The 216,980-nt window shown below is 42.0% G+C and overlaps 12 protein-coding genes and 1 pseudogene across 22 annotated transcripts; 6 read left to right on the top strand and 7 right to left on the bottom strand.

The window, feature by feature from the left end:
- Nucleotides 1–1,338: 1,338 nt before the first annotated feature.
- hhatla (hedgehog acyltransferase like, a) lies at nucleotides 1,339–10,082 on the bottom strand. Of its 3 annotated transcripts, none has more exons than XM_042107836.1 (12): nucleotides 10,059–10,082; nucleotides 6,785–6,897; nucleotides 5,653–5,720; nucleotides 5,401–5,514; nucleotides 4,253–4,447; nucleotides 3,850–4,059; nucleotides 3,304–3,475; nucleotides 3,036–3,180; nucleotides 2,900–2,935; nucleotides 2,463–2,664; nucleotides 2,190–2,331; nucleotides 1,339–1,862 (listed from the first exon to the last, which is right to left on the bottom strand). In XM_042107836.1, the coding sequence occupies exons 2-12, from the start codon at nucleotides 6,888–6,890 to the stop codon at nucleotides 1,735–1,737; spliced, it is 1,518 nt and encodes a 505-aa protein (XP_041963770.1). In that variant the 5' UTR covers nucleotides 6,891–6,897; nucleotides 10,059–10,082; the 3' UTR covers nucleotides 1,339–1,734. The 3 variants fall into 3 exon arrangements, with proteins under 3 accessions (XP_041963770.1, XP_041963761.1, XP_041963778.1); XM_042107827.1 differs by lacking the exon at nucleotides 10,059–10,082 and adding an exon at nucleotides 8,271–8,434 and having other exon boundaries at nucleotides 6,785–6,922; XM_042107844.1 differs by lacking the exon at nucleotides 10,059–10,082 and adding an exon at nucleotides 8,271–8,399.
- Nucleotides 10,083–14,679: 4,597 nt separating this feature from the next.
- Nucleotides 14,680–33,112, top strand: ctdsplb (CTD (carboxy-terminal domain, RNA polymerase II, polypeptide A) small phosphatase-like b). 3 transcript variants are annotated; one of them, XM_042108625.1, is made up of 8 exons: nucleotides 14,694–15,468; nucleotides 24,135–24,292; nucleotides 24,740–24,772; nucleotides 25,924–26,025; nucleotides 27,982–28,038; nucleotides 28,841–28,933; nucleotides 29,981–30,166; nucleotides 30,396–33,112. In XM_042108625.1, exons 1-8 carry the CDS (start codon nucleotides 15,393–15,395, stop codon nucleotides 30,519–30,521), a joined length of 831 nt encoding a protein of 276 aa, XP_041964559.1. In that variant the 5' UTR covers nucleotides 14,694–15,392; the 3' UTR covers nucleotides 30,522–33,112. The 3 variants fall into 3 exon arrangements, with proteins under 3 accessions (XP_041964561.1, XP_041964559.1, XP_041964560.1); XM_042108626.1 differs by lacking the exon at nucleotides 24,740–24,772; XM_042108627.1 differs by lacking the exons at nucleotides 27,982–28,038; nucleotides 28,841–28,933; nucleotides 29,981–30,166; nucleotides 30,396–33,112 and adding an exon at nucleotides 26,133–26,663 and having other exon boundaries at nucleotides 14,680–15,468.
- Nucleotides 33,113–36,063: 2,951 nt separating this feature from the next.
- On the bottom strand, nucleotides 36,064–48,270 carry plcd1b (phospholipase C, delta 1b). Of its 2 annotated transcripts, none has more exons than XM_042108622.1 (15): nucleotides 48,033–48,270; nucleotides 45,798–45,959; nucleotides 42,201–42,429; nucleotides 41,691–41,820; nucleotides 41,327–41,555; nucleotides 40,999–41,200; nucleotides 40,487–40,631; nucleotides 39,719–39,871; nucleotides 38,591–38,734; nucleotides 38,342–38,501; nucleotides 37,961–38,077; nucleotides 37,174–37,352; nucleotides 36,922–37,054; nucleotides 36,678–36,827; nucleotides 36,064–36,444 (listed from the first exon to the last, which is right to left on the bottom strand). In XM_042108622.1, exons 1-15 carry the CDS (start codon nucleotides 48,061–48,063, stop codon nucleotides 36,350–36,352), a joined length of 2,259 nt encoding a protein of 752 aa, XP_041964556.1. In that variant the 5' UTR covers nucleotides 48,064–48,270; the 3' UTR covers nucleotides 36,064–36,349. The 2 variants fall into 2 exon arrangements, with proteins under 2 accessions (XP_041964556.1, XP_041964555.1); XM_042108621.1 differs by lacking the exon at nucleotides 48,033–48,270 and adding an exon at nucleotides 46,854–47,019.
- A 6,626-nt stretch (nucleotides 48,271–54,896) lies between these two features.
- On the top strand, nucleotides 54,897–71,911 carry oxsr1a (oxidative stress responsive kinase 1a). The gene is made up of 18 exons (XM_042108624.1): nucleotides 54,897–55,326; nucleotides 56,457–56,569; nucleotides 58,086–58,194; nucleotides 59,386–59,527; nucleotides 60,578–60,633; nucleotides 60,984–61,093; nucleotides 63,459–63,560; nucleotides 63,985–64,118; nucleotides 65,183–65,231; nucleotides 66,420–66,485; nucleotides 66,591–66,713; nucleotides 68,067–68,102; nucleotides 68,205–68,318; nucleotides 68,477–68,547; nucleotides 69,303–69,355; nucleotides 69,467–69,535; nucleotides 69,653–69,717; nucleotides 69,850–71,911. Exons 1-18 carry the CDS (start codon nucleotides 55,257–55,259, stop codon nucleotides 69,922–69,924), a joined length of 1,557 nt encoding a protein of 518 aa, XP_041964558.1. The 5' UTR covers nucleotides 54,897–55,256; the 3' UTR covers nucleotides 69,925–71,911.
- A 712-nt stretch (nucleotides 71,912–72,623) lies between these two features.
- slc22a13a (solute carrier family 22 member 13a) lies at nucleotides 72,624–78,833 on the top strand. The gene is made up of 10 exons (XM_042108623.1): nucleotides 72,624–74,328; nucleotides 74,629–74,732; nucleotides 75,200–75,354; nucleotides 75,755–75,923; nucleotides 76,018–76,138; nucleotides 76,489–76,583; nucleotides 76,820–77,034; nucleotides 77,400–77,508; nucleotides 77,671–77,877; nucleotides 78,610–78,833. The coding sequence occupies exons 1-10, from the start codon at nucleotides 73,954–73,956 to the stop codon at nucleotides 78,686–78,688; spliced, it is 1,629 nt and encodes a 542-aa protein (XP_041964557.1). The 5' UTR covers nucleotides 72,624–73,953; the 3' UTR covers nucleotides 78,689–78,833.
- An 8,364-nt stretch (nucleotides 78,834–87,197) lies between these two features.
- Nucleotides 87,198–102,618, bottom strand: xirp1 (xin actin binding repeat containing 1). Of its 2 annotated transcripts, XM_042108618.1 has the most exons (8): nucleotides 102,490–102,618; nucleotides 101,421–101,569; nucleotides 101,276–101,330; nucleotides 100,747–101,109; nucleotides 100,287–100,380; nucleotides 95,541–95,707; nucleotides 95,195–95,251; nucleotides 87,198–94,573 (listed from the first exon to the last, which is right to left on the bottom strand). In XM_042108618.1, exons 2-8 carry the CDS (start codon nucleotides 101,540–101,542, stop codon nucleotides 87,497–87,499), a joined length of 7,935 nt encoding a protein of 2,644 aa, XP_041964552.1. In that variant the 5' UTR covers nucleotides 101,543–101,569; nucleotides 102,490–102,618; the 3' UTR covers nucleotides 87,198–87,496. The 2 variants fall into 2 exon arrangements, with proteins under 2 accessions (XP_041964552.1, XP_041964553.1); XM_042108619.1 differs by lacking the exons at nucleotides 100,287–100,380; nucleotides 100,747–101,109; nucleotides 101,276–101,330; nucleotides 101,421–101,569; nucleotides 102,490–102,618 and adding an exon at nucleotides 98,276–98,495.
- A 3,110-nt stretch (nucleotides 102,619–105,728) lies between these two features.
- Nucleotides 105,729–105,843, bottom strand: LOC121684331 (annotated as a pseudogene).
- A 5,447-nt stretch (nucleotides 105,844–111,290) lies between these two features.
- LOC121720969 (cysteine/serine-rich nuclear protein 1-like) lies at nucleotides 111,291–118,123 on the top strand. The gene is made up of 5 exons (XM_042107519.1): nucleotides 111,291–111,482; nucleotides 114,240–114,445; nucleotides 115,131–115,393; nucleotides 115,686–115,997; nucleotides 116,206–118,123. The coding sequence occupies exons 2-5, from the start codon at nucleotides 114,259–114,261 to the stop codon at nucleotides 117,103–117,105; spliced, it is 1,662 nt and encodes a 553-aa protein (XP_041963453.1). The 5' UTR covers nucleotides 111,291–111,482; nucleotides 114,240–114,258; the 3' UTR covers nucleotides 117,106–118,123.
- Nucleotides 118,124–118,771: 648 nt separating this feature from the next.
- Nucleotides 118,772–125,586, top strand: gorasp1a (golgi reassembly stacking protein 1a). The gene is made up of 9 exons (XM_042089732.1): nucleotides 118,772–118,936; nucleotides 119,534–119,614; nucleotides 120,067–120,270; nucleotides 120,380–120,466; nucleotides 120,898–121,028; nucleotides 121,667–121,796; nucleotides 122,028–122,133; nucleotides 122,325–122,468; nucleotides 123,623–125,586. The coding sequence occupies exons 1-9, from the start codon at nucleotides 118,874–118,876 to the stop codon at nucleotides 124,174–124,176; spliced, it is 1,500 nt and encodes a 499-aa protein (XP_041945666.1). The 5' UTR covers nucleotides 118,772–118,873; the 3' UTR covers nucleotides 124,177–125,586.
- Nucleotides 125,587–125,800: 214 nt separating this feature from the next.
- si:dkey-24c2.9 (uncharacterized protein LOC100007510 homolog) lies at nucleotides 125,801–130,401 on the top strand. Its single transcript, XM_042089760.1, has 5 exons — nucleotides 125,801–126,065; nucleotides 126,974–127,032; nucleotides 128,518–128,595; nucleotides 128,831–128,964; nucleotides 129,467–130,401. The coding sequence occupies exons 1-5, from the start codon at nucleotides 126,018–126,020 to the stop codon at nucleotides 129,643–129,645; spliced, it is 498 nt and encodes a 165-aa protein (XP_041945694.1). The 5' UTR covers nucleotides 125,801–126,017; the 3' UTR covers nucleotides 129,646–130,401.
- A 1,999-nt stretch (nucleotides 130,402–132,400) lies between these two features.
- On the bottom strand, nucleotides 132,401–156,618 carry tgfbr1a (transforming growth factor, beta receptor 1 a). The gene is made up of 9 exons (XM_042089747.1): nucleotides 156,432–156,618; nucleotides 148,253–148,507; nucleotides 146,414–146,650; nucleotides 145,792–146,022; nucleotides 145,321–145,488; nucleotides 144,586–144,742; nucleotides 140,989–141,113; nucleotides 139,964–140,094; nucleotides 132,401–137,155 (listed from the first exon to the last, which is right to left on the bottom strand). The coding sequence occupies exons 1-9, from the start codon at nucleotides 156,499–156,501 to the stop codon at nucleotides 137,030–137,032; spliced, it is 1,500 nt and encodes a 499-aa protein (XP_041945681.1). The 5' UTR covers nucleotides 156,502–156,618; the 3' UTR covers nucleotides 132,401–137,029.
- A 5,182-nt stretch (nucleotides 156,619–161,800) lies between these two features.
- On the bottom strand, nucleotides 161,801–190,759 carry col15a1b (collagen, type XV, alpha 1b). Of its 5 annotated transcripts, none has more exons than XM_042108578.1 (43): nucleotides 190,321–190,759; nucleotides 187,357–187,904; nucleotides 185,392–185,466; nucleotides 185,041–185,142; nucleotides 183,976–184,093; nucleotides 183,700–183,737; nucleotides 183,347–183,541; nucleotides 183,222–183,248; nucleotides 182,939–183,001; nucleotides 182,657–182,752; nucleotides 179,844–179,906; nucleotides 179,349–179,480; nucleotides 178,784–178,930; nucleotides 178,146–178,199; nucleotides 177,857–177,892; nucleotides 176,214–176,342; nucleotides 176,060–176,119; nucleotides 175,812–175,847; nucleotides 175,634–175,675; nucleotides 175,134–175,196; nucleotides 174,938–174,973; nucleotides 174,508–174,591; nucleotides 174,290–174,355; nucleotides 173,811–173,846; nucleotides 173,192–173,254; nucleotides 172,939–173,028; nucleotides 172,790–172,825; nucleotides 172,522–172,575; nucleotides 172,368–172,433; nucleotides 172,211–172,270; nucleotides 172,059–172,100; nucleotides 171,264–171,291; nucleotides 171,076–171,141; nucleotides 170,749–170,774; nucleotides 170,536–170,634; nucleotides 170,262–170,406; nucleotides 170,075–170,139; nucleotides 169,837–169,965; nucleotides 166,577–166,678; nucleotides 164,826–164,888; nucleotides 164,231–164,428; nucleotides 163,872–163,987; nucleotides 161,801–163,221 (listed from the first exon to the last, which is right to left on the bottom strand). In XM_042108578.1, exons 1-43 carry the CDS (start codon nucleotides 190,586–190,588, stop codon nucleotides 163,005–163,007), a joined length of 4,179 nt encoding a protein of 1,392 aa, XP_041964512.1. In that variant the 5' UTR covers nucleotides 190,589–190,759; the 3' UTR covers nucleotides 161,801–163,004. The 5 variants fall into 5 exon arrangements, with proteins under 5 accessions (XP_041964512.1, XP_041964513.1, XP_041964514.1 ...); XM_042108579.1 differs by having other exon boundaries at nucleotides 171,091–171,141; XM_042108580.1 differs by lacking the exon at nucleotides 172,059–172,100.
- A 3,612-nt stretch (nucleotides 190,760–194,371) lies between these two features.
- Nucleotides 194,372–213,442, bottom strand: LOC121707480. Its single transcript, XM_042090131.1, has 5 exons — nucleotides 213,247–213,442; nucleotides 211,596–211,816; nucleotides 201,448–201,642; nucleotides 201,297–201,361; nucleotides 194,372–195,303 (listed from the first exon to the last, which is right to left on the bottom strand). The coding sequence occupies exons 1-5, from the start codon at nucleotides 213,440–213,442 to the stop codon at nucleotides 194,376–194,378; spliced, it is 1,605 nt and encodes a 534-aa protein (XP_041946065.1). The 3' UTR covers nucleotides 194,372–194,375.
- Between the last annotated feature and the right edge of the window lie 3,538 nt (nucleotides 213,443–216,980).

The following is a 216,980-nucleotide window of genomic DNA, read 5'->3' as shown; positions in this document are numbered from 1 at the left end:
AGGAAATGGGTCTTGTGTCAGTCTTACATCTCTGAGTCATATATACGCTCCTGAGATTCATTAGATAAAGAACACATTAAGAGACGTGTAGTGGAAATGGTTTGAATGTCTTCTGTCATCAAGACAACTGGGCCCCCCTTGTGGTCTCAGCTGGAAGGTATTTTGAAATGTGCCATGTTGTGTATGATGACTTAAAGTATTTGTAGATGAAGGCATATACCCAGTCTTTGGCATTGTAATTCAATATGCAAAATGAAAAAATAAAATGAATATCAGTTATATGACTCAAGGAAATCTAGAACTGTATATCATTAAATAGCCCTACAATGACAGCAACCTGCACCCTCAGAGAATCTGACAGCCAGAGTCAGTGTGTGGGTCAGAGAGTGTTTTAATCTCTGCCACTGAGCTGATACCGGCCAAGTCTCGAGGTTAGCAGGCTGAGTGGCTGACCCATATCACCAGAATTTCCCCCCACAGGGCCCACTCTAATGAGGGCCTCTTAGCCCACGCTTCTTCACCACGCAGAGCACTGGAGCCTGCCTGAGTGATGTCAAATGTCAGAGTTAATCTACCCGCACAGGGGGGAAATGATGGTGGGTTAAAAGCAAGTGTGTGTGTGTGTGTGACAGTATGACTTGGGATATGAGCACACTGCCTTTTTAGCGACACGCCAGGACATTCCCCTCACACTGTGTCACAAGTTAAAACTGTGGGTCTGACTTGTGCGGAAAAGATTACTGGTATTGCTGATAAACTGGATTTATAAGGTAGTTGTGATATGATTATTAACTTTTGTTATATCATTAACATACAATCAACAAATGAACCAACTTTCATTTAATTCAGTTTAAAATAGTATTGGTATTATCTTTGTGTGCTGATCACCTGTCATGGGTATCCATGTTGAATAGCAGTGTGACTTCCATACCTATAAGCAGCTGAGCAAAGGGGGGCTTAAGTTGGATATCATCCCATTCTTGTGCTTTACAGATATTCCCAGCAGATTAGCTGCTCTCTCCCCTGCTGTTGGGTACAGGAACTCTATCATATTAATAGATACAGACATTCAGGTATGGCAAGGGAGGTGACTGGATCCACTATATGGCAGCTGGAGAGCAACTGTCCAGCTGCCATTTTACCCTTTGTCTGATCATTTTAATAAATAAAATTTTAATGCCATTTGAGAAATCCATCAATCGTCAATCTTGCCTTAGGTATTGAAGCAAACATAAACACATGCAATTTACACAGTTTACGCTTGCTACAGTATTGTGGAGTCATGTGCTTTTAAATTAGCATGCTTAAAACTAAAAACCAACACACACAGCCATACAATTGTATATATTATAATTTTAATATATTATACAATATATTATTATAACTTATCTGCATAAAATATTTGGCAAGGCTTTCATATTAATGTTAAAAGTATGTGTGTGTGTATGTGTGTGTGTGTAGGCATTTGGATGTGTACATGTTGTGCTTGTGTGATCATGTTTCAGTCCAAGGAGAGGTGATGTTTATCTACAGCAAGTGCACTTGAGGGCTATTCACAGTTCAACATGATGCGACACCTTCTTTCACACAAACAGCAACAGATTTGTGCAGCACGGTGGTGGCTTGGGCGATGGAGCGGCTCGGTCTTGGTATGTAGGCTCACACAGACAGAAGAGAGCGAGATACGTGAGGCGCAGCTCAAACTGGCCTCGACTGGTCAGTCCACTGTCTTTTTTACTCAATCTTGGGTTTCTCGACAGCCTCTTGCTCCTCCTGCAGGGCCTGCTGCCTCTCTCGCTCCTTCACCAGCTGTACACCACAGTAGGTCACAAACAGCACGGCCAGAGTGGACAGTGGAAAGCCTGCAGTGGGAACAAAGAGCATGACTGTACTCTCACCACAATCCCTGCACTCTCAAATGTCCGGATGGATGTCCCGCTGGCTATGCTAAGAGCTTTTCATTTCTGTCTCACTCTCCCTTTGTGTTCTCTTCCTCCCCTTCCTCCCACTTCTTTCACATCATTTGAGTATCTTATTTCCATGATTATGTTAACCTGTTTATATTTCTGTGCATGCTTTTGTTGCAAAGATACATTTAAATAAGCCTACTGGTCCATATAGTAGAAGAGGAAAAGTGTACATGGTTTTCTAATTCACATTCATTCACCAAACTCCAAACTCTTTGTTACCTTTCACAACCAGTCGCTTAGCAACAAGCTTGGCGAAGTCCAGGCTGTTCAGGGCAAGGATGTTGTAAAGGATGATTTGCCAGAAGTTCAGTGCGTTGAATACACTCCTGATTCTGCGTGACATGGCTTCAGACAAAAGCCCCTGTGGAAACATTGAAGAGATGATGATATTTACAACCACAACATTATAGCTTTTATCTCCTCTCGCAGAAGCAGATAACTATTTCCACATGTGTTCATTAAAAAGGATCTGTGCTTTCTCAATGTTTTTACCTCAATTGTTGAGAAAGGTGGCAGTGAGCAGAGTTTAGCAACCCACAACTCGAAGTTCAGACCGAAGCAGTTGAAAAAGGACCAGATGTACACAAGCTCACAAGGACCCAGCCACAAAGTTGTGACGATGAATGTGCAAATGGTAGCAACAAGCTCCCTGAAAATCCCATCGTGGTCTTTCCCAATGTAGTCATACACATATCTGTTCAGGGTGTTTAGAGAGAAAGGATCCAATCAGACTCAGCAAACAGCACTCTTCTGTTTTTGGAAATTCACCTCTTTGGATGACACATTTACCTTACCTTAATTGACAATATTATTTTACCAGTGTTCCATTTATCAGTGGCTGCCCAACTAGTACCAAAGTAATGGAAAACTTGCATACTGTATTCTAGACAGAGGTGTTAATGATGTATATGATGTTTCCCAATACTCACTTGCAAAGCCAGTCGTTGATTCCCCTGTCAAAATGCCTAATACGGAAAGACAGGAAAAACATTTTTATCACACGTTTACTCTGCTTTATTTCATGTATGTGGCATACCTAGTGTCCACACAAACAAAGATACTTACGTTTCAGCAAAAACATAGAGCATAGTAATACATTTAGGTGGCTGAGGTGGGTCGAGATGGTCCAGTCTAGCCACAGTGTTGATAACACCAAACATGACGGCTGCTTTCACCCAGTCGTACACCAGGTTGGAGTAAGCCAAACCAGCTGGTAAGGAAAAGATTGGCAAAACAGAGAGACTGCATTACATATACTATCTGTGATCATTCCTTACAAAACACACAGACATCTGATATTGGTGGGTTAGGAATGTGTATGGTGTGCACAAACCAAGAGAACAGTCGGAGAGCTGTTTCACCAGTTTCATGTCCGCCGGGATTGTCAAAATGTAGAGGAAATGGAAGAAGACGTCCACCATCAGAATAGCACCCAGGTGAACAAGAGCTTTAATGGTGATGTCCCACATCTCTCTGTCCTTGCGAGTTAGGTTGGGGTTGTTGGCCTGTGTATGTTTAACAGCACAACCATGTCAACACTACACTTAGTACTTTCGTAATATCACAAATGAAATACAGCCTTCAAGTACACTCTTTCCAATATCTTCTGAATACAATGAGCTCCACCTAGTTTGTAATACTCATGGGCATTTTTATGGGTAACGTATTTAATAGGTTGTGAGTATGCATGCCTAATTTTAGAAACTATATTATTCCATACAAATGCATTCCTCTAGAACTAAAATGTACCTTGAGATGCTGAAACAGACAGACCAACTTTTGAATATAATAGTGGAGGGTGAATTATATATGACTGATCTTAACTGATGTTGACATAAGTCTAAAGGAGCTTGAGAGTGAGCGGTGAAATATTCATTACCTGAAAACGGAATTGATCAAATGTCATTACAGGTCCAAAGTAGAAGAAAGGGAGGTAGAAGTTGTACTTGAGTAGTTCTACGAAGGTGTAGTTGCCATCCTTCTTCTCACAGTTCTCCAGTGCAAAACTCATACAACGCATGATGGAGAACCCACAGCCCCCATAGAAGAGAATGTCCTGCAGCTCAAAGGATCCGGTCACAAAGCCAGCCTGTGAGAGTAGAGTAGTACATGGACACAAAACAAAATATATCCTCATGAACTTCAGAAAAAAAAGAACATGGACAGAGTCTCCTCATTAGCAAAGAAAGATCACATTGAATGTGATCAAAGTGAGAACCTATGTGTGTCATTATGGGTAAAAGGTAGGGGTATGACTCTACAATCTCTCAACAGACACCTACCTGCCAGGACCCGTAGGGCTCCATCTTGATAGTGGCTAGACTGCAGAGACCTGCCACAAAGCAGATCCACTTCCTCTTCACAAGGGCCACGGAGTAGAGCATGATGCAGTGGGCCAGGATGAGTGTGATGAAGGACCAGCCCATGCTGATCAGGATGGCAAAGAGGCCGTACACCATGTACATCATACCCCTGTCCTATGGGTAACACCAGATATGTTACCACTGCTCTCAACTCAAGCACTGTTCATTCAAGAAAAGCTCTATACTTCTCGAGGAGACTGTGTGCATTCTGGAGACTCCAGATTATTCAAAAAGCGTATTTTTTAATCAACTAGGATCCTATTTGATACACTTGTTAGAAGTGGCCCAATGAAATTCTGGTCATTATTATCATGTTAACATGCAGTATTTAATTGTCACAAACTAATAGTGGTTACAGAAGGTCTAATGAATTAACACCACAGATGAAATTAAATCAGAACTGCAAATGTGGAAATGCACAATAAATAAATGAATCATAAAAATAAGATGAATATGCGTTGACATAACTTTCTAACAAATAACTACATTTCTGTTACCTGGCCTGGCTTAAAACCAATCTTCAGTGAATGCAGGAAACAGAGCAAAAATGTACATGTTATAAACATTACTGATATTCAGTTGATGATAACAAATACTATAATAAATTTTGTGGTGCTGATCTATGCTAGTCATGAATAGCCTACTGATCCCAATCAAAAGAGCTATCCATGACTTTAATCCCATGAGCTATCCATGATTTTAATCCCATGTCATGTTTTACTAATTCCTCTAGAAGTCTGCATAGTGTTTGTAGTAAAAAAAACAAACAAATTACTGTGTTTAAAGACAGTCTGTCTTGGCTCTATAAATGTGAAATAAACCCAGTGGTTCAGAGCAAGCCATAAACAAGCCCAGCCCATCCACACTGTGCTGCAGGGGCATGGAGGGAAGGGATGTCATTTCATTGGTTGTTGAGTTCAAACATCCACAACCTTTCATAAAACCAAAAATGAATAGTGAACTGCATCTTTAACCAGTTAAAAACCCGAAATCATCTACAGTCACACATCACTGCTATCAGTAACCCATGCTGATGCACATGAACAAAGATGTTTAGTCACACCCACCTTAGGGGAGATCATGGAGCAAATCTTGGCAAAGATCACATGACCAGAAAGGGCGAAGAGGATGTGATTGCGGAATGTTGTGAACCACATCACCCATTCAAAATCAGCCACATCCTTGAAAACAACAAAGTACAATAAGGCTATCATGAATCCAACACCCTAAATAAATAACACCAGAATATGTGTGACAATAACTGTTCTGAAATGCGTTGCTGCTTCCACAGTGATACACCTGTTTCAGGTTTTGATTACCATTTTCCTGCCAAAATAACTCCATCCTGGCTTCACACTGCTTTTAAACACCTTTCTGCCCACATTCTCTGCAAGTAAAGAAAGATATATGTTGTGTTTCAGTTGTAATAGTCAGACTTACGCTACAATCGGTGGAAACTCTACTGAGCTGATGCTAGCATTGCATAATTGCATAACCGACATTTCACCAGGCAATGCTGTCTGTTCATTCCACCATAATCCCCAAACCATAATCTATTTTTGGATTATACCATTGTTTGGTCTTTTGCAATGAAAAAAAAAGTGTTACATAATCAGTAACAATGGGATTCACGGACCACAGCAGGTCCAGACACCAACTGCACCTTCCCCATGATGTGATACAGCTAACTGCTCGCCAGTAGACCTATCTCTGTGGCAGCTCTTGATTGAATTAATAATCACCTGGGGATATTAGATTGGGAGGGTCAGGTCAGGGACAGACTGTGGAGCTTGATTAGATGTGACGTGAGCTGTGAGCGCAGAGGGGCATATCAGTGTAGACATTTAGAGGAGGGGAGACCAATGTTGTACTACTGACTGAGTCAGAATGAAGCCAATCATTAGTATTAACATATGTAATTCAGTTCACAGCCACAACAGATACTGACTTCAGATGTGACATTGGGAGGGGGGGTCCTCCAATGACAGTTCCTACATGAAGTACTTCTGTTCACTTCATCTCTGCAGTGTTGACTCAGACATGATCTTAGAAGTGTAATATAATATTATATTTGTGAGCATCTATCAAAATAAAGCTTGACATATTTCCCCCTCAGAATAACTTTTGCAGGTAAAATTACAATCATTAGTGAACTAGAGTTTTTCCTCCAGAACAAATAGGACAGCATTAATTACATTCTTCACTGAGCAGATAAGATTACTGCACCCCTAATAGAGTGGCAAATTTAGTGCATCCAGAGGGACTGTTTCCATGGATGTCTTACTTTGGTGATTCTCTTACAGAGATAAATGTATGACTCTCATATCTTTATATCTCTTTATGCAATGCATGCTGCATCTGAATCTACAAATAAAGCCTTTTTCTGATGATTTTGCCACATTTTCCACAATTTCAAAAGTAAGTTTAAAACCTTACAACAGAGCTACTCACCATCAGAGGCCTCTATGATCCAGCTGGCTGCCCAGGTCAGGGCCAGGCCCAGCACGGCCGCATAGCAGTACAGCTCATACTTCGGGAGAGCAGACTTGATCCCCATGGTCAGACTTTTAGAACCAAACACACAGGACTCTAGTTTTACAACACAGGCGACAAATCAGTAGCTGTTGTGTAACACATCCAATGCTAAACTATTAAGAGAGGCAGCAAGTTTCATTGATTGTTTTGTAGCCTATCAAACAACACATTCCATTCAGTTGGTGGAGATGAAGGGATGGCAACGAGTAAAACATGATAAATGAAATCTGCTTAGGAGAATTGGATTCACATTTTCACATAAAAACTGAAATATGGTCCAAATTACATCACATCACAATATACTAAAGCCTGTCTCATAGCCTATGTCTCTTCTGTAAACCAATTACTGTCTACACAGCACTATATTTCTTGTCCTGTCTATGCACCTGTCTATACTTTGTATATCAAATTGCACTTTTCTGCTTTTTTGCACTTCTGGTTAGACGCAAACTGCATTTCTTTGTCTTTGTACTTGTATTCTGCACAATGACAATGAAGTTGAATCTAATATAATCTAGACTTTCACTAACCTCGCAATGAATGAGCACAGTGACTTGATAGGCAGAAACAGGCAAGACATATCTCATTAAACCCCCATTAACAACACATTGCTTTGAATAGCCTTCTGGGAGAGCCCAGCAATATGATTTTCAAGTGATTTTTGGTCTGCATGGAAATCTAGAAATGTCCATTCATCTTGCCAGAACAGCAAAGCAGAAGTAGCTTACAATGAAATACATGACGAGGAAGGAAAAATATCACTAAGCCTGCAACTGTCAATTGAGCAAGTTCTGTAAATGGGTTTTTTAGTGCCTGTTTATCTAGACTGGCATTTGACTGGTAATCCTCTGAAGATAGGGGGCCCGAGGAAAGTCAGTTACTTAAATGGGAGTGCCTCCTTTCACAGCTCCTCCGAAACAGCACCGTCAGCTGTGCGATACTGCCTCTTCCTATTTTAGTATGAGCAGTTGCTCCGCCACGGTACGGCAGCTGCAGCGCTATGTGATCTCGAGACGCATCAGGGAATAGTTTAAAGTAGCCCTATACAAATTAGCGCAATCTAAAAACAAAGTAGCCTAACGAAAAAAAAAAAATAGGATAATATTATAAAATGAAAAGTAAATCTCCATGAACGCATGCATAACATAATTAGCTGGTTAATGCGCTTATGTCGAGAGGCTACAATTATTCAACTGTGTTGAAATGAGATCACAACAACTGAATTACTAATATGTAATTTTCTTATATCGCCAAATATGTGCGTCGAGAAAGTGCATAGGCTACCAATAACTGTGATGTAAATGATGCTGCAGTGCACTAAACGCCCACACACTCGGAGCTGCTGGGAAAATGTTTAATCGCAGGCTAAAGTGTTTAAATGGTGCACTTGTTAAATACTGACCTTCCGTCCGCTTCTCACTGGCAGTCAGACACCTGGAGATCTGATATTGACCTCCCCAAATAATTAAAAAGAAAAGAAAAGGGGGTTTAATATGGGCTTTCCCTAATACATCCGTCCAGTTTTTACAGTGCCGATGGTGCACTCGGTAGAAGCCAGCAGCGGCCAGTGAGGATGTTGCGAACTCTGCAGGAGGGGTGGGGGGACCGAGATATATATATATTTTACACCGGCACCGCAGAGGGGTGGCTCCATGTCTGTCTGTCAAACATACGCAGGCAGGCATGGCGGTAACTGCACAATGCATAGCCTAGTATAAAACGTCAAATAGCCTTCTACTTTGTTCAATTCTCCTTCTTGTAAAAAAAAATCACTACAACCAAGGCAAAAGAATCCATACTAAAATTGCATTAGTAAGCAGCCTTAAATGTGTCAGCGAGTTTGTATCAGAAAGAATTGTGTTTACATCGAGATAAGAGCCATCAAGCACATGGGCACATCAGACTGACTGGTTAAAGCACAGTGGAGAGTAGCGACCCCCTCGCTCACAATCAGAATCAGAATCAGCTTTATTGGCCAGGTTTCAATTCAAAGCACTTCAAGGAATTTGACTCCGGTTAATCGCTCTCAAAGTACAACCACTCAATACACTTAACATATAAAAATAAAGAATAAAAAACATACAAGAATACAAAGCAGAACAGAATGGAATGAAGAGCAGTAGAATATGTAGCCTACAGTATTTGCAATAAATAGAACATTATAGGTGGGATAAGGCAGTGGGTCCGTGTAACGCTTTGCAGTGCTATGTTTTATTTGCAGAATTCACATGAAAAAATATATAAATAGGCTTAAAAATCCGTTATCCATTCTTTAGGACGGCACAGTAAATGGGTTATTGTTGCTTATTTTGATTTTCAATTGAGCACAGTTACGGTTTTCTGTTCAGAAGTTAAACATTGAAATGATGCGTCAATTTTCTAATTTTCCTTTTTTGCGCTTGTGGTTGGACTGAACCACGAGCACCGGGGGAGAACACCATCTAGCATGGGCCAGGCTATGGTGGAAGAGAGCACCGCCTGAAGTTGTTTGTGATTTTAACTCATTACTTTAGAGATTAATAACTAACACTTTTTGGGAGAAGGCACGTTAAACATAACTTTCAGCCTATGTTGAACATATCTACAGTAGGCTATATTTGAATACCATGGCCATGCCATAGCAAATAATTCCCCAAAGCAGAATGCTTTGCCATCGACATCAATCTTGGCTATACCGGGCTAGCTTCTATACAGGCTACCCCAAGCACTGTTTGACATGGCATTTTTGCTTATTTAACGCTTTAAGCATTTTTGCTTATTTAACGCAGTGTTATCTGGTATGATAGCTAGCTACTACTAGTCATTACTGACTTTTTGTAACGTTACTTTTTCTGCTGGATCGGATGTTTTACATTACATCTTTTTTACGAACAAATTTTAGCTAACATTCAAGTTTGTCTATCGAAACATTGCTGCAGTCACAAGCCAGAAAGCTCATACAATCGTGTGTGTCTGAATGAGCAGTTTCTATTGCTTTAGTAACATTAGCATAACTGTTAGCTAGCTAGCTTCTAACTAATAATAAAAAAGTTTTGATAACCGTTATTTTGGTAGCCATTATGTAAGTAATAGTTTAACATCAATTTCTAATTTCACAAGGACAGCAATAGACCTTACTATCTGATGTATCAAAGTTTTAACTTGTAATATTGCTGCAGATATAAAAGTTACAGTTAACGGTTACACTTACCTTGCTTTTTCCGTTGGTCTAAGAATGTCATCAGAACGTAACATAGCTGTACATATCCAAACATTCCACTCACGAGGCTTGAGAGTGCAAGATTCAAACTCTTCTCTCTGATATGGAGAAATGGGCTGTTTGTTTGTTGTGAAATAGGCTAATTCACCGTGATCACTGGCAGTAATGCACTGTTGTGGGTTGAATAAATTAACTGGATGAATGAGTGAAAGGTAGTCGTGTAGCCTACAGTACATCTGTGTACAGAATGTGAGTTTGTCACAGAGTAGGCTAACAGGTCCTCCTTTTACATCGATCTGGGGTAAAGCTTTTACTTCCCATAACTTCTAGACCAGGGGTTCCCAAACTTTTCCACGACAAGACCCACTAGGTTCTGGCCAAAGACCCCCTTGATGTGTTATTAAACCCATCGACAATACTACGGCAAATGTAAAAATACATTAAGCTAATCCTAATAATTATTTTAGCCACAAGCACTTCGCGATGGAGCATACAGTGTGTAAAAATTGTCATGGGAAATATAATGTTCAGATATGCCTCACATTATTATAATGGCATTGTATAACAACCCTCATAGTAATAGGTATATTTTACATTTTTCAAATGTATTTATTTTTTTCTTTTATTTTTCCTTCCAACTTGCTGAGGCCCCCCTGGCATCCCCTCGCGGCCCCCACTTTGAAAACCACTGTTCTAGACCATGGATGCAGATATGCTTGCATGATATGTGGCTCATGACAGCAGCTAGAGCTCAGTGGAATAACCTAGCCAATTTCAGGAGACACATGCAAGGCAGGTAGGCATACTAGCAAATCCATAGGCCTAACCTAGAGCGATCAGTGCATTTAATGAAAAATAAAACGTTGTAGCCTATACGACCTTCCCAAAATAAGTTTTTTTTTTTCCTGTAATTATTTTGATGTGACCTGGTTTGTTTCTTTGTATTTCCAGTTTTTTGTTGGTTTGTTTTGTGTGTGTGCATAAAAGGGATATTTGCATGTCTCAAGATCACAAATAAGCCACATTGGACAAAGCGCAGATATAAAGTTAGAAATGTGAGGCTTAGGAGAGTAAGCATCAGTTGCAATGCTGTGTTTGGTTCCTTTAGGAACCTTAATTGAGATGGGTTCTTTGAGGAACCTGTTTTCAGTTAATGGGATTTGCTATGGTTCTTGCAGGCACCTTTAGGAGACAATATGGCCTACTGTTGAAAGGGAGGGTAGGAATAGTGCAATTTAAGAATACACTGAGATTTAAGATTTAATTTTTTAAATAAGATTTAAACATAAATGGTATGGGTGAAAGACAGTTTAACGGCCATAGCCTTATCAATAGCCTATACCTCCAAATGTAGGCTATTGTTAATTATTTTGAAGATTATTATGCATATATAACATTATTTGCCATCTGACATCCTGCAGATGTGCATGGGAAGTGGTGCAATGGGCACTTGTACATCTCTCACTGTGCATGAAAATAACGAAATAATAATTAAAGGCATAATAAATATAAAAAGTGAAAAATAGTTTTACTACTATTATACTACTACTATAGTTATATGAATATTCTTCCCATCATTTAAAGCCAGTCTGATAGCTACAGGAGAGCAGTCTAATGCTCTGAAAAGAGTGTCCAGGGTGATGTATATACCTGCAGTTTGTATCTGCATCGGTGGGTGTAGCCTTGAGTGTCCATGGAGGTTAGTTCTGTGCCAATGATACTCTCTGTTTAAATGGTCCTCTGGAGGATCTTCAGCAGCAGCCGCAGCAGTAACAACAATAGCAACAACAAAAGCCACACATTGCATTTATGTAACACATACCAGCTTGAGGTGGAGAGAATACATGAGGGCCTACTACACTGGGGGATGATTAGGGGGCCGACTGAATGAGCCAGGTTGGGAATTTAGCAATGGCATTTTTTGTACCACAATGAGTCAGGACATTGATTTAATGTCTCAAGATCCCTTCTCTCTTGACTACTACTTCACCAGAGATAGGCTATGTCTGATGAAGAGGCTCTCCACAAGTCCTCTGAAAACCTGGAGAAGAGACTGAAGGCTCATACTCACATTTTATCTACAGCCACGGTTGTCAAACTGGGGTACGCGTACCCCCAGGGGTACGTGGACTGATTTCAGGGGGTACGCGAAAAAAGATCTAAGTCATATGCCTTTTTAAATGTTTTCTCTATCCCACGTTGGTAACTTAACTTCCGCATTTGCACTGCGCATTAAAAACGTATTTTCTCCGCATTAACAAAATATTCGAGAGTGGAGACAGAGAGGGTAAAACAGCATTTCTCAAACTGTGGGTCGCGGAGACATGCCAGGTGGGGCGTGAACTGACGTGACAAGTTTTTTTTTTTTTTTTTTTTATCTGTAGCCTAGGCCCAGGTAGCACCCGATGCCATGGGCGGATTATGAACTTTCGGGCCCCTGGGCCCAGATGTATTAAGGGCCCCCCACTAATTGTCGTATATGTGGGAGGGGGGGTTTGGGGGTCCTCCCCCAGAAATTTTTTAATTTGTTTGATGTGATTTCCTGTATTCTGGTGCATTTTGGGGATGGCCAATACTAAATTCAATCAGATTCATAGCCTACATCCTGATTTGTTGATATTGAGGCAATGATTCCATGCAAAGGCTTGGGCTTCAGGGCCCCCTGACCTCTTGGGCCCCTGGGCCTGGGCCCGGTAGGCCCGTGCAGTAATCCATCCCTGCCCGATGCGCAATGGACGCACTGTGTTATTCATAGGGAAGCGCTCGTGTCAAGGCAGCTTAGTTAGTCCGACCTGAATGAGATTTTGAACGAGGTTGTGAGAGTGGAGATGGGAGCTGACCAAAAGGCTGTAGCCTATGTTTCACAGCGAGGCAAGGTGGCTTTCCCGAGGTAAAGTGCTGTCGCGTGTTTGAGCTCCGAGTTGCCTCTTCTTAGAGGAAGAGTGCATGTTTGAATCTGCAAGCACGTTCACTAATGAACATTTCTTCACGAAGCTGGCCTATCTTAGCGATATATTTGGAAAGCTCAGTGAGTTAAATCTCCAGTTACAAGGCAAAGACAAGCACCTAGCAGATAAGATCACTGCATTCAACAAGACGATTGTGTGTGAGATTAGGTGCCGATCTATTTAAAATCATTATATTCAGCACATTTGTAGGCCTATCATATGTTGACTATTGATGAGATTTGTATCATATGTTTATGATCCTATTCACTATTCTCGACAAAATTGATAAAAAATAAATATTAATAAAACAATTAAAAAAAAACTTGTTAACAATTGGTGGTGTTGGGGGTACTCCGGAAGATCATAACGTCTCAGGGGGTACATGCCTGTTAAAAGTTGATCTACAGCTATGGACCACTGCACATTTTTCTGATGTCATCCTACGGTTGCTGTGACATTCAAATGAGTTGACGGTCATATTCAAAATTTAAAGACTAGGCCTACTGCAAATGTGAATGGCCGTCAACTCAGCAGATGACATCAGAAAAATGTGCACTGGTCTCTTAATCTTTCCAGAGCTGTATCTCTATCTATTTCATTTCATCTATTTCAGGGTCAGCTCTAGGCAGGGGCCAGGGTGAGCTAAGCACCCAAGAAGTCAAGAATTGTTTGGGTGGTCAGCCCATAGACAGATTTTTCAGTTGGGCATCTGCACAACTACGATAGAAAGTGTGCAGCCTCAAACTCAGTTTGGATGTAGAGGAGTTGGCGTTGAGTATAATGGTAGCAGGTTCATAGCTGTGCAGTAGACCTATGTTAGGTAAAGCCTCCTCCTGATGCTGGTACTGTCGGTACGGTAAAGAACTAAAACAATTGGTATAGAGCCATTTGATTTTGAAATTTACCACCCCATCACATACCACCCATAGCCTATTATATTTCAGTGGGGGGGAAAAAAACAACAACAAAAAAACAATTATGTCTGACATGTGCAAATATAATTTTTGGAGGGTGATCATGTCTTTAATGTTGTGGATAAATTGAAAAGAAGTTTACCAATGATGGACATTTAAAAAAAAATATATAGTGGAAATATATAGTGGCCAAAATGAAATATAACAACAGTATCCAAGGAAAACGGGATGATAGAATACTGTGGATGACAATATATCGGCCTAGACGAGGTTGTGAGGTTGTGTGTCTTTTGTCATGGGGCCTACCTGTTCCCGTAGGTAGCCTAAACAACATGTACCACCGTAAATACACACCAGAGGGCGCTAGTGTCTGACACTACACTGGGTTCTGACTACAGCAATGCCCAGGCGCTTTTGACCCTTTTATGATTCAAGAAAAAAAAATGGCCTATGTTCTTTCTCTTTTTGTTTTTGGCATCTGTTATTGAGATGCCTATTATGTAGGACCACAACACCAACACGCCTAACATATTGTTTTATTTAATATTTTATAATGCATTACAATGACGTGACAATGTGTCGTTTGTTCATTTTATTTTTCTACCTTTCATTACGATAAGTGTAATGTAATACGTGTAATTGCACTGGCCAAGGTACAAAGACTGCGAATTGGTAGCCTAGAGCACACACACATTGTTTTTGTGTTTAATAAGAGGGGAGGGGGTTCCTAGAAACCGCCTCCTTCTCCAGCTCAGCTCAGTGCTTCAAATCTGTCTCGCGAATACCAAACACTTAACGTGAAAGCCTCCATGTTGGACCGGGAGCACAGATTAAAATCCTGCATTGAAAGAAGTCTTTAATGAAGCTGGATAACGTTACCCTTCATGCTAAATGTCAGATATTGCTCGACCGTAAACAAGGCTTCCTAAACGGACATTTTCATTATTATCATAGTCTTGTAGCTAGCCAATAGATCGCTAGCTTGGTAGATAGATCGCTGTGGCAAACGTTTACAGTTTACACAGATTAGCAAGATAGCTAGCGAATGTTAAACATTGGATACTTGGGGGCCTGTTTTGTGCCAGAATAATTTTGGCTTGACTTTGGCGTGTTTTAGATTTTGTTTATATATTTAGCGGTATGCGTTTAGTCCCATTTTCACTGCGTACTGACGGATTAAAAACGAACACAACACCGCCGTTGCAGTGGTGTTTCGTGAACTAACGTTAGCTAGTACTACATAGGAAAGCTAACATTAATAGCCAGCTAACACTGCGAGTGTTAGCCACTGATAGCTGTGTGGCTAGCTAGCTGGCTAGCTGCCATTAACATCCACTACTATCGTTAGCTAGAGGACCACAGCTACTCAAACCAGTTTATTTCTGCGGGACTTGCAAGTCATCTCGCCAACAGCTGATACTGAAAAGAAAAAGAAAACCACTAAGGATTGAACTGTTGTTTCCATGGACAACACGTCCATAATTACGCAGGTTACCAACCCAAAGGAGGAGGAGATATTATCGTCAACTCAAGAAAAGGGTAAGAAAGTAGTGATAACGTTTTGGCTTCTAACGTTGTTTTTCTTATTCTATGTGTACTGCTATCATCACATGGATAGTTTCACACGGACTCATGTTGGTGCGGGAGATAAACGAATGTTTTCCATAACAGTCAAACTGTCGTGTGATAGACAACGTTTATTGGCGTACACGTCAAGACTAAACGCTGTATAAAACTTATGAAAAATGTAGATAGCTTGACGGCTAACGTTAACATGTTTGTTCCCGTTACTGGCGGGACTTCTATCTATCAAATGCTGCTTACTGCCTGTCTAAAATTTCGGTCGTCGCAAGTTTGTAACAGTAGCTCATTACGTCCGTGTCGACTTTTAGGTTACGATGGCCACATTGTATTTGACGATGAAATGTCCACAGAATGACACAATTGTTGTCACCTAATTCCCATTCACATTACGCAGAGTGACACAGCAGCTGCTTAGATGCTGGCATTCGAGTGCAGCTCAACTCTTTTTACAGCTCTAGAAATAGGCCGGGTGGACATCATAAACAATGTGGGCAAATAATACCTTTAAAATAAAAATTCTGATCGTGGAGTTATTGGCAAACCACACGTCCACAAAGCTATCAAGGAGTAAAACATGCTTTGTGTGCGAACTTAATCTGATAGATTTGATTATTATGATGGGCTCATGGGTGACATTCGCAAAGTGAGGCCACATCATAAAAGCAACTAGCGTCATTTAATTTGAATGCATAACGTTACTTAGGGGTGGAAGCTTATCTAGTTAGCCGTCAATTTTTAATTTGTAAACTCAAACAACATAGATACAGATTAGATTAGACTTTAGCCAAATTTGTGCTTGAAGTGTGTATACTTTCAGCAAGGAGTTGAACATGATCAACTTGTTAATGAATTACAGCCATTTTTGGACATGGTCACCCCCATCTTTGAGGCTGCAAAGTAATTGAACAACTGACTGACAAGCAATTTAATTGCCAATGTTGGCCTGTTTGCACTCATGACAAACATGAGGTCAAACATGAGGTCATAATTGGGCTGAAAACAAAACAAACATCAGACAGATAGCAGGAATGTAAGGAGAGGCCAAATCAGCAAAAGAAGGAAGAAATGCATTGGTGAGCTCAGCCAAACAAGAAGGCCTGGAAGACCACTGAAGATGACTAAGGCCCCGTCCACACGGAGACGCTTTTTGGGTTAAACGCACCGGTTTTGCTACATCTTGGCCGATCGTCCAAACGAATCCTGTAAACGCACTGCACGAAACCGCACTTTTTTTAAAAACCAGGTCCCAGGGTGGAAAAATCTGAAACCGTAGCCCTTGTGAGTTCGTTTGGACGGCGAAACCGCATAGGCTACTTGCGTATTGATGATGTCATCGCCACACCTCAGCTGCCCTGGACTTGACACTTATAGTATTTCCTAACAATACTAGTTTTCATACATGACATTACCTACGATTACACTCAGTAGGATAATTATCACAACTGGTGCTGTGCAGCGCCAGTAGCTTATGACTTGGTGGACTGAACAGTGTTTTCCCCGGTGTTTTTTTTATGCATTCTAGCTACTGTCAGTGACGAGAGAGAACTAGTCAGAAGTTATTAGGGAAGTGCGGTGTAAGTTTAAATTCATTTGTGCGTAGTGCCGGTGTCATTCATTTATTTTGCATGTCTTACAACATAAATAAATGCATTCATAGTGTAGTGAAGTCAGATATGAGCATACAAAGACGCTTAGAACTCATGTTAAGCCTATGGTAGATGCGCACTAAAAGGGAATGCGCGATTTGATGCTGGCAAAAGTATCGACTGTTACTAACGAAGGTATAGCAATATTATTATAATGTGGTGACGGAATAGTCTAGGACTTGGGTAGGCCTAGCGTTTAGTAGCCTATATAGCCAAAACTAATGTGAATCGCGGACTATCCTACAACCAAAGAAAGTAAAGGAGATTATTTGTACCTGCGTTAGCCAAATCAAGGACGGGACTGCACCCTTCACAAACTGTAAAAATGAAGTTTATTAGTTTTACAGTTGACTACAGTTGACAGTTCACTATCAGTCCACACAAACAATTCTGGTGTCCTTGCACTAGTCATTTATGTCGTAGCCTACTCCGTCTGTTTGTATAGCCTACAGCACGCAAGCTTTATAAATTTCTGTAACAAACAGTGCCACCTATAGGCCTCATATATGAAGTAACGTGTTGAGATGGATCCGTTTGGACACAAATATTCTTGATACGGTTCCAGGGAAGATGGAGGAAAAAAAGATCGGTTTGGTACGTGTGGACTAGGCCTAAGGTGGATGTTTGCCAGAATTCTCTCCTTGAAGGAAAAAAAAAAAGAAAAGAAAAAACATTCATGAACATCTATACAAGTCAAGGACACTCTTGAGGAAGTAGACATATCATTATCAAAGTCCACAAGGAAAAGATGCCTGTATGAATATAAATAAATTGCGTTTACAACAGGGCACAAACTACCAGTAGTTTTACTCAAGGCTGCCAGATTAGACTTAAGTAGAAAACAGGATTCTTTGGGCAGATGAAACCAAGATTTAACCTAAAGATCTCAGAATTGTGGGCCCTTGATATTGTAATTACGGTAATACTTTCAAAATTCCTGATCTTGGAAGCCATGTTTGGCCATTTATGTCTTAGAAAGTAGTGGCCCTAGCCTGACCAGACTTTGTAGGATGAAGGACAGATGTTCTCAGTATGACTTGACCACTAAAAGGTTTGGTCTGATGATGAATACTTAATAATACTTCAAAACAATGTCCAAACATGGCTTCCCAGAGATAGTGTGCTTGTCAGGCTGTAAAACTGAAATGATGCCAAATGCTGAAATATGTAGAGAAAGGATTTGAACAGAAATATTGTTATAGGCCTTGGTTTTTGAGACCGATTGATGTGGATGAAGGTGATGTTATGGCATTGCCACGTATGGCTGCCAATGGAGCAGTCACTGGTGTTTTGTGTTGAGTGACTGCTAATAGAAGTAGACGGATTGATTCTATTGTGTACTTACTTACTGCTGAGATTCAGCTAAATGCTGCAAAACTGGGACTGTGCTTCATATTAGTGTAAAATGATGATATTAATAATAGCCTAAACATACTGCAAAAGTAACCCAAGAATTTCTTGGGGCATGGAAATTGAATAAGCTATTCAATGACCTAGGCAGTCCCCAATTGAGCGTGCTTGTCACCCACTGAAGACAAATAAAGGCTGAAAGACCCACAGATAAGTAGCAACTGGAGGAGGCTGCAGTCTGATGTCTATGGGCTCCATACTTAAGGCAGTTATTGACTGCACATGATTTTAATACAAGTATTAAATCTAATCATAATAATCATAGTTAGGTATGTTTGTTCAATTACTTTTGAGCCTTGATCTACTGTATGGCGGTAATTCCTAGATGGTTAATGCAGTTTATTTGTTCAGCACCTTGAATTGAAGTTGAGTCTATACATTTCTGGCACATATTGATGCGTCCTCTTGGATTCATTGTGATGGTGTACAGAGGCAAAATGTAAAAAAAATCTGTCACTGTCCAAATGCTTACTTGACTGAATATTTGAGTTTAAATTAAGGATATTCCAAAAAAAAAAACCACCACTCTTGGGTAAATTTTCTGTTCCTTGTTCTTGTCAGAATATGCCAGCGTGTCATGTCTACTTAGTTACCATTTCCCCCTTCTGTCAGTTCTGCCCACAAGCGGAAATGACCGCACATAGGCTAGATCCTGCACTATTGGCCAGCAATGGTGGGAATGTTGCCTCTGGTAAGGATGTCCGCCTCAGTGTTGAACACATGACGGACAGCTTCCAGGCCCTAACCTCTGCTCCTCTGCCTTTGTGTGTGGATGTGTGTGTGTGTGCACACGCATGTGCTTTCCTCTAGCTGCAGATGCTCATTTGATTGATTGCGGAAAGATCAGTCTGCCTGATCAGCAGCTCTCTGACCAGTCCAGCCTGGCCCTGACTCTCTGACTGTGCCGTTGTGAGAGCAGCTTTCAGCCATTTGGCTCCAGTACAGCAGCCCTGCCTGCGCCAGGCCAGTCTGTTATCAGTTAGTGCTACTGCCCCTGACCTTAAGTGGTTTATGTGCTCCAGAGAATCGGATACAAGCCAGCCAATCCAATGAAGTGAATTAGCCTTCATTAGGCAGTGGTGTTTGACAGGATTGAGCACAGTTTATGATGTGATTTACCCCACATGGATTGGATCAACTTTACATTGTATCTGCTGTTTTGAAACTGTTAACAGTGTAGGGCTGGGGGGTGCACTGATTATGGAGGTATTTTCTGTTGACTTTCATCCGATGTCAAGAATGAGTCTTGAACTATTAGCTGTCAAATAAGATCATCAAACTGTTCATAGTTCAAATCTTTCATCTGTCAAAAGCTTTCATATAAAACGTTCTCTCATGTGAATGTAGACCCAAAGCAGAATGGTTAAATTGAATGGTAAGACTCCTTGTTTACCTGCCCCTGTACCTTGCTACTGCGTTGCAGTTTTGACCTGTACAAGGCTATGTGCAAATATGACTATTTGCACATGTTTACACTCGGCCCGTTAGCACAGCTAAGAACCTTCCTGTTGATTTGGCAAGCTTTGACCCTGAGTCCTTTGGGTTTCCCCATCTGGACAGCCAGATAAAGCATAGGGCAGCAAGGGCAAACGGATTTGTTTATTTTTTACAACACAGGCCTCAGTGCTTGCTTCACTGGATTTCTCATGTTTTACATGACGTAGGCTCATGTTGATGATGTTGATGTACATGAAGGGTTTTTCTTTTTCCCCCATAGAAGCGCAGAGTAGAAAAGCAGCAATGCACTTTCTCTGTCTTGCCTACACTCACATACACCGCTGGCATATGCCTGCCCTGTACAACTTCTATTCTGCACCCCGTGCCGTGTGTGTGTGTGTGTGTGTGTGTGTGTGTTTGTCTCTGATGGAGGATGAATCACTCTAGTACTTGTCCTCCCTCAGGGCTGCTGCAGACATGACCATTAAAACAGGGACAGTGTGTCATCATGGAGATCCTCTCTCCGATACTGTGGACTGACTCCTGGGACGGCAGGAGGGCAGGTTGCCCCTTTTCAGATCGGTGCCATGGTTGACCCAGGGAGGTCAGAGCGATAGAAGTGTGATGATGCACGACTATTCCTGTCAGCCTCCCTTTATGTTCCTGTTTATTCATCAGCTTAAATTCTCCTTCATTTGACTGATTACAATCCTCAGAAAACAAATGTGACTATATTGTCAATTTGACATGACACTGCCATGGGTCACAGGGTTAAAAGAAATTAATAGATACAGTATTTCCTGGCAATTTTGTCATGCTTCAGTCATCTGCTGTGTACTTAGCTTAGCATGTGAGTCAGATTTAGTCTCACTACCTGCTCCGTAGATGCATAGTGCTTGTACCGGCTGTACCCTGTCACTTACAGACACTCAGTCCGTGGCCTTAAGGCATCAGTTACTATCTTTCTCTCTCATAGCAGCAGTCCTGCAGTGTTAGCAGCAACTGTAGACAGCTGGGCTTGTGGGCCTGCTTCTGGTGGATTTGAGGCATAGTTGGTTGGCTGGTGGCTGTGGCTATTAAAAGCTGCCTCATTCTGGGAGGATGGAGGGTAACCTGTTGGGTGCCCGGGAGCATGAGGTCATGGTTAGTCTGAATGGGCTCCTCTTACAGGCTCACTTACCCAGCCAAAAATGACTCAAACCTGTTGTTGTATGGCATGGCAAGAGACCCACCCGTCATCGCACTCCAAGGTTGTGCCGTGACTAGTTTGTGTTTGCCCTGTGATGAGGTGCAGGACATGGCATCTCTGTGGGTATACAGAGCCATTAATGAGCTTCCAAAGCAAGACGACAGATAGCACTCTCTGAGTGTGTTGCTTTTTTGCTCAACAACCCCCTTGTTATAAGATGTGTGATAAAGTATGTTGGTTTGTTTTAAGAGCCAACACCCCACCCACCAGTCTGGCCTAGGGTTTCTGGCTGGCAGAAGTGGTGCTGAAGAGGTTTAGAGGCTGAAAAAGCACACATCCCCCAAATTAGACAGCCCATGCTGGATTTGGTGCAGTGTAGAAAATAAAAATAAAGTACTCCAAAGCTCTCTTTCTTTTTTTATAGCCAAAACCTCTAAAACTGGGGCATTATTGCTGTAATGGCACACTTGTGCCGTTTGACCTACGTGTCGGCACCTCTAGATTGGTCCTGGCGTATCTTTGGCCACCCATTTTTAAGTGTGAGTGCACCTGTCTCTTGTCATTATGCTGCCTCACAGGTATGCCAGCTGTGCCTCTTGCCTGCTTTAAGCTGAGAAGAGCTGTGATTGATCCCTTTTCTTGTTTGAGGACATCCAGTGCTGCCTTTGCAGAGGAGAGCCAGGGAATCCTTCCAACTGTTTTGAATTAACACAATGCCCCTGAGGAAATATAGGCCTATGCTTAAACCAGACTAAACCATGACCGGTATTCTCTGACACAAACACTACAGGTTACATTGCACTGTAATTGTGAGGTGCATTGCTATTTCAGGAGGGGCTCCTATGGCAAATATTTTATTTCTTGATTTTCATGAGGAAATTGTTGAATGGGTGTTGACAGTGTTATATACCTCCTTAGCAAGCTCAGGGTCTAATCTAAACCAAACTGGGCCCCAGTGGTGAGAAACAACCTGCACTGCACATAGACTTCTGTTCTCAGTAGCAGGCCAGCGAGGCTCGCATCTAACGTCTCTTTCGCTTGAAAGATGTAAGGGTCAAGTGGCATGGGGAAAATGTGTTCAGTTGGCACGAAGGAATGGTGAATGTTTGCATTCCACATCAGAGCCCTGGTCTGTTGGCTGGTAAGGCCTGGAACTAACTGACAATTGTACTGGCATTTGAAAATCCAGTAAAGTTTTCATCAGCCATTAAACCGTAGGGCTGGATACCCGCTGCAACTCTGACAGTTCCCCATCTCCTTGGAATTCCTGCATCACATTAGGATTAAAAGCCGCCTGAGAGTTCTTGTAGGCTCATCTTACTGAGATGGTAGAGGAGATGGGGGGGGGGAGGGGGGGGAGGGGGGGGTACAGACCTGATAAGGAGAAGAGAGAAACCACAATAGAAAAGTAATGGAGAGAGGGGAAATGGAGGGAGGGTGGAAAATAACACTCATCCAGAATGAAAGGGGAGAGAGGGAGGGACAAACCCGAAAGGAGTCTTGGAGACAGCTGTGCTCTCCCACTGCTGCAGTTCTGATGGTATCTGATTGCCGTCTCCTCTGATCAATGTCTCCAACTTCTGCCCCAGCAAGAATTGCAATCGTCCCTTTGGATTACATAAACCCTCATCCCCACCGACATGCTCATCTCGGCAGCAGGGCTTTCAGGAAGCAGGGCATTCATCAGAGCGGGTTGATGATCACTCACACAACTGACATATTACTCTCTCCCTGTCTGCTTTTTAATTTGTCCACTCCACAGAATGGGTTATATTTATTTAGTAGTCACTTCACAGAGACTAATGAAAATGGTTTATATGGGAAAGTACCTTCTTTAATTATGTTTGGTCTGTGAAGCCTTATTGACTGTTTTTCAGCAGAAAAAAAACCGTAGCATGCTTTAACTTGTGCCGCAGTGCCTGCTTTCCCCATAGGAACATTCATGTGGTGGTGTTTTGACAGGAGGCACGTCTCTGTTTCCCTGTGTGTGTGTGTGTGTGTGTGTGTGAGTTTAATTGGGGTATGTGCATGTGGTCTTTGGTTTTGGCTCTGTGTGTATGTGTGTGTTTATACGCGACAATTGGGGAGAGCCTCTGCCTCGTCTGGAGGGGGCGGGAGAGGAATGCCACCCTCTCATAGGCCATAGTGTTGCCTAGCGCCTCCCTTGTTCCCCTCCTCCCCTTTCTCCTCCTACCCTGTCACTCCGTGCGTGCCACCATGCTCACCCAGACGCCACGCAAAGGGAAAGAGGGAGAATATTAGCAGGGGCTTAAAATGGAGGTGTGGATGGCAGCCAATGGCTGAAGGGGAGAGGGATTGGGCAGCCTTAATGGGGATTGCGTTGGGAAAGGGGGGTGGGAGATTTTATTTCTTTCTCTCTACATCTCCCACTCTTGTTATTTTCTAATTTAAATCCACCCCCCCCCCCCACCCCCACCCCCCCACTGCTGACACCAGTGGCAGAATTTAGTTCTCTGTGCTGACCTGGAATGAGAGAGGTATTTGTGTGTGAGAGGGAGGGATCGAGGGTGACTGCCAAAATCATGTCCTGCTAGTACCACAGTATTGTTTTCTTTATGTGAGCCATTCAGTCATAGGATTGTGTTTTCAGAGCCAGTGGGTTTATTGTTAACAAACATCAGCTTTAAGGCAGTGCAGGGGCAAACATTTGTGGCTCTTGCCACTGCCATACTCTGAAATCTTTTACCACATCTAGAATGAACACTACACTCTGCTTCCGTCCATATTGTACACGTGACCTCGAGAATTAGAATTAGAATTGTCATCCCACCGACAAGCTCCTAGCATACTGCTGGGATCCCAGGAACGTTCTGATGTGGTTTGAAGTGTTTTTCATGTTTTTGTTTTCCAACCTAAATCTGTCTCTTTTTTTTCCCCTTCTTTTTTCCGCTCTTCCTCTCCCTTCTCTCCTCCCACAGTCTCGCTGTCCAACAGCAGCTTAAAGAAACAGAGGAGCCGGAGCATCTTCAGCTCGCTCTTCTGCTGCTTCAGGAGCTACAATGTGGAACCGCCGGCCACCAACAACAACACCAGCGCCCTGCCTCCCCCTGTGGAGGAGAACGGAGCTCCACCCAAGGTAAGCAGATCAGGACCCCACACACGCGCACACACACAGAACACACACACACTTACGCACACACACAAAACAAACACACGCATACATGCACGTACACAAACACACATGCACGTACACGCACACACTGGCCTGCTGTGCCATTCGTGACCTTGAGCTCCAGCAGGTTGGATTGTGAGTGATCCCTGTGAAGTTCCTGTTTGGAAATGATACTACACAACTCTCTCCAGAACACTTTGCTGCAATTGTATCTCTCTAGTGTTGTAGATGGTCCTACTGTATGTTCTCTTTCTGTGTTGCCTCACTCAATGTACTTCTCATCCTCTCTCTCTCTCTCTCTCTCTCTCTCTCTCTCTTTTTCTCTCTCTGTCTCTCTCTCTCTTCCTGTTTGTCTCTATCCCTGTGTGTCCTCCTTCTCATCCAAATGTCCTCATGTGGCCTGTGCCCCAGTGTGCCCAGGTTGAGGTCATCTCTATCCCTAGTGTATGTATTGCCTATTTTTCTTGTCTTTTTCTGCATGTTGTGTGTCTGTATGCCTGCATGCACACAAGAAGCTTCCTACAGCTATTTAGCTTTGCTATTGTATTATGTTTACCTTTTTAAAATTACTAAATTGGATTGTGGGAAACGTACTTTTCCTCATTTTAACCTGGCTCCTCTCCGGTTATATTTAGCTTTACGGTCATGAGAGCTCTTGCATAACTGTAGTGAAAAGTGTGTTTGCATTACACACCCTGAAGAGGATGGCATTTAAGGAATACTGTATCTGTATCCATTACACATTTTTTGGACTGAATACCACGACCCCACTGCCAGATTGGTCTGAGGCATTTGCCAAGGTAACATGAGCCCGATGAAACTAGAAGATTGCGATCCATCCAGCTGCAGTCACTCTCCCTCTTCCTACTCTATACTGAGAGCCTGGAGCCTGAACGGTCACTTCTCATAATGTCCCCCACAGGGCAGGGCCTGTTCTCTAGGACTCATGAGCCCTTTGAACTTATAAAAAGGAAAGTGGATGGGAGAGATCTTAGCCATGATCAGCATTCTCAAGTGTGCCAAGTACTCATTCAAGGGTAAAGGCTGTAGGGGAGAGGTTGAAAACATGACTACATGTCTAGTGTGGTGAGAACTAACAACTTGAACTAACTTGTTAGACTGGTTAGACTTCCTGTTTACTACCTTTTAAATCAACCTCTCCATAGAGCTGAGCCCCAATGATCCACTTAGCCAAAGGGATTTAAGTGTTAGCCATTAACTGTAGAAGCCACTGAATGAATCTAACAAGGAAGCCAATGAAGTGTGCTGCCTACACGCTGCTCTCTCAGGACACATCTACGGCTCCAGAGGCAGGAGAGGGCTGGACAGCAGTGGATAGGGCACAGTTTGGATGGCAGAATAAGCTTATTGATTGATTGATTTGTTCAGAGTATTCTTTAACATGTTAGTGCTGCTTTAACAAAAGCTTTTCTGCTGACTTCATCTTAACCACTCATCAGAATCTCGCTCTGCTCTCCGTTATCATCTTCCCGCTTACATTTATATGACCTCTTGTTCTCTTTTTCTCTCTCTCTCTCTCTCTCTCTCTCTCTCTCTCTCTCTCTCTCTCTCTCTCTCTTATTCTCCCTCTCAAGCCCCCAGCGAAATACCTCCTCCCTGAGGTTAACATAAACGATTACGACAAGAAGTGTGTCGTGATCGACCTGGACGAGACCCTGGTGCACAGCTCGTTTAAGGTAACCGCTTGCTATATGTCACACACACATACTGCCCATCAGACAGACGTCAGAGTACACCCCATAATAACCCCCCCTCCTGCCTCTGAATGGCCTGCCACGCGCAGGCCTCTCGCTGCTGCTGCTGCTGCAGCAGCGGTGGATGTGGTGGTTCACGGATGACCCATTTCCATCAGATTCTACTGCTCAGTGTGCGTGGCCCCATCCAGGATGACTGGGCAGTCAGGACACATCTACCACTCCAGAGGCAGGAGAGGGCTGGACAGCAATGGATAGGGCACAGTTTGGGTGGCTCAACTTACTTGTCCTTTGTGAGGGAGCGAGAGGGAGTGGGAGAGAGAGAGAGGGTGGGAAATAAACGTTTTTTTCTGAAAGACCAAGTAACAGCTGACTGCAGTTGCTTCTCAGTTGCAGATTAAAACCTGCCTGAATGGGTCATAATCCTTCTTACCCATTTCAAGAGCAATCAGAGGATAGAGGGCAGTGGACAGGCATCCACTCAGTTGAACTGTTTATAACCGTATACTAGCTGTGTAGCTGTATAGCTGTGACATTTGAAGGAACAAATTTGAGCACAAGCATGAAAGTTGTTTTAAAATCTGGTGACTGTAAAAGGTTTAAGCCTGCTGTCTTTATATGATGAATAATAAATAATAATAATAATAAAGCTTTATTTGTATAGCACCTTTCATACACAGAATGCAGCTCAAAGTGCTTTACATTTGAAGCATGTAACACAATAATAGTCAGTCAGTCATTATCAATCACTTTTCTTTGCTGTTTATGTTATACTCAGCAACATATCAAAAATATAGAAAATGACGTCATAAGACTGGCAGCCTTAACCCTCTTACCCCCCACAAGCACGCCATATGGCAACTGTGGCAAGGAAAAACTCCCATATTCCAGGAAGAAACCTTGAGCAGAACCTGACTTAATAGGGGGAGCCCATCTGCTTCTGGCTGGCTGCGCCCTCCAATAGTAGCAGATGTAGAATAATCTGAAAATGTAGTCTACAGGATAAGATGAGTTAACTAAAAGCTTTCCTGTACAGGTATGTTTTCAGATCTTTTTTAAAAATATTTACTGAACTCGCCTGCTTGATGTACAGAGGCAGGGTGTTCCATAGTTTGGGGGCATAATAGATAAACGCAGCTTCTCCACTTTGTTTGTGGAGCACTTTGGGTACGATTAAAAGATTAGAATTGGATGATCTAAGTTTCCTTTGTGGTTGATAAGATATTAAAAGCTCAGAGATATATGAAGGTGCTATGCCATTCAGAGCTTTGTAAGTAATTAACATAACCTTAAAATCAATTCTATAGGAAATAGGGAGCCAGTGCAGTTCAGCCAACACAGGGGTGATGTGTTCTCTCTTCTTAGTCTTAGTTAAAAGTCTAGCCGCAGAGTTCTGTATGAGTGCCAATTTCTTTAGATGTTTTTTGGGAAGACCAGTGAAAAGTGCATTGCAGTAGTCTAACCTGCTAGTGATAAAGGCGTGAATTAGTTTTTCTGCATCTTGTTGAGTTAAAAAGGGCCGCACTTTGGCAATGTTTCTCAAGTGGAAATAGGCTGTCTGAGTAACTTTACTGATATGGGGCTTAAAACTTAACTCTGCATCTAAGATGACACCGAGGCTTGTTACTATGAAGGGTAAGGATGCCTCCTGCTGTCAGTTTGTTGTATTGCAGCAGGAGGTGCACTGTGAAATAAAAGTAACTTGTGAAGAGCTCTTCAAAAACAAGTGCCTCTGATGGCCTCCTCTCTCGTCCCTCTGACTTTAATTCATGAGCACTGCCAGCTGTGGAGCCAGTTTATTTTGGCAAGACATACTGCTCATTTTAGGGTCTTGTGTAGATTCTGTGTTGCTGAGAGTGAGCTCTTCTGATCTCATTCAAGATGTGATAAGCGTGCCAGTGACATCTGCCTGAGCTCCCCTCTGCTCTTGTCTTGCAGCCCATCAGCAATGCTGATTTCATCGTTCCAGTGGAGATTGACGGCACAGTTCACCAGGTAATGTGGAGCAGGAGGAGGGTGCTGTGTGTTTGTGTTTTCCCAGTTGTGAGTGAGAGCCCTGCAGATTCGTCCAGCTGCTGGTCCGAAGCCACCACAGGCGATGGCTGCCTGCTGCGTCTGTCACTGATCTCCCTCAGCCCATGTCCAGAAATGTGCAGCGACAGTGGCTACTCGGGCCATGACCCTGTTCAAGTAATCCAGGATAGGCTGTGCATACCCTGGGTGGCCTATTCCTGATTACTTGCACTGGGTGTTGGCTTCTGTTCTTCATGGGAACATGCGGACAAGCCATTTAGGACTGATTGAATCGACTGATTTCAATCACAGACAAATATGATGTGTCTAAGGGTTGTCGAGGATTTGTTTGAGGGATTCAGGATATGTGGTATTTGAGGCTCAGTATCATGGTTATACATTAAGACATTATGCACTAATGTACTAATATGCTTAGGTGATCGAATAATGTTATATTCAAAAGTGTTAATTTTTTTTTTTTTTTTAGCAGCATAGATTGATGTTTGACATTGTTTGTTTCTCTCAACAGTATAGATACAGTACATCACAGTAATAAAATGATTGTGTGGAACTGATAACTTGTTAAAAACTGTTCTCTGGATTTCTATAGAAACTACACAAATGTATTTACTTTGCTAATAATTCTTTGAATCTCCTGGGATTTCCTTCATTACTTTAATTTCTTTCATTCATAAGAGTCTTAACATGGTCCTGAAAAGTCTTCAGTTTACCCCCCCCACCCCCACCCCGTCTGGATTACTGATGTGTTGTTTTTGCGCTCCAGGTGTATGTGTTGAAGCGGCCTCACGTAGATGAGTTCCTGCAGAAGATGGGGGAGCTGTTTGAGTGTGTGCTCTTCACAGCCAGCCTAGCCAAGGTTTGGCCACCACACCCCACATGCCACCGCACCACACTAAAACCCTGTATGACTGGAAGCAAGGGAAGTTTAAACGTCACCGTGAAATGAACCAAAGGAAAAGGGAAATCTGCACACGTTGGATTTGTTCCCCCCTCATTTATTAATTTATTTATTTTTTCCATTTAGAGTATATCAAAGGTATAGGACGACAGAAAAGAGTAATAGTGCAACGCTGCTAACTGCTTAATTTAATAATAAACGTACATTTCGGATGGACTAATGTCAGTTTAGAATGTGGCGTGCCTCATTAAGTCAGCAATGTTGTGCTATTTTGTCTCTCTTTTAACATCACCAGAAGCAAAAACATTTCTGTGTGCCCTACGCGGGTGTCTCAGCCAGTAGCACAGCTCATGCCTGTTTGAGCTCTAGCAGCTGGGTGGCATGGCAGGGTCTCTGTCGGAGTATGTGCTTGCTAGCCTAATCTCTCCTTCTCTCTTTCTCTGCGTGCCAGTGGTTTTAGTTGGCATGGGTAAGTGTTTCCATGTGAAGGGTGACACACTCCAAGTCAGTGTGCCAGGTGCTTTAGTAGTGTAGCCAACCTCAGAGCTCTAGTTAAATGGCAGTGGTAGTTGCTATAGTCGTGTGGTCATATAGTCATGCAGTTTTAGTGTTGGTGTTGAGATTTATTTATTTATTTTTAGTCACCACCACATAAAAGGCAGAGTAATCATGTCATTGAGTCCTCTGCACATCTTGTCCTGTTTTTAGTCCGGTGTAGTGGTTTGTGTTTAGGAGTAGATTTGAGTCTTCTGTAGAGTTGTCTTTCGTAGCAGCAAGGACTGGTTCTCACTCACTTGTTTTACGGGAGATACTCATTTTGCTTTGTAGTACAATTGTGAGTGCAATATCTGTGAAGTGTGAACCATCAGGACCCCTTTTTGGCACAACCTCTTTGTTGAGTCAGCCCAGTGTCTTGATGGAGGTGTTGTTTTGCAGAAGATCTTAGTCTTCCAGACCTGAGAACTGAGTTTGACCTTTGCCCTCTTACCTCTGTCCCGTCTACAGTACGCAGACCCCGTTGCAGACCTACTGGACCAGTGGGGTGTGTTCACGGCACGGCTTTTCCGGGAATCTTGTGTATTCCACCGGGGCAACTATGTCAAAGACCTCAGCCGCCTGGGCAGAGAGCTCAGAAATGTCATCATTGTGGATAACTCGCCAGCATCTTACATTTTCCATCCTGAAAATGCTGTAAGTTCCCATAGCCTTTGGCAGACGGGTTGATAGGATTGTATGAAATTATGGATGATATTATTATCATTGTATGAAATTACACTGAATATTATTATTATTATTATTATTATTATTATTATTATTGTATAAAATTACACTACATGGTGTCATTCACATGCAGGTGGAGACGAGTCCTAATGAGCCTAATGTTTTGATATTTTGATTTCACTTTATTTTTTATTGGCAGGTGCCGGTGCAGTCGTGGTTTGATGACATGTCGGACACAGAGCTGCTGGACCTGCTGCCTTTCTTTGAGGGACTCAGTAAGGAGGAGGACGTGTACGGAGTGCTGGAGAACTGGAGGGGCAGGTAGCCGCTGTGCCGCAATAGGCCCCTTCCCAGCTGTGGCCGCCGTAGAGACCCCCCATGGCCCGGGCCAGAGGGCCTCCTGCTGAACAGCACTGCAGCCACCGCCGTGAGTGTGTGTGTGTGTGTGTATGAGTGCGCGACCCCCAATCCCTCTTCCAGATGGACACGGTTCACTGGGGCCCTCATGGCAGTGCTATATCTGCAGTAACACCTTTCTGCAGCTCTTGTTTTGAAAACTGGGCAACACATAAATCGACACAACCGACTTGTTTTTTTTTTTATATGATAAAACAAGAGATGAGATTTTCTTGTTTTCTCAAGTGCTTATTAATAACCAAAAATCAACAAAGAAACACACAAAAAAATACAACAACAACCTAATTCTTCTCTGGGAAAAGAGGAAGTCCTAAGTCTGACCTGGTCCTTGTATTGTTGCTATGCAGTCTCCAGTGATTTTCAAAGGACTGTGGGGCATCATTTCTTTTCTTATCAAAAGCAAGTGCCTTTTTTGAATGTTATTTTTACAGTAGTAAAAAAAATACATTTTTGTACATGCCATATTTACAGAGAACTCTAATCTTTTAAAGGAAATGATCTGCTTTAAAATGGACATGGGTCAGGATATTTGTATTCACGAAACACTGTTCTTAAAGCCCAAGAGTTTTACGTGTAAAACCATGGAAAGCAAGCTGTATGTTCACCATCGTATCCTAGGTTTCTCTTTTGTTTGCTCTAGCTTGTGCCATTTATATAGAGGTGATTATATTTGCTGTTGATTATATGTAGGATTTTGTCTGTTTTTACTAGTCCTTAACAATTGCGAGGAATTAATTTGCATTTGTGATGTTTTACATGTTTTTATTGTGGCTGTTGAAGACATCTTTTAAAAGGGAAAACGGCCAATTTGAACTGGCGAGGCCAAATGTGAGAAGCGCAGTGCCAATGGCTGGTAATCCAGTTGATGCTTTTCTCAGGCAAACATCTCCACATCAACAAAGGCTGAGTTTTGGACTATCTGTAGGTCATTGGACAGCTTTAATTGGCGTTCAGAGGCCAAGTTTCCGGTTTCCAGTTTCATAATTAAGATCTCATGTTGTGTATATTTTTGTAGAATTGGATTTAATTTTATTTTTTATTTATTTATTTTTTTTGCATTTTGGGGATTTGATTTAAAAGCCTTTTGGAATAAATGGCTTGGGCACCTACTTGCGTTTCTGATTTACAGGTACACCATTTAAAGCACCATTGTAGAGTTTGAACACTAAGAACACTAAGGTGACTTATCACAACTGAGTGCACTACTAATGTGTCCCTTTCATTTACTTTAGCTTTTTCAAAGCAATCTCTCTGAGCCTACAGTATAATGAGCCACTCTGATTGGATTTTATTTTCCCTGATTTTAATCCCAACTGTGTGTCTGTCCCCAGCCCAGTGCTGCTATTGTACAGTACCCTACACGCGCCTCTCTGGGGGACAAGACAGTATAGCGCTAGCCCCCTCATACGGTCCTGTTCACCAGCATCAGTCCAGACCACAGGGGCCCTCCAGCTCCATGGCGGACGATGAAACCTGGGTCAGCCGGGAAGGACATGCTGACTGGACTGCAGCCAAGGGTCTGGCTGAGTGCAGTTCAGCAGCCGCCCTGCAGCCCTACGTGGTCTGGCCTGATTGCTGGGCAGGCCGTGCCCCACCACAGTGCCTGAGAGGAGCAGGGGGTTGTGTGCTGGCTCTGCTGGAAATCACACGCAGCGAGTTCTCTCTGTCGCTCGCACTCTCCATCATTCTATCTCCCTCCCTCCGTCCCTCCCTCCGTCCCTCCCTCAGTCTGACTTTGTCACGCCCCCTGGTTCTCTCTTGCTCTCGTTCTCATGCCGTCTCCTGGGTTTCCCACGTTGCTGCTGGCTGTGTTGGTGTATTTGTTTCATTCGCTCTACCTCCTCTTTTTTTATCTGTTCTGACATGCACGAGAGGAAAGCTTCCCACTGTTCTGCTAAATTGAGATGTTGCATACCCAATCCTTTCCTGCTGCTGCTGCTGCCTCTCTTTCTCCTTTGGTCCATCCTTCCTTCCTGTGGGCAGGAGCCTGTCGTAGAGTCTGTCCCGCAGGCAGCCAGTATGACTATGACCCCAGTCACCCTGGCGCCTCTCATTGTGGATCTTTTCCACCGGATTATTGCAAGCACTTTGTTTAGTACCTTTAGTTTCTTGTCACTTATTTATTTTGTTTGGAAGTTCAGCTGTTCTTCTCATGCAGCTTTTTCTCTCCACGCAGGGACTTTTAAGACACAGTATTTATGAACTGTTTCCTCAAAATGGTATTTTTTTGTTTCTTTTTTTTTTTTTTTTTTTTTTAAAAAGCTTTGTTTATGTACTTAAGGTGTTTTCACATGCATTCTGAGTATTACTTTCATGGCATGTGTCTGGAGCAGAGTCAACAGAGCGAACTTGGAAATGTTGTTTGTGACTTTGGGGGGGGTGGGGGGAGGTTCTGTGCTGTGTTTGCAGTATGTTTTTATGGTGAAATGATTCATGGTTTATGGCAAAGATTTCTTCCAAACTATGACCTGTTATATTAAAGCACCTTTTTATGACAAACTTTTAATATAATTTGTCATTAATTATCTCAGTCTCATTCTGTCTTAATAAAATGAACATTAAGGGTATATTTGTATGCTTGTACATCACATGTAGTGGACACAGAAATGCAACAGGCCCATATTGTTAGTATTTAATACTCAGAATAATGGCTATGATGAGAGCTCCATGCATTGTCTATGTATATGAGAAGTTTGTTATGAACTTAGTGACTGAAAAAGATTTTGCAGGATCGGAGGCCTCCTTGTTACATTGCCAAATCTTTTTCAACAACAATCTGAATCTTCTGCTGTAATTCCTTCATATTTCTGAATATTACCAATTAAGATTCATATCAACCATAGTTCAACCAAAAACATTTTCAGCTTTTACTACATAAACTGGGTCATTGCAACTGGACAGCTTCTGTAAGACTAATTACCTTCAACGTGGGTTTTGATCACTTGAATGTTGCCAGTTTTTGACTGGTTCGACCGAGAAGGTTTGACCTGGCATTGTAGTTATGGCAGCCTCTTGACACAAGGGGGTGCAATTGCAAACCGCAGTAGGTAAATTAAATAAAATTGCCATTTGTTACAAGTGATTCTCAAACATTTACTCTGTGCCTAAATCCAGTTTCTCAATGGACTATGCACTTATCAATAACACTTAAGTCTTAAATCACTAAAACCAGTGCAATGCAAAGGATTACCTGTTATGACACTGTTTACTAAGGTACAGCAAAAGGACAAAAAGTAACAACAATTGACAACAAAACTGAGAGCAATTCTGTTGTTACATTTACTGAGATGAGGGCATACAAATAAATATACACTGCTACATTACTGAACATAACTTATTTGATACTGAGACAGATTGTGAGGTGGACAAGATAAGTGGTAATTTAAGGACTATTTAAGAGGTGGTTCAGTAATATTTATCTTAACCATCACCAGTAATGGTTATCTTAAGTGTGAGCAACATGTACTCCAGATTGTTTTACAACAGCTCGTTCTACTCCTGGGGCCTGTACTACGAAGCGGGGTTTCTGGCTTATCTGGGTAACTTCGAGAGTAACTTGATCACGTGGCGTAACTTCCCGATTAACCCCTACTACGAAAGGTGGATAGGTTTTAACCGAGGTATGCTGCCATGGCAATTTACGCTGCATCTCAAACCTGCTCCGACCAGGTTATGTTCTTGGTTAACCCGAGGTTTCCGTTAACCACACCCTTTATAAGTACCACCCCTCCACTAACAATTTCTCCCGAGACATGTCGGCGTACCTGGATGATCCGTATACGACATTGGAGCGCAAATCGTGAGGGACTCTTCGCAGGGCGAGGGGTTTTAGAGACCGCCAGAAAATATATATAGGCCTAGCCTACCCGGACGATATTCTCTATGAAGATGTCAGCCGAGGGAATTCGTTATCTTTGTCAGATGATCTAGGAAGACGTCTCATAGCAATGCCCGTACGTGGACATTCATGTATTCAATCGGTGATGCAAGAATACTGTATGTCCTAAAATAAATCGGACATAGGCCTAGCCTACAGTATGCTGAACATCTGAGCAAGAATAGCCTAAAATAAATCGGACATAGCCCACAGTAGGCCTAATAAATACAAATCACCATTTTAACAAACTTGTTGAATTGAATGTCATATACTGTACCCTGCACAAAGGCTACACATTTCCACAGCACCAGAATCCGACCGAATGTCTCCCTCAACCCCCTCCATAATCGGACTTCCACTATTATTTGCGATGGCCAACTCCTCTGCTACTGTAAAACACTCTGGTGCCTTTCCTCCTACAGTAGTGTTCGAAGACACCTGTTTCTTGTTAGCTGTAAAACAGAGGCCAAGTGAAGGCTATAAGCTAGGCCTACATGTTTTCATAATTAAGAAATATTAATGCAAGCTATAACTATATAAACCTACTATTCTGAATAATATTTTTGTGTTTCATTTTCACCTGCTGCCATATGCGTTTGGCAATGGTGTTGCATCTGAAATGTTCACAGGATTAGGCATACACTAAATCAGTCAATGGGGGCTACTTAAACATTCAATTATCCTTATTAGGCTACTGTAATCTATATGCCCACTTCTGAATTGGGTTGCATCTGTAGGCCTTTCTATGAACTCAAATTAGGCTATTTAATTATTTCAACTCATTTCAGACATTCCGTAAGATACTAATTCTCCGTAACACATATTTGAAGAACATGTGGGAATAAAACTTTACTTTTAGGCATTTAGGCTACCCGATCTGCAATACGTTGCCAACAGCCTTGCTTTGCTCACTGCCGACGTATTTGATTTTTGTCGTAGAGTGGGTTTTAATTCCTCATAACTTAAGTCATAATAATTGTGCATTCCTCATCCGTAAAATAAGGTGATCGCGTCATCATTGAAAGTGGTGACTTGCGCTGCAACCCGCCCCTTTTATGTGAACGCGCACAGGTTAACCCCGGCTCAACAAATCAACTTCATAATCAGCGTCGTAGTACCGATTAACACCACTTAAGATAACCAGGTTTTGTCAACCCTGGTTTAACAAAGTAACCCTGGGTTACATCTGGGTAGGTTAAGCTCCCTTCGTAGTACAGGCCCCTGCTCTTCTCATTGTTTACCAGTAGGAGTGGCATGATCTGCCTCATTTGTTATAATGCAAATAATTGCAAATTGAACTGAACATTGCATTTAAATCACAGGTTTGTCAGGAAGAAGTCCACTTAATTGCATTACATTTACTATATCTCTGTACACACAGTGACAAAATTATTACTACTGAATATTTTATTTGATCTTATTTTATTATTCTTTAGCTAATGCACTATGTACAGCACTTTGGTCAGTGTGAGCTGTGGTTAAATGTGCTCTAAAAATAAACTTTACTTACTTACTATATGATGTCAATTAAAAGTAGAAATACTGCTGAAATTTTCCTATGTACATATCATAAAACATTGTAGGATATAATTAAATTAAAATGGTCAAAAAGTCAAATATGACTTGTAGGTTTATGTGCTGTTATTCATTGTTGAATCAAATTCACTTCATGTCAGTGCAATATCTGTGTGCCCTTTTCAAATGAATTGTTGAGCGATATTTGATGAAATCACAATAGGGTCACAATAAGTGAGGAAGAACTCTAGGCATATTACAAGCTTCAAAAAGAGTGCAAAAGGTCTTTGTTGATTTAGGGATTTTCTCTGTGAAAAGTTTTTTTTGATCTGAAGCTATGGTGATTACTGTGGTTCATCCATGATCATGATATGAACAAAGAGACTAGCTGAAGGTAGAAGATCCCCATTTTTGTTGAGTAAAGGCACATGATGATATCCTGAAAATAGAACAAAATGTCATGACTCACAGAGTACTATTTCATGTCACACAGCCTCTTCTCTAAAGATCATGGTCTACTGACATCTGTGCTTTTGAAAATGAAGCTGAAACGGGTGAACAGAGATTCGGCTAAAATGAAGGAGGCTCTGTGGGCCCTCAGGCTGACCTTCCCACAGGAGAAGCACCACGACTGATGGGTATTAAACTGGACAGGCTAGATGAGAGACTTACCACACTGTATGCTGGTAAAGGGTAGAGTGTATTGTCCAACAAACTCATTGCCTGATGTGGAATCGTAATCTTCAACTACAAAGCGCACCAGCGCCAGTTCTGGCACGTAAACATCAAACTGGAAGTTGGCGTTCCACATCGGATTGAATCCTAAACTCAAAAAGGCACACAATGACAGGTCCGTTTGTGTAGCACAATAGACACACACACACATGATTAAGTCCCAAGGTTTCTGATTTTGTACCATTGTTATCAATGTGTTCTGTTTTTTTCTGAGCCACGTCACAGTTCACGCCGTAGATCTCGACCCTCACCAGTGGATCCACAATGGACGATTTCTTTTGATTCACTTTGGGGAGTTGCTGGGCTGAGATCACCTGGTGACAAACACACATCCATTCAGGATCAAAAACGTGCTAAATAATGCTGGCCAGAGATGCATTCACAGCCATTTGGGGGTTGCGGGGAATGAAAGATGAAAGCACTGGACCCTGACCATCATATGAAATCTCTTGTGTTGACGCCACTCGCCCTGTGTGAGAGTGACAGGGTTAAACTCAGAAGCCCTGTCCCTGAGGTATGCTGGCTTCAGGATGTAGCCACTCAGGCCATTGGGAAGGAATCGACCCTGGTTCACGTCCATCTCTCCACATGGAGTCTGGAAGTTCAGGGCAACTGGACAGAGCAAATGGGACAGGGATGTAGAGTTGGGTATACTGGATATACATACAACTACAGATATATATGAAGAGTTTGGTTCCAAAACGCCATAAATCCATTTTTAAAATCATTAATAAGTCATGTTATTTAATTGTATTTCAGGTAATATCAATCAAATTGCAATCAATCAATTGTTTTGATTGGGTAAGGATAAATTACATAATAATACACAATTACATTTCCACTGAAATTACTTGAAAAACAAGATTACAATTTATTAATTATTTCAATCAATCAATTATTTATGAAAAATCATTAAAATGAAGGATATAGCGTTTCGGAACCAAACTCTTCATATGGACAGAGACATTATGAGCATCATCAACGTTTAAAAAATAGTCTTTTCATCTTAGAAAACATTACTGAATCTCTGACCACATGGGAAAACATTACTGTGTATCTCCTACAGCCTCTCAAGTTAAACAGTGACTGCACTGTCACTTTGCCAGACTAAAGCACATTTTGAATTTGCTCCAAATCAGAGCGAGTGTGAAGATTTCACAGGGAGACGTGCCCTCAAGGTGTAAACTGGGCAGCCTCCTACATGTGCCCAAGTTCAGTACCTATCTGACAGCCACTGTTCCAAAGTGGGACAGGATTGTAGTTGGAGGAATCTGTCCGCATGCCTGCTGGATAGATCCGGCTGAGTTTGTCAATATTGTGGTGAATGTACTGATTTGCTGCAAAAGAAAAACATTGCTTACATTTCACCTCTGTACTCGCCCCTTCCTTATCTTTGTCTGTAATAATAATTCTATGCAGTTATCTCAGTGCCCTGAAATGATTACGGTAGAAGTCCTACAATGACAAATCGACATCCTGGGTGAAGTTGTTACAATACACTGAAAGAAATCCCATATCTAGTTGTTTTAATGGGAAACATTTTATGGGAATCCATTTTAAAACCCAGTTTAGAAGACTTGCTGTTTACACCAGTTTGCTACCTGTCTCCTCTGCCAGCTTGTCTGCTTTTCCCTCCTTAAAAGAAGACATCTCATAGAAGCCCAGGTTTTTTTGGGCATCCTCAAAGCCATGGAAATGCACACTTTTGCAGTAGATGACTATATCTGAGAGTTCCTTAGCCAGTTTCAACTTCTTGCTCTTCTGCAAGCCCACACAAGATATGAATTAGTCACCAACAGACAACCACTTCATTACAGTAACAAAGAATCCACCTGAGCTCTGTTGCGTACTTTAGGTTTTTTATCTTCTTCCTCATCGTCCCCAGATTCTTCCTCCTCAGAGACAACGTCCTTCGTGCTGCTGGCCTCTGTGCTGAAGCAGTCCTCGAGTTTGTTCAGTCGCTTTCCTTTGATCACAAATCGTCTTTTCAGCTCCTAATCAACACCAAGACACAAACTCACTTGAGTCAGCGTACACAACGTACACTGGAATCACCCGCACATCATGAGCATGCATTCTTTCTGCAAAAGTGGTCTGCAACAGTAGAAATAAAACAATTCAAATCAATTCATGGTACTTGTTACCTCAAATGATCTTCCTTTAAAAAAATAAGAAAAGAAAAATGCCTATTGTTAGTTGTGGCTTCACAAAACAGAGACACGCCTCATCCGTGAGGACTGGAGAAAAACAAATGTTATGCAAGATGTCATTTCAAATTCCTCTGATGCAAAAACAGTGGTCATAGTGATTATGGGTGTTTTTTTCAATTCAGCACCACCAGAAATGGCTCACCATCTGAATGTGAGCAGTATTTAAAGCATTCTGCCACATGCAATGGTGTCATATCCACTAAGTATTCATGGGGTTCTTTACTCTAAAGGGCATCGGTTTACATACAGTGTAGCTTATATGAACTGAATCTTTGGGAGCCATAAATAATGTAATACATAAGTAGGGGAAAGCCAGATGCAGACTTCAGAACGAGCCAATAGTCACCAGCTGTTTGGATTCCAGACACTCCGCGATGAAAACAGACTCTTGTCCAGAATAGATGAACAAAACATATCCACCCAACCAACCCTTTACAGCTCAAAACAATATCAGATAATACACACATACAATTGGCCACAGCACTAAAAACCTTAATACTCTAAAGGGATTAATATTAGTTTTGAACAATGCTGAAAATCTTTATGCCACTGCCTCTAAACAGCATTCCTTGACAGGATAACATTTGAAATTATACTGCCATACGGCCCAGATCCGATTCCAGAGCACGCTGTTGCGAGTCCATGTTGCTTTGGCGTCTGTTAACGCTCACCTTTATCTTTAAAATACAAGTCTCACATCAACCATGCAGTATATTTTTCATGATTCCTGGTCTTCAACATGCATGACTAAGCAGAACACATGCTCACCTCTGGAGAAGGGAAGTTCATGGGCATCTGGTCCTCAAGGGGCTTTGTTACCAGGGCACTGCCCAGGATGGAGATCATGTGCTGGGCCATGAGCTTCTGCTGCTCCACACTGCAGTGGTTCTCCAAAGAAAGGATCACTGGGTAGTCTGATGTCTAACAGGAAGTGAAAGGACTTTGAACCCAAAACACTCATATCCATACAGTTAAATTACGAGATTTTATCACATCTAGACTTTAACTGCACTTCAGCAGCTACAATGCACAATATAAAAAACTGTTAATATATAACAGGTTGCCCAGTTGTTCCTATAAAAGTATTGGTTACACTTTACTTCACAGTATCGATATAACAGTGACATGACACTGTCATGAATGTATCATAAACAAGTCATAAACGTTTATGACATAACGCTTCTGTTATTAAGTGACATTCGGTTTTTGTCATAACAAGTTAGGTTTAGGATTAGGGTTAGGGTTAGGATTAGATGTTAGGATTAGGGTTAGGATTAGGGTTAGGGTTCATGTGTCATGACATTGTCATATGTTCATGACAGTGTCATGCCATTCTTACGTCAATACTGTCAAGTAAAGTGTTACCAAACTATTTTAAAATATGAGCCCTGGTCTATTATTTAAGTAAAAAGCAGTTACTAGCAGGAAATTACTGTGAAACAGGCAAAAACAGTTAAGGATTGTGTGACTATTACCAGTCAATTAAACAATCCCTTAGTGAAATACCATGGCCACTTGCCATCACTTGTGTTGTACCTTAAAGGCATACTCCTTGATAGCCTTGATGGCATCTTTAAAGAGGATCTTGGACGTGAGGGTGTAACCATGGTAAATGACCGGCTGACCATCTGACCCATCCCAACAGTCCAGCTCCACACAGCGGCAGCTCTTCAGAAGAGCCCTGAGAGAATTAATTCATTCCAAATGAATACACAGAGCCTATGCTACTGCACAGGATTCCTAGTGTGAATCATAAACAAAGGAGAGCCCTGGGAGGTGCTTTCTATGTTATAACTGCCAACCACCAATAGTAACAGATTTTTCTTCAGGGAGTCAACTTTGTCCATAACTTTTGATGTGGCAGTAGCCTTTCATACTAATGAAATTAGCTAAACCCAGACAGGCCTACTTTATTAAACATTTGAGGACTGACTGAGGTCTGTGGATCACACAAGTGGCATTATGTCTTCAATCATCCGATCAAGTACTTTCCATTCCTTTTAACAGTGAGTGCTAAGCATGTTAGCTAAGCATGCTAGCCAGTTTACCGTATATATGCCTCTGTGCTGCTGGGTCCCTTCAGCTGGTCCTCCATCAGATATGTGTTGTGGGAAGAAGAGATGAAGTAATGGTTGAGGGGCTGGGTCATGTCCTGGTACACACCCTTGTGAGAAGGATTGAGAATCAAACCCTCTGGTTGGTGGAAGTACAACAGGAACCCGTCCTTGCTCATCACCTTCTTCTCTTTCGCTGCAGACAGAAAGGAATTGGGATTTTGTTTTGAAGTTGTGACTGAGCTTGAATTGGCTTGAACAGCAATTCTAAACAGTCAGCAATGCTAACAGTGCTAATATCTACCAAAGACCTGGCACCTACCAGAGCTGTCCAGCTCGTACTTGTCGATGAGGTTGAGTGCATGGTTCAGATCCACAGCCTCTCTCTGCTCCTTGTTCAGGAAGTACAGTAGATCCTCGGCGCTCATCATACCCCCAGTCTTGGCGTATTCCCCATAGATGACATCAATCTCCTCACGATGGGTGAGAATTTCATAGAAGTGTTCTATTTCCTTGCCCTCCAAAAATCCACATTTGGACGCGTCACATTTCTGAGGGAGTGAGAACGTTTTAGACATTGTGTTATGTAAATCTAACACTCTGACGTTACCTGTCAGAATATGATATAATGACTAAATTTGAGTGATGTTAAGTGATTGTTTTCACTGTAACCTTTATAGTATCACCTCAAACAGTTCCTTTGCATAGTTATCATCCACCTCAATGTTGATATGACGCAGGAAGCTCTTGAGTTCTTTCAGACACATTTTGTTGTTGTTGTCCTTATCAGCTTTGCGCATGCAATTGAAGATCCAGCTTAAAAGTTGGTATAAGGCTTTCAAATTGATACACGAGTAGCTATAATAGAGGGCCCTTCACACCAACAAATAATGGAGTTCATTGTTAACATTATGCCTGAAACTGAACAGCACTCTCTGTTTTGGGACATTTTTGAAAGACAGTAATGACATATATTTGAAGGATAATGGTTTTCTGTGCATTCTGTGCATCTTTATGATACTTTGTTTGTTTAGGATTCTATAATGCATTTCATGGCTATTTTTTGCCTGTTTATTTATCATGCTCCTACATCATTAACAGTCATGAAGATTTTTTTTGTTTTGTTTTTTAAACAAACTAAATCTACTACCGTTAAGGCCCAAGCTCTGATAATCTGTAATTAGCCAAAAGGATACTGCTCAGTCTTCTCTTGGCGGGTGAGTTTGCCAAGGTTGGACATGAGCTTCTCCAGCCCAGTAACCCACTGCTTTGCCTCCTCTTCAGAGCTGGCGATCAGGTCCAGGTTTTTCCGGCGGCTCTTGAACAAGATGGAAAAGGCTCGAGCTTCCACATGGCCGTCTGTGTGCTTCTGCAACCCCTCCGTTTGCCTGCCCGACCTCACTGCAGCGATGTCGTCCACGCAGACTACCAAAGGAAATTCTAGAATGAGTGTTTTGGTTTGCACTGATGGATTCCTTATGATGATCTGTTACTGTACAATGTGATTGCACTGTAATATTGTGTCCATCGTGCATAGTTTTGTGTCTAGTGCCAGTCTGATGCCTTGTCTAATGACGCCTATACCAAATGCATTGTCAAAGAGAAGCACAAAACACATTGTAGTGACTCAACAGTTTATGGTTGTCTATCAATATTAATCACCCCAGATTTTCCATTGCTGCTATATAGTGTCTGGATGAGCAAGGCACAGTGCTCTTATTACTTTATACATTATCCATCACAATATGACTCACTGCCCTGTTTGCGATATAACAGCAATAAAAAATCACCATAGGAACTATCTGTAATTGATCACATCACCCCCAGTTTACAACTTCACTGTGTGAGTGACCGAAAAAGAACCACAGCAAAATATGAAAAAGAGTAGACTGAAACACAACTGGTAGCTCTGTATCTTTTCTGGAAGCTTGATGAACATCAGTACAAGTGACAAGTAAGGCACTGATAAACTAATAATACAGACGCAACAAAAACTACATCCAACCCAACTCTCTTAAATAACCTCTAGACCACAAATGAAACATCAATTGGGAACTGTAATGTTTCAGGCTGGTTTGACCTTCGCTGACTACTAGGGTTGGGCACCGAAACACGGTTCTAATATGGCACCGGTGCCAACGCAAACGGTAGTAACTGCATCGAATAACAACGTGGATTTCGGTGCCTCATTTCGGTGCTTAAATAGCGTTTTTTTAATTATTTATTTATTTTTATACGAGGCATCACTGCATGTCATGCGCCATCTCTAACCTCTTGCTCTGATAGCAACACATCCAGATACAGTTAGCTGTGATAATATATGATAAACATATGATAAACACTGGATGTATAAACCAGAGGGGTGCACCACATAGGCGAGTGGACAGTGTTTGACAGCCTGCGTGAGCCCAAAGTAGCTTACTTTAAAGCGATATCGCGAGCTCCTGTCAAAATCTAGCAGTGGGCCTAACTACCAGTGTTGGGCAAGTTACTTCAAAATCGTAATGTATTATGCATTACTTATTACGGTACTTATTACTTTCACCAAAATATCTAGAAATATGGATTTGCCATTCTAAATGCAGTTTATTACGCTCAATGCAGCTCATTGCTCTTCCAATGGATGGAGATGTGGTATAGCATAATGACTGAGCTAGGCTTAAGTCTAACAACAGTAGAATGCAATAGGCGCAGTGCTCATGATGTAATACAAGGAACAATCATAGTCATAGTAATATTGTTAAAAACTGACAAAAGGTCAAAGTCTGGTAAATTGTGATATACATACTGTAACTTTAAGGCCTAGGTCTGCTCATTAAAATCAATAGAGAGCCTACTATATTGTAAATCAAAGCTTAATAAAGACATGTCAAGATGGTGGCATTTCGGTGCCCTAAGTGAGTGGCTTTGAGAGAGTGACATTTAAATGATAACTCAAACACCTAAAGTAAAATAAAAAGCCTATTATTTACAGACCATTAGTGTGTGTTTTTAAACATTAATTTCTGAAGAAATCCTGTTTTCTTATAAATGGTGCACTGTCACTTTAAGAGCATTGATCTTTACGTTCTCATAATGCCCTTTTGCCAGCTCTTGTTTACAAGCCTTGTTTGTTGAGTTACATTGATAGCACAATATTAACAATAATATGCACAATGTTAAGTTGTTTTAAGCAGCCTTCATTGCTTTGGAAAGTATGCAATGATGTTGCTTCACATTTCGTTTTGCAAATAAAAGTGAATTATGAGCCTGGTAGCCTATCCACCTTGGATTTTTTTTTTGTCGACTCGGCATATCATGTGCTTCATGTAAATGCTTGGAAAACGAATTATTGAAGACCCACCAATTCCATTGTATTAGTACTACGTTGTGATTGAGAGAACCCAAAAAGTATCAAACTTGCATGTACCACGGTGTTAGTGCATTCTGACATTGTAAACGTTATTGATGAAGAATGAAACGCAGTTTGCAGTAAAGCTTTTCATTGGTTACATTTGGGTGCCCCCTCTGTCCTTTGGTGCCCTACGCAAAGTGCGTGATGCGCGTGGGAGAGCGGTGGCACTGCCAGGCTACACGAGCTTTTTCTGCATTTATATCCCTTTATTCTCTTTAATTCAAGTTCACAGCTCAAAGCTGACATGCACTAGAAGAGCATATTTGTGTTTTATCAAGAATCAAAAAGATTAGCGTGGCACCACTTTAGATGTTTCATTAAATGACTTGTGCTATTTCGCGAGGCATAGTGAGATCTTTCGGTTTCGCACACAAATGCACTATTATGTTCTTCATATCCTTGTCTCTGACAAGCTAAAAATAATGAGCGTAGGCTTATGTCCATCCCGCAAATAGAGTCCGAATAGAGTTTTTCCGCTGGCAAAAACATAAATATGTAGGTTACATACCTGATGTCACTGAGCTGTCAAAAAGGCTATGAAACCATCTCCGTAAGTTATCGCTAATTAAACTCAGCTGACTGGTGTTAGCGCATAGCCATAGTTGCTGTTAAAATGCCTACTAGGCTAGCGCTGGGAATCTAAACACTTCAACACCGACATGTAGCCTAACATGTTCAAAACTACTGCGTGTTATGGGTTAAGACATGAAATTTCTTGAAGCATTTGGGAACACACTGAATTAACTGGAAAGTAGAGTCCCAGTTAGATTAGCTTGCTCGCAAATGCCGTTGTCCATGACCTGGCAGTTTTATGGCAAACCGCCTATACTGGGTAAACTTGAAAGCAGAGCTTACCATTGTGTGTGCATGCATGGCAAGCTGTTTTAACATTTAAATGTATTATTCGTAGGAGCAATGAGATATTGATAGTAAATTGAATACAACAGTTTAATTTCATGTTTTATCAAATTTGTCTTATCAATAAAAAAAAAGCAATTCATGTTTTAGACCATTTTAATTTAAAACATTTTTAAAACAAAGTACCGGTTCAGGCACCGTTTTGGCACCGGCACCGTTTTAAAAGTATCGATTTAGCACCGGTATCGGATAAAACCCAAACGATACCCAACCCTACTGACTACTCTCAGACCTGATTTGCTCTGTTTCAACTGATTGTGAACGCTAACAGCGTGCGAACCCTTCATCCAGTGGGAAATACTGGGGACTTTCAAATATTTGATCTTGAACTTGTCTTTGTATTTCTTTGCATTTCTCACAGGCTATGCTGGCTGCTGTCCTCAGCCAATTGTGTTAAAACGCACAATACACAATATTCAAGTCAGATACACAGGTCAGAAGTCAGATACACATGAGGGTTGAAGGCTGAAGCAGCACTCACAGGTTGGATTGGAGGACCTTATAGTCTTGTGTGACTCATACCACAAAGTCTTACAGTCCTCCCTCAGCTTGTAGAAGCGTGTTCTCTTCCAGTTGCTGGATCGGACCTTCAGAAGGTCTCCGCCACCCAGCAGAAACTGAAGATCTGGATCGCCATCGAGACCTTATGCAACACACAGGAAGAGAGGAAGAGAGAGATGTTTTACTGAAACTGTTTGCCAGAAGTTAGTCAATATTTGATTGTCACATATCCTTTAGGCAAACTGACTTTAGATCCATTTGTATTCCACACAAAGAGAAGACTTTTCCTCATTCTTTAAGTGAACTGAAAATTATTCAGATTCTATGACACTGATTCTGAAACCTTTCACCACAGCAGTATTTGTTAGAATGCAAGAATGCGACTTAAGGGTATTTTTGCAAGCACAAACAAGTTGTTGACAGTTCCGTGTCTCAAGGCACAGATAAAGAAGGATAGAGCTAGAACATCGATGAGACCATTCACACTGCAGTTGTTAAGTTACAATCTAAGCTACAATCTTCCCTTTCAAGAATATTTTTTTAATGGGATAATAACTGATGATTCTTAAAAACACATTAGATGAATGAACAAATGGATTTTCACATGGAGTCCCAACAATTATACTAAATTGTCCTAATGTGGGACACCTAGGCTCCAGTGGGTGTTGCTCTTCTCCAACCTTATGAATGTCAGTGAAACTATGGGAAAGCCGGTTACACTTTACTTGAAGGTATCTACATAACAGTGGCATGACACTGTCATGTGTCATAACATAAACAAGTCATAAACGTTTATGACATTACACTTTTGTCATTAAGAGTCTTCGGGTTTTGTCATGACAAGTTAGGTGTAGGGTTCATTTGTTCATGAGTGTCATGTACTCTTATGTAGATATCTTAAGTTAAATGTTACCGGAAAGCCAAAGCAGGGTCCTGTGATCAAAATTGGATGTGCCTAATGTGTTATCCTCACAAGCCCATAAAAAGCAAAAAATGTCCCAGGGCAACCCACACACAATTCATTAAAGCCTCTTACCCAGGAGTTCAACGTTGACGTGGGCCACTTTCTTGTTTTCTTTATAATGAATTAACTCCTCAGATTTTGTCCTTCGAGGTTGTCGCTGTATACACTGCATGGTGACACTTCTCTAAATTGCATTGAAGATATCAAATAAGCTAACCTCACTCTATTCTACTTTCAGTGAAAAGTGAAGCTCCGGGAATATTTGGTCCATGGGGCGTGTACTACTATTCAAAGTACACTCCTCTAAACGCCACATTGTAATCGCTCCTGAGGACAACACCGAAAAAAGAACTGTAGTAGCCTAAGCTATGCCTACAGATTTGATCAGGGTTTGATGCGTTGTGCATTGGCAAAAGCCAAATAGCCTACCGTGGTGGAATGGACCATAATACAAATCTGATACCTGCCTATGAGAATTTCTGTTAATTTTATAAGACGTGGGTCTGACATCAGTCTTGGGTAAGGGTGGGACGCCATCTAGTGGTAGCTTATAAGATTAACCTTACCCAATCTGTTGCTGGGTCATGTTTAACAGAACTAAAGTTACAGTTCAGTCAGTGACTTGTTGAAAGTCAGGCCTACCTTAATATGAGCTCTGTGTGACCTGATTTCCAAGCCAACACAGTCTGCATTAGACCAAATTTGTATAATTCTACAACATTTAACATTATTTTGGTTAAAAAGCTAGCCCATTCGCCTATAGCTGGCTCGCGCAAATAAAATATTTTAGCAACCACCATTAGCCAGCACACAAAAATGTCACATATGAGGAAGGCACTATGAATGGAACATGTCACATATGAGGAAGGCACTATGAATGGAACAATAGTGATTAGGCTATACCTGCCCCACCTTTCTGCACAATTATATATGATATAGGCAATTAGTATCCTATATCAATGTCACCATGTCCACATGCATTTATGATTCTGTATTAATCAAAGCTGTCTTCATTATCAGTAGTTTACGTTAATGTCATATCTCCCTGACCGGAAAGAAATGAAAAGGAAGCACTGTGCATTTTTGAAATATGCCACCTGATTAGAAAATAGGCTTACAGCGTTTTACAACAAAAAAGTGTGTAAGCTAGCCTATAGGCTATATGATAGCGTCCAGAATGAAAATGAATACCTATTTTTTTGGAGCAGGTGAACGTTTTCAGTGGAATTACCAACACAATCTATGACTTACCTTGTTTATTGGCAATGCCATTCGATTCCATTCTTTTCGATTTGTTTGTGGGTGTGTTTTTTATCTGGATGTTAAGGTGTCTCGGGAAATGGGAGAGTATTTTGTTTATCCACCATATCCGCGCAATAAATCGACTATTAGACTAATAACTGGTGCGTCCTCATAGACCTGAATCCCAGAGTGAACTGAACACATTTCGTACTTCAGTTTTCCAAGTGCCACTCCTAGCCTACACCGGTCTAACAAGCTCACTGGCAGTGTGTGTTGTAAACACCTCACTATTCTAAAACTGACGAAGTGGAAAAAAATAGCCTGAGTCACGACCTAACGCAGATTTAAAATAAATCAGAATATTTTCCATTAGGCCTAGACATATTCTGCTTTGCTTTTAAGTAGTGAATTAATAAAATAAGAATACACTGTCAATAAATAAATAAAAAATACAGTCTTTTCCACTCTAGCTAAAAGCACTGACCTTCAACCAAGAGTTGGCATCCCAGACTAACATTTTATTAGCCTAGGCTATATTTTAGCAAGGTACCTAGGCCTAAGTGGGTCAAAAACATTAAAATATCTTGAAAAATTCCAAGCAATTTTCTGATTTTCAATTTTCAATCAGTATCTCAAAATATTAGAATAAGATCATGTTATGCAGAAATGTGTTTCCTGAGCCTTTCCTGGCGAGAGTCAGGTTACCTTTCCTGAGCCTGATTCAGTAAACAGAACAACATTGGTGGGGAAACTGACTTAGATACCTACCCTCCACAGGGTAGCCTAAGCCACAGAAGGTCATTTCTGAAAGGGGACGGTGCTCACAGAGTTCTGTATCAAAGCATATTCATAGAAAACTGACTGGAAGGGGAAAGTGTGGTAGGAGTATACTCTTTTAATACCGTGAGGGAAATTTGGTCTCTGCATTTAACCTGTGAATTAGTGAATATACAGAGCACACAGCACACAATGAGCACACAGTGAGGTGAAGCACACACTGCTTCACCTGAGCTGCCTGCTTGCACAGGGAGCAGTGAGGTGCCTTGGTGGTTAGGTGCCTTGCTCAAGTAAAGGGCACTTCAGCCGTGGATGTGGGGGCAAAGCAGTGCTCAACCACTTCCCCCGCCCACATTTTTCCTGGTTGGGGATTGAACCTAACCTGACTCCGCCAGATAGATGCTTCACATTTGCTCTGCATGTGGAAAACTGAAGCTTGCGAGATCAGGATCACACAGTCTCACAAGGATTGAACCCGCAACCCTTCGGTTTCAAGCCTGAAGCCGTGGCTGCCCTACAAAAGGTATGCAAGCAAGAATGGTCAAGAATGGTCAATTCAAGAACTTGAGGGAACTTCACAAGGAGTGGACTGAGGCTGGAGTCTGCATCAAGAACCACCATGCAAGTGACACATTCAAGCCACTCTTGAATACCTGGACTAAGGAGAGACAGAACTGGACCGTTGTCCAAACTCCTTTTTTCACATAAAATCAAATTTTGCATTTCATTTGGATATCAGGGTCAAATCAAGGTCCCTAGAATCTAAAGGAAGAGTGGAGAGGCACAAAATCCAAGTTGCTTGAAGTCCAGTTTGATGTTTCCACAGTCAGTGATGATTTGGGGTGTCATGTCATCTGCTGGTATTGGTCCTGTATTTTATTAAGTCCATCAATGCAGCCGATCAATGAGATTTTAGAGCACTTCATGCTTCCATCTGCTGACAAGCTTGGAGATGCCGATTTCCTTTTCCAGGACTCGGCACCTGCCTACAGTGCCAAAACTGCTAGTAACTGTTTTACTTAGCATGGTATTACTGTGCTTGATTGACCAGACAATTCGTCTGACCTGAACTCCATAGAGAATCTGACCTGAACTCCATAGAGAATCTTTTACATATAACTACATATCAATCTGTGAAAGATTCACTTTTTGGAGTAAATTATGGGGGAAAATTAATGTTTCCAGGATATTCTAATTTTTGAGACCCACCTGTAGCACCTTCAACGAGTGAGGTAAAAATGCTTTGTTAGGTGTCTTAGGCAATGGGGCGATCTGTTACTGTCTGGTGATCTGTGGTTTATCATCACTATGTGGCATAGGAATGAGTTAGCCCATCCTACACCATGTTATTCATTGCTCAACATGGAATAATACTTGGAAGGTTTAGTTATATGGAAAGTGCAAAGACATAACATATTCCACTTTTGATATGCAGGTCTAACTGGTCAAACAATCACATGGAAAAGCTGATCCATGCTTGATACTCAGCAGTCCCATTCATGACCGGCTTACTCCCCAAGCAGAGTCAGCATTGGGCTAGGTGCATTTTCACACTGGCCTTGCCTTGAGCTGTCACAGGAAGAGGCATAGTCCCCAAATATTTCTCTCTGTTGGGGATCATACAGGGAAGGCATGGATTGTGTATGACTTTAAAATATTCAATACGGAATTAAGAAAAAGGCAAAATGATATCTATTATTAAAATATATATTAAAACATTATTTTTTTATTCATTGAGTTTTATTCGTGGTAAGTGTCACATATAAAAACCGTTTAACTGTAGGCCCTTTCACACTGGCAAAATCGCCGCGATTTTATGTACCAGAATCGCGGAACGACGGTCCCTTTCACATAGACCGAGGCGGAACGGCGGGACAAAGTGTCTCGCCAAATTTACTAAGCCCCCTAGACATTTTGCAGAGTTTTTTCGTTCCGCCACCAGTGTGAATGGGTCAAGGCGGAAAGGGGAATCTGGGCGGCCATTTCAATGCTGTCCAGCCCACCACAGGAGATTGCAAATAAATCTAACTGATCAAAAGCAGCAATCGCAGAGACAGCACATTATGTCAATCTATAAATTCACAAAGTCTTCAGTCATTCAATGCCTAGAGTTGACTAGCTTGGCATGCAATCAGTTGCCATAATAGGCTATCTTAAAATCCAGCTATAAAACAAAGCATGAACTCATGAGCATATGTCTGCCCTATATGTATATCCTCTGATTGTAATGCTTATCTAGGCTATATTTGTAACATTTATTTTGTATTTGGCCTGTTATAAAATCATGTAGACTTATTGAACAATTGAAACACATTAGGAACCGCAAAATTGGAGACATGCATAAAGACATTGCTGCAAATTTAAAACCGGATTAGCCTACCCTGGAATGGCTAACTGTGCAGGGGAATGCTTTATACCTTTATGTTCTGTAAGGTCTGCTGTTTATTCTGATGGTTTGTCATGTGTTGAGGGAAAGTTCACAAAGTATTCCACCAAGATGAATGGGGAGACGGGCGCAAAAAAATATGATTAAACCCATACAGAAAAATAATATATTCACATATATGAACATATTCCAGTATAAGCACATCTATGTTAAATAAATATATTTACATCTATGTGAAATACATATATTTCCATGTATGTATCAATATATTTCAAAATATAAGTAAATATTCAATATTGGCCACTTTCTTATATTTTATGCATATAATTAAATATATTTAAATATATGGCAGTAAGAAGCATGATCACATGACCCTTGATGAAGATTCTGATCACATGATCTATATATTTCAGACATATATTTCTCTAATATAGTTCATATTCTACTATGGTTTGATATTTTCCACATTGATCATTAAATATTTCACTATTGTGTTTACTTAAAATGAACCATAGTATCAGTATAAAGAGGAAGAAACACACAACACTTCTGTTATCTTTTATTCTATTTTATTGAAAATCTTTGTTTTTGTTATGGAACCTCAGTTCTGTCACTTTGGCATTTATTGCCTGGCTTAGCAATCTGGAGTGAGTGTCTGGCCTGGGAACTGCTTCAGGGTGGCCTCTGAATAAGACAGAACATATACAAATAGAACATGCAAAATATTAGTGACACAAATACAGATGCTAAAGTGCAGAAACACTGTTGTGTTATCACGATAATTGGAGATAAATACAAAGTGAGTTGGAGAGAATTCGAAAGACATACAAATAAAATAAACTCACCAATTATCGTCTTAGTCCTCTCAGGGTCCAGGCATTGCCTCTAAGTGCCTCCTAAAAAATAGCACAATCAATTAGGACCTCAAATAGTTACAGTTTACTAACACAGAAAAGATCTATGATGGTGAGGCGAAAATGGGAAGCAGTCCACACAGACAGCCTAACACTTTTAAATGAGACAACACAACTAATATATATTATATACACAGAAGAGAGAAGCACACAGATACACACTGAAAGGAAAAGTTAGTTTCATCCTCAATTTTTTACTAAACTTGTACAACCAAGAAGCTGCTATTTCATTAAAGTTAAACATGTACATTTTAATGTAAAAGTTCACATCTGTATGAAAACACTCTACAAACCGTGTTGAATAAAAGCCTTCAGACTCACAATCTCCTCTTGGAGAGCCATTATCGCCACCTCTTCTGTAGGTGGTTGTCAGTTCTTGGTTATCTCCCACAGCTCACACTCATAGAGAGCTCTACCAGCCTTCTCTGAAACCTGCAAGTGAACAGAATATACAGCATGAATGAAAGTGGCGTTGGTAAAGGGTATACTCGCGTAATATGTAATGTCCTGGGATATTCCCACTCATGAAGTGTCTCCCATCCGAGACTGCTATCTGAGACTGTAGGGAAGCTGTACCAACCATCATAGAAAGATATGGTTGGAAAGGTATATTTTCAGTTCACTTTGTGTCCCCAGTAGCTTGAAGCTAATTCCTTGTCATTCAAAAGATCAAAACTACTCAAACAAATGTATAAATTCTCAGAAACAAAAGGTTATGTTCTGCATTCGAAAATAGACCTTTAACAAAAAAGTTATATTCATAAGTAAACATTAATTTTTGATTACCTTTGGTCTATGTGATGATGAAACATCAACATTTGTCAGTGAAGCATACTATGGGTTGGGCTTGGGTCGTCTTGGTCTCTCAGGTCTTCTGGTCCATCCTCTGGTGTCCTTGATGTAGCTTTCGAGTGTTGCCTCTCTAAAATGTAAAAAAAAAGGGGTGTCAGTGCTCAAATGCACTACATGACCATACATGGTCCTTTTCAATACAATTCAACTTTTACATTTCCATAATTTAGCATGGGTGTGAATGGTTTTGCAAGAATGTCAGTGCACAAAGTATGGCAAAGTAGTTTGATAGTGCACAAAAACAAAACACATTACTTGCAATACCATTTCCATGAAATTAAGCACAGTACTTGTCTTCAATTTCTACACGTCCACTCTAATACTCTCCAGCACATAACGTTACCACATTACATCCTATCTAAAAAAAAAAGAAGCTAATGTTAGCTCTAAGTGTTGTCCATGATGCTCAGTAGCCTAGCTTGGAACTTGGAAGTGGACAAATGAAACATTTCACATAATTACTCATTCGCAGTCCACATACCTAAACGCTAATGCTCAGTATCACCATGATGGACTGTAAATGCCCCTACAAAGTGTTAGCATATTGCCCAATAAACTCTACTTCTTCATAATTTAGTATAAGCATTTATTGCGCCATTGTAACATTCACTTATGAAAAGCCCTATAGTTTATGTCCCTGGGGCTAAAGTCTATTTGTAATGCCATAATTGCAAAATTACAAGTACACTAAGTAAACTGCAGCTTTCTTACTCAGTCTCAATTCATACGTACAGTCTGGCTTCTACACAGTCTTACACTCAGATGAGGCGTCTGGCCCTTTAAAATAAGACATTAAATCTGTAAAGAAAGAATGTGATAAAACCAGAAATGGCAAGGGACTGACTGGCAGAGCTTGGTAGAGAAGACATGTTACCTCATGCAGTGCATGGCAAAGACTACAAAGACATCTCTCTTTTTATTTTTCTGCCATTTATTTTCATACAGGCCTAGTATAGTAGTCTTTATGTTAATTGTTGCTGAAACACTGCAATTTCCCCTTAGAGATTAATTATCCTTTCCTCTTCCTGTTTGTTTTAGCAGGTAAAGTACTTTAATATTTTTTCTGTTGAGCATGAGAAAAGGATTTTGGTAATTTAAGGTCAGGCATGCTTTTTAAGTATTTGTCCATTTTTTTTCAATGCCTTTAGGTTACACACCACAACCTGTTAAGAAAGATGGGTGTGCACATTGGTTTGATGTAGCACAGCTTCGGCCGTTTAGGCCGTAAATGAATACTTCACACGCACATACTGGTAGCACTAGCATACAACCGCCATGCATACATACTTGCAAGTGTGTGTGTGTGTGTGTGTGTGCAAGCCTATGTGTGTGCATAAGTATGTATGTATGTATGTGTGCACAAGCAGACATAGGCAGTATTTCAATTATATGTATTTAAAATACATATTTATTTCCTTTAGTAAGTATGTAGGCTATGCACACACACACACACACACATGGTTGTATGCAAGTGCTACCAGTATATGTGAAGTAATCATTTACGGCCTAAACGGCCCCATAGCTTGTCAGCTTGCAGTTCGCTATCTACAGGCACACAGACAAGGCTGTCATCGCTATGATAATCTGATGCGATGGGAGGCCGTTGCATTAAATACTCTAATAACACAGTGCGCATGTCTTATTATTTTTATTATTTTATTATTATTATTATTATTATTATTATTATTATTAGTAGTAGTAGTAGTAGTAGTAGTAGTATTTTGTGTGTAGCCTGCTGTTCGTTTGGACATTATTATTCGCCATTTTCATTGAGGCTTATTATTTTCTTTATTATACTTTACTGACGATTCAAGAGAAACATTATACTAATATTACACGAAACATAAAACAAAAATGTATTCATTCCAAATAAATGAATACGACAGCCCCGTTTGTATTTATAAGAACATAATTTTGCCACATTTCGCCTCATTCAAGATGGCGCTAAGAAAGGCCTTCATGTTTTAAATGCGGCCTTCAAGTGCTATCGGAAATATCGTAATTACGAATTCAGAGCGAGTTTTTGTTAATGATACTCGCGTTAGTTGGGGACTCACGGTACACTAAAGTCGGAAGAACGACTTCTAAACTAGGACATTCGACCTTTCAATGAGCACATGACGGTAGCAACAGCGCTGATGGTGGCAGAGTTTGGGTTGACAGGGGGCCATGGAATACTGTAACGATAGCTAAGCTCAAGTACTACCATTGCAGAAATAGTCGTTTTTTGTAAGGAAACTGTTGTTGTCCAACAGATTACTTACATTTAACACAGCAAGTGAAAACCTGCCGTTGTCTGCAGTCATGTCGGAGGACCCGAGCCCCCAAAGTTGGTCTATCGACAGGGATGATTATGTGCTTAATGAGGTTATCGGTAGGTATGACAGGTTTACGTTAACGTTAGAGCAGCAACGTTAGCTTAGCCCCTATGTTCGTCAGATAGCGAGGTGATGGTGATTTTGATCATTTAATGATAATAGCTTTCTAATTTGCGGAACGAGAATGGACACTATGCCATGTATTTTACATTTGCCCGAATAAATACTTGGTGCCATGGAATCCAGTTTGCTTGTTAGCAAAATTAGCGCTAGCTTACTAACTGTTCGGAGGAGACAGCAGCCGGGTAATTTAGCAATGAAAGTTCAGTAGCCAGCTATCAGGAGCTAACCTTTGGATTGAGCTTTCGCTAACGTTAGCTAGCTACCGTACTCCTCTTTTGAGTATATTATTATTTTTAATACATGCGTGTGATGTTCCTGGCTCTGCTTTTTCGCAACAAATGTGATCACTCAACAGCTACTCAGGAGTAACTTTAGCAGATAGCCTAGCTGATGGTGGAAAACGTTGGTCATGATAACGTAATATCTTTACTAGCTAGCGAAGTAACGTTATAGTTCAGAAAGCTAAAAGTACCGGGCTTGCTAGACGGCTAGCCAGCCAAAATTCCATAACGTTAGCTTGTTAGCTTGAGTATGTTAAGTCTGTGGGCACCGACTTCAAACAGAGACCCAATTCATTGTTCAATGTTGCTGTAGGTGTTTTGAACTTGACGAGTTAACCCTGATGTTATAATATGTCGATAGTTCCAAATCAGTTTAAGATCGTTTCTGTTTTACCTATGGCTAGCAAGCTAATGAGGTCCTGCATGTTTGGATGGAAGGAAGGATGGGCACTGTCAGTGGCTATTAAGGTTAATATAAGTGCAATGCGCAGTTATTATTCCATAGTCATATTATTGTATGTACATTATGAAAGCAAATCAAAGGAAAATGAGAATTCTATATGATTGTAAGCTCGTAACGTAGAACTAGTTCCATAACGTTGAAGACAAATATATTTATACATTCAGACGTATCCATCCATCCAACTGTTGGTATTCTAAACTTTGCTCTCGTCATCATTTATACGTTCACAGTTATGATGACGAGATGGTTCAGACATGTGACATGGTGTGTGTTGGTGTGCATCCAAGATGATTTAATCATCTGTCTGCACTTAATGCAGGGAGTGGAGCCACGGCTGTGGTCCAGGCAGCATACTGTACGCCACGGAAGGAGAAGGTGGCGATCAAACGCATTAACCTGGAAAAATGCCAGACCAGCATGGACGAGCTCTTGGTAACTTTACAGTCATCCTTTCATCAGTTACATTTTTTAGCATTATAATACATTGATGACTCTGTACTAGTTCACAAAGCACCCTACATGTCACATCTAAAATTATTGTCTAATAATGTATGGGGCCGCCGTGGCCTACTGGTTAGTTAGGGTTGCTCACTGTGCAGGGATTAGTGTGTGCTTCACCTCACTGTGTGTTCACTGTGTGCTGAGTGTGTTTCACTAATTCACAGATTGGGATAAATGCAGAGACCCAATTTCCCTCACGGGATCAAAAGAGTATATAAACTTATACGTGGTTTTATACAGGAAAGCTTAGTTGAATCACTGGATGGTGCCATTTTGGTTATGTAAGAGAATCACGGGAATGGCTCTGGCTTGTCACCTCAATGAGAGCTCTTTTTGCCAAATGATGGTGTAACTTTGTTCACTTCCCAGTCATTAGTCGGCCTGTCTCTGCCTGGCCAGTGTCACTTTGTGAACTACCCGTGAGTGGGAGAAGAATGCAATAACTCAAACATATTTTAGTTTTTGTAGAATAGTTACAGCTCCATTTTGTGTTTTTCTGAACAACACATTTTGTTTACTGCTATTAAGCAAACTTACTTTTAAATGTAGCCTACATAAAGTGTGTCTGTCTGATGTTTGCAGCCTTAACTAAACTGCAGTTTTTGCTGTTTTAGGCAAAGCATTTAAAGTATTCCCTCATGCTAACAGCGTGCAATAGGACCAGTGTAGAACTCTTTGGATAAACTGAGCTGCCACAGACTGATTTAGTGGAATTTAGTGCTGTGTTAAGTATAACAAATTCACCTGTCTTACTCACAAGCGGTCTTATGGTTGAGCAGGGAAAGACCTGAGGTGCTTTCAAATTCGGCAAACAGTGGCAAACGTTCATGGCGAACATGTTTTCTCTGTGCAGTTAAATTTGAACGATTTGCTGTAACATTCCATTGTAACGGTAACACTTCATTCAGCTCCACTGTATTTTTGCGGAGAACTACCTCGTCAGACTGTTTGCGAGTGTTCGCAAACGTTGAACGTTCGCGAAAAACTCAAGGCAAACAGAAACCTTGAATAGTTGAACGCACCTCTGGATTCTGGTGTGTAGGTTATCGTGTAGGGAGTCGGCTCATGGGAGTCTTTTCAAGTGGTTTCCAGGCCTTAGCAGAGTGAAGGTCTTGGAGTGTGAGATGTGCAGTAGCTTAAAGGATATAAAGCTAAGTTATAAACACAAAGAAATTTGAGTGTAATAAGAAAGCAGCTTTACATGAAAAGCCATGATCTTATTCACACATAATCAACAATTATGATGGCTAGATAGATAGATAGATAGATAGATACTTATGTACTACTTGAGTGCATTTGTCCTCTTTTCCCCCTGTAATACAAAAGCACCAGATCAGTCACCTCTGGGATATCCCTAACCTTAATGAAGTTAATAACGGTAGTTTGTCTGTTTCTGTCAAGTGTCTGTGTTTAAAGCCTGTTTCCTTCCCATCTCTGTCATCTGCAGAAGGAGATCCAGGCTATGAGCCAGTGCCACCACCCCAACATCGTGTCCTACTACACTTCCTTTGTGGTGAGGGATGAGCTGTGGCTGGTGATGAAGCTGCTCAGTGGGGGTAAGGGGCTGCCTCGTCCTCTCCTCATTTCAGACTGGTTGAAGGGAGCACTTCTGCGTGGAAGATACTAGTAGCAACACTGCAGTTTTCAGTGTGCTCCTCATTTCTAAGTTTGAGACTCTGGAGGTGGAATTTTCTGCAAGGAGAAAAAAAAATGCCTCTCGACTATGAATCAGTGAAGGTTTCTCTCGAGCCTCAGGAACACAGCAGACACTTATTTCTCTGTGGTAGCATCGGTAGCAGTCTATCTGTGGGATCAGCGTGCTGTTAACTGTTAACATTTATAACTAATATTGTTCACAAAGTTCTGAGTGGCTGGGTGTTCATTGTTGTCCTACGGATAGCGCTTTAATCTCTTGATCTGAGCTTTGATCACATGATGTCATTTTATGTAAAAAAGATCAGACCTGACCAGTTTTCATTTCAATTTATGAGAAAAAAAGATAATGAGGCATTAGCTGGTGTTCTGTCCATGTCTTTGGGGGTGGGGGGGGGCAGATTCCTATGGATTTCTCAGTCAATTCCATGCTGGCTCTTTGCCTGGAATTCAGCTTTTGTCAGCACCACAAGTAGCTTTTCCCTCCAGCTCTGACCTGTCTTGCCGTTTTCTTCATCTGATCTAACTGCATTGGCATTTGTGGATGGATTGAAATGACCGCTGTCTGCTTGCTTGTATTTGTGAATATCAGTGATTTGCACTGCCACGGTCACATACATTTCATTGAGGCTCTCAATGAGAGGTCAATGAGGGGTAATCCTTTTAGGCAGTCAAGTTTGTAGTTCCTCACAGAATGGGTCATGTACGTCTCTTTTACAGCCACTGTGTTCCTGAATGTCCGGCTGTTTATAGTAACTTATCCCCCTCATCAGGAGTTGGTCTGTCCTCTTTAACACTTATTTAATTGGGGCATCTTGCTACCTGTGAAGCGATCTCTACGTACATTCTTGCTACCTATTGATCTCAAGTCATGTTTAGTGTCACAATACCAAAAATATGACGCTTCATTATACAATACCTACCTTAAATATCTCGATACTCGATACTGAAACGATACCATGGCAAAATCCTAAATTATTTGGAAATGAAAGGACGCAGACCTCCTCCAAGTGTACTTGGCCTGTAAACCTGATTTACATGTACATAATTTTACATTTAGATCTGCTGCTCACACTCTTGTTCATCTCCCACAGGCTCCGTTCTGGACTTCATCAAGTACATCATATCACGGGGGGAGCACAGGTCGGGCGTGATGGACGAGCCCAGCATCGCCACCATCCTCAAAGAGGTCCTGGAGGGACTGGACTATCTGCACCGGAACGGGCAGATTCACAGGTACGGCACGTCTGGACCAAATGCATCATGCCACTTGGTTTGTGTTATCTACAGGAATACAATACAAACAGGCAGTAAACAAGATTGCTCACACCCATGAGAAAAGCTTTTGCATAATGTGAGCTCATTGGTGGATGGACAAGATTGCTCACACCCATGGGTGGACATATAATTAGTTACACGGTAATATAATTTGTAGTGTAGGCTGTTGATAAATAACTTGTGAAAGGTGTACACTGAAATCAGTACCTTTTGTGTTTATTTCTGATATGGTGTTTCCAAGTATATCTAGCACTGATGTCCTGGCATGTATTCCTTCTGCCTGTGCACTTGAGTGATATCAATAATCAGCCGATTTACTGCCTTACATGAGTTGTGATAATTAATATTGATCAGCTGGTTTAGTGAATAGTTGGAACCTGTGCTAGGTATGTTCCACCTCCACCACCTGTGAATGAGTAAAGCTAAAACAGAGGAGGTTCATGATTTTGAAACCTAATTTAATATACTCTAATATATTAATATACAATGTTTTTATTCATTCAGATTTGTCGGCATGGTTTATGACACCTTTTCTATTTATTTTTGTTATGGTTTTGTGGGTTTTTACAGTGTTGGATTATAATTATGAACTTTTTTCTTAAAGATATTGCAAGCCATACTATTATAAAACCAATTTTTTAAATGACAACTATGTTGAGAGTTTAAAAATCATCTCAATAGCTAAATAATTTAATAGAATTGTATTATGCAACTCAACATACCACATTGTGAAATCTTTACAGGCACAGTAATTTAGATACACAGAATGTCTGTAGATGCTGCATATTTGATATGTTGTTGTTGTATATGGTAAAGCCAGCAACTACCCATTCCCATAACTCCCAAGGGGTTTGCATTATTATTGAGGTATTGTGTGAAATAATCCTATTTCATTGTGTTTTAATATGTCTGAGAGGCCAATAATTGTTTGCTTGGAGAACTTATCTGATGTGTGTGTGGGCCATCGATGACGATGTTTCTGATTTATTTAATGTTGTTTTTCTGCAGGGATGTGAAAGCTGGAAATATCCTTCTTGGGGAAGATGGGTCAGTGCAAATTGCAGGTCCGTAATCCTGGGTTACTGTCTGTCGTGAATGTGAGCATTGCTAATTTAAAGCAATTAAAAGGGCTCATCTTGAATATTACTGTCTGGGGGCTGATAATTCTTTACAATTTTATTTAAAGTAAGAATATAAAAAAATGGCTTTGAGTCCACAAGTGAGCAGTGATGTTGGATGCTAGGTTGCCACGGCAGCCTGTTCCGTTGTTGTACATCATGCGTTTTCTGCTTGTTGCCTTAGTGTAGTGCATTGCATTTCTGTTCTTCACAACTCTATTGGTAGTCTTGCTGTTTTTGACAAACCTATTGGTAGCCTTCTTGTCTGTTTATCCTCTTCATTTTCCTGTTGGCAGACTTTGGAGTGAGTGCCTTTCTAGCAACGGGTGGTGACATGACTCGGAACAAAGTACGGAAGACGTTTGTCGGAACCCCGTGCTGGATGGCGCCTGAGGTGATGGAGCAGGTGAGTTCCTCTTGAGGCACGCTCAATTGGCCAAATAGTGATACAGTCTGAAGTCACATAAAGCCAAATTTTGAAAACACAATTAAATTATAGTTTAGAGATAACAGTTTATAAAAGTATAGTTAATCGTTTTGATTTCAGTAAAAGTAAAGCAAGTCATTGTGCCCAATGCCCATGTTTTCCGCCCGTAAGGAAGACCGTGTGAGACTCCAGGGCCTCCTCCGCAGTGGTTCCTTTGATCTGTTCCACAAAGGGCGTGCAATTAGAAAGCAGCCATCTTCTCTCAAGAGTGTCTGCAGTCTAAGTATGCTCTTAGCCATGCTTTTACAGCTCTATGTACAGCATTCACATCAGACACCGCCAGGCCCTTTTACACAGTGGCCTTTTCTTCTGCCTGTTGCTTGTGTCTGACCACTCTGAGGTCGTTTGACTATTAAAAAAATAGTGGCTTTAAAAATGCATGGCTTTATGGATGAACTGTAACACAGTAAAATTAATACAGGAGGATGATGATGATGATAATTATAATAATAATAATAATAAGCTTTATTTGTATAGCACCTTTCGTACACAGACTGCAGCTCAAAGTGCTTTACATGTCCAGTTTACAGTTTGTACCACTTCACAAGTTCAGGTGTGACTTCTTGAGTACATCTCTGATAGAGTAGATAGGCTGTGAGATGTTACAGGCAGGTCCGCATAGTTTGACTGTTTGCAGATTTAGGGCATTTCTCGTAGGCAGAAAAAAGCTGTTGCACTCAAAGGGCCAATCCCAAAGTCCAGACTCACAGACTTTGCTGCGTGTTCTTGCGAAATCCGTAAGGGCTTAGGGCTGTCCCAGTGTCACATTTCAAAGGGCGTGAGGGTTTGAGTACACACTTATCGAGCCCTTTCCGTGGCTGCATCGGTGCAGACTTCACCAAAGGGAATTACCCAAAGTTCAAAGGGTTGTGACGCTTACCGCGGAGATAATAGGGAAATCTGGAGATTGCAAAGGTAAACAACAGCATGACACACGTGCATGGTGCAAGTGGCAGCAAGTCTTTGTTATTAAACGTGGTCAAGTTACATGTGATCTCGTGAAGTGCTGTCCCAATCCCGTATACTGTCTGAGCCCATGTGGCCTCACTCACTTAGCACCTGAGATCAATTAAGTCTATGAGTCTTGAGCCCTGTGAGCCATGGCCGTCCATGGCTGCCCCTTGCTTTGGCCGTGATGCCCCTTTGAAAATTGGAGGTTCACAGTCCACTGTGGCCTTGGTGCCCCCCTGTGCCCCTTTAGATGTTGTGCTTTGTGTCCGACTAATAGCGATTTTAATTTGTAGCCTATGGCCCGTCAAAAATAGTCTTAGCATTAACAGCACAAATTAATTTAGTCTTTGATGCGGTGGAGATCCGACCGCATACTACTACCATTTCAATCTGCCATGACATCTTCGCAGAACAGTATGATGCTGCTATTTAGTCCTATAGGGCAGATAGTAAAAGTTTGTCCAAATTCACCCATTCTTCTCTTTTGAACTACTCGCGAAGTAGCCTACTCATCACACAGACATCACGCACATCACATCACATAAAATAGCTTTTTCTCAACTTGTATACGATGTTAGCCGCTAGTTGTTGTGGTAAACGGCTTGCGAGAAAAGTTGAATTTAATCATATTATTCTACATACAGTTCTGTGCCCATGTCCCCACCTATTCATCTCGGTGGAATACTTCACAAACTCCTCACTCAACACATGACAGACCATATATCAGAATAAACAACAGACCTTACCGAACACAAAGGTGCAGAGCATTCCCCTGTACAATTCCAGAGTAATCCAGTTTTGAATTTGCAGCAAATTTCTACATGCTTGTCTCCAGTTTTGGGCTTTAAGTTTCACAATGTGTTTAAATTGTTCAATAAATGATTTCATAACAGGCCAAATAGAAAACAAATCTGTAAATATGATGATGATTTACAGTCTCTATGTATTATGCCATGTTTCATGCTTTTGCAATGTTTCATACAGTGATGCAGATCTACTGCTGTGAATAGGCTAAATACAACTCTGATCATTTGTATGTAGCCTAGTTTATAGTTAACTTTGGCCTTGGTGCCCTGACATGTGGCCTTTGTGCCCCTCGCCAGATATACCCAACCGAAGGCCAAGTGACCTTGCCCCTAAAATTATAAAATTCCTGGCCTGCTGGTATTGATATCTGATCAAAAACCAGTCTGTGTTCTACTGGATGATCTCCTTTTGCCTCTAGTTCTTGATGCAAATCAAGTATGGACACAAATGCAATCAACTTCAATGAATTAAAAAATGTGATTGGCTATCCTAGTAAAGTGATATGGCATTTGCTCCTTGTGAATAGGTGAGGGGATATGACTTCAAGGCTGACATCTGGAGCTTTGGAATCACGGCTATCGAGCTAGCGACCGGAGCGGCACCATATCATAAGTACCCTCCTATGAAGGTGAGTGGACTGACCCTTTCGCTTTGCACACGTCGTATACACAACCTACTGTCAGGTGGATGAGTCTTACTGGTAGTTTACACCATGATTGTATTGGAAGTGTATTTGTCACCTGTCTGATATTATACTATTGTTAGCAGTAGAATTCCATTAAAATCAATGTATCAATTTACACCAGCAGCACTTTGCATGTGCATTGCGGCCATTAAAAGTAGAGGAAAGCGTTTTTTTACACTTCACTTTTATTTTTAGAGCATATGTGAAACGTGCTCATACTAAGACATGGATAAACACACTGTTGCATCACGTTATAGATGGAGGCAGTCAGTGTAAATTGATGAATTGCTTATGTGTTGGTTGCGGTGTAAGTTAGCAGTAAAGCTGCAGTAATGACCAGGCCTCCTCTCAATGTGTCTTTGGCCAGGTGCTCATGCTTACGCTCCAGAACGACCCGCCGTGCTTGGAGACGGGCGTCACGGACAAGGAGATAGTGAAGAAGTACGGCAAGTCCTTCCGCAAGATGATCTCGCTGTGCCTACAGAAGGATCCAGAGAAAAGGTGACCGCCAGGGCTGACGCCACAAGATCTGAAAAGGCTTGGATATTAACCATGAAAACAGCACTACTGATCAGCTAGATCAGTGGTCCCCAAACTACGGCCCGCCACCTCATTTTGGGTGGCCCCCCAAAACATGTCCGTAGTATAGCATCTGGCCCGCACGGGAGTGCGACATCGTCAAACTATAACCTCCGCAATTTCCCCCATTCATTCTCTATGGCGAGTCTTAACAGTACACATGTAATACTCTTTTTGTCCACTGGTGGTTGTTTTGGCGCTGTTTCGCGTTTGCCATCAAAAACGGAATGAAATGTAGTCCTACCTGCAAACAATATAAGAGGCCTATGCTGACTGCATCAGTGCTCAAAGTATTCTAAAAGTTTATCAATGAATTGTTAATAACTAACTAACTTATATTCAAGTCATATTTCTGGGACTTTCTGGGATTTTTATTTGTTCAAATGTTCACACAATGTTCACAAGTTCAGGTGAGTGAAAGTTAGAATGGTGGTCATTTCAGACCACTTCAGCAGAGTTCACACATTTTTAATGAAATATACTTTTGGGAATGCAAAAGTCTTTTTATTAGTATTATTTAATTTGAGTTACATTTTACACTGATATGGCATGATGGCAATATAAACACAGCTAACAATGGTATTAAATTGCAATAGCCTATAGATTAAATGTAATGGAATATTCAACTAAGGTAGACTGCTGTTGTTCACAGCACTAAGCTATTTATGGTTACTGATATACTCCGAGTCTCTGGCCCTCTCTTACAGCCAGGCATATTAAGCTGGCCCTCGGAAGAAAAAGTTTGGGGACCACTGAGCTAGATCTTTTCCAGCCCTCTGAACCCCTCAGCATCATAATACGGTTAACCTGTGTTGATGTGTAACAACTTTTGGTGGTTAGACAGTCGTATACATGCCTCTGTCCAGTCAGATGTGTTTTGACCCCAACACTGGTTAGACATGTATATACATACTTCTGTCTAGCCGGTGGATTTCACATGCCACAGTGTCCTGCCCTTATCCTTTGACTTTGGCTGTTCCCCTCAGGCCAACTGCTGCTGAGCTCTTGAAGCACAAATTCTTCACAAAAGCAAAGGTGAGTGTCTGCTCCATCAGGTGCTGAATATATGTCAAGTCAGGTTTATTTATAAAGCACTTAAAAAACACCAGTTGACCAAAGTGCTATACAATAGAAAAGTTCAGAAACCTGATAGACAGGTAGGTAATGATCAGGCATCAAACAATAACAGAGTTGTTTGTACAAATAACTGTCAGACACACTAGAGTAGGGGTAGCAGTAAAACAACATAAATGAAAGCAGTAAGTCATGTAATATAATAAAAAAAGTAATTCATATTAAAATAAACAATAAAATAAGCACTTATACTGAGTTAAAAGGAAGGAGCCAGTCTTGTATGCAGTGGCAGCTCATTCCAAAGTTTAGGGCCAATTACTGCAAACCCCCGATCTCCGCTGTAACCTTGACGGTGTCTGTAACTCTGGTCTGTAACCTTGACGGTGTCTGTAACTCTGGTCTGTAACCTTGACGGTGGGACTACCAGTCGGCATTGGTCTGCAGACCTAGGTGCCCTTGATGGAGCATGTGGTGTTAAAAGATCTGATAAATAAAAAGATGCAAGCCCATTTAAAGATTTAAAGACAAATAAAATAATTTTAAAATTTATTCTAAAACGAACAGGTAGCCTGTGAACAGCGGCAAGCACGTCACGAGGTGGGCAGCTGCATACAGATGCACACAGACTTTGTGAGTGTGTGTTTGTGTATGTATGCTTGCATGTGTGAAAGAGGGAGAAATGAAACATAGATTTCTTATGTAGACTCAGAAGCCTGGACTTCTTGCTTTTACCCACATACACCCTCTCCGTGACCAAAACTGTGGTCCTCCGCATCCCCAGGGTAACTGAAAACATGGAAGTCTTTTGTACCCTGACAATGTAATGATAACACTCAGCCTGGAGGATTAGTTACACTGTAATGTTTCTCCTTCTATGAGGATGTCTTTTGTTTTTCTCACACATACATACGCACACACACACACACCACTGATGCAGAACGACATGCTGGCTGCCACCAGAGCCTGAGCTCTTGTTGGTGTAGTAACTGTGTGTGTGTGTGTAGTACGCTGCGTAGCCTCCCCACTCAGTCCTGTAGAGGGTGGTGTTTATTGTGGTTGAGTCTTGAAATTGCATATTTGGATTAAGTATAGGTACTCTTTGGGGAGACAAAAAAAACAAAAAACGTTTATAATTGTGTTTTTCCCCAGAATCATGAATATTTACAAGAGAAGCTTCTACAGCGGGCTCCAACAATAGCAGACAGATCCAAGAAGGTGAGAACAGAGTGTTAATGATGTAGGTTATTTATCATTCCAGATCCAGACAAGCAAAAGTGACTAAAGCGGTGTGTGTGGTGCGTATTTGTGTGCGTGCGTTAGGTGCGGAGAGTTCCGGGCTCCAGCGGCAGGCTCCATAAGACTGAAGATGGGGAGTGGGAGTGGAGTGACGATGAGCTGGATATGGAGAGTGAAGAGGGCAAGGCGGCCTTTGCTGCTCTGCGGGTAAGAACACTGCACAACACCAACTCATACACACACAGATAGATCAGTAATGGGTAATATGCACACTCATATACAAACACACACACAGATAGATCAATAATGGGTTATATGCACACTCATACACACACACACACACACAGATAGATCAGTAATGGGTAATATGCACACTCATACACACACACACACACACACACAGATAGATCAGTAATGGGTAATATGCACACTCATACACACACACACAGATAGATCAATAATGGGTAATATGCACACTCATACACACACACACACACAGATAGATCAATAATGGGTAATATGCACATTCATACACACACAAACACACACACACAGACAGACATATCAGTAATGGGTAATATGCACATTCATACACACACACACACACACACACACACACACAGACATATCAATAATGGGTAATATGCACACTTATACGCATACACATAGACATATCAATAATGGGTAATCTAAATGTAATCTGTAAATATAATGTTGAATTTTTCCAATGTTAGAATTTCTCATAGTATAGCGTGCAGTAACGAAGATGCTTGTCTACCAGCGTTTCTCATAGTGGCCTCATTTAGACGCCTTTTAGCTGAGGAGAACATAACTGAGCCGGCAGCTGCAGCAGCAGGTGAACAGTGTGTGGAGACAGGGCAGGGCCAGAGATGCACAAATTCATTCTGTTACATAGAACAGAACGTGGCACGCCCCATTTTAAGGCCATGAGGGATTTTATTCATGATAAAAGTATACTTTTACTTTTGAGAAACTGAAAAGAGTAGGGTTGGGCACCGAAACATGGTTCTAATATCGCACCGGTGCCGACGCAAACGATAGTAACTGCATCGAATAACAATGTGGATTTCGGTGCCTCATTTCGGTGCTTAAATTGCGTTATTTTTTTATATTAAAAAGTTCTATGCAGTTCTATGGCCAGCGGTTTTAACATACCTTATGGCAAACCGCCTACACTTGGTAAACTTGAAAGCAGAGCTTACCATTGTGTGTGCATCCATGGCAAGCTGTTTTAACATTTAAATGTATAATGCATAGGGGCAATGATATATTGGTAGTAAATTGAATATAACAGTTCAATTGCATGTTCAAATTTGTCTTATCAATAAAAAAAAATGCAATTCATGCTTTAGACCATTTTAATTTAAAAACAAAGTACCGGTTCAGGCACCGTTTCGGCACCGGCACCGTAATCACGGTATCGATTTAGGTATCGGATAAAACCCAAACGATACCCAACCCTAGAAAAGAGTCCTAGGGGGTATAATAAACTGCTGGAGTCTTGAATTTAACAGGGGTGTTGGTTTCTGTATTTTCCAGTCACCCAGAGTGAAGGAAGACCCTCCGAGCACAGAGGTAGGCCATCCACGACTATACATGTCCAGCATTCACATGGATTTGGGTGATGATATGAAAACACCCTAAAAAGGATTGAAACAAGTTCTTCCTGTGTTCTAGATCTTCACTGGGGATCCGGCTGCCCTGCTCCAGTCCGGTGGCTCTGCACAGGCCGACGTGCCCCAGAGCCAGCCAGCGGGAGAGCCCCCTATCGCCACAATAACAGCCCTACAGGTCAGCCCACTGACACAACCCCACTCCCACCCCAAAAAAAAAAAAAAAACACGTATCACAACCAATCAGACAGATATGAGTTCTGTTTCATTAACGTTGTTTCTCTCTCTCTCTCTCTCTCTCTCTCTTTTTCTGGTGTGTGTGTGTGTGTTGTGAAGCCCCAGGCCCCAGGTGCAGCCGCTGGTCCTGATGCTGTGCAGCAGCCCATTAGTCTGGTGCTGAGGTTGAGGTAGGTCACCTCACCGTTAGGGTAAACCGCTTTTACTATTAACTACGGTGTGAAACGTCACGGTTAACAAATCGTGAAGGCATAAAACATACATCTGGTACCATAGACAGATTAGCGCAATTCACACAGAACCAAAAACCACACGCACACAGAAGCGCAGCTGTCATACCAAAAACAGCGATACATGGCTGCTAGTTTAAGTGATGCTGAGGCTGCCCAGCAACAAAAATAGGCCAATGTTAAGTTGATTTGCTCACTTGCATCTGTGAAGATTGGTGGTGGTTAGTGAGGTCCCCTTTTCCATGTGAAGCGCTTTGAGTGTTGAGAAAAGTGCTATATAAATGTAACTTGTTGTTGTATAGCTAACCTACCTAGGCTATGAGATTTAGTTAATTTAGGTCTAATGTTGGGTTGAATGACAATTTCAGAAATAGGCTACGCAACCTACTGGCAAAGTTTTACATCTGGAGTTACTTGCTAACTATCTCGCTAGCTCACGTCATGTCATTTGAGTAGTGGTCACCAAAGGTGGTTTGACCAAAAGGGAAATGCCGATATAGTTTACAAAGCAGAGTGATTTATTTTATTATTACTATGCAGTGTCTTACTGTGAAAAAACATCAATAAATAGCCTTTAAAGATCAAAACAGACACATCTTGTAAAGATATCAGACAAATCTTGTTTTTATTGTTCAATACAGTAAAGTTTGATATAAAAGTTATAGTGGGTTCATAATGACTCCTCTAACCCACAGAAATCTGAATAAGGAGCTCAATGACATCCGCTTTGAATACATGCCAGGAAGAGGTATGAGGAGACACTTTTCCCCCCTACACACATTTGTAGATGGTACAGATTGTGGTGAGCGTTTACACTGTGTTAGCAAATCTTCAGCTTGAGCCCCATGTTCCCTCTCAGACACAGCAGATGGGGTTTCTCAGGAGCTGGTCACTGCTGGCCTGGTGGATGGCAAAGATTTGGTCATAGGTGAGCTTCAGCATAACTCTGCCACATTATTTGTGTTGAGTATCACATTTCCACTCACTGTTATGGTTTGACATTATTTTTACTTTCACTGAAAATGACTTGCTCACTTCTTTGCAGTTGCTGCAAATTTACAGAAGATTGTTGATGACCCTCAAAACAATAAAAATATCACTTTCAAGCTGGTAGGTCATGCTTTTTGGTTGGTAATGATTGGACGTTTTATATATAATGCAATAACTTGTGTAAATTATGTAAATCCTCCTACTGGGTAAACAACTACACGTTTGGTGTTGTCACTTTCTCTTTCTTCAAAGGCGTCTGGCGTTGAAGGCTCTGAATATCCAGATGACGTGAAACTCATGGGATTTGCCCAGCTGAGTATTAGTTAAGAATAACCACACTGGCAGCCTGGCCACACAGAGCTGCACAGGGGTGCATAGTATTTTACATACATTGGCCTAAAGAGAACCACTACTGCCAAAGAGGAGAAAGTGACCCGTCAGCACATAGGATTCAGAGCCCCTGTCAAGCTTGAGGACTGCAGTGGAGTGCAGAACTTCATAGGAAGTGCACTTGAATTGTTTACAGTGTTGGTGTATATGCAGAAGGGTGTGACTGTCCATTCACTCCACAATTCGATATGTTCTGTTTCCAGTTTTTTTCTTGTTTTCAAAAAAAGGAAGAAAAAAAAAGCTGAAGAGTGGCACATGCACACAAACAAAAAAACACTTGCACAATCTCAAAACCTATTCCCTGTAATGTTTCATGTTAAAGAATGCCTTATTTTAAACAGTACTACTGATTCAGATGTCAGGGCGTTTGTTGTCATGTAGAGTGGTGTGTGTGTAGTTTCATTCATTGATGTTAGTGGTGAATTGTTTGCAAATGGCTCTCCTTGTCCCTTGTCGCCTTCATCCTCACGTGAGCAGAGAGAGGACACCTGTGGTGAGTCCTTTTGGGAGAAGTGTGGTGATAATCTTATACTGTGAGCACTTTGACACATTCATTTGCAACACACCTTGAAGAAGGTTTTTTTTTTCTTATTAATATTCATTGATGTCATCACTTGTAGAGCCCAGTGTACAGAACCCCTTCTCGTCTACATGCTCACATATAGACACACACACATACTCACATCACACGCATACTCACATGCAATACACTATTATTATTTTTTTTTCTAGGTTTGACAATATGGGCATGTTCCAATAGCAGACCAATTGCATGAATGGCTATGATAACGGATTTAGGGGATTAATAGATGTTGACTCGCACCTCTTGGCAGCACACTCACAGAAATCCAGGAAGCCCTCATTACAGTGATGAGCAGGTGATTATACTGTACAAATACGGGAAATTTAGTGCAATTATTCAAATTATTGTAACTGCATCTACATTTCAGACCCTAAGTGTTGGGTTTTTAAATATTTAACTTGACATTTTATCTCTTATAACTCCAAGATTTGAAAAACTAATTTTAGTTATGTTGACATGGATTTTTTTCTGCTAAATCTGAACTTGATGGCAGCTCACCTGACCTGTTCTCCCTGAGCATCCAGTTGTAGCTGGTCTTTGGTCAGTCTTTTCTTTTGCCTGTGAGATGTTGCCTCTCAAGCACTGGGCCACATGCAACAAGAGCCTATCACTGATAAGAGGAGATGCACAGGGCTGTTTCCTGAACGTGTTGTGTTGCCTCCATGGTGATCTGTAAACAAGGTTTTAAGAAGGATAACCATTCTATGATGTCCATTGGACCTCAATGGTTTGGAAATAGGCAACCCAATTTGTAGATGTTGTGTGTGTGTGTGTTTGAAGAGGAAGTTAGCATTGTAAGGAACATCTGTCAGGGACATTTTGCGGTCCCCCCCCCCCCCCCCCCCCCAACCCCCCATCAACTCTTGTGCTGACTCTTCAACCCAGGCTAGGGCCTTTGTGATTGCTTCCCATAGTCTCTTGATCTGACAGTGTTATGTTCATGTCTGTGTTGGTGTTTGTGCTACTTGCATAACATTCACAAGATGGGCCAGAGCGGTCACTAGTCAATTGACCAGCGCTGAACTTGTGGCAGTACACTCCAAGTTAATGCTGAAGTCCACTTGAACTCCAGTGCTACCTTGTGTATATCAGGCCATTTTAAAATGGTTTTAAGTTGAAACATGTAGTTACTGAAGCAAGACACACTGTCACACTCATTTGTGGGTTTTGTCTGTGAAAATGACTCTTGGAATTATTGAAATAAATATATAGTAGACAACATTAGCCTATGAATGTGGCAAGGAGCTGCTGAGTACTTGATTGATAACTATGCTAGTATGTAAATAATGACATTTGGTGTTGATTTTGTTTTGTGTTTTTATATATAAATATTCAAATGTATTGAGTGTTTCACAGTTGGCCTTTGTTTTCAGTAGCAATGGGTGTGAATGGAAAAAAGAAAGTGTCATGTTTTTTTTTTTTTTGCTTGTCCTTTTGGGTTTAATACAGTACATAATCCGGGTCCACAACTATGTATTTTACATCTAGAAAAAGAAAAGATTGATTGAGGAAGGCCAAGACCTTATTTTTTTCTTGTAGCACCATGAATTTAAATGACCAGTTGTAGTTGGAATTAGCTTTTTGCGCCTTAGCACTTGTAGAGAGGATCTAATTAATGCCACCTTATAATTTAGTTTAGATTTGGTAAAAACAGTCCCCAAGAAAGAGTGAATTGCAAACTTGTTATCCAAATGGTGACCTGACTATTTTTTTTGTTGGGAGCATCACAAATATTGGTCTTGTTTAAGTGTAGGAGACCTATTCCTAGTTTTTTGAGAAATTGCCATCATTTTTATAGGAAAATACTTGTTGAAATTGTATTGCCAAATCAAGTTAGTTTCCACTATATATCACACAAACTGTATTCCCCCCCCACATTATTCCATTTGTATGTCCAGTGACCACAAGTAATGATAGAAGATGTGTATGTTCAGAACATGCACCTCAAAAACACCTTCCATAACTACCGGTATGTGTTAAAATATTCCTCAGCACTAGTCCAGGAAGTGTCTAGCTATGATAAGTGATGGTGCTGTCCTTGAGCCGTGACGACGTCTTGGTCTTTCCATTATGATGGGAAGCACAGTCGGCTTGGCAAACGGCTTGGAGTTATGTGTTTGACTTTCAGGGAGTGACGACACCGTTATGTCAGATCAAATTTGATCCAGGGAACACCATGATGGTCAAGTTTATAAAGTTAGTGCGCCGGCCCTAAAGATTCATGGGTGTTTCACCAATGTCCGTGAGTAGTAAAAGCATATGTTAAGGGGGTGTAGTAGTTATTTTGTTTCCATTTGTCCTAGCTGGGTAATGGAGGCCAAATTGAAAAGGGTTACATGGAGGCAGCAAGCCTAACTTGCATTCTCCCAGAATGACAAAGTGAGCTATTTCAGAATTCTTAGCCATGTAAAGAATGATTTACCCGGTGTAAAAATGATCACTCTTTGTGTTCTGGACCAACTGGACTCTTGGTTGTTCTTCAGAGCTGTCGACAAAAAGTCAAATTGTCTAAACCCAAATGTGTCGAGGACAATGGTAAAACACTGTAATATGCATTTTGTTTCACTTAAATTTGTGGTCCTCCTTTTGGTTGGTGGTTTTTAATGCATGTTCATTTAATTATTTTTAATAATATTCAATAAAGAATGAACTTTCAAAGTTGTTCACCCTTTGTTTGCTTGGAGCTACCAGGGATATCTGTTCTTAATTTAGATCAGGTATTGGATTACCTGGCAGACTCTTAACACAAGAATATCTTGTGATCTTTTTGGCATTTTATATAATGTTGTGTGAAAGCAGTGTTTTTCCAACCTTTCCAACCCATCAGATCTGAGGGTAGATGTTAGACAAGGTCAGGAAACAGATCATGACGCAGGTCATTTGTCCCTTGCTGTGTATATTGCACTTTATGATGACTATAAAGGGTTCTGAATCATGCGGATATGCACCAGCTTGTGATAAAAATGCATCTAAAACAAAAGGGCTCTGTGTTCTATTTCCAGGGAACTGACCCTGTTCTCTATTACCTTAAATGTTTGGGTGACATAAATATGTAATTTGTAGTCTAGTATATAATGCCATTGTCATGTCAATTAACTCAACAAGTCTTTCCAGACATGAGTCCTTGGTTGCCAATTTTGTTACCTTGTTCTTGGTCTCATGGCCTATCTTCAGTTTTGTATGCCTATTTGTTAGCAACTGCCATGCGCAGCAAGTGGTGTGTAGATTGTCAAGGAATCTGACAGGGGCATAGAGTCCAAACCCTGCCATCATGCTGAGTCACAAGTAATTGTCAAGTTAACCATTAATTCACACTGTTTAAAGTGTTTCACTGACAAAGCCTCTTGTGTGATTTTTGTGGTGGAGTCAGTGCTTGCATCATCATGGCAGACTTTGGGGAGATTCTCGAGGCTATTGGAGACTTCGGTCTTTTTCAAAAACTCATCCTGTTTGGCCTCTGCTTCCCAAACACCCTGCTTCCATTCCACCTCACCAGTCTGATATTTAATCAAGGCAATGAGGGACAGCGCTGTAACACTGACTGGATTTTAACAGTGGGCCCTGACTTGACTCTGGAGGAGCAGCTGAATCTGACCGTACCCAGGCAGCAGGATGGGTCATTCAGCACCTGTCACATGTTCACCCCTGTGGACTGGGACCTTTCGGCCATTAGAGAGAATGGCCTTAATGAGACCACCACCTGCATCAATGGTTATGTGCATGACCTCTCTGTCTACAAGTCCACGATAGTCTCTGATGTAAGTGCCTGGTTATAGATGTACTTAATATATTCAGTTCTTATCTCTGGACAGCTCTAGAAATATCTTTGAAATTAAACTTTCTGATACAATGAGACGTCTGCATTTGCTGTATTGCACCTTCTACTTTTCTATTTGAGATATTTACTATTTGGTAGAATTATCAGTATGCCCATAGATGGATGCATGCATACAGTATATATAAATAAATATATATATACACAATATATGGATCATATCAGTATATTTACTTAGGCATTTCAAAAGGTTAATGATTTTAATAACTGTTTTATTTCACAGTTTGATCTAGTCTGTGATAAGGCAAATTTAGTTGGCCTAGCACAGACAGTGTTCATGGCTGGTATTCTGGTTGGGTCACTCTTGTTTGGACCCTTCGCTGAATCGTGAGTGCCAAGTAACTATTGTAATTCCATAGGGCAACAACTACAGTATGCACTAACTATAGACTAAAGAACATAACAGATTAATGAAATGTGTCCTTTGTAAAGCTTGATATTGAGGTGGCAATGAGAAATGTCATTTCCTGGCAATATGTTAAAGAATTTAAGAAACGCTGTGATATAATCTCTTGTATTTAGAAGAAGTGTCGTGGCACACTCAGAACTTCAATATCCAGTTATTTATAATAATAATAATAATAATCTCTTGTATTATCGTCATAGACAAAAGAACATAACAGACTAATGAAATATGTCCTCTGTAAAGATTGGTATTGAGGTGGCAATGAGAAACTTATTTTTTTTTGCAACATGTTTAAGAAGTTAAGAAGAAACGCTGTGATATCATCTCTTGTAAGTGTAGTGATGAGTCCTCTCTCTCCCAGGCTAATTTAAGCTCCTATCTATTTCAGAATTGGACGACAGCGGGCCACACAGGTACCCGTCGTTATCATGGCCATTTTCACTCTTGTGACCGGCTTCTCACCCAATCTCTATTTTTACATGGTATCTCAGTTCATAGTAGGAGTTTCCTATGGAGGATTCCGTGTTAACTGCATTGTCCTAGGTAAATATCACATGGGAAGTCAACCAAAAGCCGTGCTTAGCTTGCACAACACAGATGCTGAGGTGATAGTGTAAGACTGAGCCCAATGATGTAACAGGAATTGTTGCCTTGACAGGATAGTTATGTAAATCAGTTATACATCAACATCATCTCACATGGTGTACTATGTCCTGCTGAGGTCAATTGTAAATATAAACAAATATCTTATGTCATTCCGTTTACTGTATATAAGAGGATTTTTCTTATTGCACAATCAAACTTGGATTCATTGGTGATGCATATTTAAACTTGGCAACTGGTCATTGAAAATTCTTAGATATTGTCAAACAATTACCCTGATCGTGAAACTGTCCACTGAAGGACTGTAATACTGATAAAACCATTTGTCATTACTTCACAGCGACTGAATGGATTGGAAAGAACAAGCGTGCCTATGCCTCTTGTTTGACACAAATACTGGCTGGTGTTGGCCAGTGCATTCAAGCTGGTATAGTGTATTTCAATCGGGACTGGAGAATTGCCCAGTTTATCATGGGATCACCTATTGTATTGGTGGCTGTTTATATCTGGTAGATGTGCATGTATACTGTCCTTTCTCACACATCTCACATTAATTTTATGACGATGCCTTCTCTAAACAGACACTATCCATTATTTTGACAGGTTCATCCCTGAATCGGCCAGGTGGTTGTTGGATCGGGGGAAAACTGAGCAAGCCAGACAGTTAGTTCTAAAGGCAGCCGCAATCAACAAACGCACAATACCTGACAGACTGTTAGAGAAGGTACCACGGAAATCCAATCTTAATATTATCTAAATAATGCTTTAAATTCATGTAGCTACAGGTACATCCAGCCACAGCTTCAATAATCGCTGGCCAAACACTAGATAATGTATTTTCCTCCCAATCTTCATTTTCTGTCTTAAATTGTGCATGTATTTCATTGTTATGCAGTATCCATTTTGTTTGTATGTATTGTAGCGTTATTACAGAAATTGAAAACCTATGGACAGTTACATAAGCATTAACATCATTTCTGTCTTTTGGACTGTACTAACGCTCACAGACTTACTGTAAACCCAGATGTCATCTGAGCACCATAATGTGACCAAAGGTCTGTTTTTCTGCTGTAGCTCAAAGAGGGGAAGGCAGTGGAGAGAGGTGGCATCAGAGCACTCTTGGCCTCCTCAGTCCTGAAGAAGTACTTCTTTAGTATTTTGGTTGGATGGTAAGTGGCTTCTCCAGTCAAAGGATGTCATGTAACAGCATGTCATGAGCATAGGTGAAAACAATTATCATTAACATTAATGTTTTTTTTTTTTTTTTTAAGAAAATTGCATTTTGCATTTGGTAACATTTTCCATAAAGTGGTTATGCTTATGACCCAAGCTATGCAAGGGACTTACTTTACGTAATGCTGTTTGACTATTCATGTTTATTTTCAAACGCTCTTTCCAACCACAGGTGTGCACTGAACCTGGCATACTACTGCCTGTCACTGAACGTTGGGAAATATGGCCTGAACATATTTCTCACTCAGTTCGTATTTGGGATAACAGAGGTGCCCGCTCACATCATCTGCATTTGGTTGCTGGAGGCGGTGGGGAGGAAGGCCTCCCTCATAGCCACCCTGCTGGTGGGAGGCTTCATCTGTCTGCTCACACTCATTGTTCCACAAGGTAGGGTTCTATAATCAAGTAGTCAAGGTAGGGTTCTATAGTCAAGGTAGGGCTCTATGCTGAGAGGGTTTGCCAGATCCAGGACATTAGGGTTAATGACACCTTTCCATTAAAAGACTCATATTTGTAATATTTGTGTACATTTTGTGAAAATTCTTCTAATCTAGTTAAGGGTCTCTTATTTGGAACTCTTGTTTGTCCTCATATTTCTACTATGAATGTATTACTATTTTGCAAGAAACTGCTTAGGCTATAACTTTGCTAGTTGTGCCACCATACACCAATGGTGACACCTTGGTCTGGCCAGCTTGTGACAGTCTCATGGTTGGATTATTTGTGCTGATGTTTTCATGGCTTCTTTTCAGATGAGGCTATTGCTGTTACTGCCCTTGCTACAGTTGGGAGATTTCTCATGAATGGGGCTGGGACTGTGTGCAATATTTATGTCCAGGAGCTTTTCCCCACCTCTATCAGGTATGCCATAACCTCCGCTGTTTCAACTGAGTCTCTGGAAGTACAAGTTTATATCAGTATTATTCTGATTCACATTTTGGGGTGCAATTCATCTTTGTTCTTGTTCAACAACTCCTTTAGTCTCATTAATAATTTCAAAGGTCCTGTTCTTCTCATTCTCAGACAAACTGCCACAGGCTTGGGTGCCACGGCCACGCGGGTGGTGGGAATGCTGGCTCCTGTGGTGAACCTGCTGGCGATCTACCACTGGACCATCCCCACACTGGTGTTCAGCAGCTTTGCTCTAGCCGGAGGGGCCCTGGGCTTCCTGCTGCCAGAGACGAGACGCATTGAACTGCCCGACTCCACCGAAGAGGCCGAGGGGAAGAGGTGAGCAGGGCAGGGAGGTGGAGAGAGAGAGAGGTGGAGAGAGAGAGGTAGAGAGAGAGAGGTGGAGAGAGAGAGATGGAGAGAGAGGGGTGGAAAGTGAGAGGTAGAGAGAGAGGGGTGGAAAGAGAGAGGGGTGGAAAGAGAGAGGTAGAGAGAGAGGTGGAGAGAGAGAGGTGGAGAGAGAGAGGTAGAGAGAAAGAGGTAGAGAGAGAGAGGTGGAGAGAGAGAGAGGGGTGGAAAGAGAGAGGTAGAGAGAGAGAGGTGGAGAGAGAGAGAGAGAGAGAGAGAGGGGTGGAAAGAGAGAGGTAGAGAGAGAGAGGTGGAGAGAGAGAGAGAGAGAGAGAGAGGGGTGGAAAGAGAGAGGTAGAGAGAGAGAGGTGGAGAGAGAGGTGGAGAGAGAGAGAGAGAGGGGTGGAAAGGGATGAAGGGGACAGAGAGGGACAGGGGTGAGATGAGGGCATGAGAGGGGGTATGGTGGAGTAGATAGGGGCATGAATGATTATGTAGATGGGCTAGATTGGGCAGATGCCCTACCTCCGTAGCTTGGTAGAGCTCACGCTTTTGAAATTGACAAGTTTCTAAATATATCTCAAAACATTCTCTGTTTTGATCTCTGTGTGTATGTATGCACGTGGTGTTTGGCTTGCTGCTACAGTTTAATTGATGTTGGCATGTTTTGCACGATCCCTTAACTAGAGTGAAATTACTGTACTTCTGTGTTTGTGTTTTCAGGAACATGAAGGTTATGAAGACGATAGAAGCTCCGAACATGGTGGATGGTTCCCAAAACTGCATAGCCACAAAACTTTAATTCTTGATTTTGCCTTTGCCTTTGTAAAAACTCCCTAGTCTCTGAATTTAATTGATTTACTGAACTTCATGTGTGCAATGGTGCATTTAAACTGTTCATATTACATTTGACATTATTTTGTTTACATTAAAGCAACATCAAAGAACTTTTCCTCTGTCGCACACACTATTTGTTTATCCAGCAGCGGCTTTGGAAATAACAATGTCCACAGACAAGGTAGAATATGTTGCACGATTTTATGAAAGTACGATGTATTGCGACATCAGATGCAAGTCAAATTTGTAGTTTCTTATGTCTTATTCCATCGAACTACAGATGCGCTACCCGATCTGGCAAACTTACATAGTGCGGTTATAGCCGATAGAGGGCCGCGAAGCGAATGCAGAAGTGCCGTTCACCCTGTTATGAGTTGATGAACCACTGAAACGATTTTGGAAACATTATTTTAAGGTACAAAAAACTCTTTGGTGTTGCTTTAACTACACCTGTATTATCAAAGGAAGGTGTTTTTATCATAAGGTGCCAAGTTTCTTGTGTTGTCATTGTCAAAAGAAATGTATTAGTTAAAGGAACCGTATGTAAGAAATGTATTTCAATTAATCATAAAATGGCCCTGATATGTCACTAGACATTAAGAAATCATGTTCATTTCAAATACTAATATCACTGACAACAGTAGTCTGTCCAAAATATTGTCATTTAAAAAGTGAAGTTGCAGCCCTCAACTGATGTTGATGTTGTGTTTTGTCATGTCATGTTTTGGCCTGACGCACCACCCTCCACCTATCTAGTAATCACAAAGTCAGTAGTGTTTCGCCATCCGGGTTGGCAACCTCGAGTCAGCGGGGAGGGGGAAGGGATACACCGCTCTACAGTAATTTGAAACTGATTGCAGTACCAGTTTTGGCCACAATCTTACATATGGTTCCTTTAATTACTTATACTTGCTTAGCCCATACTTTTAAAGTATTTCGCAATTTTCACAATTTTTGTTACTCTATGCCCAAGTTATCTTGTGGATAAATATGTTTGTGTGTGTCTGTGTAAAAAAAAATCCACTGATCCATCAATACACTCTTAACCATCCAGTTATTTTATTTTTTTCAAAGTATTTTATTTCAAAGTGTTTAGCAAACTGTCTATGAATGTTTTGTACTTGTATATGAATATTATATTTCATCATTGTTTTCACATATCTGTAAATTTAGTGACAAATTGAGTCTGCAAGTCTAACTCAATAACTCATCCATCCAGCTACAGTGCCACCTTCCTTAGTTTCTGTTACCAGCACTGTGCTGGTATCTACAGTAGAAAGCCATGCTAAATCAGATGACGTTGGGAAATGCCAGGGATAGTGAATATGTTGCAACAGTGTTTCACTCTTTCACCGGCTAAAACCAACCTTTCAGACTGGGTTAGTAGTGAAACAGCAGGGCAATTTGCATACAGATTTCTTTTTTTCCTGGTAAAATTACATAACTATACCTTGGTCGCACTCCAATCCAGGACTGTAGAGTTGGCCAGTTTATGAACATGCATAATAGTTTGTGGCTGACTGCACAAGCAGTCCTTTTTATTCCCTTTCTGTACACTTTCACAATTAAAAATACTTCAGTTCGTCTGCAGGGATCCTCCCCATACTGGCACAAAAGTGTAATGATATTTTGAGCCTAGTCAGTGGCTTAAAGTAGCAATTTACTTTGATATAAAGAAATTGCCCACAAGGCTATCGCTATACCCTAGTTACTATCTTCCTGCAAACGCATATTCCAGTCTTACTCAAAACTACTGTGTCATTTTGGTTCCCAACAATTGTTTACAGTCATTATCATCCAAAAATAGACCCTTGGTTGTTTTTAGTCTCCCTTAAGTAACTTGCCTTCTTATTTTTTCCATATAAATCTTGTATTTGGTCAAATCTTGAAAATATGGATTATGCTTGTATACTGTATAGTATTCAAGTCTGTTATTACAAGTGATGCAGAAACAGTGTCAGTGGATAAATAAAAATGATAACAGGTGTCAGCCTTTTGAACACTGGAACACAAGCACAACAGAAATAAACAAGGAAGAAGAGCACCTAGAGTTACAGCGTCACATGCTGGAGAATACAATCATCAGAGCCACAAAACTGGTACAAATCCAATTTCTGAAATCTAATTGTTGAGTGCAAAAGAGTGTTATTTATTAAAAATAAGCACATCCCCACTTTTTGTTTACATGAATTGCCTGTATTATCAGTATTTTGTATAATAAAAGGTGCTTTTCACAAGATATAATCAACAATTCTTACAGGAGATGCATTATCAAAACAATCTTGTCACTTTCACTTCAAGTATTTCAGATTATTGTTACAACAATTTGTGGCCGCTTCTCTTGATTTGTTATGACATAGATAACATATAAAGATGTTTTGCTAAAGAATAACTTGATCCAAGAAAACATTTTTGTCTAATCATCCACTGTGGAACTTACTCTGTTACTACTGATTTTAATGACAATATTCTTGCAATTCTTAATAATAATTCTTATTATATATATATAGTGTTTTCAGTTGGGTCGTTCCACGTCAATTCAACCAGGGCCCACGCACTTAGGTCTCAAAAAATTCTGAAAAAATTACCAGGTGTACCTATGTTACCCAGGAGACACACTGTAAAAAAAATGTTCTGTAAGATCAATACTTTCCAAGATACAGCCAGTTTTACAGGGGGAGGGGGGTGTCGATTTAGTTCGGCCTCTTTTTTTGTCAAAGTTCACAAGCCCATAGCGCAAGAACTAAACCATGTAGGGGGCTCAAGTTTTTCATGCTGGTACATAAATAGGAATAGTATGTAGCAAAATTGTCACGTTTGGTCTGGATCATCCTGCATGGTCAAGCTGTCCCTCAAAGTTGATCAAAATTTTATTGGAGTTTTTGGCTGGGCTCTGTTTAGGCCTTCAGAAGACATATTTGTACTCAACAAAGGCTCTTGATTTATGTTCCTTACTGAGATAAGTAGAAACACTCACAAAAAGCAATGAACAGAAAATAAATCCCTTCAGGGTCTGAACAGCAGACCTCACAAGTCTGAAAAATCATTTTGGTTATCATTTTCAGAGCACCCAACCACCTTGTGGGAATATACAAAGATTTTTGTAAAGATTTTTTTTCTTTATTCTCCATGAAACCCCTTCTTTGCACCAATTTGACTTGTCTTATGCAAATCTTTCTTTTTTACTTTCCACCCTGAACATGGGCAAAATGCACCATTTAGATAAATATGTTTTGTATAGTTACCACAGGTTACATTGTGGTAACTCTATATAAAATATATTGATCTCAATGGTGCATTTTGGCCATGTTCAGGATGGAAAATAAAAAAGAAAGATTTGCATGAAAAGAAAAACTGGCTCTATCTTGGAAAGTATTGATCTTACATAAAAGTCATTTTACAGTGTGTCTCCTGGGTAACATAGGTACACCTGGTAATTTTTTCAGAATTTTTTGAGACCTAAGTGCGTGGGCCCTGGTTGAATTGACGTGGAATGACCCAATTGGTGAGTTTTGGGGGAAGAAATGGTGGGTGTGTGAAAAATAAACAACAGAAATTAGTACAGAAGGAAATACACCATGTCAAATAAACAAAAGACAGGTTTTATCGGTCAGTGCACGTTTGGTAAATGAACAATGTCTCAGCCTTTTCACATTAGCTCAGCAAATCATCCATCCAGCTATTGGCACTTCCACCTTCCTTGGTTTCTGGTGTGTTCATAGTGATGGGATCCAGAAATCCATCCACTAGATCAGCTGATGTTTGGGAAATGCCAGGAGTAATTGAGAGTATGTCAACAACATTGTCTTGCTTGATAGAAGAGACTGTTGGTTCCTTGTCTAGTCCCAGAAAGGTGTCAAATGGATCAGTTACAGCTTGTGTATCACCCATAGCCACATCCATGGTGTTAGACCCTGTTTGGCCAGTTCCAAATATATCATCACTGGATGGGTTGAGAAAGGTGTTTGATCCATCTGCTGTTAGAGCTTGTGTATCACCCATAGCCACATCCATGGTGTTAGACCCTGTTTGGCCAGTTCCAAATATATCATCACTGGACGGGTTGAGAAAGGTGTTTGATCCATCTGCTGTTAGAGTTTGTGTATCACCCATAGCCACATCCATGGTGTTAGACCCTGTTTGGCCAGTTCCAAATATATCATCACTGGACGGGTTGAGAAAGGTGTTTGATCCATCTGCTGTTAGAGTTTGTGTATCACACATAGCCACATCCATGGTGTTAGACCCTGTTTGGCCAGTTCCAAATATATCATTACTGAGAGGGTTGAGAAAGGTGTTTGATCCATCTTCTGTTAGCTCAGTTGCAGTTGTGGATTGCGGTGGTATGGTATCAGAGCTGAATAGGTCAAAGGCATCCTGTTGAGGGGTGGGCTCTTCAAACAGATTCTGAGCTTGTGTATCACCCTTAGCCACATCCACAGTGTTAGACCCTGTTTGGCCATTTCCAAATATATCATCACTTAGAGGGTTGAGAAAGGTGTTTGATCCATCTTCTGTTAGCTCAGTTGCAGTTGTGGATTGCGGTGGTATGGTATCAGAGCTGAATAGGTCAAAGGCATCCTGTTGAGGGGTGGGCTCTTCAAACAGATTCTGAGTTTGATTGGAACTGGAATCTATCATGAAATCAAACATCTCCTGGTGCTGAGAGGTGTTTTGGTTTGAAGGGGCATGTGTGTCATTTAAACTGAATATGTCAAGCTGTTCCTCTGGATTAAAAGGGCTGGTCAGACCGAACGGGTCACCAGCAGAGTGAACATCAGAGGATTCTGTGGAAAGAGCCCCTAAAATATCGCTAGCCTCTGCCTCTACAAGAGGTGCCCCAAATGGATCTTCCCTGATGTCAACTTCTCCATGTTTAACAATTGTTCCATTTCCCTGATCCTTTTGCCCCAGTGGTTGTTCCCCAAACACATCAAAGGCCACTGCTAAGGACTCCTCTGTGTTTGTGTCAGCTGTTGAGGGTGCTAAAGTTGGGATATCTGCCAAGCTGCTCTCCTCCGTGACCAAAGGCATGTCTGAGGTGGAGGAAAAAACATCTACTGCAGCCAGACTGTCTGCTTGATGGAGGAAACCATTTAAAGACTGTTCATTTTCATCATTTGGATTCTTCTGGACCATCACATTCTCCTCAACTTTGTTATTCGCTGTGGCTGCAATGTCCATTTTGAGCTCCTTCTCTTTCTTTGTGTCTGAGGAAGTCTGAAACAGCTTGCTCAGGAGATTTTTGGGTTTGCCCTCAGACTTCTTGTTGTCCACAGCTTCACTCTTGGGGGTTTTCTCTTTTGTGTTGGGGGCAAAAAGCTTGGAGAGGGGGCTTTTCCCCTTGGACCATGATCCTCTTAGAGTGCTAGTCTTCTCCTGTTTCGTTTTCACATTGGATTTCTCAGTAGGCAGTGATTGGTTGTTAGGCACCTGTGATTCTGTTGTTTCCTCCTGTTTGTTTCCCTTCTCAGGTTGCAGTTCACTCTTCTGCATTTCGGTATCTAGTGAATCTGACTCTCTTTTCTCAGCATGATGTATCTTAATTCCAGCCTCTTCGTGACTGGTTGACATCTCCATGGCTGCATCGTGACTATTCAAATAATCTCTCTCATTGACATTGCGAACCATTGCGTCTGCATCCATTTCCCCCCTAGCTTGAAGTGCCTCAGACTGCTCATTCACAACAGTATTAGGGGGGTTGCAAGAATAATCTCTCTCATTGACGCTGCTAACCGTTGTGACTGCATCCATCTCCCTCCCTGCTTGAAGTGCCTCAGACTGCCCATTCACATCAGCAGTGGGGGGGTTCCAGGCCTCTTCACTGTCTGACTGTGACATGTGCTGAATGCCACTATCAATCATGTTAATATCACTGGGTAAGGTGTCATAACAGTTGGGAGTCTCTTCAGACTGGTTTTCCTCTGTTGTTACAGTGTGCTCATCTGCATTCACAGCCCCAGTAGAGCTGTTGAGTGTATCTCTGACAGAGAACACATATTCGTTTTCACTTTCCATAGCTGAGACGAGGTTTTCATTATTTATTTCTACTGTTGTTTCAATGGCTGATGCAAATCTGACAGATTTCTTCAGTTTATCTGGGCTTGGTGGGTTTTGACTGGATACGTGGTTTGTCTTTGGTGTTACTGGTGCAGAGTAATTAGGCAGGGTCCTGTGGGGAGGCTGAAGTGGGGAGGATGTTGGAGATTTGTTGCGAGAGATCAATTCAGAGTGCTTTGGTGGGGTTTTAGTTTCCTGTGAATGAGTTGCATCTACATGCTCAAACTGCTTCTGTCTTGTCTTTTTAAAGCTTTCTGCAGCAGGAACAACGGGTGACAACGGGTCTTTCTTAGTGACCTCAGTGTGATGTGACTTTGTTGCATGTTTTACAGATTGCTCCGTGTTGTGAGAAAAGAAAGTGCTGCCATTACGTTTGTCAGTAGTTTGATGTCGCATCATAGGTGAATTTTCTTTCAGCGCTGGGCTGCCTCTGTGAACTTTTTTCTCTGGAGGCCAACTTACTTTCAACTTGTTCCTGGTATCAGGACTGCCTGTAATAAGGGTGTCCCTGTTCTTTTGCAGTGAACCAGTAACACCAGTAGGAGGTGCCATAGAGCCATCCATGGGAATAACCTTGTTTTTTGTCTGTGACTTCTGATTGGTCTTGGTCTCTGGCGTGGCTGTCGATGTTTCTGTCTTCAGGAGCCAGCGGTCTTTGTGTTGTTTGTGGCCAAAGCCTTCATCATAGTTTCCTTTACGCTTAAACAGCTGTTGATAGTGGGATGTGCAATAGAACTCCCCATAAAGAGCTGAATAATTGTGAACACTGCAATGAAAGAGAAATAGGTGTTCTGCTATATGTTGTCTTTTGTGAAGTGGGTTTAATTGATTTTTATATAAAAATGAATAATCATAATGCTTTTATGTATGCTTCAAAATGTATGTATACGTAACATAATCATTTGCTTGAGCATACTGATTGTATTTGATGAGTTAATTTGCAAAACAATGTTACCATTTTTTAAACAATGAATTCCAAGTAATATCAATCAAATTGCAGTTAGGTTTAATAGAAAATATTTGATTGAATATTTATATATATATGGTATATATATATTTAATTAATTAATTCATTCATTCATTCATTCATTCATTAGCTATTGGACCCTAATTTGAATGATGGTGAAAGTGCAAATTCTTAAAGTCTAATAAACATCTAGGGGCTGTTTGTGGATGATGAGTGTTTTCATTTGGGACCAAAATGACATCAATCAGTGCCGTTTTGAATATGCATACTGAATAGCATAACCTTTGGGGGTTACTTTGCTGCATCTAAATAAAACACTTTTTAAGCCAGTAACTAAAACAATCATTAAATGTTGCCACCACCTAATGTGGATAAAGTCCATACAATTCCATTGCCTAATGGAGCACAAACTAATATCATAATAATAATAATAAGAAGAAGAAGAAGAAGAAGAAGAAGAAGAAGAAGAATTAGTTGTAGGCCTATAGCGCTATTCAAGACACTCAGACGCACTTCAGTTTGTCTGCAGAGATCCTCTCCATAGTAGCATTGATGTTTAACGATTTTTTTAGCCTAATGGTTTGTAGAAAAGCTGCCCCAAAGACTATGCTATATGCTATTCAGTTGTAAATGCATATTCCGATCTTATTTAAAACTGCATGGATCGATGTTGTTTTGGTACCAAACAAAAACATACACTCATCATCATTCAAACATAGACACTAAGTTGTAAACAGAGCTCATTTAACATCTGGGCTAATTTTGACACGACAGGCAAGACCGCAAACATTGATGAGTCAGCTCAACGCTCCCACATAGCTATAATTCATGCACAAGAACCTTGCTTGTTAAAAGACTTTGCACTTTGCCAGCCACTTAAATGAGGGCCCATTGTACCATGTGATATTTATTTAAAATATTGTTTTCATCAAAACAACCCACTCATGTTAGATATTACCTGGAATGTACAATAAATTGAATAATCTATAATACATAATCTTTCATTAGTTTGATTTGATTTTTTCTGACTACATATATCCATCATGATCTCTCACCTCAGCTTCTTCTTGCAGTGTTTACAGCAGAAACACAATTTATGAAGTACAAGTTTTCCTGCCCCTAATTTTTCCATTGGATACACTGGTTTCAGACAGGCAGAACACATTTCCTTGACAGCAGGCTGGAACTATGAGAACAACAACAGCAATGTCATAAAGACATTGTGGACACATTATGTAAATACAATTCATATAACAATAGGCATTTCACTGGATTTACAACATTAAGACTATTTTAGCCTTTATTTGATTTATAATATTGCGCATATCAAAAAAATAATAGGTTAAAGGTGAATTGGTGGGATAGTTTTCTGGACCTGAAAATGTCAGCCTGAGATGTCTTGTTTTATGGTACGAATGTTTTGAGTGAATGTAATTGACAACAAACATGAAAACATTGAGTTATTTTATTTAACAATGATATGAATATATCATACACACAGTCATATTAAACAAACAATACAGACAATTTATTAACAATACTGTATAAAATAATCTACATTAAACTTTGAAAAAATTCTTTTTTAAAAACATACAAAGTCATTCTAAGGATAGACAATAATAAGAATGATAAGTACTATGTTTAGTTAAGTTCTCCAAAAAAGACACATTTATGAATAAATTGGCCTCATATAAGAGGTAACAATATAAACAAAGGAACTCTTATATGCATTAAGGGAGATGCCTGTTAATGTTTTCCTGTTTTGGTATGGCCAAATGTAACAAACACTTTGCTATTGTCTTTAACATGAGACTGTTTCCTTTCTGCAAATGTGCGATCAGACCTGTGCATTAGAGGGGATGCAATCACTTGAACTGATTTGTTTGGATTGGTCAGAACCTCGCGAGAAGAAGAGGCTTTGGTCTCTTTTGTGACAAAGGTTGATGTAGTGGAAGAGACGAATGAATTGCCAAAGCAGTCTCTCTCTTCATATGTTTCGCTGACTGTCTTCGTTCCAATGATTCCGGCTACTGGCTCTGGCTCTGGCAGTGTTTGCACTTCTAGTATGCTGACTTTTCGTTTGGGGGTTTTTGGACTATAAAAGTGGTTTGCTACCTTTGTTTCACAGGATTGATTCAGATCACCATTGGGACTGTGATAACCATTGGAACTTGGAGCCCTGCTCTCTGCATTGTTAGTAGACTGTGGGGGTTGAGGGGGAGGTGACTTGGGTGCCCCTGCAGGTTTTCTTGCAGCTGAGTGAATGGAGATGAATGATGGAGAGGAGGGGGGGTTTGGGAATGGTTTTGGATGAAGAACCTCTGGCTTTTTCAATGGCACTTCCCTTTGAACGTCCTCAACTTTCGTTTTTCCTTTGGCGACCTCTTGTTCTGATTTCCTTTGATCTGTTTTTGCTTTGCTAGTGACAATACTAATTTTCCTGATGTTGTTCGTGTTCTGGGAGCATTGCTCTGTGTTCAGGGATTCATTAAAAAGTCCTGATAATCCCATGATATCTGCCTCAGATTTCAAGTTTGACACCGAGTACAAAGCCTTTTTTATTGCCTCTTCTATTTCCAAAAGTTTTACTAAGGTCTGCTCTTTTAAACATATTATATCTATACTTGCTTTTTCCAGATCTTCAAATGCTGCCTCAACTGAGGACACACTGTCAGTTTCATCCCTCAGTGATTCTGTCTCTGCATCAACATTCTTTACACATGTAGAATTACTATGCCTTTGAACTTTACTTTGTCTTACTACCCAAGAGGGCACATTCTCATAAAGAGTCCTCAAATATTTAACATCTACTTCACTTGTGTCTCCCTCCATTTCCTGAACTTGGCAAAGGATTGTCTTTAGTTCCTCCCGTTTTCTGAGATTTTCAAAAATCTCCATTGTTGCTTTCACATTGCCCCTCATGATTTCATCCCTGTGCACAGATAACCTTTGGCGCCGTTCATCTTCAGTTTCTCTCCTCCCTCGTTTTTCCCTTAAGATGACAGTGGTGTTAGAATGATCGTCCCTTTGAGGCTCGGGGGAGACAGGCGGTGGGCTGACACTCCCTGTCAGGGTGTTGCCCTGTGTATTTAAAGCACATCCATGGGAAATGCCAGCAGGTTCTGTCTCTCTGACAGCTTTGGCTTTCTTTGTCAATTTTGCAGTTTCATCCACCTCAGCTCCCTTTTTCCTTCCCCCAAAGTTTTGAAGGGCGACTTTGAAGCCCATATTCAGTTCGTTTTTGGCCTCACTGTCTGTAGAGTAAGTCTGCATACACAAGCGGATCTCCTCTGCAGCATTTATCTTTTGTACAACATTTCTCTCCATCTCAGCAGCACTTTGAGCTGTAGTGTGTTTGCTGGCTGTGGTATTATCTGAGAGAGCTTCAATTGTTTTTTCCTGTTCCCATCTTTCAGTGCATTGCTTTGTCTTTTTGGCAATTCGGTGTTCTGTTGTATTGGTCAACTGTTGCATCTCTGTCTCTTTTACGGCATGCAAGTGGTGTGAATCTTCATTCTTGATGAAAGCAGTCCTTTGTGGTAAAGGTGGAGGAGTTGATTTTCCCATTTTCATTTTGGGAGGGATGGCCGGAATGTAAGGGGCGTCACTGTTGTTGTTATTGGATTCAGTAGGAGATATGGTATGCCACTGTGGCTTTGGTGGCAGGGCTGGTTTTAACTCTTTAAGTTGATCACAGGTCTTTGGAGGAAGGGGTGGCGGAATCAGACCTTCATTTATCAAAGGAGAGGGGATGGAAGCTCTAGAACTTTCCGCTGGGCTGGAACTAACGACAGGTGCTGAATTCTTTGGTGCCGGGGACTGATGCTCCTTGTAGGTTACTGAAACCGAAGGGGACAATTCAGTGTCAGATGGAGGCACAGACATTACATTCTGCTTGTACACAGTCCCTGAGTCTTTTTTCTTTCTGCCCTCTGAGTAAAATTGCCCTGCTTTCCTATAAATCATTGCTGCTTTATAATCCCCTTGGGACACATTAACACTAGACTTCTGAAGTGACTGTAGTGCTGCTTGCATATCACCTTTCACAATCTCTTCTTTGTCTGTGGATCTCTGTTCATTAGCAGCACTATACAATGCCTGGATGGCAGCCTTCACATCCCCTTTAACAACCTCCTCAGCTGTCTCTTGCTCTTGATTCATGGCTTCACTCTCTGACATTATGTAAGGAATGTAAGAGACACTGGCACCTTTTGAATTAGTTTCCACTGCGCTAGCATTTACATCTGACATCCTTCCCACTTCACTCTGACGAAAAGCTTCACATTTTTCATTGGTTCCCTGATACATTTCTGAGGCACTGACCTTGCGAAATGTTGTCGTAATCCGTGGGCTACTCGTGGTTGAGGCTGAAGTCTTCATTGCTGAGAGGCCCTCCTGCAAGGATGCTGCATTGAGGTCAAATATTTTCCCTGGAACAACAGCTTCACGCTCTACTCTCATGCTCCTACTTTTTGCTTCTTCCAGGGACTGTTTTGCTGCCTTGATGTCCCCTGAAAGTATTATCTCCTTGTAATTCTGTCTTTCGTCAACTTCTGACTCTTGTGAAGACACATCCAGATCATAGATGGTTCCAGGAGTAATGACCTCCCGCTCCACATGCATGCTCTGTTGTTTGGCCCGCTCCAAAGACTCCAACGTGGCTTTGATGTCACCTGAGACAATCTCTTCTTTCTGCACCAGAGATGGCTGCTTTCCGGCTTCGCCAAGCTGCTGTTTGGCAATTGTGACATCTCCAGGGATGATCTCATCCTTTGGCACGCAGTGGTCAACGTTTACACCAGTTGAACTACTCAAGAACACTTTTTTGGTGGTTTTGACATCCCCTGATACAATATCCAACACAGTTCTCTCCACATTGTCCTTTTGTTCTTTGAGGTGTCTCTTGGCCTCCTTTACATCCCCCTGGACAATTTCAATCTGTTCTTTTGGCACTGAATCAAGGTCATCCTCCAAGGGTTCTGCTTGTAGGTTCTTGAGGTACTGCAGATTTCCCTTTTCAATGCAACTTCTGTATAGGTCTACATTTCCTTTTTCATTTTCCTCCAATTTACATGATGCGGTCACTCTTGAGCTTTGGGCAGTAGCCAATAGGTTTCCTATTGTGGATTTGACATCTCCCCTTTGGATGTTGACACTTTCCATTTTTAGACTGTTGTGGCAACGGAATGAGTAAACGGTGATCTCTGGTTGCCCATCCTCAGATTCTTGCATCACCAGTCCAGATTGAGTTGTCTTGCTTTGAACAAGGACACCCTCAATGATTTGAGCGACCCTTTCCATTTTCTGTTTTTGTTCTTCATGAAGAGCTGATTGTTGATGAAGTGGGATCTCCAACACTGAAGCCTGAACATTTCCTTGTTCTTCTTCTTGTAAGATAACAACTCTAGGCTTCAGGTTTGGTCTATACAGGAGCTGTAACATGATGTTTCTGATATTTCCCTCCACAGTTTCTTCCTTTTGAACTTTGGGGCCCTCATCGGGAACAAGTAGATATTTGGCCATGTTGACATTTTTAGTATCATGGGTTTGGATGATGATCCCACTTGAGTGAATAATGCTGAGTTGGTTGAGGCGATAAAGGTTTTCAGACACACTCTCCACTGTGATTTTATCCAGTGGGGTGGTTTCAAACATCCAGGTGGTGCTTTTCACATCTGCTTTTGGGATGTGCTCCTGCTCTTGCTCTACACCGTTAACATTTGAGTGTTCAGTGTCCTTAATTTCATCTAGCGGTTTAGATTCAAATAACCAGGTGCACCGTTTTACATCCCCTTTCTGGACTTCTTCTCTGTGAACTGTTTGCATTTCACTCTGCTCTTGTGGTTCACCTTTCAGTGAATCAATCGGCTGAGACTCAAAGAGCCAGGTCGAGGTGCGGACATCCCCCTGCTGGACATCTGTGACACTGACCATCCTCACATACTTCCGCTGAGCTGCCTGGTCAGATTCAAAGAGCTTTTTACTCAGTTGCACATTGTTGCTGCCATTGATGTCCTCTACTATTTTGACTGATGGCCCTTCTTGGGATGTGAGCGAGTCCAGGGGCTGGGTTTCAAACCTCCACCGAGCGGATTTCACATCACCTTTAAGGACATCCTCTTGTGTCACAGCTCGAATTACATAAATTTCTTTGTCTGCTTGAATGGAATCGAGGGGCTTGGTCTCAAACATCCACCGAGCTCCTCGCACATCTCCACTCAACACCTCCTCTTTCTTGACTGTGGTGACTTCATGAAACTGCCCTTCCTTGTCTTTGATTGCATAAAGAGGCTGAGATTCAAACAACATAGTGCTTGACTTCACATCCACACCACTCACAGGCTTTTCCACACTCATTGACTGATGTCCAAGCAGCTGGTCTGTGTCCTCAATCTTGTCCAGAGAGAAGGTTTCAAATATGAACTTCTTGCTTCCAACATCACCACTTTCCACATCAGTGACAGTCCTCATGGTTGTTGTATCATCCTCTTTCTCATTTATGGCACTAATGGGTTGATTCTCAAAAACCCAAGTAAACTTGTGAACAGATCCTGCCTGGATGCCTGTATCCTGTTCCTCTGTATTTGCCTTCAACATTTCACATCCAATTTCATCAAGAGACTGGGATTCAAAAATTTCTTTCACTCGTGAGACATCCCCTGACTGGATGTTTATTTCACTGACATATCTCATGTCTGTCTCTGAGTCTGTTCTTCTTGTGATTCTGTCCAAGGTTTCTGTCTCAAAGAGGTGTTTTACTGTTTTCACTTTGACATCACTGGTCAGCTCATTTTGCAAAGTTTTGCATAATTTCAGACTTTGGGCTTCACCATCTTTAATGTTATCCAGAGGCTGTGTCTCAAAAAGCCATGTTTGCGATTTGACATCTGCCTTGGGTATTGTTTCTGTCTCTTGTTTTTTCTCTACTTTTTCATACAGAATGTCCATGGGCTTTGTCTCGAATAGCCACTTGCATGTCTTGACATCGCCCTTTTTAACCTCATCCTGTTCTAATGATAAGTCCTGTTCCTTTTTGTTAAATTTTAAATGGATGCCATCCAGAGGTTGAGTTTCAAACAGCCATTTTGCCATTCTGACATCACTGCCTGAATCTTCTTGTCTTGTTATGCCTTTGATAATCTCTACTTTCCCTGTTCCTTCCTCAAACGTGTCGAGTGGTTTTGTCTCAAACATCCATTTGTAATTCTGAATATTCGCTTTGATAATCTCCTCTCTGCTGACAGTTGTTACTTCGTGGAAATTTCCAGAGCTGTCTTTGATTGCATATAGGGGTGTTGATTCAAACAATGCTTTATTACCTTTCACATTCCCAGCTGTGATATCAAGGCTTTCGGATTGTTTGTCTTCAGACTGTGATATGTGATCGATAGGGATGGTTTCAAAGAGATGCTTGAAAGATTTCACATCGCCCTTTTCTATGTCTTCAACTTTGTTATCTTTGTCAAGTTTAACTTTGCTGATGTTCATCTTCTCAAATGTTTGTCTTTTGTCTTTCACTTCTCCCCTTTCATCTGGAGAAACTGTGACTCTTTTGAGACGCCCCACCTCATAGCTGTCCTTCACTGTCTCTGTAGGCTGAGTTTCAAAAAGCCAAAGAGTAGATTTAACATCTCCTCCAACAATCCCTTCTTTCTCTTCAACTCCCTCTGATGTCGTCTCACCCTTGATTGCTGCTAAAGGCTGTGTTTCAAAAAGCTTTTGCTTCATTCCAACATCAGCTACTCCCTCTAGATCTGATATGCCCTGAAACTTCTGTTCCTCCACAGCCCCCTCACAGATGGCATCTAATGGCTGTGTTTCAAACATCCACCTCTTCTTGTCAACTCCACCTTTTTGAGCCTCCTCAAGGGATATACCCCGAATGATCTGAATACCAGAGGTGTCCTTGTTAATGACATCCAGGGGTTGAGTCTCAAAGAGCCAGCGTGCTGTGTTGAAGTTGCTACTCTGTATCTCCTCCCTGCAGATGGATTTAATCTTGTGGATGTTGCCACTGCTATCCCTCAGAGCACATTGGGGATCTGTCTGAAAAAGCCTCACTGTCTTCTTAACGTCTCCTTTATGTTCTTCGAATTCTGACTTAAGCCGAAGGAAACTGTGATCTTCAACAGAGCAGCAGTGGCCCAAAGCGTCTAGGGGCTTGGATTCAAACAGGAGTCTTGCACCCGAAACATCACCTTTCACAACCGCCTCCTTCAATACTGCCTCAACAAGTTCCCCTTCTTCAGTGCTGGATTTGCCAAGGCAATCCAAGGGCTTTGTCTCAAACAACCAGGTGGCTGTGCGAACATCTCCCTTGACCAGGCCTTGACTGTCAGCTGATGAGGATGCCTGAGAAATGTCCAAAACACCATGCTCAAACATGGAAGAAGTGCCTCTGACATCCCCTCCCTGGAGGTTCTCCTCATCAAGTAGCTTCTTAGTGCTATGAGGATCCCCAATGTTGTCAAGAGTCCAGTTCTCAAAAATCCACCGCATGGATTGGACCTCCCCCTGGTAGTTTGAATCAGCAGCTTGAGCATTTATGTGTATTGCCTTCACTATCTCATCATCAATCACATCATCTAAGTTCATCTTCACATCTGGATGAATATGTTTGAAGAGTCTCTTTAGTTCACTTTTCTGCCGCTGCTGGTAGAATGTTGAGAATGTCTCTTTGGGTGGAGGAACAGGGAGGACGTTTGCGTCTCTAGTGGCTGTCGATTCATCCATGTGAGTTCTAGGTGGTGGTGGGGGAGGGGGAGGGAGGTCATCCTCTCCATTAGCATCAGTTACTCTTATCTGTTTGGTTAGGTCAGACATCTTGGATGGGAAAGAAAAAGGGAAGGGATGTTGTTAATTTCAACTACACACAAACAAAATTGTAAAATTAGTAACATATTGTTTGGGTTAGTCATGAATGTTAATATTTGTGGCAGTACATTACCTGTTTTCTGAAGGGTTTGCCTTCTATCACTGGAAGTATGTCACAGCACCACACGCAGATGTTAGATGAACTCCACACGGATTAATATGAAATATGAACTCCTCACCCTCCTCAAATGCAATGTTCAGGGTGTGGGAAATTATAAGTACCCTAGATCCTGATGTGTGTATCATCTAGCTAGTGTTTATAAAGAGGATTCCCCGAAAACCGAATGTCATCTAAATCTTGACACAATCTACTGTATATACATTAATATTTATGTAATATTAGAGCAATGTTTTGATAGTTGGTAGAGTGTTTGTGGTTCAGCGAGGAATTATGAGATGAGGCAATGTTTTGGTATTTGGTATTATATTTGAAAACCAATGACATTTCACTTTTTCACATCTTAAAGCATTAGCAAACATTTTGTTTAGTGCAAAGTTAGAATAAAACACATGAGGATTAGTTCCACTGCAGTCCAAGAGAATTAATCATAAAAGTAAATGTAGCAGTACCTTGCTTTGTTTAGTTTTCTTTTCCGAGGTCGCAATGTGCTCCTGGATGACACGACCCTGTAGAATTCCAGCATATAATGTTAAAAGTTTGTAGATTTCACTACTACCAAATAACACATATTTAGCATGGTGGTATTTTTAGTCTAAAATAATTACAGTGTGTTGATGTTCCAAAAATGCATTTCCTGTCATTTATGACTCCTTCTGATCAGTTGCCCTTAACCCCATGTCACTGTCAGCCTCCCCCACCCACCCCAGTGATCTGCATCAGCCAGTCAGAGCTCTTGACCTAAGTAATAAATGCCTGGGAGGCATGGGAAGCACGGCTGGTATTCTAAGCACTCACTTGCTGTGTGGTAGTTCCTGGTGATTCTGCAGCTGCTGCTTTTGACAGGTAGAGAGCAGATCTGTCTTTTACGGACTGCAGGGTGGGTCTCAGAGATGAAGTAGTCCGGCCCCGTGTTATGCCAGAGGATGCAGTTCTTTTGTCTAATGGCGCTCTTCTCAAACTATCTGTAGCAAAATAAAAGGCCAACATTATAATAAAAAAGTAATACACGTCAAAGATGGTTGTGATTTGCTGACCACTAAATGTACACTTAAAATAAAAGATCATATTTAGGGTATAAAGGCTCACAAGGCCACAGACCTGAGATGATATTTCTATTCTTTTAACAACAGGTAAGCTATAATGGCTATTTTAAGATGAACATCAGTTGATATTAAAATAAAATGTAACACAGTAGACCTAAGATAAAGACACCAAAACACAATAAAATTAACCAGCAGTGTGATCATGATTGCATGCCCAACTGACATATAAAGCGGTTGGTGTTGCAGTGACCCACATACAGGAGATAAGAATGAACTGGACAGAATTGCTACAGCCTCTTGGTGTCTCAGTAGACAGACTCATTGATAGCAGTGAGTAAATATAGCCGAGTGCCACTAGCGTGTCGCTTATCGCTCTAAGCTATTGTTATACCTTGGAGCAAGTGGAAACTATGCTAGTAGTTCAGAAATGCCACCCACTGTGAAAGCTATTTTCACAAAGCAGACAAAACAACAGTCAAGAAAACCTTTTTGATGGGTAACCCCAATAGCATAGTGTGATGGGACATGTGGCCGAGGTTTGATTTCAGGGTGTGACTGCTTTGTTCATTGCACATGAATGAGGTCTCAACTTGAACTTTGTCTCAACTTCTCACAATAACAATACAGATAATAGTGGCATAACATTAAATGTTTTGTTGTTCTTCTTTGCCATGACTAAAACAAAAATAGGTTTCAAATAATGTTCAGCAACCTTTTGTTCTCTTTGGAGTGAAGTGACCATGGATGGGGAGGAATGCCAACAACAACTGCTAACTCAGCTGGAGTGTGACCCCCTTTGACATCTGTCAGTATTGTTATCAAATAACATTGTGTCGGAAAACCTTAGAGGCCTCCAAAATGTGGTCAACATGGAAGTGGAGAGTTCTGAATTCTTAGTGAATAGTGAACATCTGAATCCATCTCATGCTTTATGCCAATTGATTGTTTCCTTTTGAGTTTACATCTGAAACTTGGAAAATGCATTACTTTGTTATTTATTTGAACCTCATTAAATGAGAACATGTATGGAAAATCATGGGACTATTGATTATTACAGCTCATATAGTCCTAGACAACTATTTTCAAGGTGTTTGAGGTATGCAACCCCACAGTTTGGGAGATCAGCAGCCCTGGCCTGCAGCAAAGATCTGTCAGCAGTAACTGATGGTCAGCTCAGCTCCGGGCATACCCCCATTTTTACACCGTAAGCTCCCACAGACAAAAGAACGGCCACACACTGGCGCCTCTCACGAGTCCGGGCTTAAAGCGTTTGCATAGCTGAATGGACAGAGAGAATACCAGGGCACAGCAGCATTTAGGCCGGACGGCAGCCACAGCCATCAGAGGTGTGGTGAAGTGTGGTAACCACCACAACATTCACAAGTGCACAATAAAAAATGGAATTCATCTTCTTACTGAACAGTTATCCTCTGCAGTCTCCCTGCTTTGTAGTCTTTGCATGATGATTATCTATTCTAAACTCAGTCTTTGGGGTCCTCACCTCACCTTCACCCCAACACGTGACAACACATACTTCACATACATAAATATACATATATGATATTAGATGCCGCTTGTGCCTATCAAGTATTTAAGTACACTGTACTTCAAAATTGAATGTAAAGGGTGCCTTGATAACGTTTGATGAGTTTAGGTTATTACTGTATGGTTTCATTAAAAACTGTGGAACACCCCCTTAATAAAAGCAAATTCAAACACAACATGTTGTAAGTATAATCTTGAGCCATCATGGGGGGATCTTATTTGCATCACTTATTCACAAAACATGGCTATCTCCCACCATTCTTTCCACTGAGTAATTGAGGCCAGGCCCAGCGCTATAAGGAGCTATGCTTTGAGAGTGCTTTAGTGCTGATGACAGCTGTCCAAATGATTGTGATATGCAGTTGGCATTTGCTCAAAGTGTCTTCAGCTGCCCTCCCCAACCTGTTCTGACACTCAAAATGAGGGGGAAATGTGTCAAAACTATGTCTATTCATAAACCCATCGCCATAAATGCTCACAGTTTGCATGGGTTGTGTCTCTGGCGTTTAGGCTGGCAGTGCCTTTAAAGCTTTATAGTGCTAGGACAAGAGCTAAGATAAAGCCTGTTCAGAATGTCCTCCTTTATAAAATTTGATGATTGTTGTGGCAGTGAAAAGCTTTTAGTAAATTCAGCCTCTCTGTGGCACGACCTCTGAGTTGAGCAAAACAACCAAACTCACATCACACAATTTGATAGCAGCAGCATTTGAACTCAGATAGATCTTACCATAACACTGACTGGTTCAATAGTAAATTATACGGAGGTTTGCCTTATTATCACACACTCACACACACTAATGTCAATTTATGCATCTAGGATAATATGTTTACTTAAATCAAGCGACAACAGGATACCCATATGACTGAAACTACTAAATGTTCTGTCATCATACGCTGTGAAACAATACCTCGTTATTGCAGTACAAAGGCCATAATACTCACTGATTGCTGATCACCTTGTTCAGGCCTGTCAGGTTTTTGTGTTGTTGTGTCTGAAGCTGCTTGAATGAGATTATATAGCTCCAGTGCTGTCTGCTAGAGTTCCTCTCCCTCTCTCTCTCTCTGTGACTGCCGTAGGAGGATCCCCCCTCTGGATCAAATGCTGTGTGTAGCGTTTGGCTGGCGAGCTCCGCTCTCTCTGCCACTCTGCTTGTCTCTGGCTCTGCGGCTCTGGTGACAGCTGATTTTTATCAGGGCCCTGCTACGCTAGCGATGAAGCAGTCTGCTATTTTTGGGGGGGGGGGGGGGGGGGGGGGTTTACGGCTTGTATTCCACAAGACTGAGTCAATCAGTGGTACTGGAAGTAGTTTGGGATCCCCTTCGCATCTCAGTTTTACCCCTCCCCCCAATCCATTCTGATGTCATCAGGTGTTTCAGTGTTATTAAGTATGAATATAGGGGTTATGAATAGATTGCTCCCTGATCATGGCCTCTTTTCGGCTTGGCATCACCACCCAAACGGCCAAGATGTCTATTTATAATTATGAACAATCATGTTGTGCTGTGTGGATGAATGATTAAGGATAGACATAGCCTCCAAATAAATAATCAGGTGTCAGCACTGTCCTGAATTTCTCTGGTGAGAGTCATGTAAGCTGTAAGCTGCTATTAAAACGGTAATGGTTTATATAATAAATATCATGGCCAACTCAAATAAATTAACTTAAATTGCTAATATACCGGTAAGTAAACTACATTTGACCTCTATATTTAATGTCGATATGTAGAATCATGACAGATATTTTTCATTGTGCATGTGGCCATGAACACACTCATACTTCAGTGTAACGATGCACATGTCCGATGTTCTATCATCAACTAAGTACGAATCATGTACAACTGTACTGTAACATGTATGGCTATGTAGACCAAAGAGGTTTTAACACCATAATATGACAGACTCTGAAATTTCGTCACATAGGCCAATCTCTGAGAAAGGTCAAATTTGCTCAACTCCAACCTCATATATATAACCTGTCAGTGACAATATTAAGCCACAAAGAATATGAGTGATCATTAAGAAAGGGCCACCATTCCTTTATGGTGGAAAAAAGGCTAGTCATTATTGGCTACTAAACTCATTTATTCATTTTACTAGCAAGATCTTATGGGGTTTATTAAAAGTATTAGTTTGATATAAACTAATACAAAGGAGAGACATACAATTAAAATAAATAACTAAATACGTAAAAACCTTCCTGACTTCTGATGTCAAAACTTTGAAAATACATTTAGGTTGTAAACAATCTGGGTTGTTTTTTCAATCCCCCTGATGGTGACCTGAACCAGTAAACAAAGTGAGCACTGTGGTGGCATGTGCATCCACAAAGCCCTTTCGGATCTTCTGCCAAGCCTCTCCCTGTCAAAACCTTTGTGGCAAACACTTGGCTCAGACTGCATCTGATTCCATCCTGACTGACGCATGTGAGAACTATGCCACCTCTACGGCCTTCGGATTTAGCCATGTCAGAGTCCGGCTCCCTGTCACAGGTGTAACCCTACAGGCCACATCATGTCTCCAGCATGCGTGTGTCATGGACATAGTTCTGTGTCTACACGTTCATATCCTCCTACTTGTGCTCAGTGGCATCCAGCTCTTTGGCAGTGAAACCGGAGCTACGGTTTGCCTAAAAGGTTTTTCTGTGGGTGTTGGCATGCCCTCCCTGTGCGGTGTTTGGATTAACTGAGGAATATTTTTAACATGGGCACAGCCTCACACATGTCTGCAGCACAGAGACATAGATTCCCATGGCCCTGAATGCGTTGAATGCGTTGAATGGTTTGACTGTGAATGTCTCTTGTTTCTATGCAGGAGACAGCTTTTGACCTACCCTGTCTCGCAGGTGTGGTGTATAGATAAGTTTATCTGTCTGTGCGGCTACTGAGCCATATGTGGCTTCTGTCACATACATTACCTCTAACACACCCACCTCTTTATGAATGTTGTACTCACCCCTTGGACTGCTCTCTTCCTTGAATAGTGATCCTGGGACACCAGCAATGGTTTTCCTCCTCTCCAACCTCTCTGGTTGAGCAGCATTCACCCTCTGTGCAAACAAAGATAATAGCGATATAAATCTGTTTTTTTTTATGATTTACAAATGATGTAGTTTCAGATTACATAGAAACATATCCATCATATGAAACTGCTTAAAATAATATTAACCAGTGTGTAGGTTATTCAAATTTAAATGTTGCATGTCAGACGACAAAAAATGTGAACGACCAACCAGACATTAATGCAGAGCTGCTTTGAGAGAAGCTTAAAGGATCTCATAGACAGCTGTTCAATTGGTCTCAAAGGCCTTTGTATGCTTAATAAGGGTAACCATTCTTTCAGTACAGGTCTAATCATTTTGGCTGTCAGTCTGCCACTCTTGTTTACTGAGACCAATATAGAGCATGAGGCCCACCTGGTGCGTGCCATTGCTCTGTGCTGGTGTGACTTCACTGCTGTGGCGTGCAGCCGCTGGCTCTCCCCTGGTGGCGGCTGGCGTGGGCTTCGCAGGGCTCTGCTTGACAGGGTGTGTAGTGTGGAGCCGGGGGCTGCTGGAGAAGTCCTGCTGCAGGGCGTTCTTGGACTCAAAGAGCGCCCGGAGGGCACTGGTGCCTGCTGGCTCACGCGGACGCAGGGACAGCCCCTCCATGGAGCGGCTCCGGGTCAGCGTGGTCCATCCTCGGAAACCGGAGGGGTCCTCCCACAGGTGGGCCTGGTTGCGCTTCACTGGAGCACCCAGCATACCGCCATCCTGGAACTCATCTGTACAGAGCTGAAGCTGGAGCAAAGGATGAAAGATCAGCATACAGGTGTGCCATAGTAAGGTAGTATGGGTAGGGCATGTTTGGGCATGTTTTATGCCATCTAAGTAGGAATATATGTTTTAGACTCATGAGTATATTTATATTTTCAATTCATGTCACAATGATTGTGGAACACCCAACCTTTAGTCCATTTTCCTCTATGCCTGCAGTTCTCAGTTCAACACAACTTTGGTACCTGTTCAAACCAAACACAAAGACAGTCAGTACGGAAATACTGAAGTACTGGTCATCTGGCGCTAGGTAAGTGAATGTGATTGTAACTCACTGCTGGACAAGTTGCGAGACAGACTTTCTTCCGGGCCGCTGGGATGCCACTGGCGACGCCCATGACTTTTGCCCCTGAGAGAGATTCTTCAGGGACTGGCTTCTCCAAAGTGTGCTGCTCATGGTGGCTGTCCTCGGTAAAACGTAATACTGAACAGACAACACAAAATGCCATTTCAAAGCAAAAAGATGGAATCTTGAGAAGAATGAACTCAGTCATGAATTTGTCCAGTCATTTATACGTCATTGTGTGTGAGTGTGTTATAATGTGACACATAAGATATTTTTCTAAATGCTCAGACAGTATGTCACACCATTTTATTAACAGCTGAAATCATGCAAAATGTAAAATACTCTTTCGCCCCATAATATCTGGTTCAATATATCTATACAAAGGCAGAAATATTTTATGGACTATTACCAAACACCAGCAAACTGGTGCACATGCTACCTTATACATTTAACCTTTATATTTATTAATTCAACATATGCTTTCATCCAAAGTGACTTACAAATATGAGGAATAACATCAATCAAAACGTTTATCAAATGATGAGAGTGTAGACGTTTTAGGTACTAGTGATATTGTGGACATGCATCAATTACTTATTCTGGCTGAAAGTATGCATTTTGCATATATGCATTTTAGTTCACCCATTCTAGATTTCAAAGGGTTGCCCACTACAGTCATATGATCTGACAGCCAGACGGCCTCTCTCTCATATGACTTTGTTAATGTGTATGTATGTCATGCGGACTGCAGTGTTGTCTCAAACTAGTAGCAAGACAAAGTGAATTTGAACAGATTATAGCCTATACCTCTATATGTTACACTGGCTTAACACTTGCAATTACTTTACAAATAACATTATACACACTTGTCTATTTCAAGGTTAATGTACTTTGTTCAGAGACACAATACTCATAATATCATCATACTTTATTATAATCCACCATAGCATTGCTTTTTGACTAATGACTTGCTCTGTCAGTGTTACAGCTTTATAAAGATAATTTTGGAAAAGAACAAATTTTGAGAAAGTGAGAGATCAGTTAGTATTTAGAATTACCTTATCGATGTATGCAGCCCCACATTTCCTCTCCGATTCAGACTGCAGTTTGTGCCTCTGTCCTCAGACACAGCTTTTTCCATTGTCCAAAGTCCTCTTTTATTACTGCCGCAGACACATGCTACCTCAAGACAGACACAATGATTACTTCTATGGTATTTATGTTAAAACCATTGATAATGTTGTCAAGACTGGAAAAGATCTGACAACCATGTTCCTTCACATTCATTTTTATTACCAATGCATGAATGCATGAAGAATGATTTATGATGTATGCCTACACACAGTAGTACACCAGTAGCCTAAGCAAAGCCCATTATAATCACCCTAACTATCTCGGCTCATCCTTTTGGATCTATGAATCATCTTTCATGGGACACATTTTCCCACACCCGGATTAAACCAGAGACGCAACAGTGGGCGCGTTAGTGAACGCTAATAGGACAACATGACTCTGCAAGACAGATATATCCAGGACCACACCTCTGTGCCCTCCAGAGCCACCTAAAACCCAACCAGCTGCTGCTTGCCTGGCCCCACACAGATGGCACACACAGGCCTAGACTGGACATGCCTAACATGGCCCACTTGCTGTTTGATCGCATGACATTAACCGCCAAGAAAATCCCCCCAAAAAACTCTGATCTTGACTTTGAGTTTCAGTGGGAGAACAAAAGTTATGTCTATATTATTGTCATATTAGATTCCAATCCCTTACAAAAAGTGCAGTTATAGTACTACAGTACAATGCAGTACAATAGTATTTTCTTTGCAGTACTAGACTACAATGCTGTTTTTTCATGTCCGAAATACTGCATTTCCTGCATAAGAGCCATATACTTCCTCCAAAACTGCAGTTTTGACACTTGAAGTAATGCAGCTATTGTAGGGGTGTCTGGTTGATTTAGGCTAATGTTTGATGAAGTAATAAATTAAATAGGCTATTTCAACTTTTAAATGTGAAATAGCCACTCTAAATAAAAGGTTCCTCTTTTGTCAGCAAACACAAATCGAAATACTCTATTACATGTAGTCTATCTTGTGTGTTAGTCTAATTGCTCAGTAGCCTATGATAAATACACAGTATAGGCTAAGCTATCTACAGTATTCATGGGTTTCATCAGGTCCCTTTCCACAGGTGTATAAAATCAACCACCTTAATTATCAATGCAGACTGCATGTGGTGCTTGATTAATACACCTGTGGAAAGGGACCTGATAAAACCTATGAATAAGTAGGCTAGCCTAAAAATTATCCTATTCCGCATATTTGTTCATAAGTAGGCTAGGCTAGGATATGGATTCACTTACCGGTAAATTGAGGACAACATATGGCAGAAACCCCAGTGTGTGGTGTGCTGTAGCCTAAATGGCTGGCACATGAGAGCATGAAACTATCGAAACTAAAATGCCACATGGAAACAGGGCACCCCTGTCAAAGTCAAACCTGTCGAGTACTTTGAAAGGTGAAATCAAGATTTGAAGACTTCACAAATGTAATGCCAAATATCCGCATGTTCCGAACAGTAGGCTAGGCCTACACGTCTTCCAACACTAGAGGGCGAGAGAGAACGGCAAATGAAGAGATCAGCCAGTACAGCAGCGCACTCCAGCACACAGGACTGGTGTTCTCACTCCTTATTCAAAATACAGTCTCTGCAGAGAATAACTTTATTTTGAATGAATCATAATTCCATAGGCCTACAACTATCCAATTCCTAACTGTGTGAATGTGCCATTCAAGGGGAGCTCTAGCTCATGGATTTTCATCTGACAATATTCAGTGTGTTTTTGTCTGCCTTTTACACAGAATCTTGCATAAAAAACAATGCTAGTATAAATTATATAGTATTTTTCTCATATAATTTATAAAAGGCAATCTGCATAATGTGTTTTGCACCAACACCTTTAGCTATATATCGGCACAGATTGAAATGTGTTAGACAGCAGAGATAACAAAAAGCACCCTGACACAGTCTCTAGTTGGCTGGGGTGTGAACACTGGGTTCTTAGTCACCTCTCTCACCAAGATCCCCCTGATTGATCAAATTTGGCTTGTAGAGTCTAAAAAGAGCTCCTACTGAAGTGATCCCTGAATTAACTCCTTAAAATAAAATAAATTATTCTTACTTACCCCCTTAATCACAACAAATAAAGGGAACCCCTGAATTGACACCGTAAGTGTAGATTAAGGGCTCAAACCTTAAAATGGCATTTCAAGGTCAAATTAAGGGCCTGTTTTACAAATTAAGGGCCATTTAATATAAATGAAGTGGTTTTGGTATTTTTTTTCAGGGGTAATTTAAGGTAAATTTGAGTACATCACATTTTAGTGTATCCTGGTTGTTCCAAACTTTGGCCTCTGTGGTCTGACAACCCTTCAGTGCAGCAGGCATGTGTGTGTCATCATGTGTTAATATGGTGTCTGAATACTTTACATCAATGTGATATTTCAGTTTTTGTTAATAATTTTGTAAACATGTCTTAAATCTAATTTGCACTTTCACTGTCATTATGGGGTATTGAGTATAGCTTTAATTTACTTATCTTAGGCTGTAACATAATAAAATATTAAATGTGTGCACAGCTGAACACTTTCAAACAATTTCTGCTATCTGTAGTTAAACTACACTAAGCATGCCACAAAGGGCAAGAGTGAACAGACAGTTGAAGATTAGCATCAGATAAGATCAGACAGTCACCAAACGCACATGCCATTGCATAACAGCCTTGCAGTTATTCCTCTGATACTAAAACAAAGGCAGCTTGCTTGCATAGAGAAAAGACTTATGTTTGCGATCTGGGTTATCAGCGTTACTCACACAGCTGTAGGTATTTCCCCACCAGGCATGCAGACAATAGATACTGAGGCTTGGCCTTAGCTGACGCAGAAAACATCAGCTACTCTTCCTGGGCTCCACACACAAGATATAACAAACAAGAAACCAACATACAAGACAACAGATATAAGTATATATACTCTTTTGATCCCGTGAGGGAAATTTAGTCTCTGCATTTATCCCAATCCGTGAATTAGTGAAACACACAGTGAACAGTGAGGTGAAGCACACACTAATGCCGGCGCAGTGAGCTGCCTGCAACAACAGCGGCGCTCTGGGAGCAGCGAGGGGTTAGGTGCTTTGCTCAGGGGCACTTCAGCCGTGCCTACTGGTCGGGGTTTGAACCGGTAACCCTCCAGTTACAAGTCTGAAGCGCTAACCAGTAGGCCACGGCGGCCCCATACATTATTAGACAATAATTGACACGGCTGCCCCTCGGGTAGAGGACGTATCAGATATTAAACTGATAAGAACAGATACTACACTTGATCTTAGCCAAAAGGCCGAGAAGCGATATAAAAGATATAAAAGCAGGAAAAGAATAGATACTTTTCCTAGAGTCCACACAATACATATAACAAACAAAACATCAACATACAAGACAACAGATATGAAAACAAACAAAAGAAAGACAGGAAAAGAATGAATAACTAAACCTTAAAGGGGGAGTTAGTATACTGGAGAAAGATTGATGATATTTTAACTCAACTGAACCACCAATCCAATACACCTCTACATTCAGTGCTCTTGATCAGTGTTTGTGCATTAGTTCTGCTGTCCCTTAAACCGTTCCCACTGCCCTGATGTGTGCCAACTGGTGTTTTTTCAATTCATAAATTCAAAAAACGTTATTTATCTCCGAGGGGCAATTTCCCTATGCAGGCATAGTGACATATAAGACATAACACAACATATAAGACATGTAAGACAGGACAAAAGAAAGGACAGGACAGACAGGGATGTAAAGGGGGGGAGGGGGTTAGTCCCAGGAGAGGGAGGAGGAGGGGGCTTGTAGCATATTCAAGTTCAAAAGGCGAATAGCCTCAAAAGTAAAGGTGGCCTTCCTCCTGTTAGTCCTAGCCAGAGGACAGCGCAGACGCCTGCCAGAGGGCAGCCATTCAAAAACTCTAGGACATGGGTAGTGTCTTCTAAGATGCAGATGGCTTTCCTTAGTATTGCCTTGTCGTGCAGTGATGTCAGAGACTGAAGAAGGTGGCCAATGATTTTAGAACATGTGTACACAATGCTCTGGAGGTGTTTCTTATTTTTGATTGAGAGGGAGTGAAACCATGTAGATGTAGAAATCAATCATGTAGATGAAAAGGTCAGTGTACTTTCAATAAAGGAGGTGTAAACAATTTTGAGAATCTTCCTGCTCACTCCAAAAGAGTATAGCATCCTCGAGAAATACTGCTGTTGTTGACATTTTTTAAGAATCACCACTAGTCAAAACGCAGTTTGTCATCATTGACAGTGCCCAGGTATTTGTATTCATACAACTTCAGCTGGTTCCATTGATTATAGTTGCAGTCCTCCATGCTTGGTGAAATCAATGAACATCTCCTTGGTATTTGTACCATTTAGCTCCAAAAAGGAGCTATCAATCACACCATTCCACAAACTCACTAAAGACAGGCCTGTGATCTTGGACAAAACCAGCAAGGAAAGGAGAACAGTGTCGTTGGCAAACTTCACTAGATGACGATCGGCTAAGTAGTGTTTTGTGTGTAAGGTGTGTGTTTATTTCCTATTTACAGAGCCAGGGTTGCATGCAAAAAAACTGTTTTTTTCTCCCAGCACAAACACAGATAAAGCTCAGCTGATATTCACTGAATGTGACAAAAAGTGTATTGGCTAGAATAGCTAAATATCCCTTTAGAGTGATAACCATATGGTTACAGAAAGCAAAATGATGATGATGGATCATCCAAACCACTTTTTTTATTTAAATTGCCCACTTTTTTATCAAATTTTATTAATGAATCCACACAACAGTTTTAACCATTGTTAAATGAACGAACATAAGAGTTGCATGATTTGCAGTTTTCCGAAGGTTCAGAGGTATTTGGAGGCCAGCAGAATGAGCCTGAATCAGGTGGTGTCTTAGATTGGTGGTTGTTGCCTTTCTCTTCTCCCTGTAGTGTTGTGCAGCGACTATGATTCCGCAGTGCAATTTCATCCATAATGAATAACAGGCTAGTGCATCTGTGCCTTATCACAGGATGAGAGGGAGGTTGCAGTGTTGTAATAGTGTTGTCTCAGATAGAAGATATTTTTGTGGTAGTTGTAGCAGTGATTTTGTGTTGCTTATCCAGATGTATGCATAACCTCTTCTTTTTTTTCTTTTTCCTTCTCTTTGTGTTGTGTTGTCTTGCTCTGACTTTGTAAATTGACCTTGAGTCTGAGAAAGTTGAATTATTATTATTATTATTATTATTATTATTATTATTATTATTATTATTATCAAGCGCTTCTAAACATACTTAACTAAAGTGATCAGGATCAGCTTAGGCTCACTGAAATGAATGAGTAGCTATCTGTATTTTGCTGAATATCCCTCACCTGTTCTTGTAACATAGCAATAAACTGTTAGATATCTGTGTCATCATCTAATAACTATCTCCCTCAAAGAAAAACATTTATGGCTGAACAAGGGTGAAGGCAGAGAGAAGAGGACATGTAGTCCAGAAAGCATGCACCACAGATGTTCAACGTTTACTCTGAAAGGAAATGGAATTTTGGCATTTAAAGCATTCTTTGCTTTACTTATGTGACCTCATGACAGCCATAAGATACCAAGACATCTAGAAGTATGTAAAAGTTAAGTGGTTCAGTCACTGCTGTAGGTTGTACATATTTGCCAGACACTGTGGCACATAAGGGTGTCTGCCAAATTAATGTCCATCAGTGTGGTTGCATGGATGAGAAAGTTTAGACTGAAAATTCCAAACAGGGTGACAACATAGCACATTTTGACTGAGACAGGTTATTTGTTTAGCTCTGCTTTACCCTTTGCACCCAGTGTACACCACAAACTGAATAACTGCACACCTGGCTCAAGCTGTCACCATGGTAATGCCAGCAGAAACACATAAACAAAAAGAGGCATGTCAGGTTTCTCTATACATGACCAGAACTTAACCTCTTGAAAAAAAGTTTAGAAGACTTTAGCTGTAAACACTAGAAAAGTTGAACATTATTTGGGATTTATGGCTCTGAGCCTTGTAGCCTGTTAAAAATGAATAACATTACTTTGAGGCTATCATAGTATGCATGGTTATAAGCTTTGACTTTGCACCAATATATATTGCCATGGAAAGAAGTAGAGTAAATTCTTGTGAATGCATATTAATGAGTGCACGCATTAACTATGATGAAGTATTTGTTTGGGTCTTGACATTTCCTTGTTCACTTATCAGATTGCTCTTCACCCTGGCTTGACACTGAATGGATTACATGATACTACCTTGTACCCCACAGTGGCTGAGATCTCTCTGGTGTGTGTGTGTGTGTGTGTGTGTGTGTGTGTATGTGTGTGTGTGTCTTCCTTGGACAGGACTGAGGGAAGAGAGGAATTAGGGCAGTGCTTCATGTCTGCCTGCAGCTTTGTCAACTTTGATGGAACCTTACAGTATGTAGGCCACTGCCGCACAGCACAGATGCAGAGCCTGACAAAGTGGGCCACAAGAGCTGGTGGCAGCAACCTAAGAGAGCCAGCAGAAGAAATGTAGGTTAACAGACTGAATGTTACACAACAGCCCCGTCATTTGCTCAGTGTTTATCTACTTGATGAGTGTGTGTGTGTGTGTGTGTGTGTGTGTGTGTGTGTGTGTGTGTGTGGGGAGGGGGATGGGGTCTGATAACTTTCTCTCTCTACTTAAAATTAGAACTCAACCACACTAGTTATTAAGACACTTCTTGTGAGACACGCTACATTCTACAGTAAACCAGAATATACAGATATTGGAATCACACAGGTGATTCCATTTCTCGCACCATGAATCACACAATCATATAACATTTCTTAAATGTGTTTTGCAGGATTGATGCATCTCTATTTTCTGTGCCGGCCAAAAGTAATACAGGTGTAACAGAGGTCGTAATTCGTCCGCCACTCAAGGCCCTCGAACCCACCACCTTGACACACACCGGCATGGGAGTTGAACGCTAACCACTGAGCTAAAAGCCCACCAACTCAACGGTCAGAAGCGTTCTTAAGGTTAGGGGTGTGAGGATTTACACGCGCAACTAGCATGCTAGCTCAGTTCGCCTCCGTTACACAGGCTCATACAAAAAAGATGTTGAGTCTTGTCCTGGTGCTGATGAGCAGGCGGTGGTGTTAGGAGTCATCCTTCATTATAGTGCATAGGTCCGCTGTAAACATTGTATGATAGGCCCAATTTGTCATCAAGGCTGCCCTACATATTTCCAAAACATGCATACCTCTGTTCTGAAGCACTGATTGCAGTGGTGCATTCTAATGTTGCCTTGAAATGGGACAGTAAGTCTGGCCGGCAAAAGGAATGTGTTGGCCTACTTGATATGGGTCAGACTCACTCATGTGAATGCTCAGAATTAAATATGTCAGCTGAGAAATTCGGAGGTGACTACAACAAGACTATTCAAATGCTAAATAGCTGACACAGTATCACTACGATAAAGCTGCTAACCTGAGGACTGTTCTCGCATGAAAGCCTATGACTACCTCAAGGTTGTACACAGTATTGTTGGGGGTGTGTCTCGGCAGATGTTAGCAACTACCAAACAGATGGAGCGATTCACTGGAGTATGTGTGTTCTGCTGGGTTGAGGAAGTGTGCCTGTGATTGTCTGTTTGTGGGGGGTGGCTGCTGGACACACAAACAGACAATCTTCAACAAGACCTTTCCATTCCACTCACTTTAGACAGGTTTGTTGAAGACATCTTCCTTAAGTTCCTGTAACTATTGGCCCATGAAACATGTGGGCGCCATTGCACTTCAGATGGGTTTGCTGGTCAAAGAATGAAGATAGGCGTTTTGGTATCTAGGGCAACAACTCCTGTCTGTGACTGGACAAATGGCTTGATAAACACAGAGTCTGGCCCTGAGTCTTGCTTCCTCTAGGCTAGACACGTCCAAGAGCACACTTACACACTTACGCATATCAAGCACACTTATTGAATGTAGGATAATTTAGTAATTTCCTTTTATGCACACTTACACACTTCAAAAAGCATACAATGAGTGTAAGGTCAGTAATTTCCTTGCTGCCAAACCAGTTCTTTTACAGGAAATATTTAACATGCAAAAAATCTTACACATATAGGCTATATATCTTTCTGCTGCTGGATTGCACTTGGGTGACATAACATGCCATTGTATTATGTGCTTCTTGCCTCTGCATTGTTGTTTTTTGTCTGCATTGCATTGTCTGCATTGTTTTTACACAACTCTGTGACATAACACCTACAACACAAACACTTGCGTTCACTCACCTTAAATTTACACATAACACACAAAAACACTATTTGGACCATCTGAATCGAGCACACAACATTTCATGTCTGGCCTGGCCATCAACCTTTGCGCTGCATCTTGATGGACATAACCTCAGGCCATACTCTTACAAAAATAACTGCAGAATAGGCTAGTAACCTACAGTGCAGTTATTTTCTGTAAGGGTGATGTTACTTAAAAAGAGAAGCGTATCACGAACTATAAAGGAAAATGTTCGTAACTAGAATGTCAAAAAATCAATGAATTAGATGTAGCCTACATTTTCTATTTGTATGTAGTATGTGCTGCTAAACATGAATGCGAATACACGCGTGTGTAACCATAGACATAATAGATTATTATCAAAGAGTATAGAAGTAAAGTTACTTCTATAGGCCTACTCTTTGTTATTATGTGTGTAACTCCTCAGATTACTCATTAGCCTACGTCAGCTAAAATACTCTAGGGGGGAGCTTTCCACTGACGATAACAGTGCGCTGCAGAACACTTGGGACAACACAGGAAACTAGCCTGCAGCTGGCAACGGACGCACGATTACTGTCGCAATACAAATATAAGTAGGCCTAGTGACATATGCCTCTAATTTACCTTCAGAGATTACTGTACAACCAGGAATACTGTTTGAGGATTTCCGTTGATGTTTGTCGGAAGCGAAGAGTAAGTAGCCTAATGATAAGTCTCGTTGACTGGTTTCAATGGATGATGTCTTCTTGCTGAATTTTGTTGCGACTGTGAACTGAGTACAAATTAGGCTAGTATTATATTTAAAAAGCAAAGTCGCGACTTTAAAAACTGGACAACGATAGCGTGTTCTAGGCCTACAGACAGTAGTAGCCTAGCATAGTTAATGTTCCTTTCTCTCCATGTTTGTCCAACAAGAGCAGCGTGGGGCATTCTACAGTTATGCATACCCTAAGTATACATTTGACATATCTTAATCTTAAAATGTCTCATATGTCATTGTTATTTTATTTAGTAATATTTGATCTTAAGTATTTAGTTATCATCTTAATCTACATTCTTTAGGCACTATCCAGTTAGTACCAGGCTACTTTGAGTGCCACCTTGATAATGTGATCAGTGCACAATTTATAGTCAAGTAGCCAAAAGCAGGATCCTGATTCATTTCATCAGTTCGTTTGTTTATCACCTACATCTGCTCATGTCACTGAAAGGGCTCTAGTCTTTTCAGAACAGGGACAGGAAGGAAGTGAAGAGTAGTGTGTGTGTGTGTGTGTGTGTGTGTGTGTGAGAAAGTGTATAATGTATTGGGTGTCAGTTCAGTGGTTTCAGGTTTTGTATTTCTTGCAACACATTCATATTTCCATTGTAAGATGTTCTTTTGTATATTACCTGTACACTTTTGGTTATCTAAAATTACTATTTTAGGGATCATTGTTTTAGTACTAACAATCATGCTTTTCCTGGGGTAGAGTATTGTTTTGTTTGTGTGCATGTGTGTGTGAGAGTGTGTGTGTGTGTGTGTGTTTAGTGTGGTGTGTGCATGTGTGTGTGAGAGTGTGTGTGTGTGTGTGCATGTGTGTGTGAGAGTGTGTGTGTGTGTGTGTTTAGTGTGGTGTGTGCATGTGTGTGTGAGAGTGTGTGTGTGTGTGTTTAGTGTGGTGTGAGAAAGAGAGTGTGTGTACAGGGGAAAGGGGGTGGGATGACCCTTTTGTTGCCTCTGTGGCCCACTCTCAGCCCTCTTGACCTGGGGAGGTGGTCCTCTGTTCCCTGCACCTGCGTTGTGGTTCCCCCTCTCTCCCTCTGTCCACTGAACCTCAACCTACCCTAAAACATCACTTAATGTGCAAACACACACAGTTACTCTGTAGAACAGAAAGAAAGAGAGAAAACAATAACTAATAGTTATTGTGCTTGTCAACATATTGCTCTAGATATCTTATTATGCACATTCTGTGTAGTCCCTTTGGTTTTGATGTGCAGCTAGAATGGAATTTCTTCCTTAGCTTTTTGTCAGTGTATTATTTATGTGACTGAAGCAATGTGTGTGTGCGCGCACACACACACACACACACACACACACACACACACACACACACACACACACACACACACACACACACAGAGGCACACATTAAGTGTGGAACGCAAATGAGTGAGGTCAAGGAACGGAATGTCTTCTCGGCAAACACAATCATGAGGGATCACATTTTTTTTTCAGTAAGCGAAAAAAAGGCTCTTGCTTATCAAAACAGAACTTTGTATTATCAATTTTCATAGCTGGACAAGCGCAATATTCCCAGCTGTACTTTTAAAATAATGTAGGCTTCTCTAGTCAAGCATGTTTGAAATGTGGAGTGATCTACAACAGTGAACTTGACCAGTTTTGCATAGGTTTCCACATATCTGGCAGAGACAGAAGGAATGTACTGGCTCTGACATACTTTCATATACTCACCTAAATGCTAGTTTAATGTAATGGTAGTGTATACACAGATATGACATCCCACGCAATAAATTAGAAAGACCTGCTTACTGTGTCCGGATGATGACGGGGAGGAATTAGGTAGAGGGTGTTTACATAACATGGGCTGGAGAAACGCAGCCGTGTGTGAAACTGCACAGATGTACCTGTGTGAAAGTGTCAGGCTTGGCCAGAGCCCTGGGCTACTCTTGTCCCCGAAGCTGCTGCTGGTCACTAGTGTGAGTGGGACTGTGCTGTGCTGTACATTTGGGCCATGCTGTTCTGCCAGGCCCTGGGCTCTTGGTCTGTGCTATGGAGTATGTAAAAAGCATATTGTGTCTGCTTTGGAGCTCCGTAACTTAGAACCCATACACATCCTCTATAACAGTTCAGCGTCCTACGAAGAGGACATTAGTCTCTCTGAGAGTTAATATAGAATATGGGCAGTGTGGAAACCTGAGGAAAACTGTGAACAAGTCTAATCTGAAGGCAGTATGTATCCGTGACTGCATGGGTATTCTTTCTGCTAGGCAGAAAGTCCTGACTTTTCCCTCTGGGCTGACTCAAGGAATTCCAGGAATGTTAATCACTTAGAAGAAAAAGGGAACCATTGACTTTGTGCCTTTGCCATGGCGCTACTCTATGTCTCCTACGGCTCTACACTGTCTCCTATGTCTCCTATGGCTCTACACTGTCTCCTATGTCTCCTATTATCAGCTACACATTTAACAACAGCAGGTCAGCTTGGATTTCTTGAAATGTCTTTTCCTGTGTCAGAAAGCTCTCCTAGAAAGTTGTCAAACCAGCTTGACTACATTTCTCTATGCACAAGACATCACTGAATGCTAGAAAAGCTGTCTGAAATGCCACTATGTTCAGCAGTTATGGTGGTGACTTGGTCACTTTTTCTTTAAATAATTCTCAACCCAGGAATGTAATATATGATTCTTGACATTAATGTAATCTCGCTGTGCTTGGTGTTTTGACAGATAAGAATTGCCAGCTGCCATGAGCAGGCATCTCAAAAGGAAATGTAAGGACAGTGATGAGGACCAGAGCTACTCCTCTTCCTCCTCACGTTCCTCATCCTCATCCTCTCCCAGTGTCTCCAAATGGGACTCAGAGGAGGAGAACTACCAGGGTGAATCCCCAGACTGGAGTCCCATTTACCCACCGCCTCACCCCAAGCTCTCCTGTGAGTGCACACACCCTTGTTGAGAGGTTATGGCAGTTTTCAAAAAATGCACAGTGATCGTGGTCTTATCAGACTCAGTGCAGACAAGTATTCATGAGGAGTTTCTGTTATCAGTCCAAAGCATTTATGTCAAACAGCTGATAAGTGTCTAAACAAAGAGATGTCTAGAGAAGGGTCTGAGTACAGAAAGTAATTGATCTCCTCTTAATAGTTAATAGCAAGTCAGTGTTGTCACTGAAAGTCTTCACTTTTAAGATGAAATACATAAAAGATCCAGTCTGTGGTATTAAGTCTTAATTAAGTATTCACTGTGCTATTCACTCACAGCTATTCATAGGAGCATATAGGTTTAATTGAATTTGATTTAAAGTTGAATTGAAGTTTTTGTTGAAGAACAGTTTCACATTTATGTATTTTACTTAAATGTGATAAAAAAAACTCTGTATTTCTATTGAATGGAATAGTGCACAAATTGGAAACAGATAATTGCTGCTGCCATCTAGAGGTAGCTAAAAGAGCTGCAACACCAATATGTACTCAATTCAACCATACTCAATTAACAGGTTACATATGCAAGTGCATACAAGCCCCACAAGTATTCATGCTGGACATGCCATTGTGTAACTTCTTTCACCCTGTTAGCTGCTAATGAAGTAAGTCAGCAGTGTCCATTTTATCTCTACAGATTCCTCAATTCTGAAGAGGACCAAGACAGCCAGGATGAAGGGCAACGTGCGCTTTGACTCGGTGACCGTGTTCCTCTTCCAGAGGTGCCAGGGCTTCACCAGCGTGCCCAGCCATGGCGGCTGCAGTCTGGGCATGGTGAGGCGGCACTTGTCGTGCCAGCGCTACAGCCTGGCAGAGCACCGGGCAGAGCAGAGACGCCAGCGGCGGGAGAAGCTCCAAGACAGGCTGAGGGAGGAGAGATTAGAGGCCCTCAAGCAGACGGTGAGCTCCCAGGCTGCAGTCCCACACCGCAGATACACCTCACATGCCTCAAGTCAAGTCAAGTCAAGTCAGTTTTATTTTTAAAGCGCATTTAACATGCACATAGTGCAACCCAAAGCCTCTGCAATGTTGTGTTTAACCAACCCATGCTGCTGGGAATGTTGAGATGCAGTTGATAGTTAACTGCATAGTTATTATTGATTTACAAAAGCAATATGATTTATATCGCATAACAACATAACAACGAGTGAAAATAATCAAATTGATACTCATTTTTGTCTCATTCCCTCAGCTGCTGAGCAATGGAACTCTAACAACGGAGGATGCAGAGAGACTGACAGTGGAGGACATTACAGAGGAGGAGCTGGCTCTAAAACATGTGGATGAGGAGGAGGAGGATGAAGAGGAAGGCTATTTGCCACACTCGTACTCCTCTAAGCAGAGGCGGAGGCTGCTGCAGCGCGCCGGTGTGCTCTGCATCGAGCGCGAGGAGAAGCGGCAGCTGCAAGAGCTGCGGCGCTGGCGAGAGGACTGCGGCTGCCACTGCCAGGGCTTCTGCGAGCCGCTCACCTGCGCCTGCAGCCTGGCGGGGATCAAGTGCCAGGTACGGCCCTGTGCCGCACACAGAGTTCACACACTGATGTGGGGGAGGAGGACATGCACCACACTGGACATGTGTTTACACTGCATTTGTTTGCACTGTTTTATATTTAAAAAAAAAAATACTGAAAAAATAAATACAGAATGCAAGTTAATTTTTATCAATGTCTTTTTTTTTGTGGTTGGTTCCTCCATTTTCTCAACTTGTGCAGATGGACCGCTCCAGCTTCCCCTGTGGCTGCACCAAGGACAGCTGTGGGAACCCTGCTGGTCGCATGGAGTTCAACGCCGGCCGGGTGCAGACGCACTACATCCACACACTCATGAAGCTGGAGCTGGAGAGACGACTGCGGGGGGCTGCGCTCCAAGGGCGGAGTCAGACTGGGAAGGATGAGGAGGAGCAGGAGGGAAAGCCTGGGTCTCAGGACTGCTGCAGAGGCTCTTTTGATGACACGTTGTCATCGTTAGAAATCTGCACAGCCCCATACTCAGCTCCTCTCTTTCCTGCCCCTGCTTTCCTATTTGGTGCCAAGCTGACCGCCGAGGGAGAGAACAGCTGCAGCAGCGACATGACGGACTCCTCCTCCTGCTCCTCTGTCCAGAGTAAGGACTCGGACAATGACCCTGGCCCTCAGTTCTGTCCCCCTCGACAGGGCACAGATGACAGAGGACTAGCTCATGTCTTGAGCTTTGGAGAGTCCGATGAGGAGTTCTCTTTCAGCAGTGATGAAAGTGACTGCTGTCTGCGTGCTCAGACTCAGCTGAAAGGGGTTGGCGGTTTTGGCAGCTTGTCCATGTCAGTGTTCCTGGATGAAAACGCTAATCAAACCGGTGCCATGTGTCCATGTGATGTGTTACCTGATACCCCTCACACTCCCTCACCATCTACTGATGAGACATCTCACAGCTACATGGACCTCAGTCTGTCCTCAGACTCTGACCTGGACTTTTTCAACAGTCTGCATGACTACCACTCTAGTCCAGTCCACAGCCATCTCAAGGAGCACAGCTATCTCAATGAGAACGTTTTTTGCTTGGCCAATGGCCCTAGCTTGCCCCAAGGGGAAGATCTAGGCACTCAACTTCTAGAGTCACTAATAGGAGTTGCATAGTCTTGGCGGATAGTTTGTAGCTACATCAACCAACTACCTAACTATCCTATAAAGAGCAATATTTATGGCAGAGAGTATATTATCCCTTAATATATTATGTACATAATCATATATTATGTTAATATATTATATTAAGGTGCTCAATATGTTTAAAGGATATTCCTTCACTTTTCAAAATAAAAGGATGTTTTAATCCTGTCTTGTTATAACATTAGCACCAATTTATAGGCCTAATGATTACTTTTCACATCAAGACAGTTCTAGTCTATATTGCTATACCTTCCTAATATCCTTTTTTCAGTTTTAATGATGCACTGGCTGAAACTCAGGGACTTTTGCCATTTCACACCTTGTTATTGTGCAAATGACAGACATGACCATCAATCTGTTCAGTACTTGAGTCGACATTTATGGTACAGCAGTTGTAGTTACACATTCTTCCTCTAAAGTTGGGTAGTGTTGGAAAACAGGCGCAGGCATTTTCAGTTGTGAGGTCTATGTTGTCTGTGTTGAGGCGTCCATGTCTTCTTACATGTGCTGAGTTTAGTATTACAGAAGGAGCAGCTCAGGCCAGAAATTCGGGGCTGATAGCCACGAAATAGCGCGATTAAAGTGAGATTAAGCCCCAGAAGTGATCATTGGGACAGGATTAGCCCTGGCTCACTCCTATTACCACGCCTTTGGCGCGACAGTAGGGAGCCCGCTAATTAGTGTACCTTTATTTTGCCATTTCATTCTATGCTATCTTTATTATGGTCTTATTACATAGGCTGAGCTTTCCATTGACATATTTTGTGTGTGTTGCATATACTGTATTTATGAAATTATACTGGAAATTAATTGTTACTATTGTATCCAGTATGCCTTATTTTATTTTATGCATCAATGTGAATTATTCTTACTTCGCTGCCTGTGCATAACATGTTGCTTTTTTGTAAAAGAAAAACTTAATTAATATGTAAATGTTTTGAATGAGTTATTTTCATTGTCAAAATTCTTAATAAACTACTTAAAGACACATTACCTGTGACGCATTGTGAAAAAAATAACAAAATCCGTAGACTACGCTTACGCCAGGCGCTGGTGAGGGGTCGGAGTGCAAAAGGGGGCGGTGCAGCCATCCTCAAATACAGTTTGTGCCCTCTTCTCTTTGTGTGATGGTGACTGCCACATTATGTTTGTATGTGTTGTGTTACTGTTCCCAGGAAAGGGGCCTTTGCCTTTCTGTGAGGGCATCAGCAATAGACTGAATAATGAATAGCCTATTCCCCTCTGAACATAGTAGGCTAGGCTAATGACAGTGATTTTGGCAAATTTATTCATCTTTTCAGCTTTCTTCTGACATAATGTCTCTTTATGATATAAGCACATTAATCCCCCCCCCCCCCCCCCCCCCAACAAAACCACTTATTCTATAAATAAAAAAATAACCTATAGCTGATATGGTGAAAAAGTAAAGAACGGTCACAAAATATTAGGATAAAGGTGAAAATAATGCCTAAGCAATTGTTCATAAACACGGCGTAGACTACCTGTTTACTGGCTTTAATAAAATATTGGTGGTGGTCCGAGCCAATGGTATGAGCCCATCATCTTTTCTTTCCCTGTTTAACCGTCCTGCGATCGGTTGAATGGGACTCGACTATACATGCCTTGGAAATCTGTTTCGCGCTAGTACAATATGGCCACGAAGTAACAAATCCTTACGCTCCACCCAGCACAATATATAGTATATGTATTAACACTCAGTCAACATATACTAAACAATATGGGCTTGACGCAAAGTTCTGGTGTGCCAGAGGGTGGGACAGATGGATACCATGTTCATGGGGTAAGTTTTGCAGCCTAATGTTACGCATGAAGTATAGATGGTAGAAGTCAGTGACTTAGCGAGCTAGCATATTATGTAGAATGGTAGCATGCAAGCTGAATGCCAGCTGGCAAGCTAAGCAAGCGCAATAGGTTTGCTTACGTGGAGTATTATGCTGTTTCTGTGAATGGAGTGCGGTTTCTGAGTCTGAAGGGAACCCTTCGGCTATTTAAAAGGCATCGTTGTTCATTAAATCCGGTTAAATTGGGTTCTATCCAATACCAAGAGGATAGAGCTGTCAAAAGTTCTCAGAATGCGTGTCCCCAGTGTAGTGAAATAAATGACTTATTAAAGACCGTTCATCACTTCGTTCAGAATTTCACTTGTTAGAATTATTGGGAATAGCAATGGCTGAGTGCATGAACTTTTTGCGGTGACATTATGTAACTCCAGATGCTTGCCTCAGGGAACAACTTGTTCCCAAACACAAAGTTTACAACATTACAGTACGTTTTTTCATCATTACAATTTCACAGTTAAATGTGAATTAGGCTATATTTTGTGTCGCACGCATAATGCATGTAATATGTTCCCAACCCTTATTTTTATTTTTTGTAGATCCAGCAGAGTTCACCAGCAGAGAAAGCTGGTTTGGAACCCTTCTTTGATTTCATCTTGTCAATTGGCAACACCCGACTGGTAAGTTTATTAGAAATCAGTAGATGAAATCTAGATCTTGTTTACCGAGGACTGATCTGTTACAGCACGCAGATAGTCAGACATTGACCAGATTCTTGGATGCTAACCCTGTGTTCCTTTGTGTTCATTAAGCCCACTGGAATGAGCTGTCCACAGCAATCTGCCGTGCTGATCTTGGCTCTCTCTGCATAGCTTTTGCCAATCTTTAGTCTTTCATCTTCTTTCAAAAATTTGCCTGTATTTAACATATTCTTAATGTAGATGAATATATTTACTGTCGCCTATTGTCTCTGCTTACTTCCGGAATGCTCTATTACCTGTCTGTTGATTATTAGGTGGCATAGAAAACCTAACTTGAGATAAAAAACATGAGGTAACATGGGAGTACATTATGATACTACACTCACAAGTATTACATGCAACTAACAACAAGCTTCTTCTGGCACATCCAGAACCAAGAAAATGAAATGCTGAAGGACCTCCTGAAGGCCAACGTGGAGAAGCCGGTCAGGATGGAAGTGTACAGCACCAAGTCCATGAAGGTCCGGGAGTTGGAGGTGGTCCCCAGTAACATGTGGGGTGGACAGGGCCTGTTGGGGGCCAGCGTCCGCTTCTGCAGCTTCCAGGGGGCGAACGAAAACGTCTGGCATGTCCTGGTAATCTTGTCTGTTGGAGATAGTTTTACTCTGTGGAATGTGGCTGTTTGGAGAGTGGAGAGTGATTCAGCGAGGATTTTTTTTAATAACATTTTAACTTTGTGTTTAGGACGTGGATGCAAACTCCCCCGCAGCGTTAGCTGGCCTGCACCCTCACTCGGATTATATTGTTGGGGCAGACCAAGTCTTGCAAGATGTAAGTATATTATTTACATACAGTGCTGGCCAAAAGTATTGGCACCCATGCTAAAGTTGACTGAAAAGAGGAATATAAAATCTTTTGGAAATTGATCTTAATGCCTTAAGTGAAAAATGAGGAAATATCTAACCTTTAAGGACACCAATTTTCTTAGTGAATGAATAATGTATCATAAATAAATAAACATTCTTCCTTAAAATACAGGGGTCATAAGTATTGGCACCCCTATGTTAAATTCCCATAGAAGCAGGCAGCCACTGTATGCTAAGTCCTGAAGTTCACTCAAAGTGTGATGACAAAGATACTGGTTAAACAACATTGACATACTAAAAGAGACAGTCATTTAGGATAATAGAGCAGTAATTCTTAAGTCTGTTGGAGATGTAGTTTTGATTGTTGGGGGTTTTCTCTCTCTCTTGTCTCTCCAGTCTGAGGACTTCTTCTCATTGATTGAGGCCCATGAGGGAAAGCCTTTGAAGCTGCTTGTTTACAATACTGAGACTGATGCCTGTAGGGAGGTGATGGTCACGCCCAATGGAGCCTGGGGTGGAGAGGGCAGGTATGACGTGGCACCTGCCATTTTTTAGTCACACTCTTTTACAATGCATAGTGAGAGTGTTGAATTGAAAGATGAGAAGTGTGGTTCTGATGTAAACATACACTATTTTTTTTTTTTTGATGTTTCATTTTTATGCCTTTATATTCCTAAGGTCTACTGACTGCGATGAAATCTTACCCTACCTTAGCTTAATCATCCCTCTAAATAGAAATAGATTGCTTACATTTGCCTAACTGGGAAACAAGCCAACACACACATACACACCAGAGTATAATGTAACATTCAAGAACTATTTGTGCTCTATAGTGCATCCTAGTGGACAAATAATGTACTTTCACCTTTAATACATTAATTTGATTAATCATTTTATTGAAATGGTCATCATAATTTCAATCAGCTTTAACCTATTTATTGCTTGAAACGAAGCAATAATTAACAAAAGAAGCTTTTATTTTTCTGTTAATTTATGTTGTCAGTTTGCTCATAGCCAAATCTGCATGAGGGAAAAGTACATGGAAGCAAATGATATATATATATATATATATATATATATATATATATATATTTTTTTTTTGCATTTGGAGTGATGTAGATGTATCACTTCAAAATGTTGAAGCCCTCTGTTCACTGGCCCTCAGTCTAGGTTGTGGCATTGGATATGGCTACCTGCATCGGATCCCTGCTCGTCCCAGCAGCCCACAGCCAACAGCCTTCCCATCTGTGGAGGAGACCCCAGCTTCTGAGGTTCCCACAAACGGATACACAGAGGTATATGATTTTAAGAGTCAGCGTCTAAAATTTCAGTGCATGTAACAACCATAACACAAAGATAGTTTTTCTTTCCATGTGTTTTTTTTTGTATGTTGTTAGATCTCACATCATTTTACTTAGTTTGAATAACATTAATAAAAGTCCAAGTTACTTTAATGATGGCTCAAGTGCTCACCAATACCACTGGAATGCTTTTGAATGTAAGCGGTAACTGATTCTCTTGTGCAGGTCCCTCTGATGGCAGCCTCTGGCTTGTCAGACAAGTCTGAGGACCGCTGCTTTGCTGATCAGGACACGCCATTGCCCCCGCCTATTCAGAGGGTCATGGATCCAGGTGACACCCACATGCATCAATTTCTCAAACATTTTGCACATCAATAAGACCAATCACATTGTATACTTTGTAAGTGCCTTTTGATCCAACAGTGTGAGATTTCTTCCAGACATTTAGTGTAATCCAGCCTTTCACAGCAGTCTGAGCTGCTTGAGTGGATTAAAGGGTGAAGTAACATGTCTGTCCTGCAGGGTTCTCAGATCAGTCAGAGGTGGCCTTCAACTCAGAGGTGTCAGATGTGGCCGATCGCCTGGACGTGTCGGTGTCTTCCATTGACATGACCAACACATCCCTGGCTGTGCGTGAGGAGAAAGACAGCGACATATCTGGCATAGGTGTGTTGAGCAGAAGAAGATGTTTGTTTTCTTCTAAATTCCTTAATGTACTCATTTTGTTAGTGAAGATTGTCATTCGCTGGAGAAATGTATGTTGGCAGTTTTGGTATTTGTGTGTTGTTGGGCACTCTTTACTGTACTTTAATGTGTATTCAGTGGTGTTCGCACATGGCTGTAGTCAGGGTTGTGCACAATTCGAATTGCAATTCTGCTTCCTGTTTGCTACCTCAATTGAAATGCAAGTGAAATTCAAGAATTGAATTGGAATTTAAGAGCCAGTTTCAATTCAATTCTGGAATTTTGCACAAGCCTGGCTGTAATTGTGGGTAACCTTTTCTTGTTTCCTCTTATAATACCTTCGCTCACTGCCATGCACAACTGAAAGGATGAGGAAGTCATTTGTCCCCAGGGCCATTGAACTGTTCAATGCTTCACTAAAGGGAAGAGGAGAGATAGACTAAGCAGAGAAGTCTGTCTGCCTCTCCACCCTCTCCATGTTTGAGTACTGACTGCCCACTACTGCTTTACTACTGTTTTACTACTGTTTTACTAACGTCCACAGCCTAATGTTTTTACTACTGTTTTCCTGCTACACTGTTTTTCATGCTATATTAGCACACATGATCAATGGCTTCTGCTACAATACTGAATGGCTGTAACCCTATTACCTCAACCTGTTCTTGCACTGACATAGTTTTTTATATTACCTTGTCTACATTATACTTTACTCTCCTATTTGTCCATATTATTTATGCTGGTCTCTAGACCTTATTGTTGCACTGTTGGACTAATGTTGGACTACTTTTTGCACCTTCACCATGACACTCACTCTCTTGAGCACCTTACCATGTACACATAACTAAAGGACTACTGTTGGACTACTTTTTGCACCTTCACCATGACACTCACTCTCTTGAGCACCTCACCATGCACACAGAACTACAGGCCCTGTGACTACAAGCGTCTCATGCTTGATCACCCTCAAGTACACTGGATTTTTTACATTTAATTTATATAGTATATTTAGTATTTAGTTTTGTTAGTTTTTCTTATCTCCTACTGTCTCTATTGTACAGTGGAGTTTGGTTATATGTTTATACTTATATTTACCATTTCTGCATCTATCTATCTATCTATCTATCTACCCGCAACAGAGGAGCTGAGCGATGGTGAGGATCCAGCCCCTGAAAGCCAGACTGATCCACAGCCCCAAGAGCTGAGCCCAGAGCCAGTCTCAGAACCAGTCCCAGATATCATCTCCCTGTCGCCCATCAAGCCAGACACAGAGGATACTACAGCTCCCATCAGCCCCTCCCCTGCCCCCCTTATCCCCTCCACCCCACCTTCCAGCTTCTCCCCTCTGCCGCTGGACGCCTCCATCCCCCCCGTCGACATTGCATCTCTGCTGGGCAACCCCTCTCTGTCGCCCCTTGACCCCACCGTCCCGCCCATAGACATCTCCTCTCTCCTCATCGACCCCGCTGTCCTGCCTCTCGAGGCCGCTGCCGTGGCCTCCGCCTCGCCTGCTCAGACTCCCTCGCTGCTTTCGGACATCGCAGCAGATCAGCCAATCAGTGAGCTCGGTGTGGGCGACGCTCAGCTTGAAGCTGCTGGCTTGCAGGAGACATTACCTGACCCACAGTCTTTGGGTACCACGGACGATGAGGTTAGTGGAGAGACCAAAGAGATGGACTCCGCTGCCCAGTAGTGTCAGCTGTCACCCATCGCTGCCAAACCTCCTGTGTTTACGTAAACTGCATTACAATCAACACTTAGCTGTCACAAGGGCTGAGATGGAGTGACAGTAGTCAATGATGTTACAGAACGATGGATGTTATAAAATGATATAATGTTTTTGTTTTTAATTGTTAAAAATGTCATCGGAGAGCAGGTCATATCACAAATTATTATTCATCATTATATCTTTACCAACAGTAGAAAACAGAGTGTCTCATAGCAATCATATTATGAGACTGTATGCAAGTCACAACTTTTTCATTTTCTATTATACAAATGGGAGGGAAATGGTCTTTCTTTATTGTGCTTGTTTGGAAAGTGAATGCTTTTAAAAAAAAATAGACATATTTTTGGCTAATTCAATTGTATGTAATAGATTTTATACTTTAAATCTTCCTGATTAGTTACAACACTACCTTTTAACTTATGTGTTTGTGTCCGCTATTTCGACCTCAGTTGGAACTTTTTGCATTGCGAAAATGCATCGTAGAGTTGGTTGTGAGGGAAATTTAAGCATTATGTTTGTGTAATAGCAATAATTTACCAATATTTTAATTGTTCTATTAGCTTATTGTCTTCTATTAGCAGGCTGTTATATCACTCTAAAAGGCAATCACTCAATTTTGCTGGTGTTTTTAATGAAAATGACTGATGTGGAGTGGCATATGTTGGCCTGTGTTAAGAATTCTTCACAAATTAATTAGTAGATTTAATTAAACCAACATGGCTTATTCCACTGTTGAGTACTGGTCACTGAAATCACTTCCGGATAATGCAATTGTCTTTGTCTTAGATTTGTTTGGTTAGTTAGGCTATATATGTTGTGATCCATGAAAGGAGTCATTGCTTTGTCATTCGAATTTCACATTTCGTTCGCCCTATTTCTTTAAACTGTGCTAACTCTCTCTCTTGGGAGGAAAGGCTTGTATTAGCCTTTTACATGCATTCAAAACTATGTGAAGGTGACTTCCAATAATCAGGCTTTTGGTCCATGCACTTTACAAGGATAGTTTCATGATGTTCAGGCATCTGGGCTCAGATGACTTTAGGCTTCAAGTAATGACAAAATAATTATGCAAATAGACTGAATTGAAGTTTGTGTAACACTTCATTTTTAGGGCGAAATTATCTCTACACACAAGAGCCAACACAGATGTCCAATTTATGTTCGAGTTTTTGTGTTTTATCTGTTAAAAAAAGCCACACTAAAAATGCATATTTTTAGAAATAGATTTTACTGTATGACGATGTGAATTCTGTATCGAATTTCAAACCTCTTACTGCGCTCTTATACATGGAACACAACGCCTGTGTCATGGATTTTGGATAAACACATTATCAAGGAAACACTGGAAATAAAATGAAATGTATGAAAACATTATTTTTTTGGCGTGTCTTGTGTTCATTCAATTCATGGCGAATATTTGGCTTTCTTGTGTAGCCTATGTTAAGCGGTGCTTCAGAAACATTTTCAAACAGACCTTAGTCGCAATTCTGTGCCAGGCGAAGAATGGGAATTAATTTGTTTAAAAATGTCCAAAGGTAAAAAAAAGAAAACATTGCATTATATTCTGTGCACAAGTGCACGCCTCTCTCCTTGTGAATGGATGGCGATGTGCAAGGCTGCATGGTGAACAACGGCGGCTTCCTCGATAGAGCTAGGCTGTCACATCTGTTACGATGCGTCGATGAGTTGAACACGGAAATAAACTGGAATTCTGACCGATTTGTTAGGCTAGATATTTTAACACGCAAAGGAATAGTTGGAGTTGGAGTTTCATCCAATGTCGAATTTTGCACTGTGATGAGGAAATGAAGGCAGTTATCCTCGTCATAATTACATTTTGGTTATTCAATAAGGTGAGTTTCTTTTATGTATTTATGTTGGCCTACTGGCCTTTTCATTTTCACCAAGCACGTTAAACTAACGTTGCACTTCAAAACGATGTAGTTCAAACTTCGAACATAACAGTTAAACAAAAGTTTTGCTACGATGCCATTTTTCATTGTAAACAGTGCACTGCATGTGATTGCCTCTTGAATGATGGGTTAAATGTCAGAATAGGTCTATACCAGTCAGAATTATAACCTTAAAGATGATCCAAGAAAATCCATTCGAAGTTCCTGTCAAAACATTCTCACTCATCTCATGGGTGCAATTGTAGCCCTATTGGGTATCCTAAAGGTAGTTGCGCACATATACATGATTTAATGATGAAAAAAGAATGACTGGCTTTGGGTTTAAACAGTCTGTAGGCCTAAACTTAAATCTTCAAACCTCCCCGCCGCACAAACAATGTAGACTACCCATGATGGATACGTAGCAAATATGTGCATAATCACACACACGCGCGCGCGCTCATTTTGTCGCCGCCTATTGTTAATTGTTTCAGTAGTGGACACACAGGGACAAACCACTCATTGTGGTCTTTTTCGACATTACTATCTCAGCTGGGTATAAGTGGGGGTGGTTTGACCTATGAATATTCCTTGCAAATGGACCTCTGTCGTGAAACCTTTTGGTTGGCTATACATTATTACAATCATGGCATCATAGCACATTTGTTTCCATCAGTAACGTTAATAGCAAAGGCAGAATGACACATCCGTCTATTCTTTATGAGCAGTGAATTTTACTGTTCAACAAGTAAACAAGAAATTCCAGGACTAACTGAAACTATTCAATTCTTTAACGTTGGTGGGTGGTGTCAGGTCCAATCTAAGGTCTGCCTACTTAAAATGTTCTCTCCTTTACCACAACACTACAGTCTGCAGCTGATAAAAAGTACTGCTGGTACTTTGAAGGAGGTTATCCCATCTATTTTATGTGAGTACTTCATACTTTAACTGTGCATGTAGAGTGTGACTAACAGTTTTTGGATGAGGTGAGGCATCACTGGCTTGGCATTCCTTTTTGAGTTAGGATTTGTTGCCATGACTTTGCCCATTTTGGGATTGTGGCTGGCATTAGTTTTGGGCATTGACCCAACATTGTTTGTCAAAACATTTAAACATGCCCAGCCTTTGATCAACCGCACACACAACTCATGATCCTTTTGCCATAACTACTGCGATATCTTAATTATGCCTATATCCAACAGTACATGCCCATATTTGATGGTCTTCCACATCTCACCTCACACCTCCCTTTGCGAACAGCACCTCATTTCCCTGGCAAAGACGGGTGCCCCCCGCCCCCCTCCTCGCTTGTTTTCAACAATAAGCGTAATTTATCATGAGTTGCCTAGTATACAGAATCCCTGACAAATTGACCACAGGAGGCAAGTTGGCCAGCAGCTATTCAATCTGTTCACAAAACATTAAATGAGATTAATGCCTCTGGAGCTCAGCTCAGTATCACCACACCTCCCTGTTTACTTGGGCTCTCTCTAGGAGCTGCAGAAGGTTTGTCATATGCTGGGCATATATTGTGTCAGGTGCCTTTTTAACGTCTTGTGTGTGTAGCTAAATGTTGCACCTGTGGAAAACCGTGTGCAGAGCAGAGATAAGCTAAGTGTTGTCTTGATTTAAGAATAGAATTGGGACCAGAGAGTCTGACTCCAGCCTTGTAAAACCTGGTGTACATGAACAGGAGATGAGTGGACCAGAGAGTCTGACTCCAGCCTTGTGAAACCTGGTGTACATGAACAGGAGATGAGTGGGCCACATGACTCCAGCCTTGTGAAACCTGGTGTACATGAACAGGAGATGAGTAGGCCACATGACTCCAGCCTTGTGAAACCTGGTGTACATGAACAGGAGATGAGTGGGCCAGATGGCAGGAGTCCTCTCAGCTGCTCCACAGCTGCATGTGTTCCCACTGACGCAAGTCCCGGAGAAACGGCTTTGTGTGCCATTGTTTATCACACTAGAGTTGCTGGACGCTGGATGTTGTATTGTTGACTAAATCTGCTCACATATAATGACATATATGGAGAAGTAGTAGGAATGCTATTGGTGTCCTTCAAACCACCGACACGCTTGGCGGGGAAGAGGAAAGAAAAGAAAAATTAGGACAAAACAAGGAATTTGGACATTAAAAAATCCAGGTTCAGGCACTTAGGGTTGGTTGGAAAAATAAAATGCCTTTATTATACCAAGCTATAACAAGGATTTTTTTGTCTCAATTTGTCTTCTTTTCTGGATATATTTACATACTGTACATTCCATTATATTTTACCATTAAATTCCATCATTTGTAAAAGTTGATGAAAGCACCTCAATGACCTGATTAACACTCAGATGAAATCATTAAGACTATGGAACATATTATATGGAGAAGGGCCAAACATAACGTGTTCCTTAATTTTAGCTGTAGGTCTTATGAGGACTGCTGTGATACCGAGTGCTGTGTACGAGCCCTTTCCATACAGAAAATCTGGTACTTCTGGTAAGTGATATGCAACCGATTGTCCAAAATGACAAAATATGGTTTTCTGTTACCTGTATAATATAAGTCTTTTGAGAGTGACATTGAGTCAATAGTGAAACAGCAACAGTTTTATAAAATGTTTGTTTCTGACGGTGCTTGTGTTTTTTCCGGTTTGTGTTACCTTCACGTAAATAATTTCCTCCAAGCTAGAAGCATGTGAGCGCTGATTGTCTCATCCTGTATGTCCTCCTAGGCTGCTGTTACTGCTGGCCATCCTGTTCTGCTGTGGCGTCGGCTTCTTGTTCCGCAGACGCATTTACGCCTCGGCCATTCCTGAAGAGGCCACTTTCGATGTGTCCTTCACCAGCCATCCAGTGTCAGCAACAGGCCAGTACCTAGCCTATTATGAATCATTTGACATGTATATTCCTAAACATATGCTCTTGCCGAATTTGAAGAGTTTCTAAAGTCTTGCTGATTTACTAAGCCTTAAATCAGTCAGGAGTGAAAAAACAAGTCAGTGTTTAGAGTGAACATTTCAGTTTGCGGTTTGTGCACTGATGGACCAATAGTGACTCTGAACCAGAGCCACTCCATGTCTGCACACTCATCTCACTTCCGTTGCCCCTTACCTTTCATTTTTTATCCCCAATGTAAAGTCACTCCCCACTTTTCACAGTCCAGTACTTACTTCTTTACACTTCACTGATTAGGTTTTCATTGCCTGGGATGTAATGGGTCACAATTAACACAGATAAAACTAATTTCTCTTTCCTTGACATTGGTATTCACCGTCATTGAAAATAATATCCTAAACTACACTTGTATTGATTATATTGATTATGATGGTGTATTGATGGTGCATTGTTTTTCTATGTGCCCCCAGCAGGGTTGCATGAGACTGACCTTAACAGCTATAGAGGACCACAGGGTCTACTCTTCTCCCCCCCCTACCCAGGGCAGCCCCATGCTCTTCACCTTTCTGTCCCTTACGCTGCACCACCAGCCTATAGCAGCCAGCCGCCCCCCTCTTATGAGCAGGCAGTGAAGGACTCACAGAAGAGATAGCCCTGCATGGAGGCTCAATGCACTCTTTCTCATGGGCCAGGCAGTAGAGAGTTCATCCAGTGGTGTGGTTGGAAGACACTTCATTTTGTTTTGTCTTGTGGACAAGGTTCTTACAAATGATTCAGAAGCAAGTAATTCAGTGTTACTAAAATTCTACAAATTACAGAACACAGTGATAAAGTTGGTCCTTCTTTCATGCAGCCTCAATTTAACATGGAAAGACATAAGACATGGCATTCTTGGGAGAACATTACTGATCATAGCCATTGTTCAACCATTGTGGATTAACAGTATCCTTTTTAGATCATGTTAACTGTTTTGGGCATACATTCACTAATAAACGTTTTCCTTGTTGACACACACACACACACACACACACACACACACACACACACACACACTCATATCATATAGAAAGTGGTGATGAAAATGTGTACTACTTGTGAAATACTTTGTGTTTCAGTGGGCTCCCTTGCCAAGTAAAAGGCCATCATCTCTCTTCTAAGATACTCCTTTTAAAGGTAACATGAAAGGATGATGATGAATGCAACCACAAGATAAATGTGGAGGTGGTGTGTGGTGGTTTAGCCCACAAGGGGTCACTGCAGATCCAGTAGCTGGGACTCTGCTTCCGTTAAACTGAATAGCACAACTCACTATTTCCTATTTTCCAAAGCTTTTGTGTCTAGTTTTGTTTGAAAACAATGGACTGTAGATTTGCCGTAAAGGACGTGCCACTAAATATGTGTGGTTATACACTGTGTTGGCAGATTTCAGAGTTCATTAAACATACTTCAGTGTACCCTTTAGACAATAAATTAATAGAGATTAGTAATATTTATTAATAAACAACAATTAAACTATATTCAGCATGTGATTAGATGTTGTCGTTATGTTGCCCTACAGCCTGGTATCCTGGGGAACTATTTTGTCTAACAAATGCCCATTTGAGGATAACAACACCTCAAAATGCACAGCTGCATGTGCAAAGACCGAAATCCTGCTTATACTGGTATCTGGGCAGAATCATTTTTTTTCCATTTTACTTCTTGTGGAATATGTTGTTTTAGTGAGATACAGTAAATAAATAGAACTTCAACCATGTTATCTAATAACACCTTAAAATGTTATACTACAATAGTGGATCATGTGTAGCAGTATCTTTGAAACAGAAATATATGCTGAGCAGTCTTTATTATTTCCTGCTGTCATGCTTTGTGATTATTTCCCTAGTAAATAGTAGAATGTGTAGGGTAGCTGGGCTCCATAAGAATTGCCTACTATGACTAGAGAAGAACGCTAAGTGAGACTGTTAAAACATTATTTCAACTTCAACTCAAATACACTTTTTTTGCGATGTTCCTTCATGAGCCAGTGGCACATCTTTAGCAGTCTTGGTGGTTCGGTCATGAGGTGATAATCTGATCTATTCTAACTGACAGTGGCTGTGCACGGAGTCGTTCAACGCCATCTTGTCCACTCCAGAGGGTGTGAAGTGATTAGCTCAGCAGAACACACCTGCTGTAGTTTCTTGTGGTATTCCTGGTGAGTTGTACTGTGCGGTTTGACACTCTTACTCACACACTGATTTATGATCACTCGGATCAAGGAACTACACGGGCAGGAGAGATAAGGAGTGGCATCTCCCGATAGATTTAATCTCAACAACAGATTAAAGACAGTGTAGTAAGTATGTAATTTTTGTGAAATTCAGTAGGTGGAAATGTAACATTTGGATCCACTGATTTGGCCTGTTAGCATCCTGAGATGAGTAAGCTTCCCCAATCATGAAGGGCGATTGAAAGAGGCAGACTGACCCTGCCATGCCCTTCGGCACGTTATGACTTATTTATATGGCAGACCTCATAAAAGTTTGAGTATTCTCTGGCTAATGTTGCATACAGGGCAGGGAACATGATAGGCCTGCAAACAAAAGAGATCTTCTGGCTGACTACCTATACTTGAGTAAGTAATGCTGGCCAATTTTAAGTTGTATGTCTGCAATGGATGTTTAAAGAAGAGGTAGGTTAATATTGTGAATAAAATAAAACGAAACATCATGCAAGCCATTCATCAATTTATGTTAATGCCAAGTATTGATGCTCAGTATCTTTGAGTAGAGGTACCGGTATAAAGACATTCATTTTGTACAAGTATAGGCCTCTTTCATTTGTCATATTCTAAAGTACAATTGTACCTCTGCCCCTCACTCAGCTCTGCCTCAAAGATGCACTCGGCTTTGCAAAAATATAAACAAATGCACCAAGCTTTACAAAAAATATGAACAAACACACTAGGCTTTACAAAAAAATGAGAACAAATCATGTGCTCAGTGTTTTTAAACATGGTGCCTCAGCAGCACAGAGATTTGACCATACTATAGATTAGATTTTTGTGTTGGCTCTGCCTGCCTAATGCTTTGTACTGGCTCCATTTCATTCACCTGTTGTTTTTTGTATCTATTTAGTCAAGGCCTTCAGTGACAGTTAGCATGGTGGAACTCTCCTCTTCAATTTAGAGTGAATGAATGAAACAGACCAGAGTAACACATTTCCATCCTGATATGAACCTATTCAATCAATACAAATCAACAAACCAGTCACTGCAAATCTTTGTTGTGTAAACAGAAGATGCTGGCAATTTATATTCAACATGAAGCCAGGACTTTCAGAGGAGTGTTTTGTGTACATGCTATTTTAATTCCTCGGATTTCTTGAAAATTGTTCTTGCCTCAGAAATGCAGACACGAGCCACATTCAACAGTAAAGATTTATTAACATAATTTATTAACATAACATTCTACCTTGCTAATGTTAGTTGGAACCATACATAATCAACTGGCTTCTAGCTTCCCACATTGAACATTCCTTCCTTTGTGCACTTTACAAAACAAACAAAACACTGTAAGCTAAGGATAGATAGTGACCTTAGAATAGGTCAGAGAATAACCATTCTTTTGACCAATGGAGAATGACCCATTAAACAAGGCTCTGTTCAGAACATGAACCGAGAGAAAAAGCAACATTCTTTCATATGCAAACCATCAAATACTGCAAAGGTATGAATAAGAGAGAAAAACATCTTTGCTACAATAATTTTCCCAATCCCCCCCAAATGTATGTGCATTTTACCCCCCCCCCCTCCCCCCAACACACACACCATGTAGATATGACATAAAAATGAAGTCAGATCTAGAGGACAAAATAAAACAATCAATAAAAACTTTATACACACTGAGGTAAACAAAAACATTGGTCTAAACAAGAGAGGTATTTTTACGCCTTATTATTTTCATTTGAGATTAAATAAACTTTCAAGATTTTGAGACTTCAAACTTCTTCAATTACAATTATGCTCTCTTGATCACATCATAACACAAGACACTTAAAAGAAAACTAACCAAAGGGTCAACATGCTTCATGAAGAAACTAGGCACTAAGCACAAAAAGAGAAATCTTCCAGAAGCCTGTATGCAATGGCCTTTGAGCAGCAAAGCAACTGTGGCAATGTTGTGAACAGTTGTTACAGCATAACCCCTATCTGTGCCCAAACCTTTTCCATTGGATGCTCCTTCAATCGAGGAACGCACGAAAAACAGAGGTATTTTGTATATGCATCCGCAATGTCCTGTCAGAACAAGCTCAGGTCCAAGCCTTTGCATTTTTTTTTGTATGAATGTACTGTACTTACTCCTATCAAATCAACAAAACTGTTAGTCTCTTGCATCCTTAAGACTAGGGCTAAATTATGGAATGTTTACAGTTAGATTAAGAATTGCTTTTTAGGCACCACCAAAATGCAGATGCAATGTCTAAATTACTTGTTTCTGTTGTTAGTTGTTTAAAGAGGACCATTACAACATTATATACTAAAGATTGCACAATGCTTAGAAAAGCTAGAGGCACTTCTACTTCAATCTGCCTTAAATCCAGATGATCATTTAACCCTCCCCCTTGCATATTAAAGCATATGTATTCCAGGCAGTGACTAGGAAGCCTCTTCTCTTCTGATAACCACCGAATGTAATGTCAGACAACAATGCATTCAGTCATTTAGTAAATTGCAATTTAGGTTTGGGTCACAGAAGGGTGACAAAAGGCAATGGCCATCTTAGTAACCGACAATGGCACAGTAACACACATTTTCGACGGCAGTCTGGCTGACACCAAACCACTCCACCAGTCTGACCACTCGCCCAGACAACAGTGTTAACACAGCGACACAGCACGAAGAGTCACCACAGGAAGCCACGCCAGTCAAAAAAGAACTCTTGTTGCAAAAACTTGTTGGCTACCAATGAACAGGAATGCACGCGCATAGTTACACACGTCGGACGCACACACGCGCGCACGTGTGTGTGTGTGTGTGTGTGTGTGCACACACTCCAGATATACAAAAGGTTGTGTACACATGAGAAGGCAATACTGAGCTGAGGATGTGTAGGTTGGTTCAGTCAGAGCTGGTGAGGCTTAAGAGGCTGTAGAAGAATACCTGGATGTCTGAGAGGAGAGGATACCTGGATGGGAGCTTTTGACCATCGAGTTTTAGAAAAGCAAAAAATAGGCTGCTGGTGATTCTGGAATGCTGCACAGGAGCAGGGCAATGAATGCTATAGGAGAAAGTGTCAGTGGAGGTTCAAAGGAGTCTCCACGAGCTGCTTGGTAGGCAAGGCAGGCCCCTGGTCTCACCTCTCTGGAACAGAGGAGCTATTTTTTTGGTTCACCGTATATCATAGCAGCATGAATGCATGATCCTGTCCTTAAACCTCTTTTAAAAAAAAAAAAAAAAAAAAAAAAAAAAAAAATCACTCCACAACAGAACACATTATGACAATGCCTTGATAAGACCAGGAGGACCAGCACCCTGCACTGTAATTGAGCTATTGAAATCCAAAAAAAAAAAAAGCGTATTGTGTGCATGGTGCAAAATGGCACGAGAGAATTTCAGGCACTTTTGAGGCACTGAGCTCCCCCAAAGCACAATGCTTTCCTTTCAAATCCACCAATGCAATGTTTCCTTTCAAAACGTAATGTGACATCTTCTAAGCATATTCTCTCTCACACACACACATACACAAACACACACACACACACACACACACACACACACACACACACACACACGTCATCTGACAATGCCTGTAAAAGACTCTTTTTGTCTCTTGAACTAGAGCGGCAAAGCTTCCTGCTGAAAGCCTGCCCATAATGAACATTAGGAATCCATAGTCACACGTTATAGCAGCTACATATTCAAAATTCACAGATTCAACCCATATAGAAGATGACCTCTGGCAATGAAGAGGTCAGTAGGTAAAGACCTTACTGCTTTAGACAGCACTGTCAAAGACCATCAGCTGTCTTAATGGTCTAATCAGGGTTGTAACAGCTATAGGAGAAAAAGTAATCTGCCAAAATAAAATTGGCTTTTCTAATGATGAAAAGGCAGCATGGACACATGAAACGATATGAAAAAAGGACAGAGGACTACATTAGTAAATTCTGCAAATGTTCACTATGTTTTCTGATATAAAAGGTAATGCAGTTGAATGCTAACGTGAACATGGCATGGGTAAATGTCAAAATGCCATCTTTGACGTGCAACAAAGAAAAAAGGCCAATTATTACTGAACATATTATCATCTTCATAAGGAGAGCACATGAGATATTTTCAGAGATGCACCGATAGATCGGCTGGTGACCGGAATTGGCTGATTTTTACGTAATCGGCCATGACAATATTTTTGTATTTTTAGTTGGATATTGGATGAGAGAAGAAAAAAATGGTTGTTCCATAACACAGTGCATTTAGTAGTGTGTGAAATTAATGTCCCAGATACAAAATAATTATTTGTGTGTGCTGTAAAGTGGTTAGAAGAAGCGAAAATCGGTATCGGCAGGTCAAACTATGAAAAATCGGAAATTGGAACCGGTCCAGAAAATTGCAATCGGTGTATCTCTAGATATTTTCATTCTCATGTGTTGTATCAAGGTCAATATTAAGTCACAAAGCACTGCTCTTTACTTCTGTGAGTGTTACCGTGACTCTGGAGTCCTGAACTGACATGAATATACTGTAACTAGTCTACATGCCGCTTGTTGAAACCTCCCTTGCTAGTTCACCTTTCACTGCTACTGATAAACCTGTCAATCAACCTGTCACTTTGACACAACTCTGTTTTGGTCACAGACCAAAGACCAGCTCAAACCGGTGAGCACGCTACACCCTGGCAACACTTTCTGAGACAATGTAACAACACACACCCACACAAACTCACCGTCATTCACAACTCGGAGGTCCTCATACTGAACCATCAAAATGACCCAAAAAGGTCAGATGAGCACAGTTTGAACACCATGTCATGGTTTGCAAAACAAACAAACAAACAAACAAACAAACAAACAAACAACACTGCAGTAAATGTGAAAAAATACAGAGGTATCAATGATCTCTACAGCTGTATGTATGTACACACACATACACAGCACACCGTGTTCACCTGCCCATATGTACGTACGCATAAATACTTCAGCATACAAAACCATGACAAGCAGTTTTTTTTCTCAATGAATATCTACATGTATGGATACATATATACAAAACAGTGAGCATACATATTGCATATGTCACGTGGTGTGACCGCAGAGACACTGAACGAGGCCCTGCCCACAAGTGCCACTCGAGAATGAAACGGAGCCTGTGTGGGTTGAGGGGGCGTCCAGAGTCCAGGGGGGGCTGTAGGTACCTGACGCAGTGACTGAGAAAAGACACCATATTCCCTCTCATGTCTCTCCTCTGGTCCACTGAGGCACGGGTCTCTCTTTGTACATTGCTGTTTGAACCCAAGAGATTTATCAAAAAGAGGATGGTGCGTGAGGTGATGTGCGTTTCCATTCAGCTTATCGGACTCTTCTTGGTCTTCCTGTGCTGCTCTGATGTGCCACTGAAGCAAAAGGCCATTGGCGCCTGGCAGACGGTGGTTATGAAGGAGGTGGAGGGGACACTCTCCTCCCTACACTGAGTGGCCTATAGTCTCCTCCCCCTGCCCAGTCATACCTCCAGAGAGCCCGGTCCACGCCAACTCCTTCATGAGGGTGCATGCACGCCGGCCGCCAAGCTTTTTCATGAAGGTGGCCTTGCCGCATGGTCACTCCCGCCCCTCAACAGCTGCTTCAAAGCTAAGCCCAGCTGGACTGGGCTCTGGACCCTGATGGGTAATAAATACTTGAAGAGAGAAAAGTTCCGCCCCGACTGACTCTCGGATCAAAAGAGGCTGAGATATTGCTGAGAGACAGAGACGGAAAGAGAGATAGAGAAAGAAGGAGGGGCAGAGAGAGAGAGAGAGAGAGAAAAAAAAAGATGGTCCATGAGCTCTCTCTCTCTCTGTCTACATCTTGATTCCCTCCTGCTGGCTGAGCTGGGAGAGGGACTTCTTGATGCGCAGGGCTGTGAGGCGTGCAGCCGCGTTGGCATACCAGCACTCTCTCATGATCTTGGCCATCACACGCAACGCCTGAAGAAACGCAAACAACAAACAACACACACACACACAACAGAGATCAATCTCAATGGCATTCCTAGCCTGAGCCACAATCCTGACAATAACTCCAGTATCAGTAAGACAAGGTAAGGTACCAGTGCAATACTAAAGGAAAATTCTGCCGATTTTTCAGGTAGATCTCAACAATAGGTACTACCTAGCTTGAGTTGCTGCAGCCAACAGCTACAGTTGCCAGGCAGCTACACTCTGGGGGCACGAACATGGGGGCTAATGAACATGCCCCCAGAGTGTATCACTGTAGCTGCTTGCAGTGATACTGCTGGATCAGAGTGGGTTTAATAAACATAATAAACCTTTCTCTTACAACCAATACGCAACTGCTAGTTTTGACTACACACACACACACACACAGCAGCCTTGAAGATCTACAGTATGTGCCTGCCGTCTAGTGGAGGGAGGGTACTGAATAGGCAGCAGCGGAAAGCTCTCTGAATGGGAGCAGAATGTGAAGAAAGCCTGCACGGCTCCTCAGACCAGGGCTCCATCCAGGGCAGCTCTGTCTAGACGGCACATTCTGTTCACAGAGCACAGCACCAGAGCCTGCCGTGTTTTTATATCCTGCACGAGGCCTCGCTGAATGGTAACTAATGGCGCAGGGCTGAGTCACGGTTCAATGTGAGGGGACAGCAAATGTACAAGTTACACAAGCTCACACTTGTACACTCACTACTTTACATTGTATCAAAGTGTAATTTCTTCAGTTGTTGTCCCATGAAAAAATATAATAAAAAAATATTTGAAGAAATGTGAGGGGTGTACTCACTTTTGTGAGATACTGTATTATAATGCACAATTCTAACAGACAAGACCCATTCCCTGTGCTTCCTCCTTTTTCATTTGTTCAATGCACACTTCATTCACTCAGTTACAGTTTTTCCCTTAGCTGCTTTGGCGCATTTCTCAGATCAGAATTGAAATTCTCAGAACTATTTGTTAAAACTCCATATCATCTTATCACTGCAGGTTCTCTGCATCTTGAACAAATAGCAATGCTTTAGTAAATCCATGCCAGTGATTTTGTACAAACATTTGCTTTTTTGTTGTTGTTTTTTTTTCAATTGTTAATGTTATGTTGGTCAAAATGCAGTATACTGGTTCCCTGCTGAATAGTCCTACCACATAAAACAAATTGGCGTTATTTCATCGCTTGTGTCATTGCATGCAAATGTGTTGGACTAATTGTTATGTAACCGATCTCACTGTAAATGAATTACTTGCTGCTCCCACATTTAAACCGTCTAGGTCATTATTTGACAATCAGTGTGTTTTAAGTGTTGTAGCCTGTAGCTCGCCACGCTGTGGCGCCCCTGGTAGTTTGGCGCCCAGGGCAGTTGCCCAGAATGCCCGTGCCTTCCACCGGCCCTGCATCCGTCTTGGATTACTCAGTTTGGCTGAGCGGCCAGATCTAGGAAGACTGTTGGTTGTTCCAAACGTTTCCATTTGAGAATGATGGAGGCTACCGTGCTCTTGGGCACTTACAATGCTGCAGAAATGTTCTTGTATCTTTCGCCAGGTCTGTGTCTTCACACAACCCTGTCTTGCAGGTCTATGGACCATTCTCTTAACCTCGTGGCTTGGTTTTCACTCTCACATACACCATCAACTGTGAGACCATATATAAAGGGATGTGTGCCTCCTAATAAATTACAGTGAATTCATTTAGGCACAGGTGGACTCCAATCAAGTTGTAGAAGCATCTCAAGGACCACTGATAGAAGTAGGATGCACCAGAGCTCAATTGCAAGCGTCATATCAAAGGGTCTGAATACTAATGTATATAGAATATTTCAGTCTTTTATTTTTTATAAATTTACAAAACACTCCAAAGTAGTATGGAGTGGAGTATTGTGTGTAGATTAATGAGAAAAAAAAGAATTGAATCCATTTTAAGATGAGTCTGAAACATAACAAAATGTGGAAAACTTGAAAGGGTCTGAAAACTTTCCGGTTGCACTGTATATGTACTGTGTCCAACTACGTATGTATGTGCTACCGTGTGTGTGCCCATATGGGATGTAAACTGCCTGCTCCCCGCAGGCTTGAGAAAGTGAATAAGGGAAATCCAAGCAGTCCTCTTTAATATTCAGCAGCCCACTCATCAATAGTGTCTTTTACTTACGGCCCTCAGCCTGGCAGCCTGCGCCGGCACAAGAGGGACTATTAGATTAGCCTGGCTTTTATGACTGCAAATTGGCTGTAATCTAATTGTCTGTTTCCCAGCAATAAAAAGCACATCGCTACAGATGCAGTGACGAGCTCGGCAGCTAAGTGTGATGAAGCAGCAAGCTGATTGAGAGTGAGACAAAGACAGAAAGAAAGAGGGAGAAAGAGAGAGAAAGAAAGAGAGAGGGAGAAAGAGAGAGAAAGAAAGAGAGAGATGCAGAGTGTATGAATAGGAGAAATAAGTAAAAGAAGAGAGGGAAACAGTGATAGAGAAAGATAATAGAAGAGAAAGAGATCAGATTTTGAATGTATATGTGAGAGAGAGAGATAGCATTCTTTGTTTCTCCACAGTTTCTCTATAACTGTATGTTCTTCTGTTGAGAGGGGTCAAGGGAAATTAAACTAGAACCACACTGTTGCAAAAGCTGAAATCGTGAGATGCAGGCTGGCAGCACACGACTACTAAACCACACACCTCCCAAAACCTGTGGGAAGGAAGGTCACAAACACTGGACAGAACTCTTTAAATCAGGTATAGACCTGGCTTTACAAAAAATATAGCCTAGAGTGGAGAAGAGAAATATTTTCTGTCAATACCTCGCAGCTCTGCCACCTATTGGGGATATTGGGCCGTAGCTTCTGGTCACACACCACCCTCTTCATCTCCTCCACAGAGGGGTCGGACTGCACCAGGTCGTAGTAGGGCAGCTGGTAGTCTTCATGGATGCCTGTGAACACATGTGGACATGAACTCACTCTGAAGGGAAGTAAAACTTTGTTTATCACTCTTTAAATGGTTATAAGCCTTTATTTATCACTCTGCAAGGAAAGAAGACGTTTATAGTTTATAATATCTGTTCTCAAACAAGAGAGACTGCACTCTTGTTAAAGGGACACCAGGCAACGTTTTTGTGTTAATTAATCATCTTCGTAAGTCGTTATATGGTTAAATGACTCATTACAGGGCGAATGAAGACTCTCTCGCCCGCCCCTACTGCCTGTAGGAAGAATATCCCGCTTGCAAGTTCAGTGTATCGTACCCACCGACCTTTAGTCTCAGACATCATGAGAAGCAGGATCAGTTTACATCCTGCATCCACAGCACAGAGGCAGGCTAACGAAACGCAAATGTGTGTATAATGGCAGAGCCGGCGAAGAAGCAGCGAAAACCCTTGACGGAAGATGCAAAGAAAAGGAAAAGAGCTTCAGACCGAGTGAGGGCTCGCACACGTAACGACACATACAGACACTAGGGGAAGTTTCGTAGAGAAAAAGCATCAGGCTTGTCTGGTGTCCCTTTAAGTTTACATATGTAAACAAATATTTATACTAACTCTCACTTCTGAAAATATTGGCCCAATTTAGTTACTGTAGTCCTTGACAGTTCGGTTTCTTACATTGTAACCTGTACATATGTACATTGTCCTATGAATTTAATAGTGTATAAGATGGGATAATAACGTGTACATCACGTGAGATGTTACTTATATTTTCCAAATGAACATAGAATTTGCCGGATAGTAGCACAATGCATTTAAACCAATGTTACAGTGAAGTACTGGTTTGATTTGCTATAACTCTATGAACAGACAACAAATAAAACATCTATTTGTACTGTGTACCTCCTATGGAGCACCTCCGTGCAATCTCCCAGAACACCAGCCCGATGGCGTAGATATCTGCCCGCTTGAAGGATTCAAAGTGTTTCATGTTTATGGAGTCGTCCAACACCTCTGGAGCCATGTACCTGCAGTGACACACAAAGCTCCTCTCAGCTCTCCAGAGGGCACTCTCCACATCAACTACATGCTGTTTTGAGGCAAACGCCATCACAAACGCCATCACAAACGCCATCACAAACGACATCACAAACGAGTCATATCTCCACACAAGTAGTCAGTTTAGAGCAAAGGTTTTCAACCAGTGGTCCGCAGCCCACTTGTGGTCCGTGACCATGGATTCAGTAATGTAGTATTTTTATTCAGTGGTGGTCCTGGGGTTGCGTATTTAGTCAGAACGGTGGTTCCTGGTTCACAATCAGTTGAAAACCCCTGATTTAGAGTTTAGATTCTCTGCCCGAGCCGAACTTGACCCAACCCGACCCGCGGGCCATGCGCAGTGTCTCCTCCACTTCCACTCTGGACCTGCTGTGCTGTATTGTGTAGCTTAAGTGCAACGTGGAGCTTAAAAATGTAAAGAAAAAATAAAAACAGGAGTATTAACTTTGTGCAAGTTTGGAGGAAAGTCGGAGGTATGGAACCATTTTAAACAAGTCGTGGGCAGTGACAACTGGAGCTGGAGAACTGGTGGAGGCACAGCAGAAATTGAGAAACGTCTGCTCTGTTTCAGTTTTTTACAACTGTTTGTGTGTTTGTGTGTGTTTGGGGGGGGGGTTTGGGTGTGTATATTCATAGGCCTATAGACCCTTAACTCCAGAAACGAATATGCACGTTCCTAAGGCATTGGACAAATGGGCAATGCACAAATCTGCATTGTCTATCTGCATTGGTTCTGAAATCCTCTACGAACAATTTGAAAGGGTCTATACTTATATAGAGTATATCTATTCATAGGCCTACTGTATACTAAGACAATGATTGGATGGTGGTCAGTAAAGTAATGAGTATGTGTGTGCAGTGTGTGTGCGTGTGTGTGTGAGTAGAAGACTGTATGAATGAATGAATAAATGAATGAGTGTGTGGCTCAGGGGGCCCTGAAGCCCAAGCCTCTGCATGAAGTTGCTACTATGTTCTCCACCCTACTCTTCTCTTTCCACAAAACTTGTCAGAAATCATCATTTAAAGGGTTATTTTTAAAAATGCTCTTCCAGGGGATCATGTCCCCGGACCCAGCTTAACTGTGGGGGTCCTTTTGTATATGTGCCCAGGGGCCCATAATCCGTCCATGCCTATGTCCGATGTCCGTCAAAAGTTTGGAACGTCCTAATTAGCTGACTTGACTAATGACTTGTTTATGATTTTTAAAAATATTTGTGCATGGTGGGAGATATACTGAAATTCTGTTTGGGGGCTCCCCAGACCCCCCCACAGATTTGGTCCACCTACATTGTTGACATCATGGCTACGGCCTTCGTTGACACTGAAGACTCACATCCACTTAGCATCAAGGAGGATGAGTAGAGGAGCAGCACTGTGTGTGTGTGTGTGTGTGTGTGTGTGTGTGTGTGTGTGTGTGTGTGTGTGTGTGTGTGTGTGTGTGTGTGTGTGTGTGCACACAAGAGACAGATAGTGTGTATCAGAGAGAGAAAGTGTGAGTACAGAAGAGAGATTCTGCCCAGAGGTGATAATAAAGGGGCTTGAGAGAGAGGGTATGATGTGAGCATGTGTCCAAAGACACCAAGTGTGTGTGTGTGTGTGATGGTGTGTGTGTGTGTGTGTGTGTGTGTGTGTGATGGTGAGTGTGTATTTGTGTGTAATGGTGAGTGTGTATTTGTGTGTGTGCATGTGAGAAGAGAGAGAGGGTATGATGTGAGCATGTGTCCAAAGACACCAAGTGTGTGTGTGTGTGTGTGTGATGGTGTGTGTGTGTGTGTGTGTGTGTGTGTGTGTGATGGTGAGTGTGTATTTGTGTGTAAAGGTGAGTGTGTATTTGTGTGTGTGCATGTGAGAAGAGAGAGAGGGTATGATGTGAGCATGTGTCCAAAGACACCAAGTGTGTGTGTGATGGTGTGTGTGTGTGTGTGATGGTGTGTGTGTGTGTGTGTGATGGTGAGTGTGTATTTGTGTGTGATGGTGAGTGTGTATTTGTGTGTGTGCATGTGAGAAAGAGAGGCGGGGGGCGAGAGAGAGAGAGAGAGAGAGAGAGAGAGAGAGAGAGAGAGAGAGAGAGAGAGAGAGAATGGGGGAGGAAACTCATCCATCACAACTTCTCCTCTCAGATCAGCAGTGACAGATTCCTGCAGTGCACTGCAGAGAGCAGCTCCTGCTCACAGCAATGACACACACACACACACACACACACACACACACAGACACACACACACACACACACATCTAGACAACTCCTCTTCAACAACGGCCCTCCTCTCCACAAGCTCCCACCCTACACATTGCACCCTATAATCATGGCTTCAGGCTAAACAGTTCACCCTCCCTCGGTCTATATTTATCTCCGGGTGTTTTGTTTAGTATTTCGCAGGCTGCCTGTCCTGATGGCACGCGCGGGGATGCTGCTCTGCATTCGCCCTCTGCCTTAAATACCAGCAGATGTGTTCTGACGAAGGGTAAACCAGTGCAAGAGTCCCAGCAGCCCTCTCCATCTGTTGCCCTGAGCAGCCCTTACCAGGGCATTTGAAAAGGCCCCGGCATACAGGGGTGGGGGCGCCGGGGGGCATACAAGAAGGCTCACTTCTCTCTTTTCCATTAGTGTCCTCCAGGCACCGTTATCAGGATGACCGATGATGAGCCCTCTGACAGGCAGCACTCCTTCAATCCCCTCAAGGCAATCACGAGAGAGAGAGAGAGAGAGAGAGAGAGAGAGAGAGAGTGAGAGAGAGAGAGAGAGAGAGAGTGAGAGAGAGAGAGTGAGAGAGAGAGAGTGAGAGTAAGAGAGAGAGTCATCTGGCTCTCTCATCTCTATCGCACACTTCCCACTGTGCTATGGGCGGACTGAGACAGCGCACATGAGGATTAGCTCCCTGGCTGCAAGATATACCAGGAGGCTTGGTGTAAGAATTTATGCGGGTTTATGTCCTTGTGCACACGTGACACAAAGCAGCCATCCAATGTCACTTAATCCGATGCCAACATCTATAATGCAGAAGACGAGCAATGATTTATAACCCCGAGTCTTGTGGCTTATGCCTTATGCATGCAAGTTGTGCACTATGGATAGAGACTTTAAGGGATGTTTTTTTTTCTATAAAGTCATTACACTATTATATGACCTATAACTTGTTGCAAGACTCTGGAGCTGCAATGAGATGAGTGTGATACTTTATAGTACCATATATATATAACTGCATAATGCATGAGCAACACAGAGTCCAATTTCCCATGAACTGCTCCACGACACACTTCAGTAAATCCAGGCATAAGCACCACTCTATACTTATATTTAGTATATACTATACATACTTATACTTACTTATACTATATACTATACATACTTATACTTACTCACACATCAACCACACATGTACCAGGGAGGGACAGTAATGGGTGAATGGCTACTGTGCTATAAAGATGTGTGTGAGTTACCTTTTGGTGCCTACTCTGTGGTTGGGTGCGATGTCAATGGTGTCTGTGGCAGAGTCGTGGCGCACTGCCAGGCCCAGGTCGGCGATACAGCAGGTGCCATTCTTCTTGACCAGGATATTCTTGGACTTGAGGTCACGGTGGGCAATGGCAGGCTTACCTGAGAACAGACAGAGACACAAGGTCATTGTCAGTCGTTAGAGGACAGGCTCTGTGTGTGTGTGTGTGTGTGTGTGTGTGTGTGTGTGTGTGTGTGTTGCATACAGATTAGAGGTGTGTGTCCAAATTGCATACAAATGTTTTTTTGTATTCTTTCGCCTAATCTATCTCTGAACTGGAAGACACAAGGCAACTTCTCTGTATTGCATGCTTTTTGTGATTGTAATAATACGAGCCTATTGGTAGACATGAATTTCAACCAGCTTACCATTCTACTGCTGTTTTATATGTTTTTGTTATTGTAATTCCAGGTAACATGGGGAGGGGCTCAGGTACAGTTGGGGCTGCAGCTACTTTACAGTGCTGGGCTGAGTTCACCCGTAACAAACAGAACTAACCCGTAACTACATTTAGAGCTTTCTTTGCTTTTGTTTTACAACGGTGCTGTTTTGACAGTCCAGTTTCCCTTGGGATGAATAAAGTATTTCTGATTTGATCTTATCTTCTCTTAATATTGACCCCTCCTCTTTCTCACACACACACACTTGAAGATCCAGTCTGTGAATAAGCGAGACTCACCCTGAGTGCCCACTATCTCCATGTGGAGGTGAGCCAGGCCACTGGCGGTGGACAGAGAGAGCTTGATCATGCCTTCCACTGTGACTGTGTATCTGTTCAGGTAGTCAAAAAGGGAACCATGCTCGTGGTAATCCGATACTAACCACAGCTGGGTCCAAGTGCCATTATCTGTGGAGAGAACACACAAACACGCACGCGCACACACACACACACACACACACACACACACACACACACACACACACACACAATCTTTTTTGTTTCCTTTGCAAACCAAGCTGAAAACTTAAAGTGGTCTTATTTTTATTCTGCAAAGTTATGAAACCTTCTCAAAAATCCAGCTTTGAGGAATAAGTCCCTCAGTGAACTAATAACTAATAGGTGTTCTGTTCCTCTTAGTTAACTCTTAGTAAGAGTTCCTTCAGGCTCCTCCAGGAACGCCCAATAGGGGACAAGGATTGGTCTTCTCACCTTTGTTGTCGGCGGCGATGAAGCCCAGGATGTTCTCGTGGCGGAGCATGACGGTCTGGTAGATCTCCGCCTCACGGAACCAGGAGCGTTCCTCGCGGGAGGAGAAGATCTTCACAGCCACCTCCTCCCCCCGCCAGCGACCGCGCCACACCTCGCCAAAGCGGCCCTTCCCAATGCTTTCCTGCAGGATGATGGTCCTGGCGATGGTCCTCTGCACCAGCAGCGGCAGGCCTGCCACAACCCAACAAAGAAACAAAATCAGAAGATGCTAAAGATTCTACATCTTTGCTTCACGCTGAATTCAGCTATATAAATAAACAACTAACACGAGTTCCAACTAGCTGAGTACTGCTAGCACGTTATAAGCCTCGGTTCTCAGTAACCTGTGGGGCAGGACAGCATGTCCTACCAACTATTTCCCTTCAGGCTACTTCAGACAACAAACTACTTCAGACAGCCCAATTATTTCCTTCAGACAGGCATTTAGAAAGCTTTATGGCTCTTCAAAGTTTGATACATTTATCAAAATAACTGAGTAATATTTATGCGTTTCCCCTGCTCCATTATTGTTCCCCCTACCTGGCAGCATTTCCTAAGAAACGACGAAGAGGTAGAGGCCTACCTGAGCCGGAGCCTGAAGTGGTCATGTCGTATATGAGCTCCTTCAGCGTGGTGCCGTCGGCCAGGAACGGGTGCTCCATGGAGGGGTCCTCCTCGCTGGGCACGCGGTGGTGTATGACCGAACGGCTGTGGCACACGTAGAACACCAGCACCAGCACGAAGCACAGCACGACAACGGGCCCTGCGATCACGGCCGCCAGAGCCACGGGCCCTAGTGCCGGACTCCTGGGGGTGGGGTCTGAGAGAGAGAGAGAGAGAGAGAGAGAGAGAGAGAGAGAGAGAGAGAGAGAGAGAGAGAGAGAGAGAGAGAGAGAGAGAGAGAGAGAGAGAGAGAGAGAGAGAGAGAGAGAGAGAGAGAGAGAGAGAGAGAGAGATCATCTCTTAGCTGGACACATAACATGAGATAACCTTTGAATAGTAGGTAAGAGAGTAAAAGAGCAAATATTGCATCAATATTAGCTAACACACAGCCCTCACTGTAGCATCAGTATTAGCTAACACACAGCCCTCACTGTAACATCAGTATTAGCTAGCACACAGCCCTCACTGTAGCATCAGTATTAGCTAACACACAGCCCTCACTGTAACATCAGTATTAGCTAACACACAGCCCTCACTGTAACTGGTACCCAAAGTGGTGCATTAGGTGCATGGAATCAAGGTTATCAGGAATCATTCTGACCTCATACAGCTAATGAAGCTTAAAAAACACTGCCTTCATTGTAGTGACTGACAGTAATTAAGCAAAATGTGTATTCACACTTCCAAATATTTATTTATTAAGGTTGTTTCAGCGATTTCAGGCCCAAAAAAGGCCCAAATATAAATGATCACATTTATCTAATCTTTCCTAACGATCTACTAGCTGTCTAACCCATAAGGAGGCCGTCAAAAAAACGCGTCTCTGTAGGCAGCCTAGGCTCCGAGATCTGTACACAAAAACAATTGCTACCAACAAGGGTTGGCAACCCACTCAAAGGCAAAATAAAGTGTTTCAACCAATAACTGACGAGATGCGCGTTTAGCAGAGTTTTAATTGCACGGGAGGGAGGGGGAGGGAGTAGCGAGCTAGCTCTCTGTTTTGTTTGAACATCAACAGAAGTGAAGTCTCCCCGCTATCGCTGATACAACCTTTAACCCTGAGCCAAAGCAACCAAAGAATATCTGAAAGAGGTGTAAGCTGAACATGTTTCATACAAGCAGTATTTCAGCCTGAACTGAAGAAATGCTTACTAGCAGCAACCTCCTGTTGACCCTGACCCTGCCTATGCCTGTCTGCTTTGCTCTCATGTCTGTCTTTTAGGGGTGGAGCTAGCTTAGCAGGAAGGTGCGCCTCATCATCATAATCATGTCATAATCACATACAATGCTATCTGGCGGCGGTGCAGTTGTTCCCTCTCTCTCCATCAGAGCATGCATCGCTGTTGTCTTTTGTTTGATTTCTACACATCACTCTGATTTACACTGTTTTCTTACCATCACACATTTATTCTGCCTGAAAATCATGTTTCAGTACATATTTACTTTAATAAATATGTTTTTTGTTAAGTCACCACAAACAAGCCTGGTGTTTATAACACTCCTCTGACCATTTTCTGACTATTGACATTGAAAAAGCCTGACATATCACCAAAAACCTTACACAAAGAATTCTATTTCAGTTCAATTGTATGGTAGGTGTTGTATAGCTCAAGGCTCATAGCCAACCCAAAGCAATGGTGGTAGTGGTAGTGTGGGAGTCATGGGGGGAAAGGGGTGAAGTAAGAAACTGAGTTGTGAGGCAACCAGCAACTAGCAGTAAGGGTGACAATAGCACAAAGAGATTTTCTCAAAGGCTCACCTGGAAAGTCGACGTAGTCCACAGGGTCCTTATTGCACATGTCAAGGCTGCAGCAGTGAGGATACACGCCGTTGCCCTCCTTGGTGGACGGGGCGCACAGGAAGGGGCGGTCCCTGGGGATGAGCTCCGCCTCCCGCAGGCACATGGAGCCGGTGGCCACAATGCGCCCGCTGCTGTGCCGGACAAGGCTGGCGAAGCACAGGCCGTCTGTGTGGCACGTGCTGTTCACACATCTTTCACAAAAACACTGCAAGCCTGAGAGAAAGTGAGAGACACACACACACACACACGCACAGAGAGAGAGAGAGAGAGTGAAGTACTCACAATGTTGAAGGAGGTGGCACTTTTGAGGAAGTTTACTTGTGAAAAGAAAAGACTTGGAGTTCTAATCTCTGCTAAATCCAGCTGAGCAGACATCTAGAAGACCATCTAAAAGTTTTGCTGGGTAAGATAAAGATGCCACACCAGTTCAGAGTTTAAACGCGGAGCCAGCGGCCCGAGAAGACTGACTTCGTTCAGGCAGCCTGGTGCCCCTCCACCGGGGGAGGAGGCCAAGCCGCTGGTGAGCCTCATGAGCACAGCCAACCCTTCCCATGTGCAGGTCAGACTCAACGGCAGACAACACCAAACAGCCACAGGCTCACCCTGGCATTCACACAGACACCGCAGGCCACATATCAGCCAGTGTGGGATTTCCAAACGTCTAGACAGAACCTCAGCACTGGAATGAAACCACAGAGATGTCATTAAACTGCTCTGTGTAAGGAAAAGTCTGTTCCCCATTCTGTACGTGTATGGCAGAGGAGGAGGATACACAAGAGTGCAATGGAAAACATAGGAATAGGAGGAAAAAGTAGAGAAGAATCCACTACAACAGACAGAAGAGTGGCCAAGTACAACACAAATATTATTTCAGCACCCTACAAAAATCCAAAAGGTCACGATACACTGACACAAAATAAACCTGAGGCCAGTTCTACACTATCGCTAATAATAACAATACCTGCCAACTAATCAAATGGGAATCATCTTGTAACACTTCACTTGGACTAAGGCATAGGATATAAACATTCCACTCTTGTGTGTCATTACTGATTAGTTATCATATCACTTGGTGTCCAACGATTTTAGGTGGCGTGCAATCAGTGTTATTATTGCCATGATGTCTCTTAGAGTTTCAGACGTCATAACAGTTTCCATCATGTGCTATGACGATGTCGTAACATGATTATGTTTTGAAAGCTGCCAAGATAGCACTGTTACATCACTACTACATATGTTAGAATATGACATGGCATGACATCTTCATAATATAATTATGTCATGGTGGAGGGTTTTTTTAGTATTAAAAAGAGAATTAGACTAAAGTACAACTGCACCGACTACCTGTAATTTTGAAACTGTACCTACCCACCTGGCTCTACCTGGGGGGAAGGGCAACACCTATATGACCGTGCTATGGTAGCACTAATGGTGGTCATAACCAATGTAAAACTACTGACATCATAATCTCAATCCCACTGATGCCCAGGCATAATAAGCAGTGTTTTAGTCCAAATTCCTTAATTTAGACCTCCCTTGATGTTGCATCTCATTCTGCCACTCTCATCTCTAGTGGAACACTGGCCTCTTTTCATGCAGTCATCCCTGGTTAAGATTTCTTCAGTTCACCGGTGCAACTGCCATGTCCTTTAGGCAGAGAGAAGCAACGGTCTCCTTCTCCTGGGTGACACAAAGGTTGGGGTGTGGTGGGGTGTGTGGTTGGGGTTGTATAGCCCCTGAGCCTTCTAGTGCCAACGCAAGAATACCGAGCCTACCACTGGCTGGCAGAGGCCTCCTATGAGTTGAATGAGATGCAACATCAAGGGAGGTCTAAATTAAGGCATTTGGACTAAAACACTGCTTATTATGCCTGGGCATCAGTGGGATTGAGATTATGATGTCAGTAGTTTGACATTGGTTATGACCACCATTAGTGCTACCATAGCACGGTCATATAGGTTTTGCCCTTCCCCCCAGGTAGAGCCAGGTGGGTAGGTACAGTTTCAAAATTACAGGTAGTCAGTGCAGTTGTACTTTAGTCTAATTCTCTTTTTAATACTAAAAAAACCCTCCACCATGACATAAAAGACGGCCTGTGTAAGATTGCACTACCCACGGAACAGACACGAGTCCTTCCCTATTAATTCACCATGATCGATGAGGACGCTGACCTGAATGTCTCTAGGCTCTTACATCAGACCCTAACAAACTGATGACAACGGATTGTTTTTTACAGGGAACATAAATTGGGATATATATATTCAAGAAAAGAAACTGAAAACCTTTAGAAAACTTGACAGACTGAAAGGATCATTCACAGGTGAGGGCTGCATCATTTTAAGACACCACAAAAGTCAAATGCTCAGCATATACCTTGAACATATCAGTCTTCAAATCAATCAAAGAAAAAGTGATGATGAAAAAAGGTGTTTCTGAAACATGCATACACACATATGCAGAGAGAGGGAGAAATCTAGCACTATGAAGACAACTCAAAGCCCCTTTCTGTGAAGACAGGGCTTAAAATTAATTTTTCAAAATGGGGGGGGGGGGGGGGGGGGGGGGGGGGTAGTTGGGTGTTTGTGACAACACGTCATCATAAATTTGGTAACATATGATCGCTGTTTTACTATAAAGCATCTTTCACATAATGAATGCGCACTCTAGAAAGTGAAAATAGGCCTACTATGCGTTCTACTATGCCTACTAACGTTCCTCAAATGGAGAACACATCACAAATCCAAGTTCTCGCAGCCTCATGGCCACTCTAGGCTATGTCATGCTTCTGTGTTTGAAAAATTCCTAACAGTTCCTGATCGCTAAACTTTTGTTTTCCTTTCCTGTCGGTTAGCAGTTGATGTAGAAGCACCTATAGCAGAATTTGACTTCAGCACCCGCAAAGTGGTCCTGCGCATGTGCGTGTCTCTGAATGGGGCTACGTTCAATTGAAGTCAGAAGTTGGTCCGTCCAGTCAATAGTCCCGCATTCACGCCGCTCCATTATTAGATTAACATCATCAGACAGCGCTGTAAAAGGTGTGCGGGAATTTCTCTCATTATGATGGCTAGAGTTGCGGGACTTAAATAAATTATGTGCAGTACCCGCAATCCCGCACTGAAATTTAGGTCCTGGAAGACCTTGTACAAAACAACGCTTGCCTGACTAAGGAGGTTCTTAAAATCAACTTCTACTGTGTATGGGGTTGGGAGGAATGGCATCACATCATGGCACATGTAAGTTCAGCTCTGCTTCCTCAAGACACTATATACTCCTGCAGACCAGAGACAAAGACCCTGCAGTCGACAGTGTGTGCATGAGAGAGAGGATGAGGGTGGGGGCAGAGAGGAATGAGAGAGAAAAAGAGAAAGGGGGAGACAGAGAGATAGAGGGAGAGAGAGAGAGAGAGAGAGGATAAAAAGAATGGGCCAGCGAGGCAGAGAGGAGCCGAGTGGGGTTGGAGACACACCTCCTTTTTACTCGCTGCAAACCCCGAAAAAATGAATCAATTACCACTGTCGCCTGGCAACCAGAAATCACAGTTGCTCACTGATTTGCAGCTTGTACAGTTACCTTCAACTAAAGCCACAAATCACATTAATCACACACATGTGCACCCACAAACAAGCACACACACACACACCACATTAATCACACACATGTGCACTCTCACAAACAACCATATCCCGACCCATACACACACCTCACACAAACACACACACACACAGACATGCACATTGAGATACACATGGACACAGGCTTCACAAAGCATGTCTGCTGACCAGAGGCATGATGTACGAAAACGCAGCACAGTAATTGAAGCACAAGGGTCTTTTCCAACCTTTTCCTTCTTCAGAATCCTCTCATGCACACACACACACACACACACACACCTAAAGAAGCAACAGCTGCTACACTCTCCGCTCAAACCACAGCATGTAATAAGAATGTGCTTTCAGCCGAGCTGCGGTGAACTTAACCAAAGTCAAAGCAGGGTGACCTTTAATCTAGTCACTCGCGGTGGGACACCTGCAGGGGGGACATGCAGGCCTCATCTGTGACACATTCACGTCCCAGCAGGGGGTGCTTCGCAGCGGACACATCTACAGTATGTGGACCGTGCTAGTGTATGTGTGTGTCTTTGTGTGTGTGTGTGTGTGTGTGTTTGTGTGTGTTTGTGAATCTGGCTGTCTGGAATAAAACTAAAACCCTTGAGGCATCTCGTGGAGCAGCAGCGAAGAAATAGTCATGGACTCAAGTGTCTTATGTGGACAGGAAATTGTGACGGTGGACGGTGTGAGCATGGTGAGTGGGGAGAAAGCAAGGCTGGGTGTGTGAGCGACATTCTTTTTTTTTTTTTACTGGCCAAACACTGAGCTCATTCCATTCCACTGAGCGCTTGGCCTGAGAGCGGACTCACGGTACAACAGCACACTACAGGAGAGTCACACTCAGGGACAACAGCACCAGCACCAAAAGCAATTCTCTCCACCTGAGGAGGCCCATTTCTGTCACACTCATCTGGAAATAAACAATTAAACACACACACACACACACACTCTCTCTCTCTCTCTCCATCTCTCTATCACCTGCCTTCCGCAGCCTGATCTGTGATTCCAAATTTCCTACTGTGAGTCACTGTAGCTCTGTTCAACACGGGAACCCCGTCTTCATTCATACAGTTCAATCATGAATATGAACCATAAGCCTCAACTGCAGTAGGCCATCTCTGCAGTCGGTGATGTGAACAGTGAAGAATGACATAGCTTCTGTTGCTGTGTCCATTTCAGTGGGTTCATTTGGCCATGCTGTGGGAATTGTGCAAGACATGTCGTGTTTCCCTTACTGCATGCTAAAAATGAATGTGCAGAATAGGTTAGGCTATAAATAAATGTGCAAGATAATGCACACTATAAAATAAAAAGTGCAAGGTGCAGCTTTTGAGGAGGCTTAGGTATCTGAGGTGGTCGCTAATGAGAACGCTTATCAAGCCTCTGGGATATCAGAGAGGCTCATAACAAGAGGCCCAATCAAGACTTGGCTTTGCCAGTTGTATCCAAACTGGACAGGGGGTCTCCATCAAGATAATTGAATTGTGATAACTGAAAAGGGTGCACATTACATTGGGGACTAATGTGTCACTAATGTATCTCGGTCTCTTGAAAATTCTTCTAACAAAAAATGACAAAAAATGGCAACCAGGAGACATACCTTCTAATCAGTCAAGGTTTGTCCTTATTCCTCATGTTATGTCTTGCAGTAATCTGAACAAAACCACAACATTGAGTCATTTTAAGAGCTACCTGCAACAAGATAAGGCTGAAATAATGTCACAATCAATGTCACAGGCCTGACCAAAGGCAGTGTTTTCCATCAAGAACTTCCACTCACTACGTTTTGCTGCTAAGTTTGTTGTGTTCCCTTCTGTGCAAACACTTTACATGCAGAACACAACACAGAAAAAAGGGGAAATATATCTTGAATGGCAGCCAAACAACTGATAAAAAAGTAAGTACACAAACCAAGCAGGCAACAAGTTTACACACTCTGACTCTCTGCTGTGGTAAGTTGGGACCTGCGCATGGCCTTTGCACAGCAGCAAATAAACTGCAGGTCTATTCTGACATCCCCAAAACAAAACGGCAGCCATCCTAGTTTGTGATAAAATGCACGACACTTCTACCACCACAAACTCAAATACTTAAATAATATCCCTGTCATGAATAAATAATAGGTGATTACTGGGATGAAATATTTAAAGCTTAAACTGAGAGCAGTCTGGGGTTGGACAGAACACTGACAGGCTAGTCAGTGTATCCAAACAACTCACCATGAAAATAGATGGACAGTATAAAATAAGCTCTCAACACAGATTACAGGGGATTCTATGTCTTGCTCAAAACATTGCTCTAAACTGGCAGAGTAAATTGAGCTCCAATGACAAATATGGAGTGAAAGTTATAGGTTGCAGTGTATATTCAGTGACATTGCACATTGCAGCAGACAAACTTCTTACACAAACACACAGACACACACACATAGACCAAATGGTTTGTAAGAAGTAGCAAACAAAACAAATTTAAATATCAGTCTGAAAATTCCCTAAGTGTGTAGAGTGTAGCAAGTCCTTTTGCAATGTCTCATGCCAGTGTAGGCCAGCTAGAGTGAGGACACAGCAGTTTAACTCTGATAATAAATATATGTGCCATGTGTTTGCGAGACGTTGTTTTAAAAGCACATTGAATGACCTCTGTGTATGAAATGCGCTATATAAATAAACTTGGCTTGACTTGACTTAAAAGCCCTTCTTTCACATATATTACTTACACTGGTTTAAATTATAAATCACTGTGAATAACAAAAACATGTCACACCTCTGGCACAATTTCAAGCATGTAACCACATAACTAGCTTCAGTTAGGAACAAAGCTTGCAATGGGAAAGCCAGAACATGATTAATGATAATGATCTTTAAAATAGCATATTTAATGAAGCAACATGCATTATACTAATTCAATCGTCCAGACATCGTGGTTGCACCTAACAAATATTTTTCAGACTTTCAGGTTTACCATGTATGCTCTGGGTATATTGCTTTAACTAAATGTAACAGCTGTAGTCCCACTGCTTTGTCTACACAACACTGTAGCAGTAATGCTAATGTAATAATGTTTAATGTTATCCCACATGTATTACCACACTAGGAAACATAAGATGAGCTGAACAGCCAGTGCCAAAGCTTGGCAAAGCTAAGACACATCCCTGTCCTCTTTGTTTGACGGTCCTTCGGAAATCCTCGATGCAGACCAACAGGCTGAACATGTACGGGCTTCTGATAAGGACAGTACAGACAAAGCTTCTGGGGTGTGGACGGTCTGAAGTAGTTCTCTGCCTGTTAGCGAAATTGTGGAGAGCGAAGAGCATCACGGCTCACACACAGTCTATGAACGTGAGCTGCAATGTCACGGGCAGTCGTCACTTGTGTGCGTTTTGTTTGCTTTTGGTGACAAACGTGTAGGTTAGTGATCATGTGCATTCTTGTGCATATGTGATCATGGGCATGTGCTATCATGTGAAAACTCATTGTAAGCATAATCGCGAAGTGTGCACATGTTGCCACACACAGTCAATCCTATTTTAATTTAGCGAAGGAAGAATATGCTTTTATTATCTACATTCCAATAGTGTATCCATAATGTAGCCCACATCAGGTACCAACGCCAATTATATGTAGGCTGTTACGCTTACACTCTAGTGGCATAGGCTATGGAGTCCGTGTCCGAAATTCTAAATCATGTCTCAATCCTTTACAAGAAATAGGTAATTTTGGGGTCTTTTTGTTACTAGGCTACTTGGATTCCTTAATGATACGAAAACCTCGCGTGTTGCGAAAACTCAGACGGAGTAGGCCTAATTACATGGGTTAAGGACTTGTAGCAAAGTAGCGGATTGCTTTAACAGGTTATAGCAAGAAACTGATAACACATTTTCTCAACTGTTTACTTCCGTTAAGAACGGGTTATCGTTCCTGGATGCAGCAGCAGCTTGGCATATCTAGTGCACCAATAGCAAAATAGAGATACATAGTGAGTTCAGTAGCCTATCGTTGATTTTTGCCTTTCTGTGGTTGCCTTCTCTGAACTACATAGCCTACAACAGACAATTAGGCACACTGCCCCCCCGGCAGGCGGTTTGGTCCATCCGACCTGTCAGCTCAAAAGAATTGGGCCCTACAACCTTTAAGCTATCGATATCAGGCTGTTCCTTAAACACTAAAAAACTGCACGCTGCTGTAGCTGTAGCCCGTGGTGAGGATGTAACGTTAAATCAGAGAGGGAATAGAATGATTGGCAGGGATATTTCGCTTGCTCCAGCACAAACGAATTCCGCTGCATACGGCTCCGTACAAGCCAGCGACTTTTCTCTTTCTCTTCACTCAATGTGATTCAGTTATCTAGCCAGGATTTTCGCTTAACAATACACATTCCTGACGGCGCGGATCCCCCTGACCTGCGCCATCTTTGAAAACCGCTTTTGAGCTGCCTGTTTATGCTAAACACATGTGTGCACATTAAACTTGTAAACTGGCATACAACGCATACGGATATAATACAAGGTGCCCACAAATAGGCCTACTCACCTCGAGCTTCTTGTATTCCCGTCACGAAAAGAAGCGTAAATAACACTAAACAACAAGGTATGGCATCCATTGTGACTCGCACTAACACTCAACTAACTGGCCAGAGCGCCGTTTCACACTCAACTTCTCTGGTCATTGCTTAGGGGAAAAAAAACGTGGACCTGATTGGTCAACACAGTGAAAACACCCTGCCCAGACTGAACACCCCCTGCCCGCCCCCTCCTATCCAGCCTACCCTACTCCTTCAGTGCGAATGGAAGAGAAAGAGAGAGAGGGAGGGGGAGAATGATCGCTATAAGCCAAGCATAGGGTGATCGATATGTCCAATCAGCGCACCTGATGTTTCCTCTTTGGAAAGAAAATTACGCATAAGTGGACTATATGCCTACAACGGACACAAAAACGCGTGCTCTCTCTCTTTCTCAGACACACACACACACACACACACACATATGAGAGAGAGAGAGAGAGAGAGAGAGATACACAGCCTATATTCAGCAGCATTAAAGTGCCATGATGTGAAGGTGAACAGCATCCATATGCCAAGATTTATAAGGATAATGTAATGAAATTATAATTACTACCAATTTGGCACTTTTTCATCTTCTATACTTAATGCCCATCTAAACATGAAGCCTGCTTTCAGAACTGGGCAAGATTAGTGTTACTCGTGCTCTCCTTGCGGGGCTGTAGTCCTTTGGAGCTTCAGCCTCCACTGGCACAGATCCTGAGGTGGCACTCCACCCATCCTTTTGCCCATTCTTCAGAGGATGTCAGAGATTGATTAAAACCCATTGTTTGGTCTTCGTTCCAGGGGTTGATTTCTGTGCTTGCTGTGCTTGTAGAATGTGCACTGCAGTAGAAAAAAAAAAAACAAATGCTTCAGTGGAGTAAACAGACGCATTGGAAACACAGGAACATTAAAACAGGACATATGTCTTTGTAAAATGATAAAATACACATGCTAAATGACAGATTAACACATAAGCCTACCATCCTTTTCAACTTTAGACATGCCACTAAAAATACAGCTCACAGAACTGCAAAAGATATGAGAAGTGAGAATGAGAAGTCACTGTTGCCGTCTGGCTGCTCTGGGAAGTCTATAGCCTATATGTTGCAAACTAAATTTTCCCAACACAGTAGGCTAATGAAGATCATCCTAGAGGAAAACAGTTTTGTGTCCACAAATGTTAAAATTGAAATAACAGTATCAAGAATTGCCACATATTCTAAACATTTCTTGACAATATACCTAAGAAAGTATGAGGGCCTCGGTCTGCTCTACTATAGCCTACACTATTCTACATTCACTGCACTATTCTACATTCTGTGTTGAAGATGTTACTTGGGAAAAGAGGACATTGTTTTTCATTGTCTGAAATTGTGGTTGGGTTATAATTGATTACTTATAAGCATTTAATTATTTTTTAGCTTTTAGCTTTTGCTGCTCATCTCTTATTGTAAATTTGATCTAGAAATCAGTGGCTGCCAATATGCTGATTGACAATCTTATCAACTGCTGATTAAGTGGGTGACTCTACTCTGCCCCCCTGTGTACAGCTAGATGCCATTACACCAGGAGTTTTCAACTGATTGTGACCCAGGGACCACCAGGAAACAACATGACGGCCACAACCACCACTGAATGAAAAATATTGATTACCACACATTATTTAGTGCATGCTCTGAGACCATGCACCAGCAATGCCTTCACAAACCCCCAGTGGGTCACCAACCCCTGCATGGAACATCTAATGATGAAGACCTGTTAACTAGGTTAACTCACAAAATTCCATGGAAACCAAGACAAGACAACAAAAATCTCAGTGAAGACCTAAAACTGGTTTGGGTATTTGTCATGAACAAAAGGCATACTGTGGTATAACATATTAATTTGTCACAGATGTACTGTATGTATTGCATTTTGTCTATGCAAAGCACAAACTTGGTAGTATTATGTCCACGAAACATTAAAGTGTGCACACTCTTTCCTGCCCAATTTGTAACATTTCTGTTTGATCGGATCTTATTAATAATTGTTTTAACTATTAATATTCATTTTTAGTTATACCATGTCCATTTCCTGTCACACCAAGGCCAATACACTTTCCCCTTAATTGTATTCTCTTGTTTTTCTCATGTTGAAGGATATAGGGCTTTATTTGACCTCTGTGCGACTTTATATTAAGGAAAAAGTAAATTATGAACTAAAAACTAAAATTTCTCAAGCACTGTAATTGCCTTAAAGAAGGAGACATTTTTATTTCAGTGTTTGCTTCCTGGGATTCAAATTACAGGAGACCTCCTCCTAAAACAAGAGGTTTGATTTCATGCTTCAGCAAATAGCCAATTAAAATACACACCATGGTATTTTTTGGTACTTTTTGTCTGCTTCAGACTAATTGACAGAGGTAAAGTGTATAGAAAAGGTAAAATACTGGTATTGTAACTATATTCCGTGTCCATTCACTCAAATTGGGTCTATCTTAATTTCCTGACTATTAATATGACTGCATGGTGCTATGTATTGAAAGACATAATCAAAATGTAATCAAGTAATCTTTGATAATGTAACCATAATCTGATTACACATTTCTTTTTTTAAATGTAATCTGGTCTGGTTACTTGGTTTTTGTAATCTGATTACTAATTCAGATTATTTGTAATCAGTTCCCTGCACCCTGCATGCCTGTTGCATGGGGTATCTTGTGATGCTTGGGGTATCTTGTGATGCTTTTTCGTAGTTGCAGGAAGCAGTCAAAGCAATAGCATTGCACCAAAGTGCTTTACATAATAGTAGTAATAATAATAATAGTAATAATACATACATACATACATACATACATACATACATACATACATACATATAAACATATAAAATAAGGGAGAGGTGAGGGGGTCAGGGAGTGTTAAACACTAGGGAGAAGAGGTCTTTAGGTTGGATTTAAAACTATAGTGGTGCAGGATTTCACAACATCAGGAAGGCTATTCCAAAGCTGGGGAGCATAGACAGAGAAAGCTCTGTCACCTTTGGATTTAAGAGAGGCAGAAGGAACACAAAGAAGACACTGGGAAGATGATCGAAGAGGTCTAGGAGGACAGTAAGGAATTAAAAGATCACATAAATACTGAGGTGCTAAACCATGTAAAGCTTTGAAAACAAACAGAAGAATTTTTAAATTAATTCTGTGTTCCACAGGAAGCCAGTGCAGTTTAACCAGCACAGGTGAAATGTGGTCACGTTTCTTAGATCCAGTCAGTAATCTGGCTGCAGCATTTTGGACCAGCTGGAGTCTGTTTAAGGTAGATTTAGTTACACCTACATATACAGTGAGTTGCAATAATCAAGCCTAGAGGAAATAAAGGCATGTATAAGGATTTCTAAATCAGCAATGATCCTATTCTGTTCACCAACCATGTGGTCTCATCTCATCTCTGCACGGCCAAGAACAAAGACAATTATAGGATCCTCTGACTCATTTTGTGATTGCATTTAGATCAGAGTTTATTTCAACCAAACTGCATTGTTGCTTGCTTCAGCAGCTGGTAGATGCAATCGTTATCAGTAACTGAATCATTGAAAATGCACCTGCAGAGAAAAATGATGATGTATTTTGGATTTGAATTATTGACCATGGAGTTGTATAGCCTCATCACATGGTCAACTGGCGCTGCTGCTGGTCAGAAAGAAGGGAAGTATTTAATGCAAATCAAAGATTCTAGAACAGAGCTCTAGAATCTTTGATGCAAATGTCCAATCAAAGATTCTATAGTTAACTTTATCAACCGTCTCTGGTCCAATGATCCCCCTTTTCCCATTTTTGTTGTATTGTTGTCAAAGCAACCCTGTGAAAGGTAAATAAGAACATTAGAAGCAAAGATTCTAGAGCGGAGCTAGAATCTTTGATTAGAAGCTCATGAAATAAACCCACTGCAGATCCATATGAAGCATTTAAATGAATAAATAGCATAGGCTACATATGCATATGGCTATATATGACAAAAAAAAAGAAAAGAAAAAACCTCAAACAAATAAACAAACAAACAGACAAATAAAATCAAGTCTAAAGTAAACCCAGTGAGATGTTAAACGCTGAGTTTTACACATCTTCAGAGGAATGAATTCTTCAAGGAAGAAGTTCAGAAGGTTACATTCTCTAATCAGGGTTTAGAAGGTTCTCCCTTCAGTAATATTGACCATTATTACACGGCCCTTCATAATGCTGCAGATTGCTCCATTCATTTGAATGGGCCTTCAAAATGTGCTCTTCCAGCTCCTCCAACAATTTAATGGCTTCACTTTTCAGAGATTCTTGGTCAAGCTTTTCAATTCTGAATATTGTTGAATTCTGAATATCTGTGCTAAAGGACATGACATTTATGGAAGCCTGGCATTTTAATGGGCATTGATTTGAAGTGGGAATGAATTTGGACTGTATGCAGTTGTGATGATATCAGTATGTGATTTGTCCTTCTTCTCATTAAATAAGCTGGGGTTCAGAGATCTAAGTTGCATAGTTTTTAGTAGAGATTTGATCAGATTACTCTGCTGTTGACTGTCTTGTTCAGAAGAATGTGTGGGTACGTGAATAGGCCTCAGCTAAGCCTAGCAGACTCACACAAATGTGTTTAGAAGAAAAAAAATGAGTTGCTCCCTTCACAAATATTCTAAAATGAATATCAAACAGGCAGCATGTAGAAAGGCAAAGGTACATCATAACTCATGCAGCCAGCCTGGGTGAGCCGAAACAGACCTGTATCGGTCTGGTGTTAGCCAGGCAACATTTAACTACCAGAATAAAAGTAAAATAAAATAAAAACCTATATATGATGATCACATGACTTGATTTGTGTGGCACAACACACAATAAAGAGATGTGTATATTTGTGAATATGTTTCACATCCACATAGCAATACTGCTACACCTCCAATAAGGCTGTTTGTGCATGAACGAAAGCTAATTCAATCACTATTCAAAATCATTTAGGTAATTTAATACCATGATCCTTAGGGTCAGAGTATTATGGTGTGGGATCTGAAACAAGTAAATTCTCTGTAAATGAAGTACCATACCATTTCCATGAGAAAACAAAGACCAACTTTCATTTAAGATCAACCTCCAACTACTACTACTAAAAAACTACTACTACCACTACCTCTATCCAACTATGATTTATTGTGACGTGTTTTGTTAAACAAATTGGCAAATATTGGTATCACTGCTGGTTCTCATTGAGTGGCTTGTTTCACAACACCGAACCCTGTTTGTGGTTTCACATTAGAGTCCATATGATGTGTGATCTTTGAGGCCCATTTAAAATATTTAATACATGCAAACACAAACAACAGCTGACACAGGTTTTTACAAAAGAAAACATTTATTCAGTGAGCACCTGTCAAATGCACATACTATCATGTTGCTCATATTTATTGCATTTGTGACAAAGTCAATCAGTTCTTGAGTAAAAGCTACAGATTCACTCCTCAAATCAAAGTTTTTCAAATGTGTTCTCTGGACATGTTCTAAAGACTTTTATATCAAAGAGCACCATATTCTACCAAAACTGTTTGAACCACACTAACGATATGGGATGAACCATGTCAGTTTGTTTAAAAGAGCGGAAATCTCAACTCAGTGTGTCTAGATTTTATGATGATGTGCTGTTACAATATAAATAACAACAATAAGGACAAAAGGAATTGAATTTAAATACTATGATGCTGTGTTGCTTGCAACAGAGACTTTTGAGAAAACATAGACCAAGACACAAAGCCATCACAAGTGTGGAATAAAGACAAAATAAAAAAAATACAACAGTGCAACTAAATGACTTCAAACCTGATTAGGAAACACTTGGTTTCCTCTTTGAAAAAAGCAAAACAAAAAAACCCAACAACATTTCAAGCATTTGATTACTCTAAGATACTGACATGCGTTTGCACCAAGTTATTGTGACAGTGATTTTTTTCCAGCGGGGCAGTAGAATCAACACAGGGAATACAGTTGAATAGGCAGTTCACACTGCACTAGACTATACTCTCAGACTAATAAAGGAAAAGACGTTAGCTGGGCTGCTCCCCTGAGAGCTGGTCTCTGTAATGAGAGCCTCAGTGCATCCTTACTACAGTAAGCGAGTGAGTGGGCAGAATCTGGCAGGGGCGACGTGGATTGATTTCTGGCTGAGGTATCACTTCTTTGGCATTCCATCAGTCAGCAGGCCACTGTGTGTTATGGATGGATGGTGTGGTGTCAGGAAGCAATTTACACATATTTACACCTCTTTTCTCCTCAGGGCAAAAAATAAAATAAAAAAATCACCGGGTGGGGGAAGCAGTGCCATTTTTCTTCTGGAATCTTCCTCTGAGGACCTGTTATTTAAGGCTGGCTGGGGAGGAGGGTGGGACAGGCTAAATGATGTTCTCCTCTGCAGTTTAGCTCAGAAGCTACTGTATACTCTCTGAGAGGGAGTGATTCAGAGATGGTGGGAGGGACACAAGAAACCAGGAAGAGACATAAACGCACTTAGGTGAGAGTGTGTGTGTGTGTGTGTGGGGAGGGGTCAGGGTCCTTAGTTCCGCCGGGGGTCGCGAATGTAGCTGTTTTCAATGCAGAGCACGATGAAGTGGTTGGAGCAACTGCGGGTGTGTTGGCCCAGCAGCCGGCCGGTCTGAAGCAGCGAAGCCTGGCCCGTCACGGCCACGTCGCCCGCACGCCACGCCTCACAGTAGTTAGTGGTCATGCGGATGCCCACCGTACTGGAGCCGTGCCACACCAGCTTATGAGGCCTGGAGGGGAAGTGGTGGTGCAGGGAAGAGGAAACAAGGCACACACACACACACACACACACACACACACACACACACACACACACACACACACACACACACTCACACAAAGAAGTACAGATGGAAAAATGACCATAGGGAGGTACTGTACATAATATACTTCCAAATATACCACGACATGAATAACGACTAGCTGGGTTTCGACTTACCTTTTTAATAGTGACTTTTCACAATTCATATAGTAAGTCATGAGTGGAAACAGCCTTGAAATTTGCTTTATCTTGTAAGCCAAATGATAATGACAAATGATGGGGGATAAATTGCTGATTCACACAGTATATAATGTGACTAAGGTTGATGGATTTTAATTTCTGTCATTTTATTAGGTGACAACTTTGCATGCTGTTCATAACTCCCCCCTTGGTTAAGACAGTGGCCATGTTTGATACATAGTGTATGGAGATACATAGGAATTTAGATTTTCATGAGTGTGCTTAAAAAATGCAAATAACAGCTATTGAGTTTTATGGTCAAGTCAAACATTCTGTGCATGTGTTCACTGTGAAATATATGCTGAGACATGAGCAGTTCACATATCTGCAGTTTGATATCTGAATAAAAACAAAAACATTATGAAGCTTTTTACTCACCAAGACTGATCTGTCATGACATCGCGTCCATCAAAGGAGTAGATAGGGATCTGTGGATTATACACGGCCCCGTCTCCAGAGAACATGGACAGCCAGCTGTTGAATAAGATCTCCCCCTGGAAAAATACAGGCAACAGGACATTTTGAGTCAGATTAAGAACAATATGAGAAATCCCCTCTGTATTAAACTGTGATAATATTGTATTATATTGTATATAATAACAAAACGTTATGTACTCAGGCATGCAAAGTTTATGCAACAGCAACTTTATTAAACATGTGTTCTCCACTATGCAATATACAATGATGTACAACCCTAGACCAACAAACAAACTGTGAGCTCATCTGCTCGTCCCCACCTTGAGGTTGACCACGGGCATATTGGAGCGGTCAGTCTTCCTGACGATGGTGGCCAGGTCCTGCAGATGTGAGGAGAGGAAGGCCCGGTAGGTAGAGGTCAGGCCCTGAGCGCGGGCCTGCTGGTAGCACTGGAAGTCCGCTCCCCGGATGCCACGCATGTTTCCCATGGCCGGCGCATTTAGAGCCACCAGTCGCAGCTGCAAAAGCCCAGGGTGGGTGGGGTGGGGGGTTTAGTTAATAGGGGGTTGAGTTTTCTCAAGAGTGTCTTGAAAGCTTCAGTTCAGAGGCTACAGAACATGAAAGTCCAGTTCTGTCTGGTTTTGCTCTATAATCCGATTGTACAATTAAAGATTTAAACACAACATTAAAGTTTGATAAAGGTTCAAGACTGAGGCATTGTTTATTTTCAATCACACAACTGTGTTTTACTGGATGATATTTGTGTTGGAAAAAAAAACACAATAAATTATTAATGACCAGACTGCAAACATTCATTCACACTCACACACACACACACACACACACACACACACACACACCTTTAAATTTAATTTAGATTAACAAGGGACCACATATCAGTCAGTAAAATCTTACCCCAGGAACAGAGTACGCCGTGTGTGGGAGAACATTGGGACTTGGCAGGTAGCTTGTCAGCTCCTATATCACAGACACACAAATTATACAATGCAGGACAAGAAACTGAATTCATTTGGGGGTGAACAGTTCAAATGTCCTCTATGTAACACCATGCCTTGTTTATGTAATCTACAACCCCAAATCAGAAAAAGTTGGGACGTTGTCTAGAATGCCAATAAAAACAGAATGTGATAAAAAGACAGACAAATATATGTTCATTTTGATGTTTACCACTGTGCTGCCTCACCTCTTTTACAAACATTCTATTAATGCTAAGAAACTGAGGAGACCAGTTGCTAGAGTTTTGAGAATAAAATATTGTCCCATTACTCCCCAATATAGGATTTCAGTTGCTTAACAGTATGGGGTATTCTTAGTCATGTTTTTCATTCCATGATGCACCTAATTTAACAAGCCTGGAGTGCAAACAGGCCATTTTTGCACCTGGACTCTTCTTCTATTGGGAAATACTGTTTAAACATGTGCAGAATTCATTTTGGCATTGTTTTCCTGAAATATTCAAGGTCCTCCCTGGAAAAGACATTGCCTAGATGGCAGTATATGTTGCTCAAAACCTGTATACATCATTCAGAATTGATTGTGCTTTGCCAAAAGATGCCCATGCTGTAGGCACTAATGCTCCTCCACACCTTCATAGATGCTGGGTTTGGAACTGAGCACTAAAACAAGTTGTATAGGTTGGATGCTTGGATAGGCCCTCTCCCAGATGAGTCCATGATTTCCAAAAAGAATGGCAAATTTTGATTGGTCTAACCACAGGACCCTTTTTCATGTTACCTCATTTAATTTTAAACAAGCTCAGGCCCATATAAGACAGTGGTATTTTCTGTATCATGCCTCGTTACAATTTTGGCTGTTTTTATGGCAATTTTGGCAGGTCTGGAAACAGGTCTGGTTTAAATGCAGTGCCATCTGAGGTCCAAAAGACTATGGCCATCCAATATTGTTTTTCAGCTCTTTCCCTTGTTTCTCTGGATTCTCTGAATGTTTTAATAATATTAGGTTATGTAGATGATGAACTCCCCAAATACTTCATTTCATGTTAAGAAGCATTAAGAAGACATTGTTTCATCATTTGTGCACACAGGTTTAGACAGAGTGATAAATACCCCTACATCTTTACTTCTAAGACCCTGCCTCTCTGGGATACTCTTTTTCATACCTAATCCTGTTGCCAGTTACTCTAATTAGTTGTGAAGCATTCCTCCTTTTGTTTTCTTTATCATTACACAACTTTTCCAGAATTTTGTTACCTCCGTCCCAACTTTTTTTGAACATGTTGCTGGTATCAAATTCAAAATTAACATATATTTTCCATGAAATAGTCAAATTTGTAATTTTCAACATTTGATATGTTGTCTGTGTCCTTTTTGCAACTAAATATGAGTTTAAGAGATTTGCAGATAATATTACATTCTGTTTTTATTCACATTTTACACAACGTCCCAACTTTTTCTGATTTGAGGTTGCATGTGTTATAATGTGCATCAGACTTACAAACCACATCTCTTTTTCAGGCTTCATTTTGCACTCTACCATAATTTGCCTTGTAAATATAAGGATACAAAATATATGTTGCTTTTTCCAGAACAATGTATGTTCACTCAAGCAGCATCAGTTTGGGTTAGTGTCAAAGGTCCAATGAAAGTGAAGAACTGTTTTGAGTGAGAGAGCTGAGCTAGCGTTACCTGGCTGTGTAGCCTGGGTGTGCTGCGGTCGCCGGGTCTGCTCAGGCCGTGAGACACGGCGGCCGTGTGACTGTCTGTGGGGATGGGGATGAGCTCGCCAAGCTGAGGAAAGAGAGAACATGATATGGTGAGAGCACTTGAACATAACACGTTGGACCTTATTTGGCCTGAGTATATGGGAGGCATAATTTATGTCTAAACTTTTTTATTCGTTTTGTTTCTCTCTCTCTCTCTTCAGATTTGTCTGTTGCTCCTACAGCCCACTGTGGGCCCCATGAGGCCAATTGAAATTCATATATATCTTTCATTTCATATTGGCTGTCTTATAACTTGCATGCTTGGTAAAATTACTTTTCACAAAATTAAGCAACTGATTATAGGAAACATCTATAGACCTCCAAACTCTCCTTCTGATTCAACAAAGTGCATTCTTGCTACCATTAACTCTTTAGATTGTTCAGATGAGATGATTGTTCTGGGAGATTTTAACCGTAATTGGCTTGATCGCTCATCTCTTAAGGAGAGAAATCTGTTTGATAGTCTAAACCTCACACAGCTCATCAGTGAACCTACTAGGGTGGACAGTAGATCTAAGTCTCTCTTAGACTGAATCCTGAACCCACCCCAATAGAATTACTGATTCTGGTGTATTACCTGATTACTTTAGTGATCATTCAATTGTCTTCTGTGTTTAGAAAATAAGATTACCTCATTTGCCACCCAAAATAATAAGGGTAAGATCAAGCAAAAACTTAGACACTGACACTTTAATTCAAGACTTAATAGATATTAACTGGGACAGATTTCAATTAATTCCCTATGTTGACACTGAGGTTCTAAAAGTTATAGACAAACATGCACCATGGACATCAGTTAAGGTGAAGGGCAGACATTTACCATGGATTGATGGAGATCTAATACATCTATTTAAACAAAGAGATAAGGCCTGGGAAAAGTATCGCCTGACAAAGAATACAGCAGACTGGAATAAATATAAGCACTTATAAGCACTATAAATGCCTGTACAATAAAAAAACAAGGAATGCTAAATCCAATTACTATAAAAAATCATTGTTTAATGACATAAAAAATCCTAAACAATTTTGGAAGAGACTTAACGGTTTAATTAACAAATCTAATAAAAACCCTCTGGCTAAACTTACAGTTAATAATGATATCATTGTATGCAATGATACTACAATGGCCAATGCTTTTAACCAGTACTTTTCCTCTATTTGTAGTTCACAACCCTCTGATTTCCCTTACCCCAACTCTATAAATGATATTGTAAACAACAGTTCCTTTACATTTACAACAATTCATGATGTTCAGCAGACAATTTCTGAAATGAAGTCAGGTAATGGTTTTAGTCCAGATGGTCTGGAGATCAAGTTTATCAAGCTTGCTTCACATGTCTTAGCATATCCATTATGCAATTTATTTATATCTGTAGTTACATGTGTAGTTCCACTGCTGTGGAGGTGTGACAGAGTCACCATTTGATCTCAGCAGCTATAGACCAATTTCTATCATTAGCAGTGTAGCTAAAGTATTTGAAAATACTATATTTTAGCAACTAATTATGTATTCCGCGGTATGTACAAAGACTGCTCCTGAAAGCGCACGTCTATGCGCCTAAATACTTCCGCCTTGTAAAAGCAGGTGTTAATCCAAATTGCAGTTCAATGCGTCAATAAGAGAACCTTTCAAAGACAACAGAATCGTTATTTAGAGCACCAGTTTTTGTGGTGAAAGTATTTGTACTACCAACTACCAACCTCAACTTTCGTTGGCCTTTCGAATGTCTTACTTTCACTTTCACGTCATTCACTTAAACTTTCCTACTTGCTAGATTTGACCAATCTTACTTAGCCTACGTGCACAAGTAGTTTGAGTAGAACTACTGATCTTCATTATCTCCCTGCTTGTTTACATCTTATCATGTATGGTATTATTTCATGATTGCTAAACATTTGATTATTTTTAATGTTGTCATCAGTCAACTTTATTCAACTGCGCTTGTATGTAGGCGCTGCCATTCAGTTGTGGACGTTCGTAAATTGCGTTTATGGGCGGAGAAAGGTGCAGTTTACACTAAGTATTGAACGATTGATAAATACGACGGAAACTTGGGTCTGACAGCGTTCGCAATCTGCGGTGTGTCCATGACGCTGATAACGCTACGTTCGCAAATGTACGTACATCTGGCCCTCTGTTCTTTAGTTTATTTTGGATCTCCATTATAGATGTCAGAGCGTCTTTTCATGGTGCTCTCTCCCAGCCTATGGTTATGGAAAAGGGTATCAAGGTTCATCCCTAGGGCCTCTCTTATTTTCTATTTAATGATCTGCTCAGACTGTCAAATTCATCTATGTGCAGATTATAATGTTATTTATACTTCTAAACATGATATTAGTCAGATTCTGTCTTCACTACAACTAGATTTTAATGCCATTCAAAAGTGGTTCTCATCTAATCAACTTCTATTGAACAAAAGTAAGTCTTACTCTTTGCCACTAGATCTGCTCTCTCTAATCAAGGTAATATTCTTTCAGTGAAATTCTCAGATGGTATGCCTCTTGATAAAGTTGAGGAATTTAAATAGGCCTTTGGCTTGACTCTCAGTCTTTCAAGCCTCACATTAATTCTGTTGTAAAAAAGATAAATTGTAACCTAAGAATATTGCATCGTTCAATGAACTGTTTCACCCAACAGATCAGGTTAAGAATGGTTTCCCAGTTATTTCCCATCCGTGACTATGCTGATGTTGTCTATCAAAACACATCAGAATCAAATCTTAAACCTTTGAATGTAATTTATAATACTGTAGATTTGTGTTGAGGTGTCCATTTACAACTCATCACTGTCACATGTATCATTCATTGAATCTTTTATCACCTAAGGCTAGACGACAGTTTCACTGGTTTCAGTTTATCTACAAATGCATTATCCTTCAATTATCCTACTTGAAGCAATATTGAATTCCATACAGGTCAACATACAGTTTGAGACACACTGATCATACTTTCACACTTTCACACACTTTCTTTTTCTGTTCCAAACATATCCAAAGAAATTAAGAAGTGAGCCTTTAAATTCAAGGCACCCTCTGACAGGAATAGTTTGCCTAGGTCTCTTAGATCTATTTCTTCTTTCCATTATTTCAAATCATCTCTGAAAACATGGCTTGAATACTCAGCATGGTTTTTACTGAAACGACTGTTTATCAGGATTATTGGGATGTGAGAATAGAGACATACCTGTATCTTCCTCCAGCCACCCTGGGCTCTGATGTAAAGCTCGCCCTTGTCTGAGACGTAAGCCATGGCACCCTCGGCCGCTCGATGAGTCTCCCTCAGCAGCGCCTGGCCAGTTTTGTACACCGTCACCTGAGAACAGCCATGAAACACTGTCACAAGTGCACCGGCAAATTCACGCTCATACTGTACTTTCAATGGGGAAAGTATTCCAATGTCGAACGTGCAATGTGAGACTCACAGCCGCTCCATAGCCAGGGCTCCCTGGAAGTCCGGGAGGTCCAGGTGGACCAGGGATGCTGACAGCTGGGAAAGAATGGAGCAGAGATTGAAGACCAGAAGACAAAACTATATTCTCACTCAGAAACATTAGAGAATATGCTCAGTTGTTATATTCCTAAGGTTTTATTCTATTGAAAGATTCGTACCTGAGCCATAGACTGAAGGAGATCCAGGAGGTCCAGATGGACCAGGGGGGCCTGGCCTACCCTGCCTCCCAAACCCAGGCTGACCAGGCCGGCCAGGGGCACCTGGGTGACCTGGGGGGCCAACAATGGTATCTCCTTTGGGTCCCTACAAGAGTTGGAGTAGTCTTAGGAATAAACACTTGCAATTCAGCTCTGACTGTGATTCATTATGTGTGAGAAGCTTAACTGACCAGTAAGGGGCCATTCAGTGACACACTTGAGAATATGGACTTACCACAAGCCCAGATCTGCCCGGTGGTCCAGAGGGCCCTGGGGGACCAGGCTCACCTTTGTCTCCTTTCTGACCTGTGTTGCCGATGTCACCTTTCTCACCCTGTATGGTCAGACTCAAACATATCAGTGCTGCTTACAGCTTACCACTAAGAACCGGAGCATACAGTGTTTCTGCACAAAACAAGACAAATGAAAACTGGGAGGAAGGACTCACCACAATTCCTTTCATGAGCATGTAATCTAAAACACAAGAAGATATGAATATGTTATATGAAACCTCAAACATCCATTTCCGTAATGTCCCACTCATATTACACTTATTATACACTGGCACTAAATGTAGGGGATATTTTCTTGCGGAGTATTGGGGCAGGGGCAATATAATTTTTATGTCTCCATGGTGACTGTAGAAAACTTAATGTGTGGGGCACATGAGCTAACTAAGAGGACAGCTCTGAAGAGGCGAGCACATTTGGGTGTGGCGACAAAGGGGAAACAGTTTGCTGCTGAGTGGGGATGGGATGCCGTGTGGTTCTGATACCTGGTATGGGAGTACCTGGAGTTCCTGCCACGCCCATTTCCCCTTTCTCTCCCTTGGGCCCCGCCCCTGGCAGAGAGCAATATGTAGAACAGTACTGTTAGGTTGCCACTTTATATGTGGCAGGTTTTACAGTCATTTTCAAAGGTTTACAACAAACAAGTTCTGTAAAACCTATAAAACGAGCATACCTAATACTGCCTCCATACTGGTGCCAACCTGGACAAAACAAACAATTTTAAATAATAATGATCAAACAGACAGGGAAGAGGGGCCATAATAGAACTGGTAGACCTAAAATCATGTCAAACAGCTACATTGCTCTGCATACAAATGTCCTTCAAACACTGCCAGTGTCTTTTTTGTTAGTGACATTTCATCCATATACAGTCTGTTAAAGGGAGAAATGTACATACAGACATACATACAGTACATGTGTTAAAGGACCCCATTACTAGAAACACCAACAGACAATTGTCATGCAGCATGCCTAGTGGGAGCTCGTTCATGTCCTGGGTTATGGGATATGAGTTGATATTAAAGCTGCCTTTCATTTCTGTCCTGGACATCCCAATACCACATGCCTGATATACCAGTCTGATTCCAGAGTTCTACCCGAGAAAGAGTGATTCTCAGGGCTACAGAAATGTTCTGCACGTTTGAATAAATTGATGAAAGACCGGTCTGAGAAAAAAAAGAAAAACTCAGACATTGACACATTTTTAGAGTAAGCATAAAAGATCCTTCAACAGAGGCTCTGAAATCAGATTAGCTAACACTGTGTTGTGTAGAGTGGACAGACACTCCGCCACCCACACAGTGGCCACAGAGGAGGCCACTGTGATGCGGGGGTAACAGGGTGAAGGGGGGGGGGGGGGGGGTTAGCACAGGCAAAGTAGGGGGCCCTGACTCCACATGCGCCACCGAGCACTAGCCGTCCAGCCCCCCAGGGGCAAGGGGAGGACCCGAGCGAGCCAACAACTTACTGGTCTTTTGCAGTGTGGTCTACGAGGGACTGGAAAGACTGTCTTTAAAATTTAGAGGATATGGTTTTAGATACGTAGAATCAGTCTACAGCAATCACAATGAACACTGTGGCAGACTCTGAGTGCCACTTAAGAGAAATAGTTTCACTCACCCCATTAAGGCCCAGGACGCGCCCGGGCAGTCCAGGAGTTCCTGGGGGACCAGGGGGGCCCTAAACAAACAAACAAAAAACAATATGCGATAAATGATCACAACATAACTCACAAACTGTTTTTACAATGCTGGATGTTCCAAAGGTTAAAACATACTGGCAGACCAACGAGGGCAACAGCATCCCCCTTTTCTCCTTTTAATCCAACCATTCCAGGACGACCCTATTAATTAGAGTTTTTCTGTCAATATACATTTCAATGCAACATTGGGGTATATGCTCTGAAAAAAAGGAAAACAGAAAGGACTGACCGGTCGACCAGGAATCCCAAACTCGCCCTTTGGCCCAGGTGGTCCAATAGGTCCCTGTAAAAGATCATTGTTTACTTTTGTGTGTGTGTGTGTGTGTGTGTGTGTGTGTGTGTGTGTGCATGTGTGTGTGTGTATGTGTGTGTGTTTGTACATGAGCATGTGAACATGGATTTGTATGTTTCTATTTCCAGGTGTACTTGTGTACATGTGTGTAACAGTAATACAATAGCCATGACAGATGCAGAATGTTCTCTTGTCTGTGTCTCACCATGATCCCACCTTCTCCCGGCAGGCCACGCTCACCCTGCACAGAGAGCAGCAAACAGTAAGCACTTACACACACAAGCGCACACGCATACACACTCACTCTCAGTCATTACAGCTTCCCTCCACCAATTTCAACATCTGCTCAAGTACCTTGATTCCCTTTGGGCCTCTGGGGCCTCTCATGCCTGTCATTAGAGAGCCATCTGCGGCGATGGTGACCCCGGGCTCCCCCTTCTCACCCTGAGACAAATTAAAGCACACTTTGGCATAACCAGAGACACAGCCGCTAGCAGGAAAAACACGACTCAAATGATTTGTCCCTTGTGATATGAAGTCTGAATGCACATTTACACATTATTCATCTGAAGATAGGGGAAGGAAACAGGAGAGTATAACTTCCTACCTTCAGACCTGGGGGTCCTTGGACACCAACCAATCCAACATCCCCCTTTGGTCCCCTCGGTCCCTAAATGGGAACATTTGAAACATCTCACGATTAGATGGTCTGGAGAGATTTACCTGGGCAAAGCCAACCCTTTTCTTTCTCTGCTGTCACTCCACTAGGCAGCCACAGTCAGACTAGTCCTACTGTTGATGACCGTCAGAACTATAAGGGAGCCTTATCACATAGCACTGAATTTTAATATGGAAACATACCATTGGTCCTCCAGTGAGGCAAAAGTGAAAATAAAATAAATGTACTGTACATCATTTTACAGAAAACCAAACGCACATTAAGTGAGATAACACAATGATTACATATAAACAACATCTGATGAAATATTACTTCTCATTAAACTAATACGAATAGTCTGATATGGTCTACTGATGTTTTATATACAGTAGGCTCCTATTCTTTGATAGTATACATTTATACAAAGGTGCCCCTTCCAATAAGCAGTGCACTGAATATTAGGTCAACATAACATGCAAAGCAAAGACAGAGATAGAGAGAGAGAGATGGGAAGGGAAGGATGAGAGGGGAGGGATACTGTGTGTATATATATATATATATATCTTACAGGGAATCCGGCTTTGCCAGGCAAACCCTCAGGACCCTGCAAACAAGTATACACACAAACAGTAAACAATAAGAAGCACATTAATACCGCTGTGGACCACATACAGTATACAGATGTAGTGTGATTGTGGTGTGGTGTGATTCTGCCTCATGTCAAACCAAGAAAATAATGTTTGCAACAACCAAGAGAAAGAGGCAATGCACGTTAAGAAACTAAATATACAAATAATAAAACAAATGGAGTCCACACATATTGTAGCCTATTAGATATGATACTATTAACATTTACAACATTAACGAATGGAAACATCCTTGAAGCTCTTAGAAGCAGAATAATTTGAGTAGATATGAGCACATTTGGCTCTTTGGTTCTGAACACCCGTTCAGCCTCAGGGCTCAGCGCTCATAGTGGAGAAGCAGCTAAAGCACATGGAGTGATCTAGCCTGGGCTTTGCTTCACTTTAGAAGACTACTGCTTACCCTGGGCCCTGGGGGTCCGCGGATCTCTGAGATGTTAAATATGCCCTCTGTGTCGTTTAGCAGGAGCTGGGGATGAACCAGATGTTGAAGTGAGACATTTTATAGTATTTACATTGGATTAGCATATGCAATTTTTTAAGATCCAATGATCTATACAATCTATGATCAATGATCCAATGATTTCCAAAACGCTACCCTGATCTCGTCTGCTGACTTACGTCCTGAAGGCTGATGGTGGGCCCTGGAGGGCCAGGGAGCCCTGGAGGACCCGTGAAACTCTGTCCATCTTGGCCTGGTTCCCCCTGGACAAGACACATTACATTCACACTGCATTAAACACCATTCTCTGCAGTGAGTTCACTAATGGACAATCACAGCTTATCGTCCATGGCCGTAACACTCTGATCATGGCAAGGATATTACCATAGACAATAAACTGATTCATAGGAGCAAAGCAGTGATGCATATTATGGGATGTATGGTATGCAACCAACAGTTCAATTTAATTTAAGTGCTCAGATACTGTACAGTATGTGCATGCAGCTTGTCACACTGACTGACACTGCCCTTATTTACAGGAGGTAAGAAACAATCTCAATGGGACTGCAGAGATTTTTTGTCTGAAGAAGAGGTCATTCAACTGTATACCTTTGATCCTGGGCTTCCTTTATCTCCTTTAACCCCCTGATGAAAAGCAAGAAACAGGACAATTGCTTATTCACGTTGGTAAATGTCAACGACAACACAACAGCTGATTCTTACTGTGTAAGAATGTTTCACTCTGTAATCACACAATGTTCGCATATCACCTGTTGGTACCAAACCATAAGGAAGTCAAACTGACCCGCATGCCGGGAAGGCCAGCTACCCCAGACTCGCCATCTGGACCTGGTGCTCCGCGATCTCCCTGCATACACGTGAACAGAACATTTTACAGATCATGTTGGGAGAAAACTGCAACACAAATATTGTAGTTATCTGATCTGACAGTCAGCTCTGATTAAGTTTATAGATGTGTATTACGATACTTGGCACAAGCACTCAGAAAGTCTTCACAGAGGCCATTGGGCAATAGGTCTGTATATGCAGGCGCAAGACAGGGGGCAAGGGTGGTCAAGACACCAACACATCAGGAAAATCACACTGGGCTTCAATCATAAACACACTGACTCTGCTAACAGAAAATATATACATGCTAATATTAACTAATACTACAGGGCAGAATTCAGATATTTAGACCTCACCCTGCCATTTGCACTGCATTATAGACTTAACTATGGCATTTCACACATATACAGCATACTCTCACTAAATACCAACATATTTCTTCAAAACAAAACTAACCTTTATAGACAAACCAGGTGGTCCAACTGGCCCAGGTAGACCCTGTGAAACAGACACAAAGAGAGGAGGTTGGGGTGTGGGGGGGGGGGGGGGGGGGGGGGGTAGGCGTTAAGAAGCTCCTGTAGCTATCTGTTGAAATGTATTATATTGCATCATGCATGGATATCAGATGTCATACCTGTGGCCCTGGAGGACCTGCAAGACCAGGATGACCCTGGGGAGAAACACAAGAATATCAGAAAAGTATGCCCATGTGTACAAATATGGTTCTCTTTCAGTCGAATTTACTCAACATTAACCAATGGGAAGTTCACCTTAAGTGATGTCATCGACCTGAACTAGCCTATCACTCCTCGATGATACAGTTGTGAACATCACACTCTATACTCTGTACTGCATTCAGGTGTGGTAGTAGTATTTGTTTACCTGGGGTCCCCTCAAAACTCCTTTGCCAAGGAAGCCTCCATTTGCTGAACCTTCCAGATCCTACAAACACATTTCAATTATTAATCTCAACCAGATGAAAACCAGATACAACTTGATGGTCGTCAATACAAGGCACAAAACACAGACACCATACCTCAAGTGAAAAGCCACTTCCTGAGGGTCCGGGGGGACCAGGTGGACCTGGGGGACCCTGTGGGCCGGTAGCTCCCATCGGCCCAATTGGCCCTGGTGAGCCAGTTGCACCAGATTCACCAGGGTCACCCTGGAAGGAAAAACACAACCAGCTAGGTCATGATGGTTTGGCCAGACTGTGTTCTATGAATCTCTAAAGGTTAGCTTATTTGTGGTGTGTTATCTGTGTGATCAGTGACAGTGAGTAACCTGGAGTGGGCCCTACCTGTGTGATTAATTAGGACCGTCGCGCTAGTGAAAATGGATCATTACTTAGATAAAAGACCTTGGGCATGTACTCTTTGGGCATCTGCATTCTTTAGTCTAGTAGGGCTTATAATGGAGGCACTCAAATGAATGTCTTTGTGAGACAAAAGCTAAAGAGAACAAACCACTCTTACATCCTAATCATAGAATCCCAATATACACAAGAGATTCAATGAACTGCACAGCTCACAAAATGTCCAATAAACCAGAGGTTCTCAAATATTTTGTTTCCAAGGACCCCTTGTATGGGAGAACATTTTCCAAGGACCTCCTCATAATCGTTAGGCTGGTGAAAGCCAGACTACATAACATCAAACATTTTCTATTTTCATTTTTTAAAGGTGCCATGTGTAAGAATTGAGGTAAAAATATCCAAAAAATGAGCTACAAGCATCAAAACAATAAGAAGAAATAAGGGCAATGATGTCATTAAAAAAATGACAAGGTATAGTGCTGCAGATATACCAACCTAAATTAGCATGCTAAATTACTAGCCACAGCCCGACAGGTGTCATAATACCAGTTTCGGCCATGGGAGACGGTATGCGGGCAACATAACCGCCAGCCAAACTGCAATACACGTGTCTCGGTTGTTACTCTAAGGTAGACCAACTCACTTACTGGAGGTATACTGCCCCATCTTTTATGGAATGTGGAGTATGAATCGATTTTTTGGCGGACATTACACATGGCACCTTTAAAGTTCTGGCCAGGTTCACTATGCCGTGTTTTCTGGCAAATGTATAACTTGTTCTTTGGTCAAGTTTGGATTTTGCATCACTTGACGGCGTGACTGACTCAAACATTTTTCCACGTTTTTCCTGGAACCTGTGTGATTAATCAATGTCAACAGCATTTCACTTCATGCTCCGTCTCAGCCATTTCAATACTGTTGTCTTAAGATACATATTGGCAAGATGTATGTCGTCAAGGGAGAAACTTAAATTCAAGCAGATATTGTGGAGCCATCCAGGCAAACAGCTGAATAGTACAGCTGAATATCCTCCCCAGGAGATTATCAGAGCAATGGAAACAGATGATCTTATATGGAAATAGCAAAACAGGAGTTTCAACTTGGACCCCTCCTATTTCTTTCCGTTGTGACCACTGTGAAATTCCTACCCTGGGTCCAAGTACTGATTCCTGAGCTACACCAGTGTAGAGCTGCATGTTGTAATTTATGGACTCACAAACGATATGAAATATGTATTAGTTATAATCTAATATGTTTTAAAGAAATCATGGAAGCAATGATGAAAACCTGTAATTAAGGTAGCGTAGAAACTATTCTAGAAAGTATCAACCTGCAAAACCTGAAAAAATAGGTGTGATCTTTACCTTTGATCCAGGAAGTCCTGGCAATCCTTGATCTCCCTAGAAAATAAAACACAATATACTGTACTTCTAATCTTTGAATAGCATTCAGTTGTTGTCAACATTCCTCTTCCAGATAGAATATACCACAAATGTTAGTTCATAGAATGAACACACACATACAAACACACACACACACACACACACACACACACACACACACACACACACACACACAATATGGCTTTAAAATGTGTTAATATTCGTCAAGTCAAGAAAGAAAAGGTTCCACTGCAGAAAGAGTTCATTTTACCTTTAGCCCTTTAGGACCACGTGGGCCAGGGAAGCCGTCATAACCAGCAGTGCCCTGTAATACCCGAAAACAAATCTGTCAAAGACTAAAAAGGCTGTGTATACAGTAGACTAAAAAGGCTCTGGTACATACTTGCTATTTAGTAACAAAGACAGGCCTTGTGAATGGTGTTAGTGAAAGCAAAGACCTCAGATGTTGAAAAAGACAGATTTTCTCCAACAGTTCATGTTCAGCAAAAAAGCAAAGTTTTAGTTTGATGCTTGGTATTTTAAATATATGTGTTAAATGTAATGTATACATAGCACACTAAATAATACATGGGCCCCCCAATAACTAACTCAATAACATTTTATTTTATATTAAACTACATACATGAAATAAGCTCATTTGAGATGTCCATATAAGTCCACAAAACCTCTCATGAATGTCTTTGCAAGACAAAAGCTAAAATGAACAAACCACCCTTACATCTCAATAAAGAGTTAATGAACTGCACTGCACACAAAATGTCAAATAAACAACCCACTAATCCCCGCACATACAGCCAGAAGCACGCGCAGCTGGGTTGAGAGCAGTCAGAGCATGTTAACAATGTTGGAGATAAATGCTGTCTTTTTTTTTTAGGCTGGCTCAATGACCTTAGAGAGCCAGGGTGATACCTCTCCTGAATCAAACCCAGAACCAAACCCGGAACCAAATCCGGAACCAAAGCCAGACGAGAACCCTGAGCCGAACCCAGAATCTGACCCAGAGCCACTAAACCACTCCTCCTCAAACACCAGGCTCTAGGGTCACACCGGGCAGGTAGGGGAAGAGGAGAGGAGGACACAGTCATTAAAACCTCTATGGTATTAGCTATATATTCAGGCTAGCTACATTTTCAGGAAATCTTGCAACCCTTGCAGTTAAAATTACATTCATTGGTTATGGTCATACAGTGAATAACTAGTGGTTATGGATCTTGGTCTTTAAAAATTGGTAGAAATATACCTATTTTACAATAAAACATATTTAAATGGTGTAAGGATGCTGTAGTCTAATCTGCAATTTTTGAAGTTATAGTGAGGCAGAACTCCGCTACTTTCAAACTTTAGCAGTAGCAAAGATAGAAAATAATTCCCTGCAGTAGGCTACTTCAGGGCACTCTGCCAGGGTGACCTTCAGCCAAGCACCCTGATCTGTCCATGAGGCAGAATTACTTACCGGCTTACCCATGGGCCCTTCCTTTCCAGGAAGGCCAGGTGGCCCAGGCAGAAGGCTTTCAGATGGGGTGAATGGGCCACGGGTGCCTGGGGGACCTGGAGGGCCTGGTGGGCCAGGAGGCCCAGGTGGACCCTGAGTAAGGAGGAAAGAGAAGTTTGTGCAGTTCATAGGTAAGCATGTTTCAAAACTCTGTATTCTACAGAAAGCATACAACTGACACAACTGACACAATTGACACAACTGTTTTATTGTTGTTGTTTTTTCCATAACATTTTTACAAACACAGTAATATGTCAGAATAACAGTTGAATCAACCGTGCCTCTAAATATTCATTATTATAAAGATATTTAAAATATTCAGCTGTTTTTCATAAAATTGCTTGTTATAAAAAAGGAGAGCTCTAGGAGCTAGATAGGTGAGCTAATTGGACTCCCCCTGCAGGACACATACAGCATATGAACATTAACAACCTCTTATCTCATTTTGAAACTCACTCGGATGATTTCTGTATCACTGTCAAAGTCTCCAAACCCAGAGCCATATGCATCAATGGCATCCTGTAAAACACAAAACGCATTCTTCACGCTGAAACAACACATTGGACTTCTCTCCAAATTCTGCACACAGTATCTGCGTAATCAAGTTTTGAGCTTGTCTTATCGGGTGCATTAGAGTGCTCACGACTCGGCCAATATGGACATGAATGGGACGTTTATAGGTTATAGCCATGGGCGTAGATTTGCGTGGGGTCTGAAGGACGTGTCCACACCAATATCAAAGAAATGTCCCCATCAATATTCAGGTTGAAACGGGGAAAAAAGCGCCATATGCATTACATTACATTACATTACATTACATTTGGCTGACGCTTTTTAACCAAAGCGACTAACAACATGGTAAACAGTACGTTTTAGAACAATTCTCACAATTTTAGGACAGTTTAAAAAAACATTAGAGTACAGTAAGAATAAGTGCGTCGGTGAGTGCTGTTTTTAACAGTTACTTGTCAGTTTAAAACGGCTGGTGAGTGCTAGGATCAATAAGACTTGTTGTAAGTGTTGCTATGAGAGTAGATGTTCTCTAAAGAGCTGGGTCTTCAGGAGTTTTTTGAAAGTGGAAAAGGATGTCCCTGCCCTTGTAGGAACTGGCAGTGTGTTCCACCAACGAGGAACAACAGATGAGAAAAGTTTGGATTGGCTTGAGCGTACCGGTGGTAGAGCTAGACGTCGTTCGTCAGAGGAGCGCAGCGGTCTGGAGGTAGTGTAAGTCTGTATGAGGGCATTCAAGTAGGTGGGAGCAGAACCGGAGACTACTTTGTAGGCAAGCGTTAGAGACTTGAATTTGATGCGGGCCGCCATAGGTAGCCAGTGTAGCTGGATGAGCAGCGGGGTAACATGTGCCCTTTTGGGTTGGTTGTAGACCAGGCGCGCCGCCGCGTTCTGGATCATCTGAAGTGGTTTCACTGCGCAGGCTGGGAGACCTGTCAGGAGGGCATTGCAGTAGTCGAGTCGTGAGATGACTATTGCCTGAACCAGAAGTTGGGTAGCATCTTGAGTCAAGTACGTCCTGATTTTCCGTATGTTGTAGAGTGCAAAACGGCATGACCGGGCGACCGGGCGATATGCGGTACACAAAAGGTTAAATAATTTCCCACTTCAGTACCACCACCAAAAATACGTCTGTTTTTTGATTGGATTAGCTCCCTGTAGGCTATGCTGTCGATTAGAAGTTTTTGGCACACTTGGCTGCAAAGATCTTAGGCCTAGCTCTCTTTGCTTGGCTGTTTATTCAAGGACGTCGGGCAAGAAAAGAAAGGTGGAGGACATCAGAAGCTATTTCAAGAAACAAAGTGTAGGCCTAAGTCATAATATTATGCGCTAGTTCAAGGCATAGAAATGCGCATAGCCTAGATCTATTAAATGAACGTTAGAATTAACCAAATACCAGCTAGTTCAGCTATATCTCGCTAGCAGATTTGTGTACTATGACATTAACTATGTCATTAAAGCGTTCAAACAGGTATGATAAGGGGGCAGATTCCAAAAATAATTCAGTGGAAATGCATGGATTCCAGTTGCTTCTACTGGAAACAACCGGAATCCATGCATTTCCACAGAATTATTTTTGGAATCTGATCCCTTATCATACCTGTTCATTCGTACTTGTTGCTCGACTTATCATGACTAAATTCAAGATGGCGGCGAACGGTAAACTTCATGAAGGTACTGTCTTCATGTATACTGTATAAATAATCTTGTAAATAAACTACCAGTGCTTTTTCAAAGTTCTCAATGTCTCATTTTAAATGTCAAGGCCCTCGGAAGTCTACCAATGACGTATGGAGCTACTTTGAGCCTCGTAAATGGTGTAAAACAGTGATTTATTTGCATGGCTAGGCCGATGCCCGAGGCACCCTCATCGAAAAACTGTTGGTAGCATCGGCTAACTAGTGCCAGATTTCAAGTGCAGGGGACAAGCAGAGATGAGCTATGAGACATACGTTCACACTCGGTATCATGTTTCCACACACTTTAGGACAATATCACACCGGAATTCTCCTTTAAGAAGCTTCCTAAGGGACACTTCGGGGAATACACTTAGGAACATAAACAACTTTGGTAAGATGTATCTTTTGAGTCTTCTTAACGCTCTAAGAGTGAGCATTATCAGGGAACCGGCCCTTGGTTGCCCCACTAGCATTTGGTCCCTGGGGGCCACCCTCCCAAAACTGGGTTGACCAAAAGCCAGTATCGCAGAATAACTCAACAACCATTGTGCCCAACATTACAGAGTTTTTGAATGTTGGTCTCAAAGGGGTGTATCAACCCAGCCCAATACAACTTATAGTGTAGCTCTACCTAGTGAAAGATGACAAAGCAAAAACGTGGTGCTGATATTGCCATTATCTTGTGACGTATACTTTGTCTTTTGTTGTAGACTTGCCTTAAGTGAAGTCAGGTACACACACACAGGTACACACACACACACACACACACACACACACACACACACACACACACACACACACACACGCACACTGTGTTTGATGTTGTATTTCATTGATGAGCAATCAAGTCACCAAGGAGAGAGGATATGCGACTCTAAGATGTTTGTGTGGGAGAGCCTTGGATAGTGTGAGTTGTGGTTTAAGAGGAGTTGCAGTAGAGGGTTATGGAAAAGACTTGCATGCGCGCATGCTTTATTTTCTTCTCTTAGCAGGAGGCAACACCATGCTGCGATCATATCACGTTCTGCTATATGATACATCTAGTTTCGGATTGACATAGATAACAAGATGGTTACTGACCGGATATTGAGATGTCCTGGTTAGCACTGGTTGACCGGGGGGTCCTGGTGGCCCGGGTGGCCCGGGTGGTCCATACAAACCCACACCACGATCACCCTACAAGAGTGAGAGAGCCACACGCCCAAACCATTACCACCTCACAACAAATGTAACTGCCATTTTCTCTAACCCTCATCAGTGCCAGAGAGTAAAACTGGCAAACAGCTGTTCCTCTGAGTTCCTGATGTGAAGTGAAGTTACACCAGAGCCCCATTTTAACTTCATTCCCAGCGAGAGTCTCACCTTGTCCCCCTTGGCTCCGACTTCCCCAGGTAATCCTGGAAACCCGGCTGGTCCCCTCAGGCCCTGCAAGAGAGAGAGAGAGAGGCCCTGCATCACTGACATCACTGACTCCTAAATGAGGCTGGTCGTGGTGTAGCAGTAAACAGCATTCTCTGTGAGTGCCTGCCTGTGATGCTGTTGTGATGTTGTAATGATCAAAGATTGATTGGTCTAAAACACAGAAAAGGCAAAGCCAAACCAAGCACATAATCTCATATGGGTCTAGGCATATGCAGCTACTCACCGGCAATCCATCTTGTCCTTTGCGACCCTGAAGGACAGAGATGGGTAACAAATATAAGTGGTTTATTTATAAGACAGATTATATTTTCCAAATCATTGTTCTGCTCACTGTTCTGAGACACCTACAGGCAATCCATCCCTCCCAGGCTTTCCTGATGGTCCCGGGACTCCAGCTGGGCCTTGGGGTCCTCTTGGTCCAGGCTGCTGCGGTGATGCTCCTGCTCTTGGGGCGCTGGTAGAGCCAGGAGGCCCAGGAGCACCAGGACGGCCAGGAGGACCTGGGTCCCCACGCTCCCCTTTGGGTCCTTGGCCAATTGGGCCCTGGCGCAAAACATATGTACAATGAAAGTAGAGTCAGAAGAAATATAGTTTAGGAATTACACTTGGATAAGGATTGTAGGAAGTATCCCAGAGCTAATGTTTAAATATGACATGGGTTATGGTGTACTGTATGACAATAATATCTTAGTTTGACTTACATCACCTGACCGTTCTCCAAGTTCTTCAGCATCATGCCCTGTAACCAGAGAAAGTTAACACATTAAACCAATGAGGTTCATGCTTACTTCATGCAAGGCTTTTTATGATTAAATAATAGTGAAATCAAAGTTGTTAAGTTGATATGGACTGTAATCATTTTTTAATCATTTAATGTCCAGGCAGCTCTGTTAATGACTATTAGTGATACTGACTACTGACACTGTCACTAGGGATGCAACAATGATGCTACAGATACTAGTGCTTACAGACATCACCTCTCAGGAGCACCTCCCGTGTGGGGTAGGTCTCCTCTGTGGGGACGAGGTGGCCAGACAGCTCATCGTCCTCCACTGCTGGGGCCACTGTTGGAGGGGCCAGCACAGGCGCTTGTGTCTACGGGACACAGAATAGATTTAAGATTCAAAATTCAACATCCACTCTGTTGTCCCACAATGCAGGACATTTTGCCTTAGGCTTCCACCCACGCTGTGTTCATACAGAAAAGCATCCTACATAACATAAAACATAAAATACAGAGTGACAGCTAAAAAACACATACAATGAACATAATCATAAGAACATACACTTAAAAACAAAAACACTTGTTAGATAAATAAAACCTATAATGCTGAAAAAAGCACAAAGACGAACTACAACTGGAAAAAAGTGAATTATCAATACATTTGTGAAATAAATCTCTTGCTGTCTTTCTGTCTTTCTTTGGTGGTCTTTGCTGGGCTGATACATGCTATCACAGTCACCATATGGAGAAAGGAACACACAAAATGACTGCAAATGCATTTCAGACAGTAGTACTTCATACAGAGACCACTGAGAATTAACAAGGTTGACTGCTACTCAGAAATGTTCTCTCAAAAACAGAAAGAAAACACATAATGCCTCAGGATGATGTAAGACTTGATGGAAATAACAAGGACACAAATACTGTAGGGATATCAAGGGGGGAAATTAAACATCTACATCTCCTCTACAGGTTTTACATCCAGAAGAGAATCTTGGGTCACAGAATTTTGAGAAATGATCAGCAGAGGTAGTTCAAGACAAAAACATCAGACTAAAGCAAGGCTCTGAGACACTGGATGTCTGCACTGAATACAGATCCTGAAATCTGGATGTTTACAGATCAGTGTGCTGCGTGCATCCAAACAAGACCACACAAGGAAGAAAACTCCTGGACCATTCTTAGTGACAATGAAGCAAAAGATGCAAACAACTGAAGTTTTAAAAAAAGGTATAGTGTTTTATTACTCATTCATTACGCAATCACATTCCCATGATGGGACAGCTGAAACCATCCACATAGTAGCCTATGCTCTCACCATGGAGGAAGTGTGCTTCTGCTCCTCTTCCACTCTCTTCAGCATTTCTTCTTCACCCTCTCTGTCGTCAAGACCATCAAAACCACTGCCATCACCAGACACCTGTAAACACACACACACACACACACACAAACCACACACACAAAGAGAAAGTGAGACAGAGAAAGAGAGAGAGAGGGAGAGAAAGAACACACTCTGTAGACCCATAGGGAATCATCTTTGGTGACCCTTGAACAGTTTGCTCAGTTCACCACTAAGAGGAGCACTTTTCCCACACACCTCATTTACTCAGACCACCACAATGCATTTCCCTGCAGATGTGTGTGTGTGTGTGTGTGTGTGTGTACATACGTAAGGGTCGTCCTCCTCACACTGCTCCTCTACTGCTCGGGGGTCCGGCTTAATCACCAGCTGCTGGATGGAGCCCTGGGGATGGACAGGAGACATTCATGACATGACGGGCAACTGATTGACGCATGTCTCTCAGTTTATAGTACTTGCAAACCAGTGCGGCATACTGCTTTATTATGTGACAGAACGAGATGATAACTTCCTTACTTCCCATTATTATTAGACCTTCATGGATTACTGGTGACTACATAACCTGCTGCTACACTGCCAACCCTGTTCTTCTGGTCCCCTTGGGGATCAATAAAGTATCTATCTATCTATCTATCTATCTATCTATCTATCTATCTGGTCTGATTTTTCTTAATTAATGATGAAAGACTACAAATCCTCTCTTTTGTGTGCTAAATGGATCATTTTCTAATAACATCAAGCGACCCAAACTCCAAAAGTAGCACTGAGGACAACTGTGGGCCAGTGGAGATTAGGGGATAAGTCTTTAAAGGAATGTCGGAGTGAGACCTGCATGCTGTCGCCACTTTCGCCAGCAAGAATGACACAAAGAGAGAGAGATTAGAGAGGGAGGAGGAGAAAGAGAGAGAGAGGGAGAGCGAGAGAGATTTGATTAATGCAAGGTTTTTTTTAGTGAAAACATGTTGTTACAACAGGACAGGATCAACTCTGGGCCTCTGTGGAATCAGTAGGACTCCAACTCTGATTCTGTTGAAACTCACAACAATGCTGACACCTTCTGAAAGAAGTTGTTGTGGGAAAGAAGGACATTTTCAGAAATTGCTGAATGTTCTGACTTGAGTGGTGTGTTCACTTCAGCTCTGTGCATGACGCTGAGATGCCCTGCTCTGTGCCTCTCTCACAAGGCCAGCGCTCTGGACTTGGATTGGCTGGCTCATTCCTACAGTCACAACCAGGGAGTCCACAGAGTCTCACACAAAGAACAGCGGTCTGCCACTGATGTAACCAAGACGATGACCTTTCAGAAGTGCAATTCACATGTGCACACACACACACACACACACACATATACACACACACTGCATGCACACACACACACACACACACACACACACACACACACACATACACACACGCACTTTCCCCTGGAAGAAGCCCTGGAAGTGGATATTCATGCCGCCACAAAAAAACAGGACAATGACCTCCTCTCTCCGCAATAACGTGCTAAATGGCAGGGGAATTCGCACCAGTCACTTCCCAGTGCGACGAAGAGACGAGAGGATGAGAGATGCGTGTGGAAATGAGATTACAGTCTATAAACAGGTCTGGCTGTTGTCTCTGGTCTCAGGAGAAAGAAGCGCTGTGTCAGATAAGAGGAGAATCTTCAGACACATTAGAGAGAGATACGTGAGTGTTGAGCGAAATAGACCATGGCTCCTTTCTCCTCCCTGTCTCTCACTCTCTCTGTCCCTCTCTCTCTCTCTCACTCTCTCATACACACGTACACAAACACACAAACACACACACACACACACACACACACACGCACACGCACACAAACGCACACAAACACACACAAACGCACACAAACACACACACACGCACACAAACACACACACACACACACACACACACACGTTTTAAGTTTTCTGTCTTTCTGTCTTTTGTCTGCCTCTCTTTCTCTCTCTCTCAAGTCTTTATGTCTTCTAAATATCATAAAACATGTTGTTCATCCAATATGCCAATCTCCCGCCTTTCAACACCCACCTTATGCTCATGCTGACCCAGACTGTCATAACCCAAACAGCCTGATGTCTGAACTCATAGCAGCACACACTGAAAGCTGAAACAAACTGATTGGGTGTTTCATGATCTCTGGGAAACACATGTACCAGTGAAGTACTCAACACAGTCTCCAAAAGAATTTACCTGAAACAAAGACACACACACACACCTACACACACATACATATTACGGTAAGTTTGAATCACTTACCATAAACTTCTCCAGGCCTGTGCTGCCAGCGTTGCCCACAAAGATGCCGGAGCTGGGCTCAAAGCGGAGCGGCTCTGGGCCCCGGTGGAAGGTGGCCACGTGGAACTCCTCGCAGTCCATGTAGAGGCGCACCTCTTGGTCCTGCACGGTCAGCGTGAAGCGCGTCCACTTGTAGAACATGTCGGGTACTTTGAAGGATGCCACCTGCTGTGTGTGGGAGGCCCCCAGGTCGCTGTAGTAGAGCACGATACTCTGGGTCTTGTCCTCCACTGGGGTGAGGCCCAAGCCCAGCTGCACCACGCGCTGCTGGGCATCGGTGATGGCAAACAGCACGCCGCCCCGGGCATTGGTGGCATTGATGGTGACAATGATGGCAAAGTCCCGGAAGAAAGAGTCCGGCACAAAGGTTTTGGTCAGACGGCCAATGTTCGCGTCGGGCCCAAAGTTGTAGGCGGGGTGGCCCTCGTAGCCAGAGATGAAGGAGACAGATGGAGGGAGAGGCACACCAATCAGTTCAGTCAGGTCCAGGTGAGACTTGGAGCCTCGCTCTGAGGGAGAGGAGAGGAGAGGAGAGGAGAGGAGAGGAGAGGGCAGAGTCATGTCAGGTGGGCTGCTTGGAATTCTCTGCTCTCGCCAGCACTCTAGTCTAGCATCTGAGTCTCTAAGGTGCTTATTAGTATAAGGTGCTACTGAGAGGACCACTGCAGAAGTCCTGTCAAGCCTGTGAGGCTATTTACTCCAATAAAGAAGACACAGTCTGCAGAGGAGGAACAAGAGAAGAGAGGAAAATGATAAAGTGGACATGATATTATATTATACACTATGGTATAGTGGGACTCTGTTTATAACACTGCTATTTGAAACTCCTTTTGTAAAACAAATTCATCAAAAATGTATTTGTGAATATCTATGAACATGAGGCTTCTCAACCTGATCATATACCTCTTTCCTCTGACAGGCTAACCATCATACAACTTCACTACATGTGATCACAGCCCCTCCTGAGGCCTCATTATCCAGGCCAGCCAACACTTCCCGCTGTCCAGGCCAACTCATAGCCAGCTCATATAGTCCGTGTCAGGAGACAGGAGACTCGTCCTGTCAGGCTGTGGAGCCTCTGCATTCCTCCGTGGTCTCAGACACACTCCTACACAATTCCCTGACACGCCGCTGCCCACAGAGGCCCTGAATGTCACCCAGTACAATAAAAGTCACATTCTTCTGCGCATGCTGCTCATCTCCTGTGGAGACCAACATCACCCCATAGCATCACCCGCACATTCCGCAGGATCAACACATAAAATACTCCTGCTTTTCTTTACAACAAAAAGGCCGAGAACAGACAGAGCTTCCCTCCCCTGTTGTTATGTTTTGATCAAGCTGGTTAAGGAATTCAGTTACCGTATAATGCTCAAATGCAGGCATCATGATATACAGGTGATCTTAGGCCTAGAGTCTCATTAACATGGGGGTTCACACAGTTCAACAGGGCAGATCAACAGTGCACAGAGTTCCTGTTTTCCCCTCTGGACGCTCAAACTGACTGCACCCCAGTGCAAATCACAACATTTCACATCTTAACTGCATTGAATGGTTGCACAAGCAACCATTTGTGCTTGATATAGTTTAGTAAAACCTCTCTGTTATTGAGAGTCACACAAGAGGTCAACTGCAGCGTTGTGAATGGGAGTTCTGTCCATCCCCTGACTCCCAGCCTGGGTATGCGGCTGAGCGATGCCCACTGTGGCTCTGGCGGGTGACAGGTGAGGAGGCTGTTGTGTCCACAAGGGAGGGCATGTTGACGGCACTCGACTCGCTTTGCCCTGGAGCAGTGCAGCACCCCAGGCTCACTTACAGCTTTACTCACAGCCCGCAACAGCTCTCAAGCCCTCAGGCTCATTAACCTAACAAGTCAAGGCAAGGCTGGCCCAAGGTGGTGTGTGGCCAATTATTCGAAGTGCAGACAAACAGACACAGACAGACAGACAGCCCAGGTAACTCAGTGGATATATGAAAAGTGTTCAAAGCCAAGAATAGGAAGAAAGGAAAAACTACTAGTTAAATTTCTTTTGTTGAGGTAGCACATTTTTTGGTCAAAAAGCAAAACAGACATGCTCTAAATATTTCAATTTGTTATCCACGCTCTACCGTGAACTAATAAAAAAAATACAATCCAGCTGAACAACACATTTCTTCTATAAAAGTGATCTGTTGTATGACTGAACACATCTGTAACACCAGGGACAAGACAATAACAAAGAACAAACAGTCTTAAGATGTAAAACACTACTCCGAATGTGTAGTGTTGATCATCCCAACATTAAATGTGTTAAGTATGGAGGTATGCAGAGAAGCATGTTCAGCATCATCCTTTTCTCCAAAACACAACAAAGAGCCACCCTGCACGACTCACACAGTGACCCTAATTTCGCCCAAGCTCCAGGACGATTGCCATTCTAATCCTATTATTATAATATCATGTGATATGGATTTCAGCATTTGCTTTCGGGAATCAGGGGTGTCATGACACAGCCTGGCGTGGCACTGAATGATGACCTGCCTCAATTAGAGCCCAATTCTGTCCGGTGGGACATTGTGCTCTTTGCATAACTGGGCACTTAATCTCAGACATGATCCTACTGTGGGACTTGGCTCCATGCTGCAGCCACTTGGTTTATAGAATTCTTCCAAAGGAGCTTACGTGACCATAACCATATCTAATGCCAAAGTGTTAATGGGCAAGGCTTACTTTACTCACTCACTCACTCCCTACACAAGAACACACAGCAAACTCTTTCCAACAGAGGCATTTCAGCTAGTTTCTTCCTTCCAGTAAAAACAATAAGCATATAATCTAAATGAGCCAAACCATAACAAGCCTGTTTTGAATTGAAATACAAAACTAGCAGATAGATAGCACCTAGTGCTCTCTTTTCTCTATCTCTGCTCTCATAACAAACTCACCACTCTTCCACAGTTTTAGTGCTCTCTTCCTAGCTCTGGGCTTGCTGCTGTTTGTTTCCTCAGGGGGGGTTGGTACGGTGGTCAGTATGTCCCCCCGCATGGTTGTGGCCACAGCAGGCTCCCTCCCAGCAGTGGTGGGGGCCTCGGTGGCGGCCACTGGGGGTACCGTGGTTTCTACTTTCCGCACAAACAGCTTCCACCACTGGCCGTCCACCTGAGGTGGGCACAGCACCAGCAGGTAGCACAACCACAGGACTCCAGCATGCATCCTCCCCGTCACGCACAACGAAATGTCCGACCAGTACGGGAGGGCTTCACAAGCAAGCGGTCAGCACTGAGACAGCGGCTTATTCCAATTGAGCCGGCGGTGGGAGAGGGCATGGAGAGAAATTGGTGCACCCCTGCTGTCACTGCGGGGCTCGTTGCCCCTCCTGCACCTCTCGGCTTTGTAGCGGCGGCCCCAGGCAGGAGCCCCCCTCGGTGAGAGGCCCCCGGTAACACCCCACCCCGCCCCCCCCCACCCCCTGAGTCTCCCGGAGCAGCACCACACAGACTTTGGTATTCAACCGAGCAGCTCAACGTCCGCCTCACTTTGCAAGACCCTCCATCACAACGGGATTGTCCAGAGTCAAAGTCAGTCACACACACTCACACACTCTCACTCAGTCTCTCTCTCTCTCTCTCTCTGTATGTGTGTGTGTGTGTGTGTGTGCGTGTGCGTGTGCGTGTGCATCTCTGACCCTCTATACTCACTCGGTGCTTATCTGTGTCCCTCTCACACTCTGTCTTACTCTCTCCCCCAGTCCCTCTCCCTCCCCTTCCACTCCAGTGCCAGTGCTAGCATACCACTGACCTGGGGGTGGGGAAGGTAGCCAGCACTGGGATTTGCAAATAAACCTGCCACAGCACTGGGATCTGACTCTCGCACAGGCTCCCAACTCCTCTCAGCTTCCTGACTCTTTCGTCCAGGCCCTAATTATTTCCTGCTAATATCGTCATAAGCACCCAAATAGTTCCCAAGGCCTATCACAAGAGTGACAGGAGCTCCAAATTGGTCAAGTCTGCTTAAACATGGCAGACCCTTGGGGAATGATCTCAGAATAGGTCCTTAAACCAAGCAAATCCAAAAGAGCAAATGCCAGAGTGAGTGAAGAGGAATTGTTTTTCCACTCAAAGTAAACTATAATGATGCTATGGTTTAGTCTTGGATTGTCATCTGTCATCAGGGAGGACATATTTAAAACTTGCACCCTGGATAGACTCCAGCTCCTGAGACATGGGAAAATTGGCCTGCAAAAACAGAGGGGCAAATCGAGGCAAAGCTTCATTGAGCCAAAAGCCCCCTGAGCCAAGTGTCCACAGGCCACTGATCACAGCAGCCGGTGACAAAGAGGGCCTTGTTTTGATTCGTAGGGCGGAGATGTGTCCATGCTTGTACAAATGTGTGTGTGTGTGTGTGAGAGAGAGAGAGATGAAAGACAGATGATAGAGAAAGATAATCTAACAGCGATATGGAACATTGACAAGGAGATAGAGATACTGAGACGTCCTGACTCCATCACATCCAAAACCAACCAACCATCTGCTGTGTGTAGCTCCGCCATGTACTCAAACACGGAGACACACCAACAAGGCATCCTCCTCTGTAACCCACATGTTGCACGCCCCTGTGAACACAGCTACCTGCCGAGTGCCCCCCCAACCAGTACCCATGTGATTAGGGTAAAGAAGACTGACTGTCATGTGCAGTGGTGGTCATGACAGCGGTGCAAGGTCGCGGGTGAACTAACGGCGGCTAAATAAGGGATTTGGTAGCAAGAGGAGTGGAGGCCCCGGGTAGGAAGTGAACGTTTGCGTGTGATGCCGTTTCATGTGAGGCAGGGTCAGGGCTGCTCTGCTCTAATTACCGAGGCCTGGCGGGATGCAGGGAACAGCGGACTCGGGGAGCCGTAGGGTTCGGGGGGGCAGGAGGGGTGAGCCCCCCCGCTGGCCGCCCCAAACCCTGTTCCCCGCCACAGGCCCCCTTCGTGTCTGTTAATTGGTTTATTGTCAGAAGCCATTGGCGGTGGAATGGCAAGGATTTATTCCCCAGTGTAAAGCCTGCGTTAAAAGTGCTGAACTCCATAGGAAGGCCATCACGGTCAATGGAACAATTAGATGTTTTGTTGTCCATTTTTAGAATTCCAAGAACTGTTGTGGAACCATGGGCATCACCTTTCAGTACATGTGCTGTACATCTGGTAAACAACTTGCATCCAGTGGAAGATTTCTATTAGATTTCAAATTCATATTCGTTATACACCACTGTCTGCACCCAGCTATGAGAATCGTGTTTAGTTGATGCACTTGAAACTGTCCATTGCCTTCACTAGGATATCATAAAATAAATATCTTTATAAATTGGCTATTGCCAAAGTGAATTGAAAACAAGAAATAGATTGAATTGTAAAAACATCTTTGTATTCATTTAATCTGAAGTTGAGAGACAGCTTTCAGCATGCACCAAATTAGCTCTCCACTAATGCACTGTCCACTTAGCAAAGATGATGTGGCTCTTATTTATCCCTGATGTCTCTATTGTTGTTTTTGTTATCAATATACTGAAAGTAAATTCCTGTTTCTGTTTTTTTCCCCTGAGAGTTCCAGTGTTGCCATCCCTCTAATAGGCTATTTGTTAACTGTCTCTATTCAATTCAATTCAATTCCGTTTTTATTTATAAAGCGCCTTTCGTGCAAACAGCAATACAAGGTGCTTAACAACAGCACTTAGAAATACAACCCCAAAACAGAAAAATTTGGGACGTTGTGTAAAATGTAAATAAAAACAGAATGCAATAATCTGCAAATCTCTTAAACTCATATTTAGTTGCAAAAAGGACACAGACAACATATCAAATGTTGAAAATGACAAATTTGACTATTTCATGGAAAATATATGTTAATTTTGAGCTTGATACCAGTAACATGTTAAAAAAAAGTTGGGACGGGGGTAACAAAATGCTGGAAAAGTTGTGTAATGATAAAGAAAACAAAAGGAAGAATGTTTCACAACTAATTAGGGTAACTGGGAACACGATTGGGTATGAAAAAGAGCATCCCAGAGAGGCAGGGTCTTAGAAGTAAAGATGTAGGGGTATTCATCACTCTGAGTAAACCTGTGTGCACAAATGATGAAACAATGTCATTTTAATGCTTCTTAACATGAAATTGTGACGTATTTAGGGAGTTCATCATCTACAGGACATAACATATTAAAACATTCAGAGAATCCAGAGAAATCTTTGCAAATAAGGGAAATAGCTACAAAACAAATTGGATGGCCGTGGTCTTTTGGACCTCAGATGTCACTGCATCAACACCAGACCTGTTTCCAGACCTGTCATTGGCTCAGGAAAACCTCTGATAACCATGATTGTATACAGTATGTGCCCAGTTTGATACTCAATTCAAAAACTGCAGCCAAAATTGTAACAGCTAACATGATACAGAAAATACCACCCTCTTATCTGGGCCTGAGCTTGTTTAAAATGGACAGAGGTAACGTGGAAAAAGCTCCTGTGGTTAGACCAATCAAAGTTTGCCATTCTGTAACTGTAGCAAATGGTCTCCTCAGTTCCTAAACATTTACAGAATTGTGTTAAATGAAGAGGTGAAGCAGCACAGTGGTAAACATGCTCCCGTCCCAACTTTTTTTTAAACATGTTGCTGGCATCAAATTCAAAATTAACATACTTTCCATGAAATAGTCCACATTTTCATTTTCAACATTATGTTGTCTATGTCCTTTTTGCTGCTAAATATGGCTTTACAAGACTTGTATATTATGACATTCTGTTTTTATTTGCATTTTACACAACGTCCCAACTTTTTCTGTTTTGGGGTTGTAAGATAAAACAAAAAGAATGATAAAAGCAATAAAATTGCTGTAAAAAAGTGTAAAAATAAAAAATAAAATCAAGGTGCAAAAGTTATAAAATATGAAGAGATGTATACACACATGCATATGCATACAGAACAGACACATCAAGACCTAAAATTCCAGAATGGTCAGGGATTTAAGAGAAGGCAAGGCTAAAAAGGTATGTCTTAAGATGTTTCTTAAAAAGTTCAACTGATTGGACCATCCTTAGCGCAAGTGGCAGGCTGTTCCACAGGGCAGGACCATAGTGAGCGAAGGCTGCCTCCCCATGTGTGTTGGTCCTCACCCTGGGAGTAACTAGGAGGCCGGAGTCTGAGGATCTGAGTGGCCGTGATGGAAGGTACGGTGAGAGCAAGTCAGATATATAGACAGGCGCAAGATCATTTAGGGCTTTAGAAACCAAAAGTAAAACCTTAAAATCAATTCTAAAACTGACAGGGAGCCAGTGAAGGGATTTTAAAATAGGGGTAATGTGAGCTCTCTTTTTGGTCTCTTTTTTGGTAATATTCTTTTTTGATAGGCCAGTGAAGAGGGCGTTACAATAATCAAGCTTGCTAGTAATAAAAGCATGTACCTTTTCTGGGTCAGCCTGGGTGAGCAGAGGCCGCATTTTGGAAATATTTCTGAGATGGTAGAAAGCACAACTGGTGACATGATTTATATGTGACTCAAAGTTCAGGTCTGGATCAAGGAGCACACCAAGATTGTTGGCCAGGGGTTTGATGTTCTGTGCCAGGGTGTTTAAATTGTTACTGATAAGTTCCCTCTGAGGCTTAGGGCCAATGACTAAAACTTCTGTCTTGTCTTTGTTCAGTTGTAGAAAGTTATTAGACATCCAAGTATTCATCCGTTCAATACACTGAATGAGATTGGCAATAGGGCTGGTGTCGTTGGGGGAGACAGAGAGGTAAAGCTGGGTGTTGTCAGCATAGCTATGGAAGTCAATCCCATGTCTCCTGATAATGTTTCCCAGTGGGAGCATGTACAGACTAAATAGAACTGGCCCGAGAATGGACCCTTGAGGGACACCGCATGTGATGGGAGTGGTGGCAGAGGAGTGGTCACTAAGGGAGACAAAGAAATCTCTGCCAGAAAGATATGTCCTGAAACAATTAAGGACAGACCCGGATAGGCCAACATGCTGTAGCCTGCTGAGAAGCAAGGCATGGTCTACCGTATCAAAGGCATCTCTCAGATCAAGTAGTACAAGAATGGAGGGAAGGTTGTTGTCCATGTTCAATCTAATATCATTGACTACCTTAAGTAGGGCTGTCTCTGTGCTATGGTGGGGGCGGAAACCAGACTGTAGCTTCTCAAAAATGCAGTTCAAGTTTAAGTGGTCATATAGCTGTTTATAGACAACTTTCTCAAGGATTTTTTTGTCTTGTGATTGATGCTGTTATAGAACATATTGCAGTTATGTGATTTTGATCTGATATCAGTTTTAGGTCTCTATGACTATCCAGTCCAAGGACAGTGTTGGTTTTTCAAATCAGGGGTTCTCAATTTTTTTGGACCCCTTTTGGGGGAGACGAGGACCGAGGACGCCCTCATAACCATAGCAATTAAGCATGCCATTTGTATTCTCTGAAGTTGAAGTGTTTTCTGGAAGGTGTCAATTTCACTTTTGTCAATTTCATCAGCTAGCTGGCTGACAAATAAGCCAAGCTAAGCAGCAGGAGGAATGGTTCTTAATTACCTGAGTGAAGTTTTTCAAGTTAAATGTTAATGTGGGTGGGATCAAATAGACACAATTTGCTTGTTTTATGGGTGAAAAGGGGAGTCATCTGTAGATATGAATTTTTAAAATGATAAACCTCAACTTTGTTTCAAGCTAATTATTATGCGGACCCTTGGCTATGGGGTCCCCACTTTGAGAACCACTGCTTTAGAGATATAAGCTAGCATTTCAGTGTATTTTGCAACTAAAACTGATATCAGATCAAAATCACACAAAAAACGCAATTAGCCATGTTCAGTTCCCGCGACAGGCAGTTTGTGCTTTTACATCATTGCGGCCTGTTTGTAGCCTACATACCTCGCAATGATTTTACACGCACGTTGCGAAACAAATACGCCTGAATTGGGCGCAAACGCGTTAGTACATCTGGCCCAGAGTGTATACTTGTCATGAAGTTACTCAACAAACTGATCCACCCACCCACCTGGACCTCAGCAACACACTGGCTGACCATTGGAGCCTGCTCTCCAGTTGGTTAAGGCAACATGCTGGCTGGATGACTTGATGTCCGGGTAAGATGGGGTGAACTATGGTAACAGTGTATCTAGAATTGTGCAAAGCATTTACTGGGTAACTTACAACGCAAACAAAATACAGCACAGTGGCTCATAATGTCATAACAGCTAGTTAAAATTTCCTTGTAATTGCCTGCACCGTACACCGGTGACCCGGGTTCGATTCCCGCCCCGTGGTCTTTCCGGATCCCACCCCGACTCTCTCTCCCACTCACTTCCTGTCATTCTCCACTGTCCTGTCTGATTAAAGGCTTAAAAAAATAAATAAAAAAAATTCCTTGTAATTTTCACCTTGTAATTGTCCAGTGAATAAGAAAATTGATGTCTATGTATATCATATCCTCCTGAGACCCAATAGACGTGTGTCCTCTGTAGTGAACATAGGTTGTAGATGCATACCCCTTTACCCCTTTGAGCTATCAATTCCTGTGGTCTTTTTGTACATAAATGTAAGCACTGTGGCAGTAGTAATGCAATATTTGAAAAAAAAAATGTAGGCTACTCTTGTACTCTTAATACTCAAGTACTTTTGCAAGTTCTTCAGTACTTTTGCAAGTTCTTCAGTACTTTTACTTAAGTAGACATCTGACTGTTGTACTTTTACTTGTACTTGAGTAAAAGGTAGTAAAGGGTATCTGTACTTTTACTCGAGTAATGAAGCTGTGTACTCTGTCCGCCTCTGGTTCTTACCATAGACACACTGAAGTCAAAGTTGTTGGCTGATAAAGCTGCGGTGCTCTACTGCCACCTTCTGGGCAGATTATTGTCCTACCACTCATTCTTTTCTCAGCAGCACTGCATGTAACTCCTACAAGTTCCTTTCAGATAAAAATAGACCCACTGAAAAGAAATTGTGGTAAACACAGAGAAATTAGATGAAATACACATAACTAATAAATCATAATAAATAATAGAGATAATAAATAATAGAGATGACTAAGCTTTCAGTTAGGTACTACTGTGTGTTTGCTAATTCTGCAAACTCAATTCCCAGGCAACTCAATCTTCCCTCACTTCACATGCCTTACACCTTAAACACTCAAACACTGACTGATCCATGCACATAACACAGAATTGGTTGACATTTTGATCACTGTTAGCACACACATAACATCCCAATTTGATGCAATAAAACTGGACAGAATGGGGTTTAGAGAGTTCTGCTACAACATTAGGTTTCCACCAAGCTGACCACAGTATTTACCAACCGTTTTCTTGGTTGATAATCATAGCAGAATTTGGGCTTGGAAAGCAGAAGGAAACAGTTCTGCTACACAAATCTCAACTGTTGGGTACAGTATTATCCACTCAGTGGCAGTATTATCCACTAAGACATCCTACCAATAACAAACAACCATGTCTACCAGGCAAGTGAAATGAAAGTGTGACTGAATGAGCACTTGGTACTATTAATTCTGACTGACTTTAAGAATGCAGTGAGAATTTGGGAAGTATGTCAGGTTCAATGAACACGATGAGGAGTGAAAGAATCTCAACCAAATGCATTGCTGTAAGTCTTTGATGTATGTTCATAATATGAGTGTTTTTTAAATGTGCATTAAGAGAAAAAGCTATTTCTTCATTTATGTTTTTAAAACATGAGCATCAAGGAGCTACATTGATTTTTCGAACAGGGCTCGTATCAACATATATGAGCATCTCAGTGGTCCCCATGTTGGTTTGGGGTTTGTTTAGTGGACTCTAATCAAACTGGGAGCCTGTTTTTACTGTAATCAACCGAGAGAATGGCCCTCTCTTCTACTGCTCTCTATCACGGTATATGCAAATCTGGCCCTGTTTAGCCAGGCCATTGTGCTAGTGGAGGGGTCAGGTGGAGGGGCTTAGCATCACGGCAAATGAGACGACGAGAGATGACAGAGGCCAAGACTGAGTAATCAATTAGCGAGACGGAGGAAGCTTTGCGGGTGAACAAAAACAGTACTTAGCCACATTAAATCAAAATCACTCATAACAGATCTTGGCTGAGTTGGTACGTCCCCCACCCCCTCCCCCCTTACTATTTGGGCTGTGGATCAAGTGCAGTGTGTTTTGTGGTAATGCAGACAGACAGATACTCCTGTCCTACTGTCCACTAAGGTTTGCAGAACGTTTTCAAGCTTGAATGGACCTATGGCTTTTCATAAAAAATACCCAAACCGTTGTTTCTGTCCTACCTTGTTTCCATCTATCATTTGTTTTAAAACTCAAGAACAGCAGATGTTTTGCTTTTAGTATGAGATAGATTGGACGCTCACAGCTGCATAATTATCAGGACGCTCACATCTGCATAATTATTAGGACGCTCACAGCTGCATATTAACCAATTTCTAAAACAGCAGTTTTCACCTGTGATTTAGGGCAAGCACATTGACGGACAACTGCCTCAACCAATCAGAAGGCAGCAGTTTGTAAACACAGCCTGGAGGGTCTCGGTGCGGACAGTCAGACAGAGGTTGTCTGTTTGACTCTCTGAGTCAGGTAATTATACAGCCTTACTTTTCTGCCTTCAGCAGACGTGCATTCGATAAAAGGGATTTCACTCTGGTGTAGATGTTCAACTGAATGCTGCCTCTGTTTCAGGTGTGTTTTCATTACATGCTTCCATCTCTCTCTCTCTCTCTCTCTCTCTCTCTCTCTCTCTCTCTCTCTCTCTCTCTCTCTCGATGTTGAAGTTGATGCAGTTTCCTGGAGCATGCTCAGAAGAGCAAACCTCTGGCTCTATGTTTGCACTGGGGCTTTACATTTAATCCCATTTAACAGCAGTGCTCTGGCCTGTGTTACCAAGTAAGATAAAGGGCCATAGTTTAGCACAGGCAGGCTTGGTGTACACTTGAGAATGTTTAGAAGATCATGTAATAAAATAAATTAACATTCCCCACTCATAGGAGTGTAACACATTTTGTTAGTCTAACTGCCTTGGAAAGTGCCTCCCCTATAAATCTTCTCTGTTCCTATTTTTCCCTTAATATATCCATCAAATAACTAAATTGCTAAAGAAACTAACTAACTAACTCAGAAAAAAAATATTCTTTATACTTATTCAACATAAGATAATGTATAAAAGTATCAATTTTCATCAATAAAACACATAAAGCTGCTGTGTGCCTCCAAAGTGTCATGGTATGTGCCTGAAGGTGTAAAAGATCGCAGGCAGAAGTAAAGGATTTGGGATTTGGGATTTGGGAGTTGGTTGTGGGTACACTAGTGACTAGTGCATGTCAGCAAGGCTGGTTATTGTGATGCAGAGCCCCCAGGGGGCAGCTGATATCTACAGCACCCTGGAGGAGAATGCCAGGAATCCCCAGACAATAACCCCCCTAGCACACACACACACACACACACACACCTCACTCACACACACACACAAACACAAACACAAACACACACACACACACACACACACACACACACACACACACACACACACACACACACACACACACACCTCACACACACACACACACACACACACACACACACACACACACACACACACTGCAACTAAAGTATGCTCCCTTGTTTGCACTCAGAATCACTCATTCGATCAGCTGGAGGTCAGAATGGACTGTCTAGAGCACCACAGCTCAGCCGTCCCTGTTCGGGGTGCGAGTTGTTAGGAAGGATATAGAAGACGGAAAATCATTTGTTTCAGTGATAAACTGGGCAGGTCTTTCCCCCACTCAAAAGTCCATTACCCATTGTATATTTCTATCAAAAACTAATGTTGACTTTAGGAAGGAATCATACAGGAATTTAGATAACGACACACATTTGGTGATTATGCAAAATGCTTTCAGATTGTTTTTTCTTGGTGTGGTTAGCTGGAAGACTGATTTCAACTGGTGGTATTTTCCGAAAGAAATAAGACCGAATAGAAGCTACTGTTGAAGCAACCTCGTCGTATGCACTCACTCCTCCTAAGAGTAGTCTGGCTCAGTGCTGATGCTTCTTATCGTGCGTGGCAGATCTAATGTAATATATACTTCAAACATTCTGTGGCGGCACACTGTATACTTGTATACTTTATCTTTCCATGCATAGAAAAGTGCATTAGCTATGGGACTGAGTAAGAAGCAAGCACGTAAACTCCATTACTTGTGGAAGTCATGGGAACAGAATCAGCTTCTAGCAACCTATTCATTCACTCGCTCACCTTCCACCCCTTTCCTTTTCTCTCACTGTTTTCTTGTACACACACAACGCATAGACAGAAACATTCACATGTATATGGTCCTGCTGCATGAATCAGCTGGATAAACATCTGAGGAAAGCCACTGGAGTCAAAGTTTATTGAGATAAACTTAATGAATTCAGTCTATGATAAAGGCTAATCTAATTGTATAGTTTGATGATGCTAAAAATATTCGACAGTAAAATAAACCCTAAACAAACATTTATAAATCAGCTGCCCACGCAGTCTTTTTGAAATACTAAATAACAGTTCCATGGTACCTTTCTGCAGAATTGTGAAGGAAAATTGGAACGAAAGTGTTCCTCTTAAAAAGCAGAATGTGGGCAAAGAACCAAAAGCAAAAAGTCACATCCTTATCCCCACTGCATTTCAATTCCCAGCACAAAATAATTGTGCTATATAATTCTGTAGTATTGTGCTGCGATCTCTGAAGAACGCTGGTTGTGTCGACGACTGTCGGCTGATTGACAAGTGAAAGAGCCAAAAGCTGCACCATGAGAGAACTAGAACTCTCACATTTACCCTGAGAGAACTAGAACTCTCAGATCTACCCTGAGAGAAGTAGAACTCTCACATCTACCCTGAGAGAACTAGAACTCTCAGATCTACCCTGAGAGAAGTAGAACTCTCACATCTACCCTGAGAGAACTAGAACTCACATCTACCCTGAGGCTCTGATGGATAACAAGAGAATGTGGTCTCTCACTTACCCGCCTGCACTTCTACATCACTGGGAATGAAAATGACTGATGTCTCTTACGGGCCACCACGTCTTTGAAGAGCGGCCCTCCTGACAGAACCGTGAGTAAACGCCTCCGAGAGCATCATTAACCATGATTCCCTGGACCACAGTGCCGCCTGTGTGTGCTGACACTCTGAACTCAGGTAAGTAGTTTGCTTTGGAGGTCAGTGAGGGCACGAGTGCTGAGGCCACTTGACTGAGAGAAGGCGAGTACTACAGGAAGAGGCCAGAGAAAACAGGTGGGCCATCGCATACAGGGCAAAAAGCAGCTTGCTGCCAGAACTGCGGCAGATGTTCTCTCTTAAGTCCATGTTATGATAGGCAAAGTGACCAATAAATATCACTCTGACACCTGCAAACACACCACACACAAACACATACATGAGTGAGGTATTTTTGTATTGTCTCCTTATGATCATTATTATAATGGGAAAAAAGAAGAGAAAGTAAGAAAAAAGAGACAAGAAAAGAAAAGGAAAAAATAGTCCTCCATGGGGGGGGGGGGGGTGAAAAAAAACACATACAGGGGGCTGGGGCTTACTTTAGCATGGGGCAGGTGAGTCTGTTACACAACACCTCATTTCACTTTAGCACTTTTGTTGATTATTATACATAGGCTTTATAGGGCAAGTCCATTGTTATGAGTTAGGTTGAATAATACATCTGCTGTCAATCTGCATTCAGCCACCGGTTCTGAGGCTGTTGTCTAGGCTGTGCATAGTGTGTCAGTTGATTGGGGTAAATCTGAGTACGAGTGCATTACCCATGCACCAGTTTCCCCCAAATCTGCTGCTAATGATCTGGCTGTCCTTGCTGGGGTGAACAGCATGGCCCAGCATTAAAACATCCAATCAGGTTAGACAGAGAGAGAGATTGAGAGACAGAGAGAGAGAGAGAGAGAGAGAGAGAGAGAGAGAGAGAGAGAGAGAGAGAGACACCACCAGACTGAGCCTGCCAAAGGTTTCTAAGCCCGACCACACAGTCACACTCCAGTCTGCGCTTTAAAACTGCCATCTTGGCCAGCCTCCCAGGGCAGTAGTTAGGAGACGCTGTGACACTCCAGACAAGACCAGTGGCTTGTCCATTTCATTCATTCTCTGTTATAAAACACCATTCCAAAACTCCAATAAACCAAACACACATCCCAGAGTTGAAATGATGACATCACACGCAACTTCAAATGTACATTTCAATGAGAGCTGTGTGCTCTCTGAATGAGAGAGAAAGAGGCCGTTTGCATTCTTGCCCCTGTTCGACCTACATTAGATTTAGTGTTCTAAGTGGTAATTTGGGGGGAAAGAACATGTTCTTGAAAGCCCATCTTATCATGCATGAAAATGTGTTTTCGCTTTTTTTTATTATTTAGCTCTGGCCTGACAAAGATAATGTACATGTAAATCATGCTCAAACCACACTCACCACTATGATGAGGGCAGCCCATGAGGAGCTGTGTGAGGAACATAATACGCCACTATTGATTTTATTCCACAGGTAAATCCCCGAATCCCCAAAATCCACACCTGACTCAAATGGCTACAGAACACTTAGTTTAGGCTTTTTCACTGATTTATTCCTCAATCACCAGGCATTTCATACATGTGAAGAATGCCAGTTATATATTATAAACAAAACCATGACCAGACCTCCGGTTCAAGCAGAGGAATCTCACACAATGCTGGCAAGTACCAGACTCCCACTGAACTAAGAGTAAAGACACCTAAAAAGCATGGAGAGTTAGATGTTTAGTCTGAAGGGATTTTCATAAAATACACATATACACTTGTTTATGCTATTCAATGTAAATAGTACACCATATAGGATGTTTAGAATGTTGTACTGATACCTAGGAATAATGTAATATACAGTAGTGTAAAATATACAAATGGAGGCATCAATGCATTATCAAAATGTCATCTTATTTTCATAATCCTCCAGAGCTCCTACAGTGCAACAAGCACCAGAGATAACAGGACATGACAGAGGTGATGGATTTGCCTTTCAGTGGCTGTGTTTCTGAAACCCTCCGTGACAGGGCAGAGGTGCAGGGAAACTCCCACAGAGCAGAGCTACAGCGCATTTACTTTCACAAGACCTCTGGGTCCTTAGCAGCAGTAACAAGGAAATGGACAAGGAAAGTATCTAGTCTAAAGGATTGAAGTCTATCTAGTCTCAAGGATATCATATAAATGCATAAAATAAAGAGTTGCACTTTGATGAGACAGAATGCACAGCTACAAGCACTTTCAGCTGTTCAAACACCAAAGTCTATGTACATGAATGTGGACAAATACAGCATTTTTCTCGCTGTAGCTTCTAGATATAAATTGTAACATCATATACCGAGCACATGTCTCAGTTAAACACCCTCAGTTAAACCTCTTCTTCTGCACAACACAGACGTCTGTTTACAGATGAACTAATATGTTTAATTTGATCATCTTTGCCATAAAAAGCTGAAAATAGCAATTTCCCTCTGGTCAAGTGACCGTGCACTACAAAGCAGCAAGTGTCTTCATTTCACCCACAGCATGCTCATGTTCCCAGGGCTTGGCAGACTGTGACATTGCATCTTAGAAACACCTCCAACAGTTGCTCATTATTCCCAAGTTTACTTCAGGAGGAAAAATCAGAGCGCTAGTCTGGGACTTTATCCAAAACATGAAGGGGGGTAGGGGTGGTGGGGAATTGCAGCTTTTGTGAGCTCGGACTGGATGTCTGGGGCAGGCTACAGCTACAGCGCAGATACACATTTCCTGTTTGAATATGAAGTCTGATGTGGTTTACTGAAATGGTTTTCTTCTTGATGAACACATATCTTTTCTCACTGTGTTGGGTAAAACCCTTCCTTTCACAATCAACTCCTGGTTTATCTCTGACTTCCAGTGACAGCTCAGAAAGTATTTGGGAAAGATTAGAAAACGCTAAAGCTATATAATCCTGTAAAATGAAAACAGATCATAAACAGCAATGACAATGCATCATTCCAGAGGTAGGTTCTTGGACACCAAATGAGAAAAATCAGCCCGAATTAATACTTGGTTTCCACTACAATGTCAAATGGTGATAATGATGGTTTTATAACTCATCTCATCTCAGTGCACAACTCAACACATAACTAATCACAGTCTATTTTCAGCTGCTAGACTGTTAACAGGCACAAGGAAACGAGACCACATCACCCCTGTTCTAGCCTCTCTCCACTGGCTTCCGGTTCGTTACAGAATTGATTTTATAGTCCTTCTTTTTACTTTCAAAGCCATTAATGGAAAAGACCCCCCCCCCTACATCTCAGACCTCCTCTCCCACTACTCTAATGTTAGGTCCCTTAAATTGGCCACGCAGGGGTTACTGAAGGAGCTGAAGGCCAATCTCAAGCACAGGGGCTACCGTGCCTTTGCGGTCGCTGACCGCAAACTGTGGAACAGCATCCCTACCTCCATCAGATTCGCCCCTTCAGCTGACTCTTTTAAATCCCAGCTCAGAACCTTTTCTCTCTAGCGTTTCCCCATTCATCTTGACCAGAGCCCTGCTTCTACTGTTGTCTCTTTCGTGTATTTGTATGGTCTGCTTTATGATGTGTTTTGTATGGCCTGCCTCTGTCTTATTTGTTATATTATATGTTTGCTTCCCACTGGTCTCTGTAAAGCACATTGGTTGATGCAAGTCATGTTTAAATGTGCTTTATAAATAACATGTCAGCATGCATCATGTCATATTTAGCTCACACCATGCGTTCACACCTGGGCTTTATGTGTAGTGACCCCCGCACTGCCAGCAGACAGTGGGACAGGACAAGGCTGGACAAAGACATCAGCACCAACAGGTCTTAAACCTGAGAGGTCACTTGTTGCAACACTCTCACACAACAGCGGAGACTGAATGACCATATCTGTTCACAGCTCGGAACACTGCAGACATCACAGACAACACAGACATGCTGACGTCCTTTTAAAGACTCGAGTTTAAGGGGTCTGCTGAGTACACAGGACAGTAGGCGGAGGTGGCTAAGGCTTTCATTCCCGACTTTAGCATTGACCCCCCAAAACAAAGCCCTTGCGCTTTTACAGACCCGGACACAAGAGGAGCACAGATTTACATGAGAAGCAGCCATTTCAGATCACACAAAGGTGCTGTGTTTGACCACAGCCCTCCTGTTTCCAGGCCCCTGGGGAGTGTGCACACATACACACTTGGCAACCAGAGTGATGGAGGGCACCACCACAACAAGTGCAAGCAGCATCGTCAGTCCTCCTCATACACCAACAGGGACCACAGTCTCAATGACTCAACTCGAAGAACAATAGAGCAGTGATCAATTGAGAGATAAGCTGCCCCACACGATCACAGTATAGCGTAGGCATGATACTGGAGCGTTTACTGAGAACTGGGTTGAGGGCCAATGAGGCAACGGTCCTCGGAGGTGAACTGGGGTGAGTGTGAGTGTGCGAAGCTGTGTCTACGTACATATCAGAGCTCACAGTAAGGGCATGATGAAATCAAAAGTTCCCGGCGCCAGCTAACTCAGGCCAGATGCAGCTGATGAATACCTCTGTGAAATCAAGTTATCGGCTGTGGCTGAGGGCCCGTCATTTAGCCAAATTTCAAATGATATGAATCACATGCGCATCCTGGAGCCCTCAGCTGTTCACCCAGTGAAGCGCTTGAGTAGTCAGTACACGTGCTGAACTCACTAACTTGCTCATAAGCTCCTGAAAGTGTTGTGTAGTCCACTACTGAAAGTGTTGTGTTGTCCTTTTCAATTGAACCCATTTAAAGACAGTTAGAGCCACACCCGCAGAGGACACTATAATTGTTCCGCCTTTGATCCAAATCAAATTAAAGATCCGCACTATTCAAGACACTATGTGTTCGTAGCAAGTAACAACTTCCATCACTTAAAAATTATTTTCAGAGATGTTCTGCCAGATCATATTGACCAAGAGCAACATATGACTAGGGTGATGAACACCAGAGTCTTTCTGCCATCTTAGGGAAAAGTAAGAATTGGTGTAAAAGTGAAGGTAATTTCAAATTCTCATATCAGGATGCATAACTTCCAAAAACGTCCCACACTCAGTCTGAAACATTAAAGCAATAGACCCATTTAAAGTCATTCATTCAAAAACATTAATTTCAAATACCTCTCAAGCAGGACAACAACCCTGCTGTGTTTTAAGAGATCATTTATTTGAAAACATGGTCGAATAGGTTTTCCTTGAACTGACTGAACTGGAAAATAAATTAATTTTCAATTAATGAGTAAACCTTGAAATGTAGCTATTTGGAACTCAATGACTCTCTAAACCCTGAATGTATGAATATACAGCTTATAAAATCTCTGAAATGTTCAGATCAAAACAATAATTAATCTAATAGCTTGCACCGCAGCTGTAGTGTAGCCTATACCCTCGTGAACTCGACAGTCAAATGTGTGATCCATTGAAACTGAATAGAATTAACAGTTAATTTTTACAGTTTTAAGTAACAACACACGTACATACCTTCAATCACTTGAACGGCAGAAACGGCGTGATATACCAGGATCAGATGAACACCAACGGACAACGTAGCGTGACTGTGGTGAAATTAGTGATGTTACTGACAACTCAATGGCATAGCCTAACGGTGCATAATAATATAATAAGTTGTTGAACTGTATATTAAGCAAACTTACCAAATTTTCATTTTGAGCAGTGACGGCAGAAGTACTTTTCCATGAGAATGAAAATACTAAGAGCAGAAGTCTTCACTGCCTCCCACTAGGATATCCTCCAGAATCGTTCAACTCTCCCTCCTCACTCTCCCTCTCTCTGTCGAGTGCCCACAGAACTAAATTGAACAAAGACGGTCTTTCTGAGTCTCCACTGGCCCACGGACACTGAAATCCGACTCCTCAAAATCCCTCGGTAGACCGCCGCCTTAGTCCTCCTCATGCCGTTTCTACATGGACACTCATGATATTTGACTCAGTTGGTAGTCAGCATTATTTCCTAACTTGATGGCAGGCCTACCTGGCTTTTTATTTATGGCAACAAATGCAATTTTATTGGGATTTTCGTTTATTAATGTGACTTTGGGAAAGAATAAGCACATTGATACATGATGCTTTTAAATCAATTTAATTGTCCAGTGCAGGTGTTAGCATACTGCAAAAGTGACTACAATTGCAAGCAATTGTATGAGAAGCTCACATAGGCAACATACATTGCATCAGCCACTAGTCATGAATGATATCAAGTCAGTCAGAGACATGACTAAACCTACACAAATAAAAGCCTTTAAGTCAGACCAATTGGATAGTGGACTCCTGGTCCTTGAAAGGGTGGGGGAATTGTTCAAAGCCTAACAGGAATAACAAAAGCATGAGGACCACCAGGGCAGCCTGAGAAGCCAATAGGACTTTCACCGACTTGCTTTTAAAGACTCCGCTAGTCAACTGAAGGCTCCTGGGAACGCCTCGGGGGCAGCCATACCTGTGGCTAAAACAATGACCACAAGAAAGGATTGAGAGCCGGGGTCAGACAAAGCGCACCAATTTTCAGTGTTGCCCCTGAGGTGGAACAAACATGCTCTCCTTACAAGCATCTCAGCATGCTGTCTGGTGGCCTAAGTCACCGAGCTGTCACTGAGGTTCTCCATCTTCAGGGCTTGGACCCACTCATGTTTCAGGCTTCATACGGAGAGTAGGGGAGGAGAGAGAGGGAAAGAGCAAGAGAGAAATACTTTTGTCCTTTTAGAGATAAAGTGATGGGAGGCTCATGTCAACAGCCTGTAATTAGCAGATCTCAGGATGATAATGGCTTTCTGGGAAAGGATTTCACTCTCCCGTGAAAATTCCAGAGAATTCTAGACAGCTGCCCCCAGTAATTTGGTTAACATGGTGATGTATTAGCACACGTGAGGTACACGATGGAGCTACATCATAAGAAAGAGAGGCTCAGGGGATGTGTCCTCAGAAAAAATAAGATGAATTCAGCCTTCTATTCAGAAGTAGAAGATAATCCACATTACATTAAATAGCAAGGTCTGCAAATGAATATGCCTGCAAATAGAAAACACAGGGGGTCATTGGTCTCCTGGCTTTATCAAAACATGTTTCCCCCTATACATCATGGTTAACCCCAAAGGCAGTGATGTTTACATGTAGTTTTCACAAGCCATTGAGGTGCATTCAAATCAAGCCATTCAACAAAACTAATATGGCCTCAGCTAGGTCAAAAGTCATGACCTACACCACCCCAAGGTTAAGTTTAGAGCACTATTTGCCAGAAACAAGCTAATCAGCTGCACTTGAGTGAAAGGCAACTCTAGTCACAAATGGTATGTGAGCTAAACAAACAGATAACTCGTGACAAAGAGACATGGTTGTTTCTCAACCAGTAGTGCTGCAGCAATCTATAAATGACATGTTTGGCTGAATGATTTCTGCCCTATAATAGGCAAATGTCCACTGGCTTGAGCCATGAGAATTGGAAGAAATGAAATAGAATCTGAAACAGAATTGCCATATCTGGTTCATTGCTATTTCTTTAGAGAAAATATTCACCAATTCTTACTTTGTTAACCACACACACATTTTGTCAGATAAGGAGACTCGTCAGAGCAGACATTCCACAGCAAGAACTTAAGCACTATGCATGGAGCGTTGCAAATTGAATTATATAAATCGAATTCTGACAAAGTGAATATTTGAGTTCAAATATTATTTTTTTCTTACATTTCAAGTGAAGCAATAACCTTAAAGGTATTCAAAGATCTGCTGTCTTTATTGCCGACCTGAAGATGCAGCTTGTAAATGAGTTGATGATGAATGTTGTCCTTTCAGTCATTTACTTTCATTCAAACAAACAGCATGGTCACCTTTCATGGCTCGAACAAATTATGACAGTCTGGTGCTGACTGAGACTTTAAATAGCATACAATGACACAGTCTCTGGCCTTAGTTAGATTTTCTAACTTCAGAGAGAGGGGTAAATTAATTTAAAAAATGTAAATGAAATAAACAGGTGCGAGAGGAATGTTTTGGAGTGCACAAGTTATTGCAAACAAAAATCAATGAATCTACATGCATGCAAAAAAGCAAACATTGATGGCTGTGCATACACATTGTTATTTCAAGTCAGACAGAGTTGTGGTTGAAGAGCATAGGACATTTTTGGTCAAGTCAAATGACAACAAAAATAATTCCATTAGGGGCCGATCCCAGGAAGGCTGACGTGATGCTGAAATATTTGAGTTTCCTCAGGGTACCAGAGAGAACCTCTGATGCAATGGAACAGGCGAACAGTGCACCGTTCATTCACACAGATTCATTCATTCTCCCTCACCCCGTCATCCGGCACATGCTTTCAGCAAAGCTATGGCATAGAAAAAGAGGGCAGCTTTTGTACTTGGTACTTCCCAAACTGGAAATCACTGTGGGTTTGCATTGCCGTGAAAGATACACAGTTGGACCAGAGCCTGATACAAAGCTGACCAGTGACAATGTGTCTGGTGGGATATACAGTAGATGCTGTGCCGCCACCGCCACCGCACAACAGGTCAAAAGAATTGTTCCGGCCAGTTAAAATGTCAATGCGCATAATACTGACCCTTGTGGTTAAGATAGGCTTCTCATAGTGAATTCAACCTTCCACTTTGAGACCAGATTCCAAACCAAGAACTCTGTCCCTCTGAACTTGTTTATCAGTTGCTGATTGATTGCTTTGGTAACCAGACTAATGGCCTGTGTGTTTAGTAGCGCTGACTCCAGGGAGCAGCTTCTGTTTTCCCAGCAGTCTGGACTCTGACAGAATGCGTCTTGTGAAGAATGCCAGCTGATGGGAAGTACAAACTCAACAGTGAAAAAGAAAGACAGAGCTACAGCATAAAGCAGAAAGATGAATGGACAAAGAGATGGAGAATGATATTCATACAGAGCATAATTTCATAAAGATAAAAAAAAGAGAAGTAAGATTGCAAGAGAACAAGGGAGAGAGAGAGAGAGAGAGAGAGAGAGAGATTTTGAGATTTTAACCCTTTAAGCGCCAGAGGTTTTTTTCCGAAACGATCAATTTTGACATCTTCATTTCAAAAGGCTATATCTTAAAAGTGATAAGAGATAGAGACTTTCTGTAAATTAGAGAAATATTAAGGATGACCCAAAGTTTATGTAGAGATTAAATGTTTATATCTAATTTGCATATTATGACGTCATATGGTGGCGGCCATCTTGGATTATAGAATTTTCATGAAAAGTTGCATGTTTGAATGATAAAATGCACCACTTCTTTCCCCCCAAAATGTCCCTCACCTTCTGTATGCTATATTGCACAATACTGAATGCTCAGGTAAATAGTAAGTAGTGAACAAACTGTGTAAATCATTACTAATAAATGGCCGAAACAAACCAAATGCATGTAGCGGTAGACTGGCCTTTTGCTGTAGAGATTTTCCATTTACTACATACAGTAGGCACTCTGATTCCATGTATGGGGCACATATAGATTATTCAGATGACACACAAACACAAGTAGACAAGACCTGTTTAGTTCAAAAGCTCATTTGCCACGGCAAGGCACAGATCAGGAGTGAGATGACGAGACAAGACAAGAGACAATGTTAGTATTTTTTTTCTTTTTGTTGATGTTTTTTTTCTTAGCTGACAAAGACACACACATCACAAGGACATGAACACACAAAAAGGAACACATAGTGTATGTCCTAAATGATCAGGGAAATAGATAGCAAATCAACAGTGTAAATCATTACTAATAAATGGCTGACATTTTTTTTTTTTATGTAGCAGGCCTTTTGCTGTAGAGATAATGACTCCCTATCCCTATCCATACAGGGCCGGCATTCCCATCATCTTGTGATAGACTATGCATGACCTAATGTGTGTGTGTGTGGGAGAGGGAGAGAGCGTGTCACCACCTCCACCATGTGAGCAGCATGGCCAGATCTGCCTCGCGCGCGCCGAGTGGAGAGAATTTGCGCAGCTCGGACTAGGCCTACTGTCATTCTCATTGCGACTCCCCATACTGCCACTACGTTTCCCCCTAACTCTCCTATGAGCACTTCGACCTCGTCTAACATACCCAGTCGCATTAGACAAAGGCTCCACCACGTTACTGTCGCCGCGATTGTGGAGAGGCAAAAGCCAGAAGCTAGCGCTATTAGGCTACCTCCAGGAGCAGAGCAGGACGGCTCTGCGAGGAGGCAACACGAGGAGGGACGCCGAAGACGGTAGCTGCAGCGGGAGAGCTCAGCGCGGTCCGGTTGCTGCGGAGTCGGTGCCTGTCTGTCCTGGTTGGTGAAACGACGGAGCGGAGTGGCGTTGGTGCAGCTTCATCTGAACCCCTCGAACCCCGGTGCTTGGTACAGTGTCGACGGTTGAAAATGCCACCTAGGGCCCCGCCAGGAGAGGAGGAGTGCCGCGGTGACACGCCGCGGAAAGTGCAGCCTGAGGGCGGCTGCTGAGAGGGAGCTGGTGACGAGCGGGTTGGCCACGTGGCTGCTAGCACGCCCGTACTGGATTGCTAGCAGAGTGGCGCCCCGTTGAGTGAGCTCCTGCGGTGTGCACCCCACGTGAGTTGGCGGTACTGTCGCACTGAACTGAGTGGCGGGCGATGCGCGCCGACGTTAGCATGTGGCTACCTCGTGGGCATTGCCGAGGACGGCAATGGCTTGTTGGGGGAGCTATGTAACGTCGGCGCAAAAGACAGTGTTAGCGTTCTCCCGCGCAGGGCATCCTGGGATACGAGAGCGAACATTTGGGGGGTTTATGTCGTTATTCTCTTAAGTTATAAGTGTAAAGTTAGTGTCTTTAGTGTAACATGTTTCCCTTTTAGTTTTCCTTTTTGTGTGGGGGGCTGCGTCCTCCCCTGTATGTGTAGTGTGTGTGTCGGCTTGACCTGCCCCGTGTGTATTGTGTTCTGTGTCTTGGTCTGTGAGCTCTCGTTCTCAGCTAATAAACCTTTTGATTGGACAACTGTGTGTGTCGCTATCAAATCGTTACAATATGTTAAGAAAATAAAAGATTAAAAGGACTACAAAAGTTGACTAAAGTGCAAATTGTCATCAATGACGGAACACAGTGCCTGTCTGCAGCACCACACAGCCTCAAAAGATTCAAGATTCTGCATGAGTTTGTAAAACCGGAAATCAATTAAGACTCTGGCCTTGACAAGAGCAGGAAACAAAACTAACACATCATTTCCAGGCTGATTCTCAATTTAGTTTTTTCTGCTGACATAAATAGCCATCTTTCAACAGTTTACATTCATTTTGTTTTCTTTTTTGATCTGAAACCAAGAATGAAAGTCTCTGGGGAGAACTCTTCATTAAAACAATTAAACAAGTGTTCCATGACTGTAAACAGTGGCCTCAACCTTGAGCAGTGCAAAAAAGCATGAAAAACTGTTTCCCTCTGAAAACAGAAAGGATAATCTTGACCCACAGCTGGATTTAAGACAGAGACAAAGGCATTAACTGCAACTGCCCCATGAAGGAGTCTCCACTGCAAATCCCGGACCCTCTTAGGCAGTGGTTGTTTGTAAAGTGCTCCCCATTCGGGTTTCACATTCACACTTAAATTCAAAACAGCCCGCCAGGGTGTGTCATCCCTACTCATTAAGACCTTCTTATTAAACACTTTCACACAAGCATGATAAAACTGTTTTCCCGTGGCAACGCTCAACCCAACAGTGGTTATGCCTGACAGGAGCAGGCCAGCACCCTCATCCAGAATAGGTGAAAGTACCAATGCAGGAAAGACATCAAACATGTCAGGCCGCACCATTCCTGAGCAATAATCCTTCATTAATGTCCGTTCACCCGTGTTGCATGTAGTGCGCCACTTATCCAGGAGTTGTGTGGCCACACGAAGAGACCTTAGTCCAATGGAGGCAGCAAACCTCCTAGCGTTCTGAAAGTCTGACCCTGCCAGGTCTACTACATCCTTCAACATCACAATCCTTGAATCAAGAAACCTCCTCCGGAGTGAAGGGAAATCGGATGAGGAAATGTCCATTCTTGCGCCGCCAACCACAGGTTCTTGTAGAAGCCAGTGTAAGGAGGTTGTTGCCCCCTGCCTTTGAACATTAAACATGCCCCAAATTTTAAAAAGAGTGCGGTAGAAGGGAGGCAACCTAGAACCATCAACCCCATGTGGCACTGTCAAAAAGAGTGACTTATCAAGCCCCAGCCCCCCACAAGTTCTTAAAATTGTGCAGCTCAGAAGTTTCCAAGCAACAACTGTGGGTCCAGTAAGGAGCTTTTTCACAAACTGCAACCTAAAAGCAGCAGTTCTGCTATGGAAATTTATAAGACCATGTCCCCCCTCTTCCTTTGGCAAAAACAAAACTGACTGTGGAACCCAGTGTAACTTATCCCAGAAAAAGTTCCCTACAACAGACTGCAACTTGTTCAGAAGGTCTGGTGGAGGATCCACACAGGCCAGACGATGCCAAAAGGATGAGGCCACCAGGTTGTTTATAATGAGTACCCGCCCCCTGTAAGACATCTTAGGCAGGAGCCACTTCCACCTTTCAAGCCGCCCAGTAATACTTTCCACTGCCCCCTCCCAGTTTTTCTGCAAAACTTTGTCATCCCCCAGAAAAACACCCAAATACTTAAAACCATCTTTCTTCCAAACTAACCCATCAGGGAGCCCTGGCACCCCTTCCCCCCACTGTCCAAGCAATAGAGCCTTGCTTTTAGCCCAGTTAACTCTGGATGATGAAACTGACCCGAAATCTCTTAAAATGTTAACAATTACCTCTATATCCCCTCTCCCGCTAATTAAAAGGACTATGTCATCGGCATAGGCAGACAGACAAACAGGAAAGGAGAAGCCAGGTATAGACAGACCATTTAATGCCCCTCTTAACCTACGTAAAAGAGGCTCTATTGCTATAGAATACAGCATTCCAGACAAAGAGCAGCCCTGTCTTACACCTCTGCCAACCTTGAAGGGAGCACTTAACCCACCATTGACTTTGAGTATACTCTCTACATCTCTGTAAAGAACCCTGATCTTTCTTACAAAGCCTTCACTGAATCCAAAGGCAAGTAAAGTGTCCCACAGGTACCTATGCTCCACCCTGTCAAAAGCTTTTTCTTGATCTAGCGAAACCAACCCCACATCAATTCCAAGAAGTTTGGAAACATGTATGATGTCACGAATCAAAGCCACATTATCAAAAATAGACCTACTGGGAACACAATATGTTTGGTCCGGATGGATGACCTGGTCCATTACCTTGGACAGCCTGTTGGCCAAAACTTTTGACAGCAATTTGTAGTCGCTACACAAGAGTGACACGGGTCTCCAACACCTAATATCAGTAAGATCGCCTTTTTTAGGGAGAAGTGTGAGGACTGCCCTACGACAGCTCACTGGCAGGAGCCCCCCAGCAAGACTGTCGTTGAGCACGGCAAGCAAGTCCTCACCTATCTCCGACCAAAAAGACTTATAAAATTCTGCAGGAATGCCATCTAGGCCTGGGGCTTTACCACACTCCAAACCCCGAAGGGCTCTCTCCAGTTCCTCCAGTGTCAGGGCAGCGTCAAGCTCGGCAAAGGACTCAATTGAAATTTGAGGCAGATCTCTTAAAAAAAGGCTGTCAGACTCTCCGTCCCTTAGTTCGCTCTTGTATAGGTCCTGATAGAACCGAACAGCTCTATTCCGAATCTCACGATCACCAGTCAATAAAGCTCCAGATTCAGATTTTAAAGAGTGGATCAATCTTTTCTGTCCATTTTTCTTCTTCAGACTAAAAAAGAACTTTGAAGGAACATCCATCTGATCCACACTTCAAAAACGTGAACGGACCAATGCACCCTTAGCATTAATTCCTATTAACTCAGCTAATGCATTCTTTTTTTCTGCCAGATTCTCAATTTCATCATGAGTCCCAGTAGAGTAGGCCAAATTTTGAATTTCCTTTAACTCCTCTTCCAAGATCTCAATAGACCGGGTTCTGTCTCTTGTGATGTTTTGAGTATACTGTTTACATAATTGCTGGATTTGTATTTTACCATAATCCCACCATTGTTGCAAAGAAGCAAAAGAAACTTTACTTTCTCTGAAACCAGCCCAAAATGTTTTAAAAACATCATTAAAATATTTATCATGAGTAAGTGATGTATTGAAGTGCCAGTAAGCACTTTTAGGCTTCACAGAGTTCAACGTGACCCCACACAAAACCAACCCATGATCAGAAAATGCCACAGGGGTTATCTCACAATTCCCAAAAATATTAAGATGGTGCCTAAATGTATAAAACCTATCAAGCCTGGCCATGGAAATCATGCTACCATGAGCATGAGTCCAGGTATATTGCCTGTGTTCTTTATGAAAAGCTCTCCACACATCACTTAGATCATGCATGTGTATACATTGGCTAAGTTTTTTACGTGAAAGCATATGTGGCTCTACATGATTCCTGTCTATGTCACGTTCTGTGCACGTCTCCCCCAACAAATAAATACTCATTACCACTACACCCAGCTATAGTAGTAGACAACTTGTCAAGGAAAGACACTCTATCCGTTACATTTGTAGGGGCATAAACACAAATGAAAGTGAAAACATGATTTTCAACCAATACCCTGACTTTAAAAAGTCTGCCTTGTATAATCTCCACAAATTCATGGGAAGTTGGAGTAAAACCCTTTGCAAATAAGATCGCAACACCACCACTGACGGAAGTGTTATGGCTTAAAGAAGAGAGCCCATCCCACTCTAATGCCCAATCAGCTGCGTTCGCGGTATCGCTATGCGTCTCCTGCAGTAACGGTACCGATCCACTTGCACGACACTTCATTTTGTCGTGTCGCATTCCACTCTAGTCCTATGGGTGACGTCAAGCGACTTTAACACGCCCACAAAGCATTCCGGGAAGGCAGTGCTGCATTTGAAAATATGTCGCGCGTCAAAAAGCTGGGCGAAGCCCATCTTTATGCAAATGAATCCGTTGAACGCTAGGCGACTCTCCAATGAAAGGACGAGGTTGTAGGTCCTTTGTTCTACCACAACGGTGCCTGTGAAACTTTGGTTCCGCTTACAAGACAAATTATGTTTTAACGATCTCTTCCACGACCACCTAGTAGTCCATAAAACAAACGAAACTAGGATTTGGATGAATATATTGACTGTTGGTGTTTCTGGTGAGGATTTGAGGATTTGAGAACATTATTTGTCTTGTAAGCGGAACAAAAGTTTCACAGGCACCATTGTGGTAGAACAAAGGACCTACAACCTCGTCCTTTCATTGGAGAGTCGCCTAGCGTTCAACGGATTCATTTGCATAAAGATGGGCTTCGCCCAGCTTTTTGACGCGCGACATATTTTCCAATGCAGCGCTGCCTTCCCGGAATGCTTTGCGGGCGCGTTAAAGTCGCTTGACGTCACCCATAGGACTAGAGTGGAATGCGACACGACAAAATGAAGTGTCGTGCAAGTGGATCGGTACCGTAACGGCTCCCACACACAGCTGCATGCATCGCGTAGCTGGAGACGCATCCCATTCACTTTAAATTGGCTCACGTGATCCGTTGCCGAACTG

The sequence above is a fragment of the Alosa sapidissima genome, chromosome 1, assembly GCF_018492685.1.
Source record: "Alosa sapidissima isolate fAloSap1 chromosome 1, fAloSap1.pri, whole genome shotgun sequence".
Lineage (NCBI taxonomy): Eukaryota > Metazoa > Chordata > Actinopteri > Clupeiformes > Clupeidae > Alosa > Alosa sapidissima.
The sequence above is the reverse complement of the archived record's forward strand: the minus strand, read 5'-3'. Positions and strand labels throughout refer to the sequence as shown.

Excerpts from the sequence above, each read along its gene's own strand:
- col15a1b (XM_042108578.1), bottom strand. The coding sequence starts at position 190,588 with ATGCATGCTGGAGTCCTGTGGTTGTGCTACCTGCTGGTGCTGTGCCCA. Across the intron at positions 174,592-174,937 it reads AAGGAAGCCCAGGATCAAAG|GGGGAACCAGGCCAAGATGG; the intron begins GTATACAGTTGA and ends TGTCTTGTCCAG. Across the intron at positions 163,222-163,871 it reads GTCATGACAGATCAGTCTTG|GCCTCATAAGCTGGTGTGGC; the intron begins GTGAGTAAAAAG and ends CTTCCCCTCCAG.
- ctdsplb (XM_042108625.1), top strand. The coding sequence starts at position 15,393 with ATGGACAACACGTCCATAATTACGCAGGTTACCAACCCAAAGGAGGAG. Across the intron at positions 24,293-24,739 it reads AGAACGGAGCTCCACCCAAG|TGTGCCCAGGTTGAGGTCAT; the intron begins GTAAGCAGATCA and ends CCTGTGCCCCAG. Across the intron at positions 26,026-27,981 it reads TGGTGCACAGCTCGTTTAAG|CCCATCAGCAATGCTGATTT; the intron begins GTAACCGCTTGC and ends CTTGTCTTGCAG.
- tgfbr1a (XM_042089747.1), bottom strand. The coding sequence starts at position 156,501 with ATGGATGCCATACCTTGTTGTTTAGTGTTATTTACGCTTCTTTTCGTG. Across the intron at positions 148,508-156,431 it reads GGGAATACAAGAAGCTCGAG|GCTTGCAGTGTTTTTGTGAA; the intron begins GTGAGTAGGCCT and ends ACTTTCTCTCAG. Across the intron at positions 146,023-146,413 it reads CACTTCAGGCTCCGGCTCAG|GCCTGCCGCTGCTGGTGCAG; the intron begins GTAGGCCTCTAC and ends GGGTTGTGGCAG.
- plcd1b (XM_042108621.1), bottom strand. The coding sequence starts at position 46,953 with ATGCAGTGTATACAGCGACAACCTCGAAGGACAAAATCTGAGGAGTTA. Across the intron at positions 41,821-42,200 it reads CGCCAAGAGAAGACTGAGCA|CTGGATCTTCAATTGCATGC; the intron begins GTATCCTTTTGG and ends CCAACTTTTAAG. Across the intron at positions 38,078-38,341 it reads CAAGCTGGCAGAGGAGACAG|CAAATCAGTACATTCACCAC; the intron begins GTAGCAAACTGG and ends TTTCTTTTGCAG.
- slc22a13a (XM_042108623.1), top strand. The coding sequence starts at position 73,954 with ATGGCAGACTTTGGGGAGATTCTCGAGGCTATTGGAGACTTCGGTCTT. Across the intron at positions 74,329-74,628 it reads AGTCCACGATAGTCTCTGAT|TTTGATCTAGTCTGTGATAA; the intron begins GTAAGTGCCTGG and ends TTTATTTCACAG. Across the intron at positions 77,035-77,399 it reads CACACTCATTGTTCCACAAG|ATGAGGCTATTGCTGTTACT; the intron begins GTAGGGTTCTAT and ends GCTTCTTTTCAG.
- oxsr1a (XM_042108624.1), top strand. The coding sequence starts at position 55,257 with ATGTCGGAGGACCCGAGCCCCCAAAGTTGGTCTATCGACAGGGATGAT. Across the intron at positions 61,094-63,458 it reads CGCCTGAGGTGATGGAGCAG|GTGAGGGGATATGACTTCAA; the intron begins GTGAGTTCCTCT and ends CCTTGTGAATAG. Across the intron at positions 65,232-66,419 it reads AATTCTTCACAAAAGCAAAG|AATCATGAATATTTACAAGA; the intron begins GTGAGTGTCTGC and ends GTTTTTCCCCAG.
- xirp1 (XM_042108618.1), bottom strand. The coding sequence starts at position 101,542 with ATGAGCAGCACACTTTGGAGAAGCCAGTCCCTGAAGAATCTCTCTCAG. Across the intron at positions 101,110-101,275 it reads TAGAGGAAAATGGACTAAAG|CTTCAGCTCTGTACAGATGA; the intron begins GTTGGGTGTTCC and ends CCTTTGCTCCAG. Across the intron at positions 95,708-100,286 it reads GGAAGAGAGCAGTCCAAGGG|ATAGTTTGAGAAGAGCGCCA; the intron begins GTGAGTACAACA and ends ATTTTGCTACAG.
- hhatla (XM_042107836.1), bottom strand. The coding sequence starts at position 6,890 with ATGGGGATCAAGTCTGCTCTCCCGAAGTATGAGCTGTACTGCTATGCG. Across the intron at positions 5,721-6,784 it reads GATCATAGAGGCCTCTGATG|AGAATGTGGGCAGAAAGGTG; the intron begins GTGAGTAGCTCT and ends CTTTACTTGCAG. Across the intron at positions 2,332-2,462 it reads CACCTTTCTCAACAATTGAG|GGGCTTTTGTCTGAAGCCAT; the intron begins GTAAAAACATTG and ends ATGTTTCCACAG.
- LOC121707480 (XM_042090131.1), bottom strand. The coding sequence starts at position 213,442 with ATGGACATTTCCTCATCCGATTTCCCTTCACTCCGGAGGAGGTTTCTT. Across the intron at positions 201,643-211,595 it reads GTCCTGCTCTGCTCCTGGAG|TACTCGCCTTCTCTCAGTCA; the intron begins GTAGCCTAATAG and ends CTCTTCCTGTAG. Across the intron at positions 201,362-201,447 it reads CTTCAAAGACGTGGTGGCCC|AGCCTCAGGGTAGATGTGAG; the intron begins GTAAGAGACATC and ends GTTATCCATCAG.
- si:dkey-24c2.9 (XM_042089760.1), top strand. The coding sequence starts at position 126,018 with ATGAAGGCAGTTATCCTCGTCATAATTACATTTTGGTTATTCAATAAG. Across the intron at positions 126,066-126,973 it reads CATTTTGGTTATTCAATAAG|TCTGCAGCTGATAAAAAGTA; the intron begins GTGAGTTTCTTT and ends ACAACACTACAG. Across the intron at positions 127,033-128,517 it reads GGTTATCCCATCTATTTTAT|CTGTAGGTCTTATGAGGACT; the intron begins GTGAGTACTTCA and ends CCTTAATTTTAG.
- gorasp1a (XM_042089732.1), top strand. The coding sequence starts at position 118,874 with ATGGGCTTGACGCAAAGTTCTGGTGTGCCAGAGGGTGGGACAGATGGA. Across the intron at positions 120,271-120,379 it reads AAAACGTCTGGCATGTCCTG|GACGTGGATGCAAACTCCCC; the intron begins GTAATCTTGTCT and ends CTTTGTGTTTAG. Across the intron at positions 121,029-121,666 it reads GCCTGGGGTGGAGAGGGCAG|TCTAGGTTGTGGCATTGGAT; the intron begins GTATGACGTGGC and ends ACTGGCCCTCAG.
- LOC121720969 (XM_042107519.1), top strand. The coding sequence starts at position 114,259 with ATGAGCAGGCATCTCAAAAGGAAATGTAAGGACAGTGATGAGGACCAG. Across the intron at positions 115,394-115,685 it reads TAGAGGCCCTCAAGCAGACG|CTGCTGAGCAATGGAACTCT; the intron begins GTGAGCTCCCAG and ends TCATTCCCTCAG. Across the intron at positions 115,998-116,205 it reads TGGCGGGGATCAAGTGCCAG|ATGGACCGCTCCAGCTTCCC; the intron begins GTACGGCCCTGT and ends CAACTTGTGCAG.